Here is a 288,358-nt window from a genome sequence, read left to right as displayed (position 1 = left end):
AATGCTGATAAGTCAATGAAAGTCTGATATGAATTTATTTATTGCTGTTGGGTTTTTTTTCCCCCTAATAATAATTGTATCTGCTTGGTTGATCGCTAAGGATGGTTCCAGGTGTTGTGCTAAGCACTTTACATGCTTTATATCACTGTGTCCCTGCCATGCAGTGCGTGGGCCTTGTGCTGTGGGTATTCAGCTATGTCCAACTCTGGTGGCCCCGTGAATGGTAGCCCCTAGGCTCCTCTGTCCATGGAATTTTCCAGGGAAGAACACTGGAGTGAGTTGCTATTTACCATACAGATAAGCCACAGAGAGGTTGAGTGACTTGGCCAAGGTTTCAAAACTAGGAAGGTGCAAACTAGAATCCATGTTACTTGAGGAGCTTTATGGGTGGTAGTCTCCATTTGCATATGAAGCTATATAGAAAGGAATGACCCTAAAACATAAGGAAATGGAAACTACATGAAATGAGAATTGAGGTGGGGCAGACAGACAGAGATGCACAGGTACCTCTACCCACACCCACAGCCCATACACACACACAGACCCACAAGCACCCTGGTCCTAGACTCCCAAGTACAGTGTAGTAGGTTAGAGATGCAATTTTTAAATGACCTGCAAAAAAAAAAAAAAAAAAAGGCCAGTTTGTTTTCTTGTTTGTTTTATAACTTCAGACTTTTTGTGAACTGATAGACTTGTAAAATAACATAGATATAAATCATTAGAACAATGAAGTAAGAATACAATAAAATGACCTTCAAGACCAATTTGTAAAATAATTATTAGCTTTAGCATACATAAAATAAAAGTCAAATAGTTATAAAATTTCTACCAGCTCACTCTCGATTTCTTTTCTCCTTTCTCTATGGACAGAAGTTGGTGGATCTACAGAGGTACTCACATTTTCACTTTGCAGGGCTAGGTCAGACCGACCTTTGCTTCTCCAATAGTGATTACCAACAGGCAGTATGGGCCTCACCTGGGAGCTGAGCATGCTGGTAAATGCGGGATCTCAAGCCCCACCCCTGATTGGCTGAACCAGGATCTGCATTTCAACAAGATCACCACTCCAGTACTTTTTCAGGGGAAATTCCAAGGACAGAGGAACCTGGCAGACTACAGTCCATGGGGCTGCAAAGAGTCGGACACAACTTAGCATCTAAACAACAACAACAACAGCAGGTGATGCTGGTGAGTGTTAAGTCTTGGGAAGCAGTGATTTAGAACAAAGACTCAGAAGTCTGACCACATGTTCTAATTGAGATCCATATCTCTCATATCTATTTGACCTCGGGCAAATTACTTAACAGCTCTGTGCTTCAATTCCCTAGTTTTAACAGTACACCCCTCTCTGGGCTATTGTAAACTCTGCAAGGTAATGGGCCTGGCAGGCAAACGGCAAATGAGAGAGTGCCCAGTGGAGCCTAGCACTGTATAAGGTAAGGATGCCAAAGCATCTGTTGTTATTGCTAATGATTTTTTTAAAAACATTTTTTTTTTAGGCCATCCTGTTGTCTTTGAGACAGACGCATTAAAGCTAAAGACATTTACTTGGATGTTTGATGTTTAACTAGTTGTAGGCCCTTATGGAGGGTTTCCCCTCCCACTTCCTCATCCGGGACTTTTGGCTTGGGCCTACTGATTCTACTTAGGCCCACTTGGACAGGTTCCTCACCTCTCTCAGCATCATCTATTGGTACTAACCGTCCTGAACAAGGTGAGACTACAGGAGTCATGGGGTGGAAGCTGATGAGTTCTGATGTTCCAGGCTGTCAAGGACAGAGCTCACTAGGGCCTGGTAGATATTTCAGGCCCTGGCTGAGGGGGGAGGAGCAATTCAGCTGAGAGAGGAGACATGCCCTGGGTGGTGGGGTTTCTGTGACAGCAGGGATGCTGGTTGCTCATCTTCTGTCTTTTGTTCCTTCTACAGATAAAAGTCAGTGTGTCCTCTAGTGAGATGGATGTTTCTGTGAGCCTGGAGCTAGGAAAAGGCAGCAAATAAAAGTGAACAGTCAGTGTTTCCTGAAGATTTACTCAGAAGCCTACCCACAGAAGCAGGAATGCTGGATTTATAATAGGGGTAAGATAAGGGTAAACAAAGCTCATGCTGTGATATAAGTCCCTATCTGTAGAAGCCAGGAAAGATTCCCTGCCCTGTTGCTGAGTTGTGTGCTTGACAGGTTATCCTCAGAGGCTTGTTTTAGGACACTTCATCTGGAGGTCACGTCGGGCCCTGCATGTGAAAGGTGGAAGGACATGTCTGGGTGCAGAGGAGGGCAAATCCTCTGTCCCTGCTCATCTGGAAGCTCAGAAATGGAAGCAGCTGCGGCAGAAGCTAGAGTATTTGAAAAATCCTGGAGAGGAACTGGGTGGGAAATTAAGTGACCCTGTGAGCCTGGGCCTGATCAAGGAAATATGCCAGGAAACCTGTGTTTCCACTCTTGACCTTGGTCCAGCAGTCACACCCACCCTAGACCCACCTCTGCCTTTTATTTTGTCAACAGCAGGTAGATAAATGCTCTCAAGTTTCCAGTTTTTCATCTCACTGGAAGTGAGGAAGTGTACAGAAGTGTAGGAAGCCTACACTGACCTGCAGGAACTGGCCGGCTGTTTCCACCATATCGTCTGCCTCTGGAGGACAAAGGCAGTGTCTTGATCATCTCTATATCCCTTATGTGTAAGCTTTGTACATGTACTAGTAAAGTTTACAGAAAAAGAAAGAAAGCCAGAGCTCTGAGGGTAAATCTCTTTTAGAAATACAGGAATGAGTGCTTGCTTCGGCAGCACATATACTAAAATTGGAACGATACAGAGAAGATTAGCATGGCCCCTGCGCAAGGATGACATGCAAATTCGTGAAGCATTCCATATTTTTAGGTATCTACCAGGGTTATTTTTGTAATCTGGTCCACTAATAAACAATTGAAACAGATTGAAAAAAAAAAAAGAAATACAGGAATGTAACTTAAAATTTGGAAAAATTATCTTTCTCCTATAATATCTGGGCTTCCCAGGTAGCTCAGTGGTAAAGAATCTGCCTGCCAATGCAGGAGACCTGGGTTTGATTCCTGGCTGGGGAAGAGCTGCTGGAGAAGGAAATGGCTGCCCTCTCCAGTACTCTTGCCTGGGAAATCCCATGGACAGAGGAGACTGGTGGGCTACAGTCCATGGGGTCACAAAGAGTTGGAAATGACTGAGTGAGTAAACAACAACAGTGACTAAACAACAACAACGTATAATATTTACTATTTGGTATTCTGTCTTTTTTTAAAAGAATTCTAATCAATTTATATGTAATTATTATTATCCCACTTTCCAGATATTGCAACTGAGCCTCCGGAACCAAGAAAACACAGCTCTCATGTAATGAAGCCAGGATTCAAATTCTACTAATGTAGACATCCAATCCTGCTTTGTCTAAGCTGATTCTAGAGACACCATCCCGGGTCCTCTGGGATGTGTTCCTTTGGGAATTTCCCTGAGCCTAGGCTTGGGCCCCATGTCCCCCCCCCCCCCCCCCAACACTTCTTTTGTTGGGAAGGGGGGCAGAAATCAGTCTTTTTTAAAAAAATTATTAATTTTTTTAATTGAAAGATAATTGCTTTACAGAATTTTGTTGGTTTCTTCACATTTGTTAAACTGCAGGAGGAAGGGACTAAGACCCCACAGGACATTTGTCCAGTGGGTGTGAGAAGTGCAGAAGAAGGTGGACAGCAGGGAGACTGGGCTTTAAAGCTTGAGCAGTGTCAAGTATGAGTCTCCAGTAAATTGTCTTGTTGCCACAAGACTTGGGCATGAGAAGAATTAACAGAGAGCCAGTTACCATCTCAAGGCCCTCCAGGGACCAGAAGTCAGGACTGATGAGTGACCAGGCTAGCGTGATAGAAACCAAGTTGATCCCCAAAGATGTGTATAGCCACAGTTGTCTGCAGAGTAAAGGAGACATACATGCACGTACATGAGTGTGCGCACACACAGAAACAGCCATCAAGAGAGCAACTATGTGCGTTCAGAGATACACAGACAGGATAAGGTTCCTTTATATTGCAGAAAATATCATTCAGATTACCAGGCTTCCCCTATGTCAAACTTTAAAGATTATCAAGATTCCTTGTTAGTCTTATTAGTCATGTTTTCCATATTCCTGGTACAAGCTGTGTATAATATACTACATCTTGTGGAAAACAAAGGATGAAATACATAGACACACACCTACACACAATGCTTTTTCCCATGATTTTTTCACATTTAGACTATATCTGTAAGTTTACCTAAAAAGCTCAGAAGCATGGTTGCCTCTGAGTAGGAACCTAAGGACTGGAGGTAAAAAGAGAATCACTTTGCATTACCTTCTTTCTTTAATATTTAAACCTTTTAATTATGGATGTGGGTTCCTTATTCAAAACAAAAACACTATTTTAAAAAAAAGCAAACAGAAAAACAGACTATATTCTCATGTCTAGCTTACACGCTGATGTTTCTAAATTGGTTCCTATGAGTGAATGGTTGTTTTTGAATGTGATTAACTCTGAGAGCATTTATGATAGGTTGGAGGCTGTTTATGGTTCAGTGTAGAGAAGCAGATTGATGGAAGACCCTTGGAGGTGAGGAGGATGGAAGTGATCTAGGGGAGGTAAATTCCTCCAGCCTCAGCCACAAAAGGCCAGATTAACTACTAGGGAGTGATGAGTGTCAGTAAATTCCAATAAGTCAGGTAAGAAATAAGATAGATTCTTCATCTTGATACCTGGCTGAACTGGAATATCTAGGAGTCTTGGGAGATTTGAACTGAATTTAGGGAATTTGTTGTTGTTGTTGTTGTTAAGATAAGATGACTGTGTACACCAGACATTTGTTTCCGTGGCCACATAACTGAGATACAGACTTTAAAAGGACTAGCTGACTTTGTTCAGTACCTGCATGTAGCAGAACAGTGAGTAGTCATTTTGCTGGTTTCATCACATTTAACCTGTAAACAATCATACCACGTAATATCCCATTTTACTTGTACAGAAATTAGGACCCAAAGAGTTAGGGGTTGATCAACTGACCCAAGATGTCACAGATGATATGGCAGGGTCACAGGATAACACTAAGGACTCTGACTCCAAACCCTTGGCTCTACCCAACACTGACTGGAAGAAAAGGAGCCAGGGCTTAATTATCCACAAGAAACTGGCAAATAAGTATCCTAAGGTAGTGTCTGTCAGACCCTGGCTACATCAGGATCTCCTACAAAGCTTGTAAAATACCCTACCTCCATGGTTTGGATTCAGTAGGTTTGGGCTAGGGCATGGGAATTTGCATTTCTAACTAGTTCTCAGAAGATGCTGATGCTCTGGTCTGTGGGCTCCACTTTGAGAACTAATAAAGTGAAGAGATTAGAATAGGGGCTCTTAAATCTTATTTGGTGTCTTTAGGGTCCAATATGGGAGCAATGCAATTACTTGCTATTTATTTCTAGTATGTGTGTTTAATTTTCATTTTTTTAGATTTTGGTAAAATACAACATCCACTATCTCATTTATTTTTGGGGAGAAAACAGAAATGACTTTGTATTTACAGGCAAGTCAGAGAGTAAGGGGATCAGGCACCTTAAGATGTGGAGTTCAGAAGTAGCCAGAGGACTCCCCAAAGGAAAGGCCCAGTCACTAGTCAGGACTCTTCTGGTCACAAATGACAAAAATCTAACTTAAATCATTTAAGATTTTATTTGGCTGTGTGTAATAGAAGCTCACTTTATACAGGTATCTTGGAACCAAGTTTCTGATTTTGTTGTACAATAACCCTTTTGGAGTTATTTGGTCACTGTTAGAAGCTCGATAGTATAAGGTCTGACATCTCTTTTTTATTTTAGTTTTTACTCATGGCTCATTCACTTTTTAATTTTTTTCTTATTCACTCAAAGTGGCTGCTATGGCCCCAGTCATCACATCTGTGTTCTAGTAAGAAAGAAGCTAGATAGTGGAAAAGGTATGGTCCATTTTATTAATTGTTCATATCTTTCTTTAAGGTTTTAACTGTGTCACATGACCATATATAGCTGCAAGAGAAATGGACAGAGTGAGTAGTTAGTTGCATACATTGCATCCCTGCACAAAATGAGAAATTTGTAGTCAAAGGAAAAGGAGTGATTGGCTATTAGGAAGAAACTTAATCCTCCATAGCAAATTGGACAAAATGGGGAACATATTGCCATTATGAGAAAAACAAGGATAGAGTACCTTCAAGAAGGCTGTATGAGTCAACTTCGTCTTCATAACAAGCCACTTCAAAACCTAGTGACTTTTAAGTTTAAATTCAGACAAATATTTACTTGATGAATCTGTGGATTGGTGACTTGGGCTGGGTTCATCTGGGAAACTCATCTCTGCTCCATGTAGTGTCACCTGGGCGTAGTGTTACTGCTGTGACCTTAGCTAGATGGCTGGGATGTTTGGGATACCTGGGCTTTTCTTTTACCTTCCATCATGGCGTGACTGGGACCAAATGGTTTATGATGATCTTTTGCATGTCTGGCAACTGTTGCTGACTTTTGGCTGGGTCATCTATCTCCAGCAGGCCGGAGACCAAGCTCTGAAAGCAGCAAGAGAAAGTGTAGGTACCAGTGTACAAGTACTTTACACGCCTGTGCTTGCATTGCATTTACTGATTTCCTATGGCCAAAGAAAATCACTTGGCCAAGACCTGACCAAATTAATGTGGAAGGGGACTGTCAAAGTCGTGTGTCCCAGGAGGCATGACTTTTTGGGGGCCATTACGGCTGCGACGGGCTGCGCGGAAGTGTGGCCGTGAGGAGCTACCCCTCGCACAAGGTCAGGGGCAGCGACTGAGAGAGCCAGGTTGCAACCGGTGCTGGAGCGGCGAAAGGAGCTACCCCCACATCTGAGGTCAGGGGAGGCAGAGGAGAGGAGCAACCCCATGTCCAAGGAGCGGCAGCTGTGTGGGTGCAGGAGGGCCGAGAGGAGTTACTCAACGTTCAAGGTGAGGAGATACCCCTCGTCCAAGGTAAGGAGCAGCGGCTGCGCTTTGCTGGAGCAGCCGTAAAGAGATACCCCACAACCAAGGTAAGAGAAACCCAAGTAAGATGGTAGGTGTTGCGAGAGGGCATCAGAGGGCAGACACACTGAAACCAAAATCACAGGAAACTAGCCAATCTGATCACAGGACCACAGTCCTGTCTAACTCAGTGAAACTAAGCCATGCTGTGTGGGGCCACCCAAGATGGCCGGGTCATGGTGGAGAGGTCTGACAGAATGTGGTCGACTGGAGAAGGGAATGGCAAACCACTTCAGTATTCTTGCCTTGAGAACCCCATGAATGTTGGGGAAGACTCTTGAGAGTCCGTTGGACTGCCAGGAGATTCAACCAGTTGGTCCTAAAGGAGATCAGTCCTGGGTGTTCTTTGGAAGGACTGACACTGAAGCTGAAACTCCAATACTTTGGCCACCTCATGTGAAGAGTTGACTCAGTGGAAAAGACCCTGATGGTGGGAGGGATTGGGGGCAGGAGGAGAAGGGGACCCAGAGGATGAGATGGCGGGATGGCATCACCACCTCGATAGACATGAGTTTGAGTAAACTTCGGGAGTTGGTGATGGACAGGGAGGCCTGGCGTGCTGTGATTCATGGGGTCGCAAAGAGTTGGACACGACTGAGTGACTGAACTGAACTGAACTGTATCAATCTACCAAATACACCCTAGACCAAGGACCAGAATGTCTCCTTATCATGTCTTTGCCTTTCTCTGCAGGTCACCTTCATTCCTTTACACAAAGCACTTGCCCATATCTGGAATCCAGGGATCACTTCTTCAGCTTCCCATCCAAAGGGAACAGATGTTTCTTCTTTAATTGAATTCTGAAAATCACTGGGAAGAACTTTGATTGGCCTGCTGTGGGTTAGATGCTAAACCCAGGGTTAACCAATTGGAATATGATCATTGGTGGTTCCCAACGGACTCTCATATTTGGCCAGAGGTTGCAGTAGGGGCAATTTTAAGAGACGCCATTCTAAAAGTGAATTGAGATCCCTTTAGGAATAACGGAGATATATTGGCCAGAAAAGACAAATAGATGTGCGGTGTTGGAAACCATTGAACAGAAAACCTCACAAACTCTCTTTTTGGATTTTTTTTTTAATATTTATTTTTTTTGTTAGTTGGTTGGGAGAGTCTGGATTTAGTAAAAACTTAAGCTAATTAAAAACTTAGTTTCTCTTGTTTTCCAAAACATTACCTTATTAAACCAATCTACACATTTTCTTTATTTTCTTTGAAAAAAATGCAGATCAGCATCCACCACTGGCCCCCATGGGAAGATTTATGAGTGTTCTTTGTGGCAAACATACAACAGAGATTAAATTATTTGTCACTCACCTCCCCCTGCGATTGTGTTGGGAAAACAACACAAAAAGTGAAAGAAGAAAGACTTGCGTCCTTAACTGGTACATCGGTCACATCACTGAGGATCTATTTTTTCCCTCCAATCGTGTAAGGAATTTAAGAGCATGCTAACGAGGTTCCAGATCGGGATCTGTGAATATACGGATTTCTGGCAAAGTGAAAATGCTGGTATCACCTTTCCAGCAGGGTGTCCCATGGAGGCATTCCAGATGAGTGTCGCCAAGGGTCTCAAGCATGAGGGGAGTGTAAGGGCGCCCTCTTGCTTTTTAACTGGATTGAGGGACGGTTAAGAGAGGCAACCACCGGAAGTGTTGGAGAGCAGAGGGATGCTGGCCTTTGGGGAATGCTCCCCAGTTTCCACAGATAGTGAGATTCCTGAAAGGCTTTGAGAGAGGCTTTGCTTGAAGCCATGGAGATGCTGGGTTTCTCGTGTCCCCAGTGCCAGAGAGTGAGTTTGTTCCCAGTTCCCAGGGGCCTTAGCTGGTGCAGCCGTGGCTTTTTTCAGAAACCTTCTAGGCAAAACTCCTGCTCAGAAGCACTTCATTAATTGGTGGAACTTGCTCCTCACTGTCTCGGTGCCCTGCGGCGTTTCACAGGCACCCCCCTTCTGCCCAGCAAACATTTGTCAGTAATTGTGGTGTCACTACTTTTAGTTAACACTCTGGTTTGCCTTCAAGGGGTTGTTCAGTTCTCCTCTGGATTCTTTGCTGGCACTTAGGGTGTGTTTATCAGCAGGATTGCTGAGGAGTCTCTGGACTGTGACTTTGAATATGAAAACTGTCTGGTATCATGTATACCCTGTTCAAAATTCATGCTCCTTTCTCTTTGCATTCCTTAGTCTGATCTCCCCTACCACTGGTCCTGAATGGGAATTTACAAAAGAAACTTGGGCCCTAACAGGGATTTCTCACTGAAGGCAGTAGACAAGCCATTAAGAGAAAAGCTTCAATCAGGGAAACTGTGCAGAGGTCCATGAGAAACTGCAAGAAGACTCCAACTTGAAGGCTAGGCTACAGAGCCAGGAGCCAGTTTAAACTGTGCAGGGCACATTCATGGTGCCAGGAGTGAGAGTGAGAGCTGGGGGCAGTAGGAAAAACAGGAGAAATTTTCAAATGACTGCCTAGAACAAAAGGAATTTTTTCATAGTGCAGGAGAGCAAGAGTTAATGAAGCTTTATTTCTTATTTGCTATATCTCTATTACCATTTTTTTCCTGCAAAACATGTTTTGAGCAGTCATGATGCTCAAACATAGGAGGTACAAAATTAAATGAAATACGGTGTCTGCCTTTGTGTATGATGCTGATGAGTCAATGTATAATTGGCTAATACTCTGATGACAGTCCTTGCAGGATGCTTGGGGGGCATCCATGTGTCTCTTCATCTCACAATATTTATTGAGTGCCTGCTGTGTTCCAGGTGTTGTGGTGGGCTGGGGACACAGAGATGAAAGAGGTGCATGGTCTGCCTACAAGGACCTCACTTTCTGGTGCAGGGGTGACCTGTAAACACAACTCAGTGCAGCGAGGGCTGAGATGCAGACAAGAGGTAATTTTACAGAACTCCTTGGAAGAAAACATACTTGAGAGTCTTCACTTAAACTTTGTTTGTTTGTTTGTTGTGCTTTAGGCAGAGGAACTAGATATCTTATTTTATCATAAAACACTTTATGGAAATGTGTATACATAACTATCTAACTTTAAAAATTCTCTCCATTTAATCTGAAGTCTGAGATGATGAATCGCTCCCCCTGCAGAAGAAGTCTCAGTGATGCAGCCTTGAATAAAGATCTTTGAGCTTCCCTAGGTGGAAGACAGAAGCCAGCACACAGAGGGCTGTCCTGCTTAGATGCAAGGGTCATCCTCAGTGAGTTCTCCCTATGCATTCTCCTGGGGTCTAGTGAATGAATCAGATGTTCAAGGGAAAAGGGGCCCTGTTTTTCCTTTTGGATAAAGATTCAATTATTGCCTGTCCTGGTGTGGTTGGCTGTTTTAAATAAGCCTCTGCCCCTCGGGAAGGCTTTCATGGTTCAGCTGGGATGGTTAAAGAAAGGCCAGAGGAGCCCTGGAGTGGGACTCCCAGTCAGAATTTGAATGTAAGTGAGATCTGACGGCCCTTCCCAGCCTCTCTGCACCAGGAGATGTTTTCTGCGCAGTACCATAGGGTGATTCTAGGTCGAGGAGTCCCAAGGAGGATGTTCATCTTTTACCCCAAATTCACATGCCTTAGCTCCCTGCATGATAAAGAGGTTGACTGATAAGCAAACTGCCTGTACTGTGTAATTCTACCCGCTGTGTGTTTCCATCAGGAGTTTCTCCATGCTGCATCTCCCAGGCTTCCCAGCTTACCTGCCTTTTCCAGAACTGTTGGTCCCTGCTACAGTGCAGCAGTTAGGAATGTGGGCTCTGGATTTAGACAGGTTTGGTTATGAAATCCAGTTCTGCCACTGACTAGCTGTGTGAGGCCTTGGATGAGTTGCTTTACCCCTCTAGACCATTCTGTAAAATGAGTATAATAATAGCTATGTATCAGGATCCCAACAGGAAATAGGTGCTGCCATATTCAGGTGAGCATCATTCAAACAGGCCTTGTTCACAAAAGAAGAAATTACAGGTGTGTGAAAGGTTTTGGAAACCACCCTGGCTCATAAGGGAACCCAGGTTAAAAGTACAGAGCTGCGGCCACTCCTAAGCCAGTAGGAAAGTTGGGAGAAAGAAGGAACAGGAACCAAAATGGGGAAGAGGTTGTTGAAAAAGGTCTCTGAGAAAAGTCATGACCTTAGTCCACCAGAAATGACTTTATGGAAGGCAGGAGGCAAACTGACTTTCCCTCCTGTCTCCAAATTCCTGCTCTTCTGAGGCTCCCTGTTGTTGCAGCCCAACTAGAAACTGGAGGCCATGAGAGGAGGTAACATAATCTGTCAGACCAGCCTCCCAGGGCAGGGCACAAAGTGGGGGAGGGTGGGGATGGCTGTATGGCACAAACATCCCACAGGAACATGTTCATGGTCTGGCTAAGCTGATCAAATGATGAAATGGCATTAAGGGCTAACACAGTTCTTGGCACCAAGTTTTCAAAGAAAGTTACTTAAGATTATTAGCATTTCTCTGTTCTAGGTCAAAAGTGAAAGAGCTGTCAGTGATTTCGGGCTGAGCCCATGAAATAGGGCCTGTCATAAGTAATGGAGGGTTAGGGAATGATGAGTCTTTGGTATAAAAGGAAAACTAAGTTTTGTTTCTCTTTTCCTGAGGAATGTTCAGATACTTCTTGCAGCCTGTCCCTATCAGCTTTCTCTGACATTTTTAGTAGCATGTGAACATGCTATTTTGAAGACAATGTGATTTACACTACTAGTCATTTTAATAATGGTTCTTGAAAGAATAAGGAGTTTTTTGGGTTATTGGAGGGGCAGGAAATGAGGCCTCCACTTGCCAAGGTGCTCCCAGTTAGGCTGTGTCTCTTCTGCAGGTGGCATCCAAGATTTAATACCAGCAAACACTTGCAAAGAATTCTTGGATTCCAGATATTGTTTTTTTTTTATTCATCCTGCTTGCATCTTAATAAATCCTCATAGCTGCCTTATGAAGCATTGTTAGCCCCACTTTACAGATGAAGAAACTGAGGCACCAAAAGTTTCAACTTTTTAACCTGTAGTTCTCAAAGTTCCAAATGGCAGAGCCAAAATTTGAATCCAGTCTGACTGCAGAGTCTCTGTTCTTCTCCACCCTGGCTGTGTTGGCATTCCTAGCTCTGAGTGTAACATTTGCTCCATAATATGTGTTCAGGAAGTGCTTACTGAATTAATTGGAGTAAACACACAGAACTATACTTTAAAAGTTTTAACTCCTAGAACTATAGCCCCTTATTTGAAGGAAGGGCTGGCATAATGAATTTATATCCATGAGGCACAGGAAAAAGCCAGAATTAACACATTAAAAAAAAAAAACCCTTTTTTTATATTGGAGTATAGCTGATTAACAACACTGTGGTAGTTTCACGTGGACAGAAAAGGCACTCAACCAAGCATATACATGTATCCATTCTCCCCCAAACTCCCCTCCTATCCAGCTTGCCACATAACATTGATCAGCGTTCCCTCTGCTATGTAGTGATATGTATGTACATGTCCATCCCAAACTCCCTAACTCTCCCTTCAGATTTAACACTTTAAAGTCAAACTGTTCTTATATACAAACTAGTTTACATAGGCTCCATTTTTGCTCATGGGCTATTAGCTAACATGGTATAAAAAGACTCACACACAAACTACCCACACCATACCTTTCCCAGGTAGCGACAAGCTGGGATAACTTAAGAGAATAAGATTCCAACAGATTTCTTTGTGTCCTTGTAAGAAAATTCCAGCAGCTCATATTTCAGAATGTTGTCTTTGGTGGGAAGCAGCTCATGGCCACACAGAAAGACGAATGTTATCAAGGCCTTTGAGATTGACTGTAGTTTAACCCCAAGGTCACTGGGAGGCCAGAGCTGAACGACTGGAAAGAATGTTGGCCCCTGAGCCAGCCGAGCCTCCGGGCACGCTGGCCTCCCTCTGCAGGCCTGCCCGTCAGCGCTGTGACGGTCTGTACCAGCCCTTAGCAACGCAGCAGCTGCGTTCTCCCCACAGGAAGGGGACCCCCCCCCGCCCTCAGGCAGGAAAGAAGGGCACCTCCTTGGCTGATCTGCCTTCCTTCTTGCCCACACAGCCCATCTCCCCGCTCACACAAAAGACTCTTTCAGCAACCAGTTACCTAGATTTGAACTTTTCAACAAGGCTTTTTGTTTTGATTTGGTTTTTTTCTTTTTTTTTCCCCTTTAAGCTCCACAGCTAAAATACCAGATCCTGCTGTTGCTAAGATTAAGGATTTTCTTCTCGTTTTCTCCCTCAGCTCAGTTCCCATTGACTGAGAAGGACCAAGAGATGGATTACTGTTCCCTTGCCAAATGCAGAGAGGGTACTTGAGCTCTGGGGGTGCTTACACCGGGATTCGACATTACTCAGCTTTGTGCTAATCATTCTTAGTTACTCCTCAATGCTCTCCTGAAAGTCACAGGCGTTTGTGTCGGTAACTAAGGCCTCCTGAAACCACTCAGCCCTAAGTGTACACAGGAGAACCATGGAGTTGGAGTAAAAGGTAATTTAACATGAATATTTATATACTGTACAGAGCGTGTGCCATGATTCACTCAGCTTATTTTCATTTTGTGCATTTTCTTCCCATTTGCAGTCTTTATTTATTGCAAAGTTGAGGCTGTTAGCAAAATAATACTTCGGGGTGGGTTTTATTTTTCCTTTAGACGTATTTTTTTTTTTCCTGCTTTCTACTTTATCTCTGGGACAGTATGCCAATTTAACAGCAAAGCTGGTCACTGCTGCAAACCCCGAGAGACTGATGGTGTATTGTTCTGAGCCAAGGCTTTCCCACTGAGGCCTGAGCACGGTGGTCACTGAGCCCTATGGTCACTGAGCTGTGGCAGCTCCCATCAGTCACCGTCTGGGGACAGGAATCACCCAGTCCTCTGATTTTTGATGTGAGATTGCAGGTGCCAAGTGGGCTCTACTCCAATATGACAGGTGTCCTTATAAGAAGACACACAGACACATATAGAGAAGATGGCCATGTGGCAATGGAGGCAGGGCTTGAATTGCTACAGCAGGCAGTCATGAACCACCCAAAGTTGCCAGAAAACCACCAGAAGCTTCCAAAAGTCAAGGAAGGATCCCCCCTACACAAGACTTCAGAGACAGCATGGCCCTCCCACCATCTTGATTTCAGACTCTAGACTCCAGAACTAGGAGATAATATATTTCTGTTGTTGTAAGATACCCAGTGTGTGGTGCTTTGTCATGGCAGCCTTAGGAAACAAATGTACTCTTTATGGCCAGCCCAACTCTCAGAAATGGTCAAAGCTGACCGAGCTGTCAAAACAACAGAGAACCTACAGTATTCTAATCCCTTACACCGACCAGGGGGTAAGCAGCTGGTCAGGTTGGAGCCTTGATTTAAAGGATTTCCTTTAGATTAAAACCAGAATGGACCAGGGATGGAAAATTGCAAGCTTTATGACTTAACATTGACTCTATCCAGGGTTATGAGGGAAAGAAAGAGATCAATGGTATCTGAAAGATCTTCTTGGCAGCTCCAGACCCTATATATTATCCTTTTTCTGGGACAAAACCCCTCCCACATTTTACTCAGCTATCCTGATAAGGTGAAGTTAACTAGACACATGTCAGCACCCATAGATTCACCAGTTACTTCATTTGCATGCACTTTTCTCATTTAAATATCATTACAGTAAGGTGGGGACCCTATTGCCAGGGCAACTGTAACAGAAAAAGGAGCAGTGTCATTTTGATAGAGACTCTTACTCCATTTTGACGGATTCCTACTGTGTCCCGGGTACCCTCTCATTTGCTGTTATAAAGATTCGGCCATTTTCCTCACCTTATTTCTGCCTTTTCCTCACCTCACTTTGCTTTTCTCTTTGCCAAAGTTCTCATGGCTTCCCCTGAAGTTTGACCTGAACTTCAGACTTTCTACTGAAGTTGATACTTTAGCTCCTTCCATTCTTCCAACTGAATTTGATGATATTTCCCCTTCTGTTCAAGAGCCTCACCTTCTGATTAACATGCCACTCACCGGTTTCCATGACTGCGTTCTTAGGTCCTGACACCCAGTCTTATGACCTACATTATAACCTGTCCTGAGTGTCAACCCCAGCTGGGCTGTCAACCAGCTCCCATGACCGTATGATAAATTCTTCAATAATTCGTGGCAGCAGGTTCCTCATCTGTAAAATGAGATGTTCTACTTTGTGAGAATTAAATAAGAAAATGTATATGAAGCCTGATGCGTATAGGCTTTGTATTAACTATCTAATGCTGTGTAACTTCATGGCTTAGAGCAGCAATAATTATTATCCTTCACCGTTTCCATTTCTTAGGAATGCAGGGACAGCTTGGCTGGGCTTTTCTGGCTTGGGGTTTCTCATGAGGTTGCAATATGATGCTGTCTGGAGCCGCCGTCATGTAAAGGCTTGGCTATGGCAGGAGAAGCCACTTCGAAGATCATTATCTTACATGGGCCTCTTACCTAAGTGCTGGCTACTGATCACTCCCTCTCCATGTGGGCGTCTTCACAGGGCTGCTTGAAAAGCCTATTGGTATGGCGGCTGTCATCCCCCAGTCAGAACAATAGGGACGGAGGGCCATAGGGTATATAGTTTTTATTATCTAACCTCTGAAATAGCATCACCTACACCACATTTTTCCAGTAGTCATGTACAGATGTGAGAGTTGCACTATAAAGAAAGCTGAGCACCGAAGAATTGATGCTTTTGAATTATACTGCTGGCGAAGACTCTAACTGCAAGGAGATCAAACCAGTCAATCCTAAAGGAAATCAGTCCTGAATATTCTTTGGAAGGACTGATGCTGAAACTGAAGCTCCAATACTTTGGCCACCTGATGCAAAGAACTGACTCATTGGAAAAGACCCTGATGCTGGGAAAGATTGAAGGCAGGAGGAGAAGGGGACAACAGAGGATGAGATGGTTGGATGGCATCACCGACTTGATGGACATGAGTTTGAGCAAGCTCTGGGAGTTGGTGATAGACAGGGAAGCCTGGCATGCTGTAGTCTATGGGGTGCAAAGAGTCAGACACGACTGAGCAACTGAACTGAACTGATATGGATACACCACATTTATTTGTTGAAAACAAGTCACTAAGTCCAGCCCATATTCAAGATGAAAGAATTTAGACTCCACTGTTTGAATGGAAGAGTGCTAGTGAACTTACATATTTTAAATACATTTGACTTGTAATGAATGTCAACTTCTATTATAATTTTAATTATATGAATATGTTTCTTTTATGGGCTTCTGTGGTGGCTCTGTAGTAAAGAATTCCTCTGCTCTGCAGGAGATGTGGGTTCAATCCCTGAGTGGGGAAGATTCCCTGGAGGAGGAAATAGCAACCCACTGCAGTGTTCTTCCCTGAGAAATCCCATGGACAGATGAGCCTGTCAGGCTACAGTACATAGGGCTGCAAAAGATTCAGGCACAGCTTAGCAACTGAACAATAACAACAACATATTTCAACTACAAATATTTTTATTCATACAAACTATGATCACATGCTACTTTCTCATCCTTGTGAGAAGATCTCCACCCTTGGTCTTCAAAATCTTAACTTTATAGAGAGGTTTTAACAATTCAAAGGGTCTCAACGTCACCACATGCTCTCAAAACTGCCTCCTTGAAAATGGTGGAAAGGGTGTATATTTCAAGGCCAGAGGAGGGAAAGGAGCCTCATTGTCTGGTCCAGCCCCAGGGTCAACCTTCAGTCATGCCCTTCGGATGTTCCCAAGAAATTGACTGTCTACACGGGATCTATATCATTTCTGCTGGGGTTTTGCTGTGTCCTCTGGCCCCTGGCCACAGGTTATTCCCTCCGTGATGTGGACTATGACAACAGTCCCTGTCACAAGTTGTTCTTTACTGTCTGGTTTTCCACTCGGGCCCTCAAAGACCCACCAGACTGTGGACTGGACCAAGGCCTCTGGAGCACTTTCCAAGGACCTTCTTGCTTGGAAGATTAGTAGCTTCTTCCCAAGCATCACTCTCAACTTGCTAAACACTTTGAAACAGTCCCAGCAGGACGGGTCTCCCTCAGATCCCAGGGTAGGTAGGTGCTTCTGCGGATCCAGCCCTTCTGCTCCAGATCGTGTGGTCCTCACCCACCTGGCATGTACTGTGTATATTACCTATATTTGTGTGCATATGTGTGTATATGTGTATGTGCATATCTATGTTTATATGTCTGTGGTTAAAAAAAAAAACATGTTTTTCCTAGAATTTACCGCAACTACTGGTGTGTGTGTACCTGCAAAAGTCATAGGTTGAAATCCTAACTGTATATTTTATATATATGTGTGTGTGTGTGTGTGTGTGTCTGTCTGTCTGTATTTACATGAAAGTGAAAGTTGCTCAGTCGTGTCCACCTCTTTGCAACCCCAGTGACTGTAGCCTGCCAGTCTCCTTTGTCCATGGAATTCTCTAGGCAAGAATACTAGACTGGGTGCCCATTGTTTTCTCCAGGTGATCTTCCCAACCCAGGGATTGGACCCAGGTCTCTCATATTGCAGGCAGATTCTTTACCATCTGAGCCACCAGGGAAGCCCATATATACACATATTGCATATATTATAGTGAAGGACAGGAAGCTTGGCATGCTGTAGTCCACAGGGTTGCAAAGAGTCAGATAGGACTTAGCGACTGAACAACAACAATGCATACGTATGTGTGTGTATGTATATAGGCATATATATATTTATATATCTGCAGTTAAAAAAAAGAATTTTTTTCTAACATTCACCATATAGTTGATGCCTGTGGCCCCTCAAACCCTTGTTGAAATCTAACTGCACATAATATATATGTATATATGCATAAGTATATTTATATATTTGTGATTTTAAAAGTGTTTCTAGAATTTACCATAACTACTGATGCTTGTGCCCCCCCAGATTCATATGTTGAAATCCTAATGGGCCTGGTGATGGTTTTAGGAGGTGGGGCCTTTGGGAAGTGATTAGGTCATGATGGCAGGGCCCTCATGAATGGATTAGTCTGTTATAAACAGACCCCAAAAAGCTCCCTCATCTCTTCCACTAGGGGAGGATGCAGTGAGGTGTCTTCTGAGCATCAGGAACCAGGCTTTCAGCAGATACTGAATCTTCTGGAGCCATAGCATGGACTTCCCAGCCTCTAGAACTTTGAGAGATGTGTTTCAGTTGTTTAGGAGCCACCCAGTCTATGGTATTCTGTGATAACAACCTGAACTGGCTGAAACAGCTGGGGTAGAGTTGTCCAACTAAACTTTTGTGATTGAAAGATCAATCTCTTTCCTTTTGGAACAGTCTCCTCAACCTCTTTCAGATAAATAAGCCCTTAACTGAAAGCTCAAACTCCCTTCAGGTCTGGTGGTATCTCTCTTAGGCAGTCTCTGCTTTCTTCCTGGAGAACCCATACCCACTCACCTTGTTTGGATCTGCTCTTCCGCCTGACTCTTTACCTACCTAAGATGAGCCCTCATCCCTCATCTTCTTCTTTGTCTTCTGAGTTGGAGTTATCTTTCATTGTCCAGTAATGCAAAATGGAAACACAAATATGTTTTCCCCTAAAACTATTGACCACCATCATTTCAGTTCAGTTCAGTTCAGTCACTCAGTCGTGTCCAACTCTTTGCAACCCCATGAATCGTAGCACACCAGGCCTCCCTGTCCATCATCAACTCCCGGAGTTTACTCAAACTCATGTCCATCGAGTTGGTGATGCCATCCAGCCATCTCTTCCTCTGTCGTCCCCTTCTCCTCCTGCCCCCAATCCCTCCCAGCATCAGGGTCTTTTCCAATGAGTCAACTCTTTGCATGAGGTGACCAAAGTATTAGAGTTTCAGCTTCAGCATCAGTCCTTCCAATGAACACCCAGGACTGATCTCCTTTAGGATGGACTGGTTGGATCTCCTTACAGTCCAAGGGACACTTAAGAGTTTTCTCCAACACAGTTCAAAAGCAACAATTTTTCAGGGCTCAGCTTTCTTCACAGTCCAACTCTCACATTCATACATGACCACTGGAAAAACCATAGCCTTGACTAGATGGACATTTGATGGCAATGTTTAGCCCCAGGTAAATAACAGGGAGGGAACACAGCCCCACCCATCAACAGAAAATTGGATTAAAGATTTACTGAGCATGGTCCCACCCATCAGAAAGTGTAGTGAAAGTCTCTCAGTCCCACTCTTTGTGACCCCATGAACTGTAAGTCCATGAAAATCTCCAGGCCAGAATCCTGGAGTGGAGAGCGCTTCCCTTCTGCAGGGGATCTTCCCAACCCAGGGATCGATCCCAGGTTGCCCAAATTGCAGACCCATTCTTTACCAGCTGAGCCACATACTGAACATGGCCCCACTCATCAGAACAAGACCTCAGTCAGTCTCTCCCATCAGGAAGCTTCTATAAGCCTCTTATCCTTCTGCATCAGAGGGCAGACAGACTGAAAACCACAATCACAGAAAACTAACCAATCTGATCACACGGACCACAGCCTTGTCTAACTCAATGAAACTAAGCCATGCTGTGTGGGGCCACCCAAGATGGGCAGGTCATGGTGGAAAGTTCTGACAAAACGTGGTCCATTGGAGAAGGGAATGACAAACCACTTCAGTATTCTTGCCTTGAGAACCCCATGAACAGTATGAAAAGGCAAAAAGATAGGACACTGAAAGATGAACTCCCCAGGTCAGTACGTGCCCAATATGCTACTGGAGATCAGTGGAGATATAACTCCAGAAAGAATGAAGAGATGGAGCCAAAGCAAAAACAACACCCAGTTGTGAATGACTGGTGATGGAAGTAAAGTCCAATGCTGTAAAGGGCAATATTGCATAGGAACGTGGAATGGTTGGGTCCATGAATCAAGGCAAATTGGAAGTGGTCAAATAGGAGATGGCAAGAGTGAACATTGACATTTTAGGAATCAGCGAACTAAAAAGGACTGGAATGGGTGAGTTTAATTCAGATGACCATCATATCTACTACTGTGGCCAAGAGTCCCTTAGAAGAAACGGAGTAGCCATCATAGTCAACAAAAGAGTCCAAAATGCAGTACTTGGATGAAATCTCAAAAAAGACAGAATGATCTCTGTTTATTTCCAAGGCAAACCATTAACTATCACAGTAGTCCAAGTCGATGCCCCTGCCAGTAATGCTGAAGAAACTGAAGTTGAATAGTTCTATGAAGACCTACAAGACCTTTAGAACTGACACCAAAAAAAAAAAAAAAAAAAAAAAGATGTCCTTTTCAGTGTAGGGAACTGGAATGCAAAAGTAGGAAGTCAAGAAATACCTGGAGTGACAAGCAAATTTTGCCTTGGAGTACGGAATGAAGCAGGGCAAAGGCTAATAGAGTTTTGCCAAGAGAACGTACTGGCCATAGCAAACACCCTCTTCCAACAACACAAGAGAAGACTCTACACATGGACATCATCAAATGGTCAATAACAAAATCAGATTGATTATATTCTTTTCAGCCAAAGATGGAGAAGCTCTACACAGTCATCAAAAACAAGACTGGGAGCTGACTGTGGCTCAGACCATGAAATCCTTATTGCCAAATTCAGACTGTAAATTGAAGAAAGTAGGGAAAATCACTAGACCATTCAGGTATAACCTAAATCAAATCCCTTGTGACAAATACAGTGGAAGTGACAAATAGATTCAAGGGATTAAATATGATAGAAGAGTGCCTGAAGAACTATGAACAGAGGTTCTTGACATTGTACAAAAGGCAGGGATCAAGACCATTTCCAAGGAAAAGAAATGCAAAAAGGCAAAATGGTTGTCTGAGGAGGCTTTACAAATAGCTGAGAATAGAAGAGAAGCGAAAGGCAAAGGAGAAAAGGAAAGATATACCCATTTGAATGCAGAGTTCCAAAGAAGAGCAAGGAGAGATAAGAAAGCCTTTGTCAGTGATCAATGTAAAGAAATAGAGGAAAACAATAGAATGGGAAAGACTAGCAATCTCTTCAAGAAAATTAAAGATTACAAGGGAACATTTCATGCAAAGATGGGCACAATAAAGGACAGAAACGGTATGGACCTAACAGAAGGAGAAGGTATTAAGACGAGGTGACAAGAATACACAGAAGAACTGTACAAAAAAGATCTTCATGACCCAGATAACCACAATGGTGTGATCACTCAACTAGAGCCAGACATCCTGTAATGCAAAGTCAAGTGGTCCTTAGGAATCATCACTACAAACAAAGCTAGTGGAGGTGATGGAATTCCAGTTGCGCTATCTCAAATCCTACAAGATGATGCTGTGAACGTGCTGCACTCAATATGCCAGCAAATTTGGAAAACTCAGCAGTGGCTACAGGACTGGAAAAGGTCAGTTTTCATTCCACTCCCAAAGAAAGGCAATGCCAAAGAAGGCATTGCACAGTTGCACTCATCTCACATGCTTGTAAAGTAATGCTCAAAATTCTCCAAGTACTTCTGGAGAATTCATGTACTGCTTCAACAGTACATGAACTGAGAATTTCCAGATGTCCAAGCTGAATTTAGAAAAGGCAGAGGAACCAGAGATCAAATTGCCAACATCTGCTGGATCATCAAAAAAGCAAGAGAGTTCTAGAAAAGCATCTACTTCTGCTTTATTGACTATGCCAAAACCTTTGACTGTGTGGATCACAACAAACTGTGGAAAATTTCTCAAGAGATGGGAATACCAGACCACCTGACCTGCCTCCTGAGAAATCTGTATACAGGTGAGGAAGCAACAATTAGACCTGGACATGAATAAACAGATTGGCTCCAAATAGGGAAACAAGTACGTCAAGGCTGTATATTGTCATCCTGCTTATTTAACTTATATCCAGAGTATTTCATCAGAAACACTGAGTTGGATGAAGCACAAGCTGGAATCAAGATTGCCAGGAGAAATATCAATAATCTCAGATATGCAGATCACACCACCCTTATGGCAAAAAGCGATGAACTAAAGAGCCTCCTGATGAAAGAGGAGAGTGAAAAAGTTGGCTTAAAACTCCGCATTCAGAAAACTCAGATCATGGCGTCTGGTCCTATCTCATGGCAAAGAGATGGGGAAACAGTGGAAACAGTGATAAATTTTATTATTTTGGGCTACAAAATCACTGCAGATGGTGACTGCAGCCATGAAATTAAAAGATGCTTGCTCCTTAGAAGAAAGGTTATGATAAACTTAGACAGCATATTAAAAAGCAGAGATATTACTTTGCCAATAAAGGTCTGTCTAGTCAAAGCTATGGTTTTTCCAGTAGTCATGTATAAATGTGAGAGTTGGACTATAAGGAAAGCTGAGCACTGAAGAATTGATGCTTTTGAACTGCAGTGTTGGAGAAGACTCTTGATAGTCCCTTGGACAGCAAGGAGATCCAACCAGATCATCCTAAAGGAAATCAGTCCTGGATATTCGTTGAAAGGACTGATGATGAAGCTGAAACTCCAATACTTTGGCCACCTGATGCAAAGAACTGACTCATTGGAAAAGACTCTAATGCTGGGTTGAAGATTGAATGCAGTGGGAGAAAGGAATGACAGAGGATGAGATGGTTGGATGGCATCACCAACTCAACGGACATGAGTTTGAGTAAACTCCGGGAGTTGGTGATACAAGGACGCCTGGCATGCTGCAGTCCAGTTGCAAAGAGTCAGACATGACTGAGTGACTGAATTGAAAACTATTGAGATAAGCTGTATTTATTAGATTTCTAGGCTAGTTGTCAAAGGCTCATTTTTTCCAACAATGTAACTGATAACTTGCAATATAAATTTTGGAAAAGTGATGTTACTAAATGAATAACCAAATAAAACAAAAGAAAATTATGCATGGTTTATGTAACCACTTCCACAATCAGGATACAGAATGGTTACAGTCCCCCCAAAATTGCTTTGTGATATCCCTTTGAAACAACAACCCCTCCCTAAACCTGATAACCACTGATCTATTTTATTCTTTATCACGTTAATTTTGTCACTTCGAGATTGTTATATAAATGGCATCTTTTGTTTTTGTTTGTTTTTGAGATCTATCCATGTTGTTGCCTGTATCAATACTTTGTTTCTTTTTAATTTTATGTAGTATTTCATTGTGTCAATATGCTATAATTTGTTTATCCAACTGCCAGTTGAAAGGCAGTTGGGTTGTTTCCAGTTTTGGGCAATTGAGAATTAGTATTCAGGTATAGATTTTTCTGTAAACACAAGTTATTATTTCTCAAGGGGAAATACCCAGGAGTGGACCTACTGAGTCAGATGATACATATATGCTTAACTTTATGAGAAACTGCCAAACTGTTTTCCAGAGTGTATGTACCTTTTCCCGTCCTTCCAGCAATATGCAAGAGTTTCAGTTGCTCCACATACTCACAAGCACTTAGTATTATCAGTATTTTTTAAAAAATTATTTTAGTCATTCTAATAGGTTTGGAGTGGCATTTTATACTTTAAATTTGCATTTCTCTATTGGCTATGTTGAACATCTTCATATGCGTATTTGCCACACCTGTATCTTTAAGGAAGTATCTGCTCTTTTGTCCAGTTTTTTAAATTGTGTTTTTGTTTATTTATTGTTGATTTTTTAGAGAGTTCTTTATATCTATATACCTCTTGTCAGATATCTAATTTGAAAATACTTTCTTCTAGTTTGTAGCTTCTCTCTTCAATCACTGAATAATGTCTTTTGCAGAGCAAAAGTTTTCAATTTTAATGAAGTTCAGCTTATAATAGTTTAATGAGTCATGTTTTTTGTATCATTTCTAAGAACTCCTGTTCTATGTTCTATGGTTTCTGATGAGAACTCTGTCATTTGAATTGTTCTCTTGTAGGTAAGACATTAGGCATTATTTCTCTCTGGCTGCATTAAAGATTTTTTGTTTGTTTGTTTTCAAAAGTTTGATTATAATGTGCCTCTGTGTGGGTTTCCTTGAGTTTCTCCTGTAAGAGATTTGCTTAGTTTCTTGAATCTGTAGGTTAAAGTCTTTTGTTAAACTTGGGGAGTTTTAGACCATTATTTCTCCCAATTTTTTTTTAGCACCGTTCTCCTTCTCTTCTATTTTTGGGACTCAAGTGACCTTAATTTTAGGATTTTTAATTTTTTTTTTTTTAACTTTTGCCTTCCAGGTCCCTGTGACTCTGTTAACTTTTGTTCAATCACTTTTCTTTTTGTTGTTTAGACTGGATGAGTTCTGTTGACCTATTTTTAGGTTCACTGATTTATTTTCCCTGTCATCTCAGTGTCCATCTAGTGAGTATATATATATATTTGTTTATTGTACTTTATATTTCTAAAATTTCTATTCCATTCCTTTTTATTCCTTTGCTGAGATTTCCTATGTTTCAAGTCATTTCTAGAATATTTGCTATTGTTTGTTGTGACATTTTTAAAATAGCTGTTTCTTTTTTTTACAGTCTTCAGCCAGAAAATTACAATCAGTGTGTGTTGCTTTGCTTAGTTTATCCTAACAAAATAGCATAGACTGGGTGGTTTAAACAACAGAGATTAATTTTCTCACAGTTCTGGATGCTGGGAGTCTAAGGTTAAGGCACTAGCTAGCAGGTTTGGTGTCTCCTTGGCGTGCAGACAGCTGCTTTCTTACTGTGTCTCACATGGTCTTTCTCTGTACATAGGCATCCCTTGTGTCTCTCTGTGTGTCTGAATTTTCTCTTCCTTTTAAGGACACCAAGTAGATTGAATTAGAGCCAACCCCAATGGCCTTATTTTAGCTTAATCTCCTTTTTGAAGACTCGGTCTCCAAACAGGGCTTCCCAAGTAGCTCAGATGGTAAAAATCTGCCTGCAATGCAGGAGACCTGGGTTCTACCCCTTGGTCGGGAAGAATCCCTGGAGAAAGGCATGGCAACCTACTCCAGTATTCTTTCCTGGGAAATCCCATGGACAGAGGAGCCTGGAGGGCTATATATCCCCAGATGGAGTCACATCTGGATGTACTGGTGGTTGGAACTTCAGTGCATGAGTTTTGGGGGCACAGCTCATAACCCTGTGTCATCTTGAGGTCGCTGTCTGTTGATGGTCTTTTCTTAGTTGATTGAGGATTTCCTGGGTCTTCATATGCTGAGGAATCTTGAATTGTACAATATCCTGCACATTTCATATGTTACATTGGGAGACTGTTGACCTCACTTAAATCCTGTGAAAACATAGATATTCTTGTTTTATCAGGGAAGTGACCTGGTTAGCTTCAGGCTACACGTTCCAATCTCCCTTTTGTGGGCTGTAGTTTCAGACTCAGCTCAGATTTTAGACTTTGCAGTTCCAATGAGCTCTGTTACATGTGCACCCCCCAGGGGTCAGCCTGCCACTTAAGCAGTGGCCTGCCTGTCTGTTCCCTTCTTAAATTCTTTAAATGCTGATTTAGATCAGATCCAGGCATGGACAGACTGGGATGACACTTATGAGTTCATGAGTAACTTTATGGGGTCACATTTTGGTTTCCTTCCTCTGCTATCTATGGATTCTTATTTCCTGGGTGTCCCCCTTTGGCTCCCTTAGCTAGAAAATTGAAGCTTTTCATTAATCCTGCCCTGCTGCACATATTCATGGCTATATCCACATCCAGGGCCAACTGCTGATAGGGCAGAGAGAGTGAGACTCAAGGGAAGTCACCCCACCTTCTTGGAATTACAGTTCTACCCATCAGAGAAGGACCCCCAAAACTCTGCCCACTCAATGGGCTCCCAAAGATGCTGATGCTACCATGGCATTGCTTGGGGTCTGGAGGATGAGAAAAACTAGAAAAAAAAAATAATAATGAGGAAAAATTGCACACTCTCTTATTTCAGTGTTAAGACTTCTCTTTTCACTCCTTGAGGCAGATCTAAGGGCTTTTTCTGGAGTTCTCTATTCATGCTGATTCTAATTTCTGGGTTTCAGGCTGCACTATATTCAGGCTGGGTGATACTGGAGGAAAAAAGAATGAATAAATTGCCACGTGGTAATTTTTGGCTTGGTGGTACTTCAAATTTTCTTTGCCAATCTTCCCATTACTATTTATTTTTCAGGGTACTCAAGTAGCTGTTTCACACATTCTGTCCAGGTTTTACAGCTGCGTTTAGTTTAGAGAGGAAGAGTGGATTGTGCTTACTCCATCTTGCCAGGAACTGGAATACACAGAAACAGAATGAAATCAAAGTTGAATAGGAAAAAGATGGAAACACATCTCTTGAAAGTTAATGTTTAAGGCAAACAGATACCAATTAGGAGAAGATGAAAAAGTGGGTAGAAGTATAAAGGAAAATGAGAAATTCTGAAGGAGTCATTTAAAAATCTACAAAAGCTTTTGAAACTGAGAATAGTGGTATTTACTGTTTACTTTTGGGGCTTCTCCGGTGGCTCAGATGATAAATAACCCACCTGTACTGTCCTTCTTGAGAGGGGAAGATTCCCTTGAAGAAGGAAATGACAACCTACTGCAGTATTCTTGCCTGGAGTATTCCATGGAGATGAGCCTGGCAGGCTACAGTCCATGGGGTCACAAAGAGCCAGAAATGACTAGACGACTAACACATTCATTTTCACTTTTCATTGTGTAATTTTAGATGAAAATGGATAGTGTCTATCTCTAGCATATGACTAATGACTATCTTTATGCTTATGAGGAATGATTAATTTTTCAGTTCAGTTCAGACACTCAGCTATGTCCTACTCTTTGTGGCTCCATGGACTACAGCATGCCAGGTTTCCCTGTTCATCACCAACTCCTGGTGCTTGCTCAGACTCATGTCCATCGAATTGGTGATGATATCCAACCATTTCATCTGATGTCGTCCCCTTCTCTTCCTGCCTCCAGTCTTTCTCAGCATCAGGTCTTTTCTAATGAATCAGTTCTTCCCATCAGGTGGCCAAATTATTGGAGTTTCAGTTTCAGCATTAGTCCTTCCAATGAATAGTCAGTACTGCTTTCCTTTAGGATTCACTGGTTGGATCTCTTTGCAGCCCAAGGCACTCTCAAGAGTCTTCTCCAACACCACAGTTCAAAAGCATCAGTTCTTCCATGCTCAGCTTTCTTTATGGTCCAACTCTCACATCCATTCATGACTACTGGAAAAACCATAGCTTTGACTAGATGAACTATTGTTGGCAAAGTAATGAATCTTCCTTTTATCTAGCTATCTATATTGGTCATAGATTTTCTTCCAAGGATCAAACATCTTTTAATTTCAGGGCTGCAGTCACCATCTGCAATGATTTTTTGAGCCCATAAATGAAGTCTCTCACTGTTTCCATTGTTTCCCATCTCTTTGTCATGAAGTGATGGGACCAGTTGCCATGACCTTAGTTTTATGAATGTTGAGATTTAAGCCAGCTTTTTCACTCTCCTCTTTCACTTTCATCAAGAGGCTCTTTAGTTTCTCTGACTTTCTGCCATTAGGGTGGTATCATCTGCATATCTGAGGTTATTGATATTTCTCCTACCTATCTTGATTCCAGCTTGTGCTTTATCCAGCCCTGCATTTCACAAGATGTACTCTGCATATAAGTTAGATAAGCAAAGTGACAATATGCAGCCTTGGCATACTCCTTTCCCAATTTGGAAGCAGTCTGTTGTTTCATGTCAGGTCTAACTGTTTCTTCTTGACGTGCATACAGATTTATCAGGAGGCAGGTCATGTGGTTTGGTATTCCCATCTCTTGAAGAATTTTCCACAGTTTGTTGTGATCCACACACTCAAAGGCCTTGGCATAGTCAATAAAGTGGAAGTAGATGTTTTTCTGGAATTCTCTTGCTTTTGCTATGATCCAATGGATGTTGGCAATTTGATCTCTGGTTCCTCTGCCTTTTCTAAACCTAGCTTGAAATCTGGAAGTTCTCAGTTCAAGTACTGTTGAAGCGTGGTTTGGAGAATTTTGAGCATTGCTTTGCTACCATGTGAGATGAGTGCACTTCTGCCAGAGTTTAAACATTTTTTGGCATTGCCTTTCTTCGGGATGGGAATGAAAACTGACGTTTTCCCAGTCCTGTGGCCACTCTGATTTTCCAAATTGCTGGCATATTGAGTGCAACACTTTCACAGCATCACCTTTTAGGGTTTGAAATAGCTCAACTGGAATTCTATCCCCTCTACTAGTTTTGTTCATAGTGATGCTTCCTAAGACCCACTTGACTTCACATTCCAGGATGTCTGGCTCTAGGTGAGTGATCACACCATCGTGGTGTTCTGGGTCATTAAGACCTTTTTAGTATAATTTTTCTGTGTATTCTTGCCACCTCTTCTTAATATCTTCTCCTTCTGTTAGGTTCATACCATTTCTGTCCTTTATTGAGCCCATCTTCACATGAAATGTTCCTTGGTATCTCTAATTTTCTTGAAGAGATCTCTAGTCTTTCCCATTCTATTGTTTTCCTTTATTTCTTTGCATTGATCATTAAGGAAGGCTTTCTTATCTCTCCTTGCTATTCTTTGGAACTCTGAATTCAAATGGGAATATCTTTCCTTTTCTCCTTTGCCTTTCGCTTCTCTTCTTTTCTTAGCTATTTGTAAGACCTCCTCAGACAAACATTTTGCCTTTTTGCATTTCTTTTTCTTGAGGATGGTCTTGATCACTGCCTCCTGTACAATGTTATGAACCTCTGTCTGTAGTTGTTCAAGTACTTTGTCTATTGGATCTAATCCCTTGAATCTATTTGTCACTTTCACTGCAAAATTGTAAGGGATTTGATTTAGGTCATACCTGAATGGTCTAGTGGTTTTCCCTACTTTCTTCAATTTAAGTCTGAATTTGGCAATAAGGATTTCATGGTCTGAGCCACAGTCAGCTCCCAGTCTTGTTTTGCTGACTATAGAGCGTCTCCATCTTTGGGTGAAAAAAAAAATTATCAATCTGATTTTGTTATTGACCATTTGGTGATGTCTCTGTGTAGAGCTGTCTATTGTGTTGTTGGAAGATTTTGTTTACCAGTGCATTCTCTTGGCAAAACTCTAATAGCATTTGCCCTGCTTCATTTTGAACTCCAAGGCCAAACTTGCCTGTTACTCCAGGTATCTCTTGACTTCCTACTTTTGCATTCCAGTCCCCTATGATGAAAAGGACATCTTTTTTTGGTGTTAGTTCTAGAAGGTCTTGCAGGTTATCATAGAACCATTCAACTTCAGCTTCTTTGGAATTAGTGGTTGGAGCATAGACTTGGATTACTGTGATTTAGAATGATTTGCCTTGGAAAAGATTCATTGGAAAAGACCCTGATCTTAGGAAAGATTGAAGGCAGGAGGAGAAAGGGATGACAGCAGATGAGATGATTGGATGGCATCACCGACGTGATGGACATGAGTTTGAGCAAGCTCCGGAAGTTGGGGATGGACAGGGAAGCCTGGTGTGCTGCAGTCCATGAGGTCACAAAGAGTCAGACACGACTGAGTGACTGAACTGAAATAAACTTGCCTTGGAAATGAGCAAAGATAATTCTGTCATTTTTGAGATTGCGCCCAAGAATTGCATTTTGGACTCTTTTGTTGACTATAAGGGCTACTCCATTTTGTCTAAGGGATTCTAACCCACAATAGTAGATACAATGGTCATCTGAATTAAATTTGCCCACTCCAGTCCATTTTAGTTCACTGATTCCTAAAATGCTGATATTCACTCTTGCCATCTCCTGTTTAACTACTTCCAATTTTATCTTGATTCATGGACCTAACATTCCAGGTTCCTATGCAATATTGTTCTTTACAGCATCAGACTTCACTTCCATCACCAGTCACACCCACAACTGGATGTTGTTTTTGCTTTGAATGTGTCTCTTCATTCTTTCTGGAGTTATTTCTCCACTCTTTCAGTAGCATGTTCGGCACCTACTGACCTGGGGAGTTTATCTTTCAGTGTCCTATCTTTTTGCCATTTCATACTGTTCATGGGGTTCTCAAGGCAAGAATTCAGAAGTGGTTTGCCATTCCCTTCTCCAGTGGAACACGTTTTGTCAGAACTCTCCACCATGGCCCATCCATCTTGGGTGGCCCTACATGGCATGGCTCATAGCTTCATTGAGTTAGACAAAGCTGTGGTCCATGTGATCAGTTTGGTAATTTTTCAGTTCACAGGAAAGAAAAAAAAGTGGGAAAGAGGAACATTCATGGGGGATGGGGAGAGATATAAGAGTGAAACAAGAGAGAAAAGGAGTTTAAAAGAGGTTGTGTGTTAATATATTTGAATTTGATACTAAGGATAGTGAAGAACAGAAAGCAGAAAGCTGTGAGTGCTTGAGCCTCCTTAAAGGGAAGAATAGAGGTCTGAGAGAATAAATGAATCCTGTTCTTCTTTGGTGACCATGTGGTGTCACTGTTAGCATGAGACAGCTTAGTACTGTCATTTCCAAAATAAGGATGTACATTCTAGGGATGTGCAAGGCTATCCTTTAAGGTGCCTGAAGAAAATATTCTGTTATTGTTGTTTAATTATTAAGTCAGGTCTGATTCTTTGCAACCGCATGGACTGTAGCCTGCCAGGCTCCTCTGTCCGTGGGATTTCCCAGGCAAGAATACTGGAGTGGCTTGTGATTTTCTTCTACAGGGGATCTTGTCAGCAAGGGATCAAACTAGTGGCTCCTGCATTGACACACAGATTTTTTTTTTTTTAAACTACTGAACCACTAGGTATTAGAACTTCAATTTCTATTTAGCTTTTAATCTTGAGAAAATAGAAATACACTAAACTTTGCTAGTATTGAATATATGATTGATACTGGCTCCATCACTCTATCACTAGAGTGGATAATTCTGGGTCACATGATCTGCAAGAGGAAGGGGAGCTCTGTAACTCAGAGTTGGTGCCAGATACCTCATTCTGAACATACAGTGACATGTTGTAGATTACATGTTCTTGGTAAAATGGATTTCTACACTATATTATTGATTATGATAAATTAGCACTCTTAAAATGTACAAATGACTTAATATATTTTCTGCAAAGAAACTGCTGGTCAAGATGATCCTAACAATTCAAGCCAATAATAACAACAACAACAACAACAAAAATGGCAAAATAGTATGCCCCCTTCTGCTTTGAACTCTTTCTCAGCTTTATCATGAACTAAAAACAAAGGCTATTGGTGATATGTTATCTGTCAACATTTTTTTTTTTTGACAAAAGATACCACTTAGCCAATCTTTTTGAATGAAAGTGATATTTTTGATAATAAATGAGGAAATAATGGCCTTTGAAGAAAATTCATGGTTTGGAGAAAGAATTTTGAAAGCCTATGTTTAAAAATACTTCCATCACTATGTGATTTTTGTTCCTGAGATTAAGACTGATTTATTTTACTTGCAAGGCTCTCATATTTCAATATTAATAGCACTTTGAAAATAAATTTTCTAATTTGTTAAAAAACTGTCCATGTGAAGACTTTGGGTAGGTTTTAAGATCATCTGTAAAAATATAAGTATTATATACCTTCTTTTAATTTGTAAAAAAGAGATTAACATTATAGAAGATGAAATGCATTAATCAAAAATAAGACTTGTATATGAATAAGCTTTTTCATAAGGACCTGTGTTTCTTGGTGAAGTGTATTTTTCAACTAGGCTGTCAGTAAAATAAAAACCAAAATAAATTTTGGCCATCAAAATCATCAAAATCACCAGTCCATCAAATCACTGTATCACAAAATGTTATATCCAGGCTTTAAAAAGCACGGTATACGTGTTCATGGATTGGAAGCATCAATATTGGAAGCATATCAATATTTTCATATGAAAATGACTATACTACCCAAAGCAATCTATAGATTCAATGCAATCCCTGTCAAGATACCAACGGTATTTTTCACAGAACTAGAACAAATAATTTCACAATTTGTATGGAATAAAAAAAACCTCGAATAGCCAAAGCAATCTTGTAAAAGAAGAACAGAACTGGAGGAATCAACCTGCCTGACTTCAGGCTCTACTACAAAGCCACAGTCATCAAGACAGTATGGTACTGGCACAAAGACAGAAATATAGATCAATGGAACAGAATAGAAAGCCCAGAGATAAATCCACGAACCTATGGACACCTTATCTTTGACAAAGGAGGCAAGGATATACAATGGAAAAAAGACAACCTCTTTAACAAGTGGTGCTGGGAAAACTGGTCAACCACTTGTAAAAGAATGAAACTAGAACACCTTCTAACACCATACACAAAAATAAACTCAAAATGGATTAAAGATCTAAATGTAAGACCAGAAACTATAAAACTCCTAGAGGAGAACATAGGCAAAACACTCTCCGACATAAATCACAGCAGGATCCTCTATGACCCAAGTCCCAGAATATTGGAAATAAAAGTAAAAATAAACAAATGGGACCTAATGAAACTTAAAAGCTTTTGCACAACAAAGGAAACTATAAGCAAGGTGAAAAGACAGCCCTCAGATTGGGAGAAAATAATAGCAAGCGAAGCAACAAAGGATTAATCTCAAAAATATAGAAGCAACTCCTGAAGCTCAATTCCAGAAAAATAAATGACCCAATCAAAAAATGGGCCAAAGACCTAAACAGACATTTCTCCAAAGAAGACATAAGATGGCTAAAAAATACATGAAAAGATGCTCAACATCACTCATTATCAGAGAAATGCAAATCAAAACCACAATGAGGTACCATTATACGCCAGTCACGATGGCTGCTATCCAAAAGTCTGCAAGCAATAAATGCTGGAGAGGGCATGGAGAAAAGGGAATCCTCTTACACTGTTGGTGGGAATGCAAACTAGTACAGCCACTATGGAGAACAGTGTGGAGATTCCTTAAAAAACTGGAAATAGAACTGCCATATGACCCAGCAATCCCACTCCTGGGCATACACACCGAGGAAACCAGATCTGAAAGAGACACATGCACCCCAATGTTCATCGCAGCAGTATTTATAATAGCCAGGACACAGAAGCAACCTAGATGCCCATCAGCAGATGAATGGATAAGGAAGCTATGGTACATATACGCCATGGAATATTACTCAGCCATTAAAAAGAATTCATTTGAATCAGTTCTAATGAGATGGATGAAACTGGAGCCCATTATACAGAGTGAAGTAAGCCAGAAAGATAAAGACCAATACAGTATACTAACACAAATATATGGAATTTAAAAAGATGGTAACAATAACCCTATATGCAAAACAGAAAAAGAGACACAGATGTACAGAACAGACTTTGGGACTCTGTGGGAAAAGGCGAGGGTGGGATGTTCAGAGAGAACAGCATTGAAACAAGTATACTATCAAGGGTGAAACAGATCACCAGCCCAGGTTGGATGCATGAGACAAGTGCTCAGGGCTGGTGCACTGGGATGACCCAGAGGGATCGGATGGGGAGGGAGGAGGGAGGGGGGATCGGGATGGGGAACACATGTAAATCCATGGCTGATTCATGTCAATGTATGGCAAAAACCACTACAATATTGTAAAGTAATTAGCCTCCAACTAATAAAAATAAATGAAAAATAAATAAACAACAAAAAAATAAAAAATAAAAAGCATGGTATATGTTCAATCATACTTCTTTGCTAAAACTAGTGATATTAGTAATACTTCTACATAAAGCAGAACATTTTATATCACTAGTCAATATACTAAAATACAATTTATTTAGCTCATGTTTTCTCATTTCTTTACAGTTTATTTTTAAATATTTTCTTACAGACACAATCATAATTATAATTGATGTTTCATACATTTTATTGTGTACCCTGTACTGTTACGAATGTTCTACTTATATTAATTAAACTCTCACAGCAGCTAATATATATGCTATTGTTCCCATTTAAAGAATTAGGAAGCTCAAGCAGAGATAGAGTAAGAAACTGGCTTAGGAACAATTAGTTAATATGTGAAAGACTGAAGATTTATTAGTATAGTAATGCATACACATGAGCTATTAGATTTTAAGACCAATGAACAGACCAATAGACATATAGGATTAAAATTTAGAGACTATATGTCTAATGTTAATAGGCATGGTGGTGATATAAGCATATGCTCACAGGAAATTCAATCCAACATCAGTATAGTATATTAGCATTTATAAAACATATGAATGGTCTTATTTAATTCCTTTAGTAACCTTTCAAGATAGTTGTGTTGATCTCAAGAGCACAAGCATATAAAATAATGTTTAATGGAGTCTGACAGACCTGGGTATAAAGTTGAACATTACCACTTAACCATATCTGTGGCTGAAAGTATTTCCTGTCTTCTTTGGATTTCATTTTGTTAATCTTCATAGTGGGCAAGCTAGTATATAGCCTTGTGGGTTAGTGTAGGATTAAATGACACATTATAATTTAACATAGGGTAGTGGTCAGGAATGTGTATTGAGAAGCTAGACTGTCTGGGTTTGAATTCTAGCTCTTCCCGTTATTACTTGCAACTTTCTTTGTTAAGTTGTGTGTTTTCTCTCTACCTTAATTTCCTCACCTGGTAAAAATGGGCTAATAATCCTGCCTACCTTACAGAACTTTTATGTGGACTAATTCATATAATGTGTTTAGAATATAGCACATAAGAAAAACTCAAAAATTGGTTGCTATTATTAGTAAATAGAAAGTGTTTATCAGGTATTCAATAAATAACAACTGTTTGTTGTCATTATATGTATTGAGCACATTAGACATGATTATACAATTAAGAAGTATCCTGGTCGCCTACTTCTGGGTTTATAATATGCATGGAAAATTGCCTTCTGAGGGATGTAGGCAAACATGTGTTCCTGAGGAGAGAACACTTAGTCTTGAGCTCATCAAGAAAGGCAGCATTGGGATCTGAATAGGAGTTGTAGAGTTAGAAAACATGGAGGAGGTAATGAAGTAAAACCCAAGAGGTAGGAGAAGAAAAACAAGTCTGTAGAAGAATGAATATAGTGTTTTGGCTGAAGCAGAGCTGCATGAGAGAACTCTTCAGGAAAATCAGATACCAAGGGAAAATTTCATGCAAAGATGGGCACAATTAAGGACAGAAACGAGGTGCACCTAACAGAAGCAGGAGATATTAATAAAAGGTGACAAGAATAAACAGAAAAGCTATACAAAAAATGTCTCAATGACCCAGATAACCACAATTGTGTGATGACTCACCTAGAGCCAGATATCCTCAAATGTGAATTCGAGCAGGACATAGGAAGCATCACTACAAACAAAGCTAGTGGAGGTGATGGAATTCCACTGAGCTATTTCAAATCCTAAAAGATGATGCTTTTAAAGTGCTGCACTCCATATGCCAGCAAACTTAAAAAACTCAGAGTGGCCACAGGACTGGAAAAAGTCAATTTTCATTTCAATCCAGAGAAAGGCAATGCCAAAGAATATTCAAACCACTGCACAATTGCACTCATCTTACATGCTAGCCTTTTCATACTGTTCATGGGGTTCTCAAGACAACAATACTGAAGTGGTTTGCCATTCCCTTCTCCAGTGGACCACATTTTGTCAGAACTTTCCACCATTATTCATCCATCTTGGGTGACCCTACGTGGCATGACTCGTAGTTTCATTGAATTAGATAAGGCTGTGGTCCATGAGATCAGATTGGTTAGTTTTCTGTATCAGATTGGTTAGTTTTCTGTGACTGTGGTTTTTAGTCTGCCTGCCCTCTGATGGAGAAGGATAAGAGGCTTATGGAAGCTTCCTGATGGGAGAGACTGACTGAGGGGGAAACTGGATCTTGTTCTGATGGGTGGGGCCATGTTCAGTAAGTCTTTAATCCGAAGAATTGATGCTTTTGAACTGTGGTGTTGGAGGAGACTCTTTAGAGTCCCTTGGACTGCAAGGAGATCCAACCAGTCAATCGTAAAGGAAATAAATCCTGAATATTCTTTGGAGGGCCTGATGCTGAAACTGAAACTCCAATACTTTGGCTACCTGATGTGAAGAACTGACTTATTGGAGAAGATCCTGATGCTGGGAAAGATTGAAGGCAGAAGGAAAAGGGGACAACTGAGGATAAGATAGTTGAATGGCATCACCAACTTGATGGACCTGAGTTTGAGCAAACTCCGGGAGTGGATATTCCCTGTGATGACAGGGAAGCCTGGAATGCTGCAGTCCATGGGGTCACAAAGAGTTGGACTAGACTGAGGGACTGAACTAACTGAGCTGCATTAAAAGAATTTAGTGTTGGGAACTTACCTGGTGGTCCAGTGGTTAAGACTCTGAGCTCCCAATGCAAAGGACATGTGTTTGATCCCCAGTCAGGGAACTAAGATCACACATGGTGTGTGGCATTGCCAAAAAACAAAAACAAACAAAAACGCCCACATAAACAACAACAACAACAACTGTAAAAATTAACAGGGATGTATTTGGGTAGACTTAGAACAGGAAAAAATTGAATAAGTGAGGAGGCAAAAGAGAAGTTTATTGTGCCCACCTAGGCATGAGAGGTAAGGGCCAGAAGGAGTGAAACTTGGAGGGGAGAAAAAGGGAGTGCAGATGAAAGACAGCCTTCAAAAGACAAGTCAGCAGGGCTTGGACACATTAAATGACAAGTGAGCAAATGGAAGACACCAGTATTTTCATTTAAGTTGGTGTGGCGTGTATGATGACATTGAGAAATGGGGAAGTAATATTGAGAAGGGCAATGATAGGTTTGACATTTTTATAGTGAATTTGAATTAATAGAGAAACATTTTTAAGTAAAAATGTCCAGGGGCATTTGGAAAACTTAGTTTGCTCTGGTCCAAAGATGGAGTTGAAAGTAATCTGTACAGAGAACATAACTGAAGGAGGTCTTTATTATTTAGAAATTTATAGTGAAAAGATCATTTAAATAACTCCATAGAGAACAATACTACTATTTATCAGTAAATTGTGAAAAACTTAAAAGGAAATAAGTAATTACAGTTTTCTGTATCTTATATTTAAAGCAATTTATATTCTAATTCCAACTGGCCACTGATTCTTAGAATGAACAAAGAATTAATTTCTTGTTGTTGCTATTACCATATACCCAGTGAATCTGTACACTATTTTCTGAGAATCTACACTCTGTCTTACTTTCTGAAAAACTGTATAAATGCATATTTATTTTCTAATCTTTTAGTCATCACAAAGTCTTTTTTTTTTTTTTTTTAACAAATCACTGGTATATTGATTTGAATCTTGTCTGGTCTTTTATGCACAAACCTAACACATAGGAAAAAGGTCTGTCTTGGACTCTATCATGGAGTGAAACTTTAAAGACTCTTGGCAAGCAATCTGCATGGTAGTTCATTTAGATTTCTGTCATTGTTTCCCTTGAACTATCTTTTTGATATTAAAAAAAATTGTGGTAAAGTACACATAATGTAAAATGTATTAATAGCATCTAAATCTTTTCAAGTGTGCAGTTCAATAGTGTTAAGTATATTTACATTTTTGTGCAACCAATCTCCAGAAATTTTTAATCTTGCAAAGTGAAACTCTATAACAAACAATGCTCCATGTCTACTTCTTCTTAGTTCCTAGAAACCACCGTTGCCATATTTTCTTTATTTTTTATTTTTTAATTTTTGACTCTGCTACAAGGCATATGGGATCTTAATTTGCTGACCAGGGGTTGAATCTGTGCTCCCTGTAGTGGAAGGGCAGAGTCTTAACTGTTGGACTGCTAGGGAAGTCCCCATTGTATTATATTTTCTGTTTCTCTGAGTTTGAGTACCTAGATACTTCCTATAAGTGTAATCAATCACACAGTATTTGTCTTTTTGTTACGGGATTATTTTAGTATTATGTCTTTTAGGTTTATACAGGTTATAGGACATGTCAGAATTTTCCTTTTTATGTCTCAATGATATTCTGTTGTATACATGCATCACATTTTGTTTATCCAGTCATCTATCAGTGGACCTTTGGGCTTTCGCCCAACTAAGCCCGGAAGCCACAGCTGCTGAGCCTGTGTGCTCTAGAATCCATATGCCGAAACTATTGAGCCCACACGCTGTATCCAGAGAGTATTCCCCACTTGCAGCAACTGGAGAAAGCCCATGCCCCGCAACAAAGACCCAGCACAGCCATAAATATAAAAATAGTGCACAAGGGTTCCAACCTTTTCACATCCTTGCCAACGGTTGTTTCTTTTCTTTTCTTTTCATAGTAGCCACTTCAATGGGTATGAGCTGGATATCTGTGGTTTTGATTTGCATTTCCCTAATGACTAGAGATGTTGTCCATCTTTTTGTATGCTTATTGGCCATTCATTTATCTTCTTTGAAGAAATGTTTTTTTTTAAGTTCTTTACTCATTTTTGATCAGGTTGTTTTTGTTTCTGTTGTTGTTGAATCTTAGAAGTTGTCTGTATATTCTGGATTGTAACTCATTGTCAGATACATTGTTTGCAAATATTTCCTTCTATTCCATGGGTTGTCTTTTCACTCTGTTGTGTGCTTGATGCACAAGCTTTCCATTTTGCTGTAGTCCAATTTATCTCTTTTAACTTTGTTTGTCTATGCATTTGGTGTCACGTCTTACAGAGTTCAGACCATGCTACACTAAAATATGACACCTTGGCATTTTAAGTTGAAGGAATTTGAGAAAACAGCAGCAGTAGGAAGGTTACTTTGACCCTCCCCTCACCCTTCACCTCTGAAGTAGGTCTTGGCTGCTGAGGTTAGAGGAATTGGACAGCTTCACAGAGATGGTGTGGCCCCACCATCTTGTTTCATCATGTGCATGTTGTCACTATTGCTGAGAATGTCTAAGCCCTGGATCTGGTCCCTCCACCAGCCCAGTATCATCCCCAATGTCACCCTGGGGTGCTCTTCACAGGCTGGCGGGAGTGGCTCCTCCTGGTCCATGTTCACCCATGGATGCTGCCAAACATCAGCGAAAGTAGGTAGGGTTGGTTGGGCTGAGAGTTAACATGCTTTCTATTAAGTCTGTGATTTATCTGGTAGATATTCGGGCACCTGGTACTGCTCTCTAAACATACACTGCCACAGCTCTGTGAAATCTCATCCCCTGAAGGGGAGGGATCCAGTTACCATGCTGTACAGGGCGACTCCGAGGCTCCACACATCCATTGCTGAGCCTACGTAATGCAGCTCCTCTGGGGCTGCGAACATGTGGCTGCCGCAGAAAGTGTCTAGCTTCTTTCCTGAGTGCCACTGGTTGCTAAGGCCAAAGTCGGAGATCCTGACATTGCTGTTGGCATCGAGGAGTAGGTTGCTCAGCTTCACGTCCGGGTGCACCACGCCCCGCTGGTGACAGAGCTGCAGGGCCAGACCAGCTGGCGGATCGCGCCTCGGGCCTCCCCCTCCGTCATGCAGCTGTGGGCCTCCAGGCGGAAGGTCTCTTCAGTATCAGTCACTTCCAGGAGTTTCACAATTTTGGGTGGTTCAGCATCTTCATGCTTTTAACATCTCAAACAGCTCTGTTTTCTCTTATGAACTAGATGACCACCAGTGCCCTGGGCAGAATATGCCGAGCCAACTTCACTTTGGCAAAGTGGCCTTCGCCAGTAGTGTAAAGGATCTGCGAGCCCTCTTGTTAGTGGAGATGGCCACGAGGTCCTGTATCTCTAACTACACAACCAGTCCTAAGAATGCTAACTTCATTAACAATACTGAGTATGCTAACAATGCTATCCAACTATTCTAATGCTAACAACTATAGTAACAGTGCTAATACTAACTTTGCCAGTAAACTACTATCTATACCTACTACACTAACTATACCAAGGATACTAACAGTGTTAACACTAACTATGCTAATAAACTATTAACTATACCAACTACGCTAAGTGTACCAACAATACTAACAGTGCTAATACTGATAACTATCTACATTAATAAACGATTAGCTATACCAACTACATTTAACTATACCAATGATACTAACAGGGCTAACACTAACTATACTATATATGCGAATAAACTATTAGCTGTACCAACTACACTAACTATGTAAATGATGAGCACTATACTAATACTAGGAACACTAGCTAAAAAAGAAAAAAATAAAGTGAGAAAAAGAACTAAGGGAAGAAAGCAGGAGAAAAATGAAAAAATGAGAAGAAAAAAACTAAAGCCAGGGAAAAAAATGATAAAAAGACACAAATTTTTAAAAATGAGAAAAAAGATAAAGATAAATGGAAAAAAGAGAGAAAAAAGGGGGAAAAAAATCAACAAAATGGCAAAAACATGGAGAAAAGCATGCTAACTGTAAGTCCAGCCGTCAGGTTACCAAAATCAGCTTCCTGGGCTCTATGGACAAAAACGTGCACCCAGCTGGCGTCTTATAAATGGTTTTAGTGAGTTTCATCACAGTGATGCTCTGTGAGATTAGAGCAAGAAACAGATCAACGTGACTGAGGATAAACCCAGTGGTTTTCTCCCTTTTCAGCTTCAAGGTCCTTTTACACTTAGGAAAAAGGTCCCAAAGAGATTGTTTTTTTAAATGTAGTGTTACAGACTGGTATTCACTCTGTTAGAAATTAAAATCTGTAGGATGCTTCAGCAACTTTTTCATTTTAGTTTGAAATTGGTAATAATTTTAAAGACCTCATAATGTCTCCACTTGAAATACTCAATTCTTTTTCCTTACATCTGGTTGGAAAGTGACGATTTAACTGACTTGATGATACTATAGGAAAATGTTCTATTGTGTGAGACGTTGGTAAAGCACATTATCAGTACTTATGAAGTTGAGAGAAGATCTGCCAGGAGGATCAAGAGATTTCTCATTGGGAGCCTCAGAGGCCAGATGACATGGGTCAGTGTATTTGAAGTGTTGAAGGGAAAGAAGCTGTCAACCCAAGATCCTATGTCTAGCAAAACTGTCTTTCAAAAATGAGGGAAAGATTAAGGCACTCCCAGTTCATGAAAATTGAGAGAATTCCCTACCACTCGACCTTCTTGAGCAGGGAATACTTCAGGATGGAATGAAAGATCCTCGACAGTAAGTCCAAGCCTTATGAAGAGATGAAGATCTCTGGTAAAAGGAGATAAATGGATGATTAGAAAAGCTAGTGCTACACTGCTCTAATTAAAATGGATAATCAGCAAGGACCTACTGTATAACACAAGGAGTTCCACTCAATGATATGTGGCAGCCTGGATGGGAGGGGAGTTTGGGGGAGAATGGATACACATGTATGTATGGCTGAATCCCTTTTCTGTACACCTGCAATTATCACAATATTGTCAATCAGCTATGTTATTGTTGTTCAGTCACCTCATCATGTCCCACTCTGCAACCCCATAGACTGCAGCACACCAGGCCTCCCTGTCCATTACCAACTCCCGGAGTTTACTTAAACTCATGTCCATTGTGTCGGTGGTGCCATGCAACCATCACATCCTCTGATGCCCTCTTCTCCTCCTGCCTTCAATCTTTCCTAGCATCAGCAACTTTTCTAATGAGTTGGCTGTTTGCATCAGGTGACCAAAATACTGGAGCTTCAGCTTCAGCATCAGTCCTTCCAACGAATATTCAGGGTCGATTTTCCTTAAGATTGAATAGTTTGGTCTCCTGGCTGTCCACAGGACTCTCAGGAGTCTTCTCCAGCACCATGGTTCAAGGACATCAATTATTTGTCACTCTTCCTTCTTTCAGTCCAGGTCTCACAACCTTTGGGAAGAGCAGAACCTTTGCTATACGGACCTTTGGTGTCAGAGTAACGTCTCTGCTTTTCAACACACTGTCTAGACAAAAAGACATGACACTGAAAGATGAGTATAAAATTAAGAAGCTTAGAAAAAAGAAATTGAAAAGCTAGTATTATTGTAACTTTGATTTGTAGCCCCACTTTTTGTTTTTAATTTGATTTGAGACTAATACATAGCAAATATTTCTTTTTTTTCCATTTAATTTGGGGGAGAAATCGGATTGGTCTCTAAAATGAATGTATGTGTCTGACCTCAAGGATAGCATTTGGAAATCTTTGTCCTCCAATATGAAGGTAAACCAGGGTCAGGTCCCTTTGAATGCAGCAGCTAAATAACAGAAGCTACAAAATAAACTCATGTGAGGCAATAATAATAAGAGCAGGCTTCAAGAAAAGGAACCGAGGAACATTAGTAATAGGTGTAGAAAAGTCTCAGAACCTGTATTCCAGATACTGCCTTGAATAATATTATAGTAAAAAATATCTGGCAAAAAATTTTAAGAAATGTGTAGGACCTTGTATCAGTAAATCTGTGTGCATATGTGCCAAGTCACTTCAGTCATGTCCAACTCTGCAAAGCTTTGGACTGTAGCCCGCCAGGTTCCTCTGTCCTTGGGATTCTCCAGGCAAGAATACTGGAGTAGCTTGCCATGCCCTCCTCCAGGGGATCTTCCCAGCCCAGGAATTGAACCAGCATCTCTTCTGTCTCCTGCCTTGGCAGGTGGGTTCTTTATCACTAGCGCCACCTAGCAAGCCCTAATAGTCTGCAGGGTACCATCACAGGAAAGCACACACCGTGTGCCTTAAATGGCAGAAATTTATATTTTTTCACAGTTCTAGAGGGTTGAAGCCCAGAATCAGGATTTTGTCAGGGTTGCTTTGGATCAGACTTCTCTCACTGGCTTGTACACAGCCGCCTTCTATTTTTGTTGTTTAGTTGCTAAGTCATGTCCAACTCTTCTGCAACCCCATGGACAGGACTGTAGCCCAGCAGGCTCCTCTGTCCCGTCCTTACAGAACCTCTTCTCTGTGCACACACACAGACAGACAGTTCTGGTGTCTCTTCCTCTCCGTATAAGGACACTTCCTGCTGGATTAAGGCCCCACCCTTTGGCCTCATTTAACCACTAACCTCCTTACAGACCCTATCTGCAAATACAGTCACATTAGTGGTTAGGGCTTCAGTATATACATTTTGAGTGGAAACAGTTTGCACTATACATTCCATCTTTTGCACCCCCTGCCCAAATTCATGTTATTTTCATGTGCTATTAAAATACACATACCTCATCTCGACATCCCTAGAAGTCTTAAGCCATCCAACATTGATTCCAAGTCCAAAGTCTCATTAAAATGTCACCTGATCAGGTATGGGTGAGAAGTGATGCATAAAATTAACCCTCACAGAACCCATAAAGAAAAATATAACACATTGTTGAAACACAAATAACAGAAAAGTTGAACAAGTAAGGGTACTTTCAGTGCTGTAAAGGAATGCAGTCCCTTAAATGAACTGGAACATGTACCTCCAATTCAGATTGCTGTAGAATTCTTTCTTTCAGAACTTAAGATAATTTTGACATTCATATGGGAGAATGAGTGAGGACAAGAGATTTTGAGAAAAACAAATTATTAGAAGTATAGAAAGCCTTTCCTTATCTGGCGTCAAAGTGTCCTGCAAAGCTGTTGTAAGTAAAATAGTGCAGCATCAATGCAGAATAGACAAGGTCGTGGAGTATAATTAGAGTACAGAAACAAACCCAGGTTAAATGAGTAAAGTTCAAAAGCAGTTCATCATCGAGGGAAGAAGAGTTTTAAAAAATGAACAGTATTAAACTAGAGAAAGGTTTTTCATAGACATTAAAGAAGACCTAAATAAATGAAAAGGCATCATATATTGACAGATCACAAACTTAGTATTATTCATATGACAGCAAATTGATCTACAGATTCAACACAATCCCAGCATCTTTGCAGAAATTGATGAGCTGATCCTAACATTCTTATGGAAATATAGAGACCCAGGATAGCCAGAACAATTTAGAAAAAGAACAAAGTTGGAGGACTCAGACTTCTCAATTTCAAAATATACTACAAAGCTGTCAAAACCAGGACAGTATGGTACTGACATGGGCTTCCCTGGTGGCCCAGCAGTAAAGAACCCAGCCACCAATACAGGAGATGTGGGTTTGATCCCTGGGTTGGGAAGATTCTTGGAGAAGAAAATGGCAACCCACTTCAGTATTCTCCAACCTGGGAAACTGCATGGACAGAGGAGCCTGGTGGGCTACAGTCCATGGGGTTGCAAAGAGTTGAACATGACTTGGCAATTAAACAACCACAACCTAGTAGTTATCTCATCAAATGTCCCTAAGTCTGGGTTTGTCTGATTAGATGGGATAAAATATTTTTGGCAGGATCACTACTGAAGTGATGTTATGACCTTCATCCTTCTCTGTGCATCACTTCAGAAGGTGCATGAGTGCAGTGTGTGCCGCTAATGATATCAATTTTGATCACTTGGTTAAGGTGCTGAATGATAGAATTATCCACCATATAAGTGTTTTCACATTTGCAATGAATAAATATCTTGTGGGGAGACACTTTGAGACTATTCAAATGTCCTGTTTCTCATCTCACTTTTGCCCATTAACTTTAGCATCCTTCAATGATTACTTCTCTGCAACAATGTTCACTGTGGTGTTTACTAATGGTCATTTTTAATTTTCATCATTCCTTATAAAATTATTAATTGATTCTACTGTAAGGAAGAGCAAGTCTTTCATCTCCACTTATTATTCATTTATTTTTTTATTAGTATGGATTCATGGATATTTATTTTAGTCTATGTGTTATAATCCATTACCATACTTTTATTTATTTTGTTGCTCAAACTGTCCCAGATGTAGTCAGTGGGAGCTTATTTAATTTAGTCCATGTGTCTTTTTCAACATATTCACATCATTTGTTGAACATTTCCTTCTTATTTTTTGGTTCCATAAGTATTTCAGGCTCATCTTATACATATAATTTTTAATGCTTCTGTCCTCCAATTTTCTATATCTTTAAGGATCTCCATTTCCTTTTATCAAATAATGATACTTATAAACCAAAAGATGAGCACTAGGTAAAGTTATTACTACTGAGATGTTACTACTTCCAGGATCTCTTAGGAAAGATAGCTATGAAATGATATATTTACTTACTAATGCAAAATATGCATATATATTCATTTCTGTATCTATTTATGCACACACACATATTAAAACTATAAGTTCAGACTAATAGTTCTAATCCCAGTCCCGCATCACTAGATTTACTGTCATTTTCTTCCTTTCCTTATTTATAGCTCCTTTCTCTGACCAGGAGAAGCTTGGCCCTCATTTTTCACCACACATTCACTTACTATAATCCAAGTATACACATAAACTAGTTTCCAAATTTCTAACTCACACCCTTGCATCAAAAACAAATTTACTAATGTTAAAGAAAAAATAATCAATGATGTGTGTTAAAGATGGTAAGGCAGACTTTGTTCAGGACCATCATGGTAGGTGGAGGATAACATACTCTACAGAAAACAGTTTAGACAGCTCTTATTCACTTAAAAATCAGATCATTAAAGTCATTCCATACCAATTCAGGGAAATTGTCTCCCCAACCCCCCACCTCTCTTTTTTAACGGCTACCTAGCATCCAGTGTATGGATGGACTATAGTTTATTCAATAACTCTTCAACGTATGGACATTTAGGTTGTTTCCAGTATTTTGCATATGCAAGCAATGCTGAAGAAATGTTCACATTTATTTTCATATTTTTGAAGGTGTAGCTGCTGGATAAATTACTAGAAGTGAAACTGCTGAGTCAAAAGGTTGGTGTGTATGAAATTTTGTTAACTATCTCCAAATTCCCTTCCAGATGGAGCACACCAATTTTCATTTCCACCAGCAATGTATGAAAGAAACTATATCCTTTAGGGATTTATTTAATGGTCAGAGACGAGGCCACATGAACTTCTGGGATACAGACATTTTAAAATTCAATTTAATATTTGTTGAAATACTTTCTTGCTTTTCTCCTCTGTATGTGTAAGCCAGCAGTTTGTTAACTATGACATTGGGCAAGGTACTTAAACAATAAAACTTGGCTTTATTGTTTATACATATGTAAAATAATAAAACTTAATTTTAAAAACTTTTTTAAGATAGTAAATGAGATTACGTCTGTAGGGAGTGTATTACAGTGCGTGGCAATAAATGAGAATTTGGGATGAGTGAAGTGCTTCATAAATACATAGTGAAATAAAGTGTTTAATTTTCTCCTGGCATCTTTGCACAGCACAAATGCCTGAATAAAATGGCTCTTCTTCACAGTAGTTCACCTGTGTCTGTGCTGGGAGATATTAGGGCCCATCCTTTCCTTTAATTGTTGGGCCCTCAATTGTAGCACAGCATCATAGTCAAATATTTACTCAGGAATGTGGTACATCTCAATTTAGCTATTTGTCCAAAATACCTACCAAACCCACCATCTCTTCTCTATCCCTAAAGACACTGCCCTAATCCAGGGCCCCATCTGTGACCTGGTCTCGGGTCTTCTAACAGCTCTCGCTGACTCTGGACTTGCTCCTCCAACTCCTTCTCTACACAGTTCTGGAGGATTCCACTGTAATCTCTTTTGTGTAATTTCCATAGTTAAAAGCCTTTCTTTGATTCCACATGGCTTAGGGATTTTAAAGCCCATAGGTATATTTGCCTTTTCCTTGATAATCCTTGGGCTTTCCCACCAGTAGGCTTTTGGGCATGTTATTCCATTGGCCTGGAATTCCCTGCCTGATCTTTCAGCCTGGTGAAATCCTTGTGAAATTTTTGTTTTGTGGTGTCCCTGACTGCTTGTTACTGCCAATGGCACTTGGAATGAAATCTCCACCCTAGCTCTTCACAGCTGTTCTGGCCCCCTGCTTAGACATTAAGTACAAAATCTAGGTTTCGTTTATCCTTGTTTCATGTACCAGGTTATATTGCCTTACTCTTCCTTGTTCTCTAACAGTCTCCTTAGTCAGACTTCCAGCTGCTTGAGAGCAACAGTGATGGTTTAATCACCTTACCATCTGTAAGACCTCACAAAGACCCGGTCCAGAGTGAGGGGTCAATAACGCATGCTGCTGAGTGTGTTTGCTGTGGGCCGTGGGGTCAGGGAAGAGCGCTCCAGTTTTCAAAAGCAGAAGAAGTCTGTTCTCCACACTGATGGGACAGGCATGACTCGCTCCCACCTGTTTTCTTTCTTTCCTCCTATGGGAGGCCAAGGCTCCCAAGACCAGGCTGCTTGCACTGAAAACTGCTCTGCTCTTTTATGCACTGCCTTAACGAGAGCTTATCCCTGCCTCTTTAACATGAAGTGTTGAAGTTATTTTAATCTTGTTAATCGTAGTTTATTTTGGGTAGTCAGCTGAACAGTGATACATGTGTCTTAAACCAGTGGTTCTCATTTTTTTTCTCCCAATGCCTTGTCCCAGAGTATACTTGAGGATTTGTCAGACTAGAGTGTGGAGGAATGAAAAAGGGTTCAGAAGTCTTTAGAGGTCAGCAACAGAGCCCCCGCTCTTCCTCTTAGCCAAATGAACTCACTCTGTAGGAGTGAGATACTCAGAACTGTATTAGAGAAAGCCTAACCCTCACTGTACACATGTGCCTAACTGCCAGTGATTCCCAACCGCCAGCTATCCTGAAGGGTGTCTAAGGTCAGCGCATGCGTCCAACCACCAGTGAGTCCCAAAAGCCAGTGATCCCGAAGGGTGTCTAACGTCAGCGCATGCGCCAAACATCAAGCGCTGTCTGAGGCGGTGCCTAACGTCAGCGCATGCGCCCAACCACCAGTGAGTCCCAAAAGCCAATGATCCCGAAGGGTGCCTAACGTCAGCGCATGCGCCAAACATCAAGCGCTGTCTGAGGCGGTGCCTAACGTCAGCGCATGCGCCCAACCACCAGTGAGTCCCAAAAGCCAGTGATCCCGAAGGGTGTCTAACGGCAGCGCATGCGCCAAACCTCAAGCGATGTCTGAGGCGGTGCCTAACGTCAGTGCATGCGCCCAACCGCCAGTGTGTCCCAACCGCCAGTGATCCCGAAGGGTGTCTAACGTCAGCGCATGCGCCAAACCTCAAGCGATGTCTGAGGTGGTGTCTAACGTCCGCGCATCTGCCCAGCAGCAAGTGATGTTTGAAGGGTGTCAAATGCTGGTTAGCACATGCTCCAAGCCACAAGTGGAATTTGTTGTTTGAAAGTGTGGAAGAATTATCTGTCTCAGACATGGAGGCACCCACTTCGTGGGTTTGGATTGTATGTGCTCTCGTCTTCTCTCTTCACTAAACTGTGAGTTTCCTGAGGGCAGGATATAGATCAGAGTCTTTCCTGTCTGTCCCTCCCTCTCGCCTGGTGAATGTCTAGTGCAGTAACAAATCCACTCTAGATAATCAATGTTAATAGATCTATAGAGCCGGTAACAGACAAAAGTCATCAAGTTAACGCCTAGAGCAAACTTCATCATGTAGTAGGGGCTGAAGAATTTAGGGGTTACTGACTGGAGAGGAAGAGGAGGGGGAGGAATATATTTTAGCTGTTAATTCTTGCCTTGGTATTTTTAGTCTTGTTTTGAAGGATTAAAAGAATGAAAAAAAAAAAAAATAAAAGCTCTATTGACAGTTAAAAGCGGACATCTATTATCTTCACCAAGTAGGTGCTCAGCCTTTTCAGGAGGAACTTAATTCATCTTTAAATTTTTTTCAACATCCCTATAATTATTTTTCCTTTAAGAAATTTTCCATTTTCATGAGAAAATTCAGTTTCAGAGAAGCTAATGAATTTGCCCGAGTGAGTGGCAGAGCTGTCTAGACCCTGAGGTTTTGCTTCTGGTTGTCTTCTACTCTGCCTCCTCCTGGAGCCTGAGAGCACGTGTGAAAACAAGGCAGCCAGGGGGATGGTCAGCAGCTTCAGGAGATGCTTGAGCTCAGGTCGTGTTGCTTAGAGTTTGAAAAATACAGAAGTTAATAGTGCAACTACTGTTCAAAGTTAGCGGATTTAACTCTTCTCCATTTGTTTCTCTTTAAAGGGAGAATGAGAGAGAAAGAGCTCAGGAGTCACCTCCTTGTCCTTAGTTTTTCACCCTTTAACCAACCATTGGGCTTCCCTGGAGGCACTAGTGGTTAAGAACCCACCTGCCAATACAGGTGACAAAAGAGACGGGAGTTCGATCCCTGGGTTGGGAAGATCCCCAGGAGGAGGAAATGGCAACCCACTCCAGTATTCTTGCCTGGAGAATCCCGTGGACAGAGGAGCCTGGTGAGCTATGGTCCATGGGGTCATAAGGAGTCAGACACAACTGAAGCCACTTAGCACAGCACACAGCCACCTATTAACCCATCTTTAGAACAATGAGTGATAAAAAAGCAGTGCCTCAGCAGTGTAGAAAACTAAAGGAAAGTAAGCTATGTAGTTTTTTTTTTAAATGAAAATAGGGAATCATGCTATAAGATAAGATTCTCTTTTTATCATGAGCTTATTTGGCCTGAGAAACCACATGAATGCTCTGAAGAGACTTGTCCTGATTTCTGGAGTATTAATCAGTGAGGAAAGGAGCCTGCACTGGGAGTCAGGCTCCGGGTCTGACTGCCACTGTTCTAGTGGGCAAGATTGAGTCAGGAATATCATCTCTTCAGTTCTCATTTTTTTCATTATTCAAAACGATACAGTGGATTAGAACAGAGATTCTCAGCCTCAGCAGGGTTGATGCTTTGAGAAATTCTTTGTTATGGAGCCTGTCCTGTGTATCCTAGGGATTTACCAGTATCCCTGCCCTCTACCAGGTAGACCACATTACCACTCCTCTCCATCCTTCCTCATGAGGTGTGATGACAAAAATTCCAGACACTTAGGGGACAAAAATACCTTCATCTGCACCCCTGGCTAGAAGCAGATTTTGCATCCATTGGATATTTATTGAGAATACCTCACAGGAAGGGCTCTGAGCTATGCACTGGGGACATGACAGCGAAGAGAGTCAATGCTCTTCTGTCTTCATGGAGCTTCTGTCTGGTGGGGAAGGGAAGTCTCCAGGCTGTGGGGGAGACACTGGAATGGGTGTTGTACTTGGGTCCTGGCAGGAGTCAGGGGTCCTCTGGATCTATTACTCTGAGGACATGTAAACCCTGGAAGGACCCAATCACTTCTCAGTACATCGTGTTATCTTGACCTGTTGGCCCCTCAGATGAGTGGGGAAAATGAGCACTTCCACTTGGGGATAGAGAGCTTCTGCAGCACAGGCTCATAAGGAGATGGAGAAATGAAGAGTTGAATGTAAAATGGGCCCCAGAGCAGAATAAAATAATTCTTAGTGCTTACATACCATATACCTCTGGGATAACGATTTGGGCATGTTTATTTTCCTCTTGGTTACCATATTCATGAGTAGAATGCCGCAGGGTGAGCCAGACATGGTGCCTGGAGTTACCTTTCTTAGCACTTGATTTTCTTTTGCAGTTCAACTTTCTATTTTAATAAAATCAGAATACGCACAGCACCTGCAGTGCTATTAGCACTCAATGTTTTCACATCTCTCTGAGGTGTTTATATTTTAATGGGATTATGAGGACATTCTAAACCCAGTTTGAGAGGGGTAAAAAAAGGAAGAAAGTAGCTCTTTCCTTAAAAAGAATGCATTGATAGGATATTAACTTGCTAGGCACTATAGCCTAGAGGGTCCAGGTTAATAGGGTGGACTGTTTGGGTTCATAGTTATTGCTCAGCTACTTTTTAGCTGTGCAACTTCAAGAAAGTCACTTGATCTCTCTACTTTTTTTTTTCACTAGTAAAATCAAAATAGTGATAGTATTTACCTCCCCAGTTTCTTGTGGGGATTAAAGGATTTTGAACAGAAACTGGCATATGGAAATCCCTTGTTAAGTTTTGAAATAGTATCTGGGAATCACTGTGTTACTTAGATAAGGTCCTGGCTTATCCAAGTCATGAGCATAATTTTGCTGAGCACTATGTTTAATGGACCCGGTGTTCTTGCCTGGGGACAGAGGAGCCTGGTGGACTATAGTCCATGTGGTCACAAAAGAGACACAGCTTAGCAACTAAGCAACAACAGGATTTCAACTGCACATATTTTTATTTATACAAATGATGATCACATGCTACTTGTGAGTAGATGTCTACCCCTGCTCTTCAAAATCTCAACTTTATAGACAAGTTTTAACAATTCAGAGGGTCTCAACATCACCCCAATATCTCAAAACAACCTCCTTGAAAATGGCTCCCTTCCACAGGGAAGGACCCGTGGGCATACATTTTACAGCTAGAGGAGGGCGAGGAGCCTCACTGTCTGGACCAGCTCCAGGGTCAACCTGTGGTCACACCCTGTGGATGTTCAGGCGGTATTGATGGTCTGCGTGGGATCTACACCATTTCCACTGGGGTTTTGCTGTGTCCTTTGGCAAAGCTGTGGGCTGTTGCCTCGGTGACTTGGACTGAGACAACAGCCCCTGTCACAAATCACTCTTGACAGTCTGATTTTCCACTAGGACCCTCAAAGACCCGCCAGACTGGACCAAGACCTCTGGAGCACTTCCCAGGAAGCTTCTTGCTTGGAAGATTAGCAGTTTCTCCCCAAGCATCGCTCTCAACTTGCTGAACACCTGACAACAGTTCCAGCAGGACATCTCCCTCAGATCCCAGGACAGGTAGGCGCTTGTGCGCATCTAGCCCTTCTGCTCACAGCCATGTGGTCCTTACCACCTGGCACTTACTGTGTATATTACTTACATATGTGTGCACACGCAAGTGTGTATATGTGCTGTGCTCGGTTGCTCAGTCGGGTCTGACTCTTTGTGACCCCTTGTACTGTAGCCTGACAGGCTCATCTGTCCATGGGGGCTCTCCAGGCCCGAATACTGGGGTGGGTTGCTATGCCTTCCTCCAGGGGGGTCTTCCCAACCCAGGGATTGAGCTCAGGTCCACCACATTGCAGGCGGATTCTTCACCATCCGAACCACCAGGGAATGAGTGTATGTGCATGTGCATATCTATGTTTACATGTCTGTGGTTAAAAAAGTGTTGTTTCTAGAATTCACCGTAACTACTGCTCTGTGTGAACCCCCAGAAGTCATAGGTTGAAATCCTAACTGCATATTATATATATTTATAAAATGCATCTATTATTGTGAAGGACAGGGAATCCGTGGCCTTCTGCAGTCCATGGGGTCACAATGAGTCCAACAAGACTTAGTGACTGACCAACAGTAATGCATATGTATGTGTGTATATGTGTATATGCATATATATGTTTATATATCTGTGGTTAAAACCCACTCCAGTATTCTTGCCTGGAGAATTCCGTGGACAGAGGAGCATGGCAGGCTATAGTCCATGGGGTCACAAAGAGTGCGACACGACTGAGAGACTAACACTTTCACTTTTCATTGTGTAATTTTAGATGAAAATGAGGAGTTTCTATCTCTGGCATATGACGAATAACTATCTTTATGCTTCTAAGGAATGATTAATTTTTCAGTTCACAGAGAAATAAGAATGGGGAAGAGGAAGATTCATGGAGGAGGGATATAAGAGTGAAACGAGAGATGGAGTTCGAAAGTGTGCCTGTGTGTTAATATATTTGATAATGATAGTGAAGAATAGAAAGAGAAAAGCTGTGAGTGCTTGAGTCTCCTTAATGGGAAGAATAGAGGTCTGAGGAAAAAATATGAATCATGTTACTCTTTGGTGACCATGCATGACTACTGGAAAAACCATAGCCTTGACTAGACGGACTTTTGTTGACCAAGTAATGTCTCTGCTTTTTAATATGCTGTCTTGGTTGGTCATAACTTTCCTTCCAAGGAGTAAGCATCTTTTAATTTCATGGCTGTAATCACCATCTGCAGTGATTTGGAGCCCAGAAAGATAAAGTCAGCCACTGTTTCCACTGTTTCCGCATCTATTTGCTATGAAGTGATGGGACTGGATGCCATGATCTTAGTTTTCTGAATGTTGAGCTTTAAGACAACTTTTTCACTCTCCTCTTTCACTTTCATCAAGAGGCTCTTTAGTTCTTCTTCACTTTCTGCCTTAAGGCTGGTGTCATCTGCATATCTGAGGTGATTGATATTTCTCCCTGCAATCTTGACTCCAGCTTGTGCTTCTTCCAGCCCAGTGTTTCTCATGATGTACTCTGCATATAAATTAAATAAGCAAGGTGACAATCTATAGCCTTGACGTACTCCTTTTCCTATTTGGAACCAGTCTGTTGTTCCATGTCCAGTTCTAACTGTTGCTTCCTGACCTGCATACAGGTTTCTCAAGAGGCAGGTCAGGTGGCCTGGTATTCCCATCTCTTTCAGAATTTTCCACAGTTTATTGTGATCCACACAGTTGAAGGCTTTGGCATAGTCAATAAAGCACAAATAGATGTGTTTTTTGGAACTCTCTTGCTTTTTCAGCCATCAAGTCGCTGTATCACAAAGTGTTATATCCAGGCTTTAAAAAGCAGTGGTACATGTTCAGTCATACTTCCTTGCTAAAATCAGGTTTCCCTGGTAGCTCAGCTGGTAAAGAATCTGCCTGCAATGCAGGAGACTCCGGGTCAATTCCCGGGTCAGGAACATCCCCTGGGGAAGGGATAGGCTACCCGCTCCAGTAGCTTCCCTGGTGGCTTAGACTGTAAAGAATCTGCCTGCAGTGTGGGAGACCTGGGTTTGATTCCCGGGTTGGGAAGATTCCCCCGGAGAAAGGCGTGGCAGTCCACTGCAGTATTATTTAGAACCAAGCTATCAAATAGCTGTATGACAAAATGTTACATCCAGACATAAAAAGCAATGGTACTTGTTCAGTCATACTTCCTTGCTAAAATTAGTGATATTAGTAATACTTTAGGGTAAGGCAGAAAAGTTTATATCATTAATCAGTACACTAAAATAAATTTTATTTAACTCATATTTCTCATTTTATTTAAAGTTTATTTTGTATATTTTCTTATACACAATCATATTGAGTGTTTTATGCATTTATTTATGTACCAAGTAGTTACAAATGCTCTACTTCTATAAGTACTTTAACTCTCACAACAACTAATATATATACTATTGTCTCTATTTAAAAAATGAGGAAGCTGAAGCACAGATAGGATAAGAAGCTGCCATAGGAACAATTAGCTAGTATGTGGCAGACTGAAGATATATTAGTATAATAATGTATGTATTTAACTTATACATAAACTATTACATTTTAAAACCAACAAACAGACCAGTAGACATACAGGACTGCAATTTAGAGACTATTTGTCTAATGCTAATAGTCATGGTGATGATTTAACGGTGTGCTCACAGGAAATTTAATCCAACATTCAGTATTGTATATTAGCATTTATAAAACACATGGATGGTCTTATTTAATTCCCATACTAAGCTTCCAGAGGTAGTTGTGTTGAACTCAAGAGCACAAGCATATAAAATAATCTTTAATGGAGTCTGATGGACCTGGGTATGAAGTTGAGCATTACCACTTAACCATATCTGTGACTGAAGGTATTCCTGTCTTCTTTGGATTTCATTTTGTTTATCTTCAAAGTGGGCAAGCCAATATATATCCTTGTGGGTTCCTGTAGGATTAAATGACACATTATAATTTAACATAGGGCAGTGGTCAAGAATGTAGATGGAGGAACTAGACTGCCAGGTTTGAATTCTAGCTCTGCCCGTTATTACTGGCAACTTTCTTTGTTAAGTTGTGTGTTTTCTCTTTACCTTAATTTCCTCACCTGGAAAAATGGGCTAATAGTCCTGCCTACATTACAGAAATATATGTGGACTCATTCATGCAATGTGTTTAGGATCTAGCACATAAGAAAAACTCAACAAATGATGGCTATTATTAGTAAATAGAAAGTGCTTAAAATAGTGGGCATTCAATAAATAACAGCTGTTTGTTGTGGCTATACACACTGAGCACATTCAGGTAGGTTCAGTTCAGTCACTCAGTCGTGTCTGGACTCTTTCTGACCTCATGAACTGCAGCACACCAGGCCTCCCTGTCCATCACCAACTCCCGGAGCCTACCTGAACTCATGTCCATTGAGTCAGTGATGCCATCCAACCATCTCATCCTCTGTCATCCCCTTCTCCTCTTGCCCTCAATCTTTCCCAGCATCAGAGTCTCTTCAAATGAGTCAGCTCTTCACATCAGGTGACCAAAGTTTTGGAGATTCAGCTTCAACATCAGTCCTTCCAATGAACACCCAGGACTGATCTCCTTTTGGATGGACTGGTTGGATCTCCTTGTAGTCCAAGGGACTCTCAAGAGTCTTCTTCAACAGCACAGTTCAGAAGCATCAATTCTTTGGTGCTCAGCTTTCTTTATAGTCCCAACTCTCACATCCATACATGACTACTGGAAAAACCATAGCCTTGACTAGACGGACCTTTGTTGACAAAGTAATGTCTCTGCTTTTTAATATGCTGTCTTGGTTGGTCATAACTTTCCTTCCAAGGAGTAAGCATCTTTTAATTTCATGGCTGTAATCACCATCTGCAGTGATTTGGAGCCCAGAAAGATAAAGTCAGCCACTGTTTCCACAGTTTCCCCATCTATTTGCTATGAAGTGATGGGACTGGATGCCATGATCTTAGTTGTCTGAATGTTGAGCTTTAAGACAACTTTTTCACTCTCCTCTTTCACTTTCATCAAGAGGCTCTTTAGTTCTTCTTCACTTTCTGCCTTAAGGCTGGTGTCATCTGCATATCTGAGGTGATTGATATTTCTCCCTGCAATCTTGACTCCAGCTTGTGCTTCTTCCAGCCCAGTGTTTCTCATGATGTACTCTGCATATAAATTAAATAAGCAAGGTGACAATCTATAGCCTTGACGTACTCCTTTTCCTATTTGGAACCAGTCTGTTGTTCCATGTCCAGTTCTAACTGTTGCTTCCTGACCTGCATACAGGTTTCTCAAGAGGCAGGTCAGGTGGCCTGGTATTGCCATCTCTTTCAGAATTTTCCACAGTTTATTGTGATCCACACAGTTGAAGGCTTTGGCATAGTCAATAAAGCACAAATAGATGTTTTTCTGGAACTCCCTTGCTTTTTCGATGATCCAGCGGATGTTGGCAATTTGATCTCTGGTTCCTCTGCCTTTTCTAAAACCAGCTTGAACATCTGGAAGTTCACGGTTCACGTATTGTTGATGCCTGGCTTGGGGAATTTTGAGCATTACTTTACTAGGGTGTGGTGCTGCTGCTGCTGCTACTAAGTCACTTCAGTTGTGTCCGACTCTGCGCGACCCCGTAGACGGCAGCCCACCAGGCTCCCTGGGATTCTCCAGGCAAGAACCCTGGAGTGGGTTGCCAGTTCCTTCTCCAATGCATGAAAGTGAAAAGGGAAAGTGAAGTCGCTCAGTCATGTCTGACTCTTAGTGACCCCATGGACTGCAGCCTACCAGGCTCCTCCGTCCGCGTGTGCAATGAGTGCATTTGTGCGGTAGTTCGAACATTCTTTGGCATTGGAATGAAAACTGAGCACATTAGTCATGATTATACAATTAAGAAATATCCTCCTATGTTACTTCTGGGTTTACATGCGTGGAAAATTGCCTTCTGAAGGGTGTAAGCAAAAATGTGTTCCACACTTAGTCTTGCACTCATAAGAAAGGCAGCTTTGGGGTCTGAATAGGATTTGGAAAGGTAGAAAACATGAGGAGGTAATGATGTAAAAACCAAGAGATAGGAAAAGAAAAGCAAGTTTGTGGAAGAATGAATATAGTGTTTTGGCTGAAGCAGAGCTGCCTTAAAAGACTTATAGTGTTGGGGACTTACCTGGTGGTCCAGTGGTTAAGACTCTGAGCTTCCAATGCAAAGGGCATGTGTTCTATCCTTGGTCAGGGAACTGAGATCCCATGTGCTATGTGTCATTGCCAAAAAGCAAAAACATCCACATAAACAACAATAATGAAAAAGAGTAACAGAGATATATTTGGGTAGAATTAGAACAGGAAAAAATTGAACTAGTGAGGAGGCAAAAGAGAAGTTTATTGTGCCCACCTAGGCATGAGAGGTAAGGGCCAGAAGGAGTGAAACTTGGAGGGGAGAAAAAGGGACTGCAGATGAAAGACAACCTTCAAAAGACAAGTCAGCAGGGCTTGGACACATTAAATGACAGGTGAGCAAATGGAAGAAGACAGAATGACACCAGTATTTTCATTTAAGTTGGTGTGGTGTGTACGTTGACATCAAGAAGAGCAAAAGTAATATTTAGAAGGGCAATGATAGGTTTGACTTTTTCATGTTGAATATGAATTAATAGAGAAACGTTTTAAGTAAAATTTCCAGGGGCATTTGGAAAACTTACATTGCTCTGACCCACAGATGGAGTTGGAAGTCATCTGCATGGAGGACAGAACTGAAAGAGGTCTTTATTATTCAAAGATTTATAGTGGAAAGGTCATTTAAATAACTTCATACAGAACAACACCACTACATACCTGTAAATAGTGGAAAAATTTAATAGGAAAAAAGTAATTACAGTTATTTGTATGTTATATTTAAAGCAATTTCTATTCTAATTCCAACTGGCCACTAATTCCTAGAATGAGCAAAGAATTAATTTCTTTTTGTCGCTGTTTTATATACCCAGTGAATCTGTGCACTAGTCTCTGAGAATCTACACTCTGTGTTACTTTCTAAAAAATTGTGTAAATGTACATTTATATTCTAGTCTTTTGTAATCACAGTTTTTTTTTTTAAACAAAAATTATTGGTATATTGATTTGAGTTTTGTCTGGCCTTTTATCCATAAATATCACACATAGTAAAAAAGTCAGTCTTGGACTCTTTAACATGTAGTGAAACTTTAAAGACCCTTTTAGCAAGCAATCTGAATGCAAGATCCTTTGATATTTTTATTATTGTTTGCCTTGAACTAGCTTTTTGATATATTTTTTAAAAATTGTGGTAAAAGACACATAATATAAAATGTATTAATACCATCTAAAACTTTTCAAGTGTGCAGTTCAGTAGTGTTAAGTATATTTACATTGTTATGCAACCAATCTTCAGAAATCTTTAGTCCTGAAAAAATGAAATTCCATAACCATTAAACAACAATTCTCCATGTCTCCTTCCCCTTAGCTCCTAGAAACCACCATTGTGACATTTTCTTTTCAACTTTTTAACCACACTACAAGGCATGTGGGATCTTAGTTCCCTGACCAGGGGTTGAACCTGTGCTCCCTGCAGTGCAAGGGCAGAGTCTTAACCATTGGACTAATAGGGAAGCCCCCACTGTATTATATTTTCTGTTTCACTGAGTTTGAGTACCTAGATACTTGCTGTAAATGTAATCAAACACACAGTATTTGTCTTTTTATTACTGGATTGCTGGTGCTGCTGCTAAGTTGCTTCAGTCGTGTCTGACTCTGTGCGACCCCATAGATGGCAACCCACCAGGCTCCCCTGACCCTGGGATTCTCCAGGCAAGGATACTGGAGTGGGTTGCCATTTCCTTCTCCAATGCATGAAAGTGAAAAGTGAAAGTGAAGTCGATCAGTTGTGTCTGACTCTTAGCAACCCCATGGACTGCAGCCCACCAGGCTTCTCTGTCCGTGAAATTGTCCAGGCAAGAGTACTGGAGTGGGTTGCCATTTCCTTCTCTGTGTTACTGGATTATTTTAGTTTTATGTCCTTTTGGTTTGTACAGGTTATAGCACATGTCAGAATTTTCTTTTTTATGGCTGAATACTATTCTGTTATATGTATACATCACATTTTGTTTATCCATTCATCTATCAGTGGACCTTTGAGTTGCTTCCACCATTGGGCTTTTGTGAGTAGTGCTGCTCAGAACATGGGTGTACAAATATTTCTTCAAGACCATGCTTTCAATTCTTCTGAGCGTATTCCGAATGTAGAGTTGGTGGACCATACAGAAATTTGATTTTTAATTTTTTGAGGAACCACCATACTCTCTCATGGTGACTACACTATTTGACACTCCTATTAATAGTTGCAAAAAGGGAGTTCTCCGGTGGTCCAGGGGTTAAGACTCTGTTTGCCAGTGCAGGGGGCATGAGTTCAATCCCTGGTCTGGGGAGATTTCAGATGCTGTGGGGCAGTGAAGCCTGTGGGCCACAGTTACTGAGCCTGTGTGCTCTAGAGCCCGTATGCTGGAAATGCTGAGCTCACACCCTGCATCTAGAGAGTTTCCTCCTTTTGTGCAGCTAGAGAAAGCCTGTATCCAGCAACAAAGACCCCGTGCCACCATAAATAAATAAACATAAAAGTAGTGCACAGAGATTTCACTTTTTTAGCATCCCTGTCAACAGTTGTTCCTTTTTATTTTTTCTTTTTATAGTAGATACTTCAATGGATATGAACTGGATGTCTCACTGAGGTTTTGATTTGCATTTCCCTATTGACTAAAGATGTGGTACATCTTTTCATGTGCCTATTGACCATTCGTATATTTTCTTTGGAGAAATTTCTTTCAAATTCTTTACTCACTTTTTATCATGTTCTTTTTGTTTCTGTTGTTGTTAAATCTTAGAACTTGCCCTTATATTCTTTATTTTAACTCATTGTCAGATATATGGTTTGCAGATATTTCCTTCCATTCCACAGGTTGTCTTTTCACTATTGATTCTGTCCTTGATGCACAGAAGTTTTACATTTTGGTGTAATCCAGTTTATCTCTTTTAACTTTGTGTGTCTGTTTTCAGTGTCATATCTTACGGAGTTCAGATCATGCTACACTAAAATATGACACCTTGGCATATTTTATATTTTAAGTTGAAGGATTTTGAGAAAACAGCAGAAGTAGGAAGGTTACTTTGACCCTCTGCTCACCCTTCACCCCTGAAGTAGGTCGTAATAATACTCTTAAGTGAAAAGTGCTTTCCCTATAGAAGCAAAGGCGCATCCTCATCTCCAAAGACAAAAGGATGCCAGAAAGACTCCAAATAGGCCTCGCTAAATTTTTCCCAGTATACTACACTCACCTCATGCTCCTTGGCCTGTTATATTTCTTCATGACTATCCACTCTTCATCAAATCTGGTGTGAAAATGCTCAGGTTTCACTGTTTCTTCAGATCTTGATTTTCTTATGAAGGATCCCATGTTTCTCAAGACTTATATTAAATAAATTTATATGCTTTCTCCTATTACTCTGCCTTTGTCAATTTAATTTTCAGAGTTAGCCAAGGATCCCAAGAAGGTTGAATAAAAATAAAGTTTCCCCCAAATTTCTAAGAAATTACAATGAACTATGTCATGAAACTTTTCTTCTGTGTTTTCTTCTAAGATTTTTATAGATTGAGGTCTTGCATTTAGATCTTTGATCCATTTTCAGTTCCTTTTTGTGTATGGTGTAAGGTAAGGGTACAACTTGTTCCTTTGCATGTGGATATCTAGTTTTCCCACAACCGTTTGTTGAAAATGTTGTTTTTTTCCCCATTGAATAGTCTTGGCTTCCTTATCAGGAATCATTTGACTGTGATTGTGAGGGTTTATTTCTGGGCTGTCTATTCTATTCCATTGTTCTGTCTGTATTTATACAAATACCACACTGTTTTGATTACAATAGCATTGTGATAAGCTTGAAATCAGAAAGTGTGAGACATTTAACTTTGTTCTTTTTCAAGATTGTTTTGGCTATTGAAGCTCTCAGCTTTACTGTTATGGCACAGTTAAAAAGAGAGCAAAATTTGCTAACCATGTGTGAGGATTCATTTTTTTTCTAAGTCTCCTAATTTTTTGATATTCAAGTCATTTTCTGTGAAGTCTTTGAAGTCACCATTCTGTCATCAGCCTTGTAAATTTATCTTCATTTGTTCACTAGAGTAACTTTTCCATACGAGTGCCTTTCTAAGTGTCTGAACTGTGTTTTGACATCATGAAATCCTACATCTTTTGCAAGAAGTGCAGTTCTGTTCTGAAATAGATTTGCTCTTGTATTTCATGGTGAAAATAGTTGTTTACATGTACTAACCAGTGAATGATACCTCACTTGTCTCAATGCATTAGGAGATCTTTGTGTTCAAGTAGGGAGGGATGTGAAATGGAGACTAATTTTTATAAATTTTCAGTTGTGTAGTGAATATTTTTTACAGAATTAAACTGTGAATTTGAGGTTTCTGATGGTAAATACTCAGATAAAGATAAGTTGTCATTGTTAAGTCCATGAGAATAGATATGTTCTTCAGAGTAAAGTGCTTTGAGAGAGCTGGAAAGAAAACCAAAATACACACTAGGCCCCTGACTTTTAGAGTTGAGGACAAAAATATTGAACGTTCCTGGGTGAGAGAATGAATTTTCAAAGAATTATGACAAGAATTTGACTAATTAAATGAAAACAAGTATTAAATAAAAATTTTCAGCTTAGTTTCTCAGGAAGACTGATTACCGAGGAAAGAGAAGTATGGGATGTGATGTAACTCTGTAAGAAAGAAAGAGGACAAGAGGCTGATAGATGGAAAGGGACCTTGGGTTTCAATTTCTTTTGAAATAAAATGAGAGGTAAGAGATGTGTCTCCCATTGGGAACACATTGTCACACATGTTCTTATTTTTGTGTGCAGATTTTTTGCAGGGAGACAATTAGAGACCATAGAAAGCCTCTCATTTTTGAATTTATCTTGAACACTATTGCATCTCCATGCTTCCTGTCCTGTGAACTACTCCTGCAGGGCTTTTGTCACAGCTGGCATCCACCCACCTTGACGTTAGTTACTAACATCTGAGAGTATTTCCCCTTGGAACTACCTGCTTTTTAATAAGGGATTCTAGACATTTAATAGAAGCATATACAAAAGAAAAGGTATAAAATATATAATGGTGGCATTTCAAGCATTCTATGAAGTCATATTGTTTTATTCTCTACCCATTTTTATTAAAGGTGTTTACTGAGTTATGTGCTAGTCACAGTGTTATACTTAGAACACAAAAATAAACAAGTCCTTAGAAGAAGTTTGCTATGTAAGTAGTTCTCAACCAGGAGGAACAAGAGTACTGTCTCCATGTTTGAACATATCTGGGGGCGGTTTGGTTTGTTCCAATGACCTGGGGGACACCATTACTGGTATTTAGTGGGCAGGAACACTCTGGAAGATTTTCCTGAAGAAGAATTATCCAGCCCTAAGCAGTGGTGTCTCCATTGATAAACAAATGCTAGAAAAAGAATAATACTAGTAGCAGTGATTTATTCTATACCATACTGTCTTAAGCACCTTACCTGCATTGCTTAATTTAAGCTCACCTTGACACTTTGAAGTAAATACTATCTCTACTTTCATGAATGGCTAAAAGGAGAAAGTCTTTCAAGGTTATTCTGCTAAGTAAATGGCAGGACCAGTTTTTAAACAGTGTACTAGATTAGAACCCAGAAGCTACAATTTTAATAACTGGACCACAGAGCTTCTTAAGCTGAAGATGAAACAGAACCTGGAGATCATGCTCAAGCAACAGAGAGGGCATCTATTATGATTTAGTCATCTGTCTTCCTTAAACCTAGTACAAGGATTGCCAAAATGCCTTTCCTTTATCTGTCATTTGATTTAGTTTAATCCTTCTCACTTGTATAGATAAAGAAAAGTGAAGTTCAGCAAGGTTAAGTCCTTCTAATGTGTGACAGAGCTGAGGTTAGAATCCAAGGAAAGTGGTCTAGCCATATGGAAACCAGCTATGATGACTGCTCAAGTGACCGATGAAAACTCCCGTGGGATCTGGCATCCCCACTTCTGGGAAGTAAGCCAAAGGAAATGGAATCATTTGGAAGAACTCTCTGTACTGCAGTGTTCAGTGCAGCATTATTTGAAACGGCCAAGAAATAGAAGAATCTGTGTCAACTGCAGATGAATAAAGATGGATAACAAAATGTGTGTATATATATATTCATGTGTGTTCTATACGTATATGTGTGGTGGCATAGTATTCAGCCATGACAAAGAAGGAAATCTGCCCATTTGTAACAACATGAATGAAGCTTGAGGGCATATGCTAAATGAGATAATTCAGATAGAGAAAGACAAGTATTATGCAATCTCACTTTTATGTGGAATCTGAAAGTGCCAAACTCTTGAAGGAATGTTTGTTGCTTGGGGTGGGGAGGGGACTGGGGAGGTATTGGTCAAAGGACATAAACATAAGATGACTAAGTTCTAGGGGCCTAATATATACCATGGTGACTATAATACCATATGGTATTGTAATGTATACTTGAGAGTTGTTAAAAGAGTAGATCTTAAATGTTTTGACCACATAAAGAAAGAAAAGGGTAATTATATGAGGTCGAAGATGTGTTAACTAACCTTATTATGGAAATTCTTTTATAGCATACTTTGTTGTTGTTATTTAGTTGCTCAGTCGTGTCTGACTCTTTTGAGACCCCCATGGACTATCTCGCCCATCAGGCTCCTCTGTCCATGGGATTTTCCAGGCAACTGGAGTGGGTTGCCATTTTCTTCTCCAGGGCATCTTACTGACCCATGATCCAACCCGTGTCTCCTGCATTGGCAGGCTGATTCTTTACCACTGAGTCATCTGGGAAGTTTCTAATATATACATGTATCAAATAATCACATTGTATGCCTTAAACTTACACAATATTATATATCAATTATATTTCAGTAGATCTGAAAAAAATACAGAGTGCATCCACCACTTTAAAAAAAAGAAAGCAAAGAAGGGATTTGACAATTTGGCAGGAGCGAGCTGCTCTACCTGCCTATCTCTCTTAGTTTACTCACTTTCCTAGTCCCTCATTCCCTGATATCTGTTTACATCAGGTGTTGGCAAACTTTTTTCCAACAAAGGCCAGGTAGTGAATATTTTAGGCTTTATAGGTTATATGGTTTCTGTCACAACTGCTCTCTGCAGTTTTAACAAGAAAGTAGCAAAAAAAATTTTTTAAATTAAAGAAAGATAGAAACTGTAGATAGTTTGTAAACAAATAAACATGGTTGTGTTCCGATAAAACTTTATATGTAAGAACAGTTGGTGAGTCAGATTTGACCCATGAATCATACTTGCTGTTCCTTGGTCTATTTCCAGTGTTAGATGTTGTGCTTTTTAGATCAATTTATACTTGAATCATCATTGATACCTTAGACTAAGACTGGCAAACATTTAGAACAGGATTCTTCAAACTGGTCGTTCACTGGAAGACTTGAGAACTGTGTTAAGAATGTAGATTCCTTAGTCCTGCTCCTAAAGATTCTAATACAGAATGTCTGGGAAAGAGCCTCAGCATCTGTACTTGTGGTCCCTGGCTCTATATTCATGCAAGAAGAGTTTGAAAACTATATGTTTATGGCTTCCATAGATAACTTTGCAAAGACATAATATGAAATAAATCTCTGTGTAATTTGTTTCACCCACAATCCTAGCTCCGTGCCAGAACCTCTGGTTTAATGAACAGACTATCCATCCATTCCATCTCCAAACCTCATGTCATTGCACCCTTTCCTGTTTTATTTAGAGGCAGACACGTTTAAGTGAAAATAATCACCATCAGAATACTAATGTGCTATAAGTTGATGTCAGGATATTTATTCAGCAGAATGCAATTACCAGTAAAATTTTATGTTCTAAATGGTGTGACTATAATCCAGTGTAGGCTTTTTAACCCCTGGTGATTTTTGTTTCATTTGATTTGTGATGAGTGGAAACCAGGCATGGTTGCTGGGGGCTGGCAAAGCAAGAATAAAGGGGAAATACCCCCATGGGCACTACAGGCAGTTTTCAACTACAATATGTCACTAAATCTCCATTACCACCGGGTGGCTCTACATGATTCTGTTATTAATTGAATTTTTCCCCAAGTAGAATGAGGGCTTATTTTGCATCAACACAATTCCATTGTCTGATGATTGTTGTTGGTAAAGTCAGCTAAATTTAAGATATTTCAGCATCCACATCCACAGGCATCGTTGCTGTGACTTTGGAGTGAGAGTGATCAAATGTACAGAAAGGACAGCATACGGAAGAGATGGTACTATGCTCACTACACGGGCGTGGACAAGATGGTTGGGAAGGTCTCTGCACTGGTACTATGCTCACTACACGGGTGTGGACGGGATGGTTGGGAAGGTCTCTGCACAGAAATGATAGTATCCCTTCCCAGTGCGTCAAATCCAAAGGTACATGAGGTTGTTGTTCAGTTGCTCAGTCGTGTCCAACTCCTTTGCAGCGCCATGGACTATAGCCTGCCAGGCTTCTCAGTCCATGGGATTTTCTAGGCAAGAACACTGGAGTATGTTGCCATTTCCTTCTCCAGGGGACCTTGAACCCAGGGATTGAACACTCAGACCCCCATCTCCTTCATTGTCAGGAGGATTCTTTATGGCTGAGCTACCAGGGAAGCGCCAAAAAGGCACACGAGGTTGCCACATTTTATTACTAGTGAGGTAGACTTTGATCATGTGTTTAAAGTGGTGTCTGTAAGGTTTCTCCAATGTAGATTTAAATTTTAACTTTGTAATTAGTAAGTGTCTTGTAGGGAGATACTCCCAATGCTTTGTAAATTAGTGAGCTGGTTTTCAGGAAATATCCAAAATGAACACATTTAACTCTGTGCATATGAATGATGTATATATTGATGGCTGAACGTGGTCATACTGTGAACGAATCTTAAAGTCTCTCATTTGAGAGAGAAGGGTTCACCTAAAAGCCAGCTGAGAATGTCATCTCAGATGTGGGATGACCAGCAGCCCAGCCCGTCTCCTCCCCTCAGATTGCTTTATTCCTTCCTGACCGCCGTTAGGATGTACCCTGTGTCCAGAGTGTGTGGTTCTCTGGTTACGTTTGTGTTAGAGTAGAGGAAGAATCCTTTCAAATCCTCCTCTTCTTCCTGCCCGTTTAAAATAGTTGTTGTTTGGTCTGTCAATGTCTCTCTTTCTCCCCCTCTGCAGTGAGAGATCTGTTTTCACTAACTTGGCCCATGGATTTTTTTTCTGATACAGAACTGAGACAGTAATGAAGAAATGAGAAGAAAGGGGAAGGATCCTTGTATCCTGGGCCAGTTCCTAGGCTCCCCTTTGCTAGTGAATCCAGGTGAAGAGAAGAAAAAAACAAGAATGTCAGTGACACTGTTGATACACAAGAGAAAGAGTTAAGAGCTGAGGAGAAAGCAGAAAGAGCCTGATGGACTTAGAACCTTCTAGACCATTTTGTGACTGCCCTGGGAGGCGGCTCGCGAGCGAGTGGCCAGAGTGCCCTGCATGTTGTGGTGAAGACATGCGCAGTCAGCAAGTGACATGCAAGCACACGAGAGCCAATGGAGCGGTGCGGCTGATGCCTCTGAGAGTGTGTGCCCACAGAGTGTGTGTCCCCAGAGACAGGCCTCTGGGAAGAAGACCCTGTTCCAGTCACCCATGTGTTCAGTGGCTCCTTGAACAGGGAACCAGGGAATGCTGACAAATCTAGTATTTCTGATAATCAGCCAGTTCCTGTAGTCAAACCCACACATCAAAAAAATTAAGATGAAAAAGGGACTTCCCTGCTGGTCTAGTAGTTAAGACTTCACCTTCCAGTGCAGGGGGTTGCAGGTTCAATCCCTGGTTGCGGAGCAAAGATTCCACATGCTTCCAGGCCAAAAAACCAGAATATAAAACAGAAGCAATATTGTAACAAGTTCAATAGACTTTAAAAATGATCTACATCAAAAAATTTTTAGAAACCTGATGCATCAGGGCCCCTCCCCATGGGGGAAGGAGAGAACCCAACCCCTACAGGACATTCAAGAAACTCATCTGCATGGGGACCTGACCACACCACACACCGACTGGTTCAGAGGACTTATTAGCCTATCACAGATATCCCGGTTCTATTAACACTGGCTTCAGGGATCAAAGTTCCCTTTGACCCTTCTGAAAATACTAGGTAATGTCTTTCTGCATGTTTGCCCTGCAGTGCAGCAATTGTTGCCCTTGGGAATGATTGTACTAATTCTTAAGTCATTAACGCCAAATACTACATGACTACACACTACTCTAACCAGAGAGAATGCAAAACAGAGTGTGATACATCTTTCTGGAGCATAAAGTTTATTAAGACTATGAAGAAACAAGAAAGGAGTTGGCAAGAATTATCCCCTCCCCCAACCACATGAAAGACAGAAGTGTGGGGGATGGGGACATGCCCCAGGAGACAGTCTAGTCTCTGAAGTTTCACCCAGCAGGGGAGGAGGGGCAGCCAGGCCAGGGTGGTGCCTCTTCTGATTGCCCAGGCCCCTCCAGAGCATTCTCTGTGCTGGCCAGGGTTTTGGACAGGAGGCTTCCTGAAGGGGTGGAGGTGCTGGGTTTGAGCCTCCTCATCCAGGTGGGAACATGCCCAGGTCCCAGGGGGCTTGGCAGGTCATCCACTGGGTGTTTCTGGGCTCACTTTATTTTTACCCCTCTTGCTGGGCAGCCCACAGCAAAGAAGTTTAAATATACATCTCCAGATTCTCCCAGACACCCTCTTCTTTTTCTGGGTGAGGCCAGGGGGAGTGACTGTGGACATATTCTCGGGCTGCCCAACAGGGGTGGAGCTTCTGGCATCAGGCACATCGGGGAGCAGTGGGTTCCTTCTGGGAGTTCACCGCTGATGTCATGGGTGCCATTGGTGTTGCACGTGTCACAGGTGATGTGGTTACCGTGCGTGCCGTGGGTTCTGTGAGTGTTGAGGGCGACGTGGGTGCACGGGTGACGTGGTGCCATGGGCGCCCCAGCCCCTTGGGCCTCACAGGTGCCAGAGGTGCCATCTGTGCCTGGGTGCCCCTGGTGTCACTGCAGCCACTGGCACCACAGGTATCACGGTGCCACGGGTGTCTTCTGTGCTGCAGGCCCCAGTGCTGTCCTGGGTGCTTAGGGCGTCATGGCTGAGGCTGGTATCACAGGTGAAGCTGGTCTCACAGGTGCTGCAGGCGTCACAGGTGAAGCTGGCACCACTGGTATCGCAGCTGTTGCAGGCGCTGCTGGTGTCGCAGGCGTCTCTGGTGTCCTGCGTAATGCTGGTATCACGGGCATGGCTGCTGTCACGCCTGCCGCAGGTGTCACAGGTGAGCCTGGCCCCGCACGTGTCGTGGCGGTCACCGGCGTGATCGGTGGCTCGGGCGATGCTGTCATCATGGGTGTTTTGAGTGCAGGGGGCTGAGCTGGGGGTGACGGTCCTCGCTTCCAGGCAGGGTGGGGGAGTGGCAGGCTCTCTGATCTTCTCCTTGACTCCTGGTTCTCCTGCTGCTGAATGGTATCCCAAAGCCAGTCGGGAATAAGCATGGACACTTCAGGGCTGGCGGGAGGCGTATGTTCTTGGCTGCTGAGGTCGGAGGAAATGGCTGGCCTCACAATGATGGTGCGGGCCCCCACCTTGGGTTCGTCCGTGTCACTGCCACTGCTTGTAAGCCAGCCCTGGATCTGGTCCCTTCACCAGCCCAGTATCATCCCCACTGTCACCCCAGGGTGCTCTTCACAGACTGGCGGGAGTGGCTCCTCCTGGCCCGTGTTCACCCATGGGTGCTGCCAAACATCATCTAAAGTCCCTCTGTTGGTAGGGTTGAGCGTTAACATCCTCTGTATTAAATGTGTTACTTCATTTCATAGATATTTGGGCACATAGTATTGCCCTCTAGGGATGCACCGCAGCTCCCAGAAATCTTGTCCCCTGAAGGGGAGGGATCCAGTTACTATGGTGTACGCCGAGGTGTACTATGGACGACGCCGAGGCTCCACACATCCACCTCTGGGGCTGTGCAAGGCAGCCTCAGGAAGAGTTCTGGGGACGTGAACAGGGGGCTGCCGCAGAATGTGTCTAGCTTCTTTCTTGGGTGCCAGTGTTTGCTAAGGCTGAAGTCTGAAATCTTGATATTGTTGGCATCAAGGAGAAGGCTGCTCAGCTTCACGTCCCGGTGAACCACGCCCCGCTGGTGGCAGTGCTGGAGAGCCGAGACCAGCTGGCGGAACGCGCCTCGGGCCTCCCCCTCCGTCAGGCAGCCTTGGGCCTCCAAGTAGGTGAATATGTTTCCCCCACTGAGGTACTCCATTACTATAAACAGAGTGTCCTCTATATTGATAACTTCCAGTAGTTTCACAATATACGGGTGTTTCAAGATTTTCATGCTGTTAACCTCTCAAAACAGTTCCTGGAGCCTGGAGAACCTCTGATTTGTCTTCTTTATTACCTAATAGCTAGCAGCTAGCACTCCCCTGGTGAGAACATGCTAGGCAAACTTCACTTTGCCGAAGTGGCCTTCGCCAATTGTGTAAAGGATCTCAATATTCTCGATATGAGCCATCTTTTTAGCAGAGATGACCATGAGGTCCCACATCCCTAACTCTCACTAAGAAAGAACCCTTCCAGCCCTCACTAAGAAAGAATGCTAACTGTACTAACAGTGATTACTATGCAAACACTATTATAGAACTGTCAGGTTGGTTTATTTCTTTTCCTCGGTTCTTGTCGCAACAAAAATTTGGAGTGGTGGACCAAAGTTGTGGAACAGCAGAAAAGTTACGGCTCAGTTCAACTCAAGCACCCCCAGAGGAGTCCTCCTCACTCTGTCCATCCCTCTTGGCTTCCCCTTTTTACGTTTCCTTTTGATTAAGCCCAGGTCAAATCGGGCTTGTACCCGCCACCCATCAATGCAAATGGGCATACGCTCAAGGCTGATTGACAATTATAAACTGTCTAACGGCTGGCTGTGTTGTTTATGTCTTCCCATAATTCTGTTAGATGTAGGGTATTCATGAGTCCTTAATGGTCTCCTAACTGCCTGAGGTTACTAGGAGAAGCCCCTGTGGTCCTTTTGTATCCTCGGTGTGCCTACTAGGGCCATGTGCAGGAGTTGAAAAGTCTCTGTGGCTATTTTGTAGTATATCTGTGAGCTCTTCTGGGTGTGTCTGGGATGGAGTTTAGAGATGAGTTTACATCCCTTTTCAGCCAGGCCTCCCTTCAAGTTGCTCATGTTTAACTTCCTACCTGACAGTCCCCCCTCAAGTTGTATGGACCCCAATTCGTTGGAGAAATGGGTGTCATTCATTCTGGCTACTTCCTGCTGAGTTGGGGCAGTGAGGGGCCTTGGGTGTCCAGCACTTGGTAGCTGTCAATGAGAGAGGCCAGTAAGGGCAGCTGCTGTCTGTCCAAGGGGGAGTGGCGTGAGGAAGTCATCAGAGGGGTCAGGGGTTGATATCTATGCTGTATCAGAAGCTGACCTGAGGAGTAAACTAAGTAGGTTGAGGAAAGAGGGAGCCAACAGAATTATAGGCCAGATGCACGGTAGGGCCGCATCCTTGACTGGCTGGAACCAGGTTGCTGTGGTGACCTTGTCCAGGATTTGATTAGTTTCGAATAAGTTTTTGGTGCTCAGTCCTGACCTATTGGTATCAGTCAGCTTTTTAAGAATTGGGTTAGGACATACCACAGCTAGCCTTATTGAGCGTGTTCATGATTTCTGTGGTGGCTGGACTTAACGAGTGTATATAAGAGTGACAGCACCAGAGATACATGAGCCAGATTGGGGTGTCCTGCGTATGGTCTTATGGGGGCCGATAACAGACATGAAAAGGATAGGATCTCCCTGACTAACACAAACCAAGAGAGAGGCAACGAGGTAGACCACACTGAATGCAAGCGCCATCCCAAGAAAGCTTATCCCCAGGAGCTTAACCTTTTGGATATTCATCAGAATGACCCTCACCTGTAGTCCTGAATAGGTATCGGTCTTCCAGAGGCTCTCAGGTACATCGGGAATCTTCTCCTGTTTTATTCCACGACTTTACTTGAGAGTGGTGAATCCAGGCGTCATGCCTTGGCAGCTTGGCTGCTGTGGAGGTCGAGAGTATTATGGGGTAAGGCCCTTCCGTGTGGGCTGGAGTTGAGCTTTTGGGGACGCATCTTTCTAAACCTTAATGAGTAGGTAGCAGTATATAGTGGAGGTCCCTCAGATTCTTTTGGGCCCTGGGTGAGACCCCACAGTCACATTTCTTATTGGAATTGCCCAGTGACCATAGTGTAATTTAGAAGGGTTTGAGTCTCTGGATCTAAAAAGAGGCCATCAACATAAACAAGTGGTCTCTGATATAACCTCTCATAAGTGCTAAAGCCAGCCTGTTCTTTTGGAGCAATGCGAGTATGAAAGGGGTATTGGTAACGCCTCCTTCCATAAAGGGGAGGTCTGAATTATCTGAGTGCCAACTTTAAGAATTGGTTGGCTACATCTTAGCTGTGCAGTTTCAAGAAATGTACTTGACCTCTCTGTATTTTTTTTTTCACTAGTAAAATAAAAATGCTGATTGTATTTACTTCACCAGCTTGTTGTGAGGATTAAAGTGTTTTGAACAGAAACTGGCTTCTAGAAATCAGTTACTAAGTTTTTGAAATAAATTCTGATGAGTCTGGGAATCACTGGGTCACTTGGATAAGGTCCTAGCTTATCTGAGTCATGGGCATAGTTTTGCCAAGCACTGTGTTTAGTGGACCAGGTTATGCTCTTTTCAGGTCCTCCACACATTTCTCACAGAATCTCAGTCCTAGAACTAGCTTGTGTTATCTATAAAATGGGGGAAATGAAGCGTTATCCAAAGTCAAGCATTTGAATGGGAAGGTTTCTGGAAGATCCATCCCATCTCCAAAACCTCTGATATTTTGAATCATTCTGGATTCTTACAAACTCATTGTAGCTTCTTTGGCTCTATAAAATATGAAAAATTGATTTCATCCGCATTGTATTACTCAAATATTAGGTGAGGATTTAAGAAAGATGCTTCATCTTTGAAGAAGGAGTACTTTGTAAGTCAGGATGAAAATATACCTTGATTGATTGGTTAAACACTGGTGGACTCACTTTTCTTTCTCCCTTAAGATTTTTCTCTCCTTTTACCTGTTCTCCTGTATGTCCCTTCCTCCGCTATTTTCTCAAGTCCCAGTCAATATCCTTCAGAATACAGGCTTCTGATAATTCTTCTCTGTCAGAAGCAGGGCATTTAATCTCAGTGCATACTTGCCTGCAGTGTCTAGGGTGGTAGTTATCAGCGAAGCAGAATGGGGGTCTTGTAGAGCTGTCCATCACGCTTCTCCTCAACTAGTATAGACAGCCTGTGTCTGTTGACTGTTGACTTGAGACTTAAACATGGCAGGATATCTGCAACTTCCTGAGTTTCCTTGTGCATCTTATGGTTACTTAATCCTCTTTGAACCCAGGTGAAGGAACTCAGAATTCCCATGGTGGGTGTGAGCAATCTATTCACAAACTGATTCTGAAAGAGAAATTTCTTAGGGGGCAGGAAACTAGCATCCTGTGCAACCATAATTCCCATTCTCCTGTATTAATGAGTGAGACTTCCCTGAGCACTGTGTGCCAGGCTCCGTGCCAGGTGCTAGGGATGCGAGTGAGCAAAACAAGTCCAAGTCTCTGTGATCACAACGCTAGTTTTCTGGAGGAGACTTATTGGGTAAGAAATTACACAGTTCAGTTCAGTTCAGTCGCTCGATCATGTCCGACTCTTTGTGACCCTTGGACTGCAGCATGCCAGGCCACACAAAGTATTTATCAAATTACAGTGGTGTTAGGTGCTATCAGAGAAAAGTTGCACAAATTATTATTTGCTCCTATTGATGTGGAGTGCTAAAGAAGATTACAGGGTGATGATTGGTTCATCCTGTAGTTGTACTTACCCCAAGTCCTTACACACATCCAGGTGACAAAGTTTCAATGTTGCTTCTCGGTTCGGGAATTTTTGCAAAGAAGAAGCTTCAGATCATGGGTCTAGATGAAATGGGGTTTGAGGTTTCAATAAGGAAAGAACCTGGGAACAAGGGGTAGAATCTTCTACCATGAGCTGATGCCTCTAGGTGATTGGCTTAGCTCTGGGGACTGGAGAAACACAGAGCTTGGATGGTGACTGACATCTGGACACATCAGATTCACACAAGGACCCTGAGAAAACCTTTGAAGTTTGTGCAGGGGAATCCCAGTAAAAAGTATCCTCTTGACTGAGAAGCGGACATATAGCTAGGATGGGTATTCTCTCATACCTGGCTTGCAGCTTTCAGATGGACATTTAAGGAGTTGGGGGGTTGGGGTGTGGCTTATCAGGTGTATCTTTCCAGGGAGCCACACAAGGCATCTCAAGATCTGTAGGCTGACCGATGTTGCATCCTTCTCACCTGGCTGACTCACTGACTATCAGGAACAGAAACGTGTTTGGGGTGATTCAAGTGAGTGGTTCTCATTCCTGGAACTGGAATCACCCTGAACTTATAAAAACAGAGAAACCCAGGGCATAGACTTACTGGGACAGATTTAGGATGATCTCTGAATATCCTGCAGGAGCTGGGCGCGCTCCTTCCCCTATGGGGAGGCACCCTGAGGTGTGGCGTTTTTTTAATTTTTTTGATGTGAATTATTTTTAAAGTCTATTGAACTAAATAAAATGACAGGTGCTGCTGCTGCTGCTAAGTCACTTCAGTCGTGTCTGACTCTGTGCGACCCCATAGACAGCAGCCCACCAGGCTCCCCCACCCCTGGGATTCTCCAGGCAAAAATGACAGGTTAGAGGAGAGGAATTTTGGCAGTCCTTGCACTAGGTGTAAGGAAGAGAGATGAATGAATCATAGTCTGTGCCCTCTGGGTTTGCTCATGCATGTTCTGCATGCTCATGCATGCAGATCTCCATGTTCTGTTTTACCTTTACCTTAAGAAGCTCTATGTGCCAGTTATTAAAATTGTTATTAAATTATTATTAAAATAATAGTTTTATAATTATGAATATACTATAATAAAAAGTTACTTAATTGTCATTAAAATTATAGGTCCTGGGGTCTAATCTAGAACACTGTTTAAAATCTGGTTCTGCCATCTACTTGGCAGCATAACCATGAAAGACTTGTTTATCCAGTCAGCTATTCAAAAAAGTGTAGTATTGACTCCAAAATGTCAAGTGAAAGTGAGAACGTGAAAGTCGCTCAGTCGAGTCCGACTCTGTGTGACCCCATGGGCTATACAGTCCATGGAACTCTCTAGGCCAGAGTACTGGAGTGGGTAGCTGTTCCCTTCTTCAGAGGATTTTCCCAAACCAGGGACTGAACCCAGGTCTCCCGCATTGCGGGCGGATTCTTTCCCAGCTGAGCCACCAGGGAAGTCCAGCGTGTCAAGGTGAAGTTCAGCAATGCAGGTGAGGTGCTTAAGACAGTATGGTATAGAATAAAGCACTGCTACTAGTATTCTTTTTCTAGCGTTTGTTTATCAATGGAGACACCACTGTTTAGGGCCGGATAATTCTTCTTTATGCAAATCTTTCCAGAGTGTTTCTGCCCACTAAATACCAGTAATGTCCCCCAAGTCATTGGAACAAACCAAACTGCCCCCAGATATGTTCAAACATGGGGAGAGTACTATTATGCCTCCTGGTTGAGAACTTAGATAGCAACCTTCTTAAGGACTGATTTATTTTTGTGTTCTCAGTCTAATACTGTGAGCACAAAACTCAATAAACACCCTTAGTAGAAATGAGTAGAGAATGAATAAAACAATGACTTTATACATGTGCTTGAAACGCCTCCATATATATTTATAACTTTTGTATATGGTTCTACTAAATATCTAGAATCCCTCATTAAATTGCAGGTAGTTCCAAAGGGAAATACTCTCAGCTGTTAACTAACTAACGTCAAGGTGGGTGGATGCCAGCTGTGACAAAAGCCCTGCAGGAGTAGTTCACGGGCCAGGAAACATGGAGATGCAATAGTGTTCAACATAAATTCAAAAATGAGAAGCTTTGTATGGTCTCTAATTGCATCTCTGCAAAAAATTTGTGCATAAAAATAAGAACATGAAAGAAAAAAAAAACAACATGTGTGACAATGGGAGCTCAATGGGAGACACATATCTTACCTCCATTTTATTCTAAAAGAAATTGAAACCCAAGGTTCTTTTCCATCTGTCATCCTTTTTTCCTCTTTCTTTCTTACAGAATGATACCACATCCCACATTTCTCTTTCCTCGGTAATCATTCTTCCTGAGAAACTAATCTGAAATTCTTTGTTTAATACCAGTTTTTATTTAATTAGTCAAATTCTTGTCATAATTCCTTAAGAACTCATTCCCCAGGAAGGAATGCTCAATATTTTTGCCCTCAACTCTCTAAAAGTCAGTGGACTCGTGAGCACTTTGGTTTTCTTTCCAGCTCTCTCAAAGCACTTTATTCTCAGGAATATATCCATTCTGATAGCCTCAACAATGACAACTTATCCTTATTTGAGTACTTACCATCAGAAACCCCAAACTCACAAAGTTTAATTATGTAAAAAATATTCACTACACAAGTGACAATTTATAACAATTAGTCTACATTTAAAATCCCTCCCTACTTAACAAAAGATCTGCTAATGTATTGAGACAACTGAGGCAGAACACACTGGTTAGCACAGGTATACATTTATTAGCACCACAAAATATAAGAGCAAATCTATTTCAAAAAAGAATTTTACATCTTGTAAAAGATGCAGGATTTCATGATATCAAAGCACAGTTCAGACACTTAGAAAGACACTCATATGGAAGAGCTACTCCAGTGAACAGATGAAGACAAATTTACAGGGATGATGACACGACAGATACTTCACAGACTTCACACTGATTTGAGTATCAAAAAATTAAGAAAGATTCTTAGAAAAAACTGATGAACCCGCACAAGTGTTTGACAAATTTTGTCCTCTTTGTAACTGTGTCATAACAGTAAGCCTGGAGAGCTTGAATAGCCAAACAATTCTGAAAAAGAAGGACAAGGTTAAAGGTATCACACTTGCTGATTTCAAGCTTCTGGCAAAGCTTCCATGGTGATTCAGACAGTAAAGAATGTGCCTGCGACGCAGGAGACCATGGCTCAATCCCTGGGTCGGGAAGATCCCCTAGAGAATGGAATGGCTACCCACTCCAGTACTCTTGCCTGGGAAACCCCATGAAGAGAGGAGCCTGGACGGCTACAGTCTATGGGGAGCAAAGAGTCAGACAACAGAGTGACTATCATACTTTCACACTGTAATCAAAAGTGTGGTATTGTCATGAATGCAGACAGAACAATGGAAGAGAATAGAGAGCCCGGAAATAAACTCAAAAAAAGACATTTTCAACAAATGCTTGTGGGAAAACTAGATATCTACATGCAAAAGAATAAACTGTACCCTTACCTTTCACCATATACAAAAATTAACTGAAGATGGATCAAAGACCTCAATGCAAGACCTAAATCTATGAGTCTTAAAAGAAAAGACCAAAGAAAAGCTTCAGGACATATTTCATTGTAATTTCTTAGAAATTTAGGGGATTTTTTTTTTTTTTTTCTTTTTACTCCACCTTCTTGGGATCCCTGGCTGGCTTTGAAAATTCAATTGACCAAGATAGAGTAGTAGGAGAAAACATGTAAATTTACTTAAAGTAAGTCTTAAGAAACATTAGTCTTCATAAAAAAATCAACATCTGAAGAAACAGTGAAACCTGAGTAATTTTCACACTAGATTTGATGAAGAGTGGATACTCATGGAGAAATATAACAGGCCAAGGAGCATGAGCTGAGTGTAGTATGCTGGGGGAAACTTAGCAAGGCCTATTTGGAGTCTTTCTGGCATCATTTTGTCTTTGGAGGTGAGGATGCACTTTTGTTTCTATAGGGAAAGCACTTCTCACTTAAGAGTACTATGACCTACTTCGGGGTGAAAGGTGAGCAGAGGGTCTAAATAAGCTTCTGCTATTTTCTCAAATTCTTTCAACTTCAGTTCAGTTCATTCACTCAGTTGTGTCCAACTTTTTGCGACCCCATGACTCACAGCACGCCAGGCCTCCCTGTCCATCACCAACTCCCAGAGTCTACCCAGACCCATGTCCATTGAGTCGGTGATGCCATCCAGCCATCTCATCCTCTGTCATCCCCTTCTTTTCCAATGAGTCAACTCTTCTCATGAGGTGGCCAAAGGATTGGAGTTTCAGCTTCAACATCAGTCCTTCCAATGAACACCCAGGACTGATATCCTTTAGGGTGGGCTGGTTGGATCTTCTTGCAGTCCAAGGGACCCTCAAGAGTCTTCTCCAACACCACAGTTCAAAAGCATCAATTCTTCGGTGCTCAGCTTTCTTTATAGTCCAACTCTCACACCTATACATGACCACTGGAAAAACCATAGCCTTGACTAGACGGACCTTTGTTGGCAAAGTAATGTCTCTGCTTTTTAATATGCTATCTAGGTTGGTCATAACTTTCCTTCCAAGGAGTAAGCGTCTTTTAATTTCATGGCTACAATCACCATCTGCAGTGATTTTGGAGCCCCCAAAAATAAAGTCTGGCACTGTTTCCACAGTTTCCCCATCTATTTCCCATGAAATGATGGGACCAGATGCCATGATCTTAGTTTTCTGAATGTTGAGCTTTAAGCCAACTTTTTCACTCTCCTCCTTCACTTTCATCAAGAGGCTTTTTAGCTCACTTTCTGCCATAAGGGTGGTGTCATCTGCATATGTGAGGTTATTGATATTTCTCCCAGCAATCTTGATTCTAGCTTGTGCTTCCTCCAGCCCAGTGTTTCTCACGACGTACTCTACATATAAGTTAAATAAGCAGGGTGACAATATACAGCCTTGACGGACTCCTTTTCCTATTTGGAACCAGTCTGTTGTTCCATGTCCAGTTCTAACTGTTGCTTCCTGACCTGCATACAGGTTTCTCAAGAGGCAGGTCAGGTGGCCTGGTATTCCCATCTCTTTCAGAATTTTCCACAGTTTATTGTGATCCACACAGTCAAAGGCTTTGGCATAGTCAATAAAGCAGAAATAGATGTCTTTCTGGAACTCTCTTGCTTTTTCAATGATCCAGCGGATGTTGGCAATTTGATCTCTGGTTCCTCTGACTTTTCTAAATCCAGCTTGAACATCTCAAAGTTCACAGTTCACGTATTGCTGAAGCCTGGCTTGGAGAATTTTGAGCATTACTTTACTAGCATGTGAGATGAGTGCAATTGTGCGGTAGTTCGAGCATTCTTTGGCATTGCCTTTCTCTGGGATTGGAATGAAAACGGACCTTTTCCAGTCCTGTGGCCACTGCTGAGTTTTCCAAATTTGCTGGCATATTGAGTATAAAATATGCCAAGGTAACATATTTTAGTGTAGCATGGACACCAAAAGCATAGACAAACAAAGTTAAAAGAGGTAAATTGGATTACACCAATGTAAAACTTTTGTCCATCAACGACATAATCAACAGAGTAAAAAGACAACCCACGGAATGGAAGGAAATATTTGCAAACCATATATCTGACAATGAGTTAAAATTCAGAATATACAGAAAATTTCTAGGTTTCAACAACAACAGAAACATAAACAATCTGATTCAAAAATGAGTAAAGAATTTGAATAAACATTTCTCCAAATAAGATATATGAATGGCCAATAAGCACATGAAAAGATGTATATCTCTAGTCATTAGGGAAATGCAAATCAAAAACACAGTAGCCACATTAAAGTGGCTATTATAAAAAGACATAAAAAAAGGGAACAACTGTTGACAAGAATGTAAAAAAATTGGAATCTTTGTGCACTATTTTATATTTATTTATTTATGACTGAACTGAGTCTTCATTGTGGCCCATGGCCTTAGTTGCCCTGCAGTATGTGGAATCTTCTCTGACCAGGGAACCCTTGTGGCACCCTTGTCCCCTGAATTGGCGGGCAGATTCTTAACCACTGGACCATCAGGAAGGTGCCTTTGGCACTATTAATAGGATGTAAAATAGTGCAGTCACAATGGAAGAGTATGGTGTCCCTCAAAAAATTAATAATTAAATTTCTGATTGGTTTACCAATTACATTTGAGTATACTCTCAAAAGAGTTGAAAACATGGTCATGAAGAGACATTTGTAAACCCATGTTCCTAACAGCACTACCCACAAAAGCCTAAAGGTGAAAGCAACTGAAATGTCCACTGATTATATGAATGGATAAACAAAACGTGATGCATGCATACAAAAGAATAGTATTCAGCCATAAAAAAGGAAATTCTGACATGTGCTATAACCTGCATAAACCTAAAAGGCATTATACTAAAAACAGTAACAAAGAGACAAATACTGTGTGATTGATTACACTTGCAGCAAGTATCTAGGTACTCAGACTCTGAGAACAGAAAATATAATGCAATGGGGACTTCCCTAGCAGTCCAGTGGTTAAGACCCTGCATTTACACCACAGAGAGCCCAGGTTCAAACCCTAGTCAGGTAACTAAGATCCCACATGTGTGGTCAAAAAGTGAGGAAAAGAAAAGAAAAGAAAATGTCACAATGTGGTTTCTAGGCACCAAGGGCAAGGAGAATGGTTATGGAGTTTCAGTTTGCAAGACTAAGACTTTCTGGATATTGTTTGCATAACAATGTGAATGTACTTAACACTACTGAACTGCACCGCTGAAAATAACTGAGATGGTATTAATGTATTTTATATTATGTGTCTTCTACCACAATTTTTCAAAATATCAAGAAGATAACTCAAGGGAAACGATGATAAAAATCTAAAAGGATCTTGTATTCAGATAGGTTACCAAAAGTCTTTGAAGTTTCACTCCATGTCGAAGAGTCCAAGACTGACTTTTTTACTATGTGTGAGATGTGTGCATAAAAGACCAGACAAAACTCAAATCAATATACCAGTGATTTCTTTAAATAAAAACACTTGGTGTTGACAAAAAGACTAGAAAATAAGTCTGCATTTATACAGTTTTTTAGAAAGTAAAACAGAGTGCAGATTCTCAGAGACTAGTGCACAGATTTACTGGGTATATGGAAACAGCGACAAGAAGAAATTCTTTTTTCATTCTAAGGATTAATGGCTAGTTGGAATTGGGATATAAATTATTTTAAATATAGGATACAAATAACTGTAATCACTTTTTTCTTTTTATGTTTTTCCACTATATACTGGTATATAGTGGTGCTCTGTACGAAGCTATTTAAATGATCTTTTTACTATATATCTCTGGATAATAAAGACCTCCTTCAGTTCTGTCCTCCATGCAGATGACTTTCAACTCTATCCTTGGGCCAGAGCAATCGAAGATTTCCAAATGCCCCTGGACATTTTTACTTAAATATGTTTCTCTATTAATTCAAATTCAACATAAAAATGTCAAACCTATCATTGCCCTTCTAAATATTACTTTCCCATTTCTCAATGTCATCGTACACACCACACCAACTTAAATGAAAATACTGGTGTCATTCTGTCTTCTTCCATTTGCTCACCTGTCATTTAATGTGTCCAAGCCCTGCTGACACAGAAGATAGCCCTTCTCTTTTGAAGGCTATCTTTCATCTGCACTCCCTTTTTCCTTCCCTCAAGTTTCCCTCATTCTGACCCTTACCACTCATGCCCAGGTGAGCACAACAAACTTCTCTTTTGCCTCCTCACTTCTTCAATTTTTCCTGTTCTAATTCTACCCAAATTCATCCCCATTAACCTTTTTTGTTGCTGTTGTTGTTTATGTGGGTGATTTTGATTTTGTTTTTTGGCAATGCCACACAGTATGTGGGATCTTAGTTAGTCCTAGCTGTTCTTCAGCTTCCTAGTTCTTTAAATGGGGACAATAGTATATATATATATATATATATATATATATATATATATATATTAGGTGCTGTGAGAGTTAAACTAATTAATATAAGTAGAGCATTTGTAACAGTATCTGGTACACAAGAAAGTGTATAAAACACCAAAATTAACTATGATTGTGTCTATAAGAAAATATACAAAAATAAACTTTAAATAAAATGAGAAATATGAGCTAAATAAGTTTTATTTTAGTGTACTGATTAATGATATAAACTTTTCTGTCTTAACTAAAATTATTACTAATAAAATTAATTTTAGCAAGAAAGTATAATTGAACATGTGCCACTGCTTTTTAAAGCCTGGATATAAAACTTTGTGAAACAGTGATTTGATGGCTTGGTTCTAAATTTATTTTGGTTTTTTATTTTAATGGCTGTCTAGTTGAAAAATATACTTCACAAAGAAACACAGGTCCTTATGGAAAAGTATATTCATATACAAGTCTTGGGGCTTCCCTGATAGCTCAGTTGGTAAAGAATCCGCCTGCAATGCAGGAGACCCCAGTTCAATTCCTCGGTCGGGAAGATCCCCTGGAGAAGGGATAGGCTACCCACTCCAGTATTCTTGGATTTCCCTTGTGACTCAGCTGGTAAAGAATCCACCTGGAATATGGGAGACCCGGGTTTGACTCCTGGATTGGGAAGATGCCCTGGAGAAGGGAAAGGCTACCCACTCCAGTATTTTGGCCTGGAGAATTCCATGGACTGTAAAGTCCATGGGGTCACAAAGAGTCAGACACGATTGAGCAACTTCCACTTTCCCATAAGTCTTACGTTTGATCAATACATTTGCATCCTCTATAATGTTAATCTCTTTTTTTACAAATTAAAAGAAAGTATTTAATATTTATACTTTTACAGATGATCTTAACACCTACCTGAAGTATTCATTTGGACAATTTTTAAGAAATTAGAAAATTCACTTTCAAAACATTATTAACATTGAAATATGAGAGTTTTACAGGTAAAATGAATCAGTCTTAATCAGGAACAAAATCCCATAGTGATGGAAATATTTCTTTACATATGCTTTCAAAATTCTTTCTCCAAAGCATGAGTTTGTTTTTTTTTTTCCAAAAGCCATTATTTTCTCATTTATTGTGAAAAATGTCACTTTCATTTCAAAAAGATTGGTTAAGCGGGCATATTTTGTCCAAAAAAAATTGCTGCTAGATAACATATCACCAATAGCTATTGTTTTTAGCTCACAACATATCTGAGAAGGAGTTCAAACCCAGAGGGGCCATGCTTTTCTTCCATTTTTCATTGTTGTTATTATTGACTTAAATTATGAGGATCATCTTGACCAGTAGATTCTTTGCAGAAAATATTTTAAGTCACTTGTACATTTTAAAGAGTGTTCATTTATCATAATCAATAATATAGTGTATAAATTCATCTCACCAAGAACATGTAAACTACAACATGTCACTGTATGTTCAGAATGAGATAGCCATCACCAACTCTGAGTTACAGAGCTCCCACTTCTCTTGCAGACCAGTGACACAGAATCATCCATCCTAGCTATTGAGTGATGGAGCCAGTATCAATAATCTACTCAATACTAGCAGAGTATAGTGTATTTCTATTTTCTCAAGATAGAAACTAAATAGAAATTGGAGTTCTAATACCTGGTGGCTCAGTGGTAAAAATAATCCGTGTGCCAATACAGGAGACACTAGCTCAATCCTTTGGTGGGCAAGAGCCCCTGGAGAAGAAAATGGCAACCCACTCCAATGTTCTTGCCTGGGAAATCCCACGGACAGAGGAGCCTGGCAGCCTATGGTGCACAGGGTCACAAGGAGTCAGACATGACAGCGACTAAACAACAACAACGAAATGTTTTCTTCAGGCACCTTAAGGGACAATCTTGCACATTCTTAGAATGTACACACCCTATTTTGGAAACGACAGCACTAAGCTGTCTCATGCCACCAGTGCCACCACATGGTCACCAAGGAATAATACGATTTATGTTTTTTCTCAGACCTCTATTCTTCCCATTAAGGAGACTCAAGCATTCACAGCTTTCTTCTTTCTGTTCTTCACTATCCTAATTATCAGATTGGAACTTGTAGCCTGAACCTAACCAGGTCACTTCTCTGATAAAACAAGAATATTTATGTTTTGACAGGATTTAAGTGAGATCGAGAGTCTCCCAATGTAACATGTGAAATGTGCAGCATTACTGCACATATGAAGAGTACTCAGCATATGAAGACCCAGGAAATCCTCAATCCACTAAGAAAAGACCATCAACAAACAGTGACTTCAAGATGACACAGGGTTATGAGCTGCATTGGGTGCCCCCCAAATTCATGCACTGAAGCCCCAACAACCAGTACCTCCACATGTGACTACATTTGGAGATAGAGTCCTTAAAAAGGAGGTTAAGTTAAAATAAGCCATTGGGGTTGGCTCTAATTCAATCTACTCAGTGTCCTTATAAGAAGAGAAAATTCACACACACACAGACACCAGGGATGCCCATGTACCATGTGAAAGACCACGTAAGACAGCAGGAACGCAGCTGTCTGTAAGTCAGGGAGACACCAAACCTTCTAGCTAGTGCCTTAACCTTGGACGTCCAGCAGCCAGAACTTCGAGAAAATTAAGTTCTATTGTCTAAACCACCCAGTCTACAGTACTCTGTTAGGGCAAACTGAGCAAAGTAACATACACTGATATCATAATTTTCTGGCAAAGACTTTTTAAAAATGCCACAACAAGCAATAGGAAATATTCTTTAAAAGACTGGAAAAATAGGAAATCTCAGCAGAGAAATAAAAAAGACAGGAATGGAAATTTTAGAAATATAAGGTATAATAACCATATATACATAGATGTATACATAGATATATACACACCAGATGGACACTGAGATGACAGAGAAAATAGTCAGTGAACCTAAAAATAGATCAATAGAACTCATCCACTCTAAACAACAAAGAGAAAGGAGATTGAACAAAAATTAACCGAGTCACAGGAACCTGCAAGGCAAAAATAAAAGTAAAAAGTAAAAATCCTAAAATTAAGGTCACTTGAGCCCCAAAATTAGAAGAGAAGGGGGATGGTGCTAAAAATACTGGGGAAAATAATGGCTTAAAAAATCCCCAAGTCTTTAGCAAAATACTTAAACCTACAGATTCAAGAAATTAAGCAAAACTCTTACAGGGGAAACTCAAAAGAAATCCACACATAGGCCAGTGGGTAGTGGAGACCAGAGGGCTAAGGAATACAGACAGAAGGGAGCATGAATTTTGAACTGGGTATATGTGAAGCCAGACTGTTTTCATATTCAAAGTCACAGCCCAGAGACTCCTCAGCAGTCCTGCTGATAAACAGACCCTAAGTGCCAGCAAAGAATCCAAAGGAGAACTGAACAACCCCTTGAAGGCAAGCCAGAGCATGTTAACCAAAAGTAGTGACACCACAATTACAGGCAAAGGTTTGCTGGGCAGAAGGGGGGAGCCTGTGAAACGCCGCAGGGCACCGAGACAGTGAGGAGCAAGTTCCACCAATTAATGAAGTGCTTCTGAGCAGGAGTTTTGCCTAGAAAGTTTCTGAAAAAAGCCACGGCTGCACCAGCTAAGGCCCCTGGGAACTGGGAACAAACTCCCTCTCTCGCAGTGGGGACACGAGAAACCCAGCATCTCCATGGCTTCAAGCAAAGCCTCTCTCAAAGCCTTTCAGGAATCTCACTATCTGTGGAAACTGGGGAGCGTTCCCCAAAGGCCAGCATCCCTCTGCTCTCCAACACTTCCGGTGGTTGCCTCTCTTAACCGTCCCTCAATCTGGTTAAAAAGCAAGAGGGCGCCCTTACACTCCCCTCATGCTTGAGACCCTCGGCGACACTCATCTGGAATGCCTCCATGGGACACCCTGCTGGAAAGGTGATACCAGCATTTTCACTTTGCCAGAAATCCATATATTCACAGATCCCGATCTGGAACCTCGTTAGCATGCTCTTAAATTCCTTACACGATTGGAGGGAAAAAATAGATCCTCAGTGATGTGACCGATGTACCAGTTAAAGGACGCAAGCCTTTATTCTTTAGCTTTCTGTGTTCTTTTCCCAACACAACTGCAAACAGGGGCGAGTGGCAAATAATGTAATCTCTGTGGTATGTTTGCCACAAAGAACACTCAGAAAGCTTCCTGTGGGGGCCAATGGTGGATGTTAATCTGAATTTTTCCAAAGAAAATAAGGAAAACATGTAGATTGCTTTAATAAGCTAAAGTTTTGGAGAATAATAAAATTGATTTTTAAATTAGCTTAAGTTCTTATTATAAATCCAGACTCTCTCAATCAACTAACAAAACAAATATTTTTTAAAAAATCCAGAAAGAGAGCATGTGAGGTTTTCTGTTCGATGGTTCCTCCCAACATCTCACATCTATTTGTCTTTTCTGGTCAGTATATCTCCATTATTCCAGAAAGGATCTCTTAGAATGATGTCTCTTAAAATTGTCCCTTCTGCAACCTCTGGCCAAATATGAGGCTCCGTTGGGAACCACCAGTGATCATATCCCAATTGCTTAACCCCGGGGTTAGCATCTGACCCACAGCAGGCCAATCAAAGTTCTTCCCAGTGATTTTCAGAATACAATTAAAGAAGAAACATCTGTTCCCTTTGAGTGGGAAGCTGAGGAAGTGATCCCTGGACTCCAGATATGGGCAAGTGTTTGTGTAAAGGAATGAAGGTGACCTGCAGAGAAAGGCAAAGACATGATAAGGAGACATTCCTGTCCTTGGTCTAGGGTATATTTGGTAGATTGATACATAATGGCCCCCAATAAGCCATGCCTCCTGGGACACACAGCCTTGCACAATCCCCTTCTGCATTAACTTAGCTGGGTCTTGGCCAAGTGACTTGCTTTGGCCATAGGCCATCAGCAAATGCAATGCAAGCACAGGTTTGAAAAGCACTTACACACTGGGACCTACATTTTCTCTTGCTGCTTTCAGAACTTGGTCTCCAGCCTGCTGGAGATAGATGACCCAGCCAAAAGTCAGCAACAGTTGCCAGACATGAAAAATATCATCATAAACCATTTGGTCCCAGTCACGCCATGATGGAAGGCAAAAGAAAAAGCCCAGGTATCCCAAACATCCCAGCCATCTAGCTAAGGTCACAGCAGTAACACTACACCCAGGTGATACCACATGGAGCAGAGACGAGTTTCCCAGATGAGCCCAGCCCAAGTCACCAATCCACAGATTCATCATCATTTGTCTGAATTTAAAGTAAAAGTCACTAGGTTTTGAAGTGGCTTGTTATGAAGACAAAGCTGGCTCATACAGCCTTCTTGAAGGTACTCTATCCTTGCCTTTCTCATAAAGGCAATATATTCCCCATTTTGTCCAATTTGCTGTGTAGGATTAAGTGCCTTCCTAATGGCCAATCACTCCTTTTCCTTTGACTACAAAATCTTCATTTTGTGTAGGGAAGCAATGTACCTAAGTAACTACTCACTCCATCCACCTCTCTTTCTGTAGATATGATCATATGACACAGTTGAAGCCTTAGAGAAGGATATGAACAATCAATGAGACAGACCATACCTCTTCCACTTTCTACCTTCTTTCTTACTAGAACACAGATGTGATGACTGGGGTTGCAGCAGCCACTTTGATTGATTGAAGGGGGGAAAATGAGTAAATGAGCCATGAGGAAAATATAAAAGAGACATCAGATCTGACATTATTGAGCTTCTAAAGCAACGCCAGTGACCATCTAACTCCAAAAGTGTTACTGTAACAGGAGGGAAAGTGGCAGAGCACAATTTCTCAAAGAATGACATACCCCAGGGGCACAACATGAACCAGTTAGAATTAAATTGGACCAATATGACAGGCAAGACTAGACCTTGATCCTCAATCAGCAAGTGAAATGACACATCCAGAGGTGCCCTGACAGTTCCAAGGCAGTGTTAAAAGACCAAAGGGTGGGTGGTGGCCCAAATCCTGGAAATCTTCACACCTTCCCCAAAATAGTTGGAATAACCCTCCCATTCATTAGCATGTGAAATTACCCAGCCTATAAAAACCATTCTGTCTGTGGAGTGTGTTTCTCTCTAAATCTGAATAAATCCACTTCTTACCTATCACTTTGTCTCTCACTGAATTCTTTCTGTGATGAGACATCAAGAAGCTGAGCTTCATTAGATCCAGAAACCAAGTACCATGGGTTGTGACTGGATTTGAGTTCCAGCCATGTGGGTTCGAGTCCCAAACTGGGTTTTGGCTGGCTTCAAGTCCCAGGATATGGGTTCAAGTCCCAATCTGTGGTAAATGGTTTCATTACTGTACAACATAATCAGAAACTTGGTTCCAAGACCACTGTGTAGAGTGAGTTTCAGTTATACAAAGCCAAATACAGTGATTTAAGTTAGATTTTTGTCACTTGTGGCCAGAAGCGTCCTGACTAGTGATTGGGCTTTTCCTCTGGGGAGTCCTCTGGCTGCTTCTGAACTCCACACCTTAAGGTGCCTGACCCCCCTTTACTCTCTGATTTGCCAGAAGACACAAAGTCATTTCCATTTTCCTTCTTAAAATACATGATAGTGGATGCTTCCAAAAAGTATTTTATTAAAGTCCAAATAAATAAGTAAAACACACATACAAGAAATACAAAGAGCGTGTAATTGCCATGTTCCCATATGTGATCCTAAAACCACCAAAAAAAGCTTAAGAGCCCCTAATCTCTTTACTTTATGGCACTAGCTCTCAAAGTGGAGGCCCCAGACCAAAGCATCAGTCTCTCTGGAGAACTTGTTAGAAACGTGAATTCCCAGGCTGGCCCAAACCTACTGAATCCAAACCATGGTGGTGGGGTATTTTGCCAAAAGTTTTCACTTTCATCTCAGGTTCAAAGGATTTGTTAACAAAATAAGCCGCTCATTTTATACAAATAAATAATACAAATACTTATTAGAGAATTATAGAGCTTACTTTCAATATACTAACATTAAAAGAAAAGAGACATAGAAATAGCAGAAGATACATCACCAAATTGGATTCAACATGCAGGCTTAAATAGCGCTGAGAAGTCCCATGTCACAGCACATCTGGAGTCCCATTTAGGGAAAGGTCCCAGGCAGCATGTCTGGTCTGTGTGTGAGACCTCAAAGATTGCAGTTCAGAGTCTCACTATTAATCCCAGGATGCAGATAGATATCATCATCAATCTGTGAGCAAATTGCAAGCTTGGGTTCATGTTAATGCTATTTGTTTTGTCTTGTACAACTTGGAATGTTGTCAAGCCTGGGACTTGGTTGGCCAGGCCCCCTCCAGGGGTTCAACCATCTCAAGATTCATCTCCCATCTTATCTATGGTTTGCAAGTCATGCACTCACAGCAGGCAGTCACTCCTGGTCACTCACAGTCAGGGCAGTGTCCAGGCAGGTTAGAAGCAAGGTCAGAGGCCTACTTTCTTTGTCTCTGAAGCCTAAGAAAGACCATTTATTTAATTTCCCTAACAGCCCCAGGATTGTTTAGGCCAAAGAGCATAGGAACAAGGCAAAATAACATGAGCAGTCTTAGTAATTTCTATAAATAACAATGTAGAACATATTGTAGGTTTTAGGGAAAACAGTCCATTCACAGTAATTGATGGAGTGCTCCAATAAGTGGGGTTTGCAAACTCGAGAAGTTGGTCCTTTCATAGTCCTGTCACAGTCTGTCAGTAAATGGGTGCAGTTACCAAAGCCTAGATAATTTAATCACCGTTGCAAGAGTCTATGATTTTATGTTTCTACTGACCAATGGTAGGGCAGGTGAAGTTGTCTTGGGTGTTGGCCAGGTGACATTATTGTATAACCATGTGGAGATCCATTTGCTTCATTCTCAAACAACAAACTTAACGAGAGGGTTAGAGAGGCATACAAGTAGAAGAGCTGTCAAGGTGCCTAGAATAAAAGCTAGCCAGGAGAACCAGGACCAGACACTGGCCCATGATGTTAGTGTTTCTCTAGATACGAGAAGATGCAAGAGTCTGGGTTCAGAAAAAAAAAAGAAAATCTTTACCTGAAAACACCTATCTGAAGGCCTGTTTTTCCCATTTTTCCTAGAGCACAGAGTGAGTGCCTAATTTCTGCTATCTACCCTGAAATTCTTTCAGGGGGTGTTGAAGTTCAGCAGCTGTAGTGGCCATTATTTAATCTTTGCAGAGGCAGTCTGCAAGTGCCAGTCTCCAGTCAGCAGGGCCCCTTCATATCTATAGACTTGATCATGTTTTGGGGGCATTTCATGGCCATCATGTTCCATGATGCTGGAAAGGCTCATTCCCAGGTCTAGTGAACATTCCATTGATAGGCCACTCAATGTGCTATTATTGGACCAGGGCCTATGAATAGAAAAAGTCTCTGGACCATTCCTGTCTTACTAGCCTCTTGGTCCAGGAAAATATTCCCTCTTGTTGCTTCTTCTCATATCTAGAGTTACATTATTATAATCATTGATCTCATATTTTATCAGTGGCTCAGTCACATACTTAGTAATGTAAGAGATAAAAATTTTTTGCAACAGGTGACATAGACAATAATATAGATACCAGTTATTAGTAAGGTCACAAGCGAGAATTTAAGTCAAGAACTTTCATTAGGTATAGCCCAGTATACCCCGGGTCATCTGACTTAGTTAAATGATTATAGCCAGGTGTTAATCTCCTGGTTGTACATCATGGAATATCTGATCTTTATCCAAAGATTGACTATTGATATAAACTTTAGAAACAAAGTTAGAGTGTCCTTTTAATAACTGAACTAAAATTTTAACAATAAAACTTAACAAGGAAGCATCTCAGAAGTGAGTAACAAAACTAGAATTTACTGTTTAGTGAAACATAAACATTTTTCATTGTGAGAGCATTAACCTTGCAGCCAGGGAAGGCTTTATCCCATCAAATAAAAGTGAGGTTTGTCACAGAGCCGGGAAAAGCCAAGTGGCCATCTTGGATTTCCCATAGCCCTGACTGTTTGATTTACAGCTATTGCTTATCCGTTTTAAATTCCCCAGATTAGGAATAGACTATTGCCATGTTTTTAGGACATCAAGATAGCAACAATTTGACAGTGAGGGGTTAATTCTGTAGAAGCAGAATGAGCTTTATCTACATGTACCATAATCTTCATAGATCATTGTGAAATAAGGCACATTTACTTTACCAAAGTAACAAAAGATTTTAAAAACAAACAAATCACTTCAAGGCAAAGAAATTCACAACCTGTGATCAAAAGCTGCATTCTAAGAAAACGTTCTCTTAACAGAGAGAGAAAACCAAATTCCTGTCTGGTACCAGCTCACTGTGAGTAATAAAATTTTATCTGGTTAATCTTTGAAAGACTTTTCCATAAATCTTAAAAAAAGTAATAGTGTTCTTTCAAAGGTATCAGAGGAAAACCACAGAAGGCATTTTTAAAATCTGATTATATTGCAATTGACAAAGCAACCTGGTCATTACTGTGACATGCAACACTATTATATGACAACTGGAATTATAATTGACAACATTTTATCAGGATATATCAGATGTTTATAAATTATATGCATAATTTTTAGCATATCCATATGAGTAACATCAACCATAGCGTTTAACCTGAGAAGATTTATCACTACTCCAACAATACTTCCCATGTAATTTAATATGTCAAATGAACACATGTAGTTTAATATCTCTCTTTGGGATGTCTCAGGGACCCTCTGAAGTACCCCAAAGTCAGCTAGAGGTCAAGAACTATATTAGAATTTAATTTTAGGAAGTTTTGTCAAAATATCAAAAGGTGTTATAATACTTAGTCAGATAGGATCATTTAGGTCACTATGAAACAACAGTTATTCACTTAGCCAAAGTCAACAAAAGATTTCAAAGTAAACATAGAATAGATCACTTTAGGCTTAAAGAGACTTAAAATCCATTATCAAAGGCAGTTTGACATCTCAACAAAACTTGTATTATGCACTAAACTCTTTTTTGGGATCCACTTTCCATAAAACCTGTTTCTCTCTAGTTTTGTTTTTTTTAATCACTTTGCTCATTTAGAAACAGCCACCTGTAAGTCAGACCTACTTTCTTTTTTCTTAATAAAATGGAATGATATTTCTCATACCGTTTTTGTTTTGTTTTTTACTAAAAACACACATTATCTTTTCTTAAGCAACCATGAACTGGTTGTATTCTATAGACTGGTGAACATAAATGCCAGTGATAATTTCTAAAAACATTTGCTTTCTTATAGAGAACATCTCAGGATGGCACCAAACATATTCATTAATTGTCCAAAATCTCTTTAGTTTCTCTGTAAGAGGAAGTTACATCATCATGCATGCTAAATCGTTTCAGTCATGTCTGACTCTTTGAGACCTCATGGACTGTAGCCCGCCAGGCTCCTCTGTCCATGGGATTTCCCAGGCAAGAATATTGGACTGGGCTGCCATTTCCTCCTCCAGGGGACCTTACTGACCCAGCGATCGAACCCTAGCATTCCTGCTCCTCCTGCACTGTCAGGCAGGTTCTTTACTGCTAGTGCCACCTCGGAAGCCCCAAGAGGAGGTTAGTGTTCAGTAATTAAGGTTCCAAATCTTATTTTATTTGGAAATGACCTAGCTATTCAATAAACTTTCATCACTTAGTTTAGCACAACCCTAGAAATCCAAGGTATCCCATCCTGGAGAGACTATTTGAGACAGACATTCCTAAAGTATAATTATTCTTAATAGAGTTTATCTAAAAGCTCTTGTCTCATTTATATTTTTCTTTTTTAAAGTTTCTTCACTCGAGTTACTTTCCTTGTTGACAAATTTAGTTTACATTAAACCTAGGCACAATGAAAGTATTACAATATTGATGACTCAAGACATGTCTTAATTACATTAGCAAACAGATATTTCTAGTTCACGTGAACCTAAAATTCATTTAGGTTAATTTCTCTTGTAACTGTTTGATTTGTAAACACTTTCTTTTAAGTCAATTGAATCAGAGCTCATTTACAAACTAACTTCAGCAATGTGACCCCAAAACAAAGATGCACACTGAGACACAATACATAAATTCAGACAGAGATCTCTTAGTTTTCCACTTGAGATTTAAAACGTCTCTGACTCTCTTCTTTTATCCCCCTTGACTTGAAATTCTAATTTAGACTAGGCTGAGGTCTCAGGCAAATTGGGCTGTGCATTTTAAGGACATGACAAAGGCTGAATGCTGTGCTGAGTCACGTCAGTCATCTCCAAGTCTTTGTGACCCTATGAAAGGCAGCCCACCAGGCTCCTCTGTCCATGGAATTCTCCTGGCAAGAATACTGGAGTGGGGCGCCATGCCCTCCTCCAGGGCTTCTTCCTGACCCAGGGATTGAACATGGGTTCAATGCGTTTCCTGTATTGGCAGACAGCTTATCTACCACCAGCACCATCTGGAAAGCCCAGGCAAAGTACTGGAAGCTTTTTTCTAGTTAGGCCTTTTTAGCAAGCTAGCTGTTTTTAACTGCATATGCAAAAAGTTTTCCAGTTTCAAAGGAAAAAAGCAATTTCATTTCAATCAGTTTGCTCCAGAATCTAAAGAATATTGTGGCCATCCTATGTTCAAAAAGTCATCTTTCCTTTCTGTATTCATAGTTTTATAGCCAAAATATAGACCAAATTGTGTTCAAATTGTCTCTGACAACAGAGGCAGAAAAGAAACTTGCTAGAGTGGGGGAAGGAGTTGGGGAACCTAGGTTCCCCCTCTCCCCTGAGAAATAGGGGAAGCTAGAAAGCAATTAGCGGATAGAGGGAGACAGAGGGGTAAGGGGGGCAGATAAGGCAGCAGCAAGATAGCAAGTGGACAAAGAAAGGAGAGAGAGAGGGGAGTTAGGGCTGGGGGCTAGCTCAAGGAAGAGCTGACTTAAAAGAAAATGAAGACTTAATCAGTTAAAATATAATTTCAGCATGGTAACATGGACAACCATCCTCACGGATCACATAATTCTTTTTCCAATTGTAATTTCTCTCTGGACAATTTTAAGTGAGCTTCATGTACCTTACAGGAGGCAGAAAGGAGGATCAAGCCTCTCATCCAGCACGGCACATTCTTAGCCCTTCTCAATCAGTATGAACCACAAACATTCAATAACTTTTAAAGGTTTGGCCCACCTTAATGTAAAGTTCCAATTCTCACACAATCCAGTGACTCCATCCCTTGTGTTAGCTAATGAGCAATAAGGTGAATCTTCCCATCTGGGAATAAAAAAAACTTCATCAATCTTAATCTCTTAGTAGAGTGGCATTTTGTTTCACAAATCCTGCTGACAGCACCAACCAAGTAATGTTTTGCCGGAAAGTTTTCATTTTCATCTCAGGTTCAAAGACTTTGTTAACAAAATAAGCCACTCATTCTATGCTAATAAATAATACAAATAATTATTAGAGAATTACAGAGCTTACTTTCAATATACTAACATTAAAAGAAGATAGAAATAGAAACAGCCGAGGATACATCACCACATTGGTTTCGACATCCAGACTTAAACAGCGCTGGGAAGCCCTGTGTCACAGCACATTTGGAGTACCAACTGGGAAGAGGTCCCAGGCAGCGAGACTGCTCAGTGGGTAAGACTTCCAAGACTGTAGTTCAGGGCTTCCTGCTTATGATCCCAGGACCCAAACTGATATCATCAATCTGTGAGCAAATTGTAAGCCTGGGTTCATGTTAATGCTACTTGTCTTGTACAACTTCGAATGCTGTCAAGACTGGGGCTTGGTTGGCCAGCCCCCCCTGCAGGGGCGCAACAATCTCAAGATTCATCCCCATCTTATCTATGCGGCTGCCAGTCCTGCGCTCACAGCAGGCAGTCACTCATAGTCAGGGCAGTGTCCAGGCAGGTCAGAAGCAAGTTCAGAGGCCTGTTCTGCCTTGTCTCTGAAGCCTAAACAGGACTACCTACTTAACTTCCTTAACATGGGGGTTAGCAATAAGTGCTTTACAAAGCTCTGCAGGAGATTCTCATGCAGCCATTGTCTGACAGCCACTACCTTAGAATAATTATTTGCCAGTTTCTTGTGGATAAGTAAGCCCTGGCTTCTTTTCTTCCAGGCAGCATTCGGTAGAGCCCAGGGTTTGGAATCAGAGTCCTCGGTGCCATATTGTGACCTCAGCATATCATCTGTGACATCTTGGGCCAACTGATCAACCCCTAACTCTGGGGTCCTAATTTCTGCACAGGTAAAATGGGATATTACTTGATATGATTGTTTAAAGGTTAAATGAGATGAGACCAGCAAAATGACAACTTAACTGTCCCGCTACATGCAAGTACTGAACAAAGTCAGCTAGTCCTTTTAAAGTCTGCATCTCAGTTATATGTCCATGGGTCAGTCCAGAGACAAGTTTCTGGTGTGTATAGTCATCGTATCTTCAAAAAAAAAAAAAAAAAAGTTCTCTAAATTCAGTTCAAATCTCCTAATACTCCTAGATACTCCCACTTCAGTCAGGTATCAAGATGAAGAGTCCAGTTTATTTCTTAACCAATTTATTGGAATTACTGACACATCACTCCCAGGCGTTTCCTGGCTGAGGCTGGAGGAATTTTCCTCCTCTGGAGTATTTCCATCCTCCCCACCTCCAACAGTCTTCCATCAGTCCGCTTCTCTCCACTGAACTATAAACAGCCTCCAACCATATCATAAATGCTCTCAGAGTAAATCACATTCAGAATCAAACTTTCACTCACAGGAATCAATATAGAAACATCAAAGGGTAAAATGGACACAGGAACATAGTTTGTTTTTATCTTTGTTTGTTTCTATGTTTAATAGTTTATTGTTTTGAATAAAGAATCCATATCTGTGATTAAAAGGTTTAAATATTAGAAAAGAGAACATAATGCATGGTTATTCTCTTCCCACCTTTGGCACTTAGCTTCTTGGCAACCATGCTTATGAGTTTTTGCTTTTGTTTTTTTTTTTTTTGCTTATGAGTTTTTTAAGTAAACTTACAGATAGTCTATATGTGCATAAATCATGGGAAAAAACATTACATATGTGTGTATGTGTGTCTGTGTATCTCATCCTTTGTTTTCCACAAAATGTAGAATATTATACCACTGTTTGTGGAACATGGAAAGCATGACCAATAAGACTAACAAGTAATCTTGATAATCTGCAAAGTCCAACATAGGGGATGCCTGAAAATCTGGATGATATTTCTGCAATACAAAAAAGTCTTATCCTGTCTTCTGTGTCTCTGGCTGCACAGTTGCTCTATGATGGCTGCATCCATACGCATGTGCACAAGTGCATGCATGTATGTACACACAATGTCAAATACTTGCTCAGTAGATGCTTGCTATATGTCTGAAGACAAATCAAAATCTTTATAGACAGGATTTATATTTTAGACTCAAGATCAGATATTCTTTAAGTGGTCCTAAAATTCAGATGATGAATGACAGCTTCTAATACTGCATACATATGTGTGTATATAGAATCAAAATAGACAGCGTAGAGAAATTTTTTCTTTTTTAAACTGTGGACTTTAGAATTAGACACACTTAAATTTAAATCCTGATTCTGTTATTTTCTCTTTGTCTTTTGGGCAAATTAGTTATCTATGCTTCTATTTCCCCATCTGGAGATAATAAAAATCTCACAAAATTGTTGTAAATTAAAATCACCTATGTAAAACTCTTAGCGTAGTCCTCATGCATAGCAATGGAATAAGTGGGAATAAACTGAATGACTTTTAAAGACCTCCCAGATTATTTTTGGTACTTTTTAATAGAAAAAATGTATCAATTTTAGTGTGTATCAGCTCATAGATGCTATTCCACCAGGCTTTAGAAACGTACTTTTGATAAATTAGTCACTCTGACCACATAACTATGAAAACAGCATGTGTGTGTCTGAATGAGAAGCTCCCAGCCCTGCTCTGCAGGAGTCATAGAGACTGGGCTACTAGTGGGGAGTGAATTAATTCCCCAGAGCGCCCGGGGGAACAGAGCGCTTGGAAGAGGTGCTGGGCTCCTAGTACCCGGTCCACTTTACTCTCAGTGTATTCTGTGCCTTCAGTGAACACTGTGTAAGCAGTGGGGCTAGAGAATTACGTGCAAACACCTAGCCACAGCGCAGCAGGGCAACAACCTTTTAACCTAAATATACTTCCCCAACTAATCTCAAAACCTTGGTGGTCCCATATGACTAAAGTCCAGGCCTTAATTATCTCTGAATCCCTAGAACAGAAATAGTTATCTGGCATGTGACCTGGGCTAACTATTTGTTAATTGTTGATGGAATCAATGAATGCCTTTTACAATAGTCATGATGGCAAATAGTGTCCTTTTTAGGTCAACAATAATCGCCTTTAAGGGGCTTCCCAGGTGGGGCCAGCGGCAGAGAATACACCTACCAATGCAAGAGACGCAGAGACACGGGTTTGAGCCCTGGGTAGGGGAGACCCCTGGAGAAGGAAATGGAAACCTGCTCCAGTATTCTTGCCTGAAAATGTCCATGGACAGAGGAGCCTGGTGGACTCCCACGGGCTAAAGGCCATGGGGTAGCAAAGAATCAGACATGACTGAGCAAATACAGACAATAGCCTTTAACACTGAAGAAAGCAACTCACTTACATGCTGCTCTGCCTCTCATCTGTGCAATCCACATGGAGCTGAGAGAACCCACACTGGGCCATATCAAATGACATCTGAAATGACAGGGCTCACCTCACCTACTCTTTGGAAACAACTACTGAAAACATTCTGTGAGCATGCTTACACACACACACACACACTCACACACACTTTCCTCACAGAAATAGTGAGCACCTTAACTAAAAATTCATCCTCAGGATTAGGAAGAGGCATTTAGTTTCCCAAAGAGAAATAGTATTAAAAGTATTCTGATCTGGTTCTGAGAATCATACATTTATGCAAAGATTAAAATTGTGATTTCCTAATATTCCAGTAGTAATAACTACATTTAAAATTAGTAAACAGAATAATGTGTTAGTCACTCAGTCATGTCCAACTCTTTGCAACCCAGTGGACTGTAGCCCAACAGGCTCCCCTGTCCATGGAATTCCCCAGGTAAGAATACTGGAGTGGCTCGCCGCCATTCCCTTCTCCAGGGGATTTTCACACCCATGGATCGAATCAAGGTCTCCTGCATTGCAGGAAGATTCTTTACCATCTGAGCCATCAGGCCTCATGCTTGCCCACAGACTCCCCTTACTTGGCATTTAGTCTGAACATATAAAAATATAGAGATTCCCAATCCCTATCTCAGGAAAGTCATCCACACAGGGACCTGACCACACCGCACACTGGCTGGTTCACAGGACTTATTATCCTATCTTAGACATCCTGGTTCTATTAGCCCTAGCTGCAGGGACCAAAAGTTTCCTCTGCCCCTTCTGAAATATTAGATAATGTCAGTGCAGGGGGATAATACACTCTTTCTGTATTTCTGCCCTGAAGTGCAGCAACTGTTGCTCTTGGGGATGATTGTGCTAATTCTTAGGTCATTAACGCCAAGTACTACATGACTACACACTACTCTAACCAGAGAGAATGCAAAACAGTGCAATACATCTTTCTGGAGCATGAAGTTTAATAAGATTGAACCAAGGGAAGAACCAAAGTGTTGGCAATAAATATCCCCTCCCCCACCACATGGAAGACAGAAGTGTGGGGGATGGGGACATGCCCCAGGGGACAGTCCAGTCTCTGAAGTTTCACCCAGCAGGGGAGGAGGGGCAGCCAGGCCAGGGTGGCGCCTCTTCTGGTCGCCCAGGCCCCTCCAGAGCATCCTCTGTGCTGGCCAGGGTTCTGGACAGGAGGCTTCCTGAAGGGGTGGAGGTGCTCGGTTTGAGTCCCATCATCCAGGTGGGAATATGCTGAGGTCCCAGAGGGCTTGGCAGGTCATCCACTGGGTGTTTCTGGGCTCACTTTATTTTTACCCCTCTTGCTGGGCAGCCCACAGCAAAGGTATTTAAATATACCTCTCCATATTCTCCCAGCCACCCCCGTCTTTTTCTGGGTGAGGCCAGAGGGAGTGACTGTGGACATATTCTCGGGCTGCCCAACAAGGGTGGAGCTTCCCGCATCAGGCACATCTGGGGGGCAGTGGGTCCCTTCTGGGACTTCACCGCTGACGTCATGGGTGCTGCAGGCGTCACAGGTGCCCCTGGTGTCCCGGGTGACGGTAGCATGAGGATCGTGGGTGCCGTGGGCACCACTGGTGTCACTGGCGAGACAGGTGTCACTGGCGACACTGGCGCCGCAGGTATCGCGGGATCCACGGGCGTCTTCTGTGCTGCAGGCCCCAGTGCTGTCCTGGTTGCTTAGGGCGTCATGGCTGAGGCTGGTATCACAGGCGAAGCTGGTCTCACAGGTGCTGCAGGCGTCACAGGTGAAGCTGGCACCACTGGTATCGCAGCTGTCGCAGGCGCTGCTGGTGTCACAGGCGTCTCTGGTGTCCCGCGTAACACTGGTATCACAGGTGTAACTGGTGAGCCTGGCCCCGCACGTGTCGTGGCGGTCACCGGCGTGATCGGTGGCTCGGGCGATGCTGTCATCACGGGTGTCGTGAGTGGAGGGGGCTGAGCTGGGGGTGACGGTCCTCGCTTCCGGGCAGGGTGGGGGAGTGACAGGCTCTCTGGTCATTTCCCTTGACTCCTGGTTCTCCTGCTGCTGAATGGTATCCCAAAGCCAGTCGGGAATAAGCATGGACACTTCAGGGCTGGCGGGAGGCGTATGTTCTTGGCTGCTGAGGTCGGAGGAAATGGCTGGCCTCGCAATGATGGTGCGGGCCCCCACCTTGGGTTCATCCGTGTCACTGCCACTGCTTGTAAGCCAGCCCTGATTCTGGGCCCTGCACCAGCCCAGTACCATCTCCGATGTCACCCCAGGGTACTCTTCACAGGCTGGCGGGAGTGGGTCCTCCTGGCCCATGTTCACCCATGGATGCTGCCAAACATCATCTAAAGTCCCTCTATTGGTAGGGTTGAGTGTTAGCATCCTCTGTATTAAATTCATTATTTCACTTGATAGGTGTTTGGGCACATGGTACTGCCCTCTGAGGATGCACTGCCGCAGCTCCCAGAAATCTCGTCCCCTGAAGGGGAGGGATCCAGTTACCATGGTATACAGGACGACGCCGAGGCTCCACACATCCACCTCTGGGCCTGTGTAAGGCAGCCTCAGGAAGAGTTCTGGGGCTGTGAACGCAGGGCTGCCGCAGAAAGTGTCTAGCTTCTTTCCTGGGTGCCACTGGTTGCTAAGGCCGAAGTCTGAAAGCTTGATATTGTTGTTGGCATCAAGGAGAAGGTTGCTCAGCTTCACGTCCCGGTGCACCACGCCCCGCTGGCGGCAGTGCTGCAGGGCCGAGACCAGCTGGCGGAACGCGCCTCGGGCCTCCCCCTCCGTCAGGCAGCCTTGGGCCTCCAAGTAGGTGAATAAGTCTCCCCCACTGAGGTACTCCATTACTATGAAGAGAGAGTCTGGTGTATCGATGACCTCCAGGAGTTTCACGATATTCGGGTGGCTTACCATTCTCATACTGTTAACCTCTCGAAACAGTTTCTGGAGGTGGGAGAAGTTCTGATGTGTCTTTTCAACGACCTTGATGGCTACCATTCCCTTGGTCAGAACATGCCGGGCCAATTTCACTTTGCCGAATTGGCCTTCACCAATTGTGTGAAGGATCTCATAATTTTTGATACGAGCCATCTTGTTAGTGGAGATGGCTATGAAGCCCTGCATCCCTAACTATACTAACTCTACCACTAACTATACTACCACTAAGCCCTCACTAAGAATGCTAACTGTTCTAACAATACTGCGTATGCTAACAGTGCTATGCAACTATTCTAATGCTAACAACTATAGTCACAGTGCTAATATTAACTATGCTAGGAAACTGTTAGCTATACCTACTACACTAACTATACCGAGAATACTAACAGTGCTAACACTAACTATACTATGCTAACAAACTATTAGCTATACCAACTATGGTAACTATATCAATGATACTCTCTATACTAATACTAGCAACACTAACTAAAATAATAATAAGAAGAAGATAAAATGAGAAAAAGAAGTAAGGGAAAAAATGGGAAAAAAACAAAAAATGAGGAGGAGAAATTAAAACTAAAACAAAAAAACGATAAGACACAAATTTTAAAAATGAGCAAAAGACAAAGAAAAAAAGAGAAAAATAAAAAAAGAGAAAAGGGGAAAAAAATCAACAAAATGGCAAAAACACGGAAAAAAGCTCACTAGCTATAGGTCCAGCCGTCAGGTCACCAAAATCAGCTTCCTGGGCTCTGTGGACAAAAACCTGCACCAGCTGGGGTCTTATAAAGGGTTTTTGTGAGTTTCATCACAGTGATGCCCTGTGAGGTCAGAGCAAGAAATGGACCAGTCATGGCTGGGGATAAACCCAGTGGTTTTTCTCCCTTTTCAGCTTCAAGGCCCCTTTACACTTAGGTAAAAGGTCCCAAAGAGATTTTTCTTTAAATATATTAGAGACTGGTATTCACTTTGTTAGAAATTAAAATCTGTAGGAGGCTTCAGCAACTTTTTCATTTCTAGTTTGAAAGTTAGTAATAATTTTAAAGACCTCATAATGTCTCCACTTGAAATATTCTTTTCCCTTAAACTCTGGTCGCAATGTGATGATTTAACTGACTTGATGAAACTATAGGAAAATGTTCTATTGTGTGAGACACTGGTAAAGCACACTATTAATGTTTATGAAGGCGAGAGAAGATTTGCCAGGAGGATCAAGAGCGGATTTCTCATTGGGAGCCTCAGAAGTCAGATGACATGGGTCAGTGTCTTTGAAATATGTTGAAGGAATGAAGGAAATGTTAACCAAGAATCCTATGTTTAGCAAAGCTGTCCTTTACCATCAAACAGTGATGGAGGCATTCCCAGTTCAGGGAGGATCCGAGCCGCCCGATCTTCCCCAGCCAGGGAGCCGTTCAGAGGGGAAGGACAGACCTCAGCAGTGACTCTGAGCTGCACGAAGAGAGAAGGGCCTCTGGCAAGAGGAGACGCATGGAGGCTTAGAGAGCCAGTGCTGCACCGCTGTATTAGAGTGGGCAACCGGCTCAGACCTACTGCATAGCATAGGGGACTCTGCTCAATGACCTGTGGCAGCCTCGATGGGAGGATAATTTGGGAAAGAATGGATACACGTGTATGTATGGCTGAGTTCCTTTGCTGTCCACCTGAAATTATCACATTGTTCATCAGCTATGTTGTCATGCAGTCACCTAAGTGTGTCCAGCTCTTTGTGACCCCATGGATGGCAGCATGCCAGGCCTCCCTGTCCCTCACCATCTCCTGAAGTTTGCCCAAGTTCATATCCATTGTGTCAGTGATGCCATCCAGCCATCTCATCCTCTGATACCCTCTTCTCCTTCTGCCCTTAATCTTTCCCAGCTTCAGGGACCTTTCCAAAGAGTTAGCTATTTGCATCAGGTGACCAAAATACTGGAGCTTCAGCATCAGTCCCTCCAATGAGTATCCAGGGTTGATTTCCCTTAAGATTGACTGGTTTGATCTCTTGGCTGTCCACGGGACTCTCAGGAGTCTTCTCCAGCACCACAGTTTGAGGGCATTAATGCTTTGGTACTCTGCCTTCTTTACGGTCTAGCTCTCACAACCATACGTGACCACTGGGAAGACTATACAGACCTTAGTCGACGGAGTAACGTCTCTGCTTTTCAACACACTGTCTAGACAAAAAGATATGACACTGAAAGATGAGCATAAAATTAAAAGTTAAAGAAAAAGAAAAACCAATACTATTGTAACTCTGATTTGAAGCTCCAGTTTTTGTTTTCAATTTGATTTGAGACTAATATATAATAAACATTCACACACAAAAATCTAATACTTTTTTTTTTTAATTTGGGAGAAAAATCTGATTGGTCTCTAAAATAAATGTATGTTTCAGACCTCAAGGATAGCATTTGTAAGTCTTTGTCCTCCAGTATGAAGGCAAACCAGGGTCGGATCCCTTTGAATGCATCAGCTAAATGACAGAAGCTACAAAATAAACTGATGTGAGGCAATAATTGCAATAAGAGCAGACTTCAAGAAATGGAACTGAGGAACACTAGCAATAGGTGCATTAAGGTCTCAGAACCCATATTCCAGATACCACCTTGAATAATATAGTAAAAAATATCCAGTAAAAATTTTTATGAAATGTGTAGACCCTGTATTAGTAGTAGTCTGTGTGCATATGTGTTAAGTCACTTCAGTCATGTCCAACTCTTTGTAACCTTATAGACTATATAGCCCGCCAGGTTCCTCTGTCCTTGGGATTCTCCAGGCAAGAATACTGGAGTAGCTTGCCATGCCCTCCTCCAGGGGATCTTCCCAACCCAGGAATGGAACCAGCATCTCTTGTGTCTCCTGCCTTGGCAGGTGAGTTCTTTACCACTAGCGCCACCTAGCAAGCCCTAATGGTCCGCAGGGTGCCATCCCAGGAAAGCACACACCGTGTGCCTTAAATGGCAGCAATTTATATATTTTCACAGTTCTAGAGGGTTGAAGCCCAGAATCAGGATTTTGTCAGGGTTGGTTTGGATCAGACTTCTCTCACTGGCTTGTACACAGCCGCCTTCTATTGTTGCTGTTGTTTAGTTGCTAAGTCATGTCCAACTCTTCTGCAACCCCATGGACAGGACTGTAGCCCACCAGGCTCCTCTGTCCCATCCTCACAGAACCTCTTCTCTGTGCACACACACAGACAGACAGTTCTGGTGTCTCTTCCTCTCTGTATAAGGACACTTCCTGCTGGACTAAGGCCCCACCCTTTGGCCTCATTTAACCACTAACCTCCTTATAAAGCCTATCTCCAAATAGAGTCACACTGGTCCTTAGGGCTTCAGTATTTACATTTTGAGGGAAAACAGTTTGGTCTATAGCATTCTGTCTTTTGTTCCCCCCACTTCATGTCCATCCTCATGTGCTATTAAAATACACTAATCTCAATATCCCTAGAAGTCTTAAGCCATTCCAACATTGATTCCAAGTCTAAAGTCTCATTAAAATGTCACCTGATCAGGTATGGGTGAGAAGTGATGCATAAAATTAACCTTCACAGAACCCATAAAGAAAATATAACACTTTCTTGAAACATAAATAACAGAAAAGTTGAACAAGTAAAGGTATTCTCAGTGCTGTAATGGAGCCTATTCCATTAAATGAACTGAAACAGGTATTTCCAATTCAGAGTGCTGTAGAATTCTTTTTTTCAGAACATAAGATGGGAGAATGAGTAAGGACAAGAGATTTTGAGAAAAGCAAATTATTGGAAGTATAGAAAGCCTTCCCTTATCTGGTGTCAAAGGGTCCTGCAAAGCTGTTGTAAGTAAAATAGAGCAGCATCAGTGCGTGTTGAGTAGACACGAGGAGACTCAAAATAGACATGAGTCATGGAGGATAATTAGAATACAGAAACAGACCCATGTTAAATGAGTTTAAAGTTCAAAAGCAGTTTATCATAGAGGGAAGAGTTTTAAAAAATGAAAAGTATAAAACCATAGGAAAGTTTTAAGGACATTAAAGAAGACCTACTAAATAAATGAAAATACATCATATACTGATGGATCACAAAACTTAGTATTAGGCACATGACAGCAAATTGATCTGCAGACTCAACACAATGCCTATCAAAACCCTAACTTCTATGCAGAAATTGACAAGCTGAACCTAACGTTCATACAGAAATATAAAGGACCCAGGATAGCCAGAACAATCTAAAAAAAGAACAGAGTTGGAGGGCTCAGACTTCTCAATTTCAGAACTTAATGCAAAACTGTAATAATCAAGGTGGTATGGTACTAACATGGGCTTCCCTGGTAGTTTAGTGGTAAAGAACCTGCCTCCCAATGTAGGAGATGTGGATTTGATCCCTGGGTCAGGAAGATCCCTGGAGAAGGAAGTGGCAACCCACTGCAGTATTCTTGCCTGGGAAATTCCATGGACAAATGAGCCTGTTAGGCTATAGTCCATGGGATCTCAGAGTCAGACACAATTTAGTGACTAAACAACAAAAGTAAGACCATTTCCACTTATGGAAACTTGAAAAATAGCACAAAATTCCCATGTACCTTCAACCTGCTTCTACTAATGTGGGTATCTTACACATAACAGTGCTTAAAATAAGGAAATTCATATTGATGTACTAATTATTATAGACCATATTTGAATTTTACCAGTTATTCCACTGGACTGGATCAATCTTTTCTCCAGTCCAGGATCCAGTCTAGACTCCTTCTTAAACTTGGTTATCTGTCTTTTTCGCCTCTCTGTGAAATCCTTGGTCTTTCATTCCTTTTTTTCTTTTCTCCCTTCCTTCCTTCCCTCTCTGTCCTTCCTTTTACCTTTCTTTCTTTCCTTCTTTCCAATGACTTTGACATTTTTGAGGAGTCCTACCTAGTAGTTTGGGGCTTCCCTGATGGCTCGGTGGTAAAGAATCCACCTGCCAATGCATGAGATGTGGGTTTGATCCCTGGGTTGGGAAGATCCCCTGGAGAGGGACGTGGCAACCCACTCTAGTATTCTTGCCTGGGAAAGCCATGGACAGAGGAGCCTGATGGGCTCCAGTCCATGGGGTTGCAAAGAGTTGGACATGACTTAGCAACTAAATAACAACAACCTAGTAGTTATCTTATCAAATATCCCTCAGCCTGGATTTGTCTGATTAGAAGGGATAAAGCATTTTTGGCAAGATCACTACTGAAGTGATGTTATGACCTTCATCCTTCTCTGTGCATCACTTCAGAAGGTGCGTGAGTGCAGTGTGTGCCGCTAATGATATCGATTTTGATCACTTGGTTAAGGAGCTGAATGATAGAATTATCCACTGTAAATGTGTTTTCACATTTGTCATGAATAAATATCTTATGGGGAGATACTTTGAGACTATTCAAATGTCCTGTTTCTCATCTCACTTTTGCCCATTAACTTTAGCATCCTTCAATGATTACTTCTCTGCAACAATGTCCACTGTGGTGTTTACTAATGGTCATTTTCAATTTTCATCATTCCTTATAAAATTATTAATTGAATTCTGCTGTAAGGAAGAGCAAGTCCTTCATCGCCACTTATTTATTATTCATTTATTTTTTGTATTAGTATGGATTCATGGATATTTATTTTATTCTATGGGTTATAATCTGTTACTACTTTTATTTATTTTTTGCTCAAACTGTCCCAGATTTAGTCAGTGGGAGCTTATTCAATTGAATCCATGTGTCTTTCTCAACATGTTCACATCATTTATTGAATATTTCCTTCTTAATTTTTGGTGCCATAAATATTTCAGGTTCATCTTATACATGTAATTTTTAATGCTCCTGCCCTCCAATTTCCTTCATCTTCAAGGATCTCTATTTCCTTTTATCAAATATACTTAGAAACCAAAAGATGTCCGCTAGATATCCTATGTTTTTGCTGCTGAGATGTTATTGCTTCTAAGATTTCTCTAGAAAGATAACTTTAAAAAAGTATGTATTTACTTATTAATGTAAAATATGCATATATATTTATTTCTGTATCTATCTATGCACATACACATGTTAAAACTATGAGTTCATACTAATAGTTTTAATCCCAGTACCACATCACTAGATTTATTGTCAGTTTCCTCCTTTCCTTATTTATAACTCCTTTCTCCAACCGGGAGAAACTTGGCCCTCATTTCTCACCTCATATTCACTTACTATAATCCAAGTATACATGTGAAATAATTTCTGAATTTCTAACTCATACCCTTGCATCAAATACAAATTTGCTAATGTTAAAGAAAAAATATATTCAATGATGTGTGTTAAAGATTGTAAGGCGGACTTTGTTCAGGACCGTCACGGTAGGTGGAGGGACCACTGTGGTGGGGCTTTACAGCGGAGTCCTGAGATTGGGCTCAGCTCCGCGTGCAACCTGGGCCAATGGGAATTTGTAGCCAGAGAGTAAGGCGGTGGGTGAGTAAACATCAGGGGGAGGGGAGCGTCTGACTAAAATGACCTAACAGGATTCTTGCTATAGTATACTCTACAGAAAACAGTTTAAACAGCTCTTTTTCACTTAAAAATCAGATCATTAAAGTCATTCCCACCAATTCAGGGAAGTTGTCTCCCCCCCACCCCCTTTTTAATGGCCACCTAGCATCCAGTGTATGGATGGACTGTAGTTGATTCAGTAGCTTTTCAATTTATGGACACTTAGGTGGTTTCCAGTATTTTGTATATGCAAGCAATGCTACAACAAAAAACGTTCATATTTATTTTCATATTTTTGGAGGTGTAGATGTTGGATAAATTATGAGAAGTGAAATTGCTGAGTCAGAACTTTGGTGAATATGAAATTTTGTTAAGTATCTCCAAATTCCCTTCCAGATGCAGCACACCAATTTTCATTTCCACCAGCAATGTTTGAAAGAAACTGTCTCCTTCGGGAATTTATTTAATGGTCAGAGACTGGGCCACACAAACTTCTGGGATACAGACATTTTAAAATTCAATTGAATATTGTTGAAATATTTTCTTGCTTTGTTCCCCTGTATGTGTAAGCCAGCAGTTTATTAACTGTGACTTTGGGCAAGGTACTTAAAAAATAAAACTTGGCTTTATTGTCTAAAAATATGTAAAGTAATATAACTTGTTTTTAAAAACTTTTTTTAGGATAGCAAATGAGATTATGTATGTTGAGAGTGTAATACATCCCAAATGAAAATTTGGGATGAGTGAAGTGCTTCATAAATACATAGTGAAATAAAGTATTTACTTTTGTCCTGGCATCTTTGCAGAGCACAAATGCCTGAGTAAAGTGACTGGTAGTTCTCTTATGTTGGTGTTGGGAGATATTAGGACCCATCCTTTCCTTTAATTTTTGGGACCCCAACTTTAGCACAGCATCATACTCAAATATTTACTCAAGAATGTGGTACACCTTGATTTAGCTATTTGTCCAAAATATCTACCAAATCCACTATCTCTTCTCTGTCTCTAAAGACACTGCTCTAATCGAGGGCCTCACCTGTGACCTGGTCTCACCAGTTCTCCTGCCTCTGTGCTCACTTCTGCAACTCCTCTGCACGGCTCCTGGGGGATTCCACTGTGATCTGTTTTGTGTAATTTTCATGGTTAAAAACCTTCCTTTGACTCCACTTAACTTAGGGGTTTAAAAGTCCATAAATATATTTGCCTTTTCCTAAAAGAAGCAATGGAAACAGTGACAGACTTTATGTTTGGGGGCTCCAAAATCACTGCAGATGGTGACTGCAGCCATGAAATAAAAAACGCTTCCTCCTTGGAAGAAAAGTTATGACAAACCTAGACAGCATATTAAAAAGCAGAGACATTACTTTACCAACAAAGGTCCATCTAGGCAAAGCTATGGTTTTTCCAGTAGTCACGTATGAATGTGAGAGTTGGACTATAAAGAAAGCTGAGTGCCGAGGAATAGATGCTTTTGAACTGTGGTGTTGGAGAAGACTCTTGAGAGTCCCTTGGACTGCAAGGAGATCCAACCAATCCATCCTAAAGGATATCAGTCCTGAATATTCATTGGGCAGACTGATGCTGAAGCTGAAGCTCCATTACTTTGGCCACCTGATGCAAAAAACTGACTCATTTGAAAAGACCCTGATGCTGAGCAAGATTGAAGGCGGGAAGAGAAGGGGACGACAGAGGATGAGATGGTTGGATGGCGTCACCGACTCAATGGATGTGAGTTTGAGTAAATTCTAGGAGCTGGTGATGGACAGGGAGGCCTGGCATGCTGCAGTCCGTGGGGTTGCTAGTGTCAGACACGACTGAGTGACAGAACTGTACTGAACATATTCCTTGGGCTTTCCCACCTGTAAGCTTTCTGGCATGTTTTTCCATTGGCCTAGAACTCCATGCCTGATCTTTCAGCCTGGTGAAATCCTTGTGAAATTTTAGCTTTGAGAAGGCACCCCCAACTCTGCTTGCTAATGCCAATGGCACTTTGAATCTTCACCCTAGCTCTTAAGAGCTGTATTAAACTGAGCCATCTTTTCTGCTCTGGCCCCCTGCTTAGACCTGAAGTACAAAATCTAGGTTTTGATTGTCCTTGTTTCATCTACAGGTCATATTCCTTAATCTTTCTTGTTCTCTATCAGTCTCTTGAGCCAGACTTCCAGGCACTTGAGAGCAACAGTGATGGTTTAATCATCTTACCATCTGTAAGATCTCACACAGAACCTGGTCCAGAGTGAGGGGGTTGATGCATGCTGCTGAGTGTGTTTGCTATGGGCCATGGGGTCAGGGAAGAGAAACTCCAGTTTTCAAAAGCAGACAAAGCCTGTTCCACACTGATGGGACAGGCATGACTCGATCCCACCTGTTTTCTTTCTTTCCTCCTGTGGGAGGCCAAGGCTCCCAAGACCAGGCTGCTTGTACTGAAAAGTGCTGTGTTCTTTTCTGTGTTGCCTTAATGAGCACTCATCCGTGCCTCTTTCACATGAAGTGTTGAAGTTATTTTAATCTTGTTAGTCTTAGTTTTTTTTGGATAGTCAGCCGAACACCAATCCATGTGTCTTACACCAGTGGTTCTCTTTTTTTTTTTTCTCCCAGTGCCTTATCCTACAGTGAATTTGAGATTTTGTCAGACTAGAGCCTGGAGGAATGTAAAAAGGGGTCAGAAGTCTTTAGAGATCACCAGCACAGCCCTCTGTCTTCCTCCTAGCCAAGCGAACGCACTCTTAGAAGTGAGATAATCGGAACTGCATTAGAGGAAGCCTACCCCTTCACGATACACAGGAATATGGTTTTATATTAAAGACCAATTTAGACATCATCAAAGTGCATGTATTAGGATTGCAAGGATAAGCCCTTTGGAAAATATGTTATCTAAAGAAGGTGATATTAATCTACCTTATCAAAGAGAGGACTTGTGGCAACATGGTCATCTTGAGGATGGTCAGTGGCTTCAGGAGATGCTTGAGCTCAGGTCTTGTTGCTTAGAGTTTGAAAAATACAAAAGTTGTTAATGCCACTACTGTTCAAATTTAGCAGATTTAACTTTTCCTTCTTTGTTTCAGATTACTCCCTTTAAAGATAGAATGAGAGAGAGAGACAGCCCAAGAGTCACCTCCTTGTCCTTAATTTTTCACCCTTTAACCAACCATTGGGCTTCCCAGGTGGCACTAGTGGTAAAGGACCCACCTGCCAATACGGGAGACATAAGAGACACAAGTTCGATCCCTGGATTGGGAGGATCCCCTGGAGTAGGAAATGGCAACCCACTCCAGTATTCTTGCCTGGAGAATCCCATGGACAGAGGAGCCATGGGCTCTTGATGGGCTGTGGTCCATGGGGTCACAAAGAGTCAGACACAACTGAAGCAACTTAGCACAGCACACAACCAGCTATTAACCCATCTTTAGAAAAATGAGTGATGAAAAAGCAATGTCTCAACAGTCTGTAGAAAACTAAAGAAGGAAAAAGCAGTTAAATCTACATATACATGCAACATTTGCCTTATTTATATACACTAAGATATATAGTTTTCTTTTTTTTAGGTGAAAGACAGCAGGAAATCATGCTATAATCTAAGATTCTCTTTTTAGCATGAGCTTGTTTGGCCTGAGAAACCGCACGAATGCTCTGAAGAGACCTGTCCTGATTTCTGGGGTATTAATCAGTGAGGAAAGGAGCCTAGACTGGGAGTCAGGCCCCAGGTCTGACTCTGCCACCGTTCTGATGGGCAAGATTGAGTCACAAATATCTCTTCAGTTCTCAGTTTTTTCATTAATCAAAGGGATACGGTGGATTAGAACAGTTTCTCAACCTCAGCAGGGTTGATACTTTGGGAAATTATTATGGAGGCTGTCCTGTGTATTCTAGGGTTTTACCAGCATCCTTGACCTCTACCAGATAGACCATAATATCGGTCCTCCCCACCTCCTCCTCACGAGGTGTGATGACAAAAACTTCCAGACACTGTCCAATGTCCCTTGGGAGACAAAAATGCTTCCAGTTACACCACTAGCTAGAAGCAGATTTTACATCCACTGGATATTTATTGAGAATGCCTGACAGGAAAGGCTCTGAGCTATGCACTGGGGACATGACAGCGAAGAGAGTCAATGCTCTTCTGTCTTCATGGAGCTTCTGTCTGGTGGGGAAGGGAAGTCTCCAGGCTGTGGGGAGACACTGGAACGGGTGTTATACTTGGGTCCTGGCAGGAGTCAGGGGTCCTCTGGACCTATTCCTCTGAGGACGTGTAAACCCTGGAAGGACCCGATCACTTCTCAGTACATCGTGTTATCTTGACCTGTTAGTCCCTCAGATGAGTGGGGAAAATGAGCACTTCCACTCAGGGATAGAGAGCTTCTGCAGCACAGGCTCATAAGGAGCTGGAGAAATGAAGAGTTGAGTGTAAAAGGGGCCCCAGAGCAGAATAAAATAATTCTTAGTGCTTCCATACCATCTACTTTTGGGGTGATGATTTGGGCATTTTTAAAAATTCTTTTCTTCTTGGCTACCATACCCATGAGTAAGAATGTCATCTGGGAGAGCCAGATCTGGTGCCTGGTGTTATCTCTCTTAGCACTTGATTTTCTTTTGCAATCCGTTTTTTAAGTTTAGTAAAATCAGAATACACACAGCACCTGCAGTACTATTAGCACTCAGTGTTTTCACACTTCTCTGAGGTGTTTATATTGTAATAGGATTACCAGGACGTTCTAAACACAGTTTCCCTTGAGAGGGTAGAAAAAGGAAGAAAGTGGTTCCTTCCTCAAAAGGGATGCATTGACAGGATGTTAACTTGCTAGGCACCACAGCCGAGAGATGAAGATTGCAGGTTAACAGTGTGGGCTATTTGGGTTCTGGCTCAGCTACTTATTAGCTGTGCAGTTTCAAGAAACTTACTTCACCTCTCTGTAGTTTTTTTTTTCCCACTAGTAAAATCAAAATACTGATAGTATTTACCTCACCAGCTCACTCTGAGAAGCAAAAATATTTTTTAACAGAAACTGACATATGAAAATCACTTATTAGGTTTTCAGAACAAATTCTGGCGAGTCTGGGAGTTACTGGGTCACTTGGATAAGGTCCTAGCTCACCTGAGGCATGAGCATATTTTTTGCAAAGCACTGTGTTTATTAGACCAGGTTATGCTCTTTTCAGCCCCTTCACACCTTTCTCACAGAAGCACAGGCCTAGAACAAGCTTGTGTAATCTATAAAATGGGGGAAATTGAACATTATTTTGGAGAAGGGAATGGCTACCCACTCCAGTATTCGGCCTGGAGATCTCCATGGACATAGGAGCATGGTGGGCTACAGTCTCTGGGGTCACAAAGAATAGGACACAATTGTGCAACTAGCATTGTTACACTATGACACTATCACATTAAACATTATTTATCCAAGATCAAGCATTTGAACCAGAAGATTTATGGAAGGTCCACTGCCAGCTCCAAAACCTCTGGTATTTTGAATCATTCTTGATTCTTACCAAGTCATTTTAAATTCTTTGGCTCTATAAAATATGAACAACTGATTTCATCCCCAGTATATTGCTAAAATATTAGGCTAGAAAAGTGCTCTAGCTTATGGGAAGAAGGAGTACTTTGTGAGTAATTTGGGATAAAAATATACCTTGAGTTATTGGCTAAACACTCTTGGACTCACTTTTCTTTCTCCCTTCAGATTTTTCCCTCCTTTTATTTGTCCCGGTGTATTTCCCTTCCTCCACGAATTCCTCAAATCCAAGTCAGCGTCCTTCAGAATACAGGCTCTGGACGCTTCTTCTCTCAGAAGCGGGGCCTCTAATCTCAGTGCATACTTGCCTGCAGTGTCTAGAGTGGTATTATCAGACAAGCAGAACAAGGCTCTTGCAGAGCTGTCCATCACGCTTCTCCTCAACTAGTTAGACAGCCCGTGTCTGTTGTTGACTTGAGACTTAAACATGGCAGGATAGCTACAATTTCCTGAGCTTTCTTATGCATCTTATGCATCTTATGGTTACTTGATCCTCTTTAAACCCAGGCGGAAAAAAAAAAAAAAACAACAAAAAACCCAGGCGAGGGAACTCAGAATCCCCATGGTTGGTATGAGCAATATATTCACAAGTTGATGCTGAAAGAGAAATTTCTTCATTTCAGTTCAGTTCAGTCACTGAGTCATGTCCGACTCTGCGACCCCATGGACTGCAGGACACCAGGCTTCCCTGTCCATCACCAACTCCCGGGGTTTATTCAGACTCATGTCCATCAAGTCAATGACGCCAGCCAACCTCTGTCAAAGTTATGTCTCTGCTTTTAAATATGCTGTCTAGGTTTGTCATAGCTTTTCTTCCAAGGAGCAAGTGTCTTTAATTTAATGACTGCAGACACCATCTGCAGTGATTTTGGAGCCTAAGAAAATAGTCTGCCACTGTTTCCATTGTTTCACCATATATTTGCCATGAAGTGATTTGACCAGAAGCCATGATCTTAGTTTTTTGAATGCTGTGCTTTTCAGTTCAGTTCAGTTGCTCAGTCATGTCTGACTCTTTGCAACCCCATGAACTGCAAAACACAGGCCTCCCTGTCCATCAGCAACTCCTGGAGCCTACCCAAACTCATGTCCATTGAGTCGGTGATGCCATCCAACCATCTCATCCTCTGTCGTTCCCTTCTCCTCCCGCCCCCAATCTTTCCCAGCATCAGGGTCTTTTCAAATGAGTCAGCTTTTCGGATCAGGTAACCAAAGTATTGGAGTTTCAGCTTCAACATCAGTCCTTCCAATGAACACCCAGGACTGATCTCCTTTACGATGGACTGGTTGGATCTCCTTGCAGTCCAAGGGACTCTCAAGAGTCTTCTCCAACACCACAGTTCAAAAGCATCTATTCCTCGGCACTCAGCTTTCTTTATAATCCAACTCTCACATCCATGCATGACTACTGGAAAAACCATAGCTTTGACTAGACGGACCTTTGTTGGTAAAGTAATGTCTCTGCTTTTTAATATGCTATCTAGGTTGGTCATAACTTTCCTTCCAAGGAGTCAGCGTCTTTTAATTTCCTGGCTGCAATCACCATCTGCAGTGATTTTGGAGCCCAAAAAGTAAAGTCAGCCACTGTTTCCACTGTTTCCCCATCTATTTGCTATGAAGTGATGGGACCGGATGGAATGATCTTAGTTTTTTGAATGTTGAGCTTTAAGCCAACTTTTTTAGTCAGCTTTTTCACTCTCCTCTTTCACTTTCATCAAGAGGCTCTTTAGTTCCTCTTCATTTTTGCCATAAGGGTGGTGTCATTTGCATATCTGGGGTTATTGCTATTTCTCCCAGCAATCTTGATTCCAGCTTGTTTCATGCACGCTGGCATTTCGCATGATGTACCCTAAATTTAAGTTAAATAAGCAGGATGAAAATATACAGCCTTGACATACTCCTTTCCCAATTTGGAACCAATCCAGTGTTCCTTGTCTGGTTCTTGACCTGTGTACAGATTTCTCAGGAGGCAGGTAAGGTGGCCTGGTATTCCCATCTCTTGAAGAATTTTCAAGTTTGTTGTGATCCACACACGCAAAGGCTTTGGCTTGGTCAGTGAAGCAGAAGTCGATGTTTTTCTGGAACTCACTTGGTTTTTCTGTGAACCAACAGATATTGGCAATTTGATCTCTGGTTCCTCTGCCTTTTCTAAATCCAGCTTGAACATCTTGAAGTTCTTGGTTCACAGCCTGTTGAAGCCTGGCTTGGAGAATTTTGAACGTTGCGTTGCTAGCATGTGAGATGACTACAGTTGTCGGTATTTTGAACATTCTTTGGCATTGCCTCTCTTTGGGAGTGGAATGAAAGTTGACCTTTTCCAGTCCTGTGGCCACTGCTGAGTTTTCCAAATTTGCTGGCATATTGAATGCAGCACTTTAAAGCATCATCTTTTAGGATTTGGAATAGCTAAGCTGGAATTTGATCACCTCCACTAGCTTTGTTCATAGTGATGCTTCCTAAGGCCCACGTGACTTCACATTCCAGGATGTCTGGCTCTAGGTGAGTGATCACACCATCGTGGTTATCTGGGTCATAATATCTTTTTGTATAGTTCTTCTGTGTGTTCTTGTCACCTCTTCTTAATATTCTCTGCTTCAGTTAGGCCCATACCGTTTCTGTCCTTTATTGTGCCCATCTTTGCATGAAATGGTCCCTTGATATCTGTAATTTTCTTGAAGAGATCTCTAGTCTTTCCCATTCTATTGTTTTCCTGTATTTCTCTGCATTCATCAGTTAGGAAGGCTTTCTTATCTCTCCTTGCTATTCTTTGGACCTCTGCATTTAAATGCGTATAGCTTTCCTTTTCTCCTTTGCCTTCACTTCTCTTCTTTTCTCATCTATTTGTAAGGCCTCCCCAGACAACCATTTGCCTTTTTGCATTTCTTTTTCTTGGGAATGTTCTTGATCACTGCCTCCTGTACAATGTCACTAACCTCTCCATAGTTTTTAGGCACCCTATCAGGTGTAATCCCTTGAATCTATTTTTCACTTCCACTATTTAATTATAAGGGATTTGCTTTAGGTCATACCTGAATGGTCTAGTGGTTTTCCCTACTTTCTCCAATATTCCTGTAGTCATGTATGGATTTGAGAGTTGAACTATAAGGAAAGCTGAACTCCATAAAATTGATGCTTTTGAACTGTGGTTTTGGAGAAGACTCTTGGACTGCAAGAAGATCAAACCAGTCAGTCCTTAAGGAAATAAATCCTAAATATTCATTGGAAGGACTGATGCTGAAGCTGAAACTCCAATACTTTGGCCACCTGACGCAAAGAACCGATTCATTGGAAAAGACCCTGATGCTGGGTCTTTGACGGCAGGAGGAGAAGAAGATGACAGAGGATGAGATGGTTGGATGGCATCACTGACTTGATGGACATAAGTTTGATCAAGCTCTGGGAGTCGGTGATGGACAGGGAAGCCTGGCATGCTGCAGTCCATGGGGTCACAAAGAGTTGGACATGACTGAGTGACTGAACTGAACCTAACTAAATTCTGAACTTTGCTATAATGAGTTCATGATCTGAGTCACAGTACTCCTGATCTTGTTTTTTATGACTGTATAGAGCTTTTCCATCTTTAGATTCAAAGAATGTAATCAATCTGATTTCAATATTGACCATCTGTTGATGTCCATGTATAGAGTTGTCTCTTGTGTTGTTGTAATAGGGTGTTTGCTATGACCAATGCATTCTCTTGGCAAAATTCTGCTAGCTTTTGCCCTGCTTTATTTTATACTCCAAGGCCAAACTTGCCTGTTACTCTGGGTATCTCTTGACTTCCTACTTTTGCATTCCAGTCCTCTATGATGAAAAGGACATTTTTCTTTTTTTAATTTTAGCTCTAGAAGTTCTTATAGGTCATCATAGAACTGTTCAGAGTCAGCTTCTTTGGCATTAGTGGTTGGGGCATAGACTTGGATTATGTGATATTGGATGGTTTGCCTTGGAAACGAACAGAGATCACTCTGTTATTTTTGAGATTGCACCCAAGTACTGCATTTGGGATTCTTTTGTCGACTATGAGGACTACTCCATTTCTTCTAAGGGATTCTTGCCCACAGTAGTAGATATAATGGTCATCTGAATTAAATTAACCAATTCTAGTCCTTTTAAGCTCACTGATTCCTAAAAGTGTCAATGATCACTCTTGGCATCTTATGGGGAAGGGAACTCGCATCCCGTGCAACCAGGAGAAGACCAGAGTCCTGTATCACTGAGTGAGACTCCCTGAGCACTGTGTGCCAGGCTGTCTGCTAGGTGCTGGGATGTAAGTGACGCAAGTCCAAGTCTCTGTCATCACAACACTAGTCTCCTGCAGGAGACTCACTGGGTAAGAAATTACGCAAGTGTGTATCAAATTACAGTGGTGTTAGGTGCTATCAGAGAAAAGTTGCACAAATAATTATTTACTCCTATTGATGTGGAGTGCTAAAGAAGATTACAGGGTGACTGGTTCATCCTGTAGTTGTACTTACCCCAAGTCCTTACACACACCCAGGTGACAGAGTTTCAATGTTGCTTCTTGGTTCGGGAATTTTTGCAGAGAAGAAGCTTCAGATCATGGGTCTAGATGAAATGGGGTTTGAGATTTCAATAAGGAAAGAACCTAGGAGCAAGAGATCGAATCTTCTACCCTGAGCTGATGCCTCAAGGTGATTGGCTTAGCTCCAGGAACTGGAGAAACACGGAGCATGGATGGTGACTGACATTTGGACTCATCAGATTCACACAAGGACCCTGAGAAACTCTTTACAGTTTGTGCAGGGGATCCCAGTAAAAAGTATCCTCTTGACTGAGGAGCTGACATATAGCTAGGATGGGTATCCTCTCATACCTGGCTTGCAGCTTTCAGATGCACATCTAAGAGGCAGCCTAATGAAGTCAGATGCCTATTTCCAGGGAACCATACCAGGCATGTCAAGATCTGTGGGGTGACAGATGTTACAGCTTTCTCACCTGGCTGACTCATTGACTATTAGGAACAGAAAGGTCTTTGAGTTGATTCAAGTGAGTGGTTCTGACACCTGGAACTGGAATCAGCCTGAAGCTTCTAAAAATAGAGAAACCCAGGGCATAGACTTACTGGGACAGAATTAGGACGATCTCAAGGGATAGGGATTGGGAATCTGTGTATTTTTATACATTTAGACTACTCCCCATGTAAAGGGAGTCCATGGACAAGCATGAGCCAGTCAAGCTTATTTGGTGAATGCCATCATTCTGTTCATTACTTTAAATATAGTTACCATTTGTGGAATATTCCTTAGAAAATCATGATTTAAATACTCAGCATAAGTGTATGATTCCTGGAACCAGATCAGAATGCTTTTTATACTGTGCCTCTTTGGGAAATTGAATGTCTGTTCCTAATCCTAGGATGAATATTTAGTGAAGGTGCTCCCTATTTCTGTGGGAAATGTGTGTGCATGTGTGTGTGTGTGTGTGTGTGTGTGTGTGTGTAAGCATGCTCACACAGTGTTTTCAGCAGTTGTTTCCAAAGAGTAGGTGGGGTGAACCCTGTCATTTCAGATGTCGTTTGACATGGCCCAGTCTGGGGTGTCTCAATTCCATCTGGATTGCACAGATGAGAGGCAGAGCAGCATGTAGGGTGAGCTGCTTTCTTCAATGTTTAAGGCTATTATCATCGACCTTAAAAGGACACTATTTGCCAGCATGACTATTGTAAAAGATACTCACTAATCGTATTAGCAGTTAACAAATATTTAGTTAGCTCAGGCTACAGGCCAGGTACTAATTTTATTTCAGGGATTCAGAAATTATTAAGGCCTGGACCTTAGTCATATGAGGCCACCAAGGTTTTGAGTTTAGTTGGGGAAACATATATAGGTTTAGCTGTTGTTGCTCCATTGCAGTGTGGTTAGATTTTTGTACTTCATGCTCCAGCCCCATCGCTTACGAAGTGTTCACTGATAGCAGAGAACACCCTGAGGATACAGTGGACCGAGCCCTAGAGGGCCGGACACCGCTCACAAGCCCACTCTTCCCCCGGGCGCTCTGGGGAGTTAATTCACTCTCCACTAGTAGCCCAGTCTCTATGGCTCCTGTTGAGCTTCTCATTCAGCCACACATATTCTGTTTCCATAGTTATATGATCAGAGTGACTAATTCATCAAAAGTACATTTCTAAAGCCTAATGGAATAGTATCTATGAAATGATGCACCCTTCCTTTAAAATTGATGTGTTTTTTCTATTTTTTTTTAAAAATTAACAAAAATAATCTGGGAGGTCTTTAAAAGTCATTCAGTTTATTCCCATTGCATTGTTGTGCATGTTGAATATGCTGTTTTACATAGGTGATTTTAATTTTCAATAATTCTGTGAGATCTTTATTATCTCCATTTTACAGATGGGGAATTAGAAGCGTAGACAGGTGAACTGATTTGCCAGAAAGACAAAGAGAAAATAACCAAATCAGGATTCAAATTTAAGTTTATCTGATTCTAAAGCTCACAGTTTAAAAAAGAAAACTTCTCTGCACTATTTTGATTATATATACACAGATATGGACTTCCCTGGTAGCTCAGCTGGTGAAGAATCCACCGGCAGTGCAGGAGAACCCGGTTCAGTTCCTGGGTCAGGAAGACCCCCTTAGAAGGGATGGGCTGCCCACTCCAGTATTCTTGGGCTTCTCTGGTAGCTCAGCTGGTGAAGAATCCACCGGCAGTGCAGGAGAACCCGGTTCAGTTCCCGGGTCAGGAAGACCCCCTTAGAAGGGACGGGCTGCCCACTCCAGTGTTCTTGGGCTTCTCTGGTGGCTCAGGCAGTAAAGAATCCGCCTGCAATGCCGGAGACCTGGGTTTGATCCCTGGGTTGGAAAGATCCCCGGGAGAAGGGAAAGGCTACTCACTCCAGTATTCTTGCCTGGACAATTCCATGGACAGAGGAGACTGACAGACTATAGTCCATGGGGTCGCAAAGAGTCGGACACAACTGACTGACTTTCACATCACTTCATACACATGTATGTATGTAGTATTGGAAGCTGTCATTCATCATCTGAATTTTAGGACCACTTAGAGAATATCTCAGAGAAGGCAATGGCACCCCCTCCAGTACTCTTGCCTGGAAAATCCCATGGACGGAGGAGCCTGGTAGGCTGCAGTCCATGGGGTCGCTAGGAGTTGGACACAACAGAGCGACTTCACTTTCACTTTTCACTTTCACGCATTGGAGAAGGAAATGGCAACCCACTCCAGTGTTCTTGCCTGGAGAATCCCAGGCATGGGGGAGCCTGGTGGGCTGCCGTCTATGGGGTCGCACAGAGGTGGACACGACTGAAGCAACATAGCAGCAGCAGCAGCAGCAGCAGAGAATATCTAATCCTGAGTCTAAAATATAAATTCTGTCTATAAAGATTTTTGACTTCAGACACATAACAAGCATCTACTGAGCATGTGTTTGACATTGTGACAAACACCGAAAACCTAACACTGAGAATTCACATGCAGTCTAATAACACAGACAATTACAAAAATAAAATCAAATATTTGCAATTCTGTGATCACTGCAAAAGATAAATCCTAACTTCTATTAGTCCTGGGAGAACCTGAACAGCAGTATTAACTATAAAAGCCCATGTTAGTACTTATGGAAAAAAACCCTGGGTTGGGGGCACAGATAAAATCACACATAAGGGAAAATTTAAAAAATGGTAAAGCAACTACCTCCCTCTACTTCATCTTGAGCACCTGTTTCATGTTGAGTGAATAAGTCACATGAACTTGAAAAGGAAGCATGGGTTTTAGAAAGAAAAATGAGTTTGTGTGCAAAGGCCTCTATTGTTTCCTGGGATCAATGCTATTGATTTTGCTCTCTGGCACATAGGAGTCGAGGCTTTGAAATGTGGATGTTGACTAGCAGCAAAAAGCCAAGGATAACAGCTTGGTAATGAGAGAGAATGACTTAAAGTTTCTCTGTCTACAACAGGAAGACTTTGATTTATCTCTGTTCCTCCAGCCTCAGAGTTTAAAGCAATTGTACATGTAGCACTTTAAGCAGTGAGCCTCCCAGGAGTGACAAGATTATACTTGGAGTGTCAGGAGCAGTTTTTGACATTTAAGAGAGGAGAAGGAGGGTGGTAGTAAGGACAAGAAAATTGTCCTCACCTTGCCTGACCGTAACGCTCTTTGACCTCATATCAGCACTATGGCCATAATTTTGTTGTGTAACAGCCACCTTACCAGGAGAACTTATTGAGCTTACTTACCTGCCTTCTGTCAGTTGGGTGGGGGTCAGCTGGTCTAGACTGAGCTTGGCTCAGGGCATCTGGTCTCCTGTCTCAGCTGGGCTGACACGAGAGTCTGTGGTCACTTGGGAGTCGTCTATTCTGAGCTGATCCCAGCAGGTTCACAAGCCTCTCATCCTTCTCCTGGGTCAGCAATTTAGATAGGACACATTTTCCTCATGACAGTGTCACAAGTGCAAGAATAACTCTAAAGACTTTTCAAGCTTTAATTCTGGAGTGCTCACTGATACTCCACGGCAAAGAGTCAAGAAAGGGTGAAGGACGGGAACCATCCTTGCACTCTGTCCTATATTTCCTATTAAACACATTGAGCGTAGCATTTTGAATCAGAATCTCTATGAAAGGTGCCTGAGTCTCTGACTCATCATCAGGCAAGTTTGGATCTACAATAAAAATCATTTTAACCTTAGTTTGACATAATCATATATGTATTGTGGAGAAGGAAATGGCAACCCACTCCAGTATTCTTGCCTGGAGAGTTTGATAGACAGAGGAGCCCGGTGGGTAAATTTCATGGGGTCACAAAGAGTCAGACACGACTGAGCAAACACTCACTCGCTCACTCACGTATATGTATAGATGAATTTATGCGCAATGTATCCAGTCATTTTGGAAAAGGCAAGCCAACAAAAGTTCTTTCCAATGAAGCTTTGACTCTTTTCCCAGTAATTTTTTTTTCTTTTTTTGGTGACAGTTTTTGGAGAGAACTTACATACCATACAATTCACTCATCTAAAGTGTACGGTTCAATTGTTGTTCAGTTGCTTGGTCATGTCCAGCTCTTCGCAACCCCATGGACTGCAGCTTGCCAGACTTCTCTGTTCTTCACTATCTCCTGGCACTTGCCCAGACTCATGTCCATTGAGTCAATAATGCCATCCAACCATCTCATCCTCCGTACAATTCAATGGCTGTTAGTATAGTTCCAGAGTTGGGCAGCCGTTACCACAATCAATTCTAGAACATTTTCATCAACTCAAAAGGAAACCCATACTCTTTAACTGTGACTCTTCAAAAACCTCTTTTCTCAGTTTCAGCCAAGGGTTCCAAAAATTTCCAAAAGGCATTTTTTTTTTCTGGCTCCCCCAGAGTTTTGGAAATAACTGCATTATAGCATTTTTCACAGAACATGGCTATTAGTGCTTTCTTTTTCTGTCTCTCCTATGAATCTGTAACTTCCTTGAAGAATACTGTACCTTATTAAGCTTTACAGCTATACATTCAGCCTATATCTTGGGGTTCAAATAATGAAGGAAAGAAGGGAGGTAGGAAAAAAGGAAGAAGAAAGAAGTAAGAAGGAAGGAAAGAGGGAAGTTGTAGTAAAACTTTTGGTTTCACCGATAGGATATGGTCCAGAGAAAATATCTCCATGACGTATTTTGGCATATATTTCTGAAGTTAAAACATAGTATTTTTTTTTCAAAGAGAAAAATTTTGAGTTTTGAACAAAATTTTTTTGTACTAGCCACATTCTTGTAGTTCTAGAGTTATTTCCTTCAGAACCCCCTAGGATTCGTCACTATATCATTATCATTTGTTTACACTGTTACAACTATATAATATATATATGTATGTATATATATACATATATATAAAATCTTTATATGTGTATATTCAGTCGCTTCAGTTGTGTCTGACTCTTTGCAACTCTATGGACTGTAATCTGCCAGGCTCCTCTGTCCATGAGATTCTCTAGGCAAGAATACTAGAGTGGGTTGCCATGCCCTTCTCCAGGGGATCTTCCCGACCCAGGGATCGAATCTGCATCTCTTATGTCTCCTGTATTGGCAGGTGGATTCTTTACCACTGGCACCACATGGGACGCCCCAATCTTCTAAAGAGACAGATTTCTAACTCGTTTATTTTGAATCTTTTTGTGGTTAAACAAGTTAAAAATGTATTTGTCTCTAACATAGCAATCACTAAGTAGATGGTTCAGAATTGATGCAGAGGCCTTGCTCCATAAGATTGTCTAAGAAGCCTGTCCTGTGCTTCATCACTTCCCAGGGTACCACCTTCAACTCTACTGTCTAGGATGACCCCCCAGTGTCTCTGTGTTCCAGTCAGTTGAGGAAGGTCAGGGACTTTAAGAACATAACTCGGAAGTTATAGCATCACTTCCAGGTCTACTCTTCTGGTGGAATTAATTATATGGTCATACCCAGGAGCACAGGTGGCTGTGAAATATGCTTTTTACTCTGGTTGGCTCTGTACTTGGCTAAAGATTGAGTGTTACTTTCCTTTCTAAAGGAAGAAGGAGATACTGGATGTTAGGAAGCAGGTAGTCGTGCTTTCCATGCTGCTTTTACAGATACTAAGTGGCAACATAAAACTGAGGTCCTATTCATTTTCTTTATTTTAAATTTTGTATCTTAACCAAACTGAGGCCTGAAAACTTTCCATGACTTCTAAATGTATTTTTGCTCTACCTTCCATGTTTAGACGTGGTTTGTGGCATTTTAAAAACATCAATGCCTTTACAGCATTGTTTTCTACTTTTGTAGTTGAGCATGTATTTCAGTTAAATTATGAAATAAATGGGTTTTGGTGAGCTAGCCTGGAAAACTTACAAACACAATATTGTTTCTATGGGAAAAAGATTTCAAACTCTTAAGAGAATCTGACAAATGTGCTTTTGAAAGTGAACACATTTGAAAGTTGGGAACTGCTAAATGCACTCAGGTTTACACATATGAAATAACAGATGAGGTTTACTGGAACATTTTCTCAGTAATGCCTTACCCAACACTCCAACAGCCTCAGTACTCGACCAGAGCTAGCCAAGTCCAGATCCAGTTTCCTCCTTTCTCCATATGTTCATCAGGCACACAACTGTTGGTTTCTCTTTTTCACTTCAAACATTTAGCCTGTTACCGGAAAGTTGTTTAGTTGGGAAGTTGTAGCAAGACTATAAATAGAAAATTAGATAAGGATAGCTTAAGACCTTTGAGTTATAAGTTCAACCTAGACTTTAGAGACCATTCATTCAACTCCAATACTTTGGCCACCTGATGCAAAGAGCTGACTCATTTGAAAAGACTCTGATGCTGGGAAAGACAAAAGGAGAAGAGGGAAGCCAAGGATGAGATGGTTGGATGGCATCACCTATTCAGTGGACATGAACTTGGATGAACTCAGGGAGATGGTGAGGGACAGGGAGGCCTGGCGTGCTGTAGTCCATAGGGTCACAAGGAGTCAGACATGGCTTAGCAACTGAACAATAACAATATTTAATTTTAATAAATGTAATGATGGGGCTTCCCTGGTGGCTCAAAGGTAAAGAATCTGCCTGCGAATGCAGGAGCCATGGGTTCCATCCCTGGGTCAGAAAGATCCCCTGGAAAAGAAAATGGCAACCCACTCCAGTGTTCTTGCCTGGGAAATCCTGTAGAGAGAGGAGCTTGGAGGGCCACAGTCTAAGGGGTTGCAGAAGAGTCAGATATAACTTCATGACTAAACAACAAGAAATGTAATCATGGCCTTCTTACTCTAGAAAGAAAATGGTTATGGATTTGACTTTTTTAGAAGTAACAAAATGCTTATGGATCCTAATGTTAAAATAGCTTCTTATGAAATAGTTTGATTTCAAATCTCTGAATAAGTTTGTCAAAGGAGTTCTATGCTTTTATCTGTCTCCTCTCCCCCACCCCCACTATGTGCTTAAGCATGCGTTTAGCCTGAGAATTGAATAATCCAATGTTGACTGTGGATTTTAGCTCCCAGTTCAGTCTCAACCAGACCAGGGAGTTTTCTTTCATGTATTGAACAAATTATTTATTACGTGCCTGTTAACAAAGCATTTGAATAATGTTCCGAGTACCGGGAAGCAGAGGTTAGGTAAGAGTCAGAAACCTTGCTCTCAGTGAAGCCTGTTCTCTGTTGGGAAAGATAAACAGTAAGCGGGTAGTTACAACAGGCGTGAGGAGGGTTATACTGGGCGGGGGGCACAGGATGATGTGGGGACAGATTGCAGGGGTGGATGCCCTAGTTTAAGGGTCACAGGAAACTTCCCCCAAGAAAGGATGAATCAAAGTATAAAACAAATTCCCTAAGCAGAGAGCAGGTTACCTCATGTTTTATTCAGAGATTACATCACTGGCAAGTGGCCTGTGAGAGGAAGAGAAGAGGTTCCTTAGCACCCATGGACTCACCTCTGGGAAAACATCTGGCATAGCACTTGGCACAGGAATGTCAAAAAACTGAATCAGTGAATGGTGGAATTTCAGCCAGTCTTGCTGATGACAAAAAAGTTTCCTGCCCATCCCAAGGGAGTAATGACCTAACATATCACCTTCTTCCAGACAAGATTAATCCTCCTTAAGGTTGCTTAGAAACAGTTAAGCTGGTCAGAAGTTCAGGAATTTAAGGAAGGGGAAAAAAAAAAACACCACTGTTGAAGAGATGATAATGAAGCAACTATAGGATCGTAAAATCAGAGTATCAGAACCAGTAGGCTCTCTAGAAGCTGTCACGGCCGTATCTTCCATTTTAAATGTAGAAAATAAAGTCCTTAAATATGTATATGCATGTATGTGTGTGTGTGTGTGTGTGTGTGTGTGTGAGTGTGTAAGGAATTGATAAGCTTTAGAGTGGAGAGCTCTGAAAATGTCTTCTACTAAACAAGTGGAGATTTAACAACTTAGAAATAAAACAAAAATGATAAATTCAAGTTTTGGCCAGAGAGAAGGATATTTGAAGGTGAATTGGATGATGACTCTGAATTAAACACGAGGATGAATAAAGGAAATAGATTTCTTCCTCTCTTGTAAGGCACTTAAGGAATTAAAGCACTGGAGTAAACCATCTCGAAACAATATAGAAGAAGTTGAGATTTCATCTACTCATTTTTAAAGTCATTAGTTGATTCATTCCTTCAGTGGTATTTTTTTGAGCAAATGATAGCATTGAAGTACTGTGGTCATCTGTTATTGGATAAGACAGGATTTATATCCTCATGGAATGTTCAATCTAGTGGGAGATGATAGGAGATTGAACTCAAGTGTTAAATTCTAGGATGGAGGGCTCTGTGACAAAGGTACTTATGGACAATATGGTGGTATGTGTATAAGGGATTTCCAATGAGGGCTTCTTGGAGGAGGTCACCTATAATTGCATGTCTGAAAGATGAATCGGGCATAATCAGGTGAAAACAGGCAGGGAATAATGAGAGCTCAACATCTAAGGAATAGCTTATACAAAAGCACAGAAGTCAGCATAATAAGTTAGGGGCCAGTAGAACACGCAGACAGTTAGTTGGTTCTAGGTACAGTGCTAGGTTTAGGTTCTTAAGACAAATGAGATACGATTCCTGTTTCTTTGTAACAGGACACCTTCTCCACCCCATCCTTCCACCAGGATTTTTTCTATAGCCTCGTATATAAAAGGCTTCCCTGGTGGCTGAGTGATAAAGAAACTGCCTGCCAATACAGGAGATGCAGGTTCAATTCCTTGGCTGGGAAGATCCCCTGGAGAAGGAAATGGCAACCTATTCCAGTGGTGTTGCCTGGGAAATCCCATGGACAGAAGAGTCTGGCAGGCTACAGTTAACGGGGTTGTTGCAAAGAGTTGGATATGACTTAGCCACTAAACCACCACCACTATAGCCGATTAACAATGTTGTGATAGTTTCAGGTGAAGGGACTCAGCCATACATGTACATGTATCCATTCTCTCCCAAACTTCCCTCACATCCAGGCTGCCACATAACACAGAGCAGAGTTCTATGTGTTATACGGTAGGTCCTTGTCGGTTATCCATTTTAAATATAGCAGCGTGTACATGTCCCTAACTGTCTTTCCCCCTTGTCTACCTTCCCCCTAGCAGCCATAAGTTCATTCTCTAAGTCTGTGAGTCTCTTTCTGTTTTGTAAGTTCATTCGTGTCATATTTTTTTTAAGATTCCACATACAAGGAATGTCACACAGTAGTCCTCCTCTGACTTATTTCACTCACTGTGGCAATCTCTAGCATTCTCTAAGCCAGGAAATTTTACAGCACAGAGCCCAAAGCACAAGTGTGAAGAGTCCCCGGATTCCCCAGGTGGCTCAGTGGTGAAGAATCTGCCTGCCAATGCTGGAGACGCAGGTTCAGTGCCTGGGAAGATCCCCTGAAGGAGGAAATGACAACCCACTCCAGTATTCTCGCCGGGGAAACCCCATGGACAGAGGGGCCTGTTGGGCTGCAGTCCGCGGGGTCGCAGAGAGTCAGGCGAGACTGAGCGGCCGAATAACAGCAGCAGCTACAGACGGCACGTCGGTGTCCCTGCCTCATGCATGTTGAAACCTCACCCATAATATGATGGTTTTGGAGATGGAGGTGGGGCCCTCGTGAGTGGGGATAGTGCCTCTTTTAGAGGAACCCCAGAGAGATCTCTCATCCCTTCTGCCATGTGAGGCTGTGGTAAGAAGGCTCTCACCAGATCTGCTGGCTACTTGATCTGGGACTTCCCCACCTCTGGAGCTGTGACAAATTTCTGTTGTTTCTAACCCACCCAGTCTGTGGAATTCTGTTACAGCAGTCTGAATGGACTAAGATAACTGTCTTGGTGGATTTTCTGTAAAAGTCAAATCAGGACTCAAACCAACAAACCAAAAAGGATAAACATGCAACAGGAACAACCAGGGACCGGCCAAGCCAGGCTGGTGGCAGGAGCGGTCTGTTGTTTCCTGGAAATCCTGTCTGGTGAGAGACAAGTGGAATGACAAGCTTTTGTATGAGCTTCACAGACCTTAAACATCTTAGTGGTCTCTCGCAGTATCTAGAGAGGAAGCAGGGGACAGCACGCCCACACGACATCACTGTGCTTGCTTCTAAAGAACAGAAGCCTCTTAAAGCCAGGGTGTGTGGCTGGATGTGCTCCCAATGATTTTTTTTTTCAATAACTTATTTATTTATTTTTGGTTGTGTTGGGTCTCTGTTGCAGGCTTTCTCTATTTGCGGCGACTAGGGGCTAGAATCCAATTGTGGTGCCTTGCCTTGTCATTGCGGTGGGTTCTCTCGCTGCAGACCACAGGCTCTTGGGGCACAGGCTCCAGCTGTAGCGACATGTGGACCCAGTAGTTGCAGGGTGTGGGCTCTAAAACCTGGGCTCAGTGGCTGTGGAGTGTGGGCTTAGTTGCTCTAAGGCATCTGGAATCTTCCCTGCCCAGGGATCGAACCCATGTCTCCTGCATTGGCAGGCGTATCCTTATCCACTGTACCACCAGGGAAGTCCTTCCAATGGTTCTATAATAAGAAGAGAAACCTGATGGAGCAAGAGTTTTAACTTAGTACATGGCTGCTCCAGCCAGAGGGTCTGTTTGTGGTTATTTGAGTGTGGTGCAGAGTGTACATTTAGAACGCGTCCCAGTTTTCTTGAAACTTGCTCTTCTTCACCTCATTACCAACTGGTAGCCATGCATCCAAATGCTAATTTTTCTTAATTAAATATATGACAGTTTATAAAGATGATTTCTCTTTCCATTCTAATTAGATGTAAGTGATTCTGCTATCTATGCTAATTACTGAATATCTTCATCCTAAAGACTATATATGTATATGCATATATATAAAACTATATATGTATTTATATGCACATAAGCATATATGTGTGAACATATGTATGTGAAAAAAATATACATATATATATATATATATATATACACACACATACACACACACATATATAATTGAAATTTTAATAACCTGCCTCTTGGGAGAATGCATCATTTATAAAAATATCCCTGCCTTGGGTTGGTAGTTTTCTGAGATTTCAATTTCAATAGCTTCTTCCATATTAGGCTGCTTTCATCTCAGAGGAAATAATTATATCCAGGTTTGGCTCTGTTCAATGGGGCATGACTACATCAGAATGGGTCTCTTCCTGAACAGAAAAAGAAAATTTAAAAAAAAATAAAAAATAAAAATCTGACACACCAAACTCCAAATTATCTAAATCCATTTTCAGTGAAAAGCTTGGTGGCTTGGTAAAGACGATGACTTTGGAAGGAAAAAAGGTCCATTGAAAAATTCCATTTCCCGTGCTGTAAGGTTAGGAGAATAAATTGCACCCAGGGAAGAGGGGAGACGCTCCTTTCGACATGTAATAAAGCAGGTGGCCTCATTTGAATTTTACCATTAGGTCTCCTGGAGTGATCTCAGAAATGTGTTCGCCTTGCAAACTGTAACTCAGCCTTGGCTCTCTGACTCCAGGCCTCAAACAGTTTTTCAAACAGCAGAATTAGAGTCTGGATGACGTGAAATGTCCAGCAGAATGTTGTTTGTTATTGTGCTGGGTTTCCTATTTGCCATAGAATATTAAACAGGTTTCTTATTTTCCATAGAATATTAACAATTGGATTTGAAAGTGAGCAAGTATCTTCCCTCCCAACCAGCCTTTTCTTTCTGTCCTCTCATCCTGTTTTCCCACCACAAGGATTGGTGGGGATGTTTCCACCCCATGTCAGGGGGTGGGCTTTCTAGATGGAGCATCTGATACTGACAGGTTTTTGTCTAAAGCCAGAGACTATCATTCCAAATGGAGGCTTTCCCATGAAAGTTGTGATAAAGAAGTCCATGGAGTGACCATTACATTCCTTTGTTCATTCGGCAGATGGATTTTTTATTATTTATTTATTTAGTTAGTTTTTGGCTGTGCTGAGTCTTTTTTACTGTTCGGGCTCTTCTCTAGTTGTGGCTGGCCAGGGGTCCTCTTTAGCTGCGGTGCATGTACTTCTCATTGAGATGACTTCTCTTCTTGCAGAGCGTGGGGTCTAGGGTGCGCAGGCTTCAGTAGCTGTGGAACGCAGTTTCAGTAGTTGCCGCATGTGGGCCCTGGATCACAGGCTCAATAGTTTTGGCACACAAGCTTAGTTGCTTCACAGCATGTGGGATCTTTCTGGACCGGGGTCGCACCCATATCTCCTGCACTGAGCAGGTAGATTCTTTACCACTGAGTCATTAGGAAAACCTCTCAGCAGATGAATGTTGAAGAAAGCTGAACAATATAACCAACACGTCCCCTATCCTCATGTGATACACAATCAGAAGAGAGAGACAATAAAGAAAAGAGTTAGCAAAACATTAATTAATTGAAATTTTGAAAAGTTCTATGAAAAAGAAGTATAAGAAGCAATAAGAAAAATGTATCAGAGGGACTCAAAAGTATAGTTGCCCCACACAAGCTAATAATTTGGTATGCTTACAAACTTATTTATTGGCGGTAGGAAGAAACTGACCTAGAAAAAAAATCATTCCATTTTAGTAGTTCAATTTCAGTTCAGTTGCTCAGTCGTGTCTGACTCTTTGCAGCTCCATGGACTGCAGCACCGCAGGCCTCCCTGTCCATCACCAACTCCCGGAGCTTGCTCAAACTCAAGTCCACTGAGTCAGTGATGCCATCCAACCATCTCATCCTGTGCCGTCCCCTTCTCCTCCTGCCTTCAATCTTTCCCAGCATCAGGGTATTTTCTAGTGAATCAGTTCCTTGTATCAGGTGGTCAAAGTATTAGAGCGTCAGCTTCATCATCAGTCCTTCCAATGAATATTCAGGATTGATTTCCTTTAGGATTAACTGGTTGGATCTTCTTGCAGTCCAAGGGACTCTCAAGAGTCTTCTCCAACACCATAGTTCAAAAGCATCGGTTCTTCAGCACTCAGCTTTCTTTATGGTCCAAGTCTCACATCCATACAAGACTACTGGAAAAACCATATCTTTGACTAGATGGACCTTTGCTGGTAAAGTAATGTCTCTGCTTTTTAATATGGTGTCTAGGTTGGTCATAACTTTCCTTCCAAGGAGTAAGCGTCTTTTAATTTCATGGCTGCAGTTAACATCTGCAGTGATTTTGGAGCCCAAAAAATAAAGTCTGCCACTGTTTCCATTGTTTCCCCACCTATTTGCCATGAAGTGATGGGACCAGATGCCATGATCTCAGTTTTTTGAATGTTGTGTTTTTAGCCAGCTTTTTCACTCTTCTCTTTCACTTTCATCAAGATACTCTTTAGTTCCTCTTCACTTACTGCCATAAAGGTGGTGTCATCTGCATATCTAAGGTTATTGATATTTCTCCCAGCAATCTTGATTCCAGCTTGTGCTTCATCCAGCCCAGCATTTTACATGATGTATTCTGCATTGAATTAAATAAGCAGGGTGACAATATACAGCCTTGATGTACTCCTTTCCCAATTTGGAACCAGTCCATTGTTCCATGTCCATTTTACTAAAGATCTTTTCAGGATATGTATGTGAGTGAGAATACATATTAATGTGGTAGACAGGCATGGATTTATCAATGTGCTTTGTGAGATGATCTCAGATTTGTCACTAGCAACTTTTTCAGAGTGACAGATCCACCAGGTTAGAGGAGTACAAATCTGTCTTCTATCTTTGTTTAGGCTGGTGACCCAGTCCTAACAACTGCATTCTGGATGCACCATTTCTTCTTGTACCATAGCTGGGAAGGTTACAGAATGCTCCCAAGCATCTCACACAACCTAATGGCTTTCTCGTTTTAGTTCTTGCTACAACTATGGAGCCCCCATATGACATTGCTAGGGACTCTCAGAAATTATCTCACTATAACTGAGTGAGATATTTGGTGGTAGGGGGTGGGTGGTTAGAAATCATGCTAATTAGTAAGGGAAGTCGAAAAGAGGCAAGAATTAAAGGAAAGCATTCTGTTCCTGGCAGTGCCACCCCATCTATAACCCATGGGCCAATAAAGAGTTATAACTCAATTAACCAACCAACTGATGTAATGGGCATTTGTGGGAGAGCCTGGGGAAACCTGAACTCATGCAAAATCTAAACACTTTTTCCTTTTGCTCTGGTCACCTGTGTTCTCCAACAGCACCCTTACTCTTAGCCCTTGATGTCTTCCAGTGCCCTGGTATTGGCTTCCCATGTTGCTCTGTGGTAAAGAATCTGCCTGCCAAGAAGGCGATGCAGGTTTGAGTTTGGTCGCTGGGTGGGAAAGATTCCCTGGGGAAGGAAATAGCAACCCATGCCAGTATTTTGCCTGGGAAGTCCAATGGACAGCTGAGCCTGGCGGGCTACAGTCCACAGGGTAGCAAAAGAATCAGACGTGACTTAGTGCCTCAACAGTAACAACACCGATGCCCTGTGTAACCTCTGCCTGTGTCCAGACAGCCCAAGGCTCTGGCTGCAAGCTGACTGCAAGGATGCACACGGTTCGGGGCTCCACGGTGCAGGTGGTCCTCATATGTGGGTGCGTTCCTCAGTGCTGCGTGTCATTTTGATTCCTTTGAATTGCATTCCATGTGTGAGTATTACCTGCCTCCTTACCTGATCAGGGAGATCCTTATCGGTAGACTCAGTGTTTCATTCACCTGCGTCCCCCGACCCGTAGTAAGTGTTCCAATAACAGCTGAAGAATAAAGAAAACTTCCTCTGTCTGCCTCTTGCTAGGCTCCAGCAGACACTGGAAGCTGGTGGGAAGTCTGTGTATCCAAACATAAAACTGATAGCAGCAGAGCCTGTAATTTGGCTTGCCTGAGAGAGGTGGGTAGAACAAACGGAGGGCACAGCCATGGAACCTGTGGCTTGCCTGTAGCCAGACTTCCGAGAAACTTATGCTAGATTAATTAAAATTGCATACCAAAATAGCTCCATCCATTAATTCACTTCCACTGACTGAAGCAGAGTTGATAGTTTTGCATACTTTCAGCAAAATGTTTTCTACATTTCCATAGTTCTTATTCTCACTTAAGTTTTCTTTTGCAATTTCCCAAGACAGCATCTTGTGAAACATGTTAAATGATCCAATATGTGGATATGAAAATCATTTGCTCTCATTTCACTCCATGGATAGGGAGTCCAGATATCAGCTGACTGCTGATAATAGGCGTCTTTTTTTTTTTTTTTTTAACATTTATTTATTTATTTGTCTTGGCTGGGGCTTATGTGATCTTTGTTGCGACATTTCAACTCTTAGTTGTGGCATGTGGGGTTCAATTCCCTGACCAGGGTCTAAATCCAGGTCTCCTGTATTGAGAGCAAGGGGTCTTGGCCACCGCACTACTCGGAAGCACCCCCCCCCCACCGTTTTTTTTTAATTGATTAATTTATTTGGCTGTGACCTGTCTTAGTTTGCTTCTCTTAAAAAATATGCACCACAGGTGGGCTCAGCTGAGCAAGAAATATTTGCTTCAGTTTATACTCAACATATGATTAACATTTTTGAAATTAAGACTGGTTTGTGTGTTTTGTTAGTTTACTGTGTGAACCTGAGTTAACTGCTTCCAAAGTTCTATATTTCAGTGATGTCCTAGAGGAAAGGTCAGCAAACCATGGCCCACAGGTCAAATCTAGCCTGCCACCTGTTTTGGTGAATAAGGTTGTTTTGGAACCCACAGCTACACCTATTTGTTTATGTATTATCTGTACTGGCTTTCACACTACAGTAGCAGGATTGCGTAGATGTAACAGAAACTATATGACCCATAGAGCTGAAAATATTTACTATCTGGCCCTTCATAGGAAAATGCGCCATTGATATTTGAACAGCCTATATAAATTAGTGCCCCGTGGCTGCCCAGTCTGATGAACTCACCTAATCTGACATGGCAGGAAAAAGAAGCTCAAAAGATAAGTAGTGAAAGTGAAAGTTGCTCAGTAGTGTCTGACTCTTTGAGACCCCATACAGTCTGTGGAATTCTGCAGCGCAGAATACTGGAGTGGGTTGCTGTTCCCAACCCAAAAGCTAAGTAGAGATGAGTCCTGTATTCTTGGGCTTCCCTTGTGACTCAGCTGGTAAAGAATCACCTGCAATGCAGGAGACCTGGGTTCGATCTCTGGGTTGGGAAGATTCCCTGAAGAAGGGGAACGGCAACCCATTCCAGTATTCTGGCCTGGAGAATTCCATGGACTGTATAGGCCATGGGGTTGCAAAGAGTCAAACACGACTGAGTGACTCACTCACTCAAATACTTGGCAGGGGGAGCAGTCCTGAGCCTGGAAAGCCATCAGTCAGGGAGGAATCTGATGTATTTGAGGAAACAAAAGGAGACTGCCTTGATCAGAGCTGAGAGTCAGAAAGAGTTGTTCACAGTGAGACTGTAAAAGCCCACCAAAGCCATATCACACAAAGCCTTGTAAATCATGAAATTTCCAGATATTTTGACCATTTTAGACTTTCAATGTCCAGGAAATGCATTAAAAGTTAAAACTACAGAGGTGTGGTGTCTTTTGTCAGTTTCGTATCTTGTTGTGTCCATGAGCTTGAACTTGGAGCTCTGTCAGCTTTCCCCTTGCCAAGGTGGCCACTGATGTTTTGGGATTCACCACAGTCAGCCTGGAACATCTCCTCTTGTTATTCTGGATGTGCGGCTGCCCTCCAGGCCACCATGGGAAAGCACAGTGGGGGAATCGACCATTCTCTGAGGGCTGGTGAGCACAGATCTGGCCAACGCCTTCTGGCTTCACGAGTCTCCATTCCAGAGCTTCCATGAACCTCGGAGACCATGTCAGATTTGACTGGAGTGGGCGTGAGAGGGGAGAAGTCAGACCCACAAAGTCTGGTCCTACTGCATCAGCTCTCAAGTGCTGATGCTATGGGGTCCACCAGGCACAAAAGCAGCCTTTCTTCTTGTCTCTGTTTTCTGAGAGTTCAGCCTGAATAGAGGCTCCAGGATAGCAAACAGTTGATGACAAAGGTTTAATATATGGGAAATTAGTTAGAAGGAGATTTGAGTTTTAACTTTCAACTTCCCAAGCTGTGTGATGTGTAGGCAAGTGGCTGCCTCCCTCTGAGCCTGAGTTTCCCCGTCTATTAAAGGGGGCACCTAGTCTGTTCTATACATAGAACAGACTTGTGGACTCTGTGGGAGAAGGCGAGGGTGGGATGTTTCAAGAGAACAGCATTGAAACATGTATATTATCTAGGGTGAAACAGATCACCAGCCCAGGTTGGATGCATGAGACAAGTGCTCGGGCCTGGTGCACTGGGAAGACCCAGAGGGATTGGGTGGAGAGGGAGGTGGGAGGGGGGACCGGGATGGGGAATACATGTAAATCCATGGCTAATTCGTTTCAATGTATGACAAAAACCACTGCAATGTTGGTAAAGTAATTAGCCTCCAACTAATAAAAATAAATGGAAAAAAAAATAAAATAAAAAAAATAATAAAAAAAATTTAAAATAAAATAAATAAATAAAGGGGGTACCTATATTTAGCTGGTAGAATTATGATGATTATATGAGATGAGATACTAGTGCAGAGTCTGGTGGCAGAACCACTGGTTATTGATCAGGGATGATCTCACTGGCCTTTGGCTAGGTTGTTTGCAGATCTCTTTCTCCCCCTCCTCCGAAAGGACGCATATTACATGGAATGTTTGGCTGGACTGGGCTGGCACTGGAGCCACATCACGTGCTTGCACTGGGTGGCCCGGGATCACACCAGAGACAGCACCCGCGCCCGTGCTCCCCCTGTGCGTCTCTCCCCGCCTCCAAACGAGGCCTCCTCGTCTGTCACAAAGTTCAAGAAAAGGTTCCGGTCCCTTGAGGTTGGAGAAGAAAGCAGCTGCAAAGAAACAAGCTATTAATATTAATGTTCCAGGAAAAGGAGAAGGGAGAAAGGACACGGGCACCCAGAAAGAAGGACTCCATCTGGCTTTGATGTGTTCCTTTCCACGGGATGGCAGCAGCCCGGAGCATACTGAATAGTGAGGAGGAGGGAAGAGAGGAGGTGGGGTGGCCTGGCAGCATCTGAGGGATTACGCGAGCTGTGGGGAGTCGCTTCTGTCTAGACAAAAAGTCAGCCAGCCACGCCGCCATCTGCAGCTATCAGAGAACAAGCCAGCAAGGGAAAGGGGAGCCCCTGCCTGGGCGCCCTCTTTGTTCCAGTGAGCGGGTGTAGGATATTCTCTGTAAAGGACTATTGTGCTAAACCCGGGGAGAGGGGGCACCTGGTATTATTGAGACCCTTCCCAAAGGTCTGCTTTTTTGTGGATCTCTTTAGGCAAAGGTTTTCTTTCTTTGCCTCTCCATTGATGTCCTTTTAATTTCTCACGTGGATATCTTGTGTGATACTTAAGAGGTCAATCTGCAGTTTGACCTAGACTTAGTTCCTACCTGTACGTCTCTCTGGCCTTGCATGGTGGGCAGATGGCTCTGCGGGCCTCTGCTTTCTCGTCTGGAAGCAGTGTAAGAAGCAGTGAGGTAGTAGTTTGTGTATCGGCTCTAGTGACAGTGGTTGGTCTTGTGACTGCTAGAGCCTGTTTTTCCTCTTCCCCAAACCAGAGACAGCAGAGGGCAAGGCGGTGAAGGAGTGACAGAAATGGAAACGTCTTGGGATAATCACTTACTAGCCACACAGATGTTTCATCTTCTGTTGAAGGAAGCAAGCTTCCTTGGCCTCCTTGAGGTAAAGCCTCTGTATGTTGAGTGAACTTTGACCCTTTTGCTCAGCAGAAAGGGAGACTCAACCTGCCAACCCCACAAAAGTAATAAAGATCTCGACACATGAAGAAGCGTTTCAGATGAGATCACCGGCAAGGTATGACGTTAAATTAACAGAATTTAAGAATTGATCATTTGTGACGTGTGGGAGGTGTTAGCTAATATGATTAGTGTGATAATCACATTGCATAAGTAAATGTATCAGATCAACCTGTTGTGTATCTTAAACTTACACAGTGTTGTTTGCCAATTATATCTCAATTTTAAAAATAACTTAGAAAAGGCAAAAGGAAAAGGAGTTAGATGAGAGCTTAGACTCTGTCTGGCTAACTATTTTCATTTCCTTCATGAAGAGGAATGATGGTTGGGTAGCAGAAACCCACCAAACAGTATCTGTAGTCTGTTGTACAATATAAGAATTTAGTCCTTTGTTCAGTAAACCCTTTCTATTTGCCATATTATATCGTGGCAATAGTCTTGTTCACTTAGATCTTTTGATCGTCTTTGTAGAAGCTCACATTAAAGAACCCTTTAGGTATGAGATTCAGCTGGTTAGGACCAGACCTAAATACTGTTGACAGCATCCGATTGCCCAGAGAGAGGAAAATCTTATTAGGCAAATCCCCTTCAGAATGCAGCAGTAGAGAAAATATGTCCTTAAGCAATCTTGAAATGGAGAATTTCCTCCTAAACAAGTCATAAAACCTAAAAGGTCTAAGAGAAAAGACTGAAAAAATTGGCTACATAAAAATATAACATTTCAGTCCAGGAGTAAAAGTGTAATGAATGCCACTTAAAGGACTGTTTTTCTCAACAGATAAAGTGAAAGTTGCTCAGTCGTGTCCAACTCTTTGCAACCCATGGGCTATACAGTCCATGGAATTTTCCAGGCCAGAATACTGGAGTGGGTAGCCTTTCCCTTCTCCAGGGGATCTTCCCACCCAAGGATCAAACCCAGGTCTCCTGCATAAAGAGCTATTACAAATCAGTAAGAGATCATTTGGTCAAAAGAAACATGAATAAGCTGATTGATAAAAAAAGAAATAAAATTGGCTTATTAGCATATGGAAAAATGCTCAGCATCATGTATAATTAAGGAAATGAACATTACAACACCAATGAGGAGTTTGTCAAGGTTGGATTGGTTTGTCAGTTTGCTTATCATCATATTGGTGAAGTGTGAAGAAATAAGAATTTTTATCAAGAATGGATACAGGTTTTTGGAGGGAAGTTTGACAGTAACTATCAAATTTAATACAAATGCTTGGTCAAGGACTAATATTTTATTTTTGTTTTTTGAACTACAAGAATTCCTTCTTCATTTATTCTTCAGAAATCGAGACACAGTGGGGAAGAGTAGATGCACGCCTTTGCATTCTGGCCTCCCTGGAATCAAAAGAGGAAAGAAAACACTGACTGCTATCACTACAGAAAGTATTTTTATAGAAGGGAGGAGGAGCTTTCCACCCCGTTTGTAAGACCTGGACTGAAGGAGAGGGGCCAGACCCCAGGGTCCTTTTGAAGGACGAATATTTTAAATAATTTATTTTGTCCATACATATGCACATATGAACGTGTACTTAGATTGTTTTGTAGTACGTAAAGTAACACCAAAGACTAGCAGCGAATTCAGTTAGGAAGATACTGTGAAGTAAACTCCTGTAAATCTATAAAATGGAATACTACACAGCTCTGACAAAGATGGCAAAGAACAATGTGTGTGTGTGTCTGAAATATGTATATTTTGAGATGTGTTTATGAAATATATATGGTCTTGAGATTCAATTATGTCCTTTTATATGCATCTTTAACCTTTCTTTGTTGCAAGTGCACTATATATGTAAAATTGCACAAAGCAGAATACACAGCTCAATGAATGAGAACAAAATGAATATCATGTAACTGCTAATCTGATCAAGAAATAGAACTCTGTCTATACCCTTTCTTTTTGTCTACAAGCTCATGGATAATTTCTGTCATTCAAAGCTTCTGTTTCCTTACCTATGGTTAGGAACACTGAAAATCGTTAACACCACTGTTATCTCTTATCTCACAATGTCTTTGTGATAATCACATGACTTAATGTTACTGTTGTTCTTCTAAGTGACAGACAGCTCTGCAAATGAGGTTGAAGATGGCCATTCAGTCTGATAGATGTGTGAAGCTGCAAGGACATCATGCTTGCAGTCATCCCTAAGCCTTTCCTTCCTTGGGAAGACAGACTGTAAGGAAAAGAGTGTTATTCTGAAGGAGACAATCTGTTGGTCATCATTCTTCCAGTAAATTTGACTTTAAGCCCTACAGTCCAAGCTGGGAATGAGAATGCACAAGCTTGCTAATTGTTCTGAGTCTCTAACTTTTGGCAGGACACTGCCTAACTGCAGCCATGCAAGCTTTTGGGAGACTTTCCCAGAGCCGTGCCCTTCTAGAAATGGTCTTCAATGACCAGGGGAGAGGGTCCCTTACCAGTAATTGCTAGGGATGTGAAATAATACATGTGCCCTGCCAGGTTCCATTCTAGCTATGTGACCTCTGACGAGTCATTTAACCTCACTGAGCCTGAATTACCTATCTTCTTGAGGATATACATAACCCCAACCTACCTAACCCTAACCTCACAAGGTGCTGTGAGGGTCCCCGTGAGATGGTTCATATAAAGCTCTCATTGAGGTTCCTCACTTGGCCAGCACTCAGAACTGTTTGCTGTGTAAACTGTCTGGGAACATCTAACTGGGTCATCACGGTGAGTGAGACTGCAGCATGTGGGCCTATGTATTTCTTACACATGAAGGCAGGCAGCCAGGTATAGACCTGGAGAGTGGGGTGATGGTTTTCTGACTCAGAAAACCACGATTTAGCACTCAGGTCTCCATTGCTCCTAAGTAGGTCTTTCATGTATGAAGTCACAGAGTCTTTGTACACTCAAGATAGTGACACATGGGGCTTGCAGTGCAAAGACCAGGATCTGTCAGGCTTATATAGAAGAAATAAGAGTATGAAGTGAATGCTCAGGCTTTATGTTTGTATGGGTAGGGTGTGGAGAGCAGAGGAGAGAGAGAGAAAGGCACAGAAGTAGAAATGTATAAAGCTTGACTTTGGCACCAGAAATATTGGAATGGAATGTTCTTTAAGAGGAACATTAGAGAGCCCAGCAAGATGTATATTTGGGGGACTTAACCAGAAGTCGTTGATGCCAGTCTAGGCATTTAGAATTCATCTCCTAGATAGTAGAAAAGAACCACTGAATGTTCTTAAACAGGGATGTGACAGGTCTCAAGCCCAGGAGGTAAAACTGAATTAGCAAATTAGTTAGGAAACAAGATAGTTATTATCTACAACTAAGGCATTATTATGTTCAGCTCAAGAACAATCCCCTGGCACAGAGCCTCATGTTCTCAACAGATGCCTGCTGAATTTTTATTTTGAATATAAAATTACTGTAGCCCAGATGTCATTTGGCCTCCCCAGCTTTTTCATATAAAGTGATGTGACATTTTAAATCTGAAGCAAATGACTTTAAATCTTTCTCTTGCACAGACCCAGTCCAAGGGGTGAGATGAGGTTAGACATGACAGCAGCCCTCCATCCTCCTTAATCCCCCTCAGATGGGCCACTGGGGCCTGGGTTAAGCCCCACTTCCTATTCCTCTGGTTCTTTCTCTGATACTGCCTATCGCCGTGTGCCAACCCCTCCAGCTTTCCAGAGTTCCACAGCGAGTGGGGTGCAAGGCTCTGATGTGAAGTAAATGAAACAGGACTAAAGGCCATGAAGTCAGGATCACGCAGTGGCACCACTTGAAGCAGGTGTCTGCCTTTGAAAATATCCATGAGGTTTCCTCTGCCGTGGGCACAGCCCTGTCATAGGAGCTGATGAATAAGAGAACAGAATGCATAAAATACAACCCAGTCTATCCATCTCAAGCCATTGACATTTTACTCATGGTGTCCTAATTAACTCTGGATGCTTTTTATGTCCTTTATGCTTTTTGATATCATAGAATGTGAACTGTGTTGCTTGCCCCACGTCATTTGTAAGAAAATTGTGGAAGCTAATTAAAAACAAAACCAAAAGCCACAGATGTAATTATTACATAATGAGGTAAGGATAACATTATCAGATGCTATTACATATACCAAGAGCGAATTTTAATTAGAACCCCAGGTGGTTACTGAGAAATCAGGTATAAAGAAATTCTAGCATGACTACCTATTTGCAAAATAATCATGCATCACAATTATTGCTTGGGTATAAATCAGATTCCTTGGAAATACTTCTTAAAAGGAAGACAGTTCTCTGGTATTGGCCTGTGCAAAACAAATAAATAAAACACATGCGTTATCAAGACCAGTTTCCTCAATCTGATACTGCAGGCACAAAAGATTTAAGACCTTCTGAAACATGTAATCCTCTAGTACCAAAGATTTGATTCATTCTTTCTAGTTTCTATAAAGTATAAATATGAGATGTGTCTGTAATGGCAATGAAATAAATATTTTAAGGCCTATACCCCTGTTCTCACACATAATTTATAATCCTATTTTATGACTCTGCGTGTGTATGTGTATAAAATACACAATTTGTTCCAGTGCAATATGTCACAATGACAGTAATATACTTGTACATATTGTGAAATAGTGCCAAGCAACTGGTAAAGCTTTTCAGTAAGTCATCCCTAAAGACTCTTTCTAGAACTTAAGCCATGTGTCGTCTCCCATCTTGTGGACAGGTGACCAGAAGAGAACAAAAGAGGCAATAGAATAGAAGGCAGGTAGGCAGATTAATCTCTTTAAGCATCTATTGCTTGATGCAGGCTGACTGGAATGCCAGTCCTGGTCCGGCGGAAGGTGTGCCACTGGTGGATGATGACCGTCTTCTGTGATCATGAAGGTGTTGTGGCAGGTGGTGGTGATGTGCTTGGAATCAGTTTCCTGTTTTGTGCCTAATGAAAACATTTGCTAGATTCAAATCCAAATTTTTGTGTTCTGACCTCAGCAACCTGTCCCCCCCCCCCCGCCCCCACCGCCAACAACTAAATGGCTGCGTGACCTTGGGCAAGCCCTTTAACTTCTCTGAACCAGAGCTTCCCTATCTTTTGAATGGGAACTGTGATACCATCTCAGTCCTCCTAGTGTAACATGAGGTCACCATAGGATGAACAGTTTAAAATTAGTGGATTCAAACTTTGACGAGCTTCCTAGGTGGTGCTAGTGGTGAAGAACCCTCCTGCCATTGCAGGAGATGTAAGAGACACAGGCTCTGTCCCTGGGTTGGGGAGATGCCCTGGAGGAGGGGAGCCCAGTGGGCTACAGTCTGTGGGGCACAAAAGAGTTGATTAGGACAGTGACTTAACAGCAACAATAAAGGAATTCAGTGACATTTGAAGTGTCATGTAGTGCTAAATGCCACGAAGGACAAATATAGCAGGATTGGGGAGAGAAAGTGTGCCGGTCGGGAGGACATTGTTTCAGATAAGGTGCTGGAAGGGTCTCAGGATCCACATTTGATCACAGAAATAGATGTAGTCAGGGAGTGGGTCACATGGCTACCTGGGGGAAAGCTGTTCCAGGTGGAGGGACAGCAAACGCCAGAATTGTGTTGCACGGATTCAAGGGCCAGGAACAAAGCTAGTATGGCTTTTCCACTTCTGCGTGCTTTTCCGTTGGAGTTCATTTTGAGGTGTAGCCCTAGCAAATAACCATGGATTTCAGGGGCCAGGAAAAGTCCGATGGTGGTGCTTACTCACTTACACAGCACAGTGCACAGGGTCTGTCATGTCTTGTTACCCTGCTCATTGATTTTCTGCCTTTACTTATAAATGTATATTTAGACCATGATGAACTTACTCTTGGGGCTTCCCAGGTATCTTAGTTCAGTTCAGTTGCTCAGTTGTGTCCAACTCTTTGCAACTCCATGGACTGCAGCACGCCAGGCTTCCCTGTCTATCACCAGCTCCTGGAGCCTGTCCAAACTCATGCCCACTGAGTCAGTGATGCCATCCTACCATCTCATCCTCTGTCTTCCCTTTCTTCTCCTGCCTTCAGTCTTCTCCAGCATCAGGATCTTTTCCACTGAGTCAGTTCTTTGCATCAGGTGGCCAAAGCATTAAAGCTTCAGCTTCAGCATCAGTCCTTCCAATGAATATTCAGGACTGATTTCCTTTGGGATTGACAGGTTTGATCTCCTTGCAGTCCAAGGGACTCTCAAGAGTCTTCAACAAAACAGGTCAAAAGCATCAATTCCAGGTGCCTCGGTAGTAAATAACCCACCTACTAATGCAGAAGGCACAAGAGACACAGTTTTGATCCCTGAGTTGGGAAGATCCCCTGGAGTAGGGAATGGTAACCCACTGCAGTATTTTGCCTGGAAAATTGCATGGACAGAGGGACCTGGCGAGCTCCAGTCCTTGGGGTTGCAACGAGCTGGACACGCCTGAACACACATGCACAGTGTTACTCTCACCCTGTAAGTAAATGGGTGAGTCAGATCTTTTTCTTTCAGGAAGTAAACAGTGTACTGTTACACAGCCTGATTTATGGGAGTGGGAGAAACAACCCAAGAACCTTGTTTAAAAGGTGCAGTCTGTCAAGCAGTTGATCCTGCAGTTGATCTCCTGCAGGGTGTGGAAAGAGGAGTGTCACATGCACCCCTGCCCCCCACCTCTTTGTCTTCCTCCTCCTGGGCAGTGCTACTTACTCAGCCTCTGGACTTATGAGACCAGCCAGTCTTTGTTGCTTTCCCACCATGTGCTCTGTACAGTTTACACACCTTTGCTCAGTTCACTTGATCCTTATGGAAGTGTAATATTAAACTAATCACATAGGACTGAGACGGTGAAATGCAGTAACATACACTAAGTGTTAGCACAATGCCAGGTATAGGGTAGATTCCCCCAAATGGTAGCTGCTATTATCACAGCATTACTTTATTTAGTCCTCCTACATAACCCAAGGAAAGGAGCATTATAATCCTCAAATTGTAGGTACAGACAGGTTAAATAACTTCTCCAGGGTCACTCTGCTAGTTTCAGTCCAAGATAGGGTTTAAATCTCTATCTATCGGGTGCTAAAGACTGTGTTCTTGTTCTTCACATACTACCTCACTACTCTTCAATTTCCTTATATCTATAAAATGGATATAATATATATGTGTGTGTGTGTGTGTGTGTGTGTATGTATGCGTACGTGTACCCATATGTTAACAAAGTTTATGTGAATATATATAAATATAAAATGGATCCTTAACATGTATTTTATAAAGGTATATGTGTGCCTGTACATCTGTGTTCTCGAGATGGCATTATTTGAGTAAAATTAAAACATTATTAGTTGAAATAATTGTTCATTTGAATCTGTCATTAAGCTATTGAAGCCCCTGACCAGGAAATGATATCTGGTAATGGAGGGTCTGGGCTTTCCTGGTGTCTCAGATGGTAAAGAGTCTGCCTGCAATGCAGGAGACCGGGGTTTGATTCCTGACTCAGAAAGATCCCCTGGAGAAGGAAATGGCAACCCACCCCAGTATTCTGGGAGCCTGGCAGGCTGCAGTCCATGGGGTCAGAAAGAGTCAGACATGACTAAACAACTGACAATGTAGGGTCTAATCAATAACTGCTGGGTGTTGGGTGTAAGCAGCCCAGCCTCCTCAGGCCTTGGCTGGAATATTTCTGGGGCAGGCATTGTATGCAACTTCCCATATATTTCTGGAGAAATGATATTCTGGTTGTTCACTGTGGTCACTGAATATGTACCAAATCCCTCTTTGCCTTCCTCCTTCCATGTCGCCATGCCATCGCCCTGCCAGCATCTCTGCCCCTCTAAAATAAACCACATGCTATTGCTTCTCTGCTCAGGGCTTGCTTCTGTAGTTGTTGTTCAGTCACTCAGTCATGTCCATCTATTTGTGACCCTATGGACTGCAGCATGCCCGGCTTCCCAATCCCTCACCGTTTCCCGGAGCTTGCTCAAACTCATGTCCATTGAATCAGAGATTCCATCCAACCATCTCATCCTCTGTCATCCTCTTCTCCTTCTGCCTTGAATCTTTCCCAGCATCATGGTCTTTTCCAATGAGTTGGCTCTTCATATCAGTGGTTAAATACTGGAGCTTCAGTTTCACATCAGTCTTTCTAATGAATATGCAGGATTAATTTCCTTTAGGATTGACTGGTTTGACCACCTTGCAGTCCAAGGGACTCTCAAGAGTCTTCTCCAACGTCACAGTTCAAAAGCATCAATTCTTCAGTGGTTCAGCCTTCTTTATGGTCCAACTCGTACATCCATACATGACTACTGGAAAAACCATAGTTTTGACTAGACAGAGTTTGTTGGCAAAGTAATGTCTCTGCTTTTTAATATGCTGTCTAAGTTTGTCGTAGCTTTTTTCCCATGGAGCAAATATCTTTTAATTTTGTGGTTGCAGTCACCATCTGAGGTGATTTTGGAGCCTAAGAAAATAGAATCTATCACTGTTTCCATTGTTTTCCCCATCTATTTGCCATGAAGTGATGGAACCAGACATCATGATCTTAGTTTTTTGAATTTTGAGTTTTAAGACAGCATTTTCATTTTCACTCTCCTCATTCACCTTCATCAAGAGGATCTTTAGTTCCTCTTCACTTTCTGCCCTAAGGGTGGTATCATCTGCATATCTGAGGTTATTGATATTTCTCCCAGAAATCTTGATTCTAGCTTGTGCTTCATCCCGCCCAGCATTTCACATGAGGTACTCTGCACATAAGGTAAATAAGCAGGGTGAAACTATGCAGCCTTGACGTACTCCTTTCTCAATTTGGAACCAGTTCTTTGTTCCATGTCCAGTTCTAATTGTTGCTTCTTGACCTGCATACAGATTTCTCAGGAGGCAGGTCAGGTGGTCTGGTATTCCCATCTCTTTAAGAATTTTCCACAGTTTGTGGTGATCCACACAGTCAAAGGCTTTGGCACAGTCAATGAAGCAGAACTAGATGTTTTTCTGGGATTCTCTTGCTTTTTGGATGATTCAACAGATGTTGGCAATTTGATCTTTGGCTCTTCTGCGTTTTCTAAATTCAGCTTGAACATCTGAAAGTTCTTGGTTCACATACTGTTGAAGCCTGGCTTGGAGAATTTTGAGTATTACTTTGCCAGCATGTGAAATGAGAACAATTGTGCATAGTTAGAGCATTCTTTGGCATTGCCTTTCTTTGGGAGTGGAATGAAAACTGACCTTTTCCAGTCCTGTGGCCACTGCTGAGGTTTCCAAATTTGCTGGCATATTAAGTGCAGTACTTTCACAGTATTGTCTTTTAGGATTTGAAATAGCTCATCTGGAATTCCATCACCTCCATGAGCTTTGTTTGTAGTGATGCTTCCTAAGGCCCACTTGACTTCACATTCCAGGATGTCTGGCTCTTGGTGAGTGATCACACCATCATGGCTATCCGGGTCATGAAGATCTTTTTTGTATAGTTCTTCTGTGTTTCTTGCCACCTCTTCTTAATATTCTCTGCTTCTGTTAGGTCCATACCAGTTCTGTCCTTTATTGTGCCCATCTTTGCATGAAATGATCCTTTGGTATCCCTAATTTTCTTGAAGAGATCTCTAGTCTTTCCCATTCTATTGTTTTCCTCTATTTCTTTGCACTGTTCACTGAAGAAGTCTTTCTTATCTCTCCTTGATATTCTTTGGAATTCTACATTCAGATGAGTATATCTTTCCTTTTCTCCTTTGTCTTTAGCTTCTCTTCTTTTGTCAGCTATTTTTGAGGCCCCCTGAAACAGCCATTTTGCCTTTTTGGGTTTCTTTTTCTTGGGGATGGTTTTGACCACTGCCTCCAGTATAGTGTCACTAACCTCTGTCTATTGTTCTTCAAGCACTCGGTCTATCAGATCTAATCACTTGAATCCATCTGTCACTTCTACTGTTTAGTCGTAAGAGATTGATTTAGGTCATGCTTGCATGGTCTAGTGGTTTTCCCTACTTTCTTCAATTTAAATCTGAGTTTGGCAACAAGGAGTTGATGATCTGAGCCACAGTCAGCTCCCACTCTTGTTTCTGCTGACTGTGTAGAGTTTCTCCATCTTCAACTGCAACGACTGTAATCAATCTGATTTCGATATTGACCTTCTGGTGATGTCCACGTGTAGAGTCATCTCTTGTGTTGTTGGAAGAGAGTTATTGCTATTGCCAATGCATTCTCTTGGGAAAACTCTGTTAGCCTTTGCTCTGCTTCATTCTGTATTCTAAGGCTAAACTTGCCTGTTACTCCAGGTATCTCTTGACTTCCTACTTTAGAGACCTGGCTTAAAAAATGGGTCTGGGGGCACAGAATGTTAGAGGCTGGCCATCTCTTTAGAGAAATTATGTAAGCTACCCACATTGCCACTGTTGGCTCCTCCACCTTTGTCTCCATTCCCTCAGTGTCTGGGATGGGACTATAGTACCCACTTTTCACAGGTGCTCAGGAGGTCTTGGAGTAAATCTCATAAAAATGCCTTGCACTTGCTCAGCACTGGAAACAAGTGGAATTTTCTGGGACACCACCTCTTATTAGCTCTGTTACTGAATACCAACTCCTGTTGGTCTCTGTGTTATAAGCTGGTATTAAAAGCACTCAGATGTTTGGCTGCAGAATACTTCGAATATCTATGTCTATATATAGATATATCTCCCTGCTGTTGCTATACTGACTTATGAAACACATCAAACAGTCTTACCACTGCGGTGCCTGTTGAAAAAGAGGAACAGGTAAGCTCCCCTGGGCATCAGTGACAGGGCCTAATAGCTCCTGTTTTTGTTGCCATCCAGCTGGTTTATGTGTTTGGCATTTAGCCTCAGCTCTTTATATGGTATTTATCACTGTGATTAAGTAAGGGGCAGAGGCGTTTGGAATGGCTTTGCCCGAGAAGTCACCTGAGCCTTGTTTTTATGTTGCAATAATGGAGCACAGGCATTGTGTGTTCCTGCTGATCCTGGGCAGGCCAAGATATGCCATTCAGGCAGGAAGGCAGCAAGTCTGTGACGCTAACAAGAATTTATCTCCAAGATTAGAGTCCTCACAGTGCCTTGTCCCTACCCCGCTGTCCACTGAACTCTTTAGGATAGTGTCTATTAATTATGATCCCTCATGGAGGGCATTCTATGTGTTGCTGTTGTTCAGTCTCTTAGTTGTATCCAACTTTTTGTGACCCCACGGACTGTAGCCCACTAGGCTCCTCTGTCCATGGGTTTTCCCAGGCAAGCATACTGGAGTAGGTAGCCATTTCCTCCAGGGGCTCTTCCCCACCCAGGGATCTGACCCACATCTCCTGCATTGCAGGAAGATTCTTTACCACTGAGTCACTGCAGAAGCCCTCTATGCATTGAGCGCTCACCGTATCTTAATCTTCTCAACATTGCTATGTAATGAGAAATAGCATTATTTCTGTTTTTTTTAAATGAGCTAAAGGACTCTCAAATAGTCTAGGATTGTTTACTAAGGGATTTAGTAGATCCTAGATATGTGGACAATGGGCTAGATTTTGGGGGATAACTAGGAGTTGACAGGCTGAGGGGGATGGAGAACCTTTAAATAAAGTCACTGACCACACTCTGTAAACTTAAAGGGTCAGGCAAATAAAAGGCATCTCAGGAAGAGAAAAAATGTTCTATAAAATCTATGAGATTCAGGTGTCCTGGTGTGTCATCCTGGCTTTAGTCATGGTTAGCAAGTCTCTCATCTTTTTAAATCCCACCTCCTTTTTCTTTCTTTCCTTTCCTTTCCACCTCCTTTCTTTCTTTTCAAAGGAGAGAACATGCCTATTCTCCCGTCCTCTGGGCATGATGTGCTATGCTCACTGCTCACATTATATAGGTTGAAAGTGTTATAAAAAGCAGAGAGCATTCATTAGCTGTGGCTAACATATCTGGCTCTGTATTGGCACTGTGAACCCAGTTCCATGATCTCATTATTCACATATCTATAAAAAAAAAAAAAGGCTTGGCTTTTCCCAGTAGTCATGTGTGAATGTGAGAGCTGGACCATCAAGAAGGCTGAGTGCTTTTGAACTGTTGTAGTGGAGAAGATTCTTGAGAATCCCTTGGACAGAAAGGAGATCAAACCAGTCAATCCTGAAGGATTCAACCTTGAATATTCATTGGAAAGATTAATGTTGAAGCTAAAGCCTCTGTACTTTGGCCACCTGATGCGAAGAGTTGAGTCATTGGAAAAGACCCTGATTCTGGAAAAGATGGAGGTCAGGAGGAGAAGGGGATGACAGAGGATGAAATGGTTGGATGGCATCACTGACTCAGTGTACATGAGATTGAGCAAACTCTGGGAGATAGTGAAGGACAAAGAAGCCTGGCTTGCTGCAATCAATGGGGTTGCAAAGAGTCGGACATGACTGAACCACACCACCACCTCATCAGCAATGGCTCTATATTGGCAAGGTAAACCCAGTTCCATTATCTCATTATTCATGTATCTATACAAGGACCTCTTTGATGGACAGAGTCCTACCATCTTTAATGCTGAGACAGCTGGGTGGAAACTATTTGCAGGACTGTTCTGTCAGTTCAGCTCACAAGTTTTCTGTCAGTAGCTTACTAGCTTTTCCAGGATGACACTAAGTGCATTTATGGGTAGGGAGATGTGTGAGCATACAGGAAAAATAGTGTAGCATTTAAAAGGAAAAGGCAGCTGCTTCCATGAGACCACCGGCTCCTGGTGTTCCTCCTCCTCTCCTCACTGTTCTTTCTCAGCTTCTCACATCTCTCCATTCCTGCCCACAATGAAATGTTGCAGCTTGGGGGTACCACCGTTTTGGAACCTTTTCTGTTCATATTCTAAACTTACAGTCATTACTTTTTTTTTCCCATTTATTTTTATTAGTTGGAGGCTAATTACTTTACAATATTGTAGTGGTTTTTGCCATACATTGACATGAATCAGCCATGGATTTACATGTGTTCCCCATCCTGATCCCCCCTCCCACCTCCCTCCCCATCCCATGCCTCTGGGTCTTCCCAGTGCACCAGCCCTGAGCACCCTTCTCATGCACCCAACCTGGGCTGGTGATCTGTTTCATCCTTGATAGTATACTTGTTTCAATGTTGTTCTCTCTAAACATTCCACCCTCACCTTCTCCCACAGAGTCCCAAAGTCTGTTCTGTACATCTGTGTCTCTTTTTCTGTTTTGCATATAGGGTTATTGTTACCATCTTTCTAAATTCCATATATATGCGTTAGTATACTGTATTGGTCTTTATCTTCCCGGCTTACTTCACTCTGTATAATGGGCTCCAGTTTCATCTATCTCATTAGAACTGATTCAAATGAATTCTTTTTAATGGCTGAGTAATATTCCATGGTGTATGTGTACCATAGCTTCCTTATCCATTCGTCTGATGATGGGCATCTAGGTTGCTTCCATGAAAGAGTAGATTTCCCTGGAGTACAAGAGAAGAGAACTTTGTTTCCTTCCGCTTTCACTTCTGCTCTCTGGGGCTCATTTCTCCTAGCCCTGAATGAAATCCAAGGCCATCCCATGATTTTTCTGATCACTCTGAGGTGGGGCTATGTGTTAGTCCTTCAGTCATCTCCTACTCTTTGTGACCCCATGGACTGTAACCCGCCAGGCTCCTCTGTTCATGGAATTCTCCAGGCAAGAATACTCGGGTCTGTAGCCATTCCCTTTTCCAGGGTATCTTCCCAACCCAGGAATCAAACCCAGATCTCCTGCACTGGAGGCAGATTCTTTACCATCTGAGCCACCAGGGAAGTCCCATAGCATCTATTAAAACCAAGCATCAAAATTAACTGAACCTAGAACCAGACATTTAAATGACTGTATCATAAAGGATTGAAGCAAGATTTTTTAAAGGACACATTTGTTTTCATTCATTAAAGGGTAATTTTCAAAAAATATAAAATCATACAAAATGAACATGTCTTAAAGATTTTATCAGTTTATTAATTAAAACAAGAATCCATAAGATGATTAATACAATTCAAAGGAAAATCTGAAGAGCAAACATATTTACAGTCAATCAAGAATGCTAAAATGAATTTGCTAATGCTTACAAAACTCGTTAATATCCTGTAAAGCAGCAAACTATAGGGTTTCGCTGGTGGCTCAACGGTAAAGAATCTGCCTGCGAACGTAGGAGACTCAGGTTCAACCCCTGGGTTGGGAAGATCTTCTGTAGAAGAAAATGGCAACCCACTCCAGTGCCTGGGAAATCCCAGGGACAGAGGAACCTGGTGGCCTACAGTCCATGGGGTCGAAGAGTCAGACGTGACTTAGGAGTGAACAACAGCAAGGCAGCAAACTGTAGTTTTCTATGGGGCAGAAGTCAGCTGCACCTCTGCTGGAAGCAATTCATTTGCATTTCTATGGGTAAAAATTTGCATTATCATCATATCCTTACAATTAATGGAGTTGTAAAATAGCCTCCTCCAACCCTGGTGGCTCAGAAGGTAAAGAATCCGCCTGTAATGCAGGAGACCTGGGTTTGATTCCTGGGTTGGGAAGATCCCCTGGAGGTAGGCATGGCAACCCAGTATTCTTCCCTGGAGAATCCCCATGGACAGAGAAGCCTGGTGGGCTACAGTCCTTGGGGTCGCAAAGAGTCAGACACAACTGTGTAGCTAAGCACATCCCAGCAAGAAAATTAAAGATACAAAGCTCTATAGAATCAGATAACCTTGAAGGGTTTCCTAGACAATGCTCAGCATTCCACTGAAAGGATACCTAGTAATCTTTTGTGCATTTTAAAGACTTTCATAATTTTCCTAATTGCAGTACTCTCACAGGAATATTTGTCGTATTATTTTTCATGATATATATGACTGCCAATTTTGGTGGTATTAATAAGGAAATTATTAATAATAATTAATTATTATTATTAATCAAATTATTTTAAAGCAGTTTTCATTTCGTTTCTATTTCAAACCATTGCATTTTGTATGTTTGTCTATGCTTTTTAATGTATATGAAATAGAACTTACAAATACCTTATCAAAAATAAACAAATATATATTAAATATTTGTAATTAAAAAATTTTACCAGTGAAGTACCAGTGAAGATGTACTGTTGCAACTTTGAAGATCAATGTTCTGAGACTAAGGTAAAAGCTCCCAGTATCTACAGAGACACAGTCTCTCGGCAAGAGCTCTCAGTCTCTTTTCCCCTTGTCAACTACACAGGCTATACCCCACACTATTAGCTGACTTATTAGTCAGAATGGTTAGCTAGCTCAAGAACCGCAGTCTCTAGCATTGAAAACTGGCTTCTTGAAAATATCTCAGTAAGGGAGATCATTATATTGATAGAGTCTTAGTAGATTTATTGGAGGAGAGAAGGCAAAGAAACAAATGTGTGAGGCTACTAGGGTCTGTTTTAATGTGAGTCATTCAATGCAAGGGTTTTCTTGGGTTGGGCAAAGAGGTGGCAGAATAGTTCAGGATCTGTGGCCAAAGCTAGGTGGTGATTTCTAAGTAAATATTGAAGAGACAGTTGTTTGATATTATTTATTGCACCAAGAAGGGTGTTTTCACTCCAATAAGGATAAACTGACACTAGAGTAGTCAAATTAATGGGTTTTTAGGCAGTCCCTTATAATAGTTTCTTGAGGCTGTAAAACAAACTGCCCCAGACGTAAAACAACAGAAATTTCTTCTTTCAGAGCTCTGAAGGCCGGAAGTTTAAAGCCTGTGATTGACAGGGCCGTGCCCCTTACAGAGGCCTTAGGGGCGAGCCCCCTCCTCCTTGAGCGCTGGCTTTCTCTAGCCTGTGGCTGTACGTCCCTCTGCTCCATCATCAGGTCGGCTTCTCCTCCACGACTGAGTGTGTCTCTTTGCTTCTCTCCCTTTTTGAAAATGATTTCATTTATTTTTGGCTGTGCTGGGTCTCCTTGCTGCGTGGGCTTTTCTCTAGTTGCGGTGAGCAGGGGCTACAGAACTTGCGGTGCAATAGCAGAGGCTCCTCCTTGAAATGGCTTCTCTTGTTGCGGAGCAAAGGTTCTAGGGCGTGCGGGCGTCCGTAGCCGCAGCTCCTGGGCCCTACAGCAGAGCCTCCGTAGTTGTGGAACGCCATAGTTGTGAGAAAAAGGCTCCAGGGTGTGCAGCCATCAGCAGTTGCGGCTCCAGACTCTAGAGCACAGGTTCCATTGTCGTGGTGCGTGGGCTTAGTTGCTCCACTGCATGGGGCTCTTCCCTGCAGGGATGGAACCCACGTCTCCTGCATGGACAGGCGGATTCTTTACCACTGAGCCACCAGGGAAGCCCACCTCTCTCTTCCAATTTAATTACATCTTTCACCATCTAACATATGATCCATTCCTTTGGTGTAGAAGGTAATATTCCCAGGTTCTTTTGGGAGATATACTGGGTTTAACAGTATCCCCTCCAAGCATCATGGCCACCTGGAACTGTAGAATATAGCCGTTATTTTAAGTAGGATCTTGGCAGAGGTAAGTAGTAATGATGATCTCATACTGGGCTAGGGTGGGCCCTAATCTAGTGACTGGTGTCCTTATAAGAAGAGGAAAAAGACACAGAAGCATACATGGAGGGGAGAATAGAATACCTTGTGCTGATGAAGGCAGAGATTGAAGTAATATGGCTACAGGTCAAAGAACACCAAAGACTGCCAGAGCCACCAGAAAGTAAGAGATCATTTTATAGATATCTCTTTAGAATTGAAGGTAACAGGTTAAGAGACAGATGGCTTTTGAGGACTCATGCCTGTGGCACAAAGTTCATGCCCCATTTCCCCTTTTCCCTCTGTTGGAGCCAATCAGGCAGGAAATTAAAGATCCTCTCTGATTGGGTGACATTTCCAGCCTCTTGGCCCTGCTGCAATTTGTGTATTCTTAGTGACTCTTGAAAAGTTCTATTTGTCAACTTTCTCCCATCTTTTTTCCCATATTCCCATAAGGTCAAACACTACAGAGCAGAGACTTGGGTTGAAGATGGTGGCAACACGCTGGTTATCCTGCTCCTCCACCCAGATCCACCCTCCACCCTTGTCCCCGGCTCTGTGTCCCCAGAGCCTGAGCACATGCCTGAATGACCAGAATTAATATTGGTTTTCCTTCTTCCTCCCATCTTCCTGGCTCTCATGAAAGGAGCCATGGGTAGAAGAGGATTCCCAAACACTGAAAATAGGCCCGTGTCTTATCCACTGGCTTAGACAATGGCATTGTGTTTGCGTGTGGATACGTGTGTTTGGTTTCCTTTCAGCAGGAATTGTTTTGACATCTTGTCTTGTCCTACCTCAAGTCAATATTTTCAAACGATATCTAACCCTGGCCCATTTCCCTTCTGGTTGGCAACCTGTCCTTTTTGAGCCTGGTGCAAGGTTTAGGAAAGAATGCCATTCTCATACATTCCAAGGAGCCACGTGGAAATGGGTGTCTATTGCTCTGTTCACTGTGGAGGTTCAAGTGTGTGTGTCTGAAACACCAGCCTGCTGGACATAAGTTACATCCTAAAGCCTGTATCTCCATAAATAAGCCCTGGCAGTTTCATTACAGCCTGGGGTACCCCAGCTAACATGGCAGCTAACTTAACACCAATCAATCTCTCTAATGCCTTTCATGGTTTGGTTTCATTAACAGCCGAAGCCATCATTCACCCATGCCTGCTTGGCCACCATGTTGATTTGTGTCTCCTTATTGTGTGAACGAATATGCATCCCCAAAGACCCGAGATTTCCTCAGAAAGACAGTGCTGCTGAGTGTGCCCTAGTTATGGCTTAGCATAAGAATATATATTGCCTTTTATTACACGGCCATTAGAGAGTAAAATCTGGGGAGAGATTTCCATTGGAGTATAGTGAGCATAATTATAAATTTGGAGATGATGTGAAATATGCCCTTGCTAGAATATTCACTGAGTTATCAAAGAGGGTTTTCTTCTGGTGACACCAGTTAATCATGGCCCGTGTGAGCCCATGATACTCCCCCCTCCTCGTTATTCCTGTTTTCCAGGCTTTGTTTAGCCCTTATCTCTGTCCCAGTATCTAGCCAAGAACTGGCCAATTTGAATGAAAAAGAGACCATTGATAGGTCTCTGGTAAAACCTCAGCAAAAGGAGCACTTCTCTGTCATTTTTGTGTAGGATTCTGAGGTGAAAATCTAGGTCTTGAGGGAGAGAGGAAGTAAAGGGAATGAAAAAAATGCTCTGTAACAGAGAGTCCAGGAACACTTTATCCAGCTCAGCACAAATACCTGCTGCATGGGCATCTCAGCCTGCCCCCCGAAGCCCCCCACAGCACCCCCTTAGTGAAACTGGGGGCGAGGGAAATTGGTACTTAAGTTAAAGCTCCAACCAAGCAGCTTTTGATGACATAGCTAGAATTTGCTCACCAGATCCTCATGGTTCATTCTAACCTTGGCAGGGTCTCAATGGCCATTTTTCACACTTGACTTATTCTTGAATAATTTCTGAAACACATTAAGCATAGAAAGCTTTTCCTCTAACCTCACTCATGTGTATTTTTCTTTGCCTCTCTGCATTATCCCTAAGCCTCTTTGGGATTTTTATCATAAAGGCCACAGGAGAGACCATTCATCTTTTTGCCTGCATTTGTGTGTCCACTGTGGCCATCAATAGGTGGACTGAAATGGGCTTACTAAGGCATGCAACTGAGGAGTGGATAGAACCTCATCTTCCCAGTCTTGTCCTTTCCCCCCACCTGCTCCCTTAGCTTGTGTCAGCAATGAATGCTGCCTTCCCCAAACCTCCCTCCCTCCCATGTCCCTAGTGGCTTCCCACAGCCAGCTCTCCTCTGTAATCCCTTGCTTCTCTGTCCATCACCCAAACACAAACCTTGGTTAGTCTCTGCACTCTCTATGACAGAAACAAAACAAAACTAAATACAAACAGTTACAGCAACAAACCCTTCCGGTTCCTTTGCTTTTTGAATCAATGATTTGTGACTGAGTATGTGTGTGTGGGGGTGCTGGGGGGACGGGGGGGTATTTTAGGATGATGTTGAAAAAATAAAATCAGAATCTATAGTAAGGGAGTATACATTGAAGGCCATATTTAGCATTGTGATTTTACATTTAGAAGATACAGCCTCCCTAGTAAAAACCTGGTTTTATTATCTATATTACACAATGTAAACAAAATTTGATAAGACCTGGAGAAAACTCCAGGAAAATGTCTTCTTTTTTCATTTTATGAGACAAATTACACAATGTAAATATGATTTGGAAAAACTGGACAAGAAAGAAAAGTAGTTATCTGCCATTACCTGAGGGAAGGTTCACACTGCCTTGATGAAGGGATAAACACTTTGAGAGAGTGTATAAGGATTGTGTTTATCCATTTGTTTCACTCGTTGGGTCTGTTTGGTTAATGAGTTACCCCTCATCATATCCTGTTTGTAGTGAAATCCTAGTAACTTCTACTAACAAAGCAGTTTGATGGTAAGGGCTGAAAAACCAGAAACGGTGGCAACTTGAGCACTGAGCAAGTTTTCTGATTCATTTCTTCGGGTGTTGAGAAGTTTTCTATCCCATGCTCAAAAATGACCAAAACGTCAAGTATTAGTCACTATCAGCTCAGAGTGACGGGGTTCCACCCTAAGAACAAAAGGATGTGAGCAAAGCCTGGGGAGGGTGTTAGTACAGTGAGCAGTTAAAACAGGGAAGGGGGGTGTTCAGATTGATTTCTGTGTGTGTGTGCCAGTACTTCTCTGCTCCTTATATCCTTACTCTTTGCCATGTGACATAGTAGTTCTTCCCTATGGATAGGGTCAGGGGGTCTGCAAGGAGATCAAACCGGTCAATCCTAAAGGAAATCAACCCTGAATGTTCATTGGAAGGACTGATATTAGGACTCAAACTTCAATATTTTGGCCACCTGATGCAAAGAGCTGACTCATTGGAAAAGACCCTGGTGTTGGAAAAGATTGAAGGCAGGAGAAGAGGGCAGCAGAGGATAAGATGATCAGATAGCATCACCAACTCAATGGACATGAATCTGAGCAAACTCTGGGACATAATGAAGGACAAGGACTTTGGTGTGCTGTAGTCCATGGGGTTGCGGAGTCGGACACAACTGAGTGACCAAACAACAATGACAGAGGAAAAGTTTCATGACCCTGGATTGGGCTACAGTTTATTAGATATGGCACTAAAAGTTCAGGCAACAAAGGAAAAAATAGATAAATTAACTTCATCAAGATTAAAAACTTTTGTTGTATCAAAGAATAATATGATAAGATCAGGCACATTCAGGGTGATAGGACCTTAGACAAAAAGAATAGTTTAGACAGAGTGGAAGGCAACCCATAGAGTGGGAGAAAATATTTTCAAATTAGATACATGATAAGAGATTAGTTGGAGAAGGAAATGTCAACCCACTCCAGTATTTTTGTCTGTAAATTCCATGGACAGAGGAGCCTGGCAGGCTACAGTCTATGGGGGTCACAAGTTGGACATGACTTGGTGACTAAACAACAACAGATGAGATTATTATGCAGAATATTTAAACAACTCCTACAACCCAAAACAACAACAAAGCAAACATCCCTATTAAAAAATGAACATGGGACTTGAACTGACATTTTTTCCAAAGAAGATGTACAAATAGCCAGAAAGATGCTCAGAATCACTAATCATTAGGGAAATGCAAATCAAATCCACAATGAGCTACCACTTAATACCCATTGGGATCATTATTATAAAAAAAACATAAAATAACAACTGTTAGGATATAGAGAAATTGTAACTTTTATGATGTGCTGGTAGGAATGTCCTGTTATAGCCACTTTGAGGAAATGAAAAATGACAGTTCCTCAAAAAAATTAAATTGAACTACCATATGATTCAGCAGTTCTTTTAACTATGTACACCAAAATTGAAAATGCTGATTCAGATACTTGTACACTGATTTCTGTAGCATTCAGTTCACAATTGACAGAAGGCAGAAGCAACCAAAGTGTTAGTTGATGGATAAATGGATAAACAAAATGTGGTGTAAACAAAGAATGGAATATTATTCAACTTTATAAGTGAAAGAAAATCTGATACATGCCAAACATGAATGAACCTTGAAGACATGGTGAGATAAGCCAGTCACAGTACTATGCACTTGAAAAGGTAAAATTTTATGTTATGTATAAGAAAGAAAGAAAGTGAAATTGCTCAGTCATGTCCGACTCTTTGTGACCCCATGGACTGCAGCCTGCCAGACTCTTCTGACCCTGGAATTCTCTAGGCAAGAATACTGCAGTGGGTAGCCATTTCCTTCTCCAGGGGATCTTCCCAACCCAAGGACTGAACCTGGGTGGGTCTCATACATTGCAGGTAGATTCTTTACCATCTGAGCCACAAGAAAAATATACATAACACACATATATATATGTATACACACATATGTTATATACACACATGTATACAGTATGTATATTATATGTATATATTGTGTATATTTTGCCACAACAAGAGGTGGGCCTAGCCATAGAAGAGGAGGCAGTGGTATTCATTGGAAGGACTGATGCTGAAACTGAAGCTCCCATACTGATGTGAAGAGCCGACTAATTGGAAAAGACCCTGGATGCTGGGATAGGGTGAAGGCAGGAGGAGAAGGGGACGACAGAAGATGAGATGATTGGATGGCATCACTGACTCAATGGGCACGAGTTTGAGTGTGCTCTGGGAGATAGTGGCAGACGGGGAGGCCGGGCGTGCTGCTGTTCATGGGCGGCAAAGAGTTGGACACAACCGAGCAACTGAACAACAACCACCACAGAAGAGGAGGAAGTGACAGTGTGCAGGGCTGACCCTAGACTTCACGAGGGCGCCTGTGCTTCCACTTGCTGTTCTGAGCCAAAGCCAGGACATAGCCATTGGGATGCCCTTTCAGGCTGGGCCCTAGAATGACTAAGCACGCATGGAGCAGAGTTGGATCCATGCCTCAGCTAGGAGCCAGGATATCTGTATCCACAGTTTAAGGTGGAACCATCTAGATGAACCCTGCCTAGGTTAGCCAACTCTTGATGACCTGCAACTGGTTAAATGAGTTTAATAATTATTATTGAAGCCTCTAGTTTTGGAGTAGTTGTTACACAGCCATGTTAGGAAGCAAGAATTAAGGTGGAGAAGAGAAAGTCTAGTAGAGTACTCCATGAAAGACCAATATTTTTGGCCTCATAATTGTCCCAGTGGCCAGCCATTTCTCCTCTAGTGAAGGTATGTTTAAATCAGGGTTATCGCTGAGGATCACCAAAATTTCCCTTGCTGCCTCATCCATCATAGACTAAAAATAGACTCGTAAGTGTGTTAGTTCTGTTCGATGCCTATGCATCAGCCACTAGCTTTGTCAAAACACTACTTACGTTGTTTCACGTGGCTCTTCATTGCTCATAGGATAAATTCCTAGTTTCCTGATATATCTTTTATGTCTTACATGCCTGGTAACTTCCTCTCCAGCTTCACCGCTTACTCAGTCCCTCCCATTTTTATTCCTCCTGTAATCTCTTAGTCTCTCTGTTTCTCTTTCCTTCCCTGATTTTTTCTCTCATTCTTTCTTTGGGCTTTCAGATTTGGTACCCCTCTAACTAGAACATCCATCACTCTGATATTTTATCAAACTAGTTCCTAATCATCCTTCCATTAGGTCTTAATTTAAGTGTTACTTTTTTCAAAGGGTCTCCCATGAACCCTCAGACCAGACAAGATGGTGCGCACTGCCGTCACCCCTGTAGCATCCCAACTTTACAAATAATATGCTTGTGCTCAATGTGTCTGTCTTGTTCACTCCATCCTCTCAATTTAGCTGGTACCAAAACATAGTGGAAATACAATATACTTTAGTTTAAAATACTATAATCGGATGAATTAATGAATCAAAGTTGTGGCTCTGAAATCACTGTGTTCTCTTGTCAAGATTCACTAATGGATTCTATTGGTAAAAATTGTTCACTCCAGTTTATAGACATTTAAATTGAATAAAAACTTAAAGATCATAGAATTCAGTTCCAAATAAGCAAACTGAAATTTCTTCAAAGATAATTTCCTGACAGGTATTTCTGTGGTATTTCTAAACTGGCTGGTTCAAAGAGAATTATAAAATAAGTGTTTTGCCCCTAACCTCTGGATTTACTAAATGGAGCATTTATTCTTGAACCTGCCTTTTAACTGAGTAATGCAAGTCAGGGGCCCATAGAAAAGGAAATTTATGGGCTTATGAATCTTCATTTGCAGTTCTTGAGAGTATAATGATGACTTCTGATTTAGACATTCCTCAGAGATGCGGCTGAGCTGGTGCTAAAAAACCTCAGCTATCTACTAGGATATCAATCCTTCTCATCAGGACATTAATTCCTAGGAATGTTTTGGTCTCTCAATTGGTGATTTCCATCACTCATTCCATGACGAGCAATTACTATTCATTCAGGGCCCATAGGACACCTAATTCCCCCCCCGTACTGGGCATGCATCTGCCGGGGGCAGGAGTTTGATTAAAGCACCAAATATTCCTAGGTCATCTTATTAAACAGTCTTTTTTTTTCAATTTAAGCCAATTATTTTACACTGTAACCTGATATACACACACATACACATTTTCACTCGAAGGGTCTAATTGATTCATCATTGTGTTACATTATTATTCACTAAGTAATATATTATTTAATTATATTATATATACATATAAATGAGATATATTAAATATTACTCATTAAATAAGAATATAATAATTTATGGGAAAGTAATTTACAAATTCTGAAGAATAATATACATATTTCGTGAAAGTTCTCCTAAGAGCATAAACTTGTTAGTCAAATTCAGAAATATGAGGAAACATGGGCCTTCAGGACCGACAAACTGATCTGATCGTGTCACTCTCTGCTTGAGAATTCTTCAAGGGTAACCTTGGCATTGTAGGTGGGAGCCAAATCATTTTTCCGGGCCTACCCCTCCCCCACCCCTCACCTTGTACGTTGAGTTCTTGCTCAGCCTCTCCCCTCAGTCTAGGCAGCTTTCCATCTAGAGAACCCTTGCACCTTCCTCAAGGCCTAACCTGAAGCCGCACTGTTCGCAGGCCTTCCCTACCCTGTGCTCCTGGTGGAGGTATTCCTCTCAGTACACGCTCATAGCGTTAACACACGCAGTCTTGGGACAGCCCCTCTGCATAGTGACAGACGTGTCTCCTTCATCTTGCCGTTTCCCAGCCCCTCAAAGAACGACTACTCACAAGGCTAGTTGCCTCCCATCTTGCAGTGTTATAACCAACAAGGGTGTCCTTTTCTTTCCAGAAACGGTCCCTTAAGCCTATGACTGGTTTCAGAACAATGGGCCGGAGGGATGCTGGCCAGGGCTTGATCTAGGTTGGCCATTTCATATTGCAGTGACTCCAGAAATTGGGGGCTTTAGGAAACAGACAGTTCCAAGAGGCAGGGGAGGACCCTGTATCCCACCTGGATATAGATTCCCATGCAGTACACACTCACCATCATCCCCCAGAGAGACTGGGAAAGATCTGCTGTCATCCTGGGGCTCCCCTGGTGGCTCAGTGGTAAAAACTTCTCCTGTCAGTACAGGAGCTGCGGGACATGCAGGTTCGATCCCTGGGTCGCGGAAATCCCCTGGAGAAGGAATTGGCAACCCACTCCAGTATTCTTACCTGGGAAATCCCATGGACAAAGGAGCCTGGCAGGCTATTGTCCATGGGGTTGCAAAGAGTCGGATACTACTGAGTATGCATGCAGGCATGCCATGATCTTCCTAGTATGGATAGCTCTGTTTCCGCAGGTACCAGACCCTCCCCACCTGGAACACAATCACTCTTGCAATGATAGTACTCTGAGCCTTGCTCAGAAATGAGGAGGAAAGGAAAATCTCGTTTGTGGAGCACATGCTGTGTGTTTATAAATATCAGCTCATTTTTCAGAACATTTGACAGGTGAGGTGACCAAAGTGCAGAGGTTAAGGTACTTGTTTAGGATCACATGCCCAGGGAGCAGTGGGAACTCCAACCAGTATAACTCAGTCTCATCTTTTTCTACCCCCTTACCTTTGGAGAGATGTCTTATAGAATTCCACTCCAGTCACTTGATTAAATCTCCCTGGAAACTTACCCTAGACTTCTATGTTCCAAAGCAAAATGACAAATGACTAAAGGGGAATAGAAATCATCTTTTAATCATCCTTAAGGCCAGAGATGCACATAAATGACTTTCTGGGGGGAGTAACAGTGCAGTCTAAATTCCAGCTGAATACCATCAATAACAATAACAATAAAATAGAGAAAACAGGGACCATGTGGAAAAGGCTGGTGAGGGCTTTAACACAGTCAAAAGTTTATATTCAGTGAGGGAAATTAATATTTTACATTCACTTTCTTTATTAGCTTAGACATCTGAAGGTCATGGGGAGAGTTTTTCAGGTTACCAGCTTGGCAGTCTTTATCTGGAGATGAGACACTGGGGACTCCCAAGGTGAGATAGAAGATATCCTCCAGGTAGCCAGATAAGATGACTAGCAAGGGATGGTACATAATAATTAGCAAGCTCATTACCACCTGCCATTTCAGAACTGCCTATCAACCTAGATTCATTTGATGTTCAGTTGCTTTTTGTGAAATGAAGGAGAAGGGTTTTGATATTTTTCTGAAGGTCCACCTAACATTGTGACGTCAGTGTGTGTGTGTGTGAATTCCTGATCAGTTGAGAGCTGCTCCAGTGGGGGCTGTCTTATTTTTAATTATACTTCGAGTGGAGATTAATCAGTTAAATAGGATTTCCTGGGGCCCTTCTGGAATGTAGAACATTGAAGAAGACGGTGAAGCCAGTTAGGAAGCTCAGCATGGACCTTTTAAATATTTTATAAGGAAATAGGAAATATTCTTTTTTTTTTACCATTTAAAACAAATTGGGAATATTCTTTAATAGCGACACCTCTACAAGTATTGAATGGGTGAGATACACACACATGTGTTCATATGACTTTGCTCATGGTTGGATTGTCAGCTGCGTAGTTAGAGTTGGATGAGATACAGCCTTTCATGGAGTATTTGTTGAGAGCCAGGAAAACTTGGGAAGATGCCTAGAAGATGAACATTAGAGATGAGCAGGGGTGCGGGGGGAGGATGCAGCTCATAGGTCTCCTTGTCTGTTTATCCAGAGACAGAAGGTTAACAGTTGGTTGGCTTTCGGCCCCTCTGTGTTGGGAAGTTTGGAAGACTAAATGCACTGGCTTCAGTCCCTGAGGTAGTAGAGGCTGGCATTTATTCTATTAACAGCTATGCTTTGGTCTTTGCATAGATGAAGAAATCACAATGCCCTGCATTCCCATGTTTCCATGTTGTTTCCTTCCACCCAGATAAGTACTCTGGGTTACAAGTTCAATAGTAGAGGGTTCATTTATTCTCTTGATCATTCATTTACTTACGTGTTCATTCTATTTTTCAGCACAGATTTTACTTAATAAACTATTTTGGACAATTTATTCTGTGCCAGGCATAGCGTTAACTCCTGAGGACACAGAAATGAAAAATGCACAGTCTTGTCCCTCGGGGAACACAGAGGCTCTGCAGATAGTATATGAATTTCAGTCTATCTGGGGAAAGTCTCCATAAGCAACTATTCTTCTGACGTCTTCTGTAATAAAGGCATATAAAATACACTTCAAATGCATAATGTCTATTATCACAGGCCTTCGCTGATACTGTTCCCTGCCTGAAACATCTTTATCATCCTACTTGTATGCCAGAATCCTCATCTGGCCCCGTTCCCTCCACAGAGCCTTCTGACCACTTGGGTAAGACTGTTTCCATCTCCATTCACTGAAACTATTTCTGATCAAGATGTGAACTGCCTTGCATGTGACTTAGTTGTTTTAGAGGATCATACTCTGCACAGCAGAAATCACACCTAATGTTATATTTCTATGCCTTATAGCACAAAGAGCTTGTAACACCTTCTGATGCTTTTAAGCAGTTAAAATTCTTTGACCCACCTAATTTCAAGAGGTGATGCCTAATACCCTTACCCTCGCATATGGGCTGTACTTTGCCACTTGCTTCTATTAAACAGAATAAAGCTGAAGCGATGGTGTACAATATCAGAGACTAGGTACTAAAAGGCATTGTGGCTTATTGCTTGCTGTCTTCTGAGTCTCTCCCTTAGGGAGAAAGCAGTGACTATGTCACAAGGACACTCAAGTAGGCTACAGAGAGGCCAAAACAGAAACCGTGGGCTCCTACCAACCATCAGACTAATTTTCCATTGATGCGAGGGGGCCACATTGGAAGCAATTCTTCCAGTTCCACTCGGCTTTCAGATGATGGTGCCTGAACTGATATTTTTGACTACAGTCTCATAAACAATTCTAAGCCAGACCACTCAGTTAAGTCATTCCTGGATTTCTGACACTCAGAAAGTGTTGAGATAGTAAGTGTTTGTTATTTTAAACTATTCTCTGCAACTCTTCATTCAGTTGGGTATATCTTTCCCTTTCTCTTTTGCCTTACATTTCTCTGCTTTTCTCAGCTATTTGTAAAACCTTCTCAGACAACCACTTTACCTTCTTGCATTTCTTTTTCTTTGGGATGGTTTTAATCAACAATTTTAAGCTATAAAATGCTGATGTAGTTTGCTATGCAGCAATGGATTACCAATATCCAATACTCATGTACTATTGTTGTCGTTCAGTCACTAAGTTGTGTCCAACTCTCTGTGACCCCTGGACTGTCGCCAGGCCTCCCTGCCCCTCATCATGCCCCAGAGTTCACCCAAGTTCATGTCCATTGAGTCGGTGATGCCATCCAACCATCTCATCTTCTGCTGCCCTCTTCTCCTTTTGCCTTCAACCTTTCCCAGCATCAGGGTCTTTTCCAATGAGTTGGCTCTTCACATCAGATGGGCAAAAATTAGAGCACCGGCTTCAGCATCAGTCTTTCCAATGAATATTCAGGATTAATTTCCTTTAGGATCAGCTGGTTTGATCTCTTTGCAGTCTGAGGGACTTTCAAGCGTCTTCTCTAGCACCATAATTCAAAAGCATCAATTCTTCGATGCTCAGCATTCTTTATGGTCCAACTCTCACATCCATACATGACTATTGGAAAAAACTATAGCTTCGATTGATTATAAGGACCTTTGTCAGCAAAGTAATGTATACTTGCTCATTAGACAACCAATGACATCCATGTTGCTGAATCCTATGGATACTTTTGAGTCTTCGTTTTACTTGTATCAACGTGGCACTCAACACAGAAGTTGAATGTGTCTTCCTTCTATTTGAAGAAATTTTATGAAATATTCCTGGTATATAATTCAAGGCTTTCATTAATCCCATTCTCCTCCTTACCTCCCCAGAAGTAATCATATCTTTCTACAGCTTACTTTCTTGTGAGTGCAGCATTATTAAGTTTATTCAAATTTATTAATGTCTATGTTGACATATGTAGTACTAGAGCATTGATTCTAACTGATGTCCAGTATTCATTCTATGACTATGCCATAATTATTTATTTGTTCTCCTGTGAAGGCATTTAGATGATTTTCAATTTTTCACTCTTATTAATACCACTGTGTTGTCATTCTTGTAGATGAATCCGTAATTCCACATATAAGATTTCCCTAGGGAACATATTCATCTTTAACTTTCTAGTTATTATCAAAATAGTTCCCAATGTGGTTGTGTTAATTTATGCTTCCATCTGATGTACATGTTAAGTCCTATTTTTCCTCATCCTTACAAGCCTTTTATATTATAAGGCTTCTTTTTCCCCCCTCTTTCTTCCTTACTTCCTTTGAATCTAAGTTATAGTTCTTATTTAATCATTCATTCTGTGTTTCTTAGCTAGTTACATTTCTTTATCTGTGACATTTATTTATATATTGCCCATTTTTTGCCTTTGGTCACATCCATTTTTTGGATTGATTGATGAGAGTTATTTACATATTTTATATACTAATGTTTTCTTAAATAAATGTATAGCTTGTCTGAGACTTGGTTTATTAAAACTGTGACATATTCTATATGTGGAAATTAAGGATTTTATGATGTAGGCAATTATAAAATCTTTTTTAGTTTACGCATTTTGTGTCCTGTTCATTCCATGGCATGAAAAGAAGTGATGGTGTACAGTATCAGAGTCTAGGTCATAATTATAAATTTTTGTATACATACATTTACAATTGTTACACATTTTTGTATATGTAAATTTTAGCTCTTCATATTTAGGTGTTTACATCCAACGTTGACATGGTTGACAGCTAACGCTGTGGAAGTTTAGGTATACAGTGGTTACTTACTTACTTAATCGCTTGTGGCTGCGCTGGGGCCGTGCCGCTCTGTGCAGGCTTCTCCAGTTGTGGTGAGTGGGGGCTGCTCTGGGTCGCGGTGCACAGGCCTCTCACTGTGGTGGCTTCTCTTGCTGCAGAGCGCAAGCCTGAGGCGAAGGCTTCAGCAGCTGCAGCGCAGGCGCTCAGTATTGCGGCTCCGGGCTCTCGAGCATGGGCTCGGTACTCGGGGTGAGGGGCTTAGTCATTCTGCGGCCTGTGGAGTCTCCCCACATCAGGGACCGAGCCTGTGTCCCCTGCGCCGGCAGGCCGATTCTTATCCACTGCACCGCCAGGGAAGTCATGCCCATTCCTTCTTGTCTCCTCAGGTCTTAGTGAAGGTTCACTTTTTCTAGGACATCTCTCATGACATGCTTGTGTTTGAAGTATCCATGAAACCTGTACTCCTGTGACAGCACGTATTCTGTTTTAAGCTGGTACTTTACAGATTATCTACCAACACACTGGACTTGAAAATTCTGTGTGGAAAGTTGCCACACAAATCCGACTCACACTTATTTTCCAAGAGCCCAGCCCAACATTCAGTGCTCAGTCAATAGGCTGGCAATGAATATACCTTCAATCGGCGAGTGCATATATTTTCCCTTATAAGCACAAAACGCCTTTGCTTCCATTAGACCAGTAACTGTTGAAAACTTTGGATGGAGATCGAGGTGGACTTTGCTTGGTATAGTAAATGTGTTTCTCAAGGAGTAAATTGAGTTACGTTTAAATGTTCTAAAAGAGATTGCTATTTAAAGGATCCGTTTAGTAAATCTTTTCATGAAGTGAAGAATGTGATTATAAAAGTAAGCATTGCTTATCCTTTTGCATCTCCAGGCTTTCAGAGCCTGCAGAGCCTTGGGGTGGGGTGAGTGTGCCTGCTTGTGGCTGTGGGGTGTGGGGATAGCAGTTCTTGCTAGACCTGGCATAAGCTTAAACACAGCTTTGATCATTAGCCTGAGTGGTGTATTTTAATCAAACCAGACAGAATTTTCATCTCCTGTAACAAAGAACCTGCAGGCCAGTGCAGGAGGCATAAGAGATGACACGGGTTCAATCACAGGATCAGGAATATCCCCTGGAGGCGGGCACAGCAACCCACGTCAGTATTCTTGCCTGGAGAATCCCATGGACAGAGGAGCTTGATGGGTTACAGTCCATAGGGTCGCAAAGAGTCAGACATGACTGAAGTGATTTAGCATGCAATAAAGACCTAATATTAATATTTTGATCTTTTCATTTACTGATGAGAAAACTGAGACCACTTATTCTTTTCTTGGAAGAAATCTAGTATTTATGGATAGTCCCTAAAATGACCACATCTCAGAATGTCAAGACTGAGATCAACCTGTTCAACCCCCTCATGATACAAATGGGGAAACTGAAGCCCAGGTGGTAAGGAACCTTGTCAAGTCCAAATGATTATTTATGTTGCAGCTGGACTGCAACATAGATCTTAGATCTCTTAGCTCAATGCTTTCTCTAAGAGTTGATTTTCTGTTCAGAAGTTAACAGTCCCATGATTCAGACCCAAGTGCACATCCTGGTTGAGAATTTACAATTTGGAATCAGAAAGACCTGAACTTCAGTCCAAACCCCCCAACTGAACATCTCAGTGACTTTAGGTAATTTACACTCTTCTGTTAGTGAGAGCCTCAATTTACTTGTTTACAAAATAGAGACAATTATAATGTTACCCACTCGGGCTTCCCTTGGGGCTCAGATGGTAAAGAATCTGCCTTCAGTGCAGGAGACCTGGGTTGGGAAGATCCCCTGGAGAAGGGAATGGCAACCCACTACAGTATTTGTGCCTGGAGAATTCCATGGACTGAGGAGCCTGGTGGGTAACAGTCCATGGGATTGCAAAGAGTCAGACATGACTGAGCGACTAACATACACACACATATAGTGTTACCCTTTAGAGTAGTTATGCCTCTTGTGAGGCAATGCACGTGAGAAGCTTGCATGAGGGCCCAGTGTACAGAGGGAGCTCAGAAGCAAAGATAATGGTAACAGTGACGATGATGATGATTTTAATGATGCTGAATCTCTTGTTACTTCTTCTCACCCTTAGATAAAAGGACACAAGTCCATTTTCTCTAATCTAAGATTTGGCCATAACTAAATATGGCCAAAATAACTAAAAAATAAACCCTGATTAAAACAATTGGCTAGAAAGAGATGGTTCTTACTCTGGAATAGAAAGATATTGACTGCATTTAAACTTGTTAAAAGTTAATGTGCTGCTAACAGCCTCCAATCTAACAGAGCTGCTGTCTAGCTCCTGCATCAGAAAAAGTACTGAAGAGAGACTTACATGTTTTGTTTTTTTTCTCTTGCCCAGTTCTGTTTTCACCTCTGCCTTAAAAATAAACAAATATCCAGCCCTCAAATTAGTAAGTGGTTCAGATGGTAAAGAATCTACCTGCAATGCAGGAGACCTGGGTTCGATCCCTGGGTTGGGAAGTTTCCCTGGAGAAGGAAATGGCAACCCACTCCAGTAATCTTGCCTGAAGAATTCCATGGACAGAGAAGCCTGGCAGGATACAGTCCATGAGATCGCAGAGTCAGACACAACTGAGGGACTAACACTACTGCTACTACACATTAATAGAGCAAAGCCTTACTTTAAATCCAACTCCCAGCAAAGGTCAGAAAAACATTTTCTAAGTTCCAGAGTTAAGGATGCTCATATTCTGACCGTCTTCTCTTCTTTTGTCTTCCAGCTTTGAATGCTAGGAAATGTGAGAGAGGAGAGTGAGTTTTGCAGCTTCAAGGCAAGCTGATGCCTAAAGCTTTCTGGTTCCCAAGAGAACATATTCTAAAGATCACTGTATTTTTCTTACACAAAATCCCTATTTCTGCCTCTATACATTTTAAAAGAAGATTTACCCTCTTGGCTGTTTCCCTAGAAACTATCAGCTCACAACACAGAAGGGGAGGACACTCTCTTGTATCATGAGATGAAATTTGAGCATGACCATGGTCATTTGGAAGAGTGTCACAAAGCATTGAAGTGATCAGTGATGGCGCTTAGGCTATGCTAATGAATTTCTACCTCGAATCTGGAAAAGGTTCTGAAGCATTAAACGGCTTATGTTCTCTCTGCCACTCAGGGTGACCTCAGATGAGGCAGACATCATTCAAGGTAAATGCCCAGTAGTAACATTGTCATTGATTACCTGGCTGAATTGAGTGGTACTTACTCCTCCAGCTTTGGCATCACCCTTGCTTTGATCGTGGCATCTTCTTTTATTCCTTCATGTTGTCCTTGACTGTCCACAGTGACACTGCTACTTGGATGGAGAACTGGTCCCATTGCTGTCTTTTAGATGCTGGTACTGATGTTGCTCGGTGGTTGTTTGATTCCTTAGTCCTTCAACACGGTGAATGAAACTGTTCGGTGCCCTTGCTGTCCCATACTTCTCACCATTCAGCAAGTGTGTTCTTTTAACTCATCCATCAGGTTGATATCCCTTCTGCTTTAAGGATGCCAGGACAGTCCTCTTCAAGGGCTCCACTAGAGAGACAAAGGACACATCTCAGTCTAAGGGAGACAAAGCATGGGCTGAGCAACAACAAATTGGATTTCTGTTTGAAGTTTGCAGAATGAAACAGACTGTCTGTTTGTTTTCCCTAGAGAGTTTTGAGATGAGAAAGGTTGTATGGAGTAAGAGATTTAGGGTTGGGTGTAGGTGGCCATTTTAAACCATGTGCAACTGATGAGTAAATGGAACAATATTTTGAACAAAACTAGAACAGAGAAGACACATGTAAAAAGGCAGAGATGACATAAAAGAGAAGTGAGTGGAGACTGCCACTTGTGTATTAGAGACAGTGAAAATGGCCGCTCTCCCCATGTGTCTAGAGCCCCCTGGAGGCCTGGGAGTCAGACTCTACACTTTCAGACTCTCTTTTTCCTCCCCTACTCTCCCTTCCCCTGATCTTCCCTCTCTTTCACTTCTATCCTTTCTTTTTCTTCTCTTCCCCTCTTTCCCTTCCTTCTTTTTTTTTTTTTTTTCCTTTTGGTTTGGATAGATTAAGTGGGTTTGTTTTCCTTACAATGACAGTTGTCTTTCTAAGCACACGTGGCATATGCTTCCACGTGCTTTCTCTTTGCATATGCCAGTTGTCTTTGACATTTCTGCCTGTCCGCCTTTACTACCTGAGAAACCTATATGCACTCAGGCATTCTAGTCATTTAGTCAAAAATAGTCCCCAGTCATTTGCTTGCATATTCTCCAGAGAAGGAGTCTGACTGACGGGCTGCGGATTGGTCCCCACGGGTCAGATTTCACCCCAGTAGTGTGTCGTCTCCTCCCTTCAGTGAGCTCTTCTTATCTCATCCCTCTCAGCATAGTCATGCCTAACACTGGGATTGGCAGAGCTCAGGTGCTTGCCACATGCAGTGAATGACTGCTAGGACCTGAGGGGGAATAAAAACAATGTGCCTCCAAGTTACCATTTTCTTTCAGTTTACAGTTTCATTTAGGGAAAAGTCTTTGCATATATTGATTAGAAATCAGTGCAAACAGTGAAGAGAAGCCTGTGATAGATGATATTCGTACAAAGAAAACATTGCCATTCTTACAATGATAAAACTTGAACAAATACCGGCAAGAGAATCAAGTTTCACGGTTATCTGTATTTTCCACCGCGGCGAAACCCTTTAAGGCGGAAGCAGCTGCCTCCTGGGCTGTTCTTCTTGGGTCTCACCACCGCCGTGCGCTGCAGCGGTGGGCTGTGGTTGCAGCACCTGAGCTGGCTAGCGGGGCTGGGGGGTGTGCTCACCTGCGCTGTGTGTGCTCGGCGGCTCAGTCGTGTCTGACTCTTGGCGGCCCCGTGGACTGTAGCCCGCCAGGCTTCTCTGTCCGTGGCATTCTCCAGGCCAGAATACTGGTGTGGGTTGCCGTGTCCTCCTCCAGGGGATCTTCCCAACCCAGGGGCTGAACCCACACCTCCTGCGTTTCCTGCTTTGCAGGTGGATTCTTTACTGCTGAGCCACTAGGGAAACTAGGTCAATCTAAATTTTCCTCTGAGAGTATTTTGACTTCCCAAGAGAGGGAAGCAGTCATTCATTTTGGGTCAAGTTACAAGGAGTGAGGTCTGAGAGTATCCAGCCACCATATTTCATCTATATTTTGCCTCCACCAAAAAGATAAAGCCAGTATGAGAGACTAAACCTGATTCTATTCCAGGAGAGAGAAGCAGAAATGAGAAATGGATGGTGGCTTGGCTTCTAATTATTCCAAAGAACCTGCTGAAGCTCAGCCCTTCATGAGTCTGCAATCAGTTGTCCTTTGTGTTAAACATAAACCTACCTAAAGTTAGGTTTCTGTCACTAGTCACCAAGTATTCTGATAATATAGATGCTAACTGTACCACTAACCCCGTAGGACTGGCTATGCCTGATCTCTTTTCCTGGCATCTTGATTCATTTTTCGTCAACCCAAGAATACACTTGAGAACATAAGATAGCCACAAATATTGGCAATACATTGCTTTTTTGAAAAGCTCACTATTGATCATGATAAGCCATTATGCTGTGGCTATAATGGTTTAGACCCTGCCACTAACTACATGTGATGACCTAGGCCAAGTCACTTCTCTTACCTGGGCTTCTGTTTCATCTGTAAAGTGAAGTATGAGAATTAGATGCCATATATCTTCCAGTACAAGTTTTCATGGTATTAAGTGACAGTATTTAGAGACTAACAAAGGTTCAAAATCTAAACCAAGGATTGCCAGTGGTCAGGCATCATGTTCTCTGGGACTAGAGCTATGGAGGAAGCACAAAAAGGAATCTGAAATATTTGCTTTTTCAAGTATTTTTCAAATGCCTTCCTCTTATCCCTCACCCATTTTAATATACACCATGCTGGATCTTGGGAGAGAAGTTTGAAATAAACACAAAAATTACAGGCTAAAAGCACATTTATGAAGCAGGGGCCGAGGTCGAGGAAGAGGCTCTGGAAGCGATAAAACCAGATGAAACAGCCTTTCTCAGCCCAGACCCATGTTGCTCTGGCCTCTTGGTGTATCCAGTTACGTTGGATCTCTCCATCCTAGTTTATCCTACATATTGTTACCAGGGTGATACTGCTGAAACTCAAATCCTACTGCAGTATCATTTCTGCTTAAAATTCTTCTGAGATTCCTTTTGCCTTCAGGAAAAGCTCAAACTTCTTTATAGCACATTCAAAGCTACAAGGCCCCCATCACCGTTCTCATAGATCAGTGTGCCTGCCCCCCGCCCCACATACCCCAATGCCTTGTGATTGCAGGACGTACTGGACAGTTCCCTGCTCATGAACAGGCTATGCTGTTCATCACCTCTGTGCCTTTGAACATGAGCAGTTTCCTCTGCTTGAGACTCTCTTCCTCCTTCCCACCCTCCTCTCCCTTTCCTGCCTAGCAAATTCCTCTCCATGTTCCTTTGCAGCTAAAATAGCATCTTCCCCATGGAACAATCCCTCACCTCTCCTCTCTCAGGCGATCAGTCTCTGCTTCTGTTTTCACACTTCCCCTGACTTATTGTTTCTATTTATTTGCATCTCTGCCTCCCTGCAAGACTGTCAACAACTTGAGGGCCTTGTTCATGGTAGGTAGTCAAACACTCATTGATACATAAATGCTTCGGAGATATAGGATCAACCTAATTGTCTTCTTACTTATCTAAAAAGCAGGAGGCTAAAATGTAACAAGCATATGGGTTCCCTAAGGAAATCTTGTGAAGAAACATCAGTAAATGCCAAGAATTTGGCTTTGGGGTCATGGACAAAGCCCAGAATATATGTTTTTGGTTTCTGGTTTTTCCGACTCCTGGGGCCAATGACTTCTAGAAGAAGCTGAGCTATTTGATTGCATTAGTAATGACGGCACATCACCTGGTGAAAATCAAAAGGCTGCAAATAACCTCTGTGTTGGTAGTGTTAGAAGCGCTCTTTCTTACAAGAAGGATTTATGAAAATCTTAAAAGACTGTGGGAGAGGCACACTTATAGAGCGCGTGATATTCAGGTAACATTTTCAGAAGATTATGGCCCTTCTATCAATCACTCTGACACCGAGTTTAATGGCCTCCACCCTCTTCTTGCTACCTTCTTGTCTGATACACTGATAAAATACAGGATGGAAAAGAGCAATAAGATGTTTCCATGGTTCTGAAAAGAGGAATGTGTCTGTTACCTAAAAATGTCAGGTTGTCTGATGGCACCTTCCTCCTGACACCCAGGGCCAGGCTGGTCTCTCTCCGCTGTGTGCTCATGGTCCTGTGTACATTTCCTTCCTGGCGGTATATCCAGTTTTCAATGTACGCTGTCAGTGCAAGTGTTTGCTCATTGCTTTTCTCTTTCAGTGGATGGTCCACTCCATGTGGGCAGGGGTCACATTCTTAATACCCAGCACTGAGTCTGCCGCTCAGTCAAGTCTTGCTGAATAAAGCAATGACTAAAAGATCCTGTTCCCACAGCATGTGTATGTATGTGTATGTTGTGCGTCTATGCATGGGGCAGGAAGTAGGGACTTGGGAGGTGGAGTACATGTAAGTGATCTGAGAAGCCATATCTGTTAATTCTGGCCCCTTGATGCAAGTCAACAAGCTTCTTCTCCCCAACCCTGCCAGTTTACAAAAGCAAGCTGCAAATGCTCATTAGTGTTCTTGGCAAATACTCCTCAGACTGCCTTTTCTGCATGAAGAGTGCCCCATGCTTTACTTTCTGTAGTTTATGTTATGAAAATAATGGATTTTGTCAGCAGTTGTCCAGTAAGAATGTATAAGATCGTTTGGAATGTGCTTTTTAAAAAATATGCAAGTGTCTCTTCCCTGTTTCCTTAATGACATAAAACAGGTTCATGGCAAGGAATGCCCTCTGCTTTACTGGTTGAAAATCACTATTCCAGGTGATGGCTAAAGGCAAGCTCCAGATTCCTTGAGGGCAGAGACCATGCTGCCTCTGCTTACGATCTCATCCTTGTTGTGGTATTTGGAAGAGTGCCTGACACGTGGCAGATGCATAGTAAATATTTGCTGGATGAATCACTGACTCTCCCTCTTAGGGTCATCTGTATCTGTACCTGCTTTGAGTGGTCTGGTTTGAATTCTTGGCTCTGTACCTTAATACCCCTCTGTCTCCCTAGGACGTGACTCTCATCTCGGTTTGTTTCTTGTCAGTTTACACCTCAGTGCTCTTTCCTGTGGTTCGATCCATCTGTTTGTATCATCTTGGCATCTTCCATCATCTCGGGAGAGCACCCCCTGCCTCAGCACCCTGATTTCCTGGAACAGGTGTTTGCTCTTGCCTTTTGGCTGTGGTCTAAGTCTGATTATCTCCCTCTTCTCCTCAGGGTGTGAGATCTGGAAATGTTCAAGCTCCTGGAGCTGTTCAATACACACAAGTGATGTTTGCCTACTTAACAAATGCACTTAGTGGCATTTGCAGTCAGGTCATTATTTGTTGAAAGGACACTAGATATGAAGGCTCAGGACTCCCATCCTAGTCTAAAACCTTCTCCTTGGACAGTGCGGTAGTCAGAGTTCTCCAGAGAAATGGAACCAATAGGATGTGCATATACTGTTGTTGTTCTTCAGTTGCTAAGTCGTGTCTGACTCTTTGAAACTCCATGGACTGCAGCATACCAGGCTTCCCTGTCCTTCACCATCTCCCTGAGATTGCTCAAACCCATGTCAGTGATGCCATCCAACCATTCCATCTTCTGTTGCCTTCTTTTCCCCCTACCTTCAATCTTTCCTAGCATCAGGGTCTTTTCCAATAAGTCAGATCTTTGCATCAGTTGGCCAAAGTATTGGGGCTTCAGCTTCAGCATCAGACCTTCCAATGAATATGTAGAGTTGATTTCCTTTAGGGTTGATGGGTTTGATCTCCTTGCAGTCTAAGGGACTCCCAAGAGTCTTCTCCAATACCACAGTTGGATTTCTTATAAGGAAATGGCTCACGTAGTTTTGAAGGATGGGAAGTACAAAATCTGCAAAGTAAGCCAGCAGGCTGGAAACAAGGGATGAGCTGATACAAATCAAGTCCAAGGTTGTCTGCTACAGCCTTCCTTCTTGCTTGGGAGAGGTAAGCCTGTTGCTTGATCAGACCTTCAACTGATTGGATGAGGCCCACTTACATTATGGAGGTCAGTTTGCTTTCTCAAAGTCCACAGATTTAATTTTAATTTCACCCAAAAGCACCTCACAGAAACATCCAGAATAATGTTTGGCTATGTATCTGGGTACCATAGCTCAGTCAAACTGACCCATAACGTTAGCCATCACAGGAAGTCTCCAAGTAATCCTAGGTCTCAGTTCTTTTGTTGAAAAATAAGAAAGTGGAATTCTATGTCTTCCAACTAAAATAATGAATTCTGTGTTTAGGAACAAGGCTAACCAGACAGAGTTCAGGATTCAGGGACAAAGGATGTTCAAACAGTTCTGCCTCTTTTGATGTCTGATATCTAACACTACCTGATGCCTGTCAGGGAATCACTAATAATTTGAGGATGGGGCCAGATGACCTGACTTTGAAAGGAGCCCACTCACACTTTTTGCTAAATGTCAGTGGGTATCATCTTCCCATATCAAATGAGAAAAAAAAAATCCTAATTTTAATTTTAGATGTATTACAATGATTACATTGCCATTATTATTCCTTGCCTTTTATTTTGCTCATTAATTTCCACATGATTTAATTGGCCTTTTGGGCTTTGAAATCAATTTGGTGTCTGTACCCTGGCATCTTCAAGAAGTGTTTTTTTTTTTTGGTGCAGTTGACTACAAATCACCCCCTTGGGGCCTGCCACCTTTTGGTCAATGCTACCCCATTCAATAGAAAGAACACATTTTTTTTTTCCCTTCACACTTTGCATTTTCATCGAAAGTCCAGCGTGTGATAAATTGCCAAAGCTATGTGGCCTCTATTAAAGTATGGGCCTTGTACCTCTCCAAGAAAAGAAAAATGACCCATGATAAACAGGGGAGTGTTTGTCCAGAATTCAGAAGAGGCTGGAAGAGAAGTTAAAGTGTAAACACCAATGTCCCTTGAGTATTTGCGCAGCCTTTGTAGTCAACTGATGCCACAGGGCAAGTGTGCAGATTTAGATACTACGGAGAGTACTAGACTAGGAGCAAGAACTCCTGGCTGGGTATGGTCTTTGGTGAACTATAAAAGCCACCACTCAGCTAAAAAAACAAAAACAACAAGCAAACAATAAAACTCCCTTGTTGCCAGGTGGAAGTGGGAATACAGTGCTGCTGGATTTTCAATCAAAGCCTGAAATCTGGGGTTCTACGTAAAGTGTAATTTTTTAAAGGGCTAGCAGTTCATTCAAACTGAATGTGGGAATCCTATGCGAACCAACACATCTTGTCTGTAAGCCCGGTCCCAGCCTGCCAGTGGCTGGTTTGTGGCCTCCATCTGTCTTAAACTTCACAAAATTGAGATAATGTGCTAGACTGAGGTAAAGAGACGTTCCAAAGGTGTTTGTTCCTTTTCAATATATAAACAGGATGTTAAACCCAGGACTCTGCCATCCACCTCTGTGTTGGCAGGCAGGGAAGACAAGATTTATCCTGAAGCTGGTAAAGCAGAAGCTTCAGGATTCCTCAGTCACAGGGCCCCTTCCAAGGCCCTGGGAGAGCCTTGGCAAAGAGGTTATATGATTTTTCTGTTTTTGTAGAATTTGCAAGAGTATTTAAAATATTCTAGCTGTAATACTTTAGGACCATGGTCTATATCCATGCTGGGTTTTCACTTTTTCATATTTCCCCCAGTGTGCAGTGGTGGTATAGCAATTAGGGGAATATTTTGGAATTCCAGCTAGCAAGATCCAACTTGAAGGCATCTTAGTCTTGGCACTCTTGACATTTGGGGCTGGATAATTCTTTGCTAGGGGTGTTGTCCTGAACACTGAAGGGAATTTGCAGCATTCCTGGTCTTTATCCACTGGTGTCAGTAGCAACCCCCATCCCTACCCACTCCTAGGGTTGTGACAAAGTCCCCTGGAAGGAAAAATTGAACTCCAGCCGTCGCGAACAGTGGACTTGTGCTATATCTCCCTTTCATTAGAACATAACCATGCGGCCCAGGGTCATATTTGTGTCCAGGTTACAGTATTGCTAACGGTGTCAGTACAGGCACGGCTTCCGCAAATACGTGGACTCCTCTTAGTGTCAGCTCACTCACTCACCCTCATGACACAAGAGTGCAAGCCCATGATGACAGTATGGAAGGACACGGGACAGAGTGGAGAGTGAGGTTAGATGTGATGGCGTTAGAGGCCAGTTTAGAAATTTCCTCCAAATCTTACAAATCATGTATGAAGATAACTTGATGGAGGTTTTCCAATGATGACAGCGAATCCCCAAAATATATGTGGTTTATTATGAATTTGAAGGAAAATTATCTAGCCTATCAATAATAAAAATAAATTCCAGAGGAGAGACTGAATTATATTTCTTTTTCACACTGTTGAAAGTAATATAAAGTTGTCTTATATAGAGGAGATAAAAGAGTCTATGGCTAAAAACAGAAAAGTGTTATACAGTAGGGTCAAGTAGTTAAAAACAGTATTATTTTCTAAGTTTTATGTTTGTAGTATTTGTTAGCTTTTTAAGTATTTTGTTGTGATTTATTGTCTAATACAAAATAAATATTCATTTTGCACTTAGTTTTGTATTCATAGTTGTGTATATATATATTTTATATGTATATATAGATAGATATTTTTTTTTTTTTCAGTAAAGGCACATCTCCACTTGAATTACATACACTTAAGACCCCTTAAAACCTGGGTTTGTATCTGAATTTTGGATATCAATGTGAGTGGAGAGGAATCTCTGGAGTATATATGAAAGTAATTTCCTGAGAGAGTTGTTGGTGTGCCGTGGGTCACACCTCCTATCCCTTGCCAACCCTACTCTCCCGTCACCAAGGTGAGGGAAAAGTGTGTTCTTCTTTTCATGACAAATGAAAAGAGGATGACTTAGAAAGCCTGACATTTAGCTCCTACAGCTGATGTGACAACAGGACCAGTATCTGACTCTGTGTATGTGTGTGTGTGTGTGTGTGTGTGTTAGTCATGCGGTCGTGTCTGACTCTTTGCAACTGCATGGACTGTAGCCTGTCGGACTTCTCTGTCCGTGGAATTCCCCAGGCAAGAACACTGGAGTGGGTTTCCATGCCCTTCTCCAGGGGTCTTCCTGACCAAGGGGCTGAACTATGTGTCTTGCGTCTCCTGCACTGGCAGGCATTCTTTACTCCTAAGCTACCAGGGACGCCCACTTGTCTCTAGGCTGGACCCTAAAAGGGAGAGTCAGGTAGCTAGCTGTTCAGGCAACGGCAGCCCAGGCAGGGTGACTGCATTGATCCGTTTACACTCACAGAGTTTATTAGGGGTAAAAATGCCCCAGCATTTTCCAGGAGCCAGAGACAGACCAAGTGCAGCTCTCTCACATCCTGCCCGGGAGGTCACTGTAGAGAATGGTGGAGCTCCACGGCCAGAGTCCATGTGGACTGATCTGTAGGAGAATCAGGGGCTGGGGGGCCGCTTCTGGCCAAGGAAAATGTGGCAATGCATCACAGGAGGTCCAGCTACGTGTCCCAGGGGAGGAATCTGAAGATCCCGAAGGGTGCTCAGACAGTCGGTCCTGGACAGCTCATTTCAGCCCCATGAGCTAGAGCCCGCCAGACTCTTCTGTCCATGGAATTCTCCTGACAAGAATACTGGAGTGGGTTGCCATTTTCTCCTCCAGGAAATCTTCCTAACCCAGGGATTGAACCTGTGTCCCCTGCATTGACAGATAGATTCATTACCCGTAGCACCACCTGGGAAGCCCTCCAAAGAGGAGAGACCCCCAAAGGAATACCAATTAAGACATACAATCTTTGAACACCAGCCAGTCCCAGATGTCTGAGGCAAGGGTAAAATGGTGCTGGTTAAGTAAAAATTGTCCTGTTCCCCTCCCTCCCCTTCCTCTCCCCAATTCCTCTATACTCAAGGTCAGCTAATAGTTGGGAAGGAGTTAAGGAAAAAAGAAAGAGGAAGACACATTTCTTTCCACATTCAGGGCAGCTACATTCAGAGTGACCATTGCAAATCTGACTATTTATCCTTAGAGAAGCTGCTTATAAAGCTTGTCTTTGGCTGGGTGTCTGGGAACTTGGATTTCAGGAGGGTTCCCGTGCCTCCATCTCCCTGGAGTAGCTCACGGGGCCTGGTCTGTTTGTGCAAACAGTACGCTTCATGCTGAACTCCTGCTTGCCTCCTGGGACCCCGGAATTTTGCTACATGCTAGGCCAGGGTACCCATGAGGCAAAATCCTGAATAGTGTGTCTCTGATGAACTTCCTCAGTTGGCAACCTTTCACATGTGTCATCACAGTTCATTGTTGGGAGAATTAATTCCATGCTGTGTGATTCCACCAGGAGAGGATGTGGAAGCTTGTGTCTAATTTGCCCCAGATTTTTGCTCTGTGTGCCTTTCCCTTTGCTGATTTTGCTTTGTATCCTTTTGGGTACAGCAAAACTATATGCAAATCCTGTGATCGATTCTAGGGAATCATTGAATCAGAGAGGGTCTTGGGGACCTCCCGATCAGGTCCTGGGTATGGAACTAGAGGGAAGTTTTGCTTGTGAATGAAGGTCAAAGCTCTACTTATTAGACAAACTAAATGCTGAGTGATTGAACTGACACTGTATTTTTGGCTTGAAGTAAACAGGAGTGTCATGAGATCAATCAAGTTTTCATGCAGAGATAGAACAACCAGCCCTATTAGACTAACAAAGTGGTAGAAAGCAAGAATAAAATTTCATTCTGCTTGCATCCTGTAAGGTAGGTTTGTTCTATGTGTCGATGCTGTGCCTATTACCCTGCTGAATTTTCCTAGTAACCAATGAAGACAGGAAGGACTTACAAACAAGGAAACCAGCATAGCTAAGATTTGAAAAGACATTCCTAAGCTCACATGGCAGTGGAAGTATGACCCAAATATTGTAATTTGGCCCTCTGCCTTTAAAATTTGATTTTTTTCCCACTTTGCCACATTGACTTTGCTGTTTAATATAGAGTGATGGGATCAACCAAAAATCTATAGTTCTCTCCTCTAAAAATAAAACTGACATTATGCTCTGTGGACTCTCTCTGTTCACATCCATTAAACATGTGTCCTTTGACATATATTTATAGCCTGTCTGGGGGCTTAGTTTGAACAGGCTCATCTGCCCTATTTGAAATGATGACACTGGAGCAAACCGGCTCCTAAGGGAATAGAGCCTGCACCTTTGATCTTGTAGACTCAGAAAAGCTCTGCGTAGTAGCCTGTATGTGTTTGTCTTTACATGCATCCTGCAGAGTGGGGTGTAATTTTGTCCCACCAGAAGGATACACTGAATGTGTCACGTCTACTGTAATAGTCATCAGTAGACACAAAGTCTAGTCTTTCCTTAGATGCTACCAGCTATGGCCTCAGTTCGATGATTTCAACAAGAGCAAACTGCAAACCAACTTTCTCAAACTTTAACCTGTCCAACAACCGGCCAGCCATTTTACTAGATATTACGCTCGATACGTGAGATGCAGTAATGAACACAACAGAGCTGCTGGCCGAGGAAGTTCAGGGTCTCGTGGCAAAGATAGGCAAGAGAGTCAAGTAAAATCTCGATGTGGTGTACTGTAGCAGAGTCAATGGACAGATGGGTATTTATCTGTTTAGTCTTAGATTTTTATTGGCGTACAGTTGATTTAAAATGTATTAGTTTCTGCTCCACAGCAAGTGAATCAGCTATACATATACATGTGTATATGTGCTTAGTCTCTCAGTTGTGTCCAACTCTTTGTGACCCCATGGACAGTAGCCCGTCAACCCCCTCTGTTCATGGGGATTCTCCAGGCAAGAATACTGGAGTGGATAGCCATGCCCTCCTCACATATATACATACATACACTCATGTGTTGTTCAGTCACTTGGTCATGTCCAACTCTTTGTGACTCCATGGACTTGCGACTTGCATGTCCAACTCTTTGAGACCCCCAAGCAGCTTGCCAGGCTTCCCTGTCCTTGACTATTTCCCAGAGTTTACCCAAACTCATGTCCATTGAGTCAGTGATGCCATCCAACTACCTCATTCTCTGTTGTCCCCATCGCCTCTTGCCCTCAATCTTTCCCAACATTAGGGTCTTTTCCAATGAGTTGGCTCTTCGCAAGAGGTGGCCAAAGTGTGTTGCATATACAGATACTTTTTAAAAAGTTTTTTTTCCCATATAGACCATTGTAGAGTATTGAGTAGAGTTCCTTGTGCTATACAGTAGGTCCTCATTAGTTATCTGTTTTATATATAGTAGTATGTGTCAATCCCAATCTCCCTTTTTCCTTACTGGTAACCATAAACTTGTTTTCTACATCTGTCACTCTATTTCTGTTTTATAAATAAGGTCATTTGTACATTTTTTTTTAGATTCCATATATAAGCAATATCACATGTTATTTGTTTTTCTCTGTCTGACTTACTTCATTCAGTATGACGATCCCTAGGTCCATCCATGTTGTTGCAAATAATATTATTAAAAGTTATTTTTATGGCTGAGTCATATTCCATTGTATATAAGTACCACATCATCTTTATCCTTTCCTCTGTCTGTAGACATTATGGTTGCTTCCATGTCCCGGCTATTATAAATAGTGCTGCAATGAGCATTGGGGTTCATGTATCTTTTCAAGTTATGGTTTTCTCCAGGTATATGCCCAGTAGTGGAATTGCAGGATCACATGGTATCTCTATTTTTAGTTTAAGGAACCTGCATACTGTTCTCCATAATGGTTGTACCAATTTACATTCTCAGCGACAATTTAAGAGGTTCCCTTTTCTCCACATTTACCTCTCCAGCATTTACCATTTGTAGACATTTTGGTGATGGCCATTCTGACCAGTGTGAGGTGATATCTCGTTGTTTTGATTTGCATTTCCCTAATAATTAGTGATGTTGAGCATCTTTTCATGTGCTTTTTGTCCATCTATATGACTTCTTTGGAGAAATGTGTATTTAAATCTTCCACCTATTTTTTGATTGGGTTGTTGGTTTTTTGATATTGAGCTGCATGAGCAGTTTGTAAATTGTAGAGATTAATCCTTTGTTGATTGCTTTGTTTGCAAATGTTTCCTCCCATTCTGTGGGTTGTCTTTTCATTTTAGATAGACTGCTTGCTTTGGGACATATCCTATCTCTATTTTCTAGCTTTGTCACCTTGGGCAAATTACTTAACCTTTCTATACCTCAGATTTATCATCTATAAATATTCAACCAACACTGACTCTGAGACTGCTTAACTGCATGTGAACAAATGATATGTGAGACTCTGGGTTAGAATTGTGATGGGATCAAGTCTTTGCTTTGGGGAAGTTCCCCTTCTGTTGGTGATATGCACAAGCAAACAGGCAGCCATTATGATCAATAATAAGACCCCTGTGGGGGGAGATTCAGAGCGGTGTGGAAGCATATCACTACTCAGTTGTAAAGGCTGCCCTTTGTTCACTAATTGTTCTTTCAAATTATAGGCAGAGAGAGAGACCAGGCACCCTCAACATATTGAAAGGAGAATCAGCAGGATGGTGAAGGATTGCAGAACTGGGTGACATGAAGAGCAAGGACATGAATTAAGGAGATTTGTTGAACCTGAGGAAGATAAGACTCTGGACACGTGAGGGCAGATTTTCATTATCCGAAGGTCCTTCATTTGAAAGTTTCCTGGTTTGGGTCCTAGTCCCCACCCTCACATACAGCGGTTCCTGGGAGACTGATCTTACCACCGCCCTCCCCGTGTTGTGTGTGCACACCCCACACTGCTGCCTCTCTGGCCTTTCTGGTTCCTCACTCACCCCGCCCTGGCCACACGGGCACCTCTTGCTCCTGACGACTCCAGGAACATTTCCTCCTTAGCATCTTGGTGTTGGCAGTAACTGCCCTCTTCCCCAGTTACCTGCCGACAGACTTACCTCTTTTGGAACTTCCTCAACACTGCAGGTCTCGGGGCTGCCCTCCTCTGTTTTTACCTCTGTAAAGCACATCTCTTCCAACCCAGACCGGATAGTTCCCATAACTCTCTTTATTGTCTGTCTTTCCCAACTGGAATGTAGTTCCACGAGGGCAAAGATATATGTGTAATTTACTTGATGCTGGGTCCCAGAGCCAATGACAATACCTGCCGGTGGGAGATGCTCAGTTCCCATTTGTTAGGTGAAAACACATGAGAATAGATGCTCTGACAGAGCTTTGGGAAGGCTGTCTGAGAGCTTTGGGATGAAGTGGGAACACTGTCACTGGAGGACTGCAAGCTTAGGCTGGACAAGCCTTGGCAGTGACATCGTGGAGAGTACTGAGCAGTAAGTGGTAATTACATGCTTTGTTCTTCTGAAGCACTCACTGTGTTTAGTTTCTAATTAGATGAAGGAGAATTAGTAGCATATTTTATTAATAAAAGAGCAGTGCTCTTCCTGTCCGGATCTCAGATTGTGCTGTTAACAGAAAGACACCTAATTGCTTTTTTGGTTGGATTTAAAAGTAATTAGCAATGATTAAATATTTATAATTTATTTTAATACATGTCAACTATTAAATCATGTTTAATGATTAAATAATTTCACTAATCAAATCTTTTTTTAATAATTAAAAAATTAAGTTGTGCTGGCTCATTTCAGGTAGCTCATACCATCTTAAACCCAATCTTTTGGGCCACATGATCCTGACACAGGCATTACTTACCCGCAGTGGTATTTTACCTTACGTGCATGACCCAGTCTTAAACAGGCCTCTTGAAATCCAGAGATATAAAATACACTGGCAAAATAATAACAAATATATCAATCTGTGTTGTGTGTTCTGAATAGCCATTCTTTTACATATTTGATTTTCTTAATGGACAGGCAACACTCAATTTTAAAAGTGTATTACATGTTAGGAAGATAGGTCATTTACTCATATTTTTTTCTTAGTTTTCAAATTACTTATATTTTCTTCTTTTCCTATACTTGCAATGGCCCTAAATCTCTGGCCCCTTATTTCATACACTTATAGAGACACCAAGTCTTAAGCATTTTGAGTTCCTCCCAATTGAAAAGCTTGAGCATTTTCCTACACCAAATGACAATAAAGTCTGTAGGTGGTTTCCTAGGGCGTGGCTCATATACTGTATTTACTATAGGCACTTTACCCCCATATCTCACCTGTAAACCTGTAAACCTCTTGTGTGCAAAGACAAGAACTACACAATTTTTGGAATTTTCAAGGGTTTTACATTATGTGTAACTTATTGTTGGTGGTGGTGTATGTATGTGTATGTGCAAGTGTTTTAATCCCATTCTAATTAGTTGAATGATTGAAGCATCTTAATTGTCAATATAAGCTCTAAATTAGTTAGCCTTTGAAACACTAATCAGAAGCCCACAGATTATCAGTCCTGTTGGAAGGATTCAGTTTTCTTTGATCAACACCAGAGTCTGTTAATTAGTACAATTGATGTTAGGCATGATTTTTAAATTGGTGAAATGACCGGGTCCAAGATACATAGATTGGCTAGATGGCTTACAAGGCCTTCTAATCTACTGATAAAATTGCTTCACTTTGAGATAAAACCTTGTCCTTGGGATTCTATCCAGGTCTCTGTGTAGCTTCCAATGAGGGATTCCATCACCTCCTCTCTTCTGGAGGGACAGCTGAATCCTGCCACTAGACTATTGTGTACTTGTCTCAAGAAAGCCTTTCATCAAATGCATGAGTCAGATTGTAGAAAAGCTAAGAGAGCAGAGATATTATCAAGCTTGCCCAACCTGTTATACGACTCTGGTTTGTTGTGGTTTAGTCACTAAGTCATGTCCAACTTTTTGCAGTCACATGGACTGCAGCATACAAGGCTTCCCTGTCCTTCACTATCTCCCAGAGTTTGCTCAAACTCGTGTTCACTGAGTCAGTGATGCCATCCAAACCTCTCATGTTCTGTCACCCCCTTCTCCTGCCCTCAATCTTTCCCAGCATCAGGGTCTTTTCCAAATGAGTCAGCTCTTTGCATCAGGTGGCCAAAGTATTGGAGCTTCAATTTTAGTGTTAGTCCTTCCAATGAATAGTCAGGGTTGATTTCCTTTTTAGTTGGCTGATTTGATCTCCTTACTGTTCAACAGATTCTCAAGAGTCTTCTCAAACTCTGGTTACTGCTAAATTAATAAACATTTGAATACCTGATCAAATTTGCTCAGAGATTAGCTTTTGTGTGAATATGCCAATTGGTAGAAAAACTGTCAAGGACTAAACCCATCACTGCAGACTCCAACCATGGAAGTCACTCATGTCTAATTGTTAATTGTTAACAACCACATTGGCTAATGCCAATGAAGGTATGCCCTTCATGGTCATTGAGAATTTCAAGAAGTTAAAAGTCCCATAAAAGTAAGTATATGATAAAATTACAAATATTTTCCAAGAAATAAGTAAAACAATGAATCATATGATTTATACAATATCAAGTGAACTAAGGATTTTCTAAATAAGCTACACTAATAGCTTGTATCCAAGTAGAAATGATCATACAAATGAATTATGTCCCTTAAAATGGGAGAGAGATTTTCTTTTTCCTTTGTGTTAATAGACCTACTCTTACAGAAAGCCCAAGAAATTAGGATAGTGTGGATATTCAGAAAAGTTGCAAGGTGATAAAGGAGATAGAGGTTCTTGAAATAACTGAATACATTATGGAGAGAGGAGAAAATAAACTTAGCTAAGGGGAATGTATATAGTTTGGAAATTTTAAAAAAATGACCTAGGATGGTATTAACTTAGCTATGACTAGAGGTAAGAAGTGGAGAGGAACAAGGGAATGGTATGACGTGGGTGATTTGTCTTGATGGGAAAGAAGAGAGGAGGCTGTGGCAGGAAAGTCTCTCTAGGGAATAGGTTTCCACACTCATCACTGGGGCATGGTTAGCGGGAAGCAAATGTCTGCTTTACAGCAGTGACGACTGAGTCACTGAGCCGTGGCATGGCAGTGCATGCAGTGGTCCTGTCTCCTTCCCATTGCTTGGACTTGTCAGTCAGAGACTTTTAGTACACCCAGAGCGAAACTTATTCTCTGCTTTCAAAACATCAAGTTTAAATCTGGGGGTCCTAAGTTTTAGGCTTAATACTCATTTAAAATAGGTTCTACTTGTAACCTAATTTACAATTAAATACAGTCAAATTTCAATAATATTTCTGAGACAGCCACTGAGCAATGCAAAGCAAAACAAAACAACAAAATTATTGACTTACAACTAATTTATAAACTGATGTTAGTTCTTGTTTCCAAAGATAATATCTGAAGACAGAAATAAGAAGGGATTGACAGCATTTAGAGCAATTAAGTACCTACTATGTAACAGACACAGTCCAAGGGATGGTGTAAATGCTGATTCCTTCATTTAAAATTCTCTAATGAGGAAAGGAGGGTGTCAGAGGATGAAATGGCTGGACAGCATCACTGATGCAATGAACATGAACTTGGGCAAACTCCAGGAGATGATGAGGCACAGGGCGGCCTGGCATGCTACAGTCCATGGGGTCACAAAGAGTCGGACATGACTGGATGACTGAACAACAGCAATGAGGATATTATTTTTTTCTCCAATATAAAAACAAAAATCAGATAAATCGCATGGAACATAGAAAGCAACACATACAGGTGAATGGAAGTTCTTGAATCCAGCACCCAGAGCCTGTGCCATGAAGACATGCTATTCTTCACTGCACTGAGTTCTTAACTTCATCACCAGACACCCATTACATCCAAAGGAAGAAAGGATCTATCACACTTAACCTCAGAAGGCACGGATTAACCTCAGAAGGCACGGAAATCAGTCACTTTTTAGCTTTGGCAAGTGAATAGTGAGTGAGGTGGCAGTTGTTGATTGCTCTGTCATTGTTGTCAAATACCACAGCCAGACTGAAGCTCCATTCTAAAGGACCCACGTGTCCAATTGAAACAGAGGATGACCCTGTCATAAGCAAGGCTGGAAGGAGGTTCTGTGCCTGCCGAATGACCAACAAACAATGCCAGTCATGGTTGGTGTCAAAAGCTCTATGAAACCAGGGGATGTCATGCCAACACTGGTGCTCACATGCTAATGGAACTCATTAACACACCAGCGGTTCTGGGCTTTCTTTTTTTTCATGAAAGAAAGTGCTAAAATTCAAAACAAATGGCCAAGTGCATTTTATATTTGTATCAGTCTAGTTTTTACTTGAGCATAAACGAAATCTTTCCACATATGCTGATGGAAACCAGTTTTGATTTTCTGTTTGTCTCTGGGTTTACTTCCTAGAAAAGAGAAAAAAAAAAAGGGGTTCATTCTCTGGCATCAAGGGTAATGATTTCAGGAAATCAAATCTGAAAGTTAATAATAGGAATTTGTTGCTATAAGTATGTATTGAATGGTGCCCATTCTTTCAACAAAGATGTCTTAAGCATCTATTCTTTGCAAATCCCTTAGAGGATACAAATATGAATAAGACATAGAGTGTGCCTTCAAGAATTCCAGACTTTAGAAAAGAAGATAAAGAAATTCACATAAATAGCTCTAATAGTGGGTAGAAATGATATCTGCATTATAAAAGAAGCACAAATAAAATGCTAGTGTTTGTGGTGTACTTGGAATTTAAAAAGCAGTGTGTGGGCTTTGGGATCTAAAATACCTGTGTTAGTCTCTTGCTTTGGGCATTTATTGTGACATTGGCTATATTGTTGTTCAGTTGCTAAGTTGTGTCTGACTCTTTGCGACCGTGTGGATGGCAGCATGCCAGGCTTCCCTGTCCTTCACCATCTCCTGGAGTTTGCTAAAACTCATGTCCATTGAATGAGTGATGCTATCCAACCATCTCATCCTCTGCTGCCCCCTTTTCCTCCTGCCCTCAATCTTTGCCAGCATCAGAGTCTTTACCAATGAGTTGTCTCTTCCCATCACGTGGCCAAAGTATTGGAGCTTCAGCTTTAGCTTCAGTCCTTCCAGTGAATATTCAGGGTTGATTTCCTTTAGGATGGACTGTTTGATCTCCTTCAGTATAATCATGCTGCATCTCAACCCCCTATTTGTCTTTAATAAAATGATCTAGCAACATTTACCTCATTGTCTCAGGGTTAAAGGGCATAATGTACATAAATTGCTTATACAGAACTAGGCAGAGATTGGTATTATCGAATATAAAGAGGTTATTTCATGCTGAGACCATTAAGAAACATTTTATCTGAGTCTTAGAAGCTGGACGGAAAGAATTACATCATCAAAAAAGCTGAGGTGGAAGGACACTTGGCACATTCAGTGAACAAAATGTTGCTCAGTTTTTCAGGAGTATCTTGGTGGCAAGGAATTCCGTTTACCCAGCAGTGGAGAGGATCTGAATGGGTTTATTGGTCCAGCTTGGAGTACAGGTATATAGGAATGACCCTAAGCAAGGGGAAAGATTGGGAAATGGTCCAAAAGTTGAATTACCTGGCTTATTTCCCTCTGCATAGCAACCTGGAACTAGTTCTCTAAGCAGATTTGCTGTCCTGGGCTGCCACTATCTGTCTTTCTTCCTCACGGGACAGAAATCCTTTGTGAAAAGCAAATATTTATTTTCATGGAACTGGTATAACCCTAGATGAAGAGGGAATATTTTGGGATCTAGGTCTCAGCTAAAAAGAGGCCAACACCTTGCCAGCTCATCTCTGTCTCAGCATTAAATATTTCAGAGACACCAGACACCGGGCAGCATTATTTACAGACCATTATCAGTAGCAGCCAGAAGAAATTAGAGAAGGCTTATCAGGCTGAGGTGCTTTGTTTATGACTAGTCATTAAAAAAATCATAATTGCTTAAAAACTTTCTATACCTTTTGCAATTTCTAGATACACCAGTGTTGCTTTGCCATAAACAAATATTAATAATACTAAGATGGGTTAAATGGCACATGAATATTTATTATTGTGCAGATATTGTTATTATATATTTATAACACAGTTGATTCTAATTCAGAGCAATAACTTCTATTGGCATGGCATTCATATGCTTGGCTATTCCATGAATTTCTGGATTTCAAATGCTGTTTTCAGTTGTCTTGACAAGTTCACTATTCTTTTGGTGAAGTGACCTGACGTTTCTCTCGGGTAGATATAGTTATCGTGCATCTCTGGGGGTATAGTTGTCAAAACTGATTTGTTGGGTTGTAATATGAAGAATTGCCTGGTAATGTGGTTTTCTAAGTTGCAGAAATTGGTCCGAGGTTCTCCAAATGTTTTAACTAGTGCAGTGCTGGCTTCGTCATTTGCCATGTATTGAACTTAGAGCAAATGGAGTGGACCCACTGGCTGTCTATTTCATCCCACCTCTCTCTTCCCTCTTATAAGCACCTTACTTCTGTTCACATATACACCTCTCATAGTTGTATTCAGAAAAAACTGGCACCATCCCCAGCTCTAGGAATGGTCTTTATTACTTTTAGCATTCTAGCACATGACATTCCTTAGGAACAGATATTGACTCAGGAGTTACCATATGACCTGAGTTGTCCCCATCAGCTTGAGGGGTAAAACAGACAGACTATACCAGGAAAGAGAAGGGTTGTCTCTCATGCTGAGAGACAAGGAAATGTGTTGCTCAAATTGTCACTGACACATCTTATGTGAACATCAGATAGTACAGGTACAGGATAGAGCTGACACTGAGAACAGAGAAAACAGGTCCTTTTATGACTCCTGGAAGGCTTCTGGCCACTGTACTCCCAGTTGCAGGCAGCGATGCATTTCCCTGTTGATCAGGGGTTTCTGAGAATTGTGGCCAAAGCATTTTAGTGGATGGTTAAGTGTCCTGGAAACTAAGCTCACTCATTTCTAAGCATTCATCGCACAGGCCTTTTGTGAGGATTATTTGGGAATAAGTGCTCAATTAATTTATCAAGGACTCTTTTGTGTCCCCTTAGTAGGCGGCTTAGCCGCAGCAGCAGCAGTAGATAGTATTGTTCTGGGCCCCAATAATAGATCCTTCATCATATTTGTTGCTTCACAGTTTATGTGAAACCTGCTCCACTTGCCAACTGCTCACTTGGCTTTGTTTTGATTTTATGTTTGTTTCTACATTTGCTTCAGTAAACGGTGATGTTGAGACTGGCTTTTAGAAATTAACACTCCTCCTATTTCCCAAGTCTCTCTCTTTTGTCCTTTTTCCAATCTTTAAAATGAGATAGAAACTTAGAAATCTGAGGTTGATTTGTCCAGAGTCTAGTGAAAGAGCTAGTCAGATGAGAAGAAGATAGTTTTTACATTTTGTTTCTTATTGTGAGAATATTTTTATTTAGATTCACTATTAGCAGCAGAGTTAAAGCTAGAATCCAGCTCATGCCCCTCCCCTTATTTTTTGGTCCATTTTTATTTTCTTGTTTGTTTCCCCACCTTTTGGATTCTTCAGATAAGTCAATGCTGTCAGGATAGCGCTAACAATAAGCTATTGCTAGTTTTATTAATTTGTGGAATGTACAGTTTGTTAGCTTGCATATGTTAATCTGCCATTATAATTCTCTCCGTGTTCATATCGTCTTTCTTATATTAGCATTTGTTTACTAACCCACATCTGGGGCTAACTGTGGGAGCGTAATTGAAATGATGTTGTTAGTCTTTGCTGGTGTAGGCCACAGGAACCCAGGTGGCACAGTCTTGGGTAATGTGTTTAATTGCCTTGTTAAGTTATATGTATCTCTTAGACCTTTCATTAAGTAAGTTCCCTTTGTCACATGCTTATGACAATTGCTTTAGGCCAGTAGATTTCAAATTGCCATTACTCCAGGGAACTTTAGAGGTGCTTTGGGGAGTCATAGACTAAAATGAAGAGGAAATCGAAGTTGTGGGATGCAAAACTGGTCTCTGATAGTAGTCACGAGGGGATTGGAAGCAAGATAAAGTCTCATTATCATCCTAGGTATGACATCATTTTAAAAAGGCATCTTGGAGGTTGGTTAAAGGGGAGAAGGAGAGGTGTAGGAGGAAAATGAGGGTTCAGAGAAATCTGGCTGCGAGTTCTGACTATAGGGGACAACATCTAACCCTTATAGTTAATCAGTATTAATCATGTGGCAGACATTGCACTAAACCTTCTAAAAACAGTATTTCATTATGCCCTTATCCCTAGGCATTATCTGTTTCAAAGAGGTAAACCAATTGTTCAAGGCTATATATTATAATTTATAAATAAAGGAACAAAGGATAGGTCTTCTGCCTGGCTTCAAAGCTCCAACTGTTTCTTTTAAAAGATCATACTGTGTTCTAAATATGAGAGATGGAATTTGTTGGCTTCTACTTTTTGTAGTGAGAAATTAATGGGAGCAGGGCCTGGAAAATTGCAAATTGGGATATAGATATCAGGCACTATAGGGGTTGACTTAAGTTGAGAAACAGCTTCTCTGGAGACTAAATGCACTTTCTCTTTTCATATCAGTCACAGAGACTGGTCAATGTTAACTGGCCAAGTCACTTTGTGGCCTGGCTCTTAAGCGTCACTTCCATGTTGAAGGTTCTCATGACCATTAATTCATAATTAAAAATAGCCCCAGGTCCTGGTCCCTGGCATTGGCCCCATCATCCTGCCTCTTCTCTGAAGTAGTCAGGCTTTGACCTTTAACTTTTCTCCTTCTTGTGGCTCAGCTGGTAAAGAGTCCGCCTGCAATGCAGAAGACCTTGGTTCGATCCCTGCATTGGGAAGATCCCCTGGAGAAGAGAAAAGCTACCCACTCCAGTATTTTGGCCTGGAGAGTTCCATGGACTGTATAGTCCATGGGATCACAAAGAGTCGGAGACAACTGACCGACTTTCACTTGCACTTTCCTGCCTCTTCTCTGGACCAGTCAGGCTTTGATCTTTAACTTTTCTCCTTTAGACCCCTGACCTACCAACCATGTCATTTGCCTGCCCATGTATCGGGCCATGTCTCTTCCAATGGAAAATGGATAGTCAGGTACATGTACTAAAGTTCTGCTCACATAGAACCTTACACTCCCCACTGTTCCCAGGGGGCACTCTCAGGGTGTCTTCAGTTCAGAAGTAGACCATTTTCAGCTTCAAACCACATACCAAGCCAGCCCACGGCGAACCAAGCCTAGCTCTTTTCTTCCTCAGTCCGCCGGTCACATGGCGTGAGCAGCGGAGGCACCCCGCAGGAGCGGTGGGCGGCCTGAGGAAACGGACCGCCTCCTTAGAGAGACTACCGGAACCTCCTGACCGTGTCCTCCTTGCTTGTCTTTGTCTAACTGTGAGCTCCTTGAGAGCAGAGAAGGTGACTCTGAAAACCCAACCCCCAGAAGAGATCCTGACACACAGTGGGTCTTTACTAAATGCTTCTTGAAATGAAGTTAATGATTAGTGGGTGACAGAGATAGGACAAAGAGCCAAGTGTACACACCAGTTCAAGGTGTCTTCCACCACATATGCTGAAATAATCACCCATGAAATTCTTAGTGGAAGGGCTGAGGGGCAAAAAGGGTGATGGATATAGTGGAAAGTGAAAATGTTAGTCCCTCAGTCGCCGACTCTTTGCAACCCAATGGACTGTGGCTCCTTGGTCCATTGAATTCTCCAGGCAAGAATTCTGGAGTGGGTTGCCATTCCCTTCTCCAGGGGATCTTCCTGACCCAGGGATCGAACCTGGGTCTCCTACATTGCAGGCAGATTCTTTATCATCTGAAACACAGGGAAATCCAGATATAGTCGGGGCATGGGTGTTTCTCTGTGAGGCCTTGGTGATCATCCTAACTGATCAAATGACCTACTTTTAACTCTGGAGCTCCTAGCTCAAGTAAACCCACAGAACAACCATAACTTCTGCCTTTTCTAGTTCTCTTTGCAACCCAATCTGTGAGAGGCTTCAAGCACCAAAAGAACCCAAGCCAGGTCTTCCTCCTTTTCATTTTCTTTTTACTTCTTCCCTCTTTTAAAAATGTCTTCCCTTGTGAAGTATTGCTGAGGACACAAAGACTGACCAGATTGTCACATAATTAAATTAAATGCTCTTAACGTCTGTAATAGAGATTATTTAATAGTGTAAGTGAGGAAAGTGAAGTCACTCACTCATGTCTGACTCTTTGCGACCCCTAGGGACTGCAGCCTCCCAGGCTATTCGGTCCATGGGATTTTCCAGGCAAGAGCACTGGAGTGGGTTGCCATTTCCATCTCCAAGTGTATAGTGAGAGGCACTGGGATTAGAGGAGTCCTCCCCAAAGAGACTTGAAGGTTAAGAAGACTTTGTTAGAAGTGCAGCCACACCCTGCAGATGGAAAGGAGTGTGGCATTTTGTAGAAAGTGACTTAAAATAGCTGGAGTCTAGAGCTGGAGGAGGAAAGATAGTGAAAGTGAAAGTGAAGTCGCCTAGTTGTGTCCGACTCTGCGACCCCATGGACTGTAGCCCACCAGGCTCCTCCATCCATGGGATTTTCCAGGCAAGAATACTTGAGTGGGTTCTTCTTGACCCAGGGATCAAACCTGAGATGGAGGAGGAGATGTACCCAGTTACAATGGCGAGTTAGGTTGATGTCAGATCATGAAGGGCTGTTGCAAGCTGTGTGAATTTTTATCTTTATTCTTAAGAGAGTTGAAGAGACATGAAAGTATTTTAAGGAAGAAGTTACATTTTTTTAAATATCAGATTTAGAATTTGTTATCATTATAACTAGTCTGGAGAGGAGATTGGAGGGAGGCTAGAGAAACTGGGTGGGGGGGTCTAGTTAGGCGGCTATTGTTAAAGGAACAAGATGGCTTGGATTAAGTTGGTGGCGTGGGGAGAAGAGGAGTGATTCGAGAGAAATAGATTCAACCTGATAATTAATTGGAGGTAAGGCCCAGGGAGAAGGAGATGCCAGTTTTATGGTCCAGTTTTCTGGCTTGAGTAGTTGGATGATGGTGCCAGCTACTGAGCTCAGAATGTAAGGAACAGGAGCAGATAGAAGGACCAAAGCATGATACTCTGTGTCTTGCTCATATTCACCTGTTCCAAGGTTTGACGCATAGACAGATCTTCTTGGAGGTTATCATTAAACCCACTACAGTTTCCCTAGAGAATTCCTAACTGTCTTTCAACACCCACTCGGAAGTCTTCCTGCAGTGAAGCCTCTGGACGTCATCAGACCACAGGGCCCCAGAGTCCTCGCCCGTCTTTGGTGCCAGTGCTGTTCTTGTAGAGTTGTCTGTTACAGCACTTGCCGTATTTGACTGCAATTTTTGTTTTTCTGTCAGTCTCCCTGTAGGCTTTGAGCTCCAGGAGAGCAGAACCTCATCTTTTTTTTCCTCCGTGGTCCCAAACCAGCCATTGCATATGCTCAGTTAGTACTGAATCGGATGATAAGAGAGGGGCTGCTGGCGGGCATGGTGTCTAGAAGCTATGCTCTCAGGCAAGAGTTAATCTCTTGTGTAGAAACCTCACTGGGGATGAGTCATATTTATACTGTCTTTTCATACTCAGTACCTGAATTTGTCATGGTAGTCAGACAGTTGGAAGTTTGAAAAGAAGTCTCCCTGGAATCCTCAACGATTAACAAAAAAGTGTTAGTTCATCATCAGTCACTGTATGGCCTGGAGGAAGTCATTCATTACCATCTCAGTTTTTCTATTTAAAAAATGGAGGGGAAAAAAAAAAAACTCTTTTTTTTTAAACTTAGCTCCTTGTATCCTAAGAGCTTTACTAAACAGTCCTGACTACCTACTACATCACACAGCCACGAAGTGACAAAGCCAGGCCTTGAATCCAGAGCTATCTAATTCCAGCCGCTGAACTGTACAGATTATTTTCACTCACAGTCTAGCAAACATAACAATGAAGACATCTAGTGGACGAGACAGTTGAAATGCAGCTCAACAAGATCAAGCAGAGACCACCAGCAGAGTCATAGATTCACACAGTACAGAGTATGCTGAAGGCACAATGAGTTAAAAAAAAAAAAGAAAATCATCAGGAAATGTTCTATCCAGTCAACTCCTGAACTTGACACGTTTGTGTCTAATAGATTTGCCTGGATTCTATTTTAGAATACCCTGGGAACACTGGGGCTTCTTGCTTTGAAGGGCATTACAATGATTTCTGGTTATTTGTTTCTCACTGTTCAGGTATGATCTGGGCATGTGCGTCTGTGGAATTATAGCATCACATCTGATTACAATGCCGTAAGTTCTCAGTCAAGCACATGGTGTACAATGAGCTCAATTTGTTTTTATTCAATGAATATTGCTTTTGATTTATATAAGCTCAATTGTCAGACATGACTGAGTGAGCACACACACAAAATTGAAGGAGCAGGTGATATGGTAGGGCAGCAAAGGGAGGGAAGTCTATATAGATGTATAATTTGACTTGAAATTTGCTTTGCTTTTTGACTTTAGGTGTCTAGTCAGTCTAAATTTCAGGGCATAATTGATGGCACCATGAGTAATAGGGAAATAATTTCTTAACACCAACACAAAGGTATTAGCAAACAGGCAGGACAAAAATAAAACAAAGGTGACTGAAAACAAACTTAGACTACGTCTATTTTGGAAAATTCAAGTTGCTTTGTAAAACCCCTGATGATATACTTTCAATTTTAGGCTAGAATACCCTCCTAAAGGGCTTCCCTGATAGTTCAGTTGGTAAAGAATCTGCCTGCAATGCAGGAGACCCCGGTTCAATTCCTGGGTTGGGAAGATCCACTGGAGAAAGGATAGGCTACCCACTCCATTATTCTTAGGTTTCCCTTGTGGCTCAGCTGGTAGAGAATCCACCTGCAATGCAGGAGACGTGGGTTCAATCCCTGGCTTGGGAGGATCCCCTGGAGAAGGGAAATACCCACTCCAGTATTCTGACCTGGAGAATTCCACGGACTATATAGTCCATGGGGTAGCAGAGAGTCGGAGACGGCTAAGTGACTTTGACTTCACTCTCCTAAAGTGAGAGCAATAAAAGTCAATAGAGCCATGGATGTGAAAGGAAAGAGTGTTTATTTATTGCCTTCTTCAAAAATCACACAAGTGTTTTGGAATATGTTCTGAGATTGTCACTGTATATGACACTTTGAATACATTGTATTCAAATTTATGGGAAGGCATTTGAAAATATGTACAAATGCATCTAGAAAAAGGTGGGTCTCTGCTTCTGGGGAGTGTTTACAATGTTGTTGTTGTTGTTGTTTGCACATTCTGATACTCTAAAATTGAGGTAGTATTAATAAGATACATACATGGGCTTCCCTGGTGGCTCAGTGTTAAAGAATCCACCTGTGATGCAGGAGGCACAGGTTCAATCCCTAGGTGAGGAAGGTCCCCTGGAGGAGGGCATGGCAACCCACTCCAGGATTCTTGCCTAGGAAACCTCATGGACAGAGGAGCCCAGTGGACTACAGTCCATGGGGTCAGGAGAATATACATTGGACAGTATCAACAGCAGATGCTTGTGAAGCTGGAGCACTGAAATTGGAAACTGGATCTGTTTGATACAAAGAACAATGACCTTTCCATTATTCTGGGCTGCCCATAGTAGCTGGATCCCCTAAGATTAACTATCTACTCTAGAGTTGGACACTCCTGTAGCTATCCCTCCTGATTATTTTTCCTTTTGTAGAACAGCAAACACACCAAATCACCTGGACCAGGTTATGAATCTGTACCCAGAAAATCCAGGTCAGTGTCTTTGTAGGATGACACAGAGATATCACTTATAAACCTAGGTAGGTGAATAAAGCTTGCCTATTTCTTTCTCAACAGTTAATGATTAACCAAGCAGCATCCCCAACCAAATGTTGGTGCGACACTCCCTGTCTTTCAGGATTCTCAGGGACTTAAGGGTATGCACAGGATCAGAAGAAATGAATGTACAGTGCAGATTTTTTATACTACACTGTAATTTTCATTTATCTATTTATTCAGCTAGTATATATGGAGCACATATTATGAACCAGAAATGGCTCACATTTATCTGGATAAATTAACATTAAAGCAACATTATATAAAATCATACTATATAAAAATTAATTTTAATATATACTTTTAATGGCATAATATACTTTATAATAGTTATATAATATTTGCCTATATACTTAACTTCTTATAAACAAGTATTGACTTTAAGCTATATTCATAGCTAACACACAGGTGGCATGTACACACATTATCACTAAATGTATTTTTATTATTATCTCCATCTTATAGACAAGGGCACTGAGGTTCATGGACTGTAAGTGAATTTCCTGATCAAGCTATTATTGGTAACTAAATTCAGTCTTTTTTTTTTTAAATTAAAGTTTGTCAGTCATATCCTTATCTGAGGTCTATAAGGTTTAACACTGAACAAAACCCTAGAGCTGCCTAATTCTAAAACACATGCCCTTCAGTCAAGAAGTGGCCGTCCAGTCCCCAGGTTCAGTCTGTTGTGTAATTCTCCTCCTCTGTCCCTCACTTATTCTTTTCTTTCTTTCCCTCTTTCCTCTCACTCTAACTTCCTAGGTGGCACAGTGGTAAAGAATCCACCTGCAAATAGAGGAGACACAAGAGACAGGAGTCTGATTCCTGGGTTGGGAAGATCCCCTGGAGGAGGAAGTGTCAACCCACTCCAGTATTCTTGCCTGAGAAATCCCATGGGCAGAGACTAGCAGTCTACAGTCCATAGGATCTCAAAGAGTCAGACTGAAGCAACTTAGCATGCACACACACTCCAGCAGGTTTGTTGATATTCAGAGTCCCCAGAAATTCCAAGGCAGATTTTATTTCTGTTAATTGAAATGATTTAAAAGATAGCTGGCATCTTGCACAGAGAGTGAAAGAGGATAAAAACATCTGGGAAGAGTCTATAGTTAAAGGGAAAAACTCGGTTTTGATTTCAAGTTCACTGGGTTTAAGGAGGACAGTAGTTGTCTGTCAAACATCCATTTCCTGTCACTAGCTGTTGTTTCCCAATGACATAATTCAGTGGCTACCATCAGGCACAAGTTAGATTCCCAGAAGAGAATCAGTCGCTTGAATGACTACACTGTAGTTCAGGGGTTGGCAAATTTTTTTTCTATAAAGGGTGAGATACAAAATATTTTGGTCTTTGTAAGCCATGCAGTTTCTCTCAGCCCCTCAGCTCTGCCACTAGAGCTCAGAAGCAGTCACAGAGGATGTGGGAATGTGTCTTATTTCTGCAGAGAAAATCAGAGAAGGCCAACGTGCCAGGAACAGGGCTGTAGGGGGTGGTTTTTGATGGGTAATGCATCTGCAGAAGTAGGCAAGGAATGGATTACAGGAGATTTTAAAGGAGAATTTGGCTAAGAAATGTTTACATTTTCTCCAAAGCAGTGTGAAGCTAACCAAGGTTTTTAAGCAGCTGTGTGACATAATTGAGTTTGCATTCTGAAATACTTAATCTGGTTTGCAGCAGGGACAGTAGATTAGACCACAGCAAGGGTAGACTCTGAGGAGTCTTTGGAAGGCCTGTTAGTAGCTTGGTCTAGATAGTGGTAGTGAAGATGGAGAAAAGCAGGTAAACTCAGGAAAAGGTAGGAAGTTAGATTTGATTGGACTTGGTGATGGATGGGTTGATTGTAGGGGGTGAAGGAGGCCTCAGTGAGGGCAGGGCCAGCTTTCTGACTTGCAAACTAGATGGGGGTTGGTGCCATTCACTGTAAGAGGAGATTCAAGGTAGCGTTTGAATATGCTGATCAAGGAAAGTGAAAGGGCTTGCTTTTGCCACATTTGAGATACTAAGTGCGTGTGCTCCTGAGTCAGGTGTAAGTCTAGGATTCAGAGGTATATTCTATGCTAGTGATAGAAATTTGCGTCATTGGCATGTAGTTGGTTAGGGAACCGAGATATTGATAGATGGAATCTCTTAGGGAAATAATATAGAGGATATACCCATTTGTTCTTCTCTAAATGGGGTCCAAGGACCCCAGAGGAGTATCCTCTGTGTCCAGAAATGCTCAAGAAACGTAAGCAGGTTTCACATTGTAGGACCCACTCAAATTCCTACAGCGGCAATTTCATTTGCATCTTTGGAGTGGGGAGTCCTATGGGGCCGGACACAAAATTCATCAGGCAAGCAAAAGAAGGTAGCTAAACTATGTGTTTGAAGCTGTTGCCTTTGGTGAAAACCTCAGTTCCCCAGCCTGGGGTGTGAGAAATAACCGACCAAGAGGTTGGATCACAATTATAGCTGCTTATTAAACAGTCATTCCTTTTCCTTCCTTTCCATGTATATAGTCATTGATTTAAACAGGGAGGGAAGAATGTCCGGCATGCGTGACACCTGCTTGGTGACTCCAAAAATGGAGTTGGAGCACTTTAGTAGATGAGAGAGAGGGAAATTGACTGAAACCCTGCGGTCTAGCAAATGGAAGTGTAATCCAAATGCTTCACAAGTAGCAAACTGAAATGTAGGATCCCAGCAACGTGGGAGGGCTTCCCTTTCTCCACATTTTGGTCAGCAGTTTCTTTTTCCAGACTTTTTCATGGTGGCCATTCTATATGTTCCCTAGTGATTGCTTGTTGTTTCTGTGAATTGAATTTCTCTACCAATAATTGACATTTAGCATCTTTTCCTGGGCTGCTTTTTTGAAATCTGTATGGATGAAATTTATATCTTCAGATAGTCTTCTTGAAAGTCCACCCTTTAATGAATTCTCTGTTATATACCCCAGGACATTTGCTGAGGGCAGCTGTCATTTACAGCAGGAGAGGCCTTTTGAATGGGAAGTGACCTTTGTTGTTGTTGTTCAGTCGTTCAGTTGTGCCCAACTCTGCAACCGATGGGCTGTAGCAGGCCATGCTTCCTGTCCTTCACCATTTCCCTGAGATTGCTCGAACTCATGTCCATTGAGTCGGTGATGCCATCCAACCATCTCATCCTCTGTCGTCCCCTTCTCCTCCTGCCCCCTGAGCTTGTTCAAACTCATGTCCATTGAGTCAGTGATGCCATCCAACCATCTCATCCTCTGTAGTCCCCTTCTCCTCCTGCCCTCAATCTTTCCCACCATCAGGGTCTTTTTTGATGAGTCAGCTCTTCGCATCCAGGTGTCCAAAGTATTGGAGTTTCAGCTTCAGCATCAGTCCTTCCAAGGAATATTCAGGACTGATTTCCTTTTGGATTAACTGGTTTGATCTCCTTGCAATCCAAATGACTCTCAAGTGTCTCCAACACAACAGCTCAAAAGCATCAGTTCTTTGGCATTCAGCATTTTTTATGGTCCAACTCTCACATCCATACATGACTACTGGAAAAATCATAGCTTTTACTAGACAGACCCTTGTAGGCAAAGTAATGTCTGCTTTTTAATATGGTGTCTAGGTTTCTCATAGTTTTTCTTCCAAGGAGCAAGCGTCTTTTAATTTCATGGCTGCAGTCACCATTTACAGTGATTTTGGAGCCCAAGAAAATAAAGTCTGTCACTGTTTTCATTGTTTCCCTGTCTATTTGCCATGAAGTGATGGGACTGGATGCCATAATCTTAATTTTTGAATGTTGCGTTTTAAGCCAACTTTTTCACTCTCCTCTTTCACCTTCATCAAGAGGCTCTTTAGGTCCTCTTCCTTTTCTGCCATAAAGGTGGTGTCAACTGCATGTCTGAGCTTATTGATATTTCTTCCGGCAGTCTTGATTCCAGCTTGTGCTTCATTCAGCCCGGCATTTCACATGAGGTATTCTGCATATAAGTTAAATAAGCAGGGTGACAGTTAAATAAGCAGAAGTGCCATTAGGCACTGGTTTTCACGGTGTAGTTATGCCAAGCAGCCACAGGCAGCAGGATTTCCTCCTGCCCCACCCAGCTTGCCAGGGCAAGCAGAGCCTTGGTGAGAGTCCTCCTTCTGGCTTGTAAAGGAGAGCCGAATGTGCCAGGACAAAAAGCCAAGGCCTGGCGTCTCATTTCTTCCTCCCACTTATTTCTCACCCCACTGGAGAAATCCCAAAGCCTGAAGAAGCTCTGCTGAGGGTGCTGTGTTCCGTCTGAAGTTTGGGCAACTCTAAGGAAGGAAGCCAGAGGTGGGAACCCCAGCACCAGGAGACCTGGAGACCAGGTGACTCCTCCGCCTTGGTTTAGCTGTAGGAGGTTCTGCTTGTTCTGGACACTCGTCCAGTTCACAGGGCTCCAGGCACTACAGGTCCAAGGGGGTCTCATCTGCTGGCACATCCTTCAAAGCTCCTTCAGCCACAAAGTAGTCCAGACTTGGGAACCGAGGCTCTTCAGGTGCCAGGCATGTGAGCTAGCCTAGGACACCGAAGTTTGAAGGGAATATGCTAGGCATTCCATTTTTTAAAGTCAATTTTTAGGTTATATTGGCGTATGGTGGGTTTATTCTGTTATGTTGGTTTAAAGTGTACAGCAGGTTGCTTAAGTTATATGCAGACATTGCTGTACTTGTTAAGAAAATGTGCTTCATTTCTATAAAGTTTTAGTTTCCACCTATCAGTCACAATTGGGCTTCCCAGGTGGCACCAGTGGTAAAGAACCTGCCTGCCAATGCAGATGATGTAAGAGACATGAGTTTAGTCTCTGGGTCAGGAAGATCCACTAGAGGAGAAAATGGCAACCCACTCCAGTATTCTTGCCTGGAGAATCCCATAGACAGAGGAGCCTGGTGGACTATAGTCCATGGAGTTGCAAAGAGTGGGACACGACTGAAGCAACTTAGCACAGCACAGCGCATCAGTCACATCATAGGGTGTTTGTCTTTCTCGCTATGAATTGCATCACTCCGTAAGATCATCTCCAAGTCCATTTCTGTTGCTGCAAATGTCATTACTGCATCCTGTTTTCTGGCTCAATAATACTCCCTTCAGTATATGTACTACATCGTCTTTATTCATCTGTCCATGGACATTTTAATTATGTGTATGTTCAGGTATTGTAACCCACTCCAGTACTGTTGCCTAGAAAATCGCATGGAAGGAGGAGCCTGGTGTCCATTGGGTCGCAAAGAGTCGGACACGACTGAGCGACATCACTTTCACTTTCAGGTATTGTAAGTATCATTGAATGAAGGTTGCATTTGTCATTTAGAGTTAGCTTTTTCTTCAGATATACATCGAGGAGTGGGATTAGGGACCATTTGGTAGTTTTTTTTTTTTAATAATTTACATATGTTTTCTGTAGTGGCTCTCCAATTTACTTCCCCACCGGCAGTATAGGAAATTTCTCTTTCATTTACACTGTTTCCAGCGTTTGTTATTTGAAGTGTTTTTCATGATGGCCATTCTGATGTGTATGAACTGATACCTTCTTGTCATTTTGATTTGCATTTCTCTCATAATGTGTGATATTGAGAATTCTTTTTTATATTGAGCTGCATGAACTATTTGTATCTTTTGAGACTGATCTATTGTTGGTCACAAGTTTTGGAAGTGTTTTTTCCCATTTTATAAACTGTCTTTTAATTGTGTTTAATATTTTTAAAATTTTATTGATTAAAAAGAATAAAATTAAGGGAAGTCGTATCTTTCACCTCACTTAACTAATTAAGCATGTACACTGTGATCATCAACAGAGTATGTCTATATAGCATATGTTTATAAAAACTGGAAAGAAAATACCAAACTGAATAATTATTATTTATGGTTGTGGGTGAATTTCTTTTTCCTTTGTACTTTTCTGCAGTTAAAAGAAATGTTCTTTAATAAACACATGATGCCTTTGAAATCCAAAAAAAATGTTTATAAAATAGCATATGGGTCTCTTTTTGCACCACTGGAGGGCATGTCTGTCCCTTTTCCCTGACTTCAGTCTCCTCTCCCGGCTCCTCACATTCTATAATTTCATGTATCTCGTACAAAGGATAGTTTTGTATGACTTGGATTTTTAAAGAAGAATTATATTGTAATACTCTTGTTACTTCTCAGTTATAAGTGATAAGAATGCTAATAGTTTCCAGTCAGGAAGGTTGATTCCTCCAGCTCCATTTTTCTTTCTCAAGGTGGCTTTGGCTATTTGTGTTTCCATATAAACCAAAATTTTTTGTTCTAGTTCTGTGCAGATTACTATTGGTAGTTTGATAGGGGTTGCATTGACTCTGTAGATTTGTTTGGGGAGTACAGTCATTTGCTAAGCTTCTGTTTGATCCCACAACCGTGGCTAGTAGCAGAGCTCTCGGGTCCAGCTAAGGGACAATCAGATCTTCTGTACTAGTTTAGGAATAAAACCACCGTTCATCACAATGCCTGGCACACAGTATGGAAGACACTGAATCGGCATTTACTGGATAAATAACATTTTTCTCTACAGTTCTAAGCTGTCCAGTCATACTTCCCCCCTTGCGCTCCATATCATCTATAACCTCTTGCTGAACTGATTCCTCACTACTCCCCATGCTTACAGCCTCCAACCCCACACTTTCCTTCTCTTGAAACAACTTCTTCCTTGCCTCCTCCCAGCTAAGTTCAAATGCCACCTCCTCCATGAAGCTCCCCTGATCCCTCTAATGAGTTACAGTCCCTGACTCTGAGATCACTTGGCAAAGCTCTTAGAGTAATTCTGTGCATATCTTGTGTCGTCTCTGAAGCTCCCCCTGATCCCTCTAATTAGTTACAGCCCCTGACTCTGAGATCACTTGGCAAAGCTCTTAGAGTAATTCTGTGCATATCTTGTGTCGTCTCTGGAGCTCCCCCTGATCCCTCTAATGAGTTACAGTCCCTGACTCTGAGATCACTTGGCAAAGCTCTTAGAGTGATTCTGTGCATATCTTGTATCATCTCTGGTGGCTCAGACAGGAGAGAATCTGCCTGCAATTTGAGAGACCTGGATTTGATCCCTGGGTCGGGAAGATCCTCTGGAGAAGGGAATGGCAACCCACCCCCAGTATTCTTGCCTGGAGAATTCCATGGACAGAGCAGCCTGGTGGGCTACAGTCCATGGTGTCACAAAGAATCAGAGTTATTGTTATCATAGTCACACTCACCTCATTTGCCAAGGCAAAAGTTCCCCAGTGAATTGCCACTGATCTTTTTGTCTGAACATCAGTGTCAGTCTTTACAGCCTCTTCTGGGACTACATGTTGGTATTTCATAAACCACCTGATAAAGCATAGTAATTAATTTATTAAATATGGCCTTTGAAATATATACTAAATTCTACTTACTGCATCTAATCAGCCTTTAAGATTCTGCAAAGGAATAAGTCACAGAAAGGAAAACCATCTCTCTCAATCCACTCTTCTGCTGGAAAAAAATAAGCAAAAATCTTTCTCGTATAATCTGCTATGCAGTAGATAAGTCTCATGCAAAACTCATGTAACAACTCTATGAAATATATTCTATTATCATCCATATTTTCCAGATGGCTGAGACACAGGGAGGTTAAGTAAGTGTCCAAGGTCACACTATTATATGTCAGATCCAGGATTTGAACCCAAAATATCTGGTTCCACAGTGTGTTCTCTTAACTATACCAAGCAGTATCCTCCTTGGGCATCCTATGGGGCCAGCCCTCCCTGGATAACTCAGGATCAGACTCTCTTCCCAGAAAGAAAGAAGGGCAAGACAGTTCTCTACAGCTAAGTGCTATTGCACGCCCCCCCCCCCAACAATCTCCATTTACAAGGAGCATGTTTGTGCTCCTCTCTCTAGTCTGCTTCTTGTGTTCTCAGCAGTTACGGCTCCATGGCGGCACACCTTACACCTACTGCATGGAGAACCTCAAACAAAATGAAAAAGAGACAAAAGCATGGCTTGGGATATGAAAGCCAGTCCAGCAATTGTCATATGATGCAACATGAGGCTTCCAGTGATGGTGGGTAATTTTCTGGGCGGAGGGAGGAGAAAAGAATTAGGAGCCTATAGACACCATCTCTCTGTGTCCTTAGAACAAGACCTTTCTCAGAGGAAGACCAAAGCCTAATCAAGATGCTTTGCCAAGATTCCCACAGCAGCTTCGGTATCAGATTGTTGCAAAATAAGTGAATTGTTTTCTGCCGCCTCCTGACACTTTGACTCTGGGCTAACGAGGCACATTAACAGACTGTTGACGGATAGCAGGAATTCGCCTTCTGCTGCCCATTCTCCCACTTCGGGTTCCTTTCCCACCCCAATACACACATTATCACTCTCATGTATAATTTTTATTCCAATCATATAAGACTCTAATTCCTAAAAGCAACTGCTGTGAAGAGCAGAAAGACAAAGCTGCCCCCTATGTGATGAAATAGCAGAGGGGGACATCAAAGATACTCATCTGGAGCCAGGTAACAGCAGGTTCAAGATTTTTTTTTTAAGTCAATACTTTCATAAATCTAATTCAAAAGACAATAGGGAATATATGCCAGATCCAGAAATGATGTTCTTGAGGCATGTTCTTCAATCAGGACAAAGTCAGGACGATATGGTTCAAATTCAAATTGTGATAACAGTCAGTCTATAGTGATGAGTATGTCTGTTGACTCTAGAGTTAGATTTTTCTGAGTTTGTCAAGACTGTGGCAACAGCCACTTAATAAGTTTCTCATCAAGACTCTTGCTCCAACCACATTTTCCACCTACTTTGAGCTAGTAGAGTTAAAAATAAAAACATTATAGAGTGGTGATATGTGTATCCTTATGGCTAATTTCATGTTGCTGTATGGCAGAAACCAATACAACACTGTAAATCAATTACCCTCCAATTAAAAATAAATTAAAGTACGGAGTGGTGAAAGTATTTGGTATGATTCTATGTGACATTGTCATTTATGAAACTTGACAGTAGGCCTTGGTAAAACTCATAGAATTGTTCCACACAGAGAGTGACTCGAAATGTGAACTTCAGACCTTAGTGATGATAAAGATCAATAGTGGTTTATAGATTATAAAAATGTGCCACATAGTGCAGGAAGTTACTAGCAGGGGAAAGTGTCGGGGAAGAGGGAACTAGGAATTTATAGGAATCTGCTGTACTTTCTGTGGGATTTTTCTGTAAGCCTAGAAACTGCTCTAATAGATACCACTCCCCTTTGCAAATTAAACGCTCAAGTAACCTTTCCCCAGAACAGCTTGACATCAGGGTCCTACCAGGGCCTTTTTGACCTTGTCCTTTGGGGGGCTATGGCTCCAACTTGGGGAGCTTCAGCTCCATTTGTGGGCTTTGGCTCCAATTTGGAGTGTTCTCCCTGTGAAGGGAAACTCTGTGTATAAGGCACTTTGGACAAGGGTCACAAGTCTAGTAGGACTTGGAGGCCACATTTGGGGCAGTTTGCCATTGACTTTGAAGGTGACTTTCTGGTTGGTGAGGTTTTGGTTTGATTTGATTACTTTGGTTTGATTGGGCTTCCAGGTGGTGCTAGTGGTAAAGAACCCACTTGCCCATACAGATGTAAGAGATGCGGGTTCAGTCCCTGGGTGGGGAAGATCCCCTGGAGAAGGGCATGGCAACCCACTCCAGTATTCTTGCCTGGGGAATCCCATGGACAGAGGTGCCTGGCGGGCTACAGTCCATGGGGTTGCAAAGAGTCGGCCATGACTGAAATGGCTTAGCACAAAACAGCTCTAAAAAACTAGTCTATTCACTTAAAAAATATCTGATTATATTCCTTCTCTGCATAACATCCTTCGGTATTCTCCCACTGTTCTGAGAATAAAGCCTGTTTGGAAGAGGTCCTGTCCCGGTAGTCTAGCCCTTGTCCACACCTCCAGGCTCATTTCCCACTCTTCACCACCCTGACGGTGTCTCTGACGTAGGAGCCTTAGCTCAGTTCCTCAGAAGTAGCCAAGATCTTCAATCTGCGCCGGGCACCCGTCACATTCTCTGACTGGGTGTTTTATCTCCCTTAAGTCACCTAACTAACCCTCATCCCCTCACCCTTTGGCTTTCAGATTCAATGAGACTTCTTCCAGAGAGGTGTTTCCTTACCACTCAATAAATAAAATCACCCCCCAGCCTCATTCTTCTCTCTCACATCCCCCTAACCCATTCTATCATAATATTTATTGTGATTTACAAAATGAGGCACAGCGTCTATCTTATTCCCTTTCCAGTACTCAGCACTTATTGTGGGGGTTGGAATATGCAGATACATGGGAAAAATAGCAGTAAAAGTAAAACTGAGCTAGTGTTCACAGGGTGCCAGGCACAGTTTTAGTCATCTTGTCTGTGTTAACTCATTAAATCCTCTTCACAACTTAATGAAATAGACACATTATCATGCCCGTTTGAGATGAGTAACCTGAAGCCAAGAGCTTAAGGAACTTGCCAAAGGCTTCACAGCTTGGCTATGGTGGAGTGGAATTCGATTCGAGTTCTCTGGCTACATCTACACTTCGAGCCACTATGCCATGCTACCATTGTCAAGTGAATTAAGAAACAAATGAGTAAATCCATGGCTAATTCATTTCAATGTATGACAAAAACCACTGCAATGTTGTAAAGTAATTAGCCTCCAACTAATAAAAATAAATGGGAAAAAAAAAAAAGAAACAAATGAACTAGTGAGCTTTGCTATGTCTGACTCAAGACTGTGAAGTGAGTCGCTTAGTCATGTCCGACTCTTTGCAACCCCATGGACTATACACTCCATGGAATTCTCCAGGCCAGAATTACTGGAATGGGTATCCTTTCCCTTCTCCAGGGGATCTTCCCACCCAGGGATCAAACCCAGGTCTCCCACATTGCAGGCAGATTATTTACCAGCTGAGTCACAAGGGAAGCCCAAGAATAATGGAGTGGGTAGCCTATCCCTTCTCCAGTGGATCTTCCCAACTCAGGAATCGAACCGGGGTCTCTTGTATTGCAGGCAGATTCTTTACCAGTTGAGCTACCAGGGAAGCTCACAGCTGTATCAGGGATGTACTCCTAAGCTTTTATTACACTGCTATTGTATTATATTTCCTGTCCCCTGATGGTCACCAAAACTTTCTTGACCATTTCTTTTTTTTTCCTCTCTCTCTCATTTATCACTTCTCTTCTGAGTTCACAAAACTGAAGTGTCTTCATTATCATCACATCCTCATGTTATATTCCTTTTCAGTTTTTTCAAAGGGCAGGTGCTTTTTTGGTTGTTTGGTTAAGTGCTAATAAAGATAACGCTTTTTTGTCAGCAAAGATTGTTCTGGGTGGTGTTCTGAGTTTAGAAGTGATTAGTTGACTTTAGAAAGCACTGAAAGAAAATTCAGCGTGTCCCACATTCAACTACTCTTCTAGTGGGTTTTTAGTGAAAGATCCAGCTGGATTAATGAGGAAAAATCCTCTAGAAAAACACTGCTGTGTTATCACATTTTGAGTCAATGGAATGCATTCGGCATTTGTTAGCTTTGGGGCTTTCTGCTTAGAGTCGGTACCTGACAATGTTGGCAAAAAGAGAGAGCAGAAATAATCAAGAAGATATAAAAGAGTTGGTATAGTACTGTTGTGAAAACATCTCTATAAATTTATAAACACAGACAGCAGCATTCACAGAGGCATCAACTGATTCAGAATGATATGGTCCATGGGCTTAACTCAGAACTTTGCCAGAGGGAAGTCATACACTTAAGGGGCTGCTGAACAGTCGTGATTTGAGTCGTTGTTCTGCTCTGGGGGCCCAGATGACTTTAAAAATAAACTGCAGTTCCTTTCCATTAGCTTACAGCATAGCGGCAACTGCTTCTTTAAAAGATATATCTAAATGAGATGCCAAGATGACACATGCTTTTCAAGGAATGTTGGTAGAATGTTCAACAGAGCCTCGGCTCTGTCTGGCACAATTCAGTAGAAGTTCTCGATTTTCTTTGAAGGGAAATATTCCATATGCAAAAGGCCCACACTACAGAAATGACAAGGGTAGTTCTCAGATCGAAGCAATGTTTTAGGTATGGTTTTAGTATGTTAATTTAGCTTTTCAGTGGTGGCATTACTTTTCTGGTTAGTTCTTCAGGTTGTATTGTTAGGATGTAGACTTATTGTCTGTATTTCCCTTTGGGCATCTGTGCAATGGAGATGACAAAGGGAAGGTCAAACACAAGCACCTTGGGGCTAATATTTTTTAAAAGAAAATGGACTGGGAGGTAGGAGCTCTGAGCTGTAATTTTGGTACAAATCAGCTGTTTGATCTTAGATAAGTGACAACTTTTCTAGCCCTCATCTTCATAATTTATAAATAATGAAAAATGACCTTTATTGTTGATTGGATTTAATAAAGTTCAGTTCAGTTCAGTTGCTCAGTCATGTCCAACTCTTTGAGACCCCATGAATCGCAGCATGCCAGGCCTCCCTGTCCATCACCAACTCCCGGAGTTTACTCAAACCCATGCCCATCGAGTTGGTGATGCCATCTAGCCATCTCATCCTCTGTCAGTCCCTTCTCCTCCTGCCCCCAATCCCTCCCAGCATCAGGGTCTTTTCCAATGAGTCAACTCTTCACATGAGGTGGCCAAAGTACTGGAGTTTCAGCTTCAGCATCAGTCCTTCCAATGAACACCCAGGACTGATCTCCTTTACAATGGACTGGTTGGATCTCCTTGCAGTCCAAGGGACTCTCAAGAGTTTTCTCCAACACCATGGTTCAAAAGCATCAATTTTTTGACACTCAGCTTTCTTTATAGCCCAACTCTCACATCCATACATGACCACTGGAGAAACCATAACCTTGACTAGATGGACCTTTGTTGGCAAAGTAATGTCTCTGCTTTTTAATATGCTATCTAAGTTGGTCATAACTTTCCTTCCAAGGAGTAAGGGTCTTTTTAATTTCATGGCTGCAATCACCATCTGCAATGATTTTGGAGCCCCCCAAAATAAAGCCTGACACTGTTTCCCCTGTCTCCCCATCTATTTTCAGTTGCTTTAGTCATGTCCAACTCTTTGTGACCCTATGAACTGTAGCCCCCAGGCTCTTCTGTCCATGGGGAGTCTCCAGGCAAGAATACTAGAGTGGGCTGCCATGCCCTCCTCCAGGGAATCTTTCTGACCTAGAGATTGAACCTCCGTCTGCCTGCCTCTCTTGCATTGCAGGCATATTCTTTACCCACTGAGCCACGTAGGAAGCCCTCATCCTTCTAATAAAGGTGTAACTATATTCTGAGCTCAGGGCTCGACAATAAAGGAGTGTGGTTCTATGAAGCATAACTAAGGGTACTGACTGGTTACAGGGAAAGGCAGGGAAAGCTTGTCTAAAAAGCTATCCTTTAGTTGAGATCTGAAAGAGATAGCAAAATGAAAGAGAATCAATGTCCAACTGAGGAAACAGTATGTGCAAATATCCTGGGGTCTGAAGAATGGTGACTTTGGTAAACTGGAAGAAGGCCAGGGTGACTGGAACAGGCGTATGAATTGGAGCAAGTTTCTGGAGGAAAAAAGAGAGGAAAGTAAAGCCAGGATAAACAGTTTCACAGCATATCTTCAGAGTTTTTGTTTTCTTCCCAGTGACAAGAGGAACTGTTTTTTCAGTTAGATGTTGTGAAGATTAAATGGGACACTGTATGCAAAATGCACATTTATGGACACAGAATAAATGTTCATTAAATGAGACCTAATTGTAATCATTTCAGGAGAGTCCCTATCTAAAGGATTTAGACAATGGGGGAACTATTGTAAGTGGAAATGCTGCCTAAATAAAAAATGTCCACAATAGGTCTAAAATATGAACAAATCAAGCCAATGTAGGTATTTACTATCTCTCACAACCCAATACCTGTAAGCAGGTTTGACCCATCCAAGGATCGCGTCCTTGATAAATAACAAAGTCAATGTATGATGCTTAAGCATCGTAATTACGCCCATGCTCTCCTCCTGGCTCTGCACCTGCTCTGTCCTGTTCTACTTATCTGTTCACCCTTGGCGTTGTCTCTTGATTTCTGAAACTCTTTTGTTTTTTGGGTTTGCACATTGATTTTTATTTTTTACAAATTGACCCTTGCTGCTTTCTGCGCCTAAAACTGCAATTTTCTCTGCAAGTCTCTTCATTGCCCAGTCACCTTGTCTAGGGTCCTGTCCTTTATTTTTAGCCTACCACATCTAAAACTCTAGAGAGATTCAGATAGTCATTGTGCTGAGCATATATGGGGCATTCAATACGTAGATATAGATTGGCATATTGGCTGCAGATTGGAATCATGGTAATCAGTGGAAGCCTAATAATAAATTAATGCAACAAGGTCATTGGAGTGACCCTCAGAAAACCATTTGCTTGCTGTATCATTGATTACAGAGGGGAATTATAACCGCCCCAGGGTAGCTGTGAAGGGCTAATTCACACAATACTGTCACAGTTCTCTGACCCTCCTGTTCATGGACAAGATTCAGTCAAAATTCTTGCTGTACTACATGCTGATGCCAACAAGACCTCTGAGTTGTCACCGAGCTCTCCCGTGAATACAGTGAATTCGGTTACCTGGTGCCCATCACTACTTAAGTGACCTACAGCCAGATGGAACTTAACATGTCCAGGGTGCAACTTATTACCATGTCCTAACTATTTCTCCTATACTTCCCAACTCCTGTCAGAAACCTGGGTATCATCTTTGATACTTCCCAACACTCATCTACCACATTCAATCAATCTCCAAGACCTGCCTGTTTTATCAACTAAATAGTCTCTTTAAAATTTGCCTACTTCTCTCCCTATCCACTCAGTTTTCTTCGAATGCATAATTTCTAGTCTATAATTAACACACAAGACTTCCAACTGACATGCTTGTTTTTTAACTTGATCGCTTCATCACCACCCATGCATTCTCCATCCTATATGTATTCAAGGAGGTCTTTCTAAATTTTATACTTGATCATGTCACTTTCCTGCTGAAAAATCTTGACATAGTTCCTTCTTGCTATTTGAATGAATTCAGGCTATTTAGCATGGAATATAAATTCTTTCATGACTTTTCCTCAGGGGGTTCATCACTCCTAAACTTTTCCTTGCCAACCTTTCTGAAATATTTGCTTTTCCATGAACATGTCATTTTCTCTTTTATTTCTGGACCTTGGCTTATACTCTGACCTCCCCCAAAGCAGTCTCCCTCCCATTAAACCTTTTCTAGGCTGGCCCCTAGAGAAGGAAATGGCAACCCACTCCCGTGTTCTTGCCTGGAGAATCCCTGGGACGGGGGAGCCTGGTGGGCTGCCGTCCATGGGGTCACACAGAGTCGGACACGACTGAAGTGACTTAGCAGCAGCAGCAGCAGGCTGGCCCCAGTTATCCTCAGATTTCCATGTCAATGTCAGCTCCTCCAGGAGAGGGCTAGTTATCCTCCCCTTCCACTAGTATCCTGTACGTACTCCATCCAACCAGTTGTTGACTTTGTTGACATTATTTGTTTACTTGTCTTATCTCTCTCTCTCAAATACAAACTGGTTAAGAGTGGAGATAATCTATCTTGTTTTCCTTTTATTACCAGCATCAAATACAACACATGGCCAAGTACTAACTTAAAACACATTTATTGAATAAATCAGTAAGTGCGTGAAAAGTTAATCAAAGGTGTGCTTGTAGAAAGACATCCATAAATGCCATTTTATTCTAAGATGATTATATACTAGATATCAAACCAAAACCATCTCTGGATTTAAAAAATACACACTTAATTAGAATTCGTCCCAGAAGAGACAGATAATCTGGCAAATGCTAGATGCTAATGGGCTGCGTTGAAGTAAATACCACAGTCCAGGCAAGTCATGTTTTCTCTGTGTCGTGTAGAGATGCCATCGCTGACCCAATATCATTCATTTGATTCTTTCCACAGATGTTTACTGTTTTCAACAGCAACAACAACAAAATCCAAAGATTATAAAATCCAGCTTTTTCCCATTTCTTAAGAGGCAATGTTGACTTATACATAGTTATTTTTGCTATCTCAGTATCTAGTGGCTTATAGGTAGCTAGGTTAAATAAGAATGTACCTATAATGTATGTTAAAATGTATCAGATTTGGAATCGAATGACTGGGCTTTGCCACTTGCTGGCTAAAGAATATTCTATCAATTCCATCACCAAAGACATCTTTGACTCCTTTTCTTCTCTTACGTTTTGTTACTAAGTCCAGACTTCGTCTCCTCAGTAGCCTCAGTTCCCAGGTTTTTGCTTTGTTTTTTTGTTTGTTTGTTTGTCATACGTCAATCCATTCTCCGTTCTTCAAATGGCCAGGACTCTCTTTTCAGAGGACACGCTTGGTTCTGATATCTCTCTGCTTGAAACCCTTCAGTGACTTCCCATTGATTTCAGGATGAGTTCAAACTCCTCAGCATCATCTAGAAGGGTTTGCATGGTTTGGCCTCTGCTCACACTTTTCCCACCATTTTTCTTCCATGTGATACCACATTTCCTCCAGCTCTTTTTTTTTTTAAATTATCCCCACTACAGTGGGTTTTCTTGGGAAGTCTTTTGAGCAATGCTCAGAGTCATTAATATTCCCTGTTGTTTGAGAATAGGTCAAACCTTTCGTTATATAGTCCACTGTCTTCTCCAGGCAGAACTTGGAGCTGCTGTTGCTCTCAGAACAAGGCCTATATTCCCCACATGGTGAATTGTAGGATGCACAGTTCTGAACACAGACAAGCCTGGGTTTAAATAGCTAAGTAAATCACTATTTAATAATAAGAAGAAGAATAAAAATATTCACTTATTATTAGTGTAGATACTATATTAAGTTTGTTTTCACCTCTGTTAGGCTTCAAAAAACCATACTATATCATTATTCCCAATTTATGCATAAAAAAGTTAATTTTTAAATAGTGTTTTCTCATCTTAAGTGGGGACTTAAAGCAAAGGCTGGTGACTTTAGAGCCAGAACTTAGCTTCTGTCATATATATCATATACAAAAAATATGATATAATCAGTACTTAGCACAGTGCCTAGCACATGCTAACCTTTTATGCTAAATAACTTTCCTTGTTATTTCTCCTTTAGAGGAGGAATCAACCCTTTCCCCTCTCTATCTAACCACATTCTTTTCTATTCTTCAGTACTAGGTTCAGGCATCGCTTTTCTCAACCCCTGGTGTCCCCTGAATCCAGCACTCGTTTTGACTTTTTCTCACTCGCTGTGCAGGACCATAAACTGCAGGGCACTGGTTGTTTTCCATGTGTTTGTGGCATTCCTCCCAGCACCTTGCACAGTGCAATGTAATTGTAGGCCAATCAATAAATGCTTGTTGAATGAATGCATTAAACCTCATGACCAATCTTCTGACCTTGAACTCAGTGCAATGTTCTAAAGAGCTGAGCTAACTTGTTAGGCCAAGCACAATTAAAAATCGTATGTATATATACGTTTCTTAAAGGAGAACTTTGTGATCCCAATTATTGGTGAGCCCAGTGGTTCTTGACTGGAGAGATTTCCCCCCAGAAGACATTTGGCAATGTCTGGAGGCATTTTTGGTTGTTGCAATTGTGGGATGTACAACTGGCTTCCAGTGTGGAGGGATCCAGGATGCTGCTAAATATTCTACAATACACATCAGCTTTCCACAGCAGAGAATTATCCAGCCCCAAATGTCAACAGTGCCAAGACTGAGAAAACCTGGGTTAGATAAGGTATCAAAAGAGATGATAAAAGTTACATAGAATTTATTGAACAGTTTATAAATATGCACTATGCATCTATGTTGCATGTAATTTTGGATGGTGTATAAATGCATGAGGGCTTCTCTGGTGGCTCAGTGGTAAATAATCCTCCTGCAATGAAAGAGACATGGGTTTGATCCCTGAGTTGGGAAGACCCCTTGGAGAAGGAAATAGCAATCTGCTCCAGTATTCTTGCCTGGGAAATCCCATGGACAGAGGAACCTGGTGGGCTACAGTCCATGGGATTACAAGAGTTAGACATGATTTAGTAACTACACCACCACTGTAAATGCATGAAAAATAGGAAGAAATCTCTACCGTTAAATTCTTTCTGAATCAAAATTTCAAAGCTACTAGGAAAAAATCATATGTAGTTAAACTTTGCTAATTCAGAAGAATGTGAGGGAAAGTCATTCCCTACCATGTGATTTATATAAGAACAGCCAAGTTTATTGTTTGACACAATATACAGTAATTAAATGTGGCAACTAACAAATGATCCTCATAAAGAGATTCTTAAAATGACTATGAATTGCCTGTAATTGATGTGTTTATATTCAAAGGAGTGGTGATATAGAATTTTTTAAATTTTGGGAAGTTTCTGAAATAATTTTTAATACTTCCCTTTCTCATACCTTTATAATCTCAACTAAGAATTGCAAACTGTGCATCAGATTCCCATCGTTGTTGTTTAGTTGCTAAGTTGTGTCTGACTCTTTTGTGACCCCATGGACTCTAGCCTGCCAGGCCGTTCTGTTCATGGAATTCTCCAGACAGGAATACTGGAATAGGTTGCCATTTCCTTCTCCAATGGATCTTCCTGACCCAGGGATCAAACCTGTGTCTCCTGTATTGCAGGGGGATTCTCTACCATTCAGCCCCCGGGAGGTCCCCAAATTCCAATTAGAAGCATCCAAATTAACTAATCATTTGATGACAAAATCATAATCACATAGTTCTTAAATTGAAATATTTTAAAACAACACACACACACACACACACACACACACACACACACACACTCATAGCAGCCAGATCTTGCATGGAAGCAAAGAACAAAGTTATAAGTAAAGCAAAAAGCAAAAAAAAAAGGCTGTAATAGAACTCAGGCTTATTTGGTATACAGCTTATGTATCTGCAAGAAAGATGTTTTTATGTCAAATATTCTAATCTATTTTTTCAGTAGATTTTATTTTTGGGGCTTACCTGATGGCTCAGAGGTTAAAGCACCTGCCTGCAATGTGAGAGACCTGAGTTTGATCCCTGGGTCAGGAAGATCCCCTGGAGAAGGAAATGGCAGCCCACTCCAGTATTCTTGCCTGGAGAATCCCCATGGACGGAGGAGTCTGGCAGACAACAGTCCACAGGTCACAAAGAGTCGGACATGACTGAGCGATTTCACTTCACTTCACTTCTTCATTCTAATCTATTTTCCAGTAGATTTTATTTTTTGGAGAAGTTTTCGGTGGACAGCAAATGACCAAAAAGTATAAAGATTTTCCATTTTTCTGGCCTGACCCCTGAACAAGGCTCTGCATTGTCAACATTCCCCAGCAGAGTGATAACCTTTGTAACAATTGATGAATCTACAGTCATACATCATTATCACCTGAAGTCCGTGGTTTACTTCAGGGTTCACTCTATGTGTAGGATATTCTATGGGTTTTGACAAATGCTTACTGAGATGTACCCACCATTATAGCATCATCCAGGGTAGTTTCACTGCCCTAAAAGAATTATTTAGTTTTTAACATAAAAATCAGAACAAACAAGGGCTCATAAAGTTACTCACTACCAGGAAGATAGTTTTCATGTTAAAGAAAGCCCTCTTTGTCTTAGATTATTTACACAAAGAAATTTTATTTCCAAAGGAAAACTGGGAAGTCTATAACTTCCAGACATAGAAGTGCTTGCATGTTCAACCCTGAAGTTTTATCTTTAACCACATTATCCTTTGGAATATGTGGGAATATTTGCTTTATAAATATTTCCATTCTTGGAGTATAGAGAAAGTTGTGAAACTTCAGACAATGAAGAGAAGACTGGTTATAAAAGAAACCCTTGTAAAACAGTGAGTTATAACCATAAATTCTTCCAATTCCGAATCCTGCAAGATCAGGGAAAACTTGACAAAACGAAAATGTTAAAACTTTGAGGCAAGCCAAATGAACTTGTAAAAGCATATTTGCATCCATGTAAAAGAACCTGCTACAAAAGATGTAATGGGGGCAGTTTGGATGAAACATGAAATTAAGCACGTGCATGAATATTACAAGCAAAACTAAAATAAAGTGAAGCAGATGTCTACTTGCTTAAATAGGTCATTTCTGTGTTAGGAAGTAAAACCTGAGCTTGAGAAATCATAGCATATGTATCAGGCTTAATCAGTAATGACTGTATGGTTTAAATAATTCTGTCATGTCTGTGAAAAGTAGACTTTTTAGTAACTTTGCTTGAAATATCTGAGACTTTTGAAAGTGAGAATAATTCTGCTAGTATGAAAAACACATTTCCAATGTCATAGGTTTTTTTTTTTTTTTTAACAAATATTAAGAGAGGCATGCTGATGCCATGTAACAAGTAATGGATTAATGGTGTAGAGGTCAGACAATTTGTGTTTTACTCAGTCTTGCTATTAACTGTGTGGCCTGTCACATAACTTCTGTGATCAACAGTTTACACATTTAAAATATCATTGAGAATGGGAGCTCACTTCTGATTTTCTTGACTGGGAGAATGCTCACGTAAATCCTAGGGACAGGAAAATGGAGAACAGTTGGTGATGAGGAATTGACAGGAAGACAAAGACAAGCTCAGTGCTGGGGGTGACATGTCTTTGGCTAGCAGGAGGATTAATCCATGAGGAGTTTCATTTCCTCATAAAATACAATTTTGAAATGTGCTGCTCTGATTATGAAGGTATAGAGGTGAGACCTTCACTGGGAAAAAAGTACATGCCAGGCCTCAGCAGACTGTCTGCTGGAAGAATTAAACAATGAACAATACATGTGGCATGTCTGCCTATACTTCCCATCCTCAGTATTGCCTGTCCTCGCATCTTTGAGTGTAAGTGGCTACAAGCCACATCCCTTTATGAACACGGTTTGTGGGGAAGAGAGATGAATGGGTCCTTTGATTTGGAAGATCTTGTCTTTTAATTATTTGATGACTATCTTCTATTCCAAAACTTATGAGCCTCTTTCCCATTATAAAAATAATATTAATAATTGTCATTGCATGTTGGGCACTACTCACATATAAATTCACAATTTTATAAGGTATATATTATTACTTGCATTTTACAAAGGAGCAAATCTATATTCAGATAGGTGAAGCAATTTGAGCAGGTCCCCACAACTGCTCAGTAAAAGAAGAAAGGCACCATCTCTAGGTTTGCTTGGATGAAATCTGAATTTTCCTGTTATTCTTTTTATGGAACTCTGTGGCTCTCCGTTATAAAACTGGAGAGGTCCTTCATGCCCGGGATGGATTCCAGGTCTGCCGTTGTTTCTAATGATGAATCATGGCCATGGTTGCCTTGTAACCCAAGCTTCTCAGAAGACTAGCTTTGGCGACCACCTGGCTAGAGTGATTTATTGAAAAGTGACTGTTCTTGATTCGATGCACACAAGTGCATTGTCAGCACACCTCGGGGCAATTATATCCTGGATGAAGAACTGCCAGGCAGCCACCCATGGAGCTGTTAATGTCCTGGGGCTGCAGCGCAGGGCACCCCCGAGGGCCCTCCTCCTGCTGAGGCCCAAAGGCTGTGGGCCTGGAGGCCAGGTGGGGGTGGGCGATGAGCACTGGCCTATTACCATGGAGACAGGGAGGCCAATAAAGAACAGGCATCCTGAGGAAGAAGCATCTAGAGCAGCCGTATTGCACTTCTCAGAAGGTCCTGGTGGAATTAAACAAAAATGCTGACCTTTTTCAAAAGGCCCATGCATAATTTATAACCCACATCCTAAATTGGTTCCCTCAACCTTTTTTGCTTTAAACATTCAATGGTTTATGCCACATTCAAGTTCCAGTTCAAATATATAATCAAATTCTAAAAACATTTTCACCTTAATAGGCTCTTTGGTTGAAATGAGGTGATGATGCGGCTCATCTACCTTCAATAGCAAAAGTGGACATTAGTGGATTTATTTTTGCATTTGAATTCCCTTTGAAGAGCATTTGTGGTTCTTTGAATAAAAGCTTCACCAAAGAGCCTCTATTTTTAGCTGTATTTAATTAAAATTTTAAGAATAGGCCTTTCCTTCTACACTGGAACCCAACCAAATTTTGTAGGTAAGAGGTGAAGAAGAAAGTTAACCAGTATGTATTGAACCACATTTTTAAGAAATCAATTTTATACAAGTAAAATTGTTCTCATCAAAAGGCAATACTTACCTTGTAAAGATTTTCTAAGGATTAAGATGTGACATAGGTATGGCAAATTCAAAAGCCTACAGGAGACTGAGAAGACAAAATATTGCATGACATCCCTTGTATGTGGAGTCTAAAAAGAAATGATGCAAATGAACTGATTTATAAAACAGAGTCTCACAGACTTAGAGAACTAACTTATTGTTGCCTATAGGAACGGATAGCTACGGAGTTTGGGATGGACATGTACACACTGTTATATTTAAAATGGATAACCAACAAGGACCTACTGTACAGCACATGGAACTCTGCTCACTGTTATGTGGCAGCCTGGATGGGAGGGGAGTTAGGGTGAGAATGGATACATGTATATGTATGGCTGAGTCCCTTCACAACATTGTTAATATCACAACACAGTTAATCAGCTATACCCCAATATAAAGCAAAAAGTTTAAAGTTTTTTAAAAAACCTGATATTCAAAAAACCTCTTCTCTTCTTCTTAGTCTGATTTAATGAAATTTCAATGTGTTGCTTGAACTGTTGTGCAAGAAAACACATACTTCAACCTGTCTCTGAAAAGAGATGTAGTTATGTAACCTGCTTATCTGTGTTTAAAGTAGATGTCAAAAGAAAAGAAAAAAAAAAAAAAGTCTGCAGGAGCCAAGGAGACTGTATACATAGGGAAATGGGCTGAATGCCAGGCATCAGGGCAGGGTGGGGCCTGAAGCAGTTTGGAGAGCGCATGTACAACCTGAAGTAGGCATTTGCTATTCAGCTTTGCCATTGTTTCAAAAAGAATAGCCATAAATGGAGAAAATGGTGAAATTTCTTAAGCTTTAAATAAAGACAACTGATTCAAAATACTAAAAGATACATAAGTTTAAAAAAAATACAAATACACAAATAAATATGTCATAGACTGCCAGTGTGAGGCCTCAGATGATGTCTATTAAAAGCTTAGCATAGTGCCTAGCACCTAGTAAGTCTTAATAAAGGCTAGCTATTCTTACTTGTTATACTTGGAGATATGCTGAGAGGTTTGAGCTTTTTTCTTGTTTATGGATGGGGAGTATTAAGGCTCCATAATCTGAGTTGGTGGTGACAGAGCCTAGCCTAGGTTTCTTTGATCTCAAACTTACCTACCCAGTAGTGAGTGGTTAGGAGTGTTCTTTAATAGCTTATAGTTTTTTAAGTTGACCTGATCTCCATGATATTTATGTATGCATGTATGTATGTGTTTAAAAGGAAGAGGACCCATACATAGATGTCTCCATTAACAAAGTTGAGTGGTATTCCAGATTCACTGCTTCTAGGCTGAATTATTTTCATTGTGACAACATTCCGACAGGGTCTGAATTCATAACTGTAATACCCCTTTCTTATGTTCAGAGAATGAGTCTTTAAAGACTCTTTGTGGCCTCAGCCTAAATGTTAGGTTCTCTAATATTTTGCCACTTTGAAGACAAAGAAATTTCAAATAGACAGAGGTCTCTTTCACTCTTGATAATGCTTATAAGGCAAGAACTATGAAGGTAATAGTTCTTATTTTTGCTTCTTTGTTTCCCAGGTTCAATGGGAACCTGTAGAATGTCTAGATTCTAGTCAGCAGAGCCAAAAAGCAAATAAAAGTCAGTGAAGAGATGTGTGCTAATGATCCAGGAAGCAGAACAAAGTCAGTGAGTGGAAAGGTGAGCTTTTGATGCAGGAAGTAGAACTAGATCAATAAATTGGAAGGTGAACTCATGTCCCAGGAAGTAGAAGGTGATCAGTGAGTAGAAAAGTGAGCTTGTAACCCAGAAAGTAGAATAAGGTAGGCAAATAAAGGAAAGAGAAAGTAGCTCTTAGACGCCAAGGATGATTACTTTTTAAATTTTCTGTCCTTATTCCAAGAAAAGGCTAAGAGCACCAGGGATTATTTGAAAAAAGGAAACTCAACCCAGTGTTCTTTGACAACCTAGAGGGGTGGGATGGGGGTGGGAGATGGGTTCAGGAAGGGTGGGTTATGTGTATACCTGTGGTTGATTCATGTTGATGTGTGGCAGAGGTCAACACAGTATTGTAGAGCAATTGTCCTCTCTTAATTGTATTTTGTCCTGTACTTCTCAATATCATACAATTATAACCTTTGATGATCAAAAGAGAAAGAAAATCAAAGCAGAAAAAAGAAGAATGACTGATTACCTTAAATTAGACTTTTCTGCCTCTGCAGCTGCCAGGTTTTTACTTAACCTTTCTCTGACTCAGCTTCCTCATCTGTAAAATTGATATAATAATACTGCTTGCCTCACCAGTTGTTCTGAGAGTTAAATAGTCTATGAAAGTGCTTAGTATGCTGCCTGATATATAGTAAATACTCAGTAAATATTATTATTATCATTTTAAATGTTACAAATTGTCTTTCTCCTGCTTAATGAGCACATGCTCTCATCTATGGAGTGTCTCTCTTACTTACCTACTGGTTTCTTTATTGCAGTGAAGTATCTACTAGTTATTTAATTAATAGTTAACGAGAGTTTTTGGCGAGACCGACTCTTCGCACTATTAAATGCTACTGAAAGCACATCTGTTAATTCTGTAGCACAGAGTCCCACAGTCCCAGGGCACTCTCTCAGTGTCAATCTATGATAAATTAATAACAAGTGAGTTATTTATTTCCTGGTAAAATGATTGTGCAGGGGGTAGGAGGTGAGAGAGATTGTTTTTGTATTGTAGAACAGCTTTTCATACAAAGGATAGCTTCAAATCAGAAAGTCTGGGCTTGTTACACATAGTGCCTCAGGATGCAAAGAGAACCCAGTCTTGTTTTCTTAGGATTGCCTGTCAGTTGAGTGGAAATTTCCTCTCTATTGTATAGACATAAGTATGATAGAATCATGTCTACCTGGCTGGAATTCTTATAAAGATGAGTTTGGGCAAATGCTGCGTAAGTATTAATAAAAAGCATACTGAATTTCTTCCCCCTCTCCTCATAAATGTATGCTTTCCCTTCCAGTGTCTTTTTTGTTATTTCCTTCTCACTTTCCTTGCTTATGGATGTGCATTTTATTAAAATGCTGCAAAATATATATTGCTTATTATAAGGTGTAACTATAGGTCTCCAGCAAAGTAAAGGTCCACATGTTGTGTTTGTCCAGTGTTAATAGCCTGGTTTCCATTGACTTGCTGGCTACTCAAACCACTGAACTATATCAAAGCAGGACCACGATACAGTGTGTACCTGTTCCCTGGCCCCAGTTTCCACATCTCTCATGTAAGGACTTGGGGATGTCACTTCTGCAAAACAGTAGCCAGTCTTCCCGTGTGCCCGGCGCGCTACAGTTTCAAAAGCACTTTCCCCTGCACTTTTTACCTGATTTTCATAACAAAACTGTGAGTCCAGAAGAGCTTTATGAATTCTATTTTATATATAGGAAAATAAGCCTGAAAGAATGTAATCAGTTCATAAAGGAACAGGGTAGAGATTTGAACTCTAGAATACGTGACTCCAGGGTCCTTGCTTCGTCCTCTAGTCACAGGCAGGGAGAGGTGATTTCTCAGAAACCTCCCTATTAGTTAGAGTTCCTCTTTTTTTTTTTTTTTTTTTAAGGATCTGTATACCAAAAATAATGCTTAGGGGTGCAATCAAAGCAAGGAAATGCAGTCATTTTTATCCTCTGATCCTGTTGTGATTCTTTAGCCCTTCAAAACTGTCATGATAAGGTCACAAAGGAGGGTAGATTCCTTCTGAAGTTCAGGTCTTTAGGAAAAAGAAAATCACTCATAGGTCACTGATGTCACTTGACACTGGTGAGAAGTATCAAGAAGTGAAGGGGAATTAGACGTGGGTGTGGAGACTGGATCCACCGATTTCTAGTTCTAGTACCATGGACATTCTCTTTTAAGTTGCTGTGTCTTCATCTGGTAAATGGGAAAAATGAGAGTATATGCCTTTTATGGATGGCATAAAGATCAAAGAAAACATAGTTCCTTTAAACTACTCAGTAAATTGGTGCTGTAGCCTCATAAGTAAATAATAGCCATAGTCACTATTATACTAATTTTACCTTTGATATTTGGATGTTGTAATATAGGGAAATCAGACTATTGGAAGTTTCTCAAGTATATTTTGCCTTATAGATCTTCCAGGTCTTTGGTTCTTCAGACCCAAAAATAATGAGTAAAGAAAATGATGAATAATATGTGTTCTGCACTCGTGCCCTCTGTATCACATTTCAGCTTCTGCAAAGAATGATCATATCACTTACCATGTCCCTTTCCAAAAAAATTCAATCCAATTTAACAAATGTTACCTGAGGGCCTACTATGTGTCCAGTACTGTGCTAGGCATTGGTGAGAGAGGTGGACGCAACATGGTTTTCAGCCTCAAGAAGTTTTTGGGTGAATGGGGATGGTGGAATCAGATGCTTAGAAATTGTGCTGCAAGGCCTATGATGGCTATATGCCCAGAATGGTATTAAAGTTATAATGGGGCCACTTAGGGAAGCCTAGAGCTTAGAAGGCAGTCAGAGGATTCCTGGGAGCGTTTTGGTATTACCAGATAGCAAAGTTAAAATCAGAAGAGGTGGAAGATAACTTTGAAGAGGATTTCTGGAGCCAAGTCATAGGATCCTATTGACACGGTGGCGGGCTTTATCCTGTAGGTTAGAAGTCACAAAACAGCATACCATAAGCCCTATACACCCTAGGTAGCCCATACAGATTATTTGATATCCTGGGTCTTTTAAAAAATGAATTTACATAAATATGAATTACGGTTTCACTTTCAAATACCGATGGCTACCTCGTGGTGAAATCATTCATCACACATTTCCAGGGAGTATCAACTAACTGGAACTGAAGTATGGATGTCTGTAAAATGCTAGGCAGGTGCTTTCAGATTTTCCACAGTCCTTACCAGTCGCTTTTAATTGCATCTGCCTAATACACTTATTTTTGTTATGTTTGACACCCACAGGCATTCTCGACTGCTTTCTGCTTCTTCCATTGTCCATCCTTAACAAAGGTAGGAAACTGTACCTGTCAGAAAACTGGGTATCAGTTTCTTTAATGCATGAATAGTGCCTTGAGACTACAAATAGTCTGTTCCCTGGACACCAACAAGTTCATCAGATCATTTCTATCCAGGTTAAGGTCAGAGCAGGAAGAAGGAGACAGCAACTTAGTAGCCAAAATATTGGTACTACTAGTTATGTCTATAAATAATGGGTTCAGTTCAATTCAGTCACTCAGTCATGTCCAACTCTTTGCGACCCCATGAACTGCAGAACGCCAGGCCTCCCTGTCCATGACCAACTCCCGTAGTCCACCCAAACCCATGACAATTGTGTTGGTGATGCCATCCAACCATCTCATCCTCTGTCATCCCCTTCTCCTCCTGCCCTCAATCTTTCCCAGCATCAGGGTCTTTTCAGATGAGTCAGTTCTCTGCATCAAATGGCCAAAGTATTGGAGTTTCAGCTTCAACATCAGTCCTTCCAGTGAACACCCAGGACTGATCTCCTTTAGGATGGACTGGTTGGATCTCCTTGCAGTCCAAGGGACTCTTAAGAGTCTTCTCCAACACCACAGTTCAAAAGCATCAATTCTTCGGCACTCATCTTTCTTTATAGTCCAACTCTCACATCCATGCATGACCACTGGAAAAACCATAACCTTGACTAGATGGACCTTTGTTGGCAAAGTAATGTCTCTGCTTTTTAATATCCTTTCTAGGTTGGTCATAACTTTCTTCCCAAGGAGTAAGTGTCTTTTAATTTCATGGCTGCGGTCACCATCTGCAGTGATTTTGGAGCCTAAAAATTAAAGTCTGCTACTATCTCCACTGTTTCCCCATCTATTTGCCATGAAGTGATGGGACCGGATGATCTTAGTTTTCTGAATGTTGAACTTTAAGCCAACTTTTTCACTCTCCTCTTTCACTTTCACCAAGAGGCTCTTTACTTCGGCTTTGCTTTCTGCCACAAGAGTGGTGTCATCTGCATATCTAAGGTGATTGATATTTCTCCCGGCAATCTTGATTCCAGCTTGTGCTTCTTTTAGCCCAGTGTTTCTCATGATGCACTCTGCATATAAGTTAAATAAGCAGGGTGACAACATACAGCCTTGACATACTCCTTTTCGTATTTGGAACCAGTCTGTTGTTCCATGTCCAGTTCTAACTGTTGTTTCCTCACCTGCATACAGGTTTCTCAAGAGGCAGGTGAGGTGGTCTGGTATTCCCATCTCTTTCAGAATTTTCCACAGTTTATTGTGATCCACACAGTCAAAGACTTTGGCATAGTCAATAAAGCAGAAATAGATGTTTTTCTGGAACTCTCTTGGCTTTTTGATGATCCAGCGGAGGTTGACAATTTGATCTCTGGTTCCGCTGCCTTTTCTAAAACCAGCTTGAACATCTGGAAGTTCACGGTCTACATATTGCTGAAGCCTGGCTTGGAGAATTTTGAGCATTACTTTACTAGTGTGTGAGATGAGTGCAATTGTGCGGTAGTTTGAGCATTCTTTGGCATTGCCTTTCTTTGGGATCGGAATGAAAACTCACCTTTTCCAGTTAGGTGGCCACTGCTGAGTTCTCCAGATTTGCTGACATATTGAGTGCAGCATTTTCACAGCATCATCTTTTAGGATTTGAAATAGTTCAACTGGAATTCCATCACCTCCACTAGCTTTGTTTGTAGTGATGCTTCCTAAGGCCCCCCTGACTTCACATTCCAGAATGTCTGGCTCCAGGTGAGTGTGAGTGATCACACCTTCATGACTATCTGGGTCATGAAGATCTTTTTTGTATAGTTCTTCTGTGTATTCTTGCCACCTCTTCTTAATAATGGGTAATGTCTACTTAATTCTGTGTGCCAGCAATTATGCTATTAAGTTTACACACATCATTTCAAGTAATAGTCTTATAAGAACAATTCTTTAGTATCCCTATTTTACAAATAAAGAAAATGACATTTACAAATGTTGATAGAATGGTCAAAGTTGGACTACCTTAAACATACTCTTAAACAGTCTGTATTGCTCCAAGTGGGTAGTGTAATATTTCTAAGTGGCATTATAAGTAGGAAGAGCAAGGCAATAACAGGAAGAATATGATGGAGTACATATATTAGGATGTATAATATTTCTTCCGAGGTCAGACAAGATCGGGCGCGTTCAGGGTGGTATGGCCATAGACTGTATAATGTTTCTTATTTTATATTTTTATATGTTCAGAGAGATTCTCTTTTAGTAATTAAAATCTACTCAAGGAAAGCCTACTAAGAATTGCGTCAAAGTTGTGCCTGTAAGTTGCCATTCAGGTATAGGGCTCAGTCCAACATTGACCAGACTTGTAGCTCACAGGAAGTGGAGTCATAGTGATCTACTAGCTTTGTCAGCTCTTTTGGAAAGATTTTCTCCTTAAATAACAAATAAAGAGAAAAACCAGTTTTAATAACTTTTTGGAAAATTGCAGGATAAAGAAAAGGGAACTTTGTCTGTCCAGAAGAATGGAAAGCTTATCCCAATTTTAGGAACCAGTTGATATAAGAGTAAAGAAATAGTGCCTCTTGGAAACAGAAGCAGATTGTCATAATAAGGTAACATAAGCTGAGAGAAACAATACTAGGATAAGCTAAAAATACAGATAACTGTTGTAAAAGATGATAAGGAAACTAACAAAGGAAAACCAAAACTGCAGTTGCACAATTAAAATAACTTGTCGGGAGGGGAGGAGGGGAAGAAGGAAGAGTCAGAAGTCATCCTTCCTGAATGACGGCTTATATAGCTCCAACTACTTGCTGCTGAGAAAAAGAAAGTGAACACAATATTTACAAAGCTTAAAAAATACACATTTATACACATACAAGATGGTAAGATATAATATCAAGAAAAACAACAAATATCCAGAAAAGCATGTAAAGACAAAAGAATGAAAATACAGAAAAAAGTGTGACATACATAGGAGTCCAATAAGGAAGTCTAACATGCGTATCATTTGAAATCCAGAAGGAGAGGAGAAAGGGGGGAAAAACGCAAAAAGCAATACAAATTTCCAAAAACTAGTAAATAAATTGAGCCATCAATTTCAGAAGTCTTATAAACACCATGAAGGGAGAATATAAAGAAAACTATACTGAAGAATATCATTAAAAAAACTGCTAAAACTAAGAACAAAGATAAAAACCTTAAGGATAAAGGGGAAGTGGGGAAGGCATATTATCTTCTGAAGAGCAACAATAAGACAGACAGCTGATTTATCAATAGAGACTATAGAAAGCAGAAGACAAAGAAATGATATTTTTAAAGTGCTGAAAGAAATTGAGAGACAATCTAAAATGTTAACACAGAAAAAAATCCCTTCAAGAATTAATGTGAAAAAAAAGAATTAATGTGAATTTAAGAGATATTCAAACAAACACAAACTAAGGGAATTCATCACCAGCAGAGCAGCTCTAATGAAACACTAAAAAGAGTTATTCAATGCCAATGAAATGTTTGCCACATGGAAGCTAAGAAATGCAAGAATGAATAAAGAATATCAGAAAATAGTAAATATGTGGGTAAATATAATTGCAACATACACACAGAATTTATAGGAAACTTTTACACAACAATGAGAAAAAAGACAATTCAGTAGGAATATGTACACCATTCTTTAACCAGTCTCATATGAAAGTCTTCTGTGGCCAAAAACCGTGTAAAAGTGTTCATCCTCATGAGTCATGTGGTATGAATTGAAATAAAAACAAAGTACAACTAAATGCTCACCAGAGTACTAAAATTAAAAGACTGACAATACTGAATTGATAGCAAAGTTGTGAAAAAACAGGAGCTCTCATAGGCAGTTGATGAAAGTTAAATTACTGTAGTTAAGTTAAATCACTAGAGTTAAGTTAAATTATTAGAGTTATCAAAATTGAAAATTGATATGCCTTATGGCACAGCAATTCCACTTCTTATATTTATATCAGATAGAAATATCAGCATGTGGTCACCAAAAGACATTCTCAAGAAGTTTCTTAGAAGCATCATTTGTAAAAATCCCAAGCTTGAAACAACCCAAATGCTCCTCAAGAGCAGAATAAATAAATTGTAGTACTGTCACTCAATAGGGTACTGTAGATTAAACGTTTCAGCAAATTATAGCCCATGGGCCAAATCTGACCCACTGCCTGTTTTTGCAAATACATCTTATTAGAACACAATTTCATTCTTTTATATATTGCTAATGGCTTGTTTCATGCTATAACAGAGTTGAGTTATTGCAGTAAAGACCATCTGGTCTTCAAAGTCAATTAAAATATATATCTATATATCTATATATCTATATCTATATATCTATATCTATATATATATATAGATATATATATATGTTGCCTTTACAGAAAAAGTCTGCCAATCCCTTTTGTAGGTCAGTGAACGTAAATGGACTATAACTGTGTTTGTTAACATGTATGAATATTACAAATAAAATCTTGAGCAAAAAGAAGCCACTGCTCCCCAAGACAAAAATTACACAGATAACATTCTTCAAACAGTGTTTCTGAGCTCGTTTCTCTTCTCCTAGAATTTTCTCTGTGTTAAAATTTAACTCTGTCCTTCCAGTTGCCCAGGACAAGAATCTACATTCTCACATCCAATCTATCAGGAAGTCTTATTGGTTTTTTAACGTACCTTACCTTTGAAGTACTTTAAGTGTCCAACCACATCACCACTTCTTCCCTCATCATTCTGGCTCATGTCACCATCACCTCTCATCAAGACTATGGCAACAGCCTCCCTGGTGTGTCTCCTTCTGCCCTTGGCCCTGTTCACAGCAGATAGAGTCATTCTACTAAAAAGCAAATCAAGCTTCCCTGGTAGCCGAGTGGTTAAGAATCCTTGCAATGCAGAGGACACCGTTTCGATCCCCAGTCTCAAAAGATTCCACATACCTAGGAGCAGCAAAGACTGTGAGTCACAACTACTGAGTCCGTTATCTAGAGCCAGTGCTCAGCAGCAAGAGAAGGAACTGCAGTGAGAAGCCTGCGCATCACAATTAGATAGTAGCCCTGCTCACTGCAACTAGAGAAAGCCCATGTGCAGCAATGAAGACCCAACACAGCCAAGAAAGTAACTAACTAGACGAATAAATATTTTTTTAATAATCAGCTCATGCTACTTCTTTGCTAATAACTTTTCACTGGCCTGTCTTCCTACAGCAACTGCTAAGATTCTTACTCTTACTATCTCGTCACATGGCCTTACATGATCTGGCTTTGTATTACCCCAGTGGCCTCATCTCCGGCTACTCCCCTCAACCCCTCCCCTCTCCCCACCATTGCTCACTCTTGCTCACTCTAGACCAGGCACACCCGTCTCTGCTCTTCTTTGAAACCACACTAGTCAAGGTCACTGAACTTGCTGTTGTTCTGGCCGGGCTGTTCTTCTTTTAGATATCCCTTTGGTTCACTCCCTCACCTACTTCAGATGTTTACTCAAATGTTTCCTTCTTAGGGCTTCCCTGGTGGCTGAGATGGTAAAGAATCTGTCTGCAATGTGACAGACCCAGGTTCAATCCCTGGGTCTGGAAAATCCCCTGGAGAAGGGAATGATTACCCACTTCAGGACTCTTGCCTGGAAAATCCCACGGACAGAGGAGCCTGGTGAGTTATAGTCTGTGGGGTCGCAAACAGTCGGGCAAGACTGAGCAACTAACACTTTTACTTTTCCGTCTTGGTAAGATCTTGCTTTCCCTTCCTATTTAAATTTCAAACACCATACACAAAAATAAACTCAAAATGGATTGAAGATCTAAATGTAAGACCAGAAACTATAAAACTCCTAGAGGAGAACATAGGCAAAACACTCTCCGACATAAATCACAGCAAGATCCTCTATGACCCACCTCCAAGAATATTGGAAATAAAAGCAAAAATAAACAAATGGGACTTAATTAAACTTAAAAGCTTTTGCACAAGAAAGGAAACTATAAGCAAGGTGAAAAGACAGCCTTCAGAATGGGAGAAAATAATAGCAAACAAAGCAACAAAGAATTAATCTCAAAAATATACAAGCAACTCCTGCAGCTCAATTCCAGAAAAATAAATGACCCAATCAAAAAACGGGCCAAAGAACTAAACAGACATTTCTCCAAAGAAGACATACAGATGGCTAAAAAACACATGAAAAGATGCTCAACATCACTCATTATCAGAGAAATGCAAATCAAAACCACAATGAGGTATCATTACACGCCAGTCAGGATGGCTGCTATTCAAAAGTCTACAAGCAATAAATGCTGGAGAGGGTGTGGAGAAAAGGGAACCCTCTTACACTGTTGGTGGGAATGCAAACTAGTACAGCCACTATGGAAAACAGTGTGGAGATTTCTTAAAAAACTGGAAATAGAACTGCCATATGACCCAACAATCCTACTTTTGGGCATACACACAGAGGAAACCAGATCTGAAAGAGACACATGTACGCCAATGTTCATCGCAGCACTGTTTATAATAGCCAGGACATGGAAGCAACCTAGATGCCCATCAGCAGATGAATGGATAAGGAAGCTGTGGTACATATACACCATGGAATATTACTCAGCCATGAAAAAGAATTCATTTGAATAAGTTCTAATGAGATGGATGAAACTGGAGCCCATTATACAGAGTGAGAAGCCAGAAAGAAAAACACCAATACAGTATACTAACTCATATATATGGAGTTTAGAAAGATGGTAATGATAACCCTATATGCAAGACAGAAAAAGAGACACAGATGTATAGAACAGACTTTTGGACTCTGTGGGAGAAGGTGAGGGTGGGATGATCTGAGAGAATAGCATTGAAACAGGTATGTTATCAATTGTGAAACACATCGCCAGTACAGGTTGGATGCATGAGACAAGAGCTCAGGGCTGGTGCACTGGGATGACTGAGAGGGATGGGATGGGGAGGGAGGTGGGAGGGGGGTTCAGGATGGGGAACACATAAATCCATGGCTGATTCATATCAATGTATGGCAAAAAACACTACAATATTGTAAAGTAATTAGCCTCCAACTAATATAAATAAATGGGAAAAAAAAACAAAAAATAAAAAAATGGAAATGCAATTTTCCACATTCCTGGCATTCACTTACCTTCCTTATTTATCTCCAGATTATTTACAAATATCTGAAATACTCTATTTTCTTTTGAAGTCTCCAAAAAGGTGAAGATTTTTGTTTCTCTTATTCACTCTTGCATTCTAAACACTTAGGACAATGTGTGGCACAGAGTAACACTTAATTAATGTCTGTCTTCTAAAGAAATAAACTGAGGAGTTTTGAAATTCTCAGAAAAAAAGTAAAAAGTGAGAAAAATAACAAATGATTAATATGGAGGACAGAGAAAGGAGTTTTACTTAAACATAGCTAGTGTTCACAAGGAAAAAAATTCAGAGTAACTACAACATAGGCATCAACAACATAATTTTTTTAAATCCTGATAAGTAATTAGAGTAGAAAGTAAAGACAGAAGGGTTCTTGCTGCTCTGATGAAGTCAGTGGAAAAGAACTGACAAAAACATACCTCGGCAAAATTTATGGTGGATCAGAACAAAGGGTACTGTGACAGGTACTCAGGTAAGGGGAAAATTTTAAAAGATAAAGAAAACAGGTTACCAAACACACACACACACACACACACACACACACACACACACACAGACTCAAGTCAGTCTGGCTTAGACTTCATTATATCAGAAGTTAGGATGTAAGGAGTGACAACTGATAGACTTCAATGGAAGAGGTTTGGATTCAAAGTCTTTATACACATCCCAGTTATCTTTCAAGTATGTGACAATGAAAACATATTCTCAGATGTGCAAAAACATAGAGATATGCCTCCTGTGTATTTTTTTGAAAGAAATTACCTGAAGAGATACTCTGACTACAAAACAAATTTAAACAAAATCAAGAATGGATAGGCAACAAGTTAAACATACTACTGTATTTTGTTTTTTATCAAGTGCCTAATATTGGAGAAAAAAATATATGGAACAACAGAAGGAACTTACTACGAAACATCTGGATGTAAATCCCAGCTCTCTCACTAATTAACTTTGTGACTTTGGGCAATCACTCCAACTCTTTGAATCTTAATTTCTTTATAACATTAAGACAATGATAGCTAACTCTCACAGGTAGGGTAAGTTGGATGAAATTAGATAATGGATGTAAGTGAGATTAGTAAACAACTTTAAAGATGTTAGTATTTATTATTACTCACTTAAGAGTTTATGCAGCTTCCAGATAAATTATCAGAGTAGCTTTATTACATGTGTCCTGCCCCAACATCCATATGCTATCTCCCGACGTGATGGCATTAGGAGGTGGGGACTTTGGGAGGTCATTAGGTCATGAGGGTGGGGCCCTTATCAGGGGTATTGGTTTCCTCGTATGAAGAGACAGGAGAGCTTGGCCTTGCTCTCTGCTCTCTGCCATGTGAGGATACGGCAAGAATCCTGAAGCAGGCTTTCACTAGACGATCTGTAAGCTTCTTGATATTAGACTTCCGAGCCTTCAGAACTATGAGAAAAGAATGTCAGCTGTTTAAACCACCCAGTCTACGGTATTCCTCCATAGCAGCCTGAACAGACTATGACAGGCTTTCAGTTTTCTTTTCAGGGGATAACCATTTCTATGAATAAAGGATTTGTTATGGAACAGTGAAGACAGCTCACTGTATTTGGAAACATAAATCTTTTTATTATAGGTCTCAGTTACCATAGTCCAGATCTAGCTACATAAGGACAGATGTTGCTTCCTTCTGCAGAATTCTGTGGGCTTCTCCGGTGGCTCAGTGGTAAAGAATCTGCCTGCCAGTGCAGGAGACAAGGGTTTGATCCCTGAGTTGGGAAGATTCCCTGGAGAAGCAAATGGCAACCCACTCCAGTATTCTTGCCTGGGAAATCCCATGGACAGAGAAGCTCGGTGGGCTGCAGTCCATGGACTTGCAGAGAGCTGGACACGTGACTGAACGACAACAGAATTATTGTTGAATTCTGTAGAACTACATCTCATCCTCAAGTCTTTGTGATCTCCTATATTAATCAGTTGGATTACTCTCTTAATAGAAGCTAGGGTCTGTATCCTGAGCTCATTTCTTATGTCCTTTCATTGTGACCAGAGCTGCCTTGATCTTGTATTTTCAAATTCCTTTTCTGCATGAAGGCTTTCCACCTGTCTCCAGACATCCACCATCTCTGGTCAGTCCCTTTAAATCTTTTAGTGTGAATTACACACACATGATTTACAGATTAATTATATTTAGGATTGTGATTTTAGGATTCTGTTGGTTACGTTTTGCATAAACATTAATGTTGGAATTCCATGAAAATCTCTCCAATGGCAAAACAATATAGCATTACAAAGGAAAAGGAAGTAAAAATTTTGTGTACCGTATGATCTACACTATGTAAAAATGGTAGCAAAACTATTAAAAAGAATTGGTCTTGAGAATGGTAATGTCTTGGGAGTTGGAATAGCAAGTTATTTCAGAAAATTGACTTTATGAAGCAGTGGTTCCTGAGATATTCCAGCTTGTCAAAATATTCAAGCAATTCTATGAGTGAAGCAGTCATCTCAGAAATTCACATCACAAGTAAAATTAAATCATATGATAAATAATTTAGTGGAAAAAATGCTGTTTTTTTTTTTTACCCCAGATTCACAAACTTATTTGGAAGGAGAATTCTTTAAATTTACCATCAAATATAATTCCCTGGAACACACTTTGTAAACTAAACATTTTTAAATGTCCCCAGTAGACATAAAGTATTTACAGATTTTCTTATTTTCTTTTTTGTATTAAGAAAGTAACATACCCTCTTCTGAACCAATAAAACAATGTAAAATTGTATTTAAAAATTAATGATCTTATCCATAACATTTTCATTTCTGTCTCCCAAGATAATACATTAACAAACTGATGTGCATTAACTCATTTATTTTCCTGCAGAACAAGTGTATATGCTCATATGCACAAATGCTTAGGGCTAATGATATTCTGTTAGACATCAGTCTTTTACAAAAGTAATATCATATTCACGTTATTCTGCCATTTAAAATTTTCACCTAAATGCAGCTATCTCCCATTTAGAGATACACGAGATATGTCTGTGCACATGTATTCTCTAGTATAGGCCGTTCTCAACACAGGCTGTTCCTCTTCACCCTGCTTTGGTCTGACTCTCTTTGACAAGTCTCCTCTTCATCAAGTGCCTCTTGCAAAGAAGACCTTACTTTGCTCAGGTTCCGACACTCCACACTGAGCCACTCCTCAGCAGGTTTGCCTCCCTGAACCCGCTTGGGATCTCAGTGTCAGTATCCCCCCTCTCATCCTGCGTGGACCCCCACCTCGCCTGGCTCTTGTTCTGACGCTCCACGCAGCACTCCTCACTACTGTCTAGTTGCTCTGTCTAAACCGATGGCTTTACAGATACATCATTCAGAGAAGGTACATGAAAGGAAAGCATGAGAAAAAGAGGGCATATTTTTCATATTTTCTGGAGAGAGGTTTTACATGTGTTCTATTTCTTCACTACGTGTATGCTACCTTCTGGGTAATTTCCTTGATTTTATGTTTCTCTTCTTTGGTACTTTCTTCAGCTGTATCTCTCATGTTAGCTTTTATATTTGTTGCATTGTTTTGTTTTCAATTTCCTGAACAACCAGTGGGACTGAGTACATTTCATTATGTTTTTAATACTTACTGAATTTTTTCTCTTCTGTGAATTGCTTATCTATATTTGTTGCCCAAATTTCTGTTGAGTCTAACATTCTAACAGTGGTTATCTCTGAATCATTGCATTCTTGTTGGTTTTGTTGAATTACTTATGTGTCTATTTTCTAAATGTTATTTAATACTACATTGCATTCAGCACCAGAAAATCAGTTTCTGAGCAACTAAAAAGTAGTTCTGTGATTTATGTATGAATGTGTGTTGTTATTGTTGTTTAGTTGCTCAGTCACGTCCAATTCTTTTGTGACCCTGTGGACTGTAGCCCGCCAGGCTCCTCTGTCCATGGTATTTTCCAGGCAAGAATACTGAAGTAGATTGACACTTCTCCTCCAGGGGATCTTCCCGACCCAGGGATCGAACCTGCATCTCTTGCAGTGCAGGTGGATTCTTTACTGCTGACATACAGACCACGTGTGTGTGTGTGTGTGTGTGTGTGTGTTTGCCAGATAATGGCAAATGGTGAGAAATGAGATGGGATGAGAGTGATGTTTTATCTCCTAACTAACTGGATTATCAGGTAGGACTTATTTCCTTCATAAGCTCGCATATTTCTTCTTCAAACCCAGTAATTTATTTCTATTACAGCCTTTGAGTAATAATTAAAGCCATTGAAATGTTCTACATCTGGGAATGGAGGAGGGTTGATTTTCATGAAACCTTAGGAGAAGCTGCTGTCAGATTGCCAATGAAGTGTAAGCCTGCTCATGAAAGGTATTACTTTATTTCAAGAATTCAGTTTCTTGCCCTTGTATTTAATAGATTAATTTTGCTTTTATTGTTTTGTTGCCAACACCATCCTCAATATTTGTAGTTACATGCTGTTCATAAAAGGATTCATCTTGCAGAAGAACACCACTAAGCTTTAAAAGCAGAGGTGTGATGGAATTGAGAGGGATGACAAGCCACTCCTAGGGCTCCAACTGAGATGATCAATATTAATCTACTTATTTTACTTCTTTTTTGTCTTGTTTGCTTCACTGTCCTGTCATCTCTACAGATATCTTTGTAGATTATAAACTTTTGCTTGATATATAACTCAAATCTTGAAGGTGATTTTAGCTAAAAATAACTCAAGCCACATGGAGCCTACGTGCTACGGGGAAGTCAAGGATCGATCTTGAGACCCAGGAGGGTGAAGAGACAAGGAAGAACAGGGCGTCGACAGCAGACACACCTGAGTCTCAGCCCCACTTCAGACTGCCCCTGGAAGCCACAGTTCCCTCATGTATAAAATACCGACTGTAATCAACTGATTCATTCATCTGTTAACTCAGTAAGCACTTATTGAGCACCTACTTTGTGTCAGTAATGTGAACCACTTAAAATATTAAATCAGAAGACAAAGCCACATTTTTTAAAGTTAATAAGTACCAACTGTCTTCCCATTTGTAAGAAGCTTGTACAGAGTACATTGTATTATAAATGTCCAGAATCCTGATGATAACTTCAAACTGAAGTTACCCCATTGTTGGTCCATTAACTTCGGCCTTTGTCATGAAAAGCGATTATCTCATTACTTGCAAATTGACTTGTGAGTTTAATAACCAATAACATTCACCACCCTGTAAATCCAGGAGAGAAATGATGCAGAATGTAATTGAGATATTCTCCTATAATTTATCTAGTGACCATTGAGGAGTGAGAACAAATACCTTGTGCTTGAGAAAGAACTCAATATTTAAAATCCTAATAATCATCTTTATCGTTTCAAATGAGATATTTTAAACTGAGATCTGGAATGGTAAAAGGATCAGAATCACGCAATCAGTGCTTCAATTAATTACTCTATTCTGCATTGTGATAAACACCAAAATAGCTCAGACTCATATATTCCACACACGCACACATACCTAGAGCTCCTTAAACGGTGTATTTCCTTGGGAATTGAGAGGCAGTGACGGTTAGGAACAGGCTCCATTTATAGTCACTGTATTTGCCGTAGTCCTCCACCAATCAAAATATATAGTTTGCTATTTTAAAATGATGGCTATTTTTGTTTTTCCAAGTATAAAATTATATCAGAATATTAATCCGGTATTTTCTTCAAACATGTACTCTGGAGAATTACTGATGTAGCTAATTTCTAGGGTTTTTTTTTTTTTTCATTTATTTTTCTTAGTTGGAGGCTAATTACTTCACAATATTGTAGTGGGTTTTGTCATACACTGATGTGATTTAGCCATGGAGTTACATGTATTCCCCATCCCGATCCCCCCTCCCACCTCCCTCTCCACCCGATTTCTAGGTTTTTTAAATCCATAACTTGAAGACAGGAGAGGGGACACAATTTGCCCAAAGTACACACAGCTTGTTGACAGAGTCAGAATAAGACATAGGTTTCTTTTCTTCCAGCCAGGTGCCACTCATTCTGTTCTTCATTCTGCCTTCTTTAGAATCAAGGAAATGATAACAGGGTCTAAAATAAAGCCTATCTCAACCTGAGAAGTTTTCTTTGATTAATTGAATCAGTAGGCTTGAGGCTTCTTGGGAATCATTTTGTTAGATATGGGCTAGAAATAGCCTATCCCTTGGCTGAAATAGGTTACGTTTAAACTGATATGCTTTCTCCAATGTGCAGTTAGGAAAGAACAGAGACCTACTTTTGCAAATGTTGTTAAGGGAACAAGGAGCAGGCCTGTCATTTCTCTAGGTCAGCCATATTCCTGAAATCTCTCTTTGTCTGGATGTCTGTGGTTTTTCTTAATTGCCAGGAGTAATTCTCCTGGTGGCAGTTAAGGATTGCTTCCAGTGAAAAGACAGATTCACAGGGCTATAGAAAGGAGACACCTGGCATTACTGTCTACACTGGCTGTCCAGGCTTCACAATCACCCTACACACCAGGCGGTGTCATTCCATCATGTATTCATCTTTCCATTCCCCTAATGCATCGTTATTAGCATCTGCTCTGTGCCAGTACCATGGAAGTGATACGGAAGAAAAAATAGACATTATTCCTGAATTTGCGGACCTTGCTCTCTAGCACAATAGTCAGACGATAATGAGAAATTAAATATAATTATCAATATCAGCTCCATTTTAAAGATGAAGAACCTGAAGTTTAGTCCATTGATGTGACTTACACTTTACACTTATATTCATCCATCAATCAGGAGAGTTCAAAATCCACAGCTTGCCCATGTTCCACCCACTGCCTCTTAGCTGTATGCTTCCAGAGAGGATGTATGAATGTGTGAAGTCTCAAGGGAAAATGTTCTTTCACAAAACAGAGGGCTGAGGCTTCATCACTAAAAGCGGACAAATACAAAGGATCAACAGCCTGAGGGACACACTGAAGGGGGATGTACCGTTTTTTCAAACAGAACTCCTCAAGGAGCCCTTTCACTTTAAACAAATAGATAATAGCATGTATCTGCCATTATTCTATGGTTTTCCAGGTGGCTCGGTGCTAAGAATCCACCCCCCAGTGCAGGAGACACGGGTTTGATCCCTGGGTGGGTAGATCCCCTGGAGGAGGAAATGGCAACCCGCTCCAGGATCCTTGCCTGGAGAATCCCATGGACAGAGGAGCCTGGTGGGCTAAGACAAGATTCCTCTATGTCTTTTCATGGCTTGGTAGCTCATTTTCTTTTTAGTGCTGAATAATATTCCATCATTATTGGAATATTCTTGCAATGTTATTCCAATGTTAGTCTGGTTGTGTAACTGCACAAGTTTAGTTCTCTTTTCCCCAACAATTATTTTTTGAGATTTGGAACATAGGCTTAGTTAGCTAAAGCAAGTAAAAACACAAGCATTAAAAAGGGAAAACAATCTGAAAAGGGAGGGTGCTAGGATCTCTAAAGATATACTTAACATATTATGCAATTTCTCTGAGTCTCCATCTTCTCACCTGTAAAATGCCTATGCTGATCACCACCTCACTCTGCTTTTGTGAATAATAAGTGAGTTGACAAATGACAGCACTAGGAGGATGCTAGGCACAGGTGCTTCTGCCTGCCTTTCTGAGCCTAAAATGCAATCCATAGTAATTTTCTTCCAGACTGTGGTTAAGGTATATAGCTGCATGATGTTTTTCTGGGATAAAGAAAGCTCTGACTGCCTCATAGCTTGAGTATCTGCCAGACTAACATTCTGGAGATCATGTTTTGGGGAAGCAGCAACCTTATTGCAGTTTCTCAAGTTTACATAAAAGTATGTTTTCTTCCATTTACTTTGTTGTTACTTTTTAGCAGCCAAGTCATGTCTGACTCCTTGCGACCCCATGGACTGTAGCCCACCAGGCTGCTCTGTCCATGGATTCTTCAGTGAAGAATCCACTGAAGTGGATTGCCGTTTCCTTCTTCAGGGGCTCTTCCCAACCTAGGGACCAAACCCACATCTCCTGCATCGGCTGGCAGATTCTTTACCAGTAAGCCACCAGAGAAGCCCAGTTTACTCACAGGTTGCTTTTATCCAGACACTTTTACACAACAGTGTCCCCTGGTAGGCTGAGCTTCTGGAAATATCCTACTGTATTTTGTTCCTCCCCTTGTTTGTGGCAACAAGTCTCCTACACATTAGACACCCAGTAAATGCTTGCTGAACAGAGAAAGAAATCAGATTTTCAAAATCTAATGCAGACAATATACAAATCTTAAAAGCATCCCTTTTACCCCTCCTCTAATGTAGGGTCTCTCGACTTCACTGCTATTGACATTCTGGGCGGGATAATGCTTTGCTGTGTGTCGTAAGGTGTTCAACAACATTGCAGGATGTTCACCCAGTAGATGTCAATAGCATTTGCCCTCCCGCCCCCCCACCTAAATTGTGACAATCAAAAGGGTCTCCTGATATTGCTAGATATCGCCTGGGGGCAGAATGCCCTTGCTTGAGAATTACTATTCTAAGATAACATGATGACTATCTCCCTCACCACAAATTCCCAATTAAATGTTTATCCTCTCCACAGAACGCCTTTACTTCTCCTTCTTGTATATAGTAGTATCCCAAGGCTCCTAGTGACTCAGGCTAACAACCTCAGAGGCATCTGTAACTTCTTTTTGCTGCTATTTTTCTCACATCAAACCCATAGTTAAGTCTTGAAGGCTCTACGCTCCAGTTGCCAGACAAAAATACAGGACACCCAGTTAAATCTGAATTCCAGAGAAGCAACAAATAATACGTTAGCATAAGTATGTCTTGAAAGTTGCGCAACACATATTTATATTAACGTATTCATTGCTTGGGCTTCCCAGGTGGTTCAGTGGTAAAGAATCCGCCTGCAGTGCAGGAGCCACAGAAGATGTGAGTCTAATCCTTGGGTCTGGAAGATCCCCTGGAGGAGGAAATGGCAACCCACACCAGTATTCCTGCCAGCATAATCCATCCCATGGACAGAGGAGCCTGGCAGCTACAGTCCATGGGCTTGCAAAGTGTTATAGGCGACTGAGCACACACGATTCATTGTTTTCCTGGAATTCAAATTTAACTGTGTGCCTTTAGTTTCATTTGCTAAATCTGAGAATCCGACTCTATGCTTAAATTGCCTTTCAAATGTATTCAATTCATTCTGTTCCTGAGGACACTGTCTTAACTCAGGCCTTAATTACCCTTTGCCTGGAGAGCTGTAATGGTCTCTTATACATCAGCAAGTGTTTGGCTTTAAGTATTATATAACTTTGAGCCTACTGGCTTGAATAATAAGTCTATTTATTTTCTCTGTATTAAGGAATCTAAAGTGGTTCCGGAGACAGTATACGTAGGGCCACTTCTCTGCGCTCTTTTGGTTCTGTACGCCTGATTGGTCAGCCTTACCCGCGGCCTGATGGCAGACTGGCTGGAGCCGTTCTGGACATCATGCGTGTGTGCTGCTAAGTCACTTCAGTCATGTCTGAGTCTTTGCAACCCTACAGACTATAGCCCGCCAGGCTCCTCTGTCCACGGGATTCTCCAGGGAAGAATACTGGAGTGGGTTGCCATTCCCTTCTCCAGGGGATCTTCCTGACCAAGGGATTGCACCCACATCTTTTACATCTCCTGCCTTGGCAGGCAGGTTCTTTATCACTAGGGCCACCTGGAAAATGCCTAGACATCATACACAGACCCGAAAACATCAAGAGGCATGAAAAAGGCTCCTCCTGTTTTCCTTGTGTTTCTCTAGCAGAATCCCCCTGTGTCTCCCTAGGCAAGTGTTCCAGTACACACCCATGCTGAAACCAACCCCTGGAAGGACTGCCTGAATTATTCTGCCTATGCAGGACTTATTCCCTGGTGCTGGGGCCAACCTTCCCTGAAATACATTCCTTCACGGAGGAGCAAGAAAGCCAAATTCTTTGAGAGGGATGCGGTGGGGTGATGGGGTTTGAGAGTGTGACCAACGGTGTGTTACAGCCTCTACCTGGATTCTCCACTCACTGCTTCTATGTTTTCACAGCATATTTGACTTTGCTGCCATTCGTCTAGAGAACACTTGTTGAGTATCTACTCTATGCCAGATGCTGATGGATGCCTTTTCCTAAGACACAAATCTGAACATTTTCTCACTCAACCTGAAAGTTTCAGCGGCTCCACTTTGTTGCCTAACTAAAGATCCACTTGTAGCTTGTCCTTCAAGGGCCTAATTCTGTGTTCTTGACTCACACTGTGCTCAGCCAAGATGCACTCACGTTCTCTCCGCCCTCACATTTTTCTGATTCCACTTTTGCTTATCACGTTTTCCCCTGCCTTGACAACCTCCATTCACCACACCCATCTCCTCTGGCCAGAATTTGAAGTCATCTTTCAAAGAGTAAAATGCCACCTACTACATAACAACCATCCAAATTTTCTCAGCAACAATATCGACTGTTCTCTATTTTGCCTGCTAGATTACTGGTATTTTGTATGGTATCATTTATTCCACACAAAGAGCACAGGAAATGAATATAATTTTCCCCACTTTCTGAGACGCTTACCTGAGATTCACATTCTTAGCAAGTTGGTGAGCCTGAACTTGCACCTAAAATTTTTTATTTGCAAACTAAAGTTATGTGTCATAATGCTTAAACACACACACGAGAGACAGATCTAGTTTCCAAACTCCATTCGCCCTAGCTACGCGGCTTCGAAAATCACTGAGCCCTACTGCTTATCAGTAGTCCACTGGTTCCCTGTGCCCGAGCCAGACTGGATTCTTTAAATGCTTAACAAAGTGTTTTTCAGAGTACCAGGTTACATGCAGGCCGTTAATTGGTCATGACCAATAATTTTTAATAGGTTTATTAAGATATAATTCACATGTCACCCAATTCACCCATTTAAAGTGTAAAATTCAATGATTTTGGAAAAAGGATATTTTCAGAGCTGAACAGCCTTTATCATCATATAATTTAGAACATTTTATTACCTACAAAAGACACTGTCCACCTCGTAGCTATCTCTGCTGCCCTACACCTCCATCTTCCCAACCACAGATGATGATTAATCTACTTTCTGTTTCTATAAATTTGACTATTCTGGACATTTCATATAAATGCCACCATATACAGTAGAGCTTTTTGTGGCTGGTTTCTTTCACTTAACATAATGTTTTCAAGGTTCATTCATATTGTGGTATGTATCAGAACTTTATTCTTTTCTCTTCTTTTGGTCAAATAATATTCTGTTGTAAGGTTGTACCACATTTTACTTATTCATTTATCATTTCTTAGACCTTTGAGTTGTTTCCCCTTTTGGTTATTATGGTAATCCTGCTATGAAGATATGTTTGCCAGATTTGTGTAGACATATGTTTTCATTTTTCTTGGGTATATTATATAGCTAGGAGTGGAATGCTGCGTGAAATGGTAACTCTATGTGAAATTCTTTAAGAGACTTCCAGACTATTTTCCAAAATAGCTAAATTGTTTTTATATTTTCTGCCACTCAAGTATGAAGGTTTTGATTTCTCCATATTCTTGCCAATACTTACTGTCTTTTTGATTATAGCTGTCTTAGCATGTGTAAAGAGGGTATTCCATTGTAGTTCAATGTGTGTTCCCCTGATGACTAATTATTTTGAAAATTTCTCAGATACTGTCTTCTTTGGAAAAGTATCTATTCAGGTCCTGAGCCTGTATTTTAACTGGATTGTCTTTTTATTGTTGAGTTGTAAGAATTCTTATATATTTTAGGTTCAATTCCCTTGCCAGGTATCTGATTTATAAATATTTTCTCCTGTTTTGTGATCTGTCCTTTCATATTCTTGATAGTGTCCTTTGGCAAGATCATATTAATCTACTTTCTGTTTTGGGTATATTTTGGTGTTATAAGTAATAAGTCATTGTCTAATCCAGGGTCATAAGAATCTAATGTATGCTTTCTTCTAGAGTTTTTAATTTTGGCTCTTAGGTTTAGATCTCTGATTAATTTTGAGTTAAAGTTTTGTGTGAAGTAGGAGTCCAACTCCATTCTTTTGCATGTGGGTATCCAGTCGTCCCAGAATCATTTATTGAAAAGAATATTCTTTTCTTAATCAATGATTTTGATGCCGCTGTCAAAAATTAATTGAAAAAATATGTACATATTACACACACACATGTGTGTGTGTGTGTGTGTGTGTGTGTGTGTGTGTATGTATAAGTTAACTCTCAATTCCATTCTTTGTATCTTATGCCAGCAGTAAGTAAAGTAAAGTCACACAGTCATGGCCGACTCTTTGCGACCCCATAGACTGTAGCCTACCGAGCTCCTCTGTCCAAGGGACTTTCCAGGCAAGAGTACTGGAGTGGGGTGCCACTGCCTTTTCCAATACCAATAGTTCAGTTCAGTTCAGTCCCTCAGTCATGTCCGATTCTTTGCGACCCCATGAATCGCAGCACATCAGGCCTCCCTGTCCATCACCAACTCCCGGAGTTTACTCAAACTCATGTCCATTGAGTCGGTGATGCCATCCAGCCATCTCATCCTCTGTTGTCCCCTTCTCCTCCTGCCCCCAATCCCTCCCAGCATCAGGGTCTTTTCAAATGAGTCAACTCTTTGCATGAGGTGGCCAAAGGATTGGAGTTTCAGCTTCAGCGTCAGTCCTTCCAATGAACACCCAGGACTGATCTCCTTCAGGATGGACTGGTTGGATGTCCTTGCAGCCCAAGGGACTCTCAAGAGTCTTCTCCAACACCACAGTTCAAAAGCATCAATTCTTCGGCACTGAGCTTTCTTTATAGTCCAACTCTCACATCCATACATGACTACTGTAAAAACCATAGCCTTGACTAGACAGACCTTTGTTGGCAAAGTAATGTCTCTGCTTTTTAATATGCTGTCTAGGTTGGTCATAACTTTCCTTCCAAGGATAAGTGTCTTTTAATTTCATGGCTGCAATCACTATCTGCAATGATTCTGGAGCCCCCCAAAATAAAGTATGACACTGTTTCCACTGTTTCCCCATCTATTTGCCATGAAGTGATGAGACCAAATGCCATGATCTTAGTTTTCTGAATGTTGAGCTTTAAGCCAACTTTTTCACTCTCCTCTTTCACTTTCATCAAGAGGCTCTTGAGTTCCTCTTCACTTTCTGCCATAAGGGTGGTATCATCTGTATATCTGAGGTTATTGATATTTCTCCTGGCAATCTTGATTCCAGCTTGTGCTTCTTCCAGCCCAGCGTTTCTCATGATGTACTCTGCATATAAGTTAAATAAGCAGGGTGACAATATACAGCCTTGTCGCACTCCTTTTCCTATTTGGAACCAGTCTGTTGTTCCATGTCCAGTTCTAGCTGTTGCTTCCTGACCTGCATATAGGATTCTCAAGAGGCAGGTGAGGTGGTCTGGTATTCCCATCTCTTTCAGAATTTTCCACAGTTTATTGTGATCTACACAGTCAAAGGCTTTGGCATAGTCAATAAAGCAGAAATAGATGTTTTTCTGGAACTCTCTTGCTTTTTTGATGATCCAGCGGAGGTTGGCAATTTGATCTCTGGTTCCTCTGCCTTTTCTAAAACCTGCTTGAACATCTGGAAGTTCACAGTTCATGTATTGCTGAAGCCTGGCTTGGAGAATTTTGAGCATTACTTTACCAGCATGTGAGATAAGTGCAATTGTGTGGTAGTTTGAGCATTCTTTGGGGTTGGAATGGAAACTGACCTTTTCCAGTCCTGTGGCCACTGTTGAGTTTTCCAAATTTGCTGGCTTATTGAGTGCAGCACTTTCACAGCATCATCTTTTAGGATTTGAAATAGCTCAACTGGAATTCCATCACCTTCACTAGCTTTATTCATAGTGATGCTTTCTAAGGCCCACTTGACTTCACATTCCAGGATGTCTGGCTCTAGGTGAGTGATCACACCATCGTGATTATCTGGGTCATGAAGATCTTTTTTGTATAGTTCTTCTGTGTATTCTTGCCACCTCTTCTTAATATCTTCTGCTTCTGTTAGGTCCATATCATTTCTGTCCTTTATCGAACCCATCTTTGCATGAAATTTTCCCTTGGTATCTCTAATTTTCTTGAAGAGATCTCTAGTTTTTCCCATTCTGTTGTTTTCCTCTATTTCTTTGCATTGATCACTGAGGAAGGCTTTCTTATCTCTCCTTGCTATTCTTTGGAACTCTGCATTCAAATGGGAATATCTCTCCTTTTCTCCTTTGCTTTTCGCTTCTCTTCTTTTCACAGCTATTTGTAAGGCCTCCTCAGACAACCATTTTGCCTTTTTGTGTTTCTTTTCCATGGGGATGGTCTTAATCCCTGTCTCCTGTACCATGTCACGAACCTCTGTCCATAGTTCATCAGGCACTCTGTCTATCAGATCTAGTCCCTTAAATCAATTTCTTACTTTCACTGTATAGTCATAAGGGATTTGATTTAGGTCATACCTGAATGGTCTAGTGGTTTTCCCTATTTTCTTCAATTTAAGTCTGAATTTGGCAATAAGGAGTTCATGATCTGAGCCACAGTCAGCTCCCGGTCTTGTTTTTGCTGGCTGTATAGAGTTTCTCCATCTTTGCCTGCAACACTGTATCTTAATTACTGTTGCTTTGTAGTAAGTTTTGAAATCAGAGAGTGTGAGTTTCAACTGCAATTGTTCAAGCTATTTTGAGTCTCTTGAGTTTGCATATTAATTTTAGGATCAGTTTGTCAATTCCTACAAAGTAACCAACCAGAATCCTGACAGAGATTATACCTAGTCTGTAGATCTGGGAGTGTTGTCATTTTAACAATGTTAAATCTTCCAATCTGTAGAGCTAATATTTTTTTTTCCATTTCTTTAGAACTTCTTTAATTTATTTTTAATTGATTTTAACACCGTTTTATAGTCTTCAGAGCATGATATTTTGTACTTTGTTAAATATATTGCTATACATTTTGTTATTTTTGACTCTCGTAAGCAAATTATTTTCTTAGTTTTATTTTTGGATTTTTATTGCAAGTGTTTAGAAAATACACTTGTTTTTTATGTTTTGACCATCTCTCTTGCACCTTTTCATATCTTGCTTGTTAATTTTAATAGGTGTTTAGTGGATTCCTTAAGATTTTTACATGTAAGATAATCATCTGTAAAGGGAGATAGCTTTACTTCTTTCTTTCCAGTTGTATGACTTTTGTTTCATTGTCTCACCTAATTGTCCTGACTAGAACTTCCATCAAGTACAATGTTGAATAGAAGTGATGCATGTTGATCTTACAGTAACAATATTCAGGTTTTTTTTTCATTACTAAGTTTGATATTAACCGTGTGTACTTAATAGATGCCCTTTATCAGGTTGAGGAAGTTTCCTTTTATTTTTATTTGTTTAGTGTTTTTATCATGAACAGGTATTGGATTTTTGTCAAATGTACCTATTGAGATGATCATGTAGTTTTTTTTTAATTTCGTTAATATGGTATATTTTATTAATTGATTTTGAGATTGTAAGCAGAACTTGTATTCCTGGTACAAATTCCATTTGGTCATTACAACTCTCTATATACATTTGGATTTGGTTTACTGGTATTTTGTTGAGAATTTTTGTTTATGTATTCATAAGATACAATGGTCTGGAGTGTTCTGGTAATGTTTTTGTTTGGTTCTGATATTAGAGTGATACTAGAATGAGTTGGAAATTTTTTTTCAAAATAAAAATATAGTTTTATTTTTTGAAAGAGTTTGTAAAGTTTTGGCATTCTTTTTAAATTTTTATTTATCTCTTTATTGGCATTGTTTTTTAAAATAAATATTTGGTGTAGTTCACTAGTGAAGCCATTTGGCCCTGGTCTTTGGACTTGTACAGACTACATTAAACCCCACCCTCTTCTCCTCTTTACTTGGCTGATCACTGCTATTTTTATCAGCTTAAATTTAGGTAATACTTCCTTGAAAGGGACTTTCCTAATTCTAGCTGACCAGAGAAGTTCTCTTTGCTGCATGTTCCCGTAGTCCACTGTAGGTCTTACTGGGATGATTTACCCCACCCTCCTTCCTCTACTATAAGGCTTGAGAGACCATGGCTTGCATACATTCTATTCACTGTTCCATCTCTATCAGTAAGCAGTTGCTTGGAAAACTGCCCATGTTCAGGAAATACTGACCGTATCATTAAAGCACAGGACATGGGAAATCATACCTAATATTATACTAAAAACTCATAAATATATATGCTTATGAGAATTTGTTGTGTATTATACGTGAGTGATGTACTATAGGGGTTTCCCTTATATAGAGGAGCAAACTGAGCCTCGAATTAGGTGACTTTCCCAATGGTATACTGTCTTGTTTAGTAAGGAACTAACAAAAGTATTGTAAGAATTTAGGAAAAATAGATGCTCATCCGCTAGAAAGAGCAGTGGTGGCTTATGACAGGAGAGGAAGCCACCCTAGACCTTGCAGAATGCTGGAATCTGGGTCAAAGTTGATGGGAAGGCAGGCAGCCTGTGTTCGGAGGTGGGGAATGGGAGAATTAGGATTCATCTCACGATCTGTGTTTGAAAATACTCAAACTCTCACCACAGCATCAACAGAAAAAAAAAAAATTAGAAATCTCTCTTTCAAGTTAAAGCAAAGCAAAGATGTGTTAGACTCAGTTCCTTCTCAGAAGATCATCAGCAAGTAAGGCAGGCAGCTGGAATGACAAATTAGGACAGCTTTCCGGTAAGAGTCCCTTGTAAAGGCCTAAGTTCCCTTCTGGGCGGCAGTGTTGTCAATGAAATGTGAAGATATTGCGCCATCTAGTGGTCTCTTTGAACACACATCTCTATGACCCTGCTTTCTTGGTTGGTTGTCACTAACATCACTATATACAATGGAGACTAGTTTTCTGCAGGTTTAAGATAAAATGTGTCCTTCAAGATTCTCAAGGACTGAGATGTATTGACACAGTAAACAAATGAATCAAGACTTTCAGGCACTATTGTGAATGAGATGCCTTGAAAGATCTGTTTTACTGTTCTAAACATATGGAAAATCTTGGGTAGATTAACAAAAAAAATTGATTGGAGATGTTATTGATCTTAAATTCAAGAAAGACAAAATTTCCAAATATCCCAACAAAGATATCTTCAAGCCAAAGCTGTTAATCTCAAGTTTAAATCAAAGTCTCTCAGGTTATGAAAACAAATTCCATTTTCTGTCATTTCTGAGTCAGTTTTGGTTTGTTGATTTATATCCTCATTGTAGATATCATGCTGCTTTTGCATGCCTGGTCATTTTTGATCGGATGCCAGATGTAGTGAATTGTGCCTTATGAGTATTGTAATAATTTATACAAATAACTTTCTTTGAAAATATTAAGGGGTGTCTTAAATTTAAGATTAAGATTAAATTAAGATTTCAGAGCCCACATTTACATTCAAAATTCCATAATTTTGATGAGAAGGGATGTACAAATATATTTGGGTGTCTATGATCTTTCAGACACTGTGCACAATCTGTAATTTGCTCCCTCTTTTCATCCTCATTGAAACTCAATGGTAGGTACTATTAACTTTAACTGATGGAAAAGAGACTTGAGTTTTACAATAACTAAGTTGGTCATACTTCAAAATGTCAGGGATTAGAGCTCGAGTGTTTGACCTCGAACCTGCCATCTTAATGTGTCATGATATATAGCTCCCCACAGCAATCAAGGAAAAACCCTAAAGTCAGCTACCATGCACAGTCAGCAACTTATACCTCCAACAATCCTTCCCTATTCATTCATGCGAGGTGGCCATTAGGAGTCTGAGATCACTTTTGATGAGCAAAGTCCAATACTCCTGGCCCACAGTAACTCATGATTTTCCTGGGAAGAGCAATCCAGATCTGATACTTACACGTCTGATTTACTAAGGCTGAAAGCAGTGCTTTGGGGCTGGTGCCTTGATTAATACCAATGTTACTGTGAATAAGTAAATGCTCTGTATACATCAAATTTGAAGATTCTCAGAAGAAATAATTGCCTATGAATATCTTAAATTGATCTGCTTAAATGGCAGTTACTCTTGCTGTTAAAAAAATTTAAGCATAAAGCATAATAATCCTTTGTGTAGTTTGTCCATGGTTTATTCATTCAGTCATCTATTGATGGACATTTGGGTTGTTTCCAATGACATGCTATTTATAACAAACAGTGTTTCCTTTGTATCAGCTTTTGCTACAAAATGCCATGTAGTAAACAACTGCCAAGACTTAGCTGAATATAAAAATAACCACTTATTGTTTATGTCTCTTAAAGCCTAGCTTTGGGTCTAGCACACTGTCATTTCTACTGACATGGCATCATTTCAAAAGAAGTCTCCAGGTCAAGCCCAACATCAAAGATGAAGAATTGCTGCACCCACGAAGAGGCCACGGGAGAATCGTGGGTACTAGGAAGGCTGGAGAGAAATATAATCTATTGCAGTCTTTTGTAAAGTTTTGTCAATGTGTCATTGAAATACATTCCTAGAAGTGGGATAACTGGGATACAGATTAAGTACACATGTAATCTTTCTAAATATCACCAAATTCTCCTTCATAGTACTTTAAACATTAAAACCATTTAAAAAAAAATCAAGAATCAATATATGACATTGTTGGGACTCCCCTGGTGGTCCAGTAGCTAAGACTGTGTGCTCCCAATGCAGGGGGGCCTGGGCCTGGGTTCCGTCCTGGCCAGGGAACTAGATTCCACGTGCGACAACTAAAGATTCCACATGCTGCAACTAAAAAAAAAAAAAAAAAAAAAGTTCTGCATGCCGTGAGTAAGACCCAACACAGCCAGATAAATAAACAAATTTTTTTTTTTTAATTGTCTTCCCACAGTCTGCTTTGCAGTCAGTGTAGTTTTAACTGTTATTTCTCTCACTATAAGCAAGGATAAGGATCTTTTAATGCATTGAAAAGCCATTTGCATTTCTTTTTCTTCCGTGAACACTTTGTGTCTGTTGAAGGAGGTGATTGAAAGGATGTGACTCCGGTTGACCTGAGCTCTGGGCCAGGCATTTGGAGGCTCCTCCCCGCCCCCGCCCTGGGGATGTACTCTCTGCCCTCCATTCCCACCGTGGGGGCTCTTTTCAGGAGGCAGCCTTGAGAGAGTGGGGTGGTGTTGAGACCCTCTGGAAAGTGTCCCTGACCAAACCCGGTTAAAGCCGCTACATAAACTTGTAAGATTCCGGTGGGCGGATGCCAAGATCTACTTGTCCAGTGTCTGCCCAAAACGGGTCTGGTGTGTAAGTTCCCTTGCTTATTAAACCTGCCACCTACCAATTTGGAGTGGCTGCCCTGTCTGTTTCTGCAGGCACTCCTTACCCTCTCTGTATGGGCGTAGGTTTCAGATTTTACCCAGGAAGTCTCTGGGTTTGTGAATCAACAAGATTGGTGCTTACCTCTGCCCCCTTTTGGTAGGGTTTTGGACTTTTCTCTCTCTCTACAAGTTGTTTATACAATAGGGAAATTACAAGTTTGTAATTTTTTTCCCCCTAGTTTTTTAGCTTGGCTTATTGTGTTTTGGCATTTGACAAATGTTTTGAAGTTTTATTTAATCAAATATACCAACCATTTCCCATTTTGCTTCTGGATTTGGAGGTATAATTAGGAAGGATTTCCCCCATTTGTGAAAAAACCTACTCATGTTTTTTTCTTGAACTCATGTCATTTTTTTTCTATACTTAAATCTTTTTTACACTTATCCAGTATATTCTGTTGTAGGCAGTGATTCTAATTTTAACTTTTTTACACAGGCGTGCCTCACTTAATTGCACTTCATAAATATCACACTTTTTACAGAGTACAGTTTTTCAGCAACCCTGTGTTGAGCGGGTCTGTCAATGCCACTTTTCTAAGAGCCCTTTTCTCGCTTCCTGTCTCTGTGTCAAACTTCGGTAATTCTCACAATGTTAGAAACATTTCGTTATTATTTTAATTGCTATGGTGATCTGTGATCTGTGATATTAGATGTTACTGCTGTCGTTTTCGGGGTGCCACAAACCATGCCCTATAAGACGACAAACTTAATCTGTATAAATATATGTTTTGACTTCTCTACTGCCCAGCTGTTTCTCCATCTCCCTTCCTCTCCTTGGGCCTCCCTAGGCCCTGAGACATAACCATTTTGATATTAGACCAATTATCAGACCTCTAAGTATTGAATGAAAGGAAGACTCATACCTTTCTCACTTTAAATCAAAAGCTGGAAATGATAAGGCTTAGTGGGGAAAGCATGGTGAAAACTGACGCAGACTGAAAGCGAAGCCTTTTGAACCAGTCTGCGAAGACGTGCTCAGCACGGGGTTGCTGTGGACGCAGAGGAGAAGTTCTCCTGAAGGAAATTGCAAGCGCTACTCCAGTGAACACGCGGGAGATAAGACAGCAAAGCAGCCTCATAGCTAATATGGAAGAGATTTGAGTGGTCTGGACAGAAGATCAGACCAGCCCTCTTGAGCCAAAGCCTAGCAAGACGCTGACTCTTCAGTTCTGTGAAGGCTGAGAGAGGTGAAGAAGCTGTGGAAGAAAAGCTTGAGACCAAAAGAGGTGTTGGTTCGTGAGTTTTCAGGAAGCCATCTTCATAACATATACATGTCAGGTGAAACGGCAAGTGGTGATATATTCATAGAAGCTGCAGCAGGTTACCTAGAAGATTTAGCTAAGATAATGAATGCATGAAAAAAAAATGATTTTCATTGTAGATGAAACAGCCTTATGTTGGAAGAAGATGCCATTTAGGACTTTCCTAGCTAAAGAGGAGAAATCAATGCTTGACCACAGACCTTCAAGGGACAGTATGACTGTCTTGTTAGCGGCTAACACAACTGGTGATTTAGGTTAGGCCAATGCTCATTTGCGTGCATGTGTTCTCAGCTGCTCAATTCTGTCTGACCCCATGAATTGTAGCCCACCAGGCTCCTCAGTTCATGGGATTCTCCAGGCAAGAGTACTGGAGTGGGTTGCATTCCCTTCTCCGGGGATCTTCCCAACCCAAGAATCAACCTGAGTCTCCTTCAATGCAGGCAGATTTTTTACCATCTGAGCTACCATGGAAGCCCTGCATATTTGCATATGTAGGATATGTAATTATGTATAATTAAATAGAAAGGATACAGTATTTTATATATTTAATTTGCTCTCTCTTTCAATAAAACGTTTGTTAGTTAGTAAGGTGTATTTATTTGTGATACGGGCTTCCCAGGTGACTCAGTGGTAAAGAATCCACCTGCCAATTCAGGAGATGCAGGAGACATGGGTTCAACCCTTGGGTTGGAAAGAGCGACAACCCACTCCAGTGTTCTTGCCTGGAAAACCCCATGGACAGAAGAGCCTGGTGGCCTACAGTCCATGGAGTCATAAAAGAGTTGGACATGACTATGCACGCACAACCCAATCCAATTTATTTATGATAATGATTTCCTTTTCATAATTTTATATGAATTTTAGTGCTTGCCTTTTCCTTAGTATCTTCCTTTTCTCAGGTATTATTCATCGACTTTATTATTGATTTTGTCCTAGGACACTGTTTAAATTAGCTGATGCCTCTTCTTTTCCTCAGCATCTGGATTGAAATACTACTTTTACCCCAAATACTACAGAAGACCATCAGCAAGCTTAAACTACATTCTGTACATGCTTCCATCTCCTCATTTTCTGATAGTTGTACTGTATCTATCTTGCCAGAACATGAAGTCAATACATGTTCTACTGTCTCATTTAATTATGTATTCTTACATCTACAAGCATGTATGTGTATATTGTGTATGTATATTCAGATACACACATGTATACATGTACACAAATATATTATATATGCATATACACACACACACATATGCATATACTATCTTTTGAATCCATGCACTAAGGACCGATCTCTCATTTCTTGAGCTCTGTCTTTAGCTGCATAGAAGTGTATTGATATTAATTTGGAGAGTAAAACTGAAATTTTTTTCTGTTTTCAGAATTTTCTTCTCTGTATCATATTGCCCAGATAGCACATTCCATTCCTGTCCACTAAATCTCAGGGAATTCCTTCTAACCAACTGGGATATGACCCCGTTTCTTGTATTCTTCCCTCATTTAACTGAAATCCCCTATCACCTTATTTAAAAAACCCACAGAGAGTCCTTTGTTTCCTCAAGTTTGTTGTTCAGAATATCCTATTTCTTGCATTTTTGCCTATAAAGCTAGATAACTTTTGGATTACACAAGGATATCAGACTTTTGCACAATTACTGGTTAAATTTAGTCATGGCCATTATAATTGCTAACCGTTAAACAAAATCATGATTGTGGCATCTGGGAGCTATAAAGGTTGCGAGAGTGGAAAGAGAATTAAGTAATCTAGAAAAGAGTCAGCAGATGAGAAAGCAATAGAATGTTTTAGAGGGGATGATAATTAATTTGGATGTGAATGGAAATGGGCAATGGATATTTGCATGTTCTTTTAGAGAGAAACTGTTGTTGGGAGATGTGACATCTACTCTTTTGTAGAACTTTATTGTTTGAAAGAACAATTTCAGATATTCAAATGTAGAAATCATCTTTAACATGCCATCAACAAACAGATTTGAATGCCAAGGCTGATGATTTCAATGTCTCAACTTTGGAGAATCAAATTTACAGATTTTTTAAAAAATAAAAGACCATTAATATGAGAAACATTATTTGCATGTGTGTGTGCTGAGTGATACAGAAATGTCAGAAAATGCTACTATATCCAAACCCTCATCTGTCTAATTCAGCACTTGTCAAAAGATGGAGCACAAAAATAAAAGTGGGTTTTATTGCTCTGGGTTTTATTACTCATTGATTCAATGGTTACACCAAGTATCGTTTTCTTGACCACCTTTGAGAAATACATGCGTATTTTTAAACCAGTGATGTGATTTACCTGAGAGTTTCATTTCCGATGATGATAAGGGGATGAAAGGATTTTGGTGGCCACAAGGCAGATTTTCCTTTTACTTCCAGGAAAGACCTTTTGAACTAGATGAGGCTGACTACACTCAAGTGTGAGAAATCATTACAGAATGGACTTGCTCCACTTCTCAGACCTAAACCTGGCAAGGCTCAGTTGTGTCCGACTCTTTGTGACCCCATGGGCTATAGCCTACCAGGCTCCTCTGTCCATGGAATTTCCCAGGCAAGAATACTGGAGTGGGTTGCCACTCCCTTCTCCGGGGGTCTTCCCAACCCAGGGATGGAACCCGTGTCTTTCGTGTCTCCTGCACTGGCAAATGGATTCTTTACCAGCTGAGCTATCAGGGAAGCCCAGAGATCTCTATGCTGTCTAGCTTATTAGAAGCCACAACTTCCCATTTTGCTCTCACTGAATCCAGGGTGTCTGGAAATTTGGAATCCCAACTCACCTAAACCCAGACATCTGTTTGTTCACCAGGCAGTGGATAAATCCTTCAAGGAGGATGGAGGTGTTTCTTCTAAACTCACACAGGGCTTTTTGCTGTCTGTCATTCTTTTCATCACAATTGCCGTTGAAGGTATCATCATCATCTTCCTTTTGTGAGTGAGACATGGCTACAGAGTGGCAAAGTGAGCTGCGAGGTGAACCCAGCGGGTCTGCCTTCTTTGCTCTTAACCACTATTCTGAATGGGGAACCCCATGGACAGAGGAGCCTGGCAGGCTGCAGTCCATAGGGTTGCAAAGAGCCCAACACGACTCGCAGAACTGGAGCCCATGCGCTACTCTGAATCGCCAAGGTCAAGGGCCACAAGGCTGCCTGGCATACAGAGGATGCCCAGGAAACCCAGGAGACATGCAGCTCCCAAAACCATAGCTGAGAAAGTACTGCTGAATAGTTAGAAATCTCCATGCTACCCTGCAGTGTTTCCTAGACTTTTGTCTGTAGGCCACACACGTCAGAATGTTGGACTTCACTTCACACGTACAGAATCAGAAATGCAGGAACTGAGACATAAGAATGCTCATTTTTAGACCCTTCCCTCTGTTGAAGACTATCCAGAGGAGTAGGAGTTGGGTGTTAGAATATCTGGGACATTCATATAGTGTCTAGGGCATATTATGTTACAATCTGGGACAGCTATCTATAATTTACTACTTATTTCTGTGTGTATATTCAAAGGCATTAAAATATGTGTATGCATATTGAAAATATTTAATAGCAAAATCACAGGGAAATAGCTTATGGCCAGCTCTACACATAGTTACCGTGAACAGTAGTAGTGGTTTATCGTGACAAGGAAAAAAATAATCAAATGATACGTCACTGACAACCACTCTTTCTACTGGACAATAGCTTTGTGGGGCCATGGCCAATCTCTCTTGTTCCCTGTGTACCCTATAATCAGAACAATATTTTATGCTTCTCTGTCCATGGAGTTCTCCAGGTAAGAGCAGTGGAGTGGGAGGCCATTTCCTTCTCCAGGGGATCTTCCTAACCCAGGGATTGAACCCGGGTCTCCTGCATTGCAGGCAGATTCTTTACCATCTGAGCCCCCAGGGAAGCCCCCATCCTATATTAAGAACAATATTTTATGCCCACATATATCTGACATTTAATAATTTGAGGAAAAGAATTCTGTACAATGGAGAAAGAGTTTTTTCCACCAATACCCAATCCAACTATTGCACTTTTCTTGCCTAACGCCAGGAAGGTCTATAAAATGCTTTTTACCAGAGCCAACATTTTTGTAGTGGCTTTCACAGGCAAAAGGAATTTATCAGATCAAGTTCACACTGGAGGACCTCCATGCCTTCTAACATTTCAGAATTCATCCAGGTTTTGCTTTGCCAAATTAATTCAAAGACCAAAGAGATTCCAAGAGCTCCCTGTCATCAGCATATTACTTCTGAGATGAGGAAGTTGGCAGAACGGATGCTGAGTTAGGCAAAGAAAAAGAAGAGAGGGCCTTCAGTTGTTCTCCAGAGGAAAAAGGTGATATTCTAGTAAATTGATCAGGAGGGTTGGTAGTGGACACCGTAACTACACTTCAGCTAGTTCAGAAGTTGTATGGATTATAATTTTCCATGAATATGGGTATAGGTCAGATGTCTGCAGGAGCAGCTGTTTCCATAACTTCAACCAAAGAACTGCCCATGTTTTCATTAGCCTAACTCACAGAACAATAAGAAAGAAACAGGAACCCATCAGTCCTGATAACTTGATTATCCCAACAACCTTGATGATCAGAAGGAGGACGACGATGCCAGCAAAAAACTACCAGGTAAATAACCCAGTTCAAAGGATGGTCATTGGATCTGTTGTCTTGTTGCTGAGATGGGAAGCCGAGACTGGAGGGGATCAATTATTTGTAGAAGGACATACTTAGTGAAGATATGCATAGTATTAAAAAAAAGAGAGAGAGGTTTCCTGACATGGTACGGTGTCCTGGGGCCACATACAATTCCTATTAACAAGCTTTACTGAGTGAGGCTCTTCATCCCCAGCTTGTTCATTAAATGAATGGAGCGGAAGAAAGTGGTAACACTGATGGTGACCTTTCTGTGTTACTGTTCTCTGCACCAGTCGCCACCAGAGGGCGCCAGAGTACGTTGAAAGTAGGTTTTTGGTGTCTGTCACAGTCTCAGCATTCAAATTGGACAGCGTGAATCAAATTATTGCTTGGGGGTTAGAGGTGGCGGTGTCTTGGAGTTATCTGACTCCCTCTTTCACTTAAGGAGGGAGAAAAAACCCTTTTCATTAAATCATAAGAGATATGCCGTTACGGTGTAACTTGTTAATCAAAACATGCTTCCCAAATCCAAATGCAATTAAAATTGAGTTTTCAGACCTTTATCTCCTTCCTCCTGGGTGTGTAGTCTGCTCTGGGATCTCCTGCTGGGAATATTGCTTTGAAAACACTAATGCGGGGGGGTCTGTACTGTCAATGAAAGTGAAAGGAATCTGAAAGATGAGGACAGACACAGTGGCGCTCTGCAGTAACAGACATCTCTGCAAAGGTCTGCCCCAGAGACCAGTAGCATGATCATTCTCTCTTGTGGTCTTGGGTTGAAGAATTGCTACCCCAGAATCACATGCCAAATTCATGGGGAGTTATTTTGCAGGGGAGAGGGGAGGAGTGAGTGAGGTACCCTAAAAGAGAAGTGATGTATTGGATGAATTCGTGTCTGATTCCTTAGAAGGCATCTACAGCACACTATTTAAGGACTTTACCTAGCTGTGGCATTCCCAGTGATACAGCTCCCCCATTGTAGAGCCATTATACTTGCAGAATCTTTGACCATCTTGTGAGCTATTTTGACTCAGTTGAGTATTTTTGAGAATTGTCTGAGGAAGTAAAGATGTCAGGCTCTCCAGTCTTTGCTAATTTAAATATTTTTCTTCTAAAAATTAGACCAAACTGGGGTAGACAACCTCAAAATGAAGGCATTCTAGTTGCTCTGCTCACCATCAAGTTAGATATAATTTGACATTTGCATTCCTATCCCTTTTCTTTCAAACATTGGTTTTCAAGGATACTATGGGCAGAGTGTTATCTGCCCCAGCTTGGGAAACACAAAAGGGGCCCTGGGGAAGTGGTATCTAATTTGAAACTTAAAGGATGAATTGGTTCTAGCCTGACATGAAAGGGCTGGGATATGTGTTTTGGACAAGAGGAAGGCTCAGAAAGGAGGCTGTGCTCTTAAAGCATGTTGCCCATTTTTCCAGAAAGCAACGCAGTGGAAAATGATGACTGCTCATGATACTGCTGTGACATGAAAGAGAGTTAAATCAATTCATTAACAATGTCAAATATAAGCAATGGGATAATTTCATCCAATAGAACTTGTTTATTCCAAACTGAGAATTGGATGTTGGATAATGTCTAGAAAGAACTGTCTATTGCACTGAAGTCCTGTGGGCACAAAAGACTTGCATCTGATCTGAAAAGAACAAAAGAACAATTTCTCTAAAAGAACAATATATTTTAACCTGTATTTCTATGAAATCTGATAGAATGGAGAGAAGAGAAAGATCTCTGACCTCAGTAGATTTAATGGGAACTTACTGGGCTGGATTACCCACAAGACCAACTCATTTCCAGTGTAATTTGTTTAATTTGAGATGTTCCAGATCTATTGTTTTATATGTAAATGACTATCAGATGATCTTTCCCAGGCCTGTGAGCATATGCCATGTTTGTGTTGAAACATGCCTTTTCTTGTCACCTCAATTTCCCAACAACACCTAGAGAAGACATCAGTGGAAAAAAATCCAAGTTTGCAATTCTTGTTTTATTTCTGTTTTATTCCCCTGGCTACAAGCAAGTGAAAGATCATTATCACCAAAAAGATGTTGATATCAAGAAAGACCTGATGAAAAGTCTCAGGAAAACAGAACTACATACATTCCTGTGGTTGTCAGCTTTTGTGTTTAGAGTCTGAGGAATTGTTATGGGGTGCAGTGGTGAAGGGTGATAAAGACCATCTTCTAGGGGAGTCTGGAGGAAGTGAGCTCTGGTGATGTGAACTCTCTGCCTCTAGGGGACAATCATGCGTGTATGCTCAGTCACTTCAGTCATGTCCGACACTTCGTGATCCTATGGACTGTGTAGGTTGTGACCCTATGGACCAGGCTCCTCTGTCCATGGGATTCTTCGGTCAAGAATACTAGAGCGGGCTGCCATTTCCTCCTCCAGGGAATCTTCCAGACACAGAGATCGAACCGGCATTTCTTATGTCTCCTGCACGGGCAGGTGCATTCTTTATCAGAGGCACCACCTGGGCAACCCCTAGAGTACAATATTAGAGGTTAAAAGGAAATGCAGGCATCTTAAATGTGATAAAAGGAGAAATGAAAGCCCAGACAGATTAACCATGAGCGTTAAAGATGCTTCATCCATTTTTTTTAAATCACGTATTTGTATATTTGCTTCTGGCTGCGCTGAGTCTCCGCCGCTGTGCGGGCTCTTCTTGAGCTGCGGTGCCCGGGCTCCTGTTTGCGGTGGCTTCTCCTGCCGTGGGGCTTTGGCTCCAGGGAGCGCAGGCTTCTGCAGTGTGGGGCGCGTGCCCGGGCTCCTGTTTGCGGTGGCTTCTCCTGCCGTGGGGCTTTGGCTCCAGGGATGCGCAGGCTTCTGCAGTGTGGGGCGCGTGCCCGGGCTCCTGTTTGCGGTGGCGTCTCCTGCCGTGGGGCTTTGGCTCCAGGGAGCGCAGGCTTCTGCAGTGTGGGGCGCGTGCCCGGGCTCCTGTTTGCGGTGGCTTCTCCTGCCGTGGGGCTTTGGTTCCAGGATGCGCAGGCTTCTGCAGTGTGGTGCGCGTGCTCGGGAGTCACGGCTCCCAGGCCTTGCGCACAGGCTCGGTAGTGGGTTTACCTGCCCCTTGGCATGTGGGATTTCCCTGGACCAGGGATCAAACCCGTGTCTCCTGCATTGGCAGGCAGGTTCTTTACCACTGTACCACCAGGGAAGCCATTTCACCCATTATTATCAGTCGGAATTCCAAATATATCACTACTTCAGTCCCTCACATGTTCACAGCCCAGAGGCTTTGGAGACTCAGCGATGTTCCAAACATGCCACTGTCTGCAAGCAGAAAATACACAGGAAATTCATGAGACTGGCAAACATTTGTGGTAGGAATTTTGTCTTACTCTATTCATCCTAAATTTGGCGTTGCAAAAAATGTTTTGAGTGACTGTATACTGGGTAGCACGAAGGGCACAAGGAAGGGTTATGTGTGCTGGTGACTCCAAGATGACGTCAGAAATGCCTTCACAGGAGTTGTTTTAGCAAAACAGTGGGCTTCCCTGGTGCCTCAGATGGTAAACGATCTGCCTGCAATGTGGGAGACCCAGGTTCAATCCCTGGGACAGGAAGATCTGGAGAAGGGAATGGCAACCCACTCCAGTATTCTTGCCTGGAGAATCCCACGGACTACAGAGCAGCCTGGTGGACCACAGTCTGTGGGATCAGAGAGTCAGATATGACTGAGAGGCTAACGCTTTCACTTGCTTTTCAAAAGAGGAGAGAAAGCTTCCAGATAGACAAGGCAGGGGATGGCGTGTCAGAAAGAAGAATTAATATGTGCCAAAAAAACTAAAAGAATTGTCAAGGTGGCTCACCGAAGAGGGGTGTTAGGTATAGGAGTCTCGAAGATGTTGGAAGAAACACAAAGATCAGATCATGAAGGATTTGGGGTAAAGTCTTTGGACTTTATCATGTAGCACCGGGCTTCTTGAACCATCTATGGTGAAGAGGCAGTTGTGGGCTTTTATTTCCCGATATGTCACAGGCCAAAAGGAGGATGGGGTTTGTGATACAGACTCATCATATGGGTTCAGTAGCATCCTGTATTTACCCTGTTCAGTGACACAAGTTCACTCATCACGTGCTCAGATATCATGGCAACGTCAAATGTTCATAAAGTGTGCAAATGCGTGCTCTCCAGTTCTGCACTTACCTTATCATGGACAGGCTGGCTGCCCCTGCCTCTGGACCACAGTTTGAATGGCACAGTTGAGGATGAGAAACCACCAGGAATGATGTCAGCAGGGAAATGCTTCAATCAAATGTGTGTCCTGGGAATGTCACACTGGGAGCAGGGTGGACAAAGACTTACTGAGTCAGGAGATGATGCAGGAAGCTGGGGCAGATAAGAGATGGTAAGGATCTGAACTGGGGTCATGCCTGTCCTAATAGGGAACAGATCGTTTCCTTAAGAACATTTCTGAGACAAAAGTGCCGGGACTTGATGTTGGAAATATGTGAGGAGGCAGAGGGAGGTTTAGAGATTTCTGAAAAATCTAGGGGTGTGGAGATCCAGTTAAGAGTTTTGAGCTTTAAACTTTGAAAGGGGATCCTGAAGACTGTCCCAGGGAAGAGGATGTGTGCCTTCAGTTGTGTCTGACTCGGAGACCCCATGGACTGGAGCCCGCCAGGCTCCTCTGTCTGTGGGATTTTCCAACTGAGAATACTGGAGTGGGTTGCCATTTCCTCCTCCAGGGGCTCTTCCTGACCCAGGGATCAAACTCATGACTCCTTTATTGCAGTATGATTCTTTACCGCTAAGCCTCCTGGGAAGAAGACAGCATCACTAAACAAGAGAACGGGGTTTTTTCTTAGGCTAAAACAAAGATAACACTCAAGCTTTAAGAATAAGAACCAGCACTAAGCAGTCAAATTGGCCTAAACACACACACACACACACACACACACACACACACACATATACATACATACATAAAATTTAGACTTTTGTTGCAGCAATGCTATTTCACAGCAGAACATTCCTCTGCTCTAAAGTCATGAACAAAATTACAGATTTCTCAGTGTAACCAGATCCCAACTTCCTGTTTGCAAGCTTCCTATCTTTCCATAGACTCAAAAACAAGCTCCAGCTGGCCTGATAAAATTAAAATTGCTCTTTAGGTGCAAAGAGTCACCGTTTTTGCTGTGCTGCTCAGAATGCAGTTTTGCTGCTGTGATTCGTTGGGCAGTTTGCTGGGGACACGGGGGTGGGGGGAGCTTGTAACCTGGGACACTCGCTTTGTGTCTCCTATTTGTTACCTAATAACGGGGAGAAAGAATCCTGGTCTTCCCAGTTGTCTGGGCTTCCCTGGTGGCTCAGTGAAAAATCTGCCTACAATACGAAAGACCTGGGTTTGATCCCTGGTTTGGGAAGATCCCCTGTAGAAGGAAATGGCAACCCCCTCCAGCATTCTTGCCTGGAAAATCTCTTGGACAGAGAAGCCTGGTGGGCTACAGCCCATAGGATCACAAAGACCTGGATACGACTGAGCGACTCACACACACTTCCAGTTTGCTAGTACGTGCTCAAATCTCCCAACCATTTATACCTCTGTACTTCATACAACTCAGATGTTCTACCCATTTGCTATTTTCCAAATGCATGTGTGTTTCTTTCCTGTGATAACTCCCAGACTCCCAACCCTATTGCCAGTACAAGGCCTGTTTTAGACAGACTGAATAGGGCTAGCTTGAACTTCCAGTCCTATGATGAACAAGAATGGTGAGAATAGGTATCTTTGCCTTGTTCCTGATCTTAATGGTAAAAGTATTCAGTCTTTCACTTTAAAAATAATGATATTAGTGACAGGGTTTTTTGTACATTTTCTTTATCAAATTAAAGTAATTCTCCTCTATTCCTAATTTGCTGAGAATTTTTATCATAAATAAGTATTGGATTTTGTCAAATGCTTTTTCTGCATCAATTGATAAGAGCATATGATTTTCTTCTTTAGTCTATTGACAGATTACATTAATTGATGTTTGAATATTGAACCAGGTCTTACATACCCGGAATAACTGTAGTTGATAGTGACATGTAATTCTTTTTATACATTGCTGGATTCAGTTTACTAATATTTCACTAAAGATTTTTGTAGGTCAATTTATGAGAAATATTGGTATGCAGTTTTCCTTTTCTTGTACAGTCCTTTATCTGGTTTAATATTTATCATAGTAATACCAGATAAAAACATGTTGAGAAGGGTTTCTTTCTATTCTGTTTTTCTGGAAGGGATTATGTAATCTTAGTATTAATTCTCCTTTAAATGTTTGGCAAATTTCTTTACTGAAACTGTCTGGGCATGGAGATTTCTTTGGGGGGAGCCTTATATTACAAATTGGAGCTTCCCAGGTGGCGTGAGTGGTAAAGAACCTGCCTGCCAATGCAGGAGACTTAAGAGATGTGGGTTCGATCCCTGTGTTGGGAATATCCACTGGAGGAGGGCATGGCAACCCACTCCAGTATTCTTGCCTGGAGACTCTCCATAGACAGAGGAGCCTGGCAGGCTACAGTCCCTAGAGTCTCAAAGAGTTGGACACAACTGAAGCGACTTAGCACACACATATTACAAATTAAAAATCTTTAGTGGTTATAGGAGCCTTTAGCAGCCTATTAAATCTTGACTGAATGGTGGTAGTTTGTGGGTTTTAAGGAGTTAGTCCATTTCTTCAATGTTGTCAAACTTATAAGCACAAAGTTGTATTATTCTCCTACTATCCTTTTAATGGCTGCAGGACCTATAGTAACATCCTCTGTTTTATGCCTGATGTTGGTAATTTATGTGTTCTCGTCTTGTATCTTTGTCAGTCCTGATAAAGGTTTTATAGCTTTATTGAAGAAACCAGCTTTTTGTTTCACTGATTTTCCTGTATTGTCTTCCTGTTTTCAATTGTATTCATTTCTGCACTTATCTTTGATACTTTATTTTTCCCTCTTGCTTTGTGTTTATGTTGCTCTCGTTTTTCTAAGTTTTTTTTTTTTTTTTTTGGTAAGAATCCAGATTATTGATACCTATTATCATCTCTGATGTTTTAGGGGCTATAAATTATCCTTTCAGCATGGCTTAAGATATGCCTCACATATTTGGATATGTTGTGTTTTTATTCAGTTCTGTGTATTCTTAAAAGAATTTTCCTTTGAGACTTCCTTTTTAATCCATGCGGTATTTAAAAGTGAGTGTCTTAATTTCTAAGTATTTTGAGATTTTCCTACTGTTGTTTTCTGTTGTTGAGTTTTAGTTTGACTCCATTATGATTAAGTAATACACCCTGTATGATTTCAGGTCTTTGACATTTGTTGAGGCTTGTTTATGGCCCAATTGCCATATATATACGTGTGCTGGTGCTAGGTCACTTCAGTCACGTCCAACTCTTCGTAACCCCACAACTGTAGCATGTCAGGCTGCTCTGTCCATGGGATTCTGCAGCAAGAATACTGGAGTGGATGGCCATGCCCTCCTCCAGGGGATCTTCCTGACTCAGGGATCGAACCCACATCTCTCATGTCTCCTGCATGGGTTCTTTACCATTAGCGACACCTAGGATGCCTATATATATATATATATTAGTAAAATCAAAAGCAACCAGATAAACTATATATGATACTCTGTTTTCATTCAAGGTACTATTATCATCAATGTTTCAGTTGATAAATGTCAGCATAGCTGGGGTTTTATTTTTAAATGTTTTTGGTTGCAAGAGTTACACGCTGAATGGACACTAACTTAAGCAGCAAAGTCCGAGTTAATAAGTCTCCATGACTGAGAAGTTTAAGAATGGACATTCTACTCTGGGACACAGCCGAATTCAAAGGAGAGAAAAGCCATTCTCTCTTGCTCTTTCTCCTTTGTCCCACCTCTGTTTTCTGTATTGACTTTATTCTCACTCATACTCTTTCCACACAGGGACTAAGATTACTACCCGCACATCTTCACATGATGTTAGCTATTTCAGATAATCTAGATCAGCTCCCCCCCCTCCCCGCCCACAATGGCTTCAGGAAAACATATGAGGGTGGCTTTGATTTGTTGGGGCCTGTGTCATGCCATCATGCCTCAGTCAGTCACTGTGGCCGGAAAATGAGATATTCTAACAGAGCAGACTGGATCATGGTCTGACTCTATGAGCCATATGATTAGAGTCGAGTGGTGGTGGTGGAAAAAACTGGTGGGTAAAGAGCAACCCATATCTTCTACAGCATCCTGAAGTCAAATGATACTGTCACCCAAAATATATCTCCCCTTCCCTTTTGTATATTTCAAGTAGAAATGATTTGAGTATGTGATGAGGCAGTAACAATGCAAAACCAAAATGAATCCCCTTTTATATATGCATCTTTAACAACCATGTTTATTCTCTTGTGCATTGTTAAGCAAGCAGAAATTAGTGGATGCAAAAATCCTTGCCCCATGTGTTGAAAGATAAGTGAAAAATGTTAGTTGCTCAGTTGTGTCTGACTCTTTGAGACCCACTGGACTGAAGCCTGCCAGACTCTTCTGCCATAGAATTCTCCAGGCAAAAATACTAGAGTGGGTTGCCATTTCCTTCTCCAGGGGATCTTCCTAACCCAGGGATTGAACCTGGGTCTCCTGCATTACAGGCAAAGTCTTTACCGTCTGAGCCACCAGGCAAGCCCAAACAAGCAGAAATTCGTGGATGCAAAAATCCTTATGCCATGTGTTGAAAGGTAAGGATTATTTAAAAATATTTATTTATTAATTTGGCTGCACTGGGTCCTAGTTGTGGCATGTGGAACCTTAGGTTGGGACACTTGAACTCCTAGTTGTGGCCTGTGGGGTCCAGTTCCCTGACCAGGGATCGAACCCAGGCCCCTTGCCTCGGGGGCCCAGAGTCTTAGTCACTGAACCACCAGGAAGGTCCCAAAAGATAAATTTAAAAATAGGGAGTATCAGGAAGATAGGACTTTAATGATGGGTGGATGAATATACTGAAAGTGCTGGAGAGAGCATACCGCATGTCAGGAATGAAGTAGGTACACGTGTGAATAGGCAGGAAGCCTATCGTAAGATGGAGTAAATTGGAAATGGAATTGTTGAGAAGAAAAAAAGTTGGAAAACATTCAGAAAAGGGACAGAATACCAATTAACATTTATATAAGAAGTGGTGAAGGACCACACAAGTACAAATGCAAAAAAACGGTGGCAAGGAGACCACTCTGCTCCCGGGCAACCTGACCTTGCTTTTCCCATTGCCACCACGAACCTCCCCTCCTTCTTTATTCCCCATATTCAGCCCTGATCTCACCTCTCCTCTCTCCAGCGTCTGTTCACAAACCTCCGCTGTAGCACATATGCCCCTGTATCGAAATCACCTGTTTACATGGCGCTCTCTGCCTTGTTACTGTTGAATTCCTCAAGGTCAGCGACTGTACCTTATTTGTCTTGTGAATGTGGTATAGAAAGGCCTTTGGAGCTGATCAGTGCATCATGACAGTTGAGTTTCAGTCTCATTAATTGTAATAGTAGAGGTGGCCATTTCTCCTGGCCAGCTACTCCTTTTGATTAACAAATGTCTTCGTTTCAGAGGGAACTAAACTTTCCCTTTGAAGGATAGTATTTTTTAATTGGCTGATGTATGCAAATATGATCATGAAATCCTAGAGACACGGAGACCTCCAAATTCAGTGGGAAATCTGTGAGCATTGGAGGCACTTTGACTATTGGGGAGATGTGGGTGGTTGAGGGGACCTCTGTGCCTGTGGGCTGAATCGCTTCAGTGATGTCCGACTCTTTGTGACCCTGTGGACCGTTGCCTACCAGGCTCCTTTGCCAGAATACTGGAGTGGGTTGCCATGCCCTCCTCCAGGGGATCTTCCTAACCCAGGGATCGAACCCATGTCTTTTATGTCTCCTGCATTGGCAGGCAGGTTCTTTACCACTAGCGCCACCTGGGAAGCCCACAAAGTGCTTATCTCTTTGCTTTTGGAAAGAGGCTCTGTTGTGGGACATCGTGCCTGTGGTGCAGGCAGTCAGGATGAGAACTGCTGGCTTTGTTGGAATGGCATTCTCCCCCAGAACCCATGATTGACAGACTCAACAGCTGTACCACACTGCTGCCCGCATCTTTCAAGACTTTAATGACTGCGTCCAGGTTTCCCTGGCCCATGAATTGTCCCTCTCCTGTTACTCTTGTCTATGAACGATACTGATATTGTTTGAGTCCAGGCAATCCGGATCAGAAAGTGTTCCTGATCCCAGATTCCCCCTCAGCTGGTCTGCTGGGAGTTGGAAATCTTCTCCTATCTCATTCCACACAGGAAGTGGTTTTCTCCCGGGAGCACTAGTCCTGGCCACCCTGGCTGCTGATAACAAGCCTCTCTGTCATCCTGGGGGCGGGACCCCTTCTGCCTCCTTTCTCAGTTTTTAGCAACAGCAGCAGCTGTTCAAGTCACACAATTTCTCCCTGTTGTTCTTGAGCTCTTTCTTTCTTCAAAAAATAATTTCTTTTTTTTTAATGGAGTCTTTACCTTCCTCAAACTACTTTCCCAATGTGAAGTCACGAGATTAAATCGCCTCGTGGTAACTCACCCACCAGCTGTTACTGCTGGCTTCCCGTGATTGTCAGTGACTTCACTGAAAACGTATGTGTGATCTTTCAACATGTCCACAAGTGGAGGGGGGTAAAAACTGCTGCTGGAAAAAGGTTTCCTGATGTGTCACTAAGTGCCTGCACATGATGAAACGGGATCTCAGGACAGTCATTTCAAATGACTCCCTGGCCCCTCTGCCTTCTCCCTTCTTTTGGTTTTAGCAGCCAGAGTCCAAAGCTTTGCCACACAGAGTTGGGTCATTTAGCTGTGCAAGTGTGGGGTGCTGGGGGAAGGCAGGAAGTGTGAGCAAGGCCTGGCCACCCCCTCAAGGCTCATGGCAGTGCTCGGCAGTTCAGTTACTGAGTTTCTAGCCACTCTGTGTCTAAGAGTAACCCCAGCCTCTTCAGGCATCCTTTTAGCAAGCAGATGGGGCCTTAGTTGCAGCACCCGGGATCTTCGATGTGGCGCGTGGGCTCTCAAGTTAAGACACAGGCTCAGTACTTGTAGTGTGGAGGCTTAGTTGCCTGAGGCGTATGGGATCCTAGTTCTTTGACAGGGATCGAACCCACATTTCCTGCTTTGGAAGGCAGATTCTTAACCACTGGTGGGCAGTCACCTAGTCATATCCAACTCCTTGTGACCCCATAGACTGTAGCCTGCCAGTCTCCACTGTCCATGGAATTTTCCAGGCAAGAATACTGGAGTGGATTGCCATTTCATCCTCCACCTTAACCACTGGACTGCCAGGAAAACCACCAGAAGTGCTCTTTGAGGAGAAGCTGACTCTGAAGTTAAATGGGGAGCATTCCTTTATTTACTCAGCATTATTAAGTTTTTACGAAGCAAGTCTCTGTATTATGTGTTATGAATACAAAAGAAGTGTGACAGGGCACTTCCTTCCCCGCCTCTCAATGGTGTACAGATATGTAAATATTCAATTAAAATATATTTCACGTTCCTGTGTTAGAAATAAACCAGAGTCTGTGAACACACATGAAAAGAGGCAATTCCTGCAGTCTCCCCAGACCTCCCAAGGTGATATTAACTGTTCTTCCTAAGTGTGTTCATAGCCCCTGGTTTATCTCTGCCACAGGGCTGTGACAACAGTAACAACAGCTAACACTTACTGAGGCCTTGCACGTGTCAGAGCGTTCCATTTGCTTTCCGTGTTTTATCTCATTTAGTCATGGCAACCCCTCTACAATATAGCTGCTATTGTTAGCCTCCTTAAACAGGTGGTGAAATTGGGACCTTGAGAGATTAAATAATCCGCCCCGGTCATGATAGAGATAAAGGGTGGATGGTGCCGTATTCTAATACAGGTTCTAACTGTTCCATTCAGTTGTCTTTCTGGAGTTAACCAGGAAAAGAAGGAGAAGTGTTCTAGATACTGGGATCAGCCCAGCAGCAAAGGTGCAGGAGAGGGCATGGCCATTCCAGGAGCTACCGGAGTTTGGAGTTTCTGAAACCCATGGTGCTTCTTGGTACGTGGGAGAGAGTAAGGATGAGGAGTAGCTGCATGATAGATTTTGATGAACCTCTTTTTCTGGAATCTTATTCATGATCATGGCTGGTCTTCTAAAAACAAAGTCGGGAGAAAAAGAAATAAAAGAAATTCCATGCATTAAGACAAAGCAAGAAAAGAGTGAAAAACAAAATTGCATGGATCAGACAAAAGGGAGTTTAGCATAATATGGGGGATAAACTCATGCAAAAATGGGAGTTCTATAAAGGTTACATAATAATAATACCTGATGAGGATGAGATAGATAGCATCACTGACTTGATGGGCATGAATTTGAGCAAACTTTGGGAGATAGTGAAGGACACAGGAGTCTGGCGTGCTGTAGTCCATAGGGTTGCAAAGCAGTCGGACACAACTTGGCTACTGAACAAAAGCAATAATGCAAAATTATTTTGTATTAGTTTGAAAACAAAATTATTGAATAATTTCATATTATTATTACCATTTTGGCCAATTTTAATCACTGATGCCTAGAAAGGTGGAACAATGCCCAGATTATAGTGAGTACTCAAATATTTGATTGACTAGATGAATGAATGAAACTGATGGGGTGAGTTAGACCCAAATCACTGAGGTGTTTATGTTCTATCTTAGTAAAGATTTTGACATTTCTTTTTTTTTCTCTGAAGTTTGATTTGAATAATGATATATGTGAATTTAAGAAGAATATATTTGGTTACCATGGGCACTATGGATTATGGTCAATTTTGGCAAGATACCAGAAATGGACCATTATTTAAGGGGTCTTTGTAGAAGTGTCACAGAGTGCAATGGAAGTTGTGTATTCCTCTTGAGATGTTTTTGAGGAGCCATTTGTATGGAGGTATCCAGTAACAGAAGCAAGAAGAGACAGCAGCCTTCTGGGGGATACTTTCATAGATGGTCAGAAGACCTGTATCCAGGGAAGAAACTGTCAGAAATGCTTCAGAAAGTGCTCAGAATAAAATGATGAAGCGACAGTGATATTTCAAACAGGTGGGGAGTTACCAGGGCTAAATGCTTCAGGAAGGAAAGAGAAGTAACGTGAGAACTGAGGAAGGATCCTTGAACTTGTCATTGATGGTCACTAGCGACCTTGGAGGAGGCCATCCGTCTGAGGGGCTTACGTTCCTCTGAGTTCCAGGAGTGAGTGGGAGAGTGTTTGGGAAACTGTTAGATATGTTTGGGATATTTAAAAAGAAGAGGGAAAAGAAAATTGAGAGAGAGCAAAAAATAAATAATAATGCTTGTTTGCTTTTTGAATGCAAATTTTCAAAATAATTGAAGAGTAAAGGATTAGCCAAAGGGGAGAAAGGAAGAAATGTGAAACTGGATATCAAAGGAAAACGATGAGACTGGAAAAGAATACAGATGAAGGAACTAGACTTGCAGAGCAATGGAAAGCTTTTCTTTCTTAGTGTATTGGGTTAGGGAGAAAATTTGGAGGAAGAAGAGAGAAATGTAATAAAGATCTGGGTGTTCTGATAAGATCATTTTGAATGAATGAATGGAGAGTTGAGCCTGACTTCCCTTAGTGGGAGTAGCCTCTTTGGAAACTGTTAATCTAGCTTGTGGTAGAGACTGAGTAAATATTTATTGATTGAGTAAATTAGGACTCATATGAAGAAAAGAATTCATTCATGCTGAGACAGCAGTCTTGGCATAACAGCTTTGTGTGTGAAAGTGGGAACCTTACTGTGGAAAGTGGGAACTAGATGTGAATAACAGAGGTACCACTCAGCATTTGAAATCCAGCTGGGGGTGGGCAGTTTGTGGTTTTGCTGATTAGCACTATAAGCGTTTTTCTCCTATCTACACGCAAAAGCCTGGAAATAGAGGGTGGAAATTGGAAAGGCAGATGATGACAATGGAAGGCCAAGAGGAGGCAGGAGGGGACTTGCACGAGTGCAGCTGAAACAGCTACCCTGTGGTCTCCAGCTAGTGGAGGACTCAAGAAAGATAGATCTGGGGGAGTGGGGAGGGACTTAGGGACAGAGTTGGGAACAAGGGCAAAGAGAAAGTTTAGTGGAAATGAAGAAGTGGAATGTGAAGAATAAAAGCTTGCTTGCCTTTTTAAAACACAGCATTTATCCACTGTTTCCATCCAGGATTTCTTGTATTTACTTCATACTCTCATAAAGAGATAATGACATGAGCATCCCTAACACTGCAGATGAGGAAACTGAGGTTATAGAAGTCATTTGTCCAATGCCACACAGCTTGTAAACTTCAGAATAGGAACCCTCAGCCATCCAACTCCTAAACTGGAATGAATTCTTAGCCGCAACATTGTAACGGCACCTCAGGTTGTATTAATACATGCATTTCAGAATCTGATATATTAGAATTGGATTAGCTTTTGGTGCTGGTGTTATCTAAGAGACAGGTCTGTATGTTCAGTGACTGAAGGGCAGTGAAGGTGAAAGCTAAAGAGTTTATTCTAGATATTAGGTCAACAGTAGGAACATTATAATTTCCCTGGTCAATTGCCAGAAAAACCTTGGCATACAGAGTTCTCTGAGACAAGCTTCTTTCCCCTTGTAATCATGAGTGTGCATACACAGATTGGCTTAAATTTTCAGAAGCTGAATTAGCATCTGTGTTTGAGAAAGCTGCATAAGATGCTGTGAAGTTCATTTTCCTTGCCTTCTGGGTTCTCCGTGGGTTCCCCAAAGAGGGGATCAGTTGTATTTTAACAGGATGAAAAGATTTAGTTTTACTCACTGAAACTGTTTCAGAAAAAAATAATAAGGACCAATGTAATTCTGTCTGATTTTTAAGTCAACTGCTTAATTGGGAGTTGATCGCTTACTGGCTATTAACCTGGAGTTGAATGGAACTTGTTTGTCCTTGTCATTATCTCAGCCACACTTTGATAGATTTGTCTTCTCACTGAATGTGACATATCCTGGCGAGACACCTATTACCAGAAGATACCCAGGTTTTGCAGATCATTGTGAAGACACTTAGAGTCTCAGAATTGGGGAAAAAAGAAATGTTCTCTGCTCAGTCGGCCTGTGTTGAGTAGGTTTTAAAAAGAGATGAGATGAATGATACCTCAGTAATCTCATCTTCATTTTACAGTTAGAGAACCCAAGGCTCAGAGAGGCAGAAGTTTTTCTTCCCAGGCTTAGGAAACTTAAAAGTTTTGTTTTGTTTTTTGCTAACACATTATCAGCGATTATCTGTAGCAGAGTTCATAATCCAGTCTCCCTTTTCGTTTAGCAACAGGTCCAAATATTTACATGAACGTATTGCTGGCCCAATTTCCCACCTTTCCGTACAACAAGATGTGATCATGTGACTGAATTTTGACCAATGTTATATAAGCAGTAGTGGCATTGGCATCTTCCAGAAGTTTTCTTTAAAAGAGAAGAGATATGTCCTTAACTGTTTAATTCACTTTAGTTCCTAGAATACAAATTCCTAGAATTGCTAATTTCAGAAAGAAACTTGGATTCTGAGGGTATTTTGGGAATTGAAGAACCAAATACAGAAGGGTCCTAGTTGCTGATAATGGGAAGCCAGTGTGAAGTGAATTCTCTCAGTCGTGTCCGACTCTTTGCGACCCCATGGACTGCAGCCCACCAGGCTCCTCCCTCCATGGGATTCTCCAGGCAAGAGTACTGGAGTGGGTTGCCATTTCCTTCTCCAGGGGATCTTCCCGGCTCAGGGATCGAACCCAGGTCTCCTGCATTGCAGGCAGACACTTTAACCTCTGAGCCACCAGGGAAGCCAGTATATCAGCTGTGAAATGCATACCTTAAGGCTTTTAAATTTGAGAATGAAATTAACTTTTTCTTTACTTAAGCAATCATTTTCTAGGTCTCTTTTACTCACAGCAGAACTTAGTCCAAATGAACGCACATATGTATGATTTTTTTTTTTAATCTTGGAAATGCTGCTCCTGGGTGACTTGGACCTCTGGCATTTGAGTCAATACCGAAGTGCTTAGTGTTCCCACCTACTTACTGATGGGTGTCAGTAATCTTGGGGCCCTGCAGCATTGGTAGGTTGACATAGTTCCTGCTCCTAAATCATTCATTGTGGTGTTTGAGCCTCTCCTGCTTCTGAGGAATTAAAGAAAACCTGGATTCTTTGTGATCAGGTAGATACTGAAAACCAGGCTTCCTATAATCTGGGGCCTCCTGTTCTATTCCAGGAATATGAACAATTAGCGTTTCCCTGGGTCTCTGGTCATTTATGACTTGTCCAAGCTTCAGCGGTGCCTCTGGAAACCCCAAGACTGGTTGATGACCGAATTCAATCTAATCTTGGCCAAAGAAGGCATTTTCCAGGAATGACACACCTTCGCATATGGCTCTAGACTGGACTACTTGCAGTAAGGAGTGGGAGAAGGAATTTTGCCATGTTCTAAATTCTTAATCTGAACATATCCCAATAACCATAAATTATGTGAGAGGAGGGACTATGGCAGTGTTGTTCTGTCAGTGTTTGGCACGGGGGGCATCTTCTGATGAATGAGGAAATGAGAGAGTGGGAAAAGAAAGAAAGAAAGGAGTGAGGAAGAAAGGAAGAATATATTAAAAAATAAAAAGAGAATTTTATGCATAGCATGAATGTCAAAATGACATGTAAAGTGTGTGTGTGTGTGTGTGTGTGTTGTGTGTGTGTGTGTTTAGGTTAGTTTTAGGTAAAATTCTTTGTACATGACTCTTGCATTCCTCATCCAGTTTCTCTAAATCATTAGTGTGTTTTGCTAATAAGGATGTTCTCTTGGATATAAAAGTGTGAGTGCCTTTCATTCAATCTCCCAACTAGGAGTTAACTCTGTTGCTAGTTTTAAGAGACCTCAGGCCATTGAGCAAACACAGTCCCCAGAGTAATTAGCTTTAACCTCTCCAACCTTTTTTTTCTCATTTGCTGCCCTCACACATTGGAGTTTTCTGCAGCTTCCTTGAACTCTGCTGTAGGGAGTCTTCCAGAGGAAATAGTTTTCATGAGGAACCTTGGGAGATTTGTGAGTTTCTGTGAACACTTGGAGACTCCAAAGCAGCTGGTCCATGGCATGAAGATTCCTCTCTTGTAAAATCTCTCATTGCAAAGATCTTTGTTGAAGATAGATAGGAAGGCTCTATCTAGGCCCCTGGGCTCCTGTGAAGTAATGAAGGTGATGAGCTCATGGAACCGAAAAGGAGATGATGGGAGGTCACCAGCTGTTCCATGAGCAGGAAGGAACAAGATAATGGTAGATTTACGTGTCTCCAACTGCTTCACTTTATGGCTCAGCTGGTAAAGAATCTGCCTGCAATGTGGGAGGCCTGGGTTTGATCCCTGGGTTGGGGAGATCTCTTGGAGAAGGGAAAGGCTACCCACTCCAGTATTCTGGCCTGGAGAATGCCATGGACCGTATAGTACATGGGGTCGCAAAGTGTCAGACAAGACTGAGCAACTTTCACTTTCACTTTCAACTTAACTGCAACCTATAGGCAGTTAAGTATAAGCTACCCCTCTGAGCCTTCCAGCAACTATTCAAGTGGTAACATTATGTACCAGAAAAACCAATGAGCGCATGCGTGCATGCTCAGTTGCTTTAGTCATGTTCGGCTCTTTGCGACCCTATGGACTGGAGCCCTCCAGTTTCCTCTGTCCATGAGATTCTCCAGGCAATAATATTGGAGTGGGTTTGCCACACCCTCCTCTAGGGGATTTTCCCAACCCAGGGATCAAACCTGTGTCCCCTGCATCTTCTGCATTGCAGGCAGATTCTTTACCCATTGAGCCACCTGAGAAGCCCAAACCAATGAGATTACACTTTAAAAATCATGTTATTGAGATATAATTCCCACTAAATGACACACTAATAAATGACACACTAGTAAGTGTTTCATTCCATGTATTTTTGTATATCAGAACCAAATCATTCGAAGAACTGCTGATCAGAGTTAAAGATCTCATCCAGGTGAACCCTGATATTCAGAGGGCATGCCATTGCTCAAAACATGTTTGGACTTTCCTGAGAACTGCCTTCAGGGCTTGTAGCACATTCTTTTGAGAGTGTTCTTTCTTCCCTATGGTGCTGAACCTTTATCCTCTGAGGGTGGAGTCGAGGGTGGAGTCGATTCTTTGGTAACAGACAAGTGTCATGTAGAGCCAGTTCTGTTGAATAAAGGTTCTGATCAAGCTGTGTAATAATGTTTGGGGTCAAAACCCAAAGGGGAATTTAAAGTCTTTATTTACTTTCTTGTGTGGCTTAGAAGCAGGTCCTAAATGGAGTGAAGAAAGTATTTGACTTTAATCTCTCTCACTAGCATTGTAGAATTAAGTAGCAAATTTTCCTTTCAAAGAGATAAATTAATTTCTTTCCCTTACAGTCACACTTATGTGTGAAAATGGTATCTACACTAGAAGGATAGGGGTGAGCAGACACTGGACCAGGAAATAGAAGATGAGAGGAAAAATTCAGGTCCCATCACTTACACCCAAGTATGCCACTTAACTTCACCAGGTTTCCATTTGTGCCCTGGAATTGAGGCTAATACTGTCTACCTTGTATATTCAGCAGTAAGTTTAAAACTGCTGTAATATGTGAAAGGGAGAGTATCTAGTCTAAAAATTCTCACTGTTGCAACTTCAAGAAAAAATACCTTCCAGAGCTGAAGTCATGGGTATTAGGATTGGGTGGAGATTTTGCTGGAAGGCATCAAGTTTATAGCAGGGCCAGGCCTGGGAGAGAGTAAATCTGAGTCTCTCTTTTTTTTTTTTAATTTTTTTATTTTATTATTATTTTTTTAATTTTTTTTCCATTTATTTTTATTAGTTGGAGGCTAATTACTTTACAACATTGCAGTGGTTTTTGTCATACATTGAAATGAATTAGCCATGGATTTACATGTATTCCCCATCCCGGTCCCCCCTCCCACCTCCCTCTCCACCCCATCCCTTGGGTCTTCCCAGTGCACCAGGCCTGAGGCACTTGGTCTCTTTTTGTGACTCAATGATCTTAATCAACTTGTCCTTAAGGAACCTTTAAAGTTTACTTAAGATAAATGTTTCTGTGTCTTTCTTTCTTCCCTACTTTCAACCTAGTCACCTGCTATTCAGCCTTCACATTTCAGTTTAAATATCACTTTCTCATGTATTTGTTCCTGATTCCTCTTCCTACAACTAGGTAATGTCCCTCTGACACCTGGTTCCATAAGCTATATGCTTTTTCTCTATGCAAATCTTTTTCTGTTTACAGTTATTTATCAATATTTGCTAATGTCTCTGCTTGGGTCAGCTCTGTATTCCCATTACTTGGCTTAGTACCTGGCGTGAGTCAGGGGCACAGCAAACATTGACTGAGTGTGTTTACAACCAGATTCTTCTTTCCTTAAATCTTTAAGCTTAACAGGATATTTCACACAGGAGCTCATGCTGTATTTTTCTAAAAATCATCATGGACTAATAAATTCGTTTTGTTGTTGTTCAGTGGCTCAGTCGTGGCCAACTCTTTGTGACCCCAGGGACTGCAGCACGCCAGGCTTCCCTGTCCTTCACCATCTCCTGGAGCTTGCTCAAACTCATGTCCATTGAGTTGGTGAGTAAATTTGTAGAGGAGATATTTTTTTTAATGCCCATTTTCTGCTGAGGGGCAAATGGAGGCTTTAGAAAGGAAGTGGTTTATTGAATGGCAACAAGATAAGTAGGGATAGAAGCTGGACCAGAGCTCATGCTCATTATTGTCACAAGTAAAGTTATACTTTACTCTGTCCAGTAACCATTTTCTAGCCCTGTGTTCATTTTCTGTGAGCACATTGTAATGAATAGCATTTCCAAAATTTCCAATTTCCAATTGCAAATTTGTTTTGACTTTGTGGGAAAGAAAACACCGAAATATGGGTTTTGTTTTTCAAATTGAGGTTTATTTCTCTTTGAGCTGGAGGCCTTAAAGGACCCATATTAGGGACCACCTTCCTATCTTTTACCTTTTACACAGGTCTTCCATTCCCAAGTTCATCTCAATCATCAAGATGGCTATTTTTTCAGCTGGCACTTCTGAGGAAAGAGAAAAGGCAAGGACAGCACCCTTTGGTTAAGGACATTTCCAGGAAGTGGCCGTCACCACTTCTGCTTACATGCTATTGGGCAGAACTTATCACATGACCATACCTAGTTGAAATGGAGGTGGGAAAATGTAGTGTTTGTCCCATGCAGGCACATGTCCAAACTGAAGAAACAGGTCTCTGTTACTGAGGAGGAAGGTGTGAATGGATAGTGGGGATAACTCCCACAAATGCTTAGATTTCAGAGGATGGTCTATCTGTCTATCTATAACTCCAGAGTAGAATTTTCCAGGGCTAGAAGAAAACTGAAGCTTCCGTGGGTGGCTCAGATAGTAAAGAACCTATCTTCAATGCAGAGGACCCAGATTTGATCCCTGGACTGGGAAGATATCCTGGAGAAGAAAATGGCAACCCACTCCAGTATTCTTGCCTGGAGAATTCCATGGGGTTGCAGAGAGTTGAACATGACTAACACTTTCACTTTCAGAAGAAAAATGAGAAGTTTACAAAATACTTTGAGCATTCTCCTGTGGTTATGCATGTAGAAAGGTATGGGAATAAAATATTCTGGACTTTTCCCTTCAGATAGACCAATCTGGGGATTGGATACATATGTGGAAATGGAAAATTCCCAGAGGTGGTCTTATGAAATAGTCAGTGACTGTTTTTTTTTTTTTTTTCCCTCATTTGTACACTAATTCACTAACTCATTTATTGATTCACTGAACACTTATTGAAGGCCTGCTAGCCTTCAGGCACAAAGTCAATTCCCAAATGTTGTCATGACTAGGATAAGCAAATCCTGACTCCTCAGCTTTGCAAGCATATTTAAACAGGACTGATGGAGTCAGGCAGCTACCATCTGATATGTTCCAAAAATGTCAGTGATTTACCTCAAATCTTAAGAGTAAGACAGTATTTCCCAAGAGAGGATCATTTTCTTTTCATGCTGCCCCTACAGAAATGCTATCTTCCTCTCATGGACCTTGTTGCAGGACAGAGGGCTTTAGGGTGATGTGTATTTCACCTAGAGCTGACACAGAGCAGACTCATGTTCAAAACCAGCATGCTGTTTAATTTCTTCGCACACACGCCAGGCACTTAGGCATAGAGAATCACACTGAAGTGTCCCAGCAGCTCTGTGAATAATGACTGTGCTGTTGGGTAACTTGACGACGCCTGAGTCCCACCACCTCATATCACCTACACCCGCGCTCTCACTCTAGACGCCTCAAGTAGATAAACACTCTAAACACATGCCCTGCGCTCATGCTTGCTAACTTCAGAATCACGGGTTCAAGGCAAGTCCCTCAGGCCATCTTCCAATCAGATCAATAATATAGTCATAAAATTTCTAGACTCACCGCTGCTTTAAAGTGTACCATTCTGACAAATTCACAGGCGAAGTAAAGAGGCTCAGAGGGGTCACCTGGCTTCCTCAAGGTCACACAGTGTGTGAGAAGCACAACCCGGCCACAAGCCCTCTGCTCAGATCCAATTCTGTTCATGGTAAGAGCCCCATGCAGACTGTCTGGATGAACAAATGAGCTCTCCGGAGAGAATGTGAGCGTTCAGGTCCTACTGTGGGAACCCTCTTGAAGAGCTGTATCCTCATCCCTACAGAGCTAAGTGCTCTTGGGATGGATACAGGTTGCTAACACCTGGGCTCAGCCAAGTATCTCTGGAACCAGGCAGTTGACTCCTTGGAACTTTCCTATTTCTTTATTTGGCTGCACTGGGGCTTAGCAGCAGCACATGTGGTATCTTTAATTGTGGCATGTGGGATCTAGCTCCCTAACCAGGGATTGAACCTGGGCCCCCTGCATTGGGAGAGTCTTAGCCTCTGACCCACCAAGGAGGTTCCTGCCTTAGAACTTCAGAACAAGACCTTCTTTCAAGAATTTTCAGATCTAAGTCCTGGATTTTGCAGTAGAAGAAAAGGAGGTTCAGAAAGGTCTAATGATTTCCTATGGTCACACAGTGAATTAATGAGAGGAGTGAGATAAGAGTCCAGGTCCAACCCCCCGCTGCTACTGAAGACCTTGTTTATACCTCACTACCCAGGCAATGAGCAGAGGAGGAGGTGGAGGCAAAGGGTGTGTAATCCTGGAGTATAATGATCTCCTGTTCATGGTGCTTAGAGCTTAATGTTTGAGAGCTGCAGGAGGACTGAATTAAGACTAACTGGTAATGATGGTGGGGAGGACACCACTTAAATCATTTCCCACTCCCTCTTGGAGTGTGTGGATATGAATAAAGCCACTTACTGCATTCCCACTGGAAGAGGCTGACGCCTTTGCTGTTATCAGTTATACCTTAACTACCCTATCCAGTAACCACTTAAGAAGGATTAGTGGATAATCAGTTGAGTGAAGGCAGATGATGTCAGGAGGAGGATCATGGGCCTGCTAATGGTATACTTCATGATATTTCCTTGGTGTGGTTAATATTTCTAAAAAAAAAAAAAATTCATTTGTGGCAGTATCACATGGAAGAGAGGGCACTTAGGTTAGAATCCTAATTCCATGGTGTGTCTCACTCACCCCAGAACCTGGGGCACGAGTGAAACCCAGCTTCACCTACAGGAAACTGATGCCCCCTGAGAGGCGTGTCATGATAGGGGCCCTGTCGATCTGTTGTTCCTCGGGGCATCCTCAACACTGAGCACATGCTGGACACAGTGAGTCTTTAATTAATAGTTGCTGAATAAACTGAGGCTTGTGAAAAGTACTCAGAATTGAAAGGAGTTGCAGTGAGAATATTTAGAAGCTATGTTCAGAATAAGAATAAAGAAAGAAGAGGCTCATTACTCAGGGCAGAAAACAATGTTAACGGAGAAGAGAAAGGAGGCATTGCTGAGAACGTTTTGTAAAATATATCATCTCTGTCAAGGGTAATGATCTTCCAGCTGGAAAGGACAGACATGGAGAAGAGGATACGTGAGGAAATGCTGTGGAAGCACAGAGGTCGAGACGCAGAAACAAAATAAGCAGGTCCCCACGAGGCAGATCTTTATTAAAGTGCACGTCAGGCACTGTGTTAGGTGTTTCAGATACACAGTTGAATTTCTTTCTCACAGGAGCTCTGGGAGACATATATTATATCCATTTTACAGGTAAAGAAACTGTAGGAAGAAAATAAATCATTTGCTCAAGGTCACCACCTCAAATAAATGACTTTTAATACAGAGAAGATTTGAGTACACAGTTGTAACTCTAAATAATCTTCCAGGAACTACAGAGGACAATTCCAGAGGACTTAAGATGGACAAATTATTCAAAGTTAAATAGGAAGAAAATATAAGTGGTAGAATTTCCATCTAAATTTGATGTCTGTCCCCAAGAAAACCCTACAACTGAAAATGTGTATATATAAAAAAATTGCATATATATGTGTGTATGTGTGTGTGTGTTAGTCGTTCAGTTGTGTCTGACTCTCTGTGACCCCTTGGACTGTAGCCCACCAGGATCCTCTGTCCATGGAATTCTCCAGGCAAGAATCCTGGAGTGGGTGGCCTTTCCCTTTTCCAGGGGGTCTTCCTGACCCAAGGGTCAAACTTGTGACTCTTGCATTGCAGGCAGATTCTTTACCATCTGAGCCACCAGGGGGCCCATGTATATATGTACATAAGTGTCTGTGTATATATGTATACTTTTTTCCCCCCCAGAACTTAGAGAAGGAAGCAGTGATCACCAGAAACTGGTGTGGTTTATCTAAGGATATGAGCTGTGATGACATATTACCTTCTTTTCCTTTCTGGCAGGATTACTAGACTTGCAAAGCATCAAGTGCTCTGATACCATGTGCATCCATCTCAGCAAGGGACTTGGAAGTTTCCTTCAGAGTATTTTGGAAGAAAAACCTGAGAAATGAAAGCTGGATGGCAGTAATTTTCTTCCTTAGGCCATACCATGAAGCTTGTGGAATCTTGGTTCTCTGACCAAGGATCAAACCCACCCATACCCTCAGCAGTGAAGACATGGGGTGCTAACCACTGGACAGCTAAGGAATTCTTGACAGTAATTTTCAATAGCTAGACAACTGCTTGAAGAACGGAGTAATCTTTAGCTACCTGCATACCTGTCTGTCTTTGGCCTTCTCTGTGAACACTTAGCTGATTGTTGGAAATGAATACTGAGTTTGTTAAAATGTCTGATGCCATGGTGTCAGGAAGTATTGCTGGGAATCAAAACTTCAGTCCAAGAAGAAACAAGAGTTTCCTGGTGGTTTTAAGATGGGGATACACTCAGGAAATGGCGAGAAGACCCGGTGATGAGCTGAGCTACATGCTGGGAAGTTGCGCACAGAGCAAAGGGTGTGATAGTGATAATGCCACTTAAGGACTGAGCTGGATCATCATCAGACTTCACTTTAGACAAGTCTCCTGAGCACTCCGCACTCGACTTAAGGACCACCTCAGGCACAGAGTTTTGACGGAGAGTTGAACCCACCAATTGGCACTGTGTATGCGGAGAGTGTCATGTGACTTTGGACGTGGGGAGTGGAGCTAGGCAGAAGCAATATTTAAGCTAGATGGAAAAGAGGATTAGAGGGATTTATTAGTCATTGTCAAATAATCAATGGTCTTTTATGTGGAGAAGAATTGGTGTGTTTCTTTGTTTTACTTATATTGGTTTGCTTTTCATGTCTTTCTTCCAGAAAGGTTTTGAAATCACTAAAAAAGGATTCAAAATTGACTTTGAGTAACTTCAGAAGTCAGAACTAGGACACATGATGAATATTATAAGGAGCCCATCCTAACCGTCTGAGTTACAAAACAATGGCATGACCTGCCTGGGCAAGTGGTGACCTCCCATTCCTGGAAGTGTGTAAGAGCTAGGGGACCAGAAGTGATGAGTGAACACACACATGCACAAACACATACACACATGTACGCATACATACACACAGACACACACACTCACAGTTGGCTTGTGAAGGTGTCTTCCAGTGCAGTTTCTTTTCTTATTTAGTTAGTTAAGTTGGATCCTTGTCTTGTGTATATTGCTTCATTTTCAAATTGTTCTTTATAAAGACAAACACACCATAGTTACGACGTTGGGCTCTGGATACAGTCACTGCACAGCGGAACTCCAGTTTATAGGATAAGCTACCGTTGGGAAGACAGTCTTTTGGAAGTATCACTAGTCAGACCAATCTTCCTGAGATACATAATGATCATCAGTTTGCTAATAGATCCTTTCTAATTATTTTGGAAAGAGGACTAAAAACTGTGGTAGAGCTGGGGGCAAAATATACAACAAGATTTTTCTACAATTCTTCAGCCCCTGCTCTCTGGGAAGCACTATTCTGCATATACAGGCTTTTCATTTTCCTCTTTTCTGATCATATTCAGGCTTGACTGCCCTTGGCTACTCTCTGGCTCCTTGGGGTTTTGGGGGAGGGGGGGCAGTGAGGGGCTGTAAGAAGCTACTGACATGACCAGAAGAGGCATTTCATGTTTCATCAAGGGAGTTTATGTTCAGAAAGGAAAAAGATATAGCACGCAACTCTCTGCTCCCTGCCAACCAGAGACAAACTGGTATGAAATTACAACCATCAGACTCTTTCTGTTGTCTTTAAAGTTGTGTCCAGAGGAATATGGGCTCTGCTGTTTCTCCAAGAGTCAGGTTTGCAAATTCAAGAAAACAGCACTTCCTAGGGAAGCCTTCCGTGATCTCTTCCAGAAAGCTGTCCTTCCCTTCCTCTAACCATTGTATGTGCATCTTCTATGTTGTCGGTTATTTCCACATTTGTCTGCCTTTCTGAGGCAAAGTAACAGGATACTTGGAGCAGAGACCCTGGAGCAACCCTGCCTGGGTTCAGATCCTGGGTTTGCCTTTACTGACTCTGCGGCTCTGGACAACTCTCTCACGGGCACAGTGAGGATAGCAGCATCTGTCTTGTGGGGTTCTTTGCACACATCCTGGGATCCTGACGTTGCAAAACCCTGAGCACAATGAGCTACTGTGATGGTGGTGGTTGAGAGAACAGGCTCTGGAACCAGACCTGCCTGGGTCAGTTTGCGCAGTGCTCCATTGTTCATCCATCTCAGCTTAGCCTTCCTCAGTGGGGAGACGGGAACAACCACAATCTCTGTCTCAGTGGGTTGTTGTCAGGGTGATTTGGGGAAAGTGTCTGGCTCATGACACTCAGGAAAGGCTGTGCACCAGACTCAGATTTTTCCCAGCGGTGACTTGTTTTAATTCATCTCTTGAATTCTTAGCACCTGGTCTGGGTTTGGCACAAGTTAGGGGCTATTGAATCTGTGGATGCTGACTCTCCTGGGTTAACCATCTCCCATATCCTGCCCTCTGCTAGCATGGGTGCATGCACCCATACACACACACATCAGGTATGTGTGTATATATACACACACACATACACAGTGTATGTCCACCACACCCACAGACACCACATCCACACATACTGCACGTGCAATATACACAAACATCACACCACACACCGAGCACAAAGGCTTAAACAGCAGACGCCATCCCCCTATACACTCCACCATGCCACGTACACAGCATACACACATGCACACAGAGCATATGCACACCACACCCAGAAAGACGATGCCCACACACATACAGATGCTACAGCATACACACACAGACCATGTTTCTCACCCACAAATACACAATATTACACATACCACACCCACCACACACCAAGCACCAACGTGCAAACACCAGACACCTTCCCCCACCCCCACCCTGCCACACCCACTCTCACACACAGTTACAACACACACATCACAAAAACCACAGCTACACACCCACACACCTTTCCCTTCTCCCTCGGCTGCTCTAGGAGCTGAAGGGAGCTGTGTCAGCTTCGAAGGCGTGACTCAACTTCCAGGGCTTGTTTCTACAAGCGCGAAGTCCCTCATCAGCTGTGGCCGCCTCCCTGAGAAGGCATGCGGGGTGAGTTCCAAATTGCATTTTGGCCTGAGGAAAAGGGTGTGGAGTTATTTTTTTCCCCCTTCTGATTTTCAAATAACACATCTGCCCAGGCCAAGAGACCATTTCTCCAAGCAGAGGTATAGGTGAGGCTGGTTATTCTTTCCGAAATTCCACACAACTCTAATGAATGCCATATGCGTCACGGCTAACAGGCCTTTCTCCCTGGGAAGTCGGCCCTGCAGAGGCTGATAGATTTATCATCGCCGCATTTCAGAGACACAGAGTGTCAGGGCTGGAAGGCTTACTGAGAGTATCTTCCTTGTCCAGTAGCTCCCAAACTTTAAGGACGTTGAGAACACCCAGAGCTCATGTTACTCATACATGTCACCGGGCTCCAACCCTCAGAGATGATAACTCAATGGGACTAGGGTGATGTCCTGAAATTTGCCTTTGAAATGAGCAACCTAAGTGATTCTGATGCAGATGGGTGGGTACACAGATGCAAAACATCAGAATCACTTATTTAATAGTTGGGGAACACTTGAGCACAATTATCAGATAACTGACTGGTATGGTTAGTTGGTTAGTTAGTGGCAAGATTAGAACTAGGCCTCATACTCTTTTGCTTCTAATCCAGTGTTTTTGAAGTATTTATCTTGAATCCCTTGGTTCATCCTGTCTTTACATCCCCAAGCACTTTATTTATTTATTTTTTAAGATGGCACTTTATTTTTGCACATTCATTTCAATAATCTTCACCTTTATTTTTTAATTTTTTTATTGTTTTTTCAATTTATTTTTATTAGTTGGAGGCTAATTACAATATTGTAGTGGTTTTTGCCATACATTGACATGAATGAGCCATGGATTTACATGTGTTCCCCATCCTGAACCCCCCTCCCACCTCCCTCCCCATCCCATCCCTCTGAGTCTTTGGTTCATCCTGTCTTTACATCCCCAAGCACTTTAGAGTTGAGCTTTCGCCAGAGAAAAACCTTGAATTTGTGTCAGAGGTAAGCAAGGTTCCTCTGTGACCACAGTCTCCTTTTCCCAGGGAGACTAGATTTCCGCAACAGAATCCCCTTCTTGACTATCAAGTGCACTGGTTATCACGTCTTTCTTAACCTAGGCTTAAGATTTCAATTGTTGAGTATGACAAGAAGGGAAAGTTAAGCTTCTCAAATTGTCCTAAGCCTTACCCTACTCAGAAGTCAAACATTCCCCAAAGCAACAGAGTTTACTCTCTAGAGACATCTTGACTGTTTGGGCCAGTCATCAGAAAACTATTGCCTATAGCCCAAATCTGGCCCAGTATCTGTTTTTGTGATAAAGTTTTATGGGAAAACAACCATGAACATTCATTTACATATTGTCTTTGGCTATTTTTGTGCAAAGTGGCAGAATTGCAATAGAGGTCATATATCCTGAGAATCTAACATATTTCCCATCTGGCCTTTTTGCAGGAAAACTATTGATCCTTGACTTAGATTGTTACTTGGGGCACTCCCAGGGGCCCTGGAACGTGTAATGCAAATTAAACCCAAACACTCACAACAAAGGACCTGCAGTAAGGACTATGACATACTTCCCAAGGTCCCCCTGCACCTCATGCTGTAGCCTTTATTGAGGATGAAATCACGCCGTCTAAAGACTAGCATGCTGAACCAGGTTGGTCATTTCAGAAATTTATTTGATAGGCAATGACATTTTAGATAAAGTGAGTTTTTACTTTCCGGAATTTATTGAAGAGTCTATTGTATCAAAGAATAACCTAAGCTAGGCTTGATAAGATGATGTCTTCTTTAATAAGTACCAGGCATCTTTTCCACCCCCAAGCTCCCTCATTCTTGTGCTATGCTCAGTTGTGTCCAAATGTTTGTGACCCCATGGACTGTGGCCCCCCAGGCTCCTCTATCTACTGGATTTTTCAGGCAGAATACTGGAGTGGGTTGCTGTCCCCTCCTCCAGGGAATCTTCCTGACCCAGGGATCAAACCCATGTCTCCTCTTTGGCAGGTGTCTTCTTTACTACCAGGGCCAACTGGGAAGCCCCCTTCATCCTTAACCACTACTAAATATGCTTAGTTTGCTTCATGTTTCATGGATATGTCACTTCCTTCCTGGATCCAGCATCTTTGTGGAAGCGGGTCTAGAAAGGATGGACTCTGAGCTGAAGGATGCTCCCAGAAGCAATTTCTTCCCCCCTCCCCCACCTTTTTTTTTGTTGTTGTTGCTGAGCAATAATTTGAGAGGGGAAAGAGAGACTTCAAAATCTGGAGGATGTGTCATAAAATGGTTTTTGAGCCATGACTGAGAAATGATCCATGAGTAATATTTATCACTGTACCTCTTAATTTCATAAATGCTTGTATATTCATACATGTTTCAGCCATTCAAATAATTCACACTGTAAGGAGAGATTTGGTGTAGAAACTCTTCACGCAGGAGTTTTTACCAGGACACAAGAACAAACTATGACAAAAAGCCATCATTATGATCTGTGCTTACATAGGAGACAGAATTGCAAACCTGTTCTTTCAGAAGACTGGGCTCATGCTTGTACCCATGGAAGTTTGGGTTAGAGTGCCATGCTTGACATAAAAATAGTGTCTATTTTATAGGGTTGTTTGGATTCAATAAGAACATTTGTATATAGTTTAAGCACTGTGATTGGTGGTCCATGAAACCTATTTTGTTGCTGTTGATGATGATGCTATTCCCAGCAAGGATATTAAGTAGGGCATTACAGTTATGCTCTCCTGAGGTCCACCAATCAGAAGGAGAGTTTAGAAAGTGGTAAATCAATTTCACTGTTGGGCTTATTTAGTAGTTTTTCATTATTCATGCTCTTTATTCTGTAACTATAAGCCTGTCCCCTTAGGAACTCTGGACTAAGACTGTACATTACTTTGACTATTAGGATGCTAGCAAACATGCCACAAGTAGAAGCTTGAAGAGCCCTTGAGTGTCTCCTCTTCTCTTGCGTGATTGAGTTTTCTTAAATATGGAATCCTACCAACTGCATGGGACCAAACCTGGAGTGGCTAGCTGGAGAATGAGAAATCAGACAGAGCTGAGTTGTCACAAAGTCATCTTGGACCCGTCCACCCTCAAACATGTGACACAGAAGCTCAGCCAGGATTAGCTGAACTGCCTACCCAACTCAGCTGACCACAAATGCTTGAGTGAGCCCAGTCAAGATCAAGCAGATCAGCCCGGATCAGCAAAACTTCCCTATTCATCTGTAAATTCTTGAGAAAGAATACATGGCTTTCATTTTAAAGCTGCTAAATTATGGAGTGACTTGTTACATGGCAATAATTAACTGGTAGAGAGAGTATAGAATATTTACTCATTACTAGTAAATGATTGGTTCATCAAAGAAGTTGAAGAATGAAATGTTCTGGGATCATCAGAGGCTTTCTTACTCTCTACAAATGGTGGTAGTCTGGAAGCCCAAAAATGAAAATCATGCTCAAATTAGCCCCAATTCCCTTTGTTAAAATACCAACCCAGGCTGTAGAAATGGTTAATAAATAAATAACATAATTGCTAAACTGTTAAAATTGAGGATGCATTCTGAAATATTTCCCACTGCTTGCAGAAAGGAAGTCTCCTGGAAAGTGACACACCTAATTCAGCTTAAAAATAGCACAACTAAATTTCTGGGAAAGAGGACAGGAGTTTGGAGGGAAAAAAAAAAATTATCAAAAAAGCATCTTATTCTATAGACATAATGGGCTTCCTGAATTTCTGTGTCAGCTTGTTCATGATAAGAGAGGCTGGTGAGAAACAGGAAGAGACAGAATTGGTTTATAAAGGGAGAGCAGAAAAGCATAAAAGCGAAGATTGTGGGTAGAGGAATGCTACCAACCAACTCTGATGCAGTTCTTAGTGATGATCTGGCTCTGGGTGATAGGGCTGAACAGTTCTGCAGCATCCTGGACGAATTTAAATGTCATCAGCATTGGAAGATCAAAGCAGTGAGGAAGAGCTACAAGTGTAGTGCAACTATAGGCCTGCAGCAAAATTGTGAAGTTAGATTACCCAAGCTGGTAGGCAACTTGTGATAAGGAATCAGAGCTAATTATGGAAGGTATAAAAGTAAATGTCATTCATTCATTCACTTATGCAATTCTGTTGTAAGATATGCTACAAGCCATGTGTGTGTATAAAGTTTTCATTCATCCATGCATTCACTGAAGATATTCATTGAACCAGATAATAGGACAGACACTGGGGATACGAAAATGAAATAGAATGTCTTTGTCTTCAGGAATTTACAGGCCGGAGTGAAGAGACAGAGACAGAAGCTGGTATTGGCCAAACGGAAAACCATCATGGAGGAGGTCTGAGGTATTTCTTGTTTCCTCTGTCAAGTTCTCCGTCAGTCGAGAGGCACAGGGGAGAAACACATGGACAGCAGCGTGTCGGCTGTATGAGTGATGAAAAGTGAATTAGAGACTGTGATACCGGGTCTGTCACCCAGAGGTCTCACTAATAACACTCCAGACCAAAACTGAGCTTACCCCTCTGGCTTCTGGTATAATAGTCTAAGAGCCAAAGCTTTCCCCATAGAGAGAGATCGTTACTACTGAGAGGAGAGCAGACCAAAATGTATGCTAAGCTTCAGGGGACAGAGAAACAGAGAGAGAGAGAAAAGAGGAGGTCGGGATAAACTTGCTCAGTCCCTTCTCGGAAGGCCAGAAATCAGATACCTCATTCTTCCCTCAGCAAGAAGTGGGTGAGGAATGGAAACAGAGAAAATAACTGTCTCTTTCCCAATGGTGTCTGTTTATGGAAGGAGGGAGCCAGAGATAGAAGAAGGTTCTACCCTAAAACTTTGAGATAACACAGAAGGAATGCTTGAGCTAACCTGGTCTTAAGGATCAAAGGAAGTTTCTTCAAGGAGTTGGCTCCTTCGTATGGCTGAAGAGGAGTTATATAGGTGAGGAAAGTGTATTCCTGGGTTTCAGAAACTGTTCAAGAAACTGTTCACAAAGTTGTAGTATCTAAAATGGCTGGTGAGTATATTGCAAAAAGTGGAGTGACTTGCCAGGCTCATTCAAGACAGAAAAAATAAAATAAAACCTCAGCTGCTATACAAGGACAGGAAAGCCCATATTCAAGGAGAATGAGCTGCCAGCTTAAGCAAGTCTGTAAAGGCTGAATAGGAAGGCAGGAGATCAGATGCAAACTCTGTTTGGGGCCAAGGATTGGGTCATCTAAGATGCCAGAATACCAAGATGGAATTCTCTTTATACTCGATATACCCATTCTCTTTGTACTCCATCACATTTACCTGACTTCATGCCCCAGTTAGAAGTAATGAGGTCCTGTATGAAGCCAGGCAGTGACAGAGAGACTCATAGATAAGGATAAGGTTCCATGGAGACCAAGAAGACAGAATCTACGGGAACAACATTGCCAGCCAGGATTGGTGAGTGAAGACCTAAATATGACAGTAAGATGTTTGAAGAAAGCATGATGTGAATAGAAATTAGAAAGTCAGTGCTATGGGGACCATTCAGTTCTCTGAATGTCCGGTTTTGAAGAGCTAGCTTTCTCCCAAGGCAGAAATACACAAAAAAACAGTTAGGAAAATAGGTGAGATAAGGAGAAAATGTTGAGCCTAGATTGAAAGAGTCTGGCTAAATGCTGAAAGTAGATGAAATCACACGCATATAAAAAGTAGTGAAGAGAAAAAAATAAGGCAATTAAGGAACTAAGTTTGGAGAGACACCTCTGTTTTAAGGGTCAACAGCAAGAAGTTCAGTTCAGTTCAGTCACTCGGTCATGTCCAACTTTTTGTGACCCCATGGACTGCAGCACTCCAGGCTTCCCTGTTAACCACCAACTCCCAGAGCTTACTCAAACTCATGTCTATCAAGTCACTGATGCCATCCAATCATCTCATCCTCTGTCATCCCCTTCTCCTCCTGCTTTCAATCTTTCCCAGCATCAGGGTCTTTCCCAGTGAGTCAGTTCTTTGGATCAGGGGGCCAAAGTATTAGAGTTTCAGCTTCAGCATCAGTCCTTCCAATGAATATTCAGGACCGGTTTCCTTTAGGATGGACTGGTTTTATCTTCTTGCAGTCCGAGGGACTCTCAAGAGTCTTCCCCAACACCACAGTTCAAAAGCATCAATTCTTCAGCACTCAGCTTTCTTTATAGTCCAACTCTCACATCCATACATGACTACTGGAAAAACCTTAGCTTTGACTAGATGGACCTTTGATAGTAACATAATGTCTCTGTTTTTTTAACATGCTGTCTAGGTTGGTCATAGCTTTTCTTCCAAGGAGCAAGCATCTTTTCATTTCATGGCTGCAGTCACCATGTGCAGTGATTTTAGAGCCCCCAAAATAAAGTCTCTCACTGTTTCCATTGTTTCCCCATCTATTTGCCATGAAATGGTGAGACCAGATGCCATGATGTTAGTTTTCTGAATGTTGACTTTTAAGTCAATTTTTTTCACTCTCTTCTTTCACTTTCATCAAGAGGCTCTTTAGTTCTTCTTTGATTTCTGCCATAATGGTAGTGTCATCTGTCTATCTGAGGTTATTGATATTTCACCCAGCTAATCTTGATTCCATCTTGTGCTTCATCCAGCCTAGCATTTTGCATGATGTACTCTGCCTATAAGTTAAATAGGCAGAGTGACAATATACAGCCTTGACATACTCTTTTCCCGATTAGGAACCAGTCCATTGTTCCATGTCCAGTTCTAACTGTTGCTTCTTGACCTGCATACAGGTTTCTCAGGAGGCAGTTCAGGTGGTCTGGTATTCCCATCTCTTTAAGAATTTTCCACAGTTTGTTGTGATTCACACAGTCAAAGGCTTTGGCATAGTCTATAAAGCAGAAGTAGATGTTTTTCTGGAACTCTCTTGCTTTTTTGATGATTCAATGGCAAGAAGAGCATCCCTCAAAAAGAAAAGCATGAGATACAATTATGCTGGAAAATTGCCAAAGCCTAGTGTTACTAGAGGGAGAAGGCAATGGCACCCCACTCCAGTACTCTTGCCTGGAAAACCCCATGGACGGAGGAGCCTGGTGGGCTGCAGTCCATGGGGTCGTGAAGAGTCAGACATGTCTGAGCGACTTCACTTTCACTTTTCACTTTCATGCATTGGAGAAGGAAATGGCAACCCACTCCAGTGTTCTTGCCTGGAGAATCCCAGGAACAGTGGAGCCAGATGGGCTGCTGTCTATGGGGTCGCACAGAATCAGACACGACTGAAGCAACTTAGCAGCAGCAGCAGCAGTGTTACTAGAGAGATGGATATTTACTGTGAGGTTAGTTTTATTTTGGACTTTCTTTATTTTAATCTTATTATCTATAAAATGAGAAGCAAAAATAATTGCTAATCTAAGCATTTGATGACTGAGACTCTGGATATTTAAGGATAAAAAGAATGTTACTTTAGGTATATATTGACTGACTTTAATATTTCTGCTTCCCCATGTCCTGCTTGCCGGTTGCCACCCAGGGAATAGGGGGAAGATTGAATGCCCTTGGGATGCAAGGGAAAGTCTCTCTCTCCCTCTGAACCTAGAGAACCAAGAAGAAAGTCAGGGATGGG

General features: G+C 41.5%; 2 long non-coding RNA genes and 1 other non-coding gene across 8 annotated transcripts; all 3 read left to right on the top strand.

Annotated features, from left to right (window-relative positions):
• Positions 1-2,765: 2,765 nt before the first annotated feature.
• Positions 2,766-2,872, top strand: LOC139038538 (U6 spliceosomal RNA). The gene has a single exon (XR_011491579.1). It is a non-coding gene; the product is annotated as a U6 spliceosomal RNA (small nuclear RNA).
• A 44,715-nt stretch (positions 2,873-47,587) lies between these two features.
• On the top strand, positions 47,588-278,468 carry LOC110130084 (uncharacterized). 6 transcript variants are annotated; one of them, XR_011491401.1, is made up of 7 exons: positions 47,588-47,954; positions 51,164-51,322; positions 93,308-93,436; positions 192,814-192,870; positions 194,300-194,942; positions 232,847-232,972; positions 246,845-247,023. It is a non-coding gene; the product is annotated as an uncharacterized lncRNA (long non-coding RNA). The 6 variants fall into 6 exon arrangements; XR_011491402.1 differs by lacking the exons at positions 192,814-192,870; positions 194,300-194,942; positions 232,847-232,972; positions 246,845-247,023 and adding exons at positions 262,403-262,489; positions 273,292-273,399; positions 277,629-278,468 and having other exon boundaries at positions 47,625-47,954; XR_002311722.2 differs by lacking the exons at positions 192,814-192,870; positions 194,300-194,942; positions 232,847-232,972 and having other exon boundaries at positions 47,642-47,954.
• LOC139038436 (uncharacterized) lies at positions 133,143-138,949 on the top strand. Its single transcript, XR_011491403.1, has 3 exons — positions 133,143-133,676; positions 134,254-134,509; positions 135,746-138,949. It is a non-coding gene; the product is annotated as an uncharacterized lncRNA (long non-coding RNA).
• Positions 278,469-288,358: the final 9,890 nt, after the last annotated feature.

This window comes from Odocoileus virginianus, chromosome 15, assembly GCF_023699985.2.
Source record: "Odocoileus virginianus isolate 20LAN1187 ecotype Illinois chromosome 15, Ovbor_1.2, whole genome shotgun sequence".
NCBI classification, from domain to species: Eukaryota; Metazoa; Chordata; class Mammalia; order Artiodactyla; family Cervidae; genus Odocoileus; species Odocoileus virginianus.
Note: the sequence above shows the minus strand (reverse complement) of the source record. Positions and strands in the feature narration are given on the sequence as shown.